The following is a 288,358-nucleotide window of genomic DNA, read 5'->3' as shown; positions in this document are numbered from 1 at the left end:
GAGAAGTGCTTGTAAGTGTAATTGTAGTGTTGGAGTAGCTTTGGATGTGTGTGTAGTCTGTGAACCAGGTGCCGACTGGGTGCAAGCATACTTTACAGTAAGCAACACTGGTTCATCCACAGCACTCCTTGTGTCCGCCAATGCAGTACGTGACAGGGTGAACACTCCCAAAGTTTATTACCCTGGCGGAGCGCGAACCCTAGCTCACCCGTGTATGAAACGCACACTCTACCACAGAGACTCATATATATATATATATATATATATATATATATATACCGGTATTTATATCTATATCTACAGTATATCATTCTATCTATCTATCTATATCATTCTATCTATCTATGTCTATTTATCTATCTATATAATATAAATATAATAGTTTCGTTTTACGCCAGGTATCCCCGAAGGGCTAAGGCGTTGCCCCTGGCTAGAGGACTTTGGACTGGAGCACGTAGCATTTTATGACCGGATGCCCTTCCTGATGTCTACCAATGACCCTTGGGTGGATTCGATCCTCCGACCCTTCGGTCAGAGTGGAGCGCTCTAACCCACTGAGCCACTGCTGCTATATATATATATATATATATATATATATATATATATATATATATATATATATATTACATAGCCTATGATTTCATCATCCTTTGTGTAATTTTAACGCACAGTTGCTGCATGTTTGATCACGAGCGTGTTCTGCCTCAGTCCCCCCCTTCTACCGTTATAGTAGAGTAAGTCGTCCTTTCTGTTATTCAGTGCGGGATTGTCGACCGTTTGTCCCCATCGCTTCATTTGCGCGTCCTGCTTACAAGTTGTATCAGGCTCTGCTGGCCCCTATATAATGAGCTCAGTCTCTGCATCATTGCCACTTAGATCTGCTCCTCATTTTGTTCACATCTCTGTCCTCCCCTGTACAGATATTATTATTGTGAGTGCTCAAGAAGTCTCCAACCATCTAGCAGCTGTGTGTAATTTGAGTATAACTGTTGTTGCATTTTTTCTTGTACTGTATAGCATAAGTTTAATTTGTAGGCCTGGTGAAGTTTTTGTGATTCGTGTGGGGTTCTTTATGTCAGTCATTTTTGATAATAGTTTGTATCTGTAATTATTTATCTGGCATTCACTGAGTATTATCTGGTATCTCATTTTATCAGGGCTGACTTAGATAAATTTACTCTTGCTAATTTCGTGTTAATAGAGGCTATTGCAGTTAACCATATATTTAACCTGTTTATTTGCCATTACATTATCTTTATGAGTCCTGAACGTTTTGTTGTTAATTTAAGCATTAAACTTTAACTTGTAATTTTACCTAACTCTTTTGTTTTGAACCTGGAACTTTACGGGACAGTAGTGACTCTTCGTATTCTCACTTAAAGTGTACATTATCTTTCTCTGTTCCGTAACATAAATTTGGCGACCTCATATCAGGATATTCAGGATATTATCATAAGGATATTGCTTGATATTTTGTGACTGTTACTTATCCATGATGGCTACTATTTCTACACTTGATGAAGCCAAAGATTTTTTGTCAAATGTGCAAACAGTGTGTGATATAGAAAACAGAACAAAGAATGAACTTAAGCTTGTTGCTCAACAATTGGGAATTGCAGTTCACTCTCATCATTCTAAAGATCAAATTGTTGGCATGATTAATAAAAGCTTGTTTAATGTAACTCCTCCAAATGAGCAAACGCAGATTGAATTAGCTAAGTTACAGCTAGCTCTGCAGGAGGCTCGTGCTAAAGAAGCTGAATTTCAGGCAAATGCTAAGGAGGCGGAATCTCAGGCTCGGATTCAGGAGGCACAGATACAGGCACAAGTTGAACTTGCTAGGATTCAGGCAGACCATGAGTATCGCATGAAACAAGGTGGAACTGGATCATCTTGCTCTGATGATTTTGATGTGGCTAAAAATGTTAAACTTGTCCCTCCTTTTTAATGAATCTGATTTAACAAAGTATTTTCAGTTGTTTGAGAGGGTAGCTACAGGTTTTAATTGGCCTAAGGAGTATTGGCCAGTACTCCTTCAAACTGTTCTCACCGGTAAAGCTCAAGTAACTTATGCATCTTTGCCTCAGGATCAATGTGATAATTATGATGTAGTTAAGAGCTTGATTCTTAAGGCCTATGAGCTTGTTCCTGAAGCCTATAGAGTAAAATTTAGGACAACTTTCAAGCAAGATAAGCAATCCCATGTTGAGTATGCAAAAATCAAAGAAGATTTGTTGGAGCAGTGGTTAAATTCTAAGAACGTGGATTCTGATTTTGACAAATTTAAGCAGATGATTTTGCTGGAGGACTTCAAAAGGTGTATTAGTAAAGATGTAAGCCTATATCTTGATGAGAAAAGAATAGATAATTTGTCTGATGCTGCAGTTTTAGCTGATGAATATGTTCTCACTCACAAGAGATATTCTAGAGAAAAAGGGAAAGCTGAGTGTAAGTACGTTGCCTCTACTCAGAGTACAGGTAACAGGAAAGAGAATAAGGATGATGTTTCTCAGGAAGTAAATACCAGCTTCACCTCTAGATTTCAGAAAAGTAAATGTACTTATTGTAGTAAGCTTGGTCATACTACGGAGAGATGTTTCAGGAGACAGCGTGATGTGAACAAAAAGGAGTCTTTAAATATTCAGTCAATTGGTCTAGTGTTCACTCTTGAGAGTTCCCAGAATTCTTTAACTGAGTTAACTGAACCTGCTTTGAGGGGTAACTTAAATTCTCATGATGGAGCTCCTCTTTTGAGCAGTAACGTGGGTGACACTCTCAAGAGTTCATGTGCTAATTTCCTGTCTGATGGTTTTGTCAGTCCTCTGGACGGTAATGACAGGAAATCAGTTCAAATATATCGTGATACAGGTGCTTGCCAATCCCTTATGCTGACCAGTGTTCTAGGCTCTAATGTTAATTCCTCTGATGAAACTGTAATCTTACAAGGTGTAGGGAATAATTACTTCTCTGTCCCTCTGTGCAGAGTGAATTTAGAGTCTGGTTTTGTTAATGGTTCCGTTATGGTTGGGTTGGTTGAGACACTCCCAATGTCAGGTGTAACTTTCTTACTTGGAAATGATATTGGTGGAAGTCAAGTGTGTCCAGCTCCTCAGTTGTCTAGCGAGCCAGCGGCTGTGTCCCAGGATTGTGATGTCCCTGATGTGTTCCCTGCATGTGCTGTCACTAGGGCTAAGTCTAAAGTTACTGGTGATTTAGAGGATAATGATGATGATGATGTTATCCTAGCTGACACTTTTCTTGCTAATTTGGACCACTCACCAGATGAGGCATTACCCCGTAGTGTTGATAATTTGTCTCGTCAAGAGTTGGTTGAGTTGCAGGTTGCTGACCCTGAGTTGAAAGGTCTAGCTAACTCTGCTTGCAGTGAGGAAGAGTCAGCTGGTGCTTCTACTTGTTATTATGTAAAGTCAGGAGTACTTATGAGGAAGTGGAGACCCCCAACAGCATCAGCCGACTGTGAATGGGAGGTTGTACATCAAGTTGTCATCCCTCGTGTTTGTAGGCAGGATATCATTAGAGTGGCTCATGATTCCAGTTTGGCAGGACACCTTGGAGTGAGGAAGACTGTGGCACGCATTTTGAAACACTTCTACTGGCCAGGTATCTTCAGGGATGTTTCCTGGTATTGTAAGTCTTGTCACACCTGTCAAGTTGTAGGGAAGTGTAATCAGACTGAAAAGGTTGCACCTCTAGTTCCCATTCCTCCTTTTGAGGCGCCTTTCACCCGTGTGTTGGTGGATATTGTGGGCCCTCTTCCTAAGACTTCTTCAGGATTTTCTTATGTGTTGACCATGATTGATATGGCTACTCGTTATCCTGAAGCCATTCCACTTAGAAATATCTCAGCAAAGAACGTGGTTAAGGAAATGCTAGGGTTCTTCACAAAGTTTGGTTTGCCCAAGGAGGTACAGTCAGACCGGGGAAGTAATTTCATGTCAAACGTTTTCAAGCAGTCTCTGAAAGAGTTGGGCATCACCCAGATCACGTCTTCAGCTTACCATCCCCAGACCCAAGGAGCGTTGGAGAGATATCATTAAACACTCAAATCGATGCTCAAGAAATACTGTTTGGAACATCAGAAAGACTGGGATAAAGGTCTTCCATTCGTTGTGTTTGCCGCAAGAGAATCTCCAAATGAATCATTGGGCTTCTCACCTTTTGAACTACTGTTTGGCCATGAAGTAAGAGGACCCCTTAAGCTACTCAAGGAATGCTGGCTGTCGGAGGAAGATGACGTCAACCTGCTGGAGTATGTGATGAATTTCAAAGAACGGCTGTCCACTGCTTAACAGCTGGCGAGAGAGAATTTAGGAGCTGCTCAGGAGAAGATGAAGACTTGGTATGACAAGAAGTCCAGGTTACGCCACTTTCAGCCAGGAGATCAGGTTTTGTTTCTGCTACCAGTTCATGGGCAACCTCTTCAAGCCAAGTTTAGTGGCCCTTATTTCGTGGAGAAGAAACTCAGTGATGTCAACTATGTCATCGCCACACCAGATCGTAGAAAGGGCAAGCAACTATGTCACATCAACATGCTAAAGTTATATCACAGGCGGGACGAAAATAATCCAGTCTGCACTGTAGCTGTTCCACCCGAGTCTACAAGTGAAGTTCTCCCATGCAGCATGAGCCTGAGTGATAGTTTGGGGAAGAATCCTGATATCATGAATGATCTCCAGACTAAGCTTTCTCATCTACCTCCCAAGGAAAGGCAGGAGTTTTCGGCATTACTGCAGGAGTACCCGCAAGTGTTCCGTGCCACTCCAGGAAGAACTACTGTGTTGATGCATGATGTCGATGTTGGAGACGCAAAGCCAATTAAATTGCCTCCTTACCGTGTGAACCCAGTGAAAGTTCCTCTCATCCAGAAGGAGCTTGGCTACCTGTTGGACCACAAGATGATTGAGCCCTGTCAGAGCGAGTGGAGTTCTCCTGTCACTCTAGTCCCTAAGCCAGGTGGGTCACATAGGCTTTGCATCGACTACAGACGTGTTAATCAGATAACTAAAACAGACACTTACCCTCTCCCTCGTGTAGAAGATTGCATAGACAAGATCGGAAAGGCTAGGTACATAAGTAAGTTTGATTTGTTAAAGGGATACTGGCAAGTACCTATGACTGAACGTGCTATGGAGATCTCATGTTTTGTAACACTAGGAAAGGCTTTTGCATGTTCTGTAATGCCGTATGGTATGAAGAATGCACCAGCCACATTTCAGAAGCTCATGAATGTTGTAACAGAGGGTTTGGCAGGGTGTGTTGTTTATATTGATGTATTAATCTTCAGTGACAACTGGAAAGATCATCTATGCCATGTCAGTAAATTTCTTGACCGTTTAGTTCATGCTAATCTTGTAGCTAATTTATCAAAGTGTGAGTTTGGTCAAGCTAAAGTTCAGTACCTTGGGTATGTAATTGGTGGTGGACATGTTGCACCACCAGGAGCTAAGGTTCAGGTTATAAGTGATCTTCCCAGACCTAAAAGTAGGAAAGAGCTACAAAGATTTTTGGGAATGGTAGGTTATTACAGGAGATTTGTTCTTAACTTTTCTATTCTTGTATCACCACTTACAGACCTACTGAAAAAGGGAGTTAAATTTGTCTGGACCGATAACTGTGAATCCTCTTTCAACAAACTTAAAGCTATTCTATTAAGTCAGCCAGTGCTCGCTACTCCAAATTTTGCTAAGCCTTTTAAGATGGCTGTTGATGCAAGTGATACAGGAGCTGGGGCTGTTTTGCTGCAAGAGGATGATCAGGGTATTGAACATCCTGTATCTTATTACAGTAAGAAGTTCACTCCACCTCAAAAGAACTACTTAACTATTGAGAAAGAGCTTTTTGCCTTGATTTTGGGTTTACAGCATTATTTCATTTTATTTGTGTTCTGGTTTTGACCCCTATACCGATCATAACCCACTGAAATTCCTTAGTAAGTTTAAAGATAAAAATCAGAGATTGACAAGATGGAGTCTACTTCTTCAGGAGTATTTATTAGACATACAACATGTCAAGGGGAAAGAAAATGTTATTGCAGATTGCTTATCTAGACTTTAGACAGATTGTTTTAGAGTAATAAGAAATTTCCTTTGTAAATTTCTTTTTTCTTTGTGGGGAGGTGTTACATAGCCTATGATTTCATCATCCTTTGTGTAATTTTAACGCACAGTTGCTGCATGTTTGATCACGAGCGTGTTCTGCCTCAGTCCCCCCCTTCTACCGTTATAGTAGAGTAAGTCGTCCTTTCTGTTATTCAGTGCGGGATTGTCGACCGTTTGTCCCCATCGCTTCATTTGCGCGTCCTGCTTACAAGTTGTATCAGGCTCTGCTGGCCCCTATATAATGAGCTCAGTCTCTGCATCATTGCCACTTAGATCTGCTCCTCATTTTGTTCACATCTCTGTCCTCCCCTGTACAGATATTATTATTGTGAGTGCTCAAGAAGTCTCCAACCATCTAGCAGCTGTGTGTAATTTGAGTATAACTGTTGTTGCATTTTTTCTTGTACTGTATAGCATAAGTTTAATTTGTAGGCCTGGTGAAGTTTTTGTGATTCGTGTGGGGTTCTTTATGTCAGTCATTTTTGATAATAGTTTGTATCTGTAATTATTTATCTGGCATTCACTGAGTATTATCTGGTATCTCATTTTATCAGGGCTGACTTAGATAAATTTACTCTTGCTAATTTCGTGTTAATAGAGGCTATTGCAGTTAACCATATATTTAACCTGTTTATTTGCCATTACATTATCTTTATGAGTCCTGAACGTTTTGTTGTTAATTTAAGCATTAAACTTTAACTTGTAATTTTACCTAACTCTTTTGTTTTGAACCTGGAACTTTACGGGACAGTAGTGACTCTTCGTATTCTCACTTAAAGTGTACATTATCTTTCTCTGTTCCGTAACAATATATATATATATATATATATATATATATATATATATATATATATATATATATATATATATATATATATATATATATATATATATATATATATATATATATATATATATATATATATATATATATATATCATTTAATCATTCATCATCGTATCCTACGATGCCCCACAAGGAGCGAAGAAACTCGGGGCTATGCAAGTTGATCCTGACATTTAGGATAAGAATGACCATCTCACTCATCAGTGAGTGGCATTACGTGAGCAATAAACCCCAACCATCTCTTAGATGTAAACCTTCACCGGTTCAATCCGACTGGAGCGCTGTAATTACCCACCAAACCAGAAGTAGCCAAAGTTTGGCTATATGGTTACCACCCAGCGTAGTCAATGGTTTCCTGGTGTACAGGAAACCATTTGGCTTGTCACTCAGTGCAAAGTCACAGGCAGAAGGGAGAGGAAAGACTGAAGGAAAGAAAGACAGAGGAAGTGTAAAGTCACTCGTAGGCAGAAGGACGAGGAAAAAATGAAGGAAAGAAAGAAGGGGATGGAAGGAAGGAAGGATAGAGGAAAGGAAAGGGCAGACATCCGAGAGCAGCGCTACCTCGAGTGAGTGAATGGTGAGCCCCCATCTATATATATATATATATATATATATATATATATATATATATATATATATATATATATATATATATATATATATATATATATATATATATATGGTTATGTATGCCAGCGTTACACTGGGCTCAGGGAAGTGTTCCCTCTCAAAAAGGGAGACACCATTAGAGCTTCCACTTGGCCAAAAATCTGGTCCAGGTGGAGGTGTATTACTGACCAATACCCAGTGTTCGTACGTAAAACGACACCATTCACCCAAACATCCTGCTCTTATTCATCACTGAAAATGGTACGGTAACTTAATGGGTGAACTGATAAGTGACTGAGTGAATGGCTTTAGATACAGTTAGAGGAAAGCTCTATACTTCGCCACCTCTATGGTTGTGGCCAAAATGGATAAGCTTTTAGAAGCCGGTGTGAAAATGTACAGGAATTCAAACACCATGAACTCCACTAATATGCTGCAGGTCGTTATTATATGTTGCTTCATTTATATACTGTATATTTTTTTCTCAAGTGTGTCCCCAGTAAACTACACAAAGAGTGTCAAATAAAATGGCATTCCCGAACACTAAGCTGATCTATTTTTCCCAAAATTTTAGCATCAATAGTACAAAATATGCTGCTATATTGTGGAAAATATGCCTTGCATACAGTGGGAAGGTAACCTACTCTATTTTAAAAAAAAACACACACAAGAAATATGAAAGGTTACAGGGAAGTGAGCATGGAAGTAAAAAAAAGGCACTGCATGACAGTATTGTGATATCAACTCTAACGTATGGAAGTGAAGCTCGGACCTTGTTGGAATAACATTAGTCAAGAATAAGGGCAGTGGAAATGAGTTATTTGAGAGGAGCATGTGGAGAGACAAACTGACAAATGAGGAAGTGAAGGAGACCTGTGGTGTGGGTGTGGAAGTGATAGAAAGCATTAGGAGAAATACACTGAGGCGGTTTGGCCATTTGGAGAGGATGGAGAGCGAGAGACTAACGAGGAGAGTGCGTGAGAGTTGAAGTGGAGTGGGAGGCCGTGGATGAGATGGAGGGATGGAGTGAAGAAGTATATGAGAGAGGGGGGTGTGAGCTGGGAGCAAGGTAGTGAAGTGGCATTGAGCAAGGTGACATGGTGGCGATTTGCTTGTGGCCAGCCCTTACGGGATTAAGGTGTCTGGCAATAGACAGACAGACAGATAGTTACAGCGCTGTAATTAAGGTATTCAGAGATTTATAACTGCATAATAATAGAAAGAGAGAGAGAGAGAGAGAGAGAGAGAGAATGAGACACACACACACACACACACACACACATACATATACATATATATAGATAGATAGATAGATAGATAGATAGATAGATATAGATATATAGCCAGACGCCTTAATCCCGCAAGAGGTGGGATCACATAAATTGCCTCCATGTCGCTCTGTCCCCTGCCATTTCGCTGCCCTTCCCCCAGCTAACATCACTCTGTCTCATGTACCTCGCTACTCCATCCCTCCATCTCGTCCTCGGTCCCCCTCTCCCTTTCCCCCCTCCACATCACTCACACACACTCTTCTCGTTAGTCTTTCACTCATCATACTCTCCTCATGGCCAAACCACCTCAATGTATTCTAATAACCGTTTTCATTACCGGTACTTCCGCTTCCACACCACAATGCTCGTTAACTTCCTCATTTGTCAGTCTGTCTCTCCATATAACTCCACATGCTCCTCTCAGATAACTCATTTCCACTGCTCTCACTTCTGCTTTGTGTCCTTCCAACAAGATCTAGGCTTCACTTCCATACATTAAGGTGGGGATTACAATTTTATTATGCATCGAATTTTTTACTTCCATGCTCTCGTCCCTATTTTTTATCACTGCATTCATGAACCAGCAACCTTTCCTCTCTGTTGAACCCGTTCAAGAATTTCATAATTTTAACTTCCATCCTTACTCATCACACTGCCCAAGTACTTAAATTCTCTCACATTATCCATTTCCACACCATCAAACTCACTGTGCACTCAATGACTTCATTTCTCTCGAAGACCACAACTTTACTCTTCCCTATATTCACTTTTAGATTCCGGCTCTTACATACTCTTCAAATCCCATTCACCAAACCTTGTAGTTCCTTTTTGTCATCACTTAACAATACAGTATCATCTGCAAACAGAACAGGAAGTTTCCAAACGCAGCCGCCTTTCATTAGGGCCGCTCCGACATCCACTACCCTACCTTGTATCTGTTTTATAACTCCATCCATATAGAAATTGAACAAGCATGGCATCATGACACATTTCTATTCTAATCCAATATTCAAACAGAAAAATTCACTCAGTTCAACATCCACACGCATTGCAGCCCTAGTGCCATCATACATACTCTTCACTGCAGTGAACAGCTTCCAATTTACTCTAATTTTTTTTTGGATATTCCACATTCCTTGCCTATCCACTCTATCATTTGCTTAGCAATGAAGGCAACGTAGAATTTCTTTCCTTTCTACAAAAACTTTGTCAAAAAACACCTTAGGATGAATATCTGACCTATACAACCTCTTCCCTTCCTGAAATCTCCGTGTTCTACTCCAACTAATTCCTCTTTCATATCCCTGACTAAGAAAATATGTATCCTACCATATACCCGTACAATTTCTATTAGCTACACTAAGAATACAAATGCCCTTATGATTACAACATACTTCTTTTTCCCCTTTCCTTTGTACGAGGAAAAAATTGTACTCGATGTCTAATCCTCCGGGACTTTACCTTCCTCCCAGGCTAATCAGCACACCTTCCATATCCATTCTACTACTACTCGTACCTCTCTCCTATGCTTCAGCATTTCACCACACACTACGTATATTCCTGGTACTTCACCTATTTAACTTTGTTTATTGCTTCCACTACATCCATCCTAATGATCGCTTCCTCATTTCTCATCTCCATTCTTCTCCCAGCAATTTCCCTGCCACTTAAACTAGCGTTCCTTTCATTCCCTATGATTAGCTGTTCCTTAAAGTGTTCTCTCCATCTGCACACTTTTCTCCTTTCTCCACCAGCAATCTGTTATTTTTTTCTTTTATCTCTCTCTACCCTTTATATTGCCCTCTCTTTTTTAACCTCCATCGAGGACATTGTCTTACATTTTCTCCACTTTACTCTCAAAATCCTTCCAAACTCATCACCCACTCTCTTTTTACATTCTCTTACTAATCTTTTCACCTCTCTTTTCTTCTGTACATACAACTCTCTATTCTGTTACTCACCTTCCTCCGTGTATATATATATATATATATATATTTATATATTTAAGAGGATGGGTCTGTTATGACGTGGCAGGGGTAAACCAGTTCTGCTGTCGGGCCCTGCTGCGGATGTCACTGATTGGATTGCGCAGTTGACCCTTGTGCGGTGTGGTGCGGTGAGGATCTATCCGTTCTCCCCTTTGGGGATAAGATACGAATGAATGTGTTTGAATGGATGAGTAAATGGGGAGTGTGTCGTCCTGTCTCGGCTACCTCCCTTTCCTTGTGGGAAGCAGCCTAGGTATATATATATATATATATATATATATATATATATATATATATGTATATAGTGTGTGTGTGTGTGTGTGTTTGTGTGTATTGAGACTTGCTAAACAGCCTTACAGGTAACAACGGAATATTAACAGCCGAATATTCTTTCGTTGCTGTGAAGTAGGTAGCATAAAGGCATGAAAAGTATATATTATATCAATATTACCATGGTAATGGAGGATGATCTTTAACTAGGTTTAGAAAGCTGACATACTTCTGTGAAAATTTCCATCATATACGCTGAACACAAAATAATATATAATCACAAATTCTGTGAGTCTATATGGTTTGACTTTTAACCTTGAAATACTTTTTCAAAATCTATCTATCTATTTATATACCTAGGCTGCTTCCCCCAAGGAAAGGGAGGTAGCCGAGACAGGACGACACACTCCCCATTTACTCATCCATTCAAACACATTCATCCGCATCTTGGTCCCAAAAGGGAAAAGGAACAGATCCTCACCGCACCACACCGCACGAGGGTCAACTGCGCAGTGCAATCAGTGACATCCGCAGCAGGGCCCGACAGCAGAGCTGGTTTACCCCTGCCACATCATAATAGACCCATCCCCTTACCCGCACCTGACCTGACTAGCTGATTAGACCAAATGAGGAAGAATATCCCCGCAGGGCTGCGTCATCATTTATTCATTCACAATTTCTCTCCATTTATTTCTGTCATGCACAGCCACTCTTCCTTGCTCAACAGACATCCCTCTCACATCCAGTGCTCTCTTCACACTGTCCATCCATCCTATTCGTGGTCTCCCTCTCAGCCTTACACCTCTCACATCAGATCTAGTTATCTTTTTCACCAATCACTCATTATCCATTCTCTCCATATGCCCAAACCATCGCAACACCCTCTGCTCAACTCTATCAGCCATCTCCCGAACAACTCCAGTTCTCCTTCGCACTTCATCATTTCTCACTCGATCCATACGCGTCCCCCCACACATACTCCTCAGACACCTCATCTCCATTACATTCAAACTTTTCCTCTCTGCTACACCCATATTTTTTTTTTAAATGAGAAAGGCTTCTATTTATATTTTCCTAAGGGACACTTTCGTTAAGTCTGAAGCAAAATGATGATAAATTAAAGGAATGGCAATAAGCGATAAAGACTGTAAGAACCATTGAAAATTCTCTCTACATTATGGTGTGGTGGTGAGTATAATGGGAACTTACTATGATTAACAAGTCTAAATAGAAGAGCACCCAGTGTCTCCAGAGACGATGAAACAGACAGCTAAAGGGGCAGTTAATCTCATTAACCCGTCACGTCCAGAGCTATTTCGCACCTCTGACTCCCTCCAATCCCGAGGTATTTTGGATTTTTTTTTTTTTTTGGGGCTAAAACCTACGCTTTTGGTAAGAAACATCGAAAATTCATAGAGAAATCGCTCACCTGAGGTTTAAAATACTCGATACAGTTAGCAGTACCTCCTTGCCTTACTGGGTTTTTATCAGGCTGGCTCCAAAGAAAACGAGTTCTGTCGGAGGGTAACTATTCCACACCACTCATAAACGGAATTTATTTATTTGTTTGGTACGAATTTATATGTAGTACGAGAGTATATTGGTTTTCAAACAGTAATATAGGCATTTTAAGCATTGTTTCACTCACTAACTCATCAACATACCTGACCTTTTTTGGTGACAATACCTGATCATCATTCCTGACTGTTTCTTCCTCTAATGCTATGTAAACTTTGTCCTCCACATTATCATCGATTGGGGAATAACTCTGGCCCTGAATGCCTTTATTGATGAGGTCACTGGTAACAGGTGAATTGCCGAGACAATGGCATGCAGAGGGGGGAAGGAGGTTATGCGGTGTAAGGCATTGTCCCTGCCTGGCATCTTGCCATCTTGCAGAGGAATAGAGGAAGGTGTCCTGTGTATACGTAGGAAAAATCACGCGCGAAAATTGAAAATTGTGCAAATTATGAACCTTGCAATTGCACAACGTACTAGTACGTTGACGGGACTAACTGTGACACAATGTTGCGACGTACCCATACGTTGATGGGATGTCTCGGGTTATTATGAGTACTATGGTAATAATATGTCACACCTATTCCATTCCCTTTAACTCTACTGTCAATATTTGCAGGAGATAAACGTATATTTTGCAACTGCTAAGTCATATATTACTAGTATTTTGTGGAAAGTGTTAGTAAAAAATTTTCTTTAAATCCAACAGTCTAAAAGCATTACGACATGCAACGAAAGAAGTCCTTTACCAATGTGAGCTACAGAAGTTGCATATATTTTCTCACAAGGAATGATCTGTAACTGATATCTTCTATAGGCGAACGTAGCATTGCTATAATAAAAGTACAAAGAAAATGAGTCCATAGAAAAAAAAAAGGCCCTTGTTATATGCTGCATGTGATCTGAAAATCATGCTTATCACCCCCCCCCCCAAACAAAAGAATCATGGAGTTTTGTACAGAGGAAAAATGTGGTGAACTATGTCAGCACATGTGACCTTTGAACTTCACCTTGCGACCTTAACCATTTAACTTGAACATATGAATATTCATATTATCAAAAGACTATCCAGCTTAGACATGGATGGCAAGGGTGTTCATGGAGGGAACGAAAAGAACTAATCTTGCAAAAAGATGGAGACATTTCTGAACATTCTGTGGACCAAAGCCAGACATACTGGCCAAGTTTGCTTTATATTCATACACACTTGGCGATAGGCAATATACACACTCGGCAGTATAAGTTGTGTGTGTGTGTGTGTACACACACACACACACACACACAGACACACAGACACACACACACACACACACACACACACACACACATATATATATATATATATATATATATATATATATTTATATATATATATATATATATATATATATATATATATATATATATATATATATATATATATATATATATACCATAAAATCTGAACCCCGTCCTTCGAAATTTGTACAGTGACTCAGGAAGTGTGCGAGTGATTATACGATAGACACACTCTTTACGGCCAACCTGATGGGTGAGGCAAGAAAACACCGTCTAGATCTCAGTAATAACACTGTTGAAGTAGAATCCTCTATCTGTACCAGAGGCTTGGATATGACACCTGTAAGCTAGAATCTGTGCCATTAGTTGGAAAAGATATGTACCGCTTGGATAATAACATCTAATTGAGTCTAGACACTGATGTGTGAACTAAAATAGTGAAAGAGTTTCCCAAAGACAAACTCGGAGGTCTTAGGTAGCTGAACCAGAATCAAACCACCCGTTCGTTCGTCCATCTTTTCGTTCAATTGCACTCTTCAGGCCAAATTACGGACCAAATATGACGACAAAGGTGTCGAAGGAATCATCTCCAGCTGACGAAGCGCCCTCACTACAGTGGTTGACACACTCATGTCAACCCAAAGGGCACGGTGAAGAATTAAAGAGCCAGAGTCATACAGCAGACTTCTTTATTACAGGAGGACTAACATACGATCAGTATAAACGGAAAAGGCACTCACTGTGCAGTAACTAGTGCCAACTCATATATTTTAGACTATTAAACTAAATTGCATAAAACGCTAAATATATATCTATGTCTCTGCCTTATTAGACGGTATGGAAATACATCAAGAGTAGGTATAGGTTAAACCTTTATTTGGTAAAGGATTATCACACATATTCATTACTCCCAGTGAAAGACTAATACAGCCTAACAGAATGGCTGCAAAATCTGAGATTATTGCATTACAAAGAATGTTCTGCTAAAATAAGGGATCATAGCAGACTTCATCTTCTGGACCCTAGTGCGGCAACACGCAGCTAGTATTATATGTACCAGGAAGATTGAATATATATGTTTTTTATTTCGTCAGATCAATTACGTTGGCGGAAAACGAATGGTCAGATTGATTTAGTCGGTTATAAAATATTTTGGGGAACTATTACCTTGCAAGAATAAACTCCTCACGTTCCACTGCACCAGACTTAAAGCTAATGGCGCAGTGGTTTTCTAAATATGAATGTTGCTGCCACCGCAAGCAAGGAGAAAGCAATTAATTATTGGAGAGAAGTGAAATGTCCTAATGAGTTCATAGAACCACTCAAACTTCCATTAGAGTCGGAGTGAATCAGCTGTGAATGCATGCAGCTTAAGTTTATAGCCTACTTGAATGCGTCACTACACACAGGCACACATACATAATTCTCCATCGTCTATCTCCCTCAGTCATAGACATTTAAGAGGGAGTATGTGATGGAAAGCACGAGTTGTACAGGAACAGTTTGCTATTATCATATAAATGACTGACAAGCAAAATCACCTTCTGCATGCCGCGAAACCATTTTTTAGGCTGGGTGGTAAAAAGTAACCATCCCTTTGCTTAGGGTAAAATAATGTTGCCTCAGTATTCCTTGCATACTTAAAACTGAGAGGAGAGAGGTGGTGTGCGTGGGGGACCCAGTACCCTATATATACCTGCTGTATACTACCAGAAAGCTTCAAATCTGACGTTAAGACCACAGAACTGCATTGCCGTGTGGACTTCAATGAACGATGGAAGAAAGTGGAGGGAGAGAACATACAGTATTTAAAGAAGCATGACTCAGTAGTACTGTGTAAAACTAATATGAAAGGAATTAACCTGGATGAATGAATGGGAAGTTGTAAAATGTGCAATGTCAGGCATGAGGATTCGTAGGCACAGTAAGTAGGGAGTTGCCTTGCTGCTGAACTATGAATGACAGAGAGGAATGAAGAATTAATGAACTGATTTGAGGTGCATGTATCTATATAATAATGATACGATTTCTGTATGATTGTTTGTCTGTTACCGTAACACAGCAAAAAAGGCGCAACGTTGCGAAATTTTCGTTACAGCAATGTACCGTTAAAATGCTCTACCTTGAAGAATAAAACAATTTCCAGTCCAATCGGGCCACCGGTTCCCATGTTGTGACTCATTTCTGGTCTTTTCTTTCAAATTTCGTATTTGTTTTTAGTGGAGGAGATGGATTCGTTCTTGGCCCGGCAAGGAAATATCCAGCATGACAAGAGAGAAGAGTGACGTGTTTGTTGTATTATCACTCTTTCGCCTCTCCTTCCTCCCTCCTTATACTCATAAAATTGTATACTATAATGCAATACCATAATGTAGTATAATAGCAAACACTACCATCTTGCCTCTCTGTCTCTGTCGCTGTGTCTGTCTGTCTGTCTGTCTCACACACACTCACACACTCTCTCTCTCTCTCTCTCTCTCTCTCTCTCCTCAACGGGTGCCCCAGCAAGATAAAAATAAGGGAAAATTCCTCTCTCCATTTCACTCACGGCATGAGTAATTCCAATTTCTTTTACTTTTCAACTGAAAATAAGAAACGACATCGAGCGGAGGCCACTGAAGGTTGCCTTTAAGTGAGTGTTAAGTTTAAGGTGATGATGGTGAACTGGATGTTGAATGTTGCATGTACCTGTACATCTTGTACTGATAAAAGTATGGAGCGATAAGACAGGTTATAAGACACTGGACGAGAGTGAGGAAACAAATATAGTGTGAATACACTGGGGCGCCAGAATGGCAGAGGTGACGGTGACACTGGGAATGATGTAATGGGTCGTTTTGGACTGCTATAGAACAAGGATTACGAACGGTGGCTAAAGGACTTGTGTCAAGAATGAAGATTGTACATTATTGGCTCATATATCAAAAACACAAGAACAGATACATACAGTACAGATATTGAGAATGTTGAATGTAGCTCAATCAATAATAATGTTTGTAGGGAGAAAGATGCTTGGGAGGGTCGGTGACATAAGGGCGGCGAGAAGACAATGCGGAGGATTATGTAATGAAGGTTTTTCTAACAAGATCATACTGATGTGAGTTTACTGGATGAGGCGCAAGAGAAGTACTCAGATACGTTGAAGATCTGCTTTTCCTGTCGGTAGTGTATATTTGTTGATCTCTGCAGTTACTAAATCGTTTTGTAATACAATTGTTCTTCCTGATTTTGGCTCCATTGCTGTTACTGCTGCACTTGTTTTATTTTCGGTGTTGTCATTTCTAAAATACTGTCTTCGTTTTTACGGCTGCTGCTTTCATAGCTGTACTTTGTTCTCATTATCCCCTCCCTCACGTTTTGTACAGCTATGTAGCAGGATACAGATAACTGAAACAAGAAAATACAAAACTTTACAGTATAGTGCTACTTTTGTTCCTTCATGCCCCTGTTCTTTATCTGGGTCATACCCTCCCTATACATTGTAACAATGAGAAATAATGCTGCTGCTGAAGATGATGATGATGATGACAATGATGATGATGATGGTGGTTAATCACAGTATGTAGTTAGTGAGAGGGGTGAAGGGGAGTAAGTGTGTTGGACTGAAGGCTCTGAATCACCAACATAGTATCGCCAACCCCTCTGCGTTCTTCATTCAGTAAAAGAAGAAGAGGATTGGACCCTATGTAATATGGAATATGTTTAAATCATTACAAGCTTCAGGAAATATCTAAGCCTGTAACTCCACCTCGTCGCAAGTACGCATGTGTTCGGTTTATCAGGAGGTAAAAAAATTTTTATGGCATTGCCTGACATCACTCCAGGTAACAAGAGACGACAAAACTTGACCAATTTCAAAAGTATAATATTTAGATCTTTGTAAAGTAGTTCATCCCATCGTAGAGGACACATATTCACAAAGGGAAGCATCAGGATTCCATTTCCATTATTTTGCTAAGGTATCTGGGATGCGCCACTGGAAAAACAACACAGCCTGTATTCAGTAAGTCACCCTTCCTCTTGGGTTCTGGTAACAACGCATAAGACGTTGCTAGCGTCATTTGAGTTCACTTGAGTTGTTTAGAGGAACACTGACTCCGACGACTGAAGGACTTTTCTCCTGAGCTAACTAAAATCGTCTGCCATTAGCCTGGCTAAAACATAAACAGGTTCCTCTGCTCAAGGAATTAAAATCTTGCTTTCTATTGTGTAACTGATGGAAGATTTGCCTAGAGTAAATGTTTATTTTTTCGTTCTTTCCGAGTCTACCAGGTGGGTAGATCATATAATACTACTAGAAGAGTAAAACAATCATATACATTTAACCTCTTCATTGCATCTCGTCCAAACAGAAGGATCATTCACAATGAGTAATACCCTCGCCTTGCAATCGGTCTAAGAGCTGTAAGCAAGGTGAAATATAACGCCTGCGTAGCATTTCCTCTGCACGTATTAATTTTCCTCTGTACATCATTACATTCCGTTTTATCTTACTGTATAGTTTTAAAGTCTCCATAGTTTTCATCAGTAACAATAAAAAAGATACCGAGGTGCAATGTGCCGAAAAAAATAATTAGGAATAACTGCAATGAAATACACTATGCCATAAAATAGGACTCTAAGATTGAACATTAGACTCTATCATGTGGCATTAATGTTTCACTGATAGTTCTTCAACAGAAGTTATTTCACCCATGCCTAACGCTCAAATTGTCTACCAAATGTGGTTCACATTGGATCAGAAGTGTTTACGGCGACATTGTCCCATGACCCTACCACCCTTACCTTTAACCTCTTGTTCTCAAAATACAATCACCCCATCCTTGGCTAAACATAAACTCATCGACCAAGTTTAGGCCAAATCAGTTTAAAACTATTTGAGATAAAGGCCTAAAAATTTAATGTATCCCTACGATCTCTAACTTTGACCAGTTATGTTCGATATCGAATCACTTCATCCTGCCTGTACCATCAGTCATTTAAACTTATCATATAAAAACTGGCTAAGTTAACACTGACCTTGACCAATGAGCTATGACTTTTTTCAGCCAAAATTTGATCATTCTTTTCTCCAGTAGTCTTCATGTATCGTTTCAAATTCGGTGCAGTTCCATTTATCATTAATCTTTAATCCTGCTAACGCATAGACAGGCAGACAGAAAGACGGATAAAAGGTCAGCCAGATATACAAACAACTAGACTAACTAAACACAACGTACCCTCGCGCTATTCGGGTCGGTGTAATAAAATCTACTGGTAGAAGGAGAAATAAACCTAAAGTCCATTAAATATTCTGGAGTAAGATAGTCTGGCCAAGGAGCCGTTCTCTACACAAGGAGTAATATGTGAGTAATTGTTACCATTTTTCCTTGCAAACAACACTTGAAAACTTTTAAAAACCTAATTATTCCTCTTGGACTGAATCATTCGCAACATATTCCATATTCTTCCTCAGTTATGATTATCTTAATCTGGATATTTCTTTTCGACACACCGGACACTCCTGACTTTTCTTTGTTTAATGTTCCTCCGGCGTCTCTGCATATCGGTGTTTTCTTCCAATGCTCCCCTTCATCAGAGTTCTTCTCGTCGCGACATTATTTCTATTTTTTTTTTTTTTTTCACCCATTACTATCCTCTGTTACAATTTTCTGTATTCCACATCTATCTGTCAATCTCTGTCTATCTGTCAGTCTGTCGATAGATAGATACACACACACACACACACACACACACACACACACACACACACACACACACACACACACACACACAAGGGATTATCGTATATTATCGATATAATCTATATATCTACATCTGCCTTTTTGTTTAAATTTATCAGTCTATCTATGTGTATCTATCTATATTTATATCATTATCTGTCTATCTGTTCATCTATCTATCTATTTTTCATTATCAGCAGCAGCAATTGCAAATCACTGCTGAACAAAGGCCTCCCCCAGCCTTCTCTACAAATTCCTTGACTGAACCAATCGCTGCCTCGTTCTACATGCAAACTGCTGTGTCACATCTCTCCAACTCCAGTTTGGGATTTTCCTGCAATGCCTACAATCTTTTGCAGGCCAGTCAGTCAGCCTATTGCTCCATCGGTTATTCCTTTTCTCGCTACATGACCTGCCCACCTTCTTTTCTGTTCTTTTTTAACAACTACAATATCTTTAACTTTAGTATGCTTTCTCACCCACGTTGATCTTTTCTTGCCTCTTAAAGATATTCCCAACATTGACCTTCCCATTGCTCTTTGAGAGCGGATTGGTTGCTTTTCCATGGATTTTATCAGTGTTCAGGCCTCACAACAGTTCGTCATAGCTGGGATTAAATATTCCTTATATAATTTTCGTAGTCACGCAAACTTACAAGCTCTTTTTCATGCTGTCGCTGTCTGTCTATTTACCGAAAGCTTTCCATCCATTTATAATTCGTCTTATTTCGCTATCATGGTCTTTCGTTAGTTTTAGTATTTGTCCCGAGTAATTGTACTCCTCGACTTCAAGTTTTTTTTTTTTTTTTTTTTTTGCTTATTCTGATGACGCTCTTTAGTGTGTTTGGATAAACATTAGTTATACTCTGGTTCATACTTAGCCCTGCTCTGAGACTTTCTCTATTTAGGTCATTTTACGTTTCTTCCAATGTCTCTTCTGTTTCTGCAATTAGGACAATGTCATCTGCAAATACTGAAAAAGAAAACATAATGGAGAGAACCTCGATCTATGTTTACTTCTTTGTTCTGGCAGTCTAGCTTTCTGAAAACACTTTCTTTGGCATGCTTCAAGTAATTCTGTTGAAAATATATCTCCCTGACGCACACCATTTTCAACATTATTTTTTTCAGAGTCTTTAACTGTAACATTTATCTCTGTAATTATATAAATCGTGTTTTCGAGCAGTTTTACAATGTTTTCATATTCTCCTTGTTCCCGCAATGAATTTATAAATTGTTATGTGCTCCACTAGGTCGAAAGTCTTTTCGTAATCAACAGAACCCAAACACAGTGGTTTATTATATTCTGTTGCTTTCTCAATTACCTGATTCAGTGTGTAGATGATCAAAAGTCGAATAACCGCTTCGGAATCCTGCCTGGTCACGAGATTGATTTTCTTCGAAATTTGTTATTATGTTCGTAAAGAATTTAGTGAAGAGTTTATCAATAACTGATAATAAGCTAATGGGTCGATAGTTACGAAGCAAAATATCTATTGTATTACACCATGTTTTGGGAATTTTCTTCTTTTTTATAAACTGAGTAAATTAGTGGGCGAGCCTGTTTTGTTCTTCTGCTCCTGCATCCAACAGCAAATTTGCTACTTGCCTACTCCACCTTTCCTGGGGCCTTCTCTCAATTCGTACTTTCAAGTGAAATGTTTACCTCCTCTGGTGTTACAGCAGGTGTTTTACTTGTGTCAGCAGAAAAGTTAGCTATTGGTACTACTGTCTTTAATGTATACAGTTCTTTTTAAAATCATCTGCTTTCTTCAACATTCTATCTCTACATTTAAAGACTTCATCGATTTTGTCTTTCAGTGATATAAGTTGTGGCCTTCATACTTTCATTTTATTTTGGACCTGTTTCCGACTACTTCCTTTCTTTACGGTTTCTTTGATCTCATCCAAGTTTCTCTCTCTGTTTTTCTTGTCTATCTCTCTTGTTGATAAGCATATTTAAGCCTGCCCCGCCTGTTTCACCCTTCATGGTTTTTACTTTCATCTTTCTTGTTTTCATGGGCTCGACGGTCATTTTGAACGCTTGTTGGCTTTGCTTATACTAGCTTTTCCTACTACCTCCGCTGATTATCATGGCATTTTTGTTAGTCTATCATTCAGTTCATCAGTGTCACGCTTAACATAAGTTTGAGCCTGAAAACTTTCCGTAAAGCTTGCCTTTTTTTTGCTTACTTTTATTCGGCATATCTTTTTATTTTTCACCAGCTACTTTCATTCACTTCCAAAACTGAATCTGTCTGCGCAACCCTCTATACTTTCCTCTCTTCCTATACTGTGTTTACATTATTGATAACTGCGACATTTACGGTCATGTTATTCTTATCTGCAACAATGAAGTTGATTTCTATATTTGTTTCTCCATGTGGAGTACACCAGGTCCATTTTCTCCCTGTTCTATTGTGAAAGAATGTGTTCATTATTCTGATATTAACCATTTCAGCAAAATTTATCACTATTTCACCTTTGTCAATCCCATGAGTTTATATATATATATATATATATATATATATATATATATATATATATATATATATACAGTATACTGCATATATATATATATATATATATATATATATATATATATATATATATATATATATATATATATATATATATATATACAGTATACTGTATATATATACCTATCTATCAGTCTGTCTATCTATTTATGATATATATATCATAGATGGACAGATAGATAGAATCTATATCTATATCTATAGATATATCTATCTACCTCTCAATCTATATCTATATCTGTATATCTATATCTATCTATATATCTTTCTGTCTGTCTATCTATCTATCTATCTATATATATGTATGTATATATATATATATATATATATATATATATATATATATATATATATATATATATATATATATATATATATATATATATATACACACACACACACACACACACACACACACACACACACACACACACCAGGTGACAGAGATAAATGTAGCCTAAACCTAATATAATAAGGTGATTAGCAAAGAAAGAGGAACAGGGGCTGGATCCCACTGTTATCTTGCGCGTCCCTGGGTGGCCGATAGGAGAAGGCCTTCCAGATAATACAAGGCACATTCTTGGAAGCCTCGGACCATGGAACCCATTATAGATATAGAAAGGTTTACCGAATATACTGAATATGGTGGCACAAAAAATTGCATCTCACCAGAATGTATGTAGCAGGGAGGTGGGATTATTTGCTACAATCCACCCAACCAAACATGAATTCTTCCGGTAATAATTTCTCTGGCGTTCCTGTTGGATCATCGTCTACTAAATGTCCAACCGCAAGCTTCCCGTGTTTCCAGGCAGTGTGCCACCGAAGGTGAATAGGCATTTTCTCGGCCAATGGGAGACCGGGACATTGAACAAACTGATATCCGTGAAGATCTACACTTAGAATGTGTAAAGCCTTGTAGAAGAGTACAAACTTGGTATCTTAATGGCTGAAATAGAAACCTTTAGGTGGAATATTGTAGGCCTGAGTGAGATCCTCAGAAAAGAACAAGAATTTATTCAATTCCAAGACAGCAACCACGTATTATACTAGAAAGGAAAATAAAATGAAAGAATTATTGATGTAGGATTTCTAAATAACAGAAATCTTGCAGAGAACTCAGTTAAATTACGCAGTGAATTTGTCAGAGTAGCATGGATGTAATTACACTAAAGATACACCCTGAAAGTAATACAAGTACGGTACATGCACTAACTTCACAAAGCTCAGATGAAGAAAGAGAAACATTCTGTGGCTACATGTCCCAGATTTTGGAATTAGAGAAGGCCACATATGCTATAATCATGTGAGAGTTCAATGTAAAAGTTGGTAAAGAAAAAATGGAGGGGCATTTATGAGAAAATTCGGAGTGGGAGATGGGAATGGCAGAGGTGAAATGGTGGTAAATTTGGCTGAAATGTATAACATGAGAATAGTGAACACATTTTTTTCTCAAAACGAAGAAGAAGAAAATGGGCACGGGTAAGTCCAAATGGAGAAACAAAGAATTAAACTGAATTCATTATAGCAGATAATAACACGATCATAAATGTCACATTTATCAACGAAATAAATATAAGAATTGACCACAAAATGATGGGTTGCACAGCCAGATTCAGTTTCAGAAATGAATGAAAGTAGCTGGTTAAAAAGAAAAAGATGTCCAATAAAAATAAGCAAAAACAAGACAGCCTTTCAGTTAGAAACAACAGATTTGAGGTTCTATGTTATGCTTGGCGTGACATTGATGAGTTGAATGACAGACTAAAGAAAACGCAAAGAGAATCAGCGGAGGTAGTAGGGAAAGCTAATACAACAAAAGTCACCAAGTATTTAAAAATGACCATCGAGCTCATGAAAAGAAGAAAGGAGATGTAAGTTAAGATAATGAAATGAAAAAGAGACACGGTGGAATTAAATAAGCTTATGAACAACTGACAGGGAGAGGATGAAAGAAAGAGGATCATGGATCAGCTTAAAGAAACCGACAATAAAGGAAAAAGTCTGGAACAAGTCCGAGGTAAAATGACACCAAGAGAGCAACAAATTGTATCACTGAAAGACAAAAAAAGGTGTGAAGTCAGTAAATGCAAAGATAGGATGGTAAGGCAGCAGAAGAATTTTACAAATAATTGAATATATCAAAGATATTCATAAGTGAAATATCTGAGTAACAACAGACAAAGTAAACATTTCTCTTAAAGTATGAAAAGAGAGAAGGCCACAGAAGTAGATGGAATAGTAGCAGATTACCGGCGGATGCAGGAGAAGAATTACAGAACAGGCTCACCCACTTATTTACTCAGTGTATAGAAAAAGACAATTACCAAAACATGATGTGCTATAGATATTTTGCTTTACAAAAAAGGCTACTCAAAAGATCTTAGTAACTATCGACCCATTAGCTTATTAACAGTTATTTACATATTCTTCACTAAAGTCTTTATGAACAGAATAACAAAAAATCTGGGAGAAAACAAGCCTCGTGAGGAGGCAGAATTCCAGAGCGAGTATTCGACTACTGATCATCTACTCACAATGAATCAGCTAATTGATAAAAGTACAGAATATACAATAATAAACCGCCCTGCTAAGGCTTTTTTGATTACGAAACGCTTTCAATCCAGAAAAACACACAGATATCAAATATTCATTGTTGGATCAGGGAGTAAATGAGGACATTGTAAAACTGCTGGAAAACATAATCAAGAGGGAACTGTTGCAGTTAAATTACACAAAGACTCGAAAAAAATAAGATTGAGAACGGCGTGCATCAGGAGGCTACAATTACATCAAAATTATATTCTGCAAAGCCTAGATGGTGTTTCAGAAATCTATACTGGGAGAACAATGTAGTAAACACAGATGGAGAAAACCTAAACCATTTAAGATTTACAGATGACAGTCCTAATCTCAGAAACAACAGAGACATTGCAAGAAACATTAAATAATCTAAACTGAGAAAGTCTCAGAGTAGAACTAAGATGAACCGGAGTAAAACTGATGGTTAATCCAAATGCACCAAAGAGCGTCATCAGAATACACGAAAGAAATTCTTGAAGAAGTCGAGGAGTACAATTACTCCTGGCAAATACTAAAACTAACGAAAGACCATGATAACGAAATAAAAAGACGAATAATAACTGGATGGAAAGCTTTCGGTATATATAGAGAAGTAATGAAAAGGAGCTTGCCAGTTTGTTTGAAACGAAAATTATATGGGGAATGTATAATCCAAGCTACGACGTACTGTTGTGGGGCCTGAAAATTAACAAAATCTATGGAAAATCAACTAATCTGTTCTCAAAGAGCAATGGAAATGTCCATGTCGGGAATATCTTCAAAAGACAGGAAAAGATCAACTCGGGTGAGAGAGCAGACTGAAGTCAAAGTCATTACATAAGTTATAAAAGAACAGAAATAGAGGTGGGCAGGTCATGTAGGAATAAGGGATACCCAGTGGCGCAAGAGGCTGACTGACTGGACTCCAAGATATTGTAGGCATTGCAGAAAAAGGCCAGATAGGAGGTGAAGAGGTGAGAGAAAGAAGTTTGCAGGTAAAACGTGGCAGAGATTCACTCAGTCAAGAAATTCGTGGAAGAGGATGTGGGAGGATTTTCTTCTGCAGTGGACTTGCAATGGCTGATGATCTATCTTTCTGTCTATTGCCAGACTCTTCAATTTTGTAAGGGGTGGTCACAAACAACTCGCCTCCATGTTGCTCTGTCTCACACCATTTCACTGCCCTTCTCCCAGCTTGCACATCCCTCTCCCATAGACCTCTCCACTCCTTTCCTCCATGTCATCCTCGGCCTCCCCCTCCCTGTCGTCCTTCCACCTCACTCACATACATTCCCCTCGTTAGTCTCTCGCTCTCCATCCTCTCTATATGGCCAAACCTTATCAATGTATTTCTCCTAACACTTTCTATCGCATCCACATCCACACCACAATGCTCCTTCACTTCCTGATTTGTCAGTCTGTCTCTCCGTGTAAGTCCACATGCTCCTGTCAAATAACTTATTTTCACTGTTCTCATTCGTTACTTGTGTCCTTCCAACAAAGTCCAAGCTTCACTTCCATACGTTAGAGTTGGTATCACAGTACTATTATGCACCGACTTTTTTTACTTCCAGGCTCACTTCCCTATTTCTTATCGCTGCTTTCAAAGAAAGAGCAGTCTTTCTTCCTTGCTGTACCCATTCATGCACTTCATCCTCCAAACTTCCATCCTTACTCATCACACTATCCAAATACTTAAATGCAGTCTCATTTTCTTCATCATCCAGTTCCACTGCACATTCAGTGACTTCATTTCTCTCGAAGACCGTAACTTTAATTTGCCCTACATTCACCATTATAATTCGTTTCTTACACAGTCTCCCAAACTCATTTGCCAACCCTTGCAATTCCCCTTCATCTTCACTTAAAAATACAGTATCATCTGCAAACAACAGTACACTAAGTTTCCAAACGCTGCCGTCTCTCATTAGGGCCTCCCCAACATTCACTGCCCTACCTTGTACCTCCTTTATAACTCCATCCATATACAGACTGAACAGCCATGGGGACATGAAACATCCCTGTTTCAATCCAACATTCACTATCACTCAGTTCACTATCCACACGCACTGCAGATTTAGAACCCTCACACATACTCCTCATGGCATTCAACAACCTCCCATTTTCTTTATATATTCTTAATATTTTCCACATTCGTTGTATGTCCAATCTGTCATAAGTTTTCTTCAAATCCATGAAGGCTGCATACAACTTCTTTCCCTTCTCTAGAATCTTTTCCACTAAAGACCAAACAATGAAAACCTGATAGACATATCTGCTCATTCTAAAACCTCCTTGGTCTTCCCCAACTAATTCCTCTGTTATTTCCCTAACTTTGTCAATAAGTATCCTACCATAAGCTTTTCCTATTACACTCAGAAGACAAATGCCCCTATGATTACCACATTTTTTCCCGTTTTCCTTTGTACAGGGGAAAACTGATACATGACTTTCAATCCTCCTGGACAGGCCAATCTGCACATCTTCCATTCTCATTCTACTAATCGTTCTCCCTCATGCTTCAGCATTTCACCACACACTTCATCAATTCCTGAGGCTTTCCTCATTTTGACTCCTTCATTGCTTCCACTACTTCCATTCTACTAATCTCTGCCTCCCTTCTAACCTCCCTCCTTCTTCCAGCCATTTCTCAGCCACTTATACTCGCATACTTTCATTCTCTATGTTTAACACTTCCTTAACCCGCCCCGTCCCGACCACTTTTTGACCACTGGTACCCCCCAATCCCGACCATTTTTCGACCCTTTTTTTTTTTTTTGCTTAAACTTTCGCTTTTGGTCAGAAACAATGGTCAGTGGCAAAGAAATTGGTCCCCGGGGTCCCTAATTACCCTAACCAGGTATGCCTTGGTCCCACCTGGCCCCGTGTTCTCCGTAGGCGGTCTGAGCCTCAAACGTTTTCTATGGTATTATAAGTCTGGGAAACCAATGAAAGTAAGTAGATATGTATTTATTACAAACATAAAAACATGTGATAAAAGAGTATATTGGATTTTATACAAAAATAGAGCAGAAATAAGCATTGTACCATCGTGCGAAACGAGCAAAATCGGGCAACTTGGTCACATGATACATATAATTTTTTTTACTTACATAATACTTCTACAATAACATTATACCATTTTACATTTTATTGAACTGTTTTTACGTATTCACAGGCCTTTTGATAACATTTAGCGTAATGTTAGCGCTTATTTACGTAGTGAGTGAACTCGCTGTGACTGTTGTTTCAACTCGTATTGTGTTTTTTATACTTCCATAATACTTTTCTAATATTATTATACACTTTTCAACTTTATAGAACTGTTTTGAGATTATTTCAGGCCTTACGTAAATATATAGCGTAATAATAGCGCATAATAACACACACGGTGAAGTCGCTATGACAACTATTTCAACTTACAACCTATTTTTGAACTTATATAATAATTCTCCACTAACACTGCACATGTTTACACTTGATATAATTGATATCACATAATTTCAGAACTTACGATGGAACTGAGCATCATATTTGCGCGTACTTACACAGGGAGTGTTATCGCGATATCATTTGTTTCATCTTACACTAGTATTCAACTTATAAAATAACTTACTACTAACATTACAACAAATTCCACTGTATATAATTCCTATCACCTACTTACTGACCAGAATGTGGGTGTACTCGTGACATCAATTATTACAACTTACACTATTGTTCAACTTATACGTTATATTCATGCTAACATTACACCCGTTTCCACTTTATTTCCATGCTATCACATATTTACTGACCAGATTTACACAGTGGGTGTAGTTTTGATATCAATTCTTTCAACTTACACTAATTCTCAACTTAAACATTACTTTTCTGAAAAAATAACACCCATTTCAACTTTATATTTGACTTAGCACCTACTGACTGGCCTTACCATTATAATGAGCGTCATTTCGCTTTCCCACACAGTTTCAGTAGTGTAGGAAATTATGATACTCCTTGAAACAAGGCTGAAGGCACAACGCAACATTGCAGTCGACACACTTGTATCTTGTGTCTTTTCTCTGAGTGGATGGTCTGACTGTTGAGTGCTTACATACATGGCAGCGACGCTGGGGTTTACGACGGTTTGGGTGGGAAGGGATTGCGCTGGGATAGTGGCGTCCTGCAAGATGTAGGGGAGTCTGAGCAGCCATGGGGGTGCGGGTGCGGTGTGTGGGTCTGTCCTGGGCATGCTTGGCAATTATTTCACGTGCCAGCTCCCTCACAAACCCCTCAAAGGTCTCGGATACTCCGGTGGTCATTGCGTGCAGGTAGTGGGCGTTCAGGACCGTGATGTCGAGCAAGTGGAAAAAGAGTTTCTTGTACCACTTCATCGTGGTCCTGGCACAGTCAACACTTGAAATCATCGAGTCTGACTGATCAACTTGCCTCATGTTCAGATTATAGGCAAGTACAGACTCGGGTTTCCATACGTTGCACCTCCTCTCGCTACGGTGATCCACGGAGTCTGTGCGGTGCATCAGGGGGCTGTGAACAGTTGATAGGAGGCAAACTTCCCTGTTGTGGTTCCACAGGGTTGCAAGGATGTTATTGGCCTGGAAGAAAACCACCTCGTTCTTGTCAAGTTTCCTCCCTATCTTGACCACACGGTGATGGTTTCTCTTGACTGTACCACAGACTCCGGTGTCGTGTTAGTGGAGGAACCTAGCGAGAAGAGGGCTAGTGTACCAGTTGTCCAGGTACAACACATGACCACGATGAAGGTACTCTTCTATCATTGTCTTCACCACAGCCCCAGAGAGTCCTATACTCCGATCTTCTGTTATATCTGTCTGTGCGCCTGTGTACAAGACTATGTCTTGCACATAACCAGTCTTACAGTCACACATAACAAAGATCTTGAACCCGAAACGGTGTCTCTTGCTGGGTATGTACTGCCTAAAGGAAATATTCCCTCTCCACAACACAAGACTCTCGTCTATGACGAGGTCTCTGTAGGGATAAAATGAGGAGCGGAACATTTGCCGTAAATGATCAAATACCAGCCTAATTCTCCTCATTTTATCAGTGTTATTTGCATTGGCTGGATCTTCTGCATAAAAAAAGTGGAGGCGGCCGGAATATACTGAAATCGGTTACGACTCATCACCTTTCCAAAGAAAGGTGTGAGGATGATTGGGTCAGTTGTCCAGTAGGCAGGAATTTGGTTTTTCCTTACCACACCCATCAAGATAACCAGGGCCAAAAATAGGAACATCTCTGAAATTGTCACGGGATAGTCATACTGTTGGGAATGCCTGCTCGTGGTTCCCAAACGTTCACTTTCACAACGCTGTGATTGTGAAAAAATATTAGTTTGTTCAACTATGCGCCCAACAAACGCCTCACCAAAGAACAAGTTGAAAAAATCCACCCGTGACGAACCTGCATTTACACCTGGAGCCGTGTAACCTGACCGCCACTCCTCAGTGAAAGGGTGAATGATGGGAGTAAAATTACTCCCATCTTCCCAGTTCCACGTGACACCACCGTCTCCAGCCACGTCCCCATCGTCCCCTTCGTCAGGGTGGGGAGGTGAGGGTGGTGGGGGAGGTTGGGGAGGTGGAGAGCGGCGCCTCTCATCACTCGCACTTCTCTTCCCTCTCCCTTTTCCTTTACCCTTTCCCTTCCCTTTCTTTCCTTTCCCCACATCCTGGGGCTGTGGGGAGGAAGTTTGGGAATATTCAGGGGCAAAAATAAGTGCTGGGGAGTGACTCCACCTCCTCTCCCCTAGGCCTACGTGCACCACGTGCTCGTGCTGCCTCCCTCACACCACTTGCCCCTTCACCCCGCACTACCCCCACACCACTCTCACTTTCACCCCGTGCTGCCGCCACAACACTTTCCCTTTCTCCCAGCAATCCCACCACACCACTTGCCACTTCCCCAGACAAAGTACTTTCACCATACCTTATATGTCGTCTCGCCCCACCTTCTGATCCTCGTGGTGATATTTTCTTTTTTCCCAACCACGCGGCAATATCACGTCCTAAGCCGCCGTCATCCTCATCGTCCTCATCCTCGTCCTCATCAGATTCGGGATGGAGAGATAGCTGTGCACGTGGTTGGCGAGCAGGCTAGCCTTCCCTTGCCTTACGGTATGTCACATACCGCGTTTTTCGGGGCGAAGGGACCTCCTCATCACTGCTACTTATTTCTTCCTCTGGCTGGACGTAATCGCGATCTACCACATCATCATCGAGTGGAGAATCACTATCTCCAGTGAAGGCTTCCAGGGCGGATGCTATTTCCTCGTCTGAGAGACTTTTCCGCGCCATGTCTGACCTGGGTCACTGCTAGCAGGTGAGTGACCGAGACAAGGGCGAGCGCGGGTCACGCGGGGTCTAGGACGCTGCCCGCCTGGCAGCAGGTAGGGGAGGCTTGGGTACGAGGGCGAATCGAAAATCTTGCGCGAATTTTGAAAATTGTGGAAATTATGAACCTTGCAATTGCAGGACGTTGAAGTACGTCGACGGGATTAGCTGTGACATAATGTGAGGACTTGGAAGTAAGTCGACGGGACGCCGCGGGTTAAAGTGTTCACTCCATCTGCTCACTTTTTCTCCCTTCTCTAGCAGTCTGCCATTTTTGTTTTTCACCCCATTACTTTCTTATCTCCCTTTCTAACTCTCTATACCCCTTTGTGGAGCATTTTTTACCTTCCCTCATCTTTACACTCAAATTCCTTCCAAATTCTTCATCCACTCTCTTCCTGCTCTCTCTTACTAGCCTTTTCACCTCTCTCTTCCTCTGTGTATATAACGCTCTTCCATCTCTCAACTTCCTCCATGCCTCTGCTTCCCATCCACTCACTGTATGCTTTCTTCTTTTGCGCAACAGCTTGTCGCAAAAAGAAAAAAGCACACACCACCTCACATGCTGCACATATTTTTTCTGTCAAAATCTTGCACACACTTTCCACCTCCCCCATCAGCTCCAAATCATATTTACCCAGTCGTTCCTCCACTTCTCTCTCACATTCTGCTAATTTTCCATCCTCTTGCAACATCTCTACCCTCCTTGTATGGACAACTTCCTCTTACCCTTCCCTCCCCGTATTCCTCAATGCACCTGAACCTTGACTTTCACCACCGCCAGCTGATGGTCAGGAAGTCCACTTCCCCAACCTCTGTATTCCCTTTCATCCATTACATACTTTCTTATCCTGTCATCCTCACATACATAGTAAATCACTGCCGTCCGTGTATTCAGTTCACCACCCACCTTTCTCATCACTCGCCACGAATAACGGTGGATCATTTTGTGCCTAAAGAGGGTATTGGATCTCACCAACCCTCTCCCTGGGCATATGTCCATTAGAACACTGCCATTCTCATCCATTCACCAATTACTTCATTCACCTTCACATTTCCAACTTTCCATTCATACCTCCAGTCAAAAACACTCTCTCTTTCCTTTCAATCTTTTCCAAGCAAACTTCTACATTTGCCCAGAACTCCTCTTTCACTCTGTTTGCAGAATTTGGCATTGGTGCATCCAATCACATAATCGCCCATGTTTGTAATCCTGCTTTCAAGCTTGCCCACACAATTCTAGAAACAAATGATCCATGCCCTCTTATAATCCCCTTTCATCTCTTGCACACAACAATATATACTCCCTCATTTGCAATCTTATTCTCACGTACTCCTGTGCATATATCCCATCCATACCCCCACTCCCTCACACTCTCACCTCACCATTTAGTCTCAGTAAACCCAAAATGTCCATTTTTGCACCCTCAAGCACCCGTCCAGTCTCTCTCTCTCTCTCTCTCTCTCTCTCTCTCTCTCTCTCTCTCTCTCTCTCTCTCACCTCATCATTCGCACTCCTTACATTCCATGCTGCAGTCAGTACCATGTCCTTTGTTTGGTCCTTCGTTTTCATGTGTTTGCCCGAGACTTCTTGTTTTTTAAGTTCTTTATTTTAAAGGGAGAGGAACCAACCACCCGCCAGTCCACTTGTTGACACGTAGGGAACACGTGTTAGTTATAAGGTTACCACCCAGCGTATTAAATAATTTCCTGATTTAAAGGAAATCATTTAGTTTGCCACCCGTTGTCGAGCTACCATGAAACTGAGTACTGATACACTAAGTGGCTGGATGACGGGCGCTCCCACCAACCACATGAAATTCTCTCTCTCTCTCTCTCTCTCTCTCTCTCTATGTAATGTGTGTGTGTGTGTGTGTGCGTGTGTGTGTGTGCGTGTGTGTGTGTGTGTGTGTGTGTGTGTGTGTGTGTGTGCTCTGGTCGAGTTGTTCATTGCTGTTCATTGGTATAACTCGATTGTCTCTGTTATCGATATTTTCGTTTTCATCAGTGTTGTCTCCGAGTCATTCGTCTTTCTTTCTTCTATTTCATATTCTAAAACAAAGGTCCCCCAATTCTAGCCATTTTCCACTTTTATCAGAAATTCTTTAATGATTCCTCCCCACATCGCCTCTTTACAGGACAAAAACAAAATATCTTTCTGAAGGATTTATTAACGTAAGGGAAGAAATACAGCATCCCTTTTAGACAATACAGATATATATGCGTATCTATACCCTGCCTGCCATCCTCATTCTGTCGCTATCTGTATTTCTTAACTCTCTTCCTATACTCTCTTTCATCAATCTTCATTTCCTGCCATTCATCTTTATTCCTTATCCGATTTCCCTTCCATTGAGTCTTCATTTTCACCAAAGTGTTCATAACTCGTTCTGTGCTGTTTTGTTCTCCATTTCTATTTTCTTGTGTCACACTGTTTCTTCCGTCTCTCTCTCTCTCCCTCTCTCTCTCTCACTCTCTCTCATCTTTATTTTTTCTGTTTAACAGATTACATTCTTTCGTCGCTGTATTTTCCGTACACCATATTATATATATATATATATATATATATATATATATATATATATATATATATATATATATATATATATATATATATATCATAATCACCATCATCAGCCATCGCAAGTTGACTGCTGGACAAAAGCCTCCCCACGAATTCCTTGACTGAGCCAATCTCTGACACGTTTTGCCGGCAAACTTCTGCATCTCATCTCTCAACCTCCTGCCTGGCCTTTTTGTGCCATGCTTACAATCTCTTGGAGTGTAGTGAGTCAGCCTCCTGCTCCATCGGTTACTCCTTATTCTTGCTACATGACATGCCCACCTCCATTTTTGTTCTTTTGTAACTTCTATAATGTATTTGACTTTAGCCTGCTCTCTCACCTGAGGTGATCTTTTCCTGTCTCTTAAGGATATTCTCAACATTGTCCTTTCCATTGCTCTCTGAGAAGGGATTAGTTGATTATCCATCGATTTAGTCGGTTTCCAGTTCTCATAACCGTTCATCATAGATAGAATTATACATTCATTATATATTATTCGTTTCATGTATATTAATAAGCTAATTTTCATGATGTCCCTATGTCTACCGAAAGCTTTCCATCCAACTGTAATTCGTCTTCTTATTTCGCTATTATGCTCTTTCTTTACTTTTAATTTTTGCCCCAACTAATTGTACTCCTCTACTTCTTCAAGAATTTCTTCTCTTATTCTAATGACGTTCTTGGTGAATTTGGATTCAACATAGTTTTACCCTAGTTCATCTCTAGCCCTATTTGAGACTTTCTTTATTTAGGTCATTTAACTTGTCTTGCAATGACTCCACTGATTCTGAGATTACGACTAAGTCATCTGCAAATCTTATAAGGCTTATGTTTTCTTCATCTATGTTTACTCCTTTGTTCTCACGATCTGGCTTTCTGAATATACTTTCTTGGTGCTTCAATAATTTTGGTCAGATCATATCTCCATGACACACACCTTTCTCAATCGTTATTTTTTACGTAATTTAACTGTAGAAGTTCCCTTTTTATATATATGTTAAGCCGATTTACAATATTCTCATATACTCCCGCAATGGATTTATAATTACTGTGCTCCACTGAGGCAAAAGCCTTTTCATAATCAACAAAATCTAAACACAGTCGTTTATTACATTCTCTAGTTTTCTAAATTAGCTGATTCAATGCGTGTAGATGATCAGTAGTCGATTACCCGCTTCGGAATCCTGCCTGCACACGAGTGTGGTTTTCTCCCATATTAATTTTTTATTCTGTTCTATAGAAATTTTGTGAAAGTTTTTCAAATAATTGGTAATAAGCTAATGGACCAGGAGTTATTAGGATCTTTTAAGTCGCCTTTTTTGTAATGCTAAATAAATGTTGCATTACACCATGTTTAGGAAATTCTCTACTTTACACAATGAGTAAATAAGTGAGCGAGCCTGTCTTGTACTTCTACTCCTGCATCCGACAGTATATCTGATACTCTTCTATCTTCTCCTGGGGCCTTCCCTTTCCTCATACTGTTAAGAGAAATGGTTACTTTCTCTGGTGTTACCCTTGGTATTTAACTTGTGTCAACTGAAAAGTTAGCAATTAGTACTATAGCCTAGTCGTTGATGCGTGCAGTTCTTTGTAAAAGTGTTCAACTCTCTTCACCATTCTATCTCTGCATTAAATAACCTCACCGTTTTTGTCTTTCAGTGACATAATTTGTTGCTTTCGTAGTGCCACTTTACTTCGGACGTGTTCCAGATTTTTCCTTTTTACCCGTCCCCGTCCCGCAGGGGCTCGGGGACTGGTATTCTTTTCACTCGGTTTGTCTGTCTGTCTGTCGTTCAGTCTGTCTGGAAACAACTTTACACGAAAACTACTTTTGTTATTTTTACTAGAATTACAGGAATGATGGGCTATGGCATTCTGATCACCTGATTTAATTTTGGGCCAAGCTGGGCCAAGGCCCAAGCTGTAAGCCCCCCCCCCCCAAAAAAAAAAAAAAAACTTTTCTTTCGCCATAACTTCTTTCAATTTCGTCATATCGACATGAAACCAAAATTTAAAGATGCGTCTTTGAAATCTGTACCCTATAACATGCCTTACATCAAGGGAGTCACCCCCCAGTTAGCAGCAGGGGGGTCAGTGTCAGCTGGGTCGGGCCTAAAATTTCAAATGGGCATACAATTATCAATTCTCACCTGATTTACTCCAAATTTGATATGTGACATATTTGACTAGATATCCTGTTGTGTTTATACGTCAGCAAAGACTGCCGAGGACGTGTTTGCTGTGCCTTGGCACCGCTTCTTGTTTTGATGGTTTATTTGATCTGACCCATGTTTCTAGTTCTTTTACCTTCTCTCTGACTCTTGTTGAAAAACTGATTTAATTCCACTCTTTCCATTTCATTGTTCATTGCTTTTATTTTCTTCTCCTTTCTTCTTTTCATGAGCTCGACAGTTACTTCTGAATACTTCTTGGCTTCGGTTGCATTAGCTTTCCCAGCTACCTGCTCTGATTGTCTTAGTACTAATGTTAGTCTGTCATTCAACTCATCAGTTTCATACTCAGCATAACTTTGAGCCTGGAATCTGTTCGTTATTTCTAACTGAAAGGCTGCTTCACTTTCGCTTACTTTTATTGGGCATATCTTTTTGTTTCTAATCACCTTCTTTCTTTCAGTTTTGAAATTCAATCTTTGATATATATATATATATATATATATATATATATATATATATATATAGATAGATAGATATATAGATAGATAGATATATGTGTGTGTGTGTGTGTGTGTGTGTGTGTGTGTGTGTGTGTGTGTGTGTGTGTGTGTGTGTGTGTGTGTGTGTGTGTGTGTGTGTGTGTGTGTGTGTGTGTGTGTGTGTGTGTGTGTGTGTGTGTGTGTGTGTGCGTGCGTGCGCGCGCGCGCGCGCGTATATTGCTTGTCTCGCGTTTCTCATCCCTTTCTTCACATATTTTTCTTCGTCTTTGACGCGCTTCATTCCATCTTTGTTTCTCTTCTTGTCTGTCTCCGTCTTTGTTACTGATCCACGCCTTCCTTGTTCCATCAATTTTTCTTTTACTCTTTTCCTGCAGTGTTCCCTCCTATCGACCTTTTTTTTCTTTCACTTTTATATCTCTCTCATTTTATCTCAGTCATTCCCCAAATACTCTCTCTCTCTCTCTCTCTCTCTCTCATTAACCCTCCTGCTTCTTCCATCTTGGCAGCATACTTTCTTCTGCTTTAATCTTTTTGTCGTTATTATCTGGTCCTCTTATATCTTGTTCATGTTATTTTCATCTATCGCATTATTCGTCCCATTATCCCTCCTTTGACAGGTCTTTAATTGTCTTTTTTATTTCTCTTCTTCTATCTTACTCCATTCCTCTTTCCCTGTCATCTTCTTTTGCCCCCCCCCCCTTCTTTTTCTCGTTCTTTCTGTCACTGTTATTTCCTTCTTATATTTCATTCTTTCATGTTTCTGTCTTACTTTGCGCGCTACTTGTTTTTCGTCTATTTCCTTTTGTTCTTATCAGTTTCGATCTCATTTTTACTCTGTTATTATTTACATCAATTTCCCTGCCCCTTTTGGTTTTCTGTTACCTTTCATCTTCTCTTTCTTTTGTCCCATTCTCCCCCTTTATTATTGGTTTATTAAAAACTCTCCTTTTCTACGTTCCATGTTCCTTTCTGACCGTTTCTTAGATCTCACAATATCTTCCTCCTCTCTTCCTTCTTTTTCCCTCCCCTTCCTCCTTTTCTTCTAGTCATATTTCTTTATCTTTCTTTCTTGCTCTCATTCATCATTTCTTCCATTTCCCTCTTTCGTTCTCAATGCTCGTCACCCCTGCGCTGTCTTGCCCCCTGTGCATTTCTCATTCTCCCCTGTTTCTCTTGATCTGTTTTGGCTTTTCTTTTCTTTCAATCATTTTCTACCTTCATTCATTTCATTTCCTTTCATCCCTGTTTCCTCTCAGTACTTATCATTCCTCTTCTATGGTGATAGTTTATAAAATGAAATGTAAGAAGGGAGGATGAAGTGGGTTTGAAGAATTAGGTTCTAAATCACTAACATATTTGCCATCATCCACATCCCTCATTACATTGCTTTCAGATAGGAGGCAGAATAGATCCTACGTCAATGTGGAATTTCACATTCTACAAAAATAATCGACTTCGCGCGGGCACACACACACACACACACACATACACACACACACACACACACACACACACACACACACATTTCATCCCCGTATATATCCATTTTGTTAGAGGACAGTAATCATTTATGGAACTGACGTGACCTCATTCCTGAATAGCAAATAGTTAACGTTTTCAGGTTTCCTTAACTCCATCATGTCTGAATATAATCGTCTGGGAATAGCTGAAGTAGAAGTGTACAAATTTCGCGACCACGAAAGGGCTTAGAGTTGACAGTAGTAGCACTCTCAGGTTATTACGCTTCAGTCGCAGCTCAATACAGTCGTCTGGAGTTTGCTGATCTTGTGTCTATCGTGCAGTAGGAGCAGCCTAGTCACAATAGGAATCTCCAGGATTTTTCTTCTATCATATTTGTCAGGGAGTTTTGAAATATCCCACTGGAAAACAAACAAGAGAGCAACCACAACACCTTCCCTCTCGGGTTCTGGTAACAGTGTTTTTACCATTATAGCATGCATTATGAATATGACCAGTTCCAGTTCAGTACAGCTGCTAAGTACTGAAACTACTGCAAAATATGGTTGCACTGTATCTTTATTTTGTGCTTCCTCCTACTGTGAGATTTAGTTATAGTCACGTAATACCACCATAGGAGTATGATCGTCACACAACCTAACATCTTCACTACGATACATCCATTCCATGATCCTGAAATATTCATCGGAAGGTATCAACACTTCACATGCTGAAGAAGTCTTTGGAGATATCTTCTTACTGCGTCGGTACGAGAGGTCTTTACTAACCTGAATGACATCTTATTGTGGTATGAACAGTATTAGCTGTAGCCCAAGGTTCATCCCAAACGCGAACTTAGAGGACTACAGGCTGAAATTGCTCTCTTCCCGCAGTCCACTATCTTCGGGGGGTGAGGGGGAGAGGGAGGAAGCAGTGAGATATTTGTCTAATCGAGTGTTAAAACTGCTTAGTCGTACGAGATGGAAGTAGACAGCACAAGATAACAATCTGACTGCGTAAAAACTGAGAAAAATCAATGTGAAAAGAGAAACGAACAAATAGTTAAGTAATGAAAAAAAAAATAATTCCAATCTCACAACACAGGCCAGAAAATAAATAAAATTAGCTGACGTTAGCAAGGGCAAAATAAACACAATGAAAAATATACCTAATATAATACAAGCTAATAATATTTACAATATTTACAATGAGATAATGAAGAACACAAAAGAATGAGGAAAAAAAAAATCAACCTGATAAAACCATGAATAATCACACTAAAGTCTATGAACAAACTTGCCTAACGAATGAAAGAAAATCATACAAAATGATAACTAAACTGCACTCAATTGCCACAAATAATAATAATAATAATAATAATAATAATAATAATAATACAGTAATACTTGTGACAGGATGCTAATACAAAGTGAAAGACGGATGATCAGAAATATATACAATACACAAAACAGTGCTTCTCCTCCCTTTCTTCTCAGGTCAAACACACCCTCTCTCGACGCCAACCCACAAAAAACTGTCACCATCCAAAATCCTCTGGCTTATATGTGTTCTGGTCGCATGCACGCAACAACACACACTGGGGTCAGAAAAACGTTAAGCAATTTAGTTTCTCCCCTGCACTACGAACGTAATCAATATTGCTGGTGAATACAAATCTTTATGTTGCCAGATTAAGCTCCACAGCAAGTCACAGACATTAAAAACTATTTCAGTCACCCCCACCTTGAGAGAGAAAACAGAATTAACTAAGACTTTATAAATGTGCAAGCAATGAACAGGCAAGAACACGAGGGAGTGCATGTGCGTGGATGCTGGTGTGCACGGCATTGATGCACATACACACGTGCACACTATACACGATATACACAAAAATATAATTATTTTTACACACGTAACACGCCCACACCTAAGAAAGAATTTTCCCTTAGGAAAATTCATTCTTAAGGACGTGACCAACAATCAGCAATGACATTGTCAGCACCCTAAATATGTCTAACATCCCAATGAAACTGCTGAAGGAACAAACTCCAATGTGTCAATCGCTGATTCTTCATCTTCAAATTATTCAGAAATTTGAGTGGGTGATGATCAGTATATACAATGACAGTAGGTCCAAATGCAGGGACATACACAGAAAAGTGCTGCAGGGCGAGGATCAGGGCTAATAGTTCCTTTTCGATAACAGAATAATTATGCTGAGAAACAGAAAACTTCTTACTGAAATAACAAACAGGATGCTCTATGCCATGATCATCGTCCTGCATTAACACAGCTCCTGCACCCACATTACTAGCATCTACAGCAAGTTTAAATGTCTTATTAAAGTTTGGTGCAGCCATAACTGGATAATTACATAAGACCTCCTTGGCTGCATCAAAACTATTCTGACACTCATCAGTCCAGATGTATTTTCTATCTTTCTTAAGCAATTCAGTAAGATGGGCCACTATTGTTGCAAAGTTCTTCAAATAACGACGGTATTGACCAATACTGCTGAGGAATCTCTGAAGCTCGTGCCTGTTTTGTGGTGCCTGAAAATTCTTTATTGCCTCCACCTTAGAGTCAGGGGGGCGTACACAACCACGACCAACCACATATCCAAGGTATTGAACTTGTGCACAAACAAACTTGCACTTCTTTAAATTTACTACAAGGTGAGCCTCAGAAAGCCTGGACAGCAAAACACCTAGTTCTCTTCAGTGGCTTTCCCAATCATCGGTATAGACTACATCATCCAAGCACACCACACAATGCTTCATATCACTGACAACCATGCTCTTTAATCACTGGAACATTGCTGGGGTGTTCTTCACACCATACGGCATCACATTACACTGATATGTTTGTCTGTCTGCCACAAAACATGAGACTTCCTTAGCCTGTTTGGTCAATGGCACTTTTCAGAAGCCTTTCTGGAGGTCTAACTTGGTAATATAACTAGATGAGCCGATGCAATCGATGCAGTCCTCAAGCTTGGGAAATGGGTACGATATCAGTCTTGGTTAGCACGTTCACCCGTCTGTAATCTATGCAAAATCTTGCGGTGCTGTCTGGTTTAGGTTGCAAAGTCACGTGGGAACTCCAGGGACTAACACAGGGGGATATAAGCCCATGGTCCAACATATAATTGAGCTCCTGACGCAGCACGCCAACACGCTGAGGACTGACTCAATAAGGGGGTAATTACACAGGAATGGCGTTGCCCACATCCACATCGTGCTGCATCCAATCAGTCTTCCCAGGGGTACTGCTGAATACTTCCTTTTAAGTTGACAAGAGGGCAACCAATTGAGATGTTTGGTCCCGAGGTAGATGTGTTAACTTGGAGCTGAGAGTGGACTCCGCCTCATCATTCTTCACCCACCTGCAATCTGGAAACTCGCTGTCCACCTCAAACAAGCCACTATCAACACCCTCCTCAGCAGCAGCAACAGTGGCAGAGACAAAGTGTACTGGAACTGGAGAATCTGGTGCACGATGGTATGGCTTCAACATGTTCACATGGCACAGTTGGTGCTTCTTCCTTCTGTCAGGGGTCTCCTCCAGGTAGTCAGTGTCTACAGGGTAAGGACCACTAAACTTAGAGGCCAATGGCTGACCTTGCAGTGGCAGCAACACCAAAACCTCATTGCCGACCTTAAATTCCCTCAGCCAAGCCTTTCGATCGTACCACACGTTCATGTTTTCCTGTGCCTGCTTGAGATTTTCCCTGGCCAGCTCCAGAGTCTCACTCATACGGATCTTGAAGTCCTACACATAATGAAGTAAGCTCTTGCTCTTGGCGAGGTAATTGCTCCAAGTCTCTTTAACGAGACAAACACGACCATGTTAGGAGAGAAGCCCAAACTCTCCTGGGCGACTTCCCTTGTAGCAAACAGGAGGAACAACACACCACGGTCCTAGTCCCTAGAGTGCTCCAGACAGTACTTGTGGAGCATATTCTTGAGAGTCTGATGGTAATGCTCCAAGGCACCTTGCATCTCCAGATGGTAGGCACTGCTCTTGATGTGTGTGATGCCAAGCTGAGCTAATGACTGCTGGAAGATGTTGGAAAGGAAATTGGACCATCTATCTGACTGAACCTCACGGGGCAAACCAAACTTTGTACAGAAATCTAGCAAAACTCTAACCACTGTCTTTGCCTTGATGGAGCACAGAGGTATTGCCTCAGGGTACCTCGTGGAGGGATCAATGACAGTGAGCAAATATGAGTTACCACTAGAAGCTGGGGGCAAGGATCCCACCAGATCAATAATTAACCTGGAAAAAGAGGGATCAATGGCAGGAATAGGAACAAGAGGGGCCTTAGGAACAGACTGCATCGGCCCACCCACTACTTGACAGGTATGACAATGTTTGACAAACTTAGCCACATCTGCTGCCATGCGGGGCCAGTAGAATTCCGCATGCAGCCTTTCCATGGTCTTCCTTACACCCTTGTGACCTGCAAATGGAGTAAAATGGGCCAATTGAATTAACTCCTGCCTGCACACATTAGGTACTAAGATCTGATGGTAGTCCCACATCCCATCATTTACATTCACATGTGGAGGTCTCCATTTTCTCCACAAAATCTCATCCTTCACATAAAAACATCCACCCTTCTCCTCAAAATCATCCACTGCACACTTCAACCTCTGAATCTCCTGGTCTCCAGACCGCAACTCCTTTAACTTCTCAAAGTTCACCTTCTCCAATGGAACAAGTGGAATATCTTCCAAAGAACCCATAAACGTATATGCCAAAGATATCTCATTGTCCGATTGTTTCGTGTCCTCGGACATAGGACTAACTGTTGCTTCTGGTACGGTGACACAGGGCACACTACAAGCAACCTTCTCCTGGCAACTCCTCTCTGCACGTGACATGGACCTAGTCACTGCACAAACTGGGAATACCTCTGCATCACTGGGATCAACCTGCAAGTGAACTACAGGGACTGGCACCTCTGATAAAACTGGACTGGCAATCTCCTCATCTCTCACTAGGTCATTGCCAAGTATCAAATCAACACCACTCTCTGGTAAATAATCTACAACACCCAATCGTGCCAATCCATCAAACAACTGACATTTAACCTCAGAGGAAACTAGCGGCACAGTCTTTGCACCTGTTACTCCCCTAATCAGAACAAAATCTCCTCCTGCAGTATCAAAAACATTATTTGGCCTCACCCACAAGGAAATTGAAGAACCAGTGTCATGAAGAATGCATACCGGATACTGCACGCCACTCACCTTCACCGAACCAGAATACAGGTAGGGGGCATACGAAGAAGCAGGGGCAACACTGCCCGTCACCGCCTGTACCACACCTCCTGAAACAGTGGGCTCTGACACAACTCTGGCCTCCTTCTTCCCACCTTTCGGAACAACATCAACCCTAGAATGGGGTAAAACAGCAGACTTTCCCTGACTAACAACAAATGAACCAACTGAAGGGGAAACCACGGGAGCTCCAAGAGAAACAAAGCTCACTGGCTTCACAACACCTGACTTTCACCAACATCTATCTACAGTGTGACCTGGCTTCTTGCAATATGAACAAGTAAATGGGGAGCGTGTAGGTTTTGGGGAAATGTGAGGAGTATCATGTTTGGGTGTGGAGTAATCCGTGGGGCTGGGCTTCTGAGATGTTTTTTTGGGGAGCTGAGAGGGGTAACACTTCTGAGGAACACTCCTAGAAACTTCCTTACCCTTATTCAAATTCTTACAATAAATAATCATCTACATAAACTGCAGCTTCAGCAGCATTGTTAATTTTCTTATCAGCAAGGTAAGTTCTTAAATCTGTATCAGTCTTATCAAGGAAATTCTCAAGGATAACAAGTTCCTTAAGCTTAGCAAAATTCTGAGACATCCTCACTTCGCATCCATTGATTAAATGCATCAGTCATCTGCCTAATGAAATCTACAAACGTGTCATGAGGGCACTTCCTACAATTCCTAAGTTTCTGTCTGTAAGCTTCAGGTCTCATCTCGTACACATGCAGTATGGCTTTCTTTAATACCTCATAATCCTGTGATTCTTGGTGGCTAAGACTGTCATAGGCCTTCAACACTTCCTTTGATTGCTGTCTGAACTAGAGATGACCAGCAGTCTCTGGGCCACTTGTTACCTGCAGCAATCTTCTCAAATCGGTCAAAGAATTCCAGAATTAAGCACTTACTGAATGGGGGAACCAATTTAGTGGGTTCAACTGCTCTAAATTCTGAAAAAGAATGGGGAAAATTGGCACTTGGGCAATTCATACACATTTCATAGTCAAGCTTCATCTGCTCCAGATTTATCTTCTCCTCCTGTAATTTACTATTCTCCTCCCCCTTCTTCTCACTCTGAAGCTGTAGTTTAAGCTGTAACGTCCTATTCTCCTCCTCCTTCTTCCTCTGAAGCTGTAGTTGAACCTGTAACATCCTATACTGATGATCGCACTTAGTCTGCTCTGCATCAACATATTCTTTCTGGTGGACGACAGTGTACTCAGCTAAACTATCATGAGATGAATGAATTGATCTAGAAGCTTATTCAAAGTCTGGCATGGATCCTGGGACTTCATATGAGTCTGTGACAAACAGGCAGTGTCAGATTAAGTTAGTTAACGGGAATGCATTGCCTAACTCACTCTGAATATCAAGAGCTTGGGCAACTAAGGCTAACTCCTGCCTCTGCAACCTTCTAACCTTATCCTTTGTTGGTCGTGAGTTAATAAAGTCATTTGCAACTTGCTGAGTCACAATATGTACAGGCGCCACAGTAACTTCTCTAGTTCTGACCTCCATAATGACACACTACAATGACACAATAATAATCAAAATATCAGGGTATTATCCTGGCAAGATAAAAGCCAATTTATATGCTACGAGATGGGAGTAGGCAGCACAAGATAACAATTTGACTACGTAAAGCTGAGGAAAGACAGTGTGAAAAGGGAAATGGACAAACGATTAAGTGATGGAAAAAAAAAAAAAAAAAGTAACTTCAATCTCGCAATGCAAGTCAGAAAGTAAATAAAATTAGCTGACGTTAGCAAGGGCAAAATAAACACAATGAAAAATATACCTAATATAATACAAGCTAATAATATTTACAATATTTACAATGAGATAATGAAAAATGCAAAAGAATGAGGAAAAAAAAAATTCAACCTGATAAAACCATGAATAATCACACTAAAGTCTATGAACAAACTTTCCTAATGAAAGAAAATCATACAAAAAGATAACTAAACTGCACTCAGTTGCCACAAATAATAATAATAATAATAATAATAATAATAATAATAGTAATAATAACAATAATAATAATAATAATAATAATAATAGTACAGTAATACTTGCAACTGGATGCTAATACGAAGTGAAAGAAGGATGTTCAGAAATATATACAATACACAAAACACTGCTTCTCCTCCTTCTCTTCTAAGGTCAAACAAACCCTCTCTCGATGCCAAACCACAAAATCTGTCACCATTTTTATTATTTTTTTTTTTTGCCTATCGACCATTGAGGCCGGAGCCCCTGGTAATTAAGGCAAAAATATATATTTGTTACATTGACACAGACACATACACACACACATATATATATATATATATATATATATATACATACATACATACACACATCCATGCATATGAACATACGCACTTTCATGCACAGGTACATTTTTATATATAATAATTTTTATTTTATTATTTTTTGTATTTTTATATTTTTTTAATATTTTTTTATTTTTAACCTTATATTACTTATAATCAAAAATACCTAATCTAAAAACCATAAAACTAACCACCTAACAGACAAATCGCTAACCTTTACTAAATCCTAAGAGACAAATAACTAGACCTACACTAGTGTTAAAAAAGCCTCGACCAAGAGAACACCATCGACTGCAGATATGTAATGCCTTTCTACATGACATACCTGCACTCATCACCTGGTGACTGTCAGTCGAGGCACAACCTAATATAGGGGACATCAGTATATGAAAGGGAACCAGACGAGTCAGGAACATTTCCATATACGTCAGCTGTCGTCCCTAATTAGAATAACTTAAGCAAGATGGTATAATGTATTTACATAATTCGTACAAAAAGTGAAGAACCTCGCCCAGCAGACCACCATCGACTGCAAGTGCTCAATACCTTCCTATATTGCACACTTGCACTCATCAGCTGGTGACTGTCAGGCGAGGAACTTGGCTTAATGTAGGGGACATCTATATTAGAAATAGATCAGTGGGAGGAGGAACTATTTCAAATATGTCAACTGTCAACCCTAATTAATATTACAATATATACATATTTTCCGTTGATAAAAACCATAACCACACAGTAAAAAAGTCACATCACTTTGATCAGTCCGGTCTCTCTCAAGAAAGCCATCAATTTATCAGTCATAACAATGTCCCCATCACCCAGGATGGTGGAAAGGGTGAAGGGGACGTCTACTGCGCCGCAGTAATTTATAAGTGAAGCACGTTCACGTATAAATCGCCTGCAGCGCAGGATGATATGACTGATAGATAACACCGCATTACAGATGTCACAGTGCGGTGGGATGCGTCTTTCCATATATGGTTTCATGTGAGTTAAAATGGTGGCATTGAGCCGTAACCGTGCCAATGCTTTTTCTTCAAGGTGACTGGGGCAGTTGGCAGTGTCCCAGTCGCCAAGGTGTGGCTTACAAGTTGGAATATTTACTGGTCCACTGACCTTGCCACAGAAGATTAATTGATTTCTTTCCGAGAGAAAGACTCGACCGTAGATCACGAGGAACGTCCCAAGTCTCCCCGAGCTCTACAGTCGACTTTGCAAGTAAGTCAGCCTGCTCATTGCCGTAGATACGACAATGACCAGGCACCCAGATCAGAGTGAATGACTTGTTGCATGAATGCAACTTATTAATGATGCGGCCCTGGATCTCGTGAGAGTCCGTAGTACAAGATGCAATTGCCTGAAGGGCTGATTTTGAATTTGAAAATATGACAAATGAGTCATACCTAGAAGTGAGGGCATAGTCTATGGCTTTGTCAATAGCAAAAAGTTCGGAGGTAAACACAGATGTATGAGTCGGCAACCGATACCTGAGGGCACATTCAGTCGACCACACACTTGCACCCACACATTCACTCGACTTGGAGCCGTCGGTGTACAATTGATGGGACCCCAAGTGACGAACTGTGTTACGAAACAAGTGGTGGACCTCCGCCTCCGGCGCCTTGGCCTTTGGTGCTGGGAGCCATGATTCATCCACTGTCCTCTGGCTTATATACGCTTTGGTCGCATGCACGCAACAACACAAACTGGGGCCAGACGAGAAACATACAAAAAAACGTTAAGCAATTTAGTTTCTCCCCTGCACTGCGAACGTAAAAACTATTGCTGGTGAATACAAATCTTTATGTTGCCAGATTAAGCTCCACAGGAAGTCACAGACATTAAAAACTATTTCAGTCACCCCCACATTGAGAGAGAAAACAGAATTAACTAAGACTTTATAAATGTGCAAGCAATGAACAGGCAAGAACACGAGGGAGTGCATGTGCGTGGATGCTGGTGTACACGGCATTGACGCACATACACACACGCACATGGTACACAATATACACAAAAAATATACACATTCTTACACACGTAACAATGGTCATATTTGTCTTACAAAATCAAGGCATCCCTATTCAGTATCATGGAGGTATGAAGAATGATATATTTACGTCCTCATATTGATGTGATTTGATGTCCTGATCAACGGTAGCCTAGCCTCGGAGCCCTAAACATCCAATGGGCAATGTGGGACTGAATGTCATCTTTTCTTCTTCCAGGCCCCGATTTACAATATTTTTGAACCAAAATTTCTTCTTGGATTCATCACTCATTTCGTATTCTTCCATTTTATGATAAGCTCAACTTACTGTAACTTTCCCTCCAGCATTCCATGCCTTTCCGCCTCCCATGACTTTCCCCCCTGCCTCCCATGACTTCCTCCCCTGCCTCCCATGATTTCCCCTTCTGCCTCTCATGAATTCCCTTCCTGCCGCTCATGACTTTCCCTCCTGCCTCCCATGGCTTTTCCTCCTCCCATGGCTTTTCCTCCTGCCTCCCGTGACTTTCCCTCCTGCCTCCCATGACTTTCCCTCCTGCGTTCCATGACTTTCCCTTCAGACACTCCTCACATTCCCTCCTGACACTTCCTACTTATCCACTTGACTCTGTCGACTTTTCCCTCTAAATCTCCATGTTTTGTCTGTCTCTCTTGCTTTTCGTTTTGACCCTCTTGGCTTTCCCTTTTGACTGTATCAAGTTTCCCTTCTGATTCCTGACCTCATTTCTGCTTTTTTTTTTTTTTTTAATTCCTGAGTCTCCTTCCTCGCACTCCTGATATATTCCCAACCTGCTCTTTCTCAGTTTTCTTCCAATATATTCGTTAATCAATCTTCTGTCTCAGTCATTCACCTTCTTTCTTCGTTATTTATTTCTCCCTTTGTCTCTGTATTTCTTAGTTATCTTCGTCATCTATTCATTTTTTTTTTTTTACTTTCGGTTTTCTTTACACTTTAGCCTTTTTTATTTTCTCTCAGCTCTTCATATTCGACCTTCTTCGCACATTTTTCTATATTCGTCTTTCAAATTTCCTTGCTTCACTCTCCCCTGTCAGCCTCTTTTTCTTTTTCATTTTCTTTTCTTCTTCTTCTTCTTCTTTTTCTTCTTCTCCTCCTCCTCCTCCTCTCCACCTCCTCCTCCTCCTTCTTCTTCTTCTTCTTCTTCTTCTTCTTCTCTTTCTTCTTCTTCTTCTTCTTCTTCTCCCAGTTCTCCTTCTCTTTCTCAGTATTCTCCTCATCCTTCTTCTCAATCTCCTTCTTTTCGTCCACTTCTCGTTCTTCTTCTCCTCGTTCTTCTCCTTCTCGGCCTTCTTCCTCTTCTCTTTCTTTTCCTTCTTATTCTTTTCCTTCTCCTTCTTCTTCTGTTCATCTTTTTCTTCTCTCTCTCTCTCTCTCTCTCTCTCTCTCTCTCTCTCTCTCTCTCTCTCTCTCATCCATCTTAATCTTTCTGTTATATTTCCTTGTTTTTTTTTTCTGTTATGTTTTATTCCAGCACTCCTCACCCGCCTTCTCTCTGTAATTCATCTTTTTCATAGTCGTATATTCTTTTGTCTCATTTATCCTTGTTCTAACTCCCTCCCTCGCCTGTGCAGTCTGTGTATTGCTCATTTTTCTTACAATATTTACTTTCATCCATCTTCTCCTCCCTAGGGCATTCGTTATGTTTTCCTTTGTATATGCTTCAACACAAGAAGATAATGGACTTTAGCTCTTGTTTACGTCCATAAAAGTAAGACTTAATCAGGCAAATATAATAGTCTGTATTCTGTATCATGCATTTCAAGACAGTAGTAAAGATTCAAGTGTAATATTAATAATCTTCCTGTCAGTATGTATATCAACAGCATTTCATTGCGTTAGATCATACCTTCAGGATATCCTTGTTTTACTACATCTCCTCCTCTGGTTTTACGAAGAATACTTTCCCATTTTTTACATATCACACTTACCGATTATTAGCTTTCTGTATTAATGTGCATAATATTGAAGAGGCTTATATTCAGTGTGTTTCATTTGATAAAATTAACTCAGAAAGAGGTTATTAACATGCTACTAAGAAATCACTCAGCAAATCCTCTGTAAACCTTAGAGGCGTGTGTGTCTATGGCGTAACTGCGTCATGTCAACATAACGTTCAGGTGGACTACAACCAAAACAACACATAAAAAAGACAATGAGTTAACCACTGAGACCACCTAAGTTTATTTATTATAGTTTTATTTGAGACAGTCTCTGGCACTTCAGTTTACCTCTACTCGGGGTATTTTAGGATCAGGCAGTTCATTTCAGGGTCAGTTAGGGCTATTCAGTCAATTTGTCTCAGAGCTTCCCTTGTTCATATAGGTCCGTTCATTACATTCAGGTGAGTTCCGGTCACTTATAGGTTCAGAGTTCAGTTTAGATACTTTTCAGACCATTCTGGTTGTATCTGGGTAGTTCAGGTCCAACTATGTCACTCACGTCCATATATACCCACTCATTTCATTTAGGAAGTTAATATCTTGACAGATTCTCAGGGCCTTTTCGGTTTTTTCGGGTTCGTTCAGGTACGCTCAGGTATCGAATCAGGTCAACCCAGCTCTACTTACATTCATTTAAGTCAGTTTAGAACCATTCCAGTCTGTTTAGTTAAATCAGCCTTTTGCAGACCCAAATGGAGCTGATGAGGAGCCTTCACATAGTGACGCTCTGCACCCTGGGGGAGCACCTGTGGCATCCACCCAGGAGCCAAATCTCATATTTCTCACCACCTTGCCCTGGGAAGAATCCAGGTCTGACCTTGACAACTAGCTGTCTATCATATGGGGACGCTGGATCCCAGCCAGGTATATCTACTGAAATACACCTTTGGGACTGCCCCACACACGTTGCTTACCTATGGCTGACTGGTCTGCTCTGCCAGGCAGACCAGGATTAAGCAACATCACAAACAACAGGCCAAGGTAGATAATCTGAGGATTACTTTACGCAATTTAAGTCTTTTCAGAAGACTTCAGGTTCACTGATTACTTCAGGTTCATTGAATCCGCTTCAGCCAGTAACGATCGATTCAGGTAATGCCAGTGCATGTGTATGAAAAAAATCAGTACATCAGGTGCAATTAATTTAAGAAAAGAGATTTCTAGTGTTTCAGTACTGGCTGGTGTGAGCGTAGACAAATGAGCGGGATGAACTAGCGTGGCAGTGAGTGATGGGGCATACTTAGTTGTGTGCCGTACTTACTGAGGAGTTAGGGACCCTAAGTAGGTTGGTGAGGTGCAGGTCCGTGGTGAGGGCAGAATATTGGATGAGGAGGACAGCAGGGGCTAAGAGGGGCGAAGATGATGGACAATGGGAGTGGAGGGACCGAGTAAAGCCAATGAAAATGGGCGTTCTTAGAGTAATGACGTTGAATGTATAAATAAACTTCTCTTGAAGGTTCCATGCAAGAGGGAAAAGAAAAGGGTGGGGTGGGTGGCGGTTAGTGAGTGGGACAGGCAGGGATGGTGGTGGGGATTCCCTGTAAGTGTGGACATTGTACTGTACACTGCTTGGTCTACAGCACTCGTAAAAATAAGGCAGTGAGTAAGATGCAGTCACATAGCATAGATCAGGAAGTACTTAGGTAGCTGAGGTCAGGGAGCAGTAATATAGTATAAGGTAGACGTATTTTATTGATTTTTACAGTGTGAAGTGGTCACATGTGAAAGTGTGTGGCGCGCTAGAGGATAGCTGAGCCTAAGGGAACAGGCTATTATGCATATGAGAGCGCCTAGAGTCATATATATATATATATATATATAAATATATATATATATATATATATATATATATATATTGGAGAAACACATTGCACGTGCGTACATATTTTGAAAGAATTTTGACGCTCTTGCCGGGAATTGAACCCGGAACCTCTAGACAAAAGACAGGCACCGTTATCACTACACCACGCCATGACAAAAACCAAGCCACCTGATTTCCATGAAGAACCGGGTAAATCCATCATGGAAAGATATGATTTAACCTGAACCCAAATGATGACATGTTTCAAAGTCATCTGGATTTTTGTTTAGCCCCACGCAACTCAGCATGTGACACAGCAGTTTTAATCTATCCCAGCCTATACATGTACCTTCCTTTCTGTTGAAGAAACACACAATATACGCGTGTGCATATGTCAAAAGTGTTTGGCGTTTTTGCCTGGAGTCGAATCTGGGACCTCTACACAGAAGCCAGGCACCGTTATCATGGGCCTGGCTTCTATTTAGAGATTCCGGGTTCGATTCCCGGCTACGGCGTTAAAAACTTTCTCTCTCTCTCTCTCTCTCTCTCTCTCTATATATATATATATATATATATATATATATATATATATATATAGAGAGAGAGAGAGAGAGAGAGAGAGAGATTAGGTAATTTGAAAAATTTGGTAAAAATTCCAACTTTTGTGTATTCATGGAAGTACATCTCGCCCTCCTTACACATCTGAAAATCATGCATGACTATTTTGGAGAAAATCGGAGAACGTTTAGGGGTCACACAAAATTAACGCTTTCTGATATTACTGGAGCTTAATTCTTTTTGTAACCAAACTAAAAACTGTCTTCAGAAAATACTTCATTAATTTTAACCATTTTCGCCTGCTTCTTCTTATTCTTCTTTGGAACTGCCTGTGGATGCTCACGAGCCGTCTTGATAAGAAACTTTTTCGTTCTCTTTCGTTGTGATCTACGAGTTAAAATGTTTGATTAGGGCAGTGCCTCGCTCAGCAGCGTCGTTAACCACCCTCGAGGACTTCACTCGTTTCATTGCCAACTGGTAGTGTCAATCAGCCTTCTAGTCTCATAGATCTTTATTCAAAAACATTGGCTTTAACCTGGAATCCAACAGCGACATCATCGGGTTGATCGTTTTTTCAGGAATGAAGTCTGCGAAGGGCTAGTTCAGCCTGACCCTCTTGCACTTGAACTTTTTCAAGCTCCTCCACCAATTCTTCCTTGTCAGGTTCTTCACCATGTCACGCTTCATTGAAACCTCCAGGCGCTCATCAGAAAAGGAAAAGCCCACAAGCTCATTTATTAGGTACCAAAGGTGGCGCATTATTGCTTTTTCGGTCGCCTTGGCAACTGCCCGATCTGGGTAGCTACCCAAAACTGAAAAAAAAAAAAAAAAGGAGGTCATTTCGAGGTGCCCAATGAGGCATCATCACCTCATTCCATGCTTCAATGTACACCAACGAGATGAAGGGAGCAATCTGACACATGCCCCGTGCCTCTCTACATCGTAGATGGGAACTGGCTACCGAACATCACAACCTTCAATGCATAAATCCCTTTTGCCATCCACTGAGCCCGATGCATGGTGCCCAGGAAGTGTAAAGTTGGCCGGTCAAGTTGTCCCCCCCAGAAAGATGTACGCCAGCTGAAATAGTTCCTTGTGGTCTTCGTGAGAATGACTTCCAGGAACATGGGTTGCCTTCAAATAGATTAGCATAGACTTCTGAAGGGCGATGTCGGTGGCAAAGTGGTCCACAAAACTTTCAGTGGTATTCACAGTCTTGTACGAGGACTGATTGATATGGGTCCCATGTGTCTGGAACCACATGAATAATCCTATATTTTGACCAGGGGAAGATCCGTGGCAAACCTCAAAGACGTCCTTCAGAATTACTTTATGAACAAGATGTCGACAAGCCAACCGAACAATTGATCTTCTGAGACTTGCTCAGAGTGCAAGCACCTTCATTCCAGTATTTGGTGCAGTAGAATCGAAGCTCAGTGCAACAATCTTGTCTTGAAGATTGGGCCTCCTGAACCTCTCTGAGCACTACCCGAGAAATTTCCATTTCAGTGCTACTGGGACACCTAGAAGATCAACAATTTCTTTCCTGGAAACCAGTACGGCAATCAGGTCTTGAAAACTTTTGCCTTGACAGATATCTCGGAACAACTTTGAATCCCAGTGAAGTGTCAGGGGGATATCCTTCGTTCTGATTGAGGAGAAGATTCCGGCTGCTATCTCTTCTCTCTTTTTGCATCGCGCCCAACAGACTTTAGGAGAGAGAAATCACAAGCTTCTCGACATTGTGACCAAGATTTTGAGTAGCAGCAGCATGAGAACTTGTTGCCTGGCGCACCAAATGATTGTCCCGGTCCCATGTTGCTGCCAAGTTGTTGTCTCAAACAGCTTATTGATTCAAGCATTTTTTGGCTGGTCGATGGAAGGGAGGTTTGGCTGGAATCCGAGCATGGAACTCATTATAATCCAAGGAAGAACCTGATGTAGAGCTTGATTCTTTCAAAACGACTGTCTTCTCCAGCTCATTTATTTCCTCTATGTCTTTCCATTTTTGTTCTAAGGCGTCTGAGCCACGTTTCGCTTTCTCTCCCTGACCTTGGCTGTTGGAATGTCGATTCCAGCCATTGATGACGAGGTTCTGTCCTTTCACTGACTTATCAGACAAATTTTTTTCTCATCTGGAACATTCATACCCAGTGTACGCAGGGCCTCCCCTTACATAAATGGCATAATTTCAAGGTATTCTTAAGTTTCAATTTTTAGCAACTCCTAAGTATACTTCGATTTCTATGAAGCTTTGCCAAAAATATTTTCTCTTGAAGTGGAACTAGGGAGAGGAGTAATTGTTCAGATTTTAGACAAATGATTTTTTGTAACACCCAAATAAATAGATAGATAGATAGGTAGATAGACTGATACATAGATAAATAGATAGATACACCATGGGTGCACACCAACCTGCTGGGTTATAAAGGCCAGGCAATCTCCCATCATGCAGCAGATAGTAAATGGTATCACGCATCCTCACGTCACCGCTTGGGCACTAACACCACACGGTCTATTGTGTTATAGTTTCGATGTTAATAAGACATTACTTAGTCCAGATTAACAGGCAATTACATACCTGGATTAAATATGTGTGGCTGAGTGGCGATGGTACTGGAGTAATGAATATGTAATCAGAAGTTCGTATTTGTGAGCATGAAGGAAAAGCAGTAACGGCATTTAAAAGTCAGAATCCTACGACTCGCTTGTGGTTTAATGAATTTGTGTTGTGTCACCTACAATAAAACATACTTAAGACAAACCTATGAGTGCTAATCTACAGTAGATCATTATTCGGTTCATTGCTCTCCCACAGAGCTTAGAGTTGCCAATAAGTTGTTCGCGGTGTGGTTTTCCACCGATAAATGCGAAAATCGAGCAGCAGATAAGAGAAAAAGATTGTGTGTAAACAATGTGGTGGGCAGCAACTTCGTCTGCTGGCTCAAAACGAATATTTAAGCTTGTGTGTGACACTTGGAGCCAGTTGACCCAAGTATGTACCGGTATCTATCATTCTTGCCAGTCACAAGCGATGTAGCAAGGGAAGACTTATCAAATAGTAGGGGTGGGGCACAGCTTTGATTAACCCATTCCCCACTGGGTATTGTTGTTAAGCTGAAGAAAATTGCCAGGCAGTAGCGAGATGGAGGTGAAAATCCATCATTGAATTAAAAGGGTAAACACTGTGATGTGGCGCCAGAATCCAGAAGTCAAGATGGATGCAGAAAATAAGAAATGTTCATTCCAGCGGCATAGGTGAAAGAGAAGAGATGGGTGAAGGAGGTGAGAGTGGAGCAGATGCGGATATTCATGTGTGGTGGTGCCTCTCCAGGGACGGTCAGCTCTCACGGAATATGAGGCAGAGTGTTCCTGACTTAGCCCATTTTGGCCAGGCAAATCCGAAGGCAGAAGAGATCCATGGAAGGAGAGAGAGAGAGAGAGAGAGAGAGAGAGAGAGAGAGAGAGAGAGAGAGAGAGACATGAAACATTAGAGTAAGGAAATAGGAGTCAATAAGAAAAAGAGGAATGTAGGTGAGAAAAGAAAGATTCAGAGAAGGGAGGTGTGAATGATGGAGGTGGAGGAAGAAGGAGAGATGAAAGGAAGCAAAGAGAGAGAGAGAGAGAAAGGCCAGGAAAGAATATGAGAAAACAAGAAAAAGATATGCAGGAGAAAGAGACGAGAGAAATAAGAGAAAAAAGGAAGGAAATGGGCAGGGAGGGAGAAAAGAAGGAGGGAAAGAAGGGAGGAAGAGACGAGACGCGATAGAGGGAGAAAATATAGTATGAATAACGAAGAATAAAAGGAAGACAAAGGGAAAGTAGAGAAGCCAAAAAGAAGAATGAAAGGAAAGGACACGCAATGAAGGAAGGGATAATGAAATAAAGAAAATATTAGGAAAACAATTGAAAGGGAAGATAGGCAATAAAGCAAAGACAAACTAGAATAATGAAGAAAACTGAAATGAATGGGAGAGTAAAGAGGAGAAAAAAGGAAGTATAGAATGTATGAATGAATGAATGGCGGAATGAAAAAAGAAAGTAAGGAAGGAAGGTAGAGAAGAGGGAAGGAAAGAAGAACAGTAGGAAAAGAGAAAGAAAGAACTGAAGAAATCAAAGCGGCAAGAAGAGAACGAGGCAATGATACAAGGAGAAAGACATGAGAGTTAGCAGTATTTAATGGAGATGGAGGAATTCCGATGGTAAAAAACGGAAGAGAGAGAGAGAGAGAGAGAGAGGCATCAGGCTGGTGGTGACAGATAGATGAATAGGGCAGGGAGAGAAAAGGAGACATAATGATGGAATAATGATGAATATTTGTTGTATAATTAAAGATAAATGAGGGAAAGGAAGTGGTAGTGAATGGGAGATGATACAAAAGAAACGAAAGAGAGAAAACGTGACTGATGGTGGAAGAGTGTGAGAAGAATGGAGGAATTTTATATGACGTTAATAAGGAAAGGAAACAAGAAAGGAAGGAGGGAGACATGATGAAAGAAACAGGGAGTGAAGAAGGGACAAAGAAAATGAAAAGAGGTCTGTAGAGGGGGGCAGATGGAGGAGCAAATGAAGGAAACAGAGAAAACGGAAAGTTATATAGATAAATGAAGACCTAAGTACGTGTTAACTGAAGAAATAAGGAAGAGGGAAATAATAGATTAAGAAATTGAAAGATGAATGAAAAGATGCCAGGATGAAAGAAAGAAGAAACATGGAAGGAAAAATATACATGAAAGAAGTGAGGGTAAACGATGGTAGAAGATAAAAGAAAAACAAGGCAAAAGAGATCACAGTGAAGAAAGAAGAATAATATGAAGGGAGATAAAGGCGGTGAGAGAAAGAATGAAGCAACGGAAAAGCAAGGAGGAACACAGGGTATGGAAGGCGAACGAAGAAATACAGAAACATGAAAGAGAGGACAAGTAGAAGAATGAGTGAGAAAAAGGAGACACAAAAGTGGGTTAGCAAAGACGGAAAGACGAAGAGGGGGCATGGGATGACGAAAACGTCTGAGAAATAAAGGAAGAGGAAAGTGTGAGATAAAGGGGAGAGAGAGAGAGAGAGAGAGAGAGAGAGAGAGAGAGAGAGAGAGAGATGAAGGATGAATGTGAGAGAAGGAAATAAAAATAAAAAATAAAACTGAGAAGGAAGTAGAGAATACTGGCGGTAGATTGAATATATATATATATATATATATATATATATATATATATATATATATATATATATATATATATATATATATATATATATATAATAACAAGAAGGGAAAGGGTGTATAAAAATGGCAGAGGCAAAAAGAGAAGAAGCAAAAACGGCAGGAGGAAGCAGGTCATGGGTGGGAAAAAATCTGACACTTTAAAGAGAACAAAACGATGGGACGGAGGAGCCAATTAATAATGTAATACTGAACGGAGATACAGAGACGAAAGAATCTATTACAGACAAATAAAAACAAAGATGAATGGCTTAGAGCGTGAATATGTGAAGATAAACAAAATAAAAGGATATTTAATGAATATAGAAATGAGGGAACAATATGAGGAGAAAAAAGGAATAAAGAAAACTGTTGAAGAGCGTATTACAAGAAATTTAAGAAAACTAGAGAAGGTTGTACTTCATAAAGGTTTTAAAAGACAAATACTTATATATATATATATATATATATATATATATATATATATATATATATATATATATATATATATATATATATATATATATATATATATATATATATATATATATATATATATATATATATATATATATATACGGATAATACTCGTGAACTAAACAAAAAAAAATTCTTTCTCAAAATCAGGTATACTAACATGTAATTAAGGATTAGTGTACGGTGCAGAAAACGATTGATCGTACTATACATTAATCTTGTGTTAAATTTTGCATAATCTAATAATGTTTAAGATGAAAAACAGTCTACCATATTTAATGCACAATATATTTTTATTTGCTCTGCATGGATTATATATATATATATTTTTTATGACTCCATTGGTTTACAATGAAGACAAGTAAGCACTCAGAGAGCGCATATCTCCGCCAATGTTATTGTCATTGAAAAGGAACCAGATCCGGATCCGGATCCATCCCAAAATTAAATAATTCTTTCTTGACCCATGGCCTACCCTTCCACTAAATTTCATTGAAATTCATTGAGAACTTTTAGAGATATCTTCTGGACAAATGGACAGACAGACAAACAGACAAACTTCGTTGGCGAAGGTACAGTACAAATGAAGTTACAGGCGTGCATAATTGAAAGTGTAGTACGTGTTCAAGAGGGGAAGAAGTGTCCAGTGCCAATATCATCATATTGATGCATATTATAAAATGAACCATCTTAATCCAGAATATGCTTCTCATCAGCGCAGGAACTTTGGACCCTCATGCCATACTATGGAGGGCCACGCACTTGACCTCCTGTTTGCGCTCAGTGGAGCATTCTTGGGCTCTTTTCGTCGCTGTGGTGTCCATTTTTAAACAATGGCTAAAGCAACACTGCTCGTCGATAAAGTTTTCAATTATGAGCCTAAATCCACTGTGTCTATTGTAATTTTCGAAATAACCTAGTTTTGGTGCTCATTTTGTCGTTTTTCTTGGCAGCAGATATTGGGAAAAGTCACTTAGGTCACATATTCTGATTTTTCGTTAGCTTTCCAGCATCTGTGTACGTCCACTATAGCTTGAATTATTTCCGAAACAACACAATTTTGGTGCTCAGGTTGGTTTTGTGTGTGTGTGTGTGTGTGTGTGTGTGTGTGTGTGTGTGTGTGTGTGTGTTTGTTTGTTAAATACGGTGGCGAAGTTTGAAAACAAGAAGTCCCATAGCAATAGCTAATTACTTCCCACTAGTTTCCAGCGATGTGCATAGCTTCGTCATTGTTTTAAGTTTCCGAAATAACACAGTTTTGGTGCTGTTTTGGCGGTTTGGGGCAATTTTGGTTATTTTAAACTATGTGGTGAGGATTTTAGAAAAGTAGCTTTAGTAATACATATTACCTTTTTGTACGTCATGCAACAATGTTCTTATGACTGCTGGTTTCATTGCCAAGAAGTAATACAGTTTTGGTGCCGTGCCTGGTACTGCCATTCACACCCATTCTTCTTAAAAGGAATGTTTGAGAACGAATACAGAGATTATTGCTGAAAGATAACTGAGACTTACATACACAAAGGAGTTAAATGCAAAGAAAAGGGAATATGAAAACAAAACTGATAATACGGACGACGAAGAAGAAAAACGTGGGTAAAAGATACATTACAGAATATACTCGAGTATACATACATACATATCTATCTATCTATCTATATACATATATATATATATATATATATATATATATATATATATATATATATATATATATATATATATACACACATGTACTGTATATATATCACTGAGTGTATTGGAGGAAAACTGAGAAACGGGGCTAATATGTAAGGATGTAAATCAGTAAAGTGCTCTTTGTGAGCGCGTGACGAGCAAGCGAGCGCCGTGTTATCTCAAGTTTCCTCTGATATAGAATTATTGGCCGAATCTCCGATATTTAAATGCTAGAGTTGTCAAAAAACAGTGTTACGTCGGAATGTGCTTTTTAACTTGATTTCGTAACTGAGATGTTCACCGACTCCAGTCGAACATTTCCTTGGAAAACTCGAGATTCCAAGGGGTTCCTACGCCACTGTGGGTGAGTTTTTGTAGGTAACAAAGTTTAATGAATGAATGTATCACATTAAGAAAGAATTTCAGCTCTACTTGACAGAGGACAGTGGCGTATTGAGGTCCATGGAAAGAGGGGGGGACACAGGGTTGAATCCAAGAGATCTTTAAGGGGGGGGGGCGAAGCGAGCCTCTACAGCTGGGGAGTCTGGGGGGGCGCTGTAAGCCCCCCCTCCAGGGAATTTTTTGAAAATCAAGCGTTTGAAGTGGCATTTTGAGGCCTCAGGAGGGATATTGCACAAATCTGATATTCAATGGCAAAACAATAGAAAGAAGCAATATGTATCTTGGCTAAAACAAAAATGAGCTGTTTGAAAAATATTTAATTAGAGAATTCTACAGTACCCAATATGTATTTTTAAAAATCCTAGATCATAATATACAATTGTTGATTCCTTCATTCCCGGAAATTGCAATGTTCATTTTTATATGAAACATTTAAAAAAATAAACTAAAACTCGCATTAATGCGAGAGAGAGAGAGGGGGGGGGGGAGTACTGTATATGAATCATTAAGCAAATTAAACTAAAACTCGCATTAATGAAGTTGAGAGAGAGAGAGAGAGAGAGAGAGAGAGAGAGAGAGAGAGAGAGAGAGAGAGAGAGAGAGAGAATGCGTGAGTCAGAGCTTACAAGCGTCGTGTGAGAGTGATCATTTGAAATCAAGCAGCCTATTTTTACGGCTGAATTCATTGATTACTTCATCATAGTTCAACTCAGTATCATTATGTACAAAAGTAAGGCTAATCCAAATGCAGATATGTAGGATTACTGGGACAAAAAGGGGGGGAGGGGGCGTGGCCGAGTGGCTCTCCCCCTCCTCCCCCCACATATACGCCACTGACATAGTAAAGTTATTAACTTCTGTTTAACGTGACGGTCGGCCGCGCTGGGTCGGGCTGGGCCAATCATATCCAAACTTCACTGAGAGCAAACATCGTTTGTTCGCTTCGCTTTCCCGCTCATAATAATGGATGACTGAGAGGAGACTGACAATCGAATGTACTCTGAATAAAGCTGAGAAATGAGAAAACGAAAGGAAAATGTTTACCAAGGAAAACAAATACTAACAGCGAAGGAGAGTAATTGACGGAGAAACAGAAAAATTCAGAGTCTAAAGAAAAAATACATTGTCAAAGAAAATACGGGTTATGCAGATGAAAAGCTAATACTGAAGGAAGATAAAGAATGAAATGACAGAGAGAAAAGACTGAAGGAGAATTGTGGAAGAAAGCTGGTTACTGAAGGACGGAATTTAGAACATTTACGTTACAGCATATGCAGATGACAATAGAATGTATGTAGAACAAAATAATAGCCATGTGAACAACTGTGAGGGAAGAAAAATTAAGAACTGCTGGCACAGAATATAAATCAAGAAAAATTATTAAAGAAATCTGAGAAGTAGAAAGACAGAATTGACATCGAAAAAACACAGAAAAGAATCAGATATGAGAGAGAGAGAGAGAGAGAGAGAGAGAGAGAGAGAGAGAGAGAGAGAGAGAGAGAGAGAGAGAGAGTTAGAGAGAGAGAATGAACGAAATTTCTGTAAGAAAAAAAAAAAGTATCAAACAAACAATCTTATGATCTGTGAGCCAGTGAGAGCGAAAGAAAGAGAAGAACGAAAAATAAGGAAATAGTAAAGATCTGATTATCGACTACAATAAGAAAAGACTGCTGAGGAAGAAGACTGAAGGTAAGGTAAAGTTGGAAATGTAAAAGGACTTGGAGAATGAAGAATCGGGAAATCAAAGAGTCTGAGGAGAACAGAATGATAGCTCGAAAGGAAATTCCAGAGAGTAAGAGGTCATAGTCAAGAGAGTGAGAAGATAGAACAAATTTAAGAAATAGGAAGATTATGATTCATATAAATGATAATTCAGTACCGAGAGTCCAATTAGTATGGAAGCAAATCGCTTCTACGTGGAAGAAGATAGAGATCCCAGGACCCTTCTCAGTTCGATTAAAGAAACAGCACTGATGAAAATATGGGTGTGAACAGAGTTTGGTCCAAATTACATTGCCTCATGGTTAGGTTAGATCCACTGGGTTGGGTCTGGGTGATATATCTCTTCTTATTTTGGATATTCGTTCACCTTAAGGTAAATCTATAAAGAAATAAGTAATTGAAACCTAATTCAATGGACCTAACCTAGCCGTAGAACATTGTATCTTTAATCTTACACAGTTCATTTTTTGACGGGGTACGACAAGGCGAATTTTTTTACGCCATAGAGACCTCGGGAAGTGAAAATGTTAAGGATATGTAACCATCCTTCATCCCTAGTGACATTAAGTGATCGTAAACCATCTAGCCGAGCCACAGAGTTGGAACACAAAACAAAAGAATACTTCAAAGTGTGAAAAGTGTTAAAGTGGTCAAGCTTATTTATGCCTGTTAATCTTGGCTTCCAACGGTGTGGGTAGGTATGCTGTAATTTCCGGTAGTTTTTGTGGTCTCCCAGTTTTGATGCTACATGTGGCTTTTCCCCCCGTCTTTTTCAGCAATGTGGTGGCAGACTTTTAGGAAGTTACTTTGGTAACGCCTATAATATTTCCAGAAGTTATCAGTGCTATGTGTATGTTGTTATGGGGGTGTATATTACGGTGCACTCTTAACCCTTAATTAAGCACCAAAAGGGATAAGATAAAGTTTAAGAAAACTAAACTTTACTGTACACTATAACATACACAACCAAAGAAGAAACCAGGGTTCCTTTTACAAAAGGGAGGATTCATATAGGCCTCAGGATACAAAATATAAAACAAGTTATTTCTTACCTAACCAGAATACACTCAGTGGAAGCTAAGTACTCACAAAGCTCGAGGAAACTTGGAGACTTCGAAGGTTAAATCCAGATATAAATCACACACTAGTGTAAATGGAGGAGTGAACCAAAAATGGGAAATGGTGCAAAAACAGTGTGTTTTGTAATCAAAGTCACGTATTGGGTAGTGTTGGGGAAAAATGCAACACAATGTTGCAAAAGTGTAACATGACAGTAAATGTGTACAAATGTGTACAAGTGGCAAAATGTATACAGGGGTGTGTGTACAAAATGAGATAAAAATCTGTCTCTTCACACATTCCTGGAGCTTATAAAGGAGACTTACTCCGCCTTTCTCAGCTAATTAACCACTAGCTGTCTTAAAAATAATCTCTGTCCATACAGAAACAATAGAGCCACCTGCTACCAATAAGGGCCTCATACACTTCAGACAGAACCAATTGCGTGCCATCAAGAACGTGACGAAAGCGCCATTTAGGCTTCTAATTGGCAAACATCCCTACTTTGCTCCTCCCACATTATATCACACCCACAGTTCAAGTAATTTGTGAGAAAAACAACTGGTGTCTTATCAGTTGAGAAGGCAAAAGTGACCGCTTGGTTTTACCCTTACAGGCAGCAAAACTGATAAGTAAAAAGATTTACTGTTCTTGAGGCTCGCTTCTCTCTCCATTCATTATCATCCTGTTTCTATTTCACCAATTCGCTACTGGGGTAACTACGCCAGTGACAATGTCCACTGTAGCTTTAATACCGAGATAACTGATGTATTACCCGAGAGAGTAGCTTTGGGGGGGCAACATTGATGGGAAATTTTGACTTAGTCACTTGAGTAACAATTATTAATTTTCAAGAATTTTCCAACGATGTGTGGATGCCCACTGTAACTATAATACTTCCAAAGATACTGAGTTTTGGTACCGTGCTCTACCACCCCGTTAAACGACTGTCAGTGTTATTATATTTTGCAGGAATATTTGTGTTCGGCAGGTTTAATAAATTATCGCTGTGGAACTAGATAACCAGCTACACATTATTGTAAAGTCTTATGTGTTGTTATCGCATCACCAGTGAGAAGGGTGTTGCAAAGGCTGTAGCTGTTTGTTTACTTGTTTGTTTTTGCAGTGGAATGATCGGAAAGAAGGAGGAAGAAAAGAAGGAAAGGACAATAAGAAAAGATGGAGAAAGTCTTGGGGGGAGTTGAGGCGAGGGGGAAAGGAAGGATATACGAGTGGGTAAAGGTTGGAAAGACGACAATAAAAAAATAGAAAGAGACTGAGGGAGCTGGGAATGAAAGGTACAAAGGAATAAAGAAATAACTATTATGGAAGAAACATCAGGAGAATAATGATGCCTCACACACCTTGACAAAATATATGAAAATATAATCCAGGTGTTCCCTTCATGATCATGTTCGACCTCTTGGGCATTAACCATTTTTTAAATATTAGGGATTACTATGATTTTGAGAACATGAACTCATTAATTTAGTTTCACCTAACACTGGATGACTATATCATTAATGACTGAGTGTTATGTTGTCACCATTAACCCTCTCATGGCTGGGAGCACCCTACAGCAGTTTTCTGTGGCAGGTGACGCTATTTACTGTATACTGATTATTTAGGAAAAGATCAGGTAAATCCCCACCCGCCGTCCCCCCCCCCAAAAAAAAAACTATAATCAACCTAGCACGCAATGCAAGAGTTGCTCTGTGTGTGTGTGTGTGTGTGTGTGTGTGTGTGTGTGTGTGTGTGTGTGTGTGTGTGTGTGTGTGTGTGTGTGTGTGTGTGTGATTATTCTTACAATGTGTAACAAATATTTTAAATGCATAGGCTTCTCTCCCCCCATTCTATATATAAAAAAAAAAAGTATATGGATAACGCTGTGATAGGCTATAGATCTTTAAAATTAACTTTTTAGGGATGTTCTTCTTTTGTCTGCATATTTCCCGACGCTCAGTGGCAGAATATCACAATACTTGTGTTCTACAGTATATCCTTCTCATGGGATAGTTTCGCTACCAGCACCACATGACAGTGTTAATATCTTGATACAGCTGAACATTCAAAATAGAGGGATGGTAATTTTAGGCTAAGATAAACTGAACAGCGTATTATGAATTTAGTCTTTTATCTGTATTATGACCAGCCCTCCGTCCTTCGTGCATACAGTGCCTTATCATTGTATGAAAAGGAATGATAGCGACTTGAAGGAAAGAAAGAAGGAAGGAAGGAAGGAAGAATAAAAGAGGGCAAAGGAGAGACTTGCAAAAGACAGAAAGAAAGGATGGGATGAAAAATACAAGCAGAAATTTACGAGAAATAATAAAACTGGTAGAGATGGAGAAATACGAAATAGGCAACACAAGGTTGGAAAATAAAGAATAGAAAGAAAAAAGTAGATGAAAGTCAATGGAAAACAGACAAAATATAACAATGAATAGATAGGGATTGAAAGATAATCTGGAGATACAAATGTTGTGAAGGAGAGACGAAAGTAGTGAAGGAGAGAAACAGAAGGAATGAGGGGGCAATGAACAAAGAGATAACGAAACGGAAGAGAGAGGAATTAAAGGGGAAAAGAAAGAAAGCAACTAAGGAGGGAGTCATGGGAAGACAGAGAAGAAATAAAGATGATTAAGGAGATAGAAATATGTGGGAACAGAGAGAGAGGTTGGCAAATCAGTAGTAAGGATGAGAAAAGAAAAACAAGGGCACAACGCTGTATGAACGAAGAAAAGAATCCAAAAAGGAAAAAGGAGAGAAATATTCATAATTTTTAAAAAGTACAGTAGAGAAAACGATAGAGACACGAGAAGAAGAAACTGAGGGGAGGAGAAGGAAGGGGCCCGGAATGAAGACGGAAATGAGCAGGGACGGAAGAAAATAGAAGAAAGAAATCACACGAAGAGAAGGAACGATATAATAACAGGGAGGGTGAAAGAAATGAAGATGACTCTGAGGACTGGAGATAGAGTAAGATGAAAGGAGAGCCTTTATTAATGTGAGAGAAAGAATGAAAGAAACAAGAAGGAAGGAGAAGAAGGTCAGTGAAGAAATAGGAGGAACAAGGAAGGCGATGATCTATAAAGGAGTGACAAAGAAAAAAGAAGACAAAACGAAAGAAGCAGACGCGGTAAGGGAACGCAAGTCAAAGGATAAAACACACACACACACACACACACACACACACACACACACACACACACACACACACACACACACACACACACACACACACACACACACACACATACATACACACACACACACATACATACACACACACACACATACATACACACACACATACACATATATATATATATATATATATATATATATATATATATATATATATATATATATATATATATAATCATAAGACAAAGAGACAGCCTGTGAGAGTCGAATATCAAAGACAATATTTCGTAGATGAATGGGTAGGGAAGAATAATATACAACAAAGAAAAAAAAAAGGAAGATTAACTCGGAATGAAACAAATAAAGGGAGTGTACTGCACAGTGTAAAGATGAACAACGGACGAATGAAGAATATGCTTCCGTAGTGTTGCTAGAACACGAATGACCAAAGAATCCTAAGGGTCATGAACTCCCAAAGTTGGATAGATGGATAGACAGATAGATAGTCAAACTGATTGATTGATTGATTGATAGCTACCGTATTCACCTTTTTAAATCGATGTTTTATATTTTTCTTCCCCACCAATTCATCTGCCAAATATATTCCATGAAGATCTACATGTACAATGTAAGAAACCATGCAGAAGATTACAGAACAGATACCATAATGATTTAATTATAAAACATTATGTGGGATACTGTAGGTCTGAGGGAGATCCACAGAAAAAAAGAAAAATTAAGTTCCAAGACGGCAATCACCTATTTTACTACAGAGGAAGACAAAATAAAAGAGGTAGTGGTGTATGATTTCTAATAAACAGATACTTTGCAGAGAACATTGTTATAGTCAGCAGAGTATCTGACAGAATAGCATGGCTTGTAATTAGACTAGGCAAAAGATGCACTTTGAAAGTAATACAAATATATGAATCGACTTCTCAAAGCTCAGATGAAGAAACAGAGACATTCATTGACTACATCTCCCACATTTTGGAAGAAGAAAAGACCACATATACTATACTTATGGCAAGGTTGGCAAATCGAGAAATGGAGAAGTATGAATAGGAAAATTCGGAATGGGAGAGAAAAATACGAGGTGAAATGGTGGATAATATTGCTGAATATATATAACTAGAGAAAAAATGATTTTTTTTTTTCACAAAAGAACAGGGATAAAATGGACCTGGAGAAGTCCAAATGGGGAAACAAAGAATTAAATTGACTTAATTTCGGCAGATAATAATAACACTATTACAAATGTCACAGTTATAAACAAAGTAAATATAAAAAGTGGCCATAGAATGGTGGATTGAGCCAGATTTAGTTTCAGAAATGAAAGAAAGAAGCTGATTAAAAATATAAAAATATGCTTAATGAAAGTAAGCAGCCTTTCAGTTAGAAATAACGAACAGTTTTCAGGCTCAAAGTTATGCTGAGTGTGACATTGATGAATCGAATGATAAACTAATAAAAATGCGAAGAGAATCAGCGGAGGTAGTAGGGAAAGCTAATACAACAAAAGGCAACAAATATTAAAAAATGACTCTATAGCTCATGATAAGATGGACATGAAAATAAAAACAGAGAAAGATGAAATAGATAAAGCTGAATTAAATAAGCTTATTAAGAAGAATCAGGGTCAAGAAAAATAAGAGAGAAACCTGAATCACATCAAAGAAACCATCAAAAATGTAAAAAGTCTGGAACAGGCTCGAAGTAAAATGGAACTACGTAAGTAACAAATTATGTCGCTGAAAGACAAAGACGGTGAAGTTATTGAATGCAGAAATAGTTTGGTGAAGAGAGTTGAAGAATTTTACAAAGAAGTGTATGCATCAAAGACAATAGTACTAATAGCAAACTTTTGAGCTGACACAAGTTAAATACCAGAGGTAACACTCCGAAGTAAACATTGCACTTAAAAGTATGAAAAGAGGAAAGGCCCCAGGAGATGTAGTAGTGGCAGCTTTACCTACCGATGCCAGAGTAGAAGTACAAAACAGGCTTGTCCACTTATTTACTCAATTTATAATGAAAAAGAAAATTCCCAAAACATGATGTAATGCAGTAGTTACGTTGCTTTACCAAGAAGGCGACTCAAAAGATCTTAGTAACTATCGACCCTCTAGCTTATTACCAGTTATTTACAAACTCTTTGCTAAAATCCTTACGAAGAGATTGACAAAAAAAAAAAATAAAAAAAAAAAAAAAAAAAGGAAGAAACCCAGCATCATGAACATGCAAGATTCAGAAGCCGGTACTCGACAACTGATCATCTACATACAATGAATCATCTAATTGAAAAAACTGCAGAATTATGCATAAAAAAAACCCTGTGCTTAGGGTTTGTTTATTACGAAGAGGCTTCTGAATCAGTGGAGCACATAGCAAAAATAAATTCATTGCGGGGAAAAAAGAGTTAATGAGAATAACGTAAAAATGCTTGCAAACACATATCAAGAGGAAATTGCTACAGTTAAATTACTTTATGGCTCGGAAAAAATAAAGACTGTGAAGGGCGTGCGTCAGGGAGATACAATTTCACCAAAGAATAATTACAGCATACCTAGAATGAATTTTCAGAAAGCTAGACTGGGAAAACAAAGGAGTAAACATAGATGGAGAAAACCTAAGCCATTAAAGATTCGCAGCAGACACTGTCCTTATCTCAGAAACAGCAGAGACATAGCAAGAAATGTTAAATAACTTAAATAGAGACAGTCCCAAAGTAGGGCTAAAGATGAGCCAGAGTAAAACTAAAGAAATTATTTAATGCAAATACCCTAATGAGCGTCATCGGAATAAGCAAAGAAATTCTTGAAGAAGTCGAGGAGTACAACTGCTTGGGACAAACACTGAAAGTAAAGAAAGACCATGACAGTGAAAAAAAAAGACACATTACAATTGGATGGAAAGCTTTCAGTAAACATACAGTCATCATGAAAAGAAGCTTGCCAATATCCATGAAATGGAAAGTATATAACGAATATATAACCCCCGCTATGGCGTACGGTTGTGAAACATAGAAACTGACAAAATGAATGGAAAATCAACAAATTCGTTGTCAAAAAAAACAATGGAATGGTCGATGTTGGGAATATCTTTAAAAGACAGGAAAAGATCAACTTGGGTGAGAGAGCAAACTAAAGAACAGAAATGGAGGTGGGCAGGCCATGTAGCAAGAATAAGGAATAACCGATGGAGCAAGAGGCTGACTGACTGGACACCAAGAGATTGTAAGCGTAGCAGAACAAGACCAGACAGGAGATGTAGAGATGAGATAGAGAAATTTGCAGGGAAAATGTGGCAAAGATTGGCTCAGTCAAGGAATTTGTGGAGAAGGTTAGGGGAGGCCTTTGTTCAGCAGTGGACTTACAATGGCTGATGATGATGATATTATATATATATATATATATATATATATATATATATATGTGTGTGTGTGTGTGTGTGTGTGTGTGTGTGTGTGTGTGTGATAGGAAGCGTTATGAGGAACACACTGAGGTGGTTTGGCCATGTGGAGAGGATGGAGGGTGAAAGACTGACGAAGAGAGTGTATGTGAGTGAGGTGGAGGCGGGAAGAGGGAGGGGGAGGCCGAGGATGAGATGGAGGGATGGGGTGGAGAGGTATATGAGAGAGGGGGGTGTGAGTTGGGAGTAGGGCAGTGAAATGGCGGGGGACAGGGCGACTTGGAGGCTATTTGTTTGTGGCCATGTTTGTGGCCAGGATTGAGGTGTCCGGCAATAGATAGATAGATAGACAGATATATATAAAGGCATCCCCTAACCTTCTCCACAAATTCCTTGACCGAGCCAATCTTTGCCACATTTTCCCTGCAATTTTCTCTATCTCATTTCTTCACCTTCTGTCTGGTCTTGTTCAGCCGTTTGAGTATCCACTGCAGGACCGGCCTATCCCGACCGAGGTCGGGACGATACAGCAAATGTATCTCTACCAAGTGGCTTAGGTTGTCCGGTAGAGATTGTATGTAGGGTGAGAAGTGCTTGTAAGTGTAATTGTAGTGTTGGAGTGGCTTTGGATGTGTGTGTAGTCTGTGAACCAAGTGTAATCGGGCCGTGCAAGCCGACTGGGTGCAAGCATACTTTATAGCAAGCGACACTGGTTCAGCCACAGCACCCCTTGTGTCCGCCAATGCAGTACGTGGCCGGGTGAACACTCCCACAGTTTATTACCCTGCCGGGGAGCGAACCCTGGTTCACCCGTGTACGAAACGCACACTACCACTGTACCACAGAGGCTCCATATATATATATATATATATATATAAATATATATATATATATATATATATATATATATATATATATATATATATATATATATATATATATGTATATATATATATATATATATATATATATATATATATATATATATATATATATATATATATATATATATATAAATGGAGCCTCTGTGGTAATTATGACGAAGAAAGAACGTGAATGTCTGAGACTGGATAAGATGGATGACGGACGGTACTGGGATGAATCAGATAACTCTGGAGTTAGGAATAAGGTAGGACTTGTAAGGAGAAAATCGGGAAATCGGAAAACTAAAAGAAAAAGCCGAGAAAATATGAAGGAAAAATCAGGAAAGCAAGGGGATAACTCAGTGGATTCAATATGAAAGTCAAGGGGTTGAAGGAAAAGTCAGGAGAATACAAGAAAACGCCAGATTTAAAAGGAAAAGTCAGTAGAGTCAGACGAAAAAGTTAAGCGAGTCAGAAGGGACAGACAAATTGCAAGATTCTTACGTATAACCCACTCGGTGCCATGGAATGGCTAATGCAGTTATTTCTAAGCTAAAGCAAAACTGTTTTGTGTGTGTGTGTGTGTGTGTGTGTGTGTGTGTGTGTGTGTGTGTGAGGAAAATTCGAGATTTTCAAGAGTTACCCGAGACAGTTTTGTACTAGACGACCATTAGACTTTCCCTCATCTAAAGAAAATCATCCTGTGATAGCCCGAAAAAATGCATGGACGACGAAGCATTTGAAAAGGAGTTCAGTAAAGTTTTCATTGTAAAGAACAGGGTTATATCACTTGACTTACAGAAAGGCATGGAGTTCACTGACACATGAAATAACGTTTACTCGCAGCGAACATTATTTTTGAATGATGGACTACTCGTACACCTGAACGCCATTGGTTATACCTGTCTCGGCTGTGTTCTCAGTGACGCAGTACGTTTTTTTTTTTTTTTTTTTTGGGGGGGGGGTAATAATCACCACGAGATGTCAACACACCAATTGACATGGCGACAACCGATGAACACAGAGATGAAGTAAGCTCCTCACATCAGAAAGGTAAACACATTAAAGCTATTCTCGTAAAGAAGTGCAGGCTGCAAAATAAAATTTCTGAGTTACGGGCTCCTATCGTTACTGATGACTATAGTGTAATCTGGTGCAACACAACCGTAGTTGAATACCCAACGAAACGTGGAGTTTAATCTACCAGGTTATCATGTTTTCAGCAGTGAATGAAAGGACTGAGCTGGGAAGTTGTATTCAGGTATACTCGAATATTAAAAAAAAGGCCTTCATCCAGTCGCAGTTACAGAGCCAGCAATTGAAATCACTGGTAGTATGTACCTGCAGCTCAGAAATTAATCCCGAAGTAAACAGGTGCTTAGATTACTTTATTGTCCACCTGGATAGCCATGTGACATCAACAATGAAATGTACAATCAAACTCCTGATAACTCTTGTATCCAAAATGCTGTAACCTTTATTTATCTTAATTTTCCAGTTCCTAAATGAGGAGAAGCACTATCCTCACACACAGGGCTAGACCTGTATACAAACTTGCGGGAAAGTTCATTGCATCAGTACATAAATTATCTAACACGTGGGGCGAATATCTTAACTGTTGTATTGGCAACATCAGATATTTTGGTGAGTACTATCATGATAGGAGACAAAAATTTTACCAACAATCACCATACAGTCACATTTAACGTTAAATTCAGTAAAGGTAATGTCAAGGCCAGTTAGGTGAAAGTGTTTGACTATAAGAAAGCTGATTTTCAAAAGCTGAAAACAAGTAGGCTACAGGCACCAGTAACTGGCACCCTACCGTTGAAATGTCAGATCAATGATGCATAGGAATTTTTCACAGTAACTCTTCACAGAGCACTGAAGTTGCGTATTCCACTGCACAGCATAAGGCCTGCTAAAAGTATTAAGCCAAAATGGTAAGCACTACTATTAAGTACTGGTTTGTATTTAAAATAATATACACACAATTGTACTGCTACAAATAATCAAAGCGATAAATAAAAATACTTACATGATGCTCATCGCAGAAAAGTAAAAAAAAAAAAAAAAAAAAGGGACAAAGGAAAGTATGAAAAATGACGTTCATATTACTATTACGAAAAAATCAAACCCAAAATAATTTTTAATCGGCATCAGAAGAAAGGTGGTAATATCACCAACAACAGGCCCCCTACTCACAGATAATGGAGAGCATACTTACGATGACACTGAAATAACGAGAATTCTAAACACTTGCTTTGCATTAGTATCTGCAGCACAAAATACAAGCCCAATTTCTAATGAAGAAAATAATCTAACTGATGATATTACTGTTAGACACAGAGATGTATAGCCAGCAATTTGCAGACTTAAGGTGGAAAAAAACATCGGGGCCAGACAAATTACTCCGGGCATGATAAAAGAAGTACAGAATGAAATATCAAAACCTTTACCTGAACATTTCGACACACCACTAACGGGTGGTAAGGTGTCATATGAGCGGAAGCCACCAAACGTAACCCCGATAAACAAGACAGACAACACAGCACAGCCGGAAAATTATCGTCCAATTAGCTTAACATCAGTGATATACCAACTGTTAGAAATTACTATAAAAAATAAGTTGGCAAACACAAACCAATAAATCTCATCAGAGCTTCACAACATTATTTGCGGAATAAATGGTTGTGCCTTATGAATCTCTTGGATCCCTTCATCAGTGTAATTAGGATGTATGACAAGACTATATCCTCTAACATGTTCTGCCTTAAATTAAAATTTTTCTGTTTGTCTTTTGCCAGTCGCCTTAATCCCGTGAGGGGTGGTTACAAACAATCGCCTCCATGCTGCCCAGTCCCCCGCCACTTCACTGCCTTCCCCCCACCTCACACCCGCTTCTCTCATATATCTCTCCTCTCCAATCCTCCATCTCATCCTCGGCCTCCCCCTCCCTCTCCCCTCCTCCACCTCACTCACATACACTCTCCTCGTTAGTCTCTCGCTCTCCATCCTTTCCCCATGGCCAAACCACCTCAGTGTATTTCTCCAAATTCTATCACATCCACATCCATACCACAGCGCTCCTTCACTTCTTCATTAGTCAGTCTGTTTCTCAAAGGCATTCCTACCTCTCTGTCATTCTTCTATGACCCTCAGGGTAGTTATGCTAGTGATAACGTATCATATACGGTAACAGTCTTTCCGTTCCTTTGTACTCATTTGAATGACGGTTCAATGTGAGAGGAGAATACTGATTCAGAAACATTCAGTACAGCCTGGAGGTAGAAAAGGTTAAAATTCAGTCCCATGTTACCCCTGTGACGTGTAGAGGTCAGAGGCTTGACTTCTGTAATAAACCCCTTCAGTGTCATGACGTCCTTTCTTTCGTATGCTTCCTACCGTCAGAGAGTGTCATTCTGGTTAGAGGGCCTGGACAACCCGTAATGAAGGGCTTATAAACTATGCACTGTATATTGATTCCTTCAGCCGAGGACGTCCTCCTTGTTTTTGACACAGACGATCTGTTCCATCAAAGACATCCCTCGGATGAGGTCAAAGTTACATAACCGTCGGACGCCCTTGGTTGCGTGACATAAAAAAGTAAAGTGGCCTCTCAGAGTCTCAAGCAAAGCATAAAAATGCTAATATGAATGAGGCAGCCTTTGCAGTACAAACTTTATTACATGAAACTAAGTATTCGCATCAGAACCACAAAATATAATGGCCCCCACTGAAATATCTTTCAGAAAAAGGAAGAAAAATAACAGAGAACAGTGAAATGAACTCATGGCGCCCCCTCTCGTGATCATGGCTGTCCATCTTGTTTATTCTGTTGCCGGGAAAGATCACAGGTAAATGTCAACGAAGATTACCACTCTGTTGAGCAGAATCCATATTATAGAGCTGGGGAGAGAGGAGGAGAACTGAAAATTATATTCAGGAACTTGGTGATACTTTGCATAAATGCCATTCACATCGGGTCAGCTCCCTTTCGGTCTAATGAAGGATGCTGATGAACCGGTGATGGCACTTCGGTGATGCCTGGCCTATACTTTTAAACGGTATTCTTGTCAGCTTAGGAATATATCTGGTACCGCATCCCTAATAATTTTTTATTACATATTTTTATCCCCTTGAATGTTATTTATGTACCAATGATATTAAAACAGACTGGTTAATTTGTATAAACGTTGGTAATAACATGCCATGCGCAGAAATAAATGAGTAATGAAGATGTGTTAGGGAACCTCCTTAACAAATAAGAGCACGGATCCAGGATACTCACAACCCCTCACACCTCTCCTTGCCTGCCTTATATCATGATCATGATCACCATCATCATCTCTATCTATCTATGTATTGCCAGACGCCTCAATCCCGTTTGGGGTGGCCACAAACAAATCGCCTCCAAGTCGCCCTGACCCCGCCATTTCATTGCCCTGCTCCCAACTCACCCCCCCCCCCTCTCTCATATACCTCTCCACCCCATCCCTCCATCTCATCCTCGGCCTCCCCCTCACTCTTCCCCCATCCACATCACTCACATACACTCTCTTCGTCAGTCTTTCACCCTCCATTCTCTCCACATGGCCAAACCACCTCAGTGTGTTCCTCATAACGCTTCCTATCACATCCACATCTACACCACAACGCTCCTTTATATCCTCTTTCGTCAGCCTGTGTCTCCATGTGACTCCACAGGCTCTCCTTAAATAACTCATTTCCACTGCTCTCACTCTTGACTTGTGTCCTTCCAACAACGTCCAAGCTTCACTTCCATAAGTTAGAGTTGGTATCACAATACTGTCATGTAGTAACTTTTTCACTTCCATGCTCACTTCCCTGTTTCTTATCACTGCTTTCAAAGTACCATCATCATCCTCTTTCCTATTTTTCACTAACACAAGGCGAGGGGAGGGTTAGGATTCAGTAACTGGGACTGAGAGGAATATAACTAGTACGATTCCATGTTTTCCACTTCGTATGATTTGAATCCTGTTACGCATTAGATTTCGCTTACCTTAACTTGGCACAGATTTTCGTTTTGCTGCAGCTAATTTCACACAGTTCCGTAGAAGAATGGACAAAACATTTTTTTTTTTTTCATCTTTAACATCACACTTGCGTGATTAGCACGAAGTTCTAGTTCATATCTCTTATTACTGTTCAACGTTCACGGAGGAAGGATGGCAAAATTTGGTCAAGTTAAAGGAGACGAGTACGTTACTAAGCACGACAACTGGGAACGAGACATGAAAGCAACAGTCATAAACACAAAGGCAATATATCAGACACAACAGTAATACCAAGAACAAAACAAATACAACTAGCAACAACAAGGAAAGCAGCAACAGGGGCAACAAAGGCAATGCACAGCAACGTACACAGAGACAACAAGAACAAAAGATGTACTGACTCTTTAACAGCGTTGACGTCAGTCTGGTTTATTCTTGCTGCCTCCAGCCAACTTTCTTTAATTTAGGGAACACCTCTCGTACTGAAGGGGGAAGAAAAGTTACTTGTAACCCCTTGGGTTAAAAAAAATGCTCATCCTGAGCAGAATATCATCGTTATATCATGGAGAAAAAAAAATCGGAATTAAGAGTTACCACTAAAATAAACAACACGGATTACCGAACTATTTCAGTGTGGGTAGAGGGAGTATCTTTTATACAGCAGGTTAAGAGAAAGCTCTAACCAATCCTTCCAAATCATACAGTTTCTGTTTGCTCAATTAATGCATCATACGAAAGAAAGAATATAATTCAGATAAAGTCTCCTGGCTAAAATGATCAGCTATATCACCACGATGACCTAATTTATGTTGAATTCTTGCAGTCTTCAGACGACTTTAGCAACTAAAGAAGGACCTGTACATAATAAAGGCTATTTGTAACCTCTCCGAGAAGAAAGTCTCAAGCTGAATAACAGTGGTCAAGGAGTAGCAATTATTTATTATAAATGTATGTTGCTTTGTTGAAGGGGCTAATAAGAACACAAGAAGGGGATGGCAACTGAGAAATGAAAATAATGGCAACAAATGAGACGATGAAAAAAATGATAATGAAATGAGATGAGGTAAGAAACGGTAGGAAGGAAAGAAGACATGCAAGATTAATTAGTATACAAAGGGAGAGCGGGAAAATCCAAAGAAAAAGTGATTTAAAGAGAGAGAGAGAGAGAGAGAGAGAGAGAGAGAGAGAGAGAGAGAGAGAGAGAGAGAGAGAGAGAGAGATAGCGTGGATCAAGGCAGCTCGTGAGAGGGGATAACACTGGAAAATAAAGAAGGCGAGAGAGGAGGAGGAAGACCGGTAAAGATGGGTGAGAGACTGCCGGGATATGAACGGATAAGGATGAGGAAATACGAGAAAAACAATGATGAATAAGACAGAAAACACGAGGGAATAGAAAAAACCTGAGCCAATGGGAGGCGAAGAATATCGTATACATTAATAGTGCTAAGTAAAATTGACAGAAAAAAAAGAAAAGAAAAAGAATATAAACCTGGAAAATATAAACCATACAGTATATTTTTAAAAAAGTAGAAAAAAAAATTAAATGTGAAGGAAATGGGAGAAAAGCATGAGAGAATAGCTCGAGCGATGAGAAAATAGGAGAAAAACAGAGAACCTGTTACATTCCACAGAGTAAAAATAAAAAAAAAAAACAGAAAAAAATAACGGGGGAAGAAGACATCAGATGAGGAGGATAAAATTTCAGGGGAATACCAATAAGGATAAAAAAAAAAAAAAGGTTAAGAGCAGGGAGGGGGAAGCTCGGTAAGATGGGTGAAAGACTGCCAGGATATGAACGGATATGCAACGGAGGATAAAATATAAAAGAAATTAGTAGAGCAGTATAATATCAAACAGCCAGATCGCAAGATTATACCGCTAAAGAATTGTTAGGAGAATGAGCAATCGCAAGAAAACCATTAAAAAAGAGGATAATCAACCGCCAAAATAAGAGTCAACCAAACTCTTTATATAGGCTACCTATTACCAGACGCCTCAAACCCGTAAGATGTGGCCACAAACAAATCGCCTCCATGTCGCCCTGTCCAATCCCACTTCACTGCCTTGCTCCTACCTCACACACCGCTCTCTCTTATACAGTACTTCTCCACTCTATCCCTTCATCTCATCACAGACAAACTACGCAATTAAATTAGCAAACTATGATGAAGTCTCAGGGAAATGGGATGAGTGGTAGAACAGTATTATAACGGCAAGGCAATGGGGATAAGTATGAAGGAAAGAAAAGAAGATATGTAACAAACTGCAGAGTACGAAAAAAAAAAACGCACAGCAACTAAAATGATAATGAACTAGAAAACCGCTGGACTGAACGAAGGAAAAAAAAAAAGGCAGAACAGAAGTAAAACTTGCTGACGAACAGGAGAGAAAGTGCAGGCGAACAGCTAAATGGAGGAGGCAATAAGAAAGAAGAGGAGAATTTTTTACCAATCGCAGGTGAATGGCCAAAATAATAATAATAATAATAACTAACAGAAGAAACACCGCGAAATACTGGAATAAAAACTGCAGGAGAGGTAAAAGGAAGAGGAATAACAGGAATCCGGAGAAGAAAAGAAAAACACACGTAAAGGAATGGCTAAAAGATGACGAAATAAGAGAAAATTGCGAGAAAAAAATCATGAACTCAAAATAAAAACGAAAGAGGAGCATGAAAAATAGGTATTAAATTAGGATAATACCGCAGGATATTATGAAAAAACACGAGATATCAGAACACCATGAAAATTATTACGATAATCCACAGAACAACATAAAACAAAAGCATAAAGATAATGGTAGCACACACACATACACACAGACAGACAGACAGACAGACAGACAGACAGACAGACACACACACACACACACACACACACACACACACACACACACACAGACCAGGAAGAGATCCCAAAATTAGATGAAAACTGCCTAGTGGGGAAGAGAAGACATGAGACTATAACAAACCTCAGGGTAAGGGGGTAAGGGGACGATCCTTAGGTGAATATAAAAAGGATGAAAAGATTGGTGATAACTGCAGAATATCTATAAGGATGGGAGAATGGGGAAAACGCAGACGCACAGGAGAAAAAACACAGTGGAAGAGAGCAGACCGCCGGAAGCAACGATAGAAATTACAGATACGAGAAAACCACACGAGGATGTTTAGAAGGACGAAGAGATTGGAGAAAATTGCATAAGAGTAAGTTCAAACCCTCAGAAGACTTGGTAAAAGAGAAGACATTCATTCATCATTCATCATCCAATCCTACGTTGCCCCATTAGGAGCGTAGAAGCCCGGGGCTAGGCAAGTTGGTCCTGACATTAAGATGAGAGTGACCAGCCTCACTCATCCCTGAGTGGCATTACGTGAGCAATAAACCCCAACCATCCCTTGGATATAAACCTTCACCGGCTCAATCCGATTGGAGCTCCGTAATTACCCACTAAACCACCAGGTGCCAAAATTTGGTTATATAGTTACCACCTAGGGTAGTAAATGGTTTCCTGTACTCCAGGAAACCATTTGGCTTGTCACTCAGTGTAGAATCACCCACAAGCAGAAGGAAGAGGAAAGATTGAAGGAACGAAAGACAGAAGAGGGAGTGTAAAGTCACCCGTAAGCAGAAGGATGAGGAAAGACTGAAGGAAAGAGTGAGTGGATGGTGTGCGCCCACACCTACCACAGAGAAGACACTTGAACAAAATAGCAGGAAATAACTACCTAGAGCAATGGTCAAATAGCAGAATACCTATAAGGGGTCGAGAACAGGAAAAAAAAAAAATCAGAAAAATAATCTAAAGGAAATAAGAGCTGCAACAAGACCAATTTGAGAAAGAGGGAAAGGAGTTCGGTAAATTACTGAGAGGATACGAGGATATAGGATACAAGATGAAACCCTAAAAAATACTAAACAAATTAATTAAAACAAGGAGACAGCGAGGTAGAGAAAAGAAAGGTAACGTAATTAGTCTGATTAAGAGGACAGGTACGGGTAAGCCACGTGAAATGAGATAATAGGATAAAACTCAGTTGATAATACCTAATAAAATCAAGAACTGCAACGAAATTACTGTGAGAGAGAAATAGAAATAAAAGATTAAGAAACTGGCGAAAGGCTGACAGTATTACCTATGGGTGGAAGAATGCTGTAATAAACCTCAGACATAAACACAAATATAATGAAGACCAACACAAGGTTGCTGACAGACTGTAGGAGGAATATGTACAGCAAAGCAACGCAGGATGAGAGAGAGAGAAAAAAAAAGAGGTTACCCAATAATAACTAAAAGAATGATGACTAAGAGGAGAAATAATAGAACAAATAAATAATGAGGCACGACATTTGGGAAAGATTGAGATCATATGAACGGATAAGCAACATATATAATATAAATATAAAACCACATATATAATATTTAAAAGAATAAGCGTTACTACAACACCGATGAAAATACAATAGGATACAGGGAGTAAAAAGACACTGCATGAAAATATGAAATGAATGAATCGAATGATACAAAGATAACATTTGTGAAAAACTGAGACTATGAACGGACTGTCTAAGCAACGTGAGGCGAGGACTTGGGAAATTCCACAGAATGATAAGAATAAAGAAAAATACGGACACAAACAGAAAAATAGAAAGGGTTTGAAAAAAAAGAAAAGAAAAAAGAAGGTAGTGACAGCTGACACTTCCCGAGGACTTGAGCGGATAGGAGGCAGGATGAAATCGATAAAGAAGTATTAAAGGATTTCTACATAACTGCGCACAAAATATTAAAAGACGAAGGACAGGAAAAGAATGTTGTAAAACTAAAATTATGGACAATTAATCTTTATAAAGTGAAGACACTGGATAAAGGAGAAGGAAAATGCCAAAAGAATAAAGAATAGCCTCGAAAAGAATGTGATAAAGAGGCTGACTTAAAGAAACAAGATCCTGGTGAAAGACTGAGAGGATATGAGCGGATAGGAAATAGGATAAGGTCGCAGGAGAAATAACCACGAGAGAGAGAGAGAGAGAGAGAGAGAGAGAGAGAGAGAGAGAGAGAGAGAGAGAGAGAGAGAGAGAGAGAGAGAGAGAGAGAGAGAGAGAGGAGGAGTTTGGCAAAAGGGGAAGATATGAACAAACAAGTAGCATTATGTAAATTACGGTTCAGGCATAATAAAATACCTAACAGAAAGATGCAGTGTCCCAGGAAGAGCGTCAAAACATGAGATACGAAATAAAATATGGATGAGCATAGGCTAAGAGGATACAAGTGGATGGGACGCTTTGGGTAGATAAATTGGCTGAAGAAATAATGTCTTTAAAGCAGTAGTTGCTGTGTGGTTAGCATCACTGACTGCTAAGCTGTTTTCTCGTTACCTCCAGGTTTCGAATCCTAGTGAGGGTGTCCATCTACCCCATAGTATTTGGCGGTAAAGTGAATACCTAGGATAACACCTGGGGGAGGTAACTGTGGTACCCTAGTTAATGATGTAGTGCCCTTGTTTCTTGTGATACTGAATGAGTAACCAGCCACAGACTCAAAAGCCAGTGTTACAAAGACCTGTGTTACACCATGGTTTAGTACCTCCTGGCCTCTGCCCTCACTTTTACCTTTAGAGAACCAAACTAATTAAAGATAGAGAGGACATGACTTTATAGGCAGTGTATGACAAGAAAACAAGACACAGCGGCAGGGAAGATGTCAGAACTTTAAAGAACAGAAACGAATACAGTGTAAGAATGATGAAATTAACAGAATGCAAATGGGAGTCTGAGAATACAGAAGCTGACAGTAAAATCGTGCGGAAGAATTGACAACAAAATGAGAAAAAGTAAAGACAAAGCACGCGAAACGGCATGAAACTATTAAACAAAACAGGCGAAAACTAAACGGAAGCAGACAATAGCAGTGAAACGATTACTGTTAAAGAAATATTTGATGCATTTAGAATTACACAGAATAATAAAAGACAACACAAGAGCCTCTCCAGTTATGCTCGTAGAGCATGGTATAACACTGGTGGACAGGAAAAGTAACAAGAAAGACCAAGAGGAGATGAAGCAGGATAAAAGATACTGCAATGAAGGAGGAAGGAAATGAAGTAGGAAGAAGACAAACAAGACCAAGGGAACGTAAGGGGTGATCCCCTTCAAATGAGGAACAGGAGCCTGGCTCCTGCTCTGTCCTTGTGTGTGTGTGTGTGTGTGTGTATGTGCGTGTGTGTGTGTGTGTGTGTGTGTGTGTGTGTGTGTGTAATTCACCGGGTCGGTCAGGATCACTTGATGGTCGTGATGGTCAGCTTTTACCCTCCCGGAAGGGAGCTGAGAGCTCATATAGTCCGATCTAAGGGCAAGGCTGTGACCTTCACACACGCACACACCCGTCCCCTTGCTCAAGGGGGACAGTAACCACCCACTTCGTCAGTGAAACTTTTCGCAACCTGAGCGAGGCGCGAACTCCCGTCCACCAGTTGGCAAGCGAGAGCGTTACCACTGCACCAGCGAGCGGTGTGTGTGTGTGTGTGTGTGTGTGTGTGTGTGTGTGTGTGTGTACTTACAAACCTGTTTCAGCAGTGCATGAGTCAGAGGGAGATATCAATTACTGTAAACTTATCTATGTCCGGGTAAAACTAGAACATATGTTTACACGATAGCTGCCAGGAAATGTAGAATGTGAGTGCCTTCATATATTTAGGTGGTGTGATGAGCAAGAGTAGGAGTTTGTAGGATGAAGAGCATGAATGAGTACTACAGGGGAGAAAGGCTGCTTGTTCACTGAGTGCAGCAATAAGGTGTAAAGAAAAATTATCAATCTATCTATCTATCCACCAATAGCCAGACTCCTTAATCCCATAAGGGGCGGCCACAAACAAATCGTTTTCTTGTCGCCCTGTCTCCTGTCATTTCGCTGCCCTCTTCCCCACTCACACCCCCTTTTCTCATGTACCACTCCACTCCATCATTCCATCTCATTCTCGGTCTCTCCCTCCCCCTTACACCCTCCACCTCACTCGCATACATTCTCCTACCTAGTCTCACACTCTTCATCCTTTCCACATGGCCAAACCACTTCAGTGTATTTCTCCTAATAAAGTACTTTTTATCACATCCTCATCCTCACCACAACGCTCCTCTAAGTAACGTGTAATGCATATTAGTGTATGACTGATTTGTACTGTAATGTATATGCTTATATGTATTGCTCTTGTATGATATAGTTGCACGAATGCACAGATACCTGCTGCAAGATTTCCTGTTGTGAACAGATTACAATATTTGGAAGCTCACCGAAAAGCGCATGTCACATGCTAACATGTAATCGCCCCTTAGTTCTCTTCCAGTGGCTTAGTAACAGTTCAGAAGTAAACTAGACACCGAGGGAGTAGGATGTACTGTACTTATGATCAGTATATTATCAAGACGTCGCTGGAGGAGTTTTGTAGCCCGAGTTCCTGTGATTGTCTGTCAACACTCAACTCCTACTGCACTTAACCTAGCTGAGCATCGACATTTAAATGGTGGCATTAGTCGAGAACTCGCCTTCCCTTCCTGCAGTCTGCCAAATTTCTTACTACTTTTTTCAAGTTTAATGCAATTATCCCTTCAGCCCGCCTCACCCACAGGGGCATGTGAAGTTTGACGTTTGAAGTGACGAGGCTGTGCCGTCGACCCTAATTGGAGTCCACTCCACCTGCCTGCCTGCTGCGACACTTGGTTTCGACTTTACCCTCAGCCACCTGCGCCCAGCCTTTCACCCTGACCACAGGGTGAAAGGGTGGACTCACCTACAAAGACAGTGAAACAGCTGCATAACTAGTTATATTAATGTAGTTTAATGTAGTTCAACTCTTTGTCACTATGAGCTATCAATATTTTTCCCAATTATAAACGCATCTTATAACATTCTATTTACATTCACTAATCTTTATCGTCACCCATTTTATAATTATTAACTTTTAAGCATAATATTATTGACTGATCTGATTATCATTCTCTTTCTGTGAGCACACTAATTACTGTTTTATCCTTTGATACTGAATTCCATATGTACTGCTCTAATTTAGCTTATATATCTCTTTAATTAGTAAACATTTATTTCAAGTATATAGTGGCCACCTACTACTCATACTACCATATCATTTGCTCACTAACCACATATATTATCAATAACATTTTAATACTTAAATTATCTTTTAGTAATCTTTACCTTGACAGTTGTTGAATGCTGTGAAGAGTATGTACGATGGTGCAAAGACTGCAGTGCGTGTGGATGGTGAACTAAGTGAATTTTTCTCTTTGAAGGTTGGGTTGAAACAGGGATGTGTCATGTCTCCATGGTTGTTCAATCTGTACATGGATGGGGTAATAAAAGTTAGGTACAAGGTAGGGTAGTGAATGTTGGAGTGGCCCTGGTGAGAGAGGATAGTGTCTGGAAACTCCCTGTACTGTTGTTTGCAGATGATACTGTGTTGTTGAGTGAAGACGAAGGGGAGATGCAAGGCTTGGTGGATGAGTTTGGGAGAGTGTGTAAGAAACGGAATCTAAAGGTGAATGTAGGGAAGAGTAAAGTGATGGTCTTTGAGAGAGGTGAAGTCAGTGAATGGACAGCGAGGTTGGATGGTCAGGAATTGGAAAATGTGAGTACGTTTAAGTACTTGGGTAGTGTGATGAGTAAGAATGGAGGTTTGAAGGGTGAAGTGCTTGAAAGGGTACAGCAGGGAAGAAAGGTTGCTGGTTCTTTGAAAGCAGTGATAAGAAACAGGGAAGTGAGCATGGAAGTGAAAAAGTTACTACATGACAGTATTGTGATACCAACTCAAACGTACGGAAGTGAAGCTTGGACGTTGTTGGAAGGACACAAGTCAAGAGTGAGAGCAGTGGAAATGAGTTATTTAAGAGGAGCCTGTGGAGTCACATGAAGAGACAGGCTGACGAATGAGGATATAAAGGAGCATTGTGGTGTGGATGTGGATGTGATAGGAAGCGTTATGAGGAACACACCGAGGTGGTTTGGCCATGTGGAGAGGATGGAGGGTGAAAGACTGACGAAGAGAGTGTATGTGAGTGAGGTGGAGGGGGGAAGAGGGAGGGGGAAGCCGAGGATGAGATGGAGGGATGGGGTAGAGAGGTATTTGAGAGAGGGGGGTATGAGTTGGGAGCAGGGCAGTGAAATGGCGGGGGACAGGGCTACTTGGAGGCCATTTGTTTGTGGCCACCCCAAACGGGATTGAGGCGTCTGGCAATAGATAGATAGATAGACCTCTACAGCATGTCAAGAAACATCTTGTCTACCCCCAGCGAGAACTGTAACTCGTATAAGTGTATGGCTTTGATTTGTATGATGTATATGCTTAGATGAATAGCTATAGCATGATTCAGTTGCAACAATGCACACCATACATGCTGAGAGAGTTTCTTTTGTGAACCATTCAGAGTAACTGCAAGTTCAACAAGAATTGCCTGTCACATGTAGAATTATGATCACCCATTAGTTTTCTCCCAGCTGCATACTAACAGTTCAGAAGGGAGTACCATGCACTTTACCTACGATCAATAATTTTTCAAAACGTTGCTGGATGAGTTTTACAACCCGAGTTCCTCTGTCTTTCCTTGCTCATCTCCTACTACATTTAACGTGGCTGAGCATCTACATCTGTCAGTCTGGGTCTCCATGTAACTCCACATACAGTACTCCTCTCAAATAACTCATTGCCACTGCTTGACCCTTTTGATTTGTATCCCTTCAGTATCGCTCAAGCATTGCTTCCAAAAGTTAGAATGGGGATCACAATACTGTCATGCAGCGACATTTTTACTTCCATGCTCACTTTCCTATCTCTTATCACTGATTTTAATGAACCATAAACGTTTCTTCCGTTCCGTACCCCTGCAAGGACTTCATCCTCCGAAATACCACCCTTACTCATGGCACAACGCAAGTACTTAAATGCACTCGCACTTTCCATTTCCTCATCATCCAGCTCCATTGAGTATTCAGTGACTACAGTTCTATCGAAGACCACAGCTTTTCTTTTCCCGACATCCACCTTTAAATTCTGTTTTTTACATACTCTCCCAAACTCATTCACCAAGCCTTGCAGTTCCCTTTTATCTTCATATAACAATACAATATCAATTATAAACAACAGAGCAGGAAGTTTCCAAATGCTGCCCACTCTCATTAGGGCCCCTCCAACATCCACTGCCTTGCCTTGCATTTCTTTTATATCTCCATCTATATACAGACTGAACAACAGTGGAGACATGATACATCCGTTTCAATCGGACATTCAAATAAAAAAAAATAACTCAGTTCACTATCAACACTGACTGCTGGCCAAACGCCCTCATATATACTTTTCACACCATTCAACAGCTTCCCATTTGCTCCATGCATTTTTAATATTTTCAACATTCCTTCTCAATTCACTTTGTCATATGTTTTCTCTATATCCATGGAGACAACATATAACTTCCTTCCCTTCTCTAGAAAGATTTCCATTAAACACCTTAAGACGAATATCTGATCAGCACAACCTTTTCCATTCGTGAATCCTCCCTGTTCTTCTTGAACTAATTCCTCTTCCTCCGTCAGTAAGTATCCTACCATATACTTTTCCTTTTACACTACTAAGACAAATACCCCTACTATTACTGCACATTATTTCCTTTATTCCTTTTGCACAGAGGAATAACTATACCTGACTTCCAATCCTATGGGACTCTACTTTCATCCCAGGCCAATCTGCACAACGTCCATATCCATTTTACTCCAATGCCTTCCTGTGCTTCAGTATTTCACCACACACTCTATCAATTCCTTTGGGCTTTCCGCATTTTGACTTTCTTCATTGCTTCCACAACATCCATCCTACTGATCTCGTCTTCCTTTCCCATCCCCCTTCTTCTTAATTTAATTCTCTAAGTGTAACAATTCCTTAAAGTGTTCTCTCTGTCTGCTCACTTTTTCTCACTTTTTCACTAGCGATCTGCCATTCCACTTATACTAGCATAACCGTCATTCTGTATATTTGTCAATTCCTTAAACTGCTGTCACCATCTTATCACTATTTCTTCCTTCTCCATCAACAATCTGTCATCTTTATCTTTCACTCCCCTTCTACCTTCTTTATCATCCTGTCTTACTCTCTTAACTTCCTTCCAGAAAATTTTCTTACACTTTACACTCAGATTCATCCCAAGCTTCTCATCCACTCACTTCTTACTCTCTCTTACTAATTTTTTCACATCTCTCCTCTACATATAGCTCTCTATTTCAACTCTCAGCTTCCTGCATGCCTGTTTCTCATCCACTCACTGTATGCTTTTTTCATTTTCGCTACAGCTTGTCTCGCTTCTTCATTCCACATTGCGGTTCCTTGGATCCTCTCTCGTCTCCTCTTCATCCAATACATCACCTCACATGCTGCATAGATTTCATCTTTGAAAACCTTGCACATACCTTCCATCTCCCCCATCTGTTCCAGATCATATTTACCCAATTGCCCCTCCATTTTCTCTTTTATATTGTGTCTTTTTTCATCCTCCTGAAACCTTTCTACCCTCTTTGTGTGGACTGCTTTCTTCTGGCCTTTTCTCCTTCTATTCATTCAGCGCATTTATACCTTGACTCTTACCATTTCTAGGTGGTGGTTAAAGAGTCCACATCCCTAAGCTTTGTATGTTCTTGCATCGAGCACAAGTTTTCTGATTCTCATATCCACACACACATATTCCATCATAACCTGCCGTTCATTCAGCTTACCACTCACCCACCTCATCACTGATCCTGTATACCTGTGGATCATTTTGTGCGTAAAGAGGGCCAATTCCCTCTTCGCACAAATGTTCACCAGAGCTTTACCATTCCCATCAACTTCTGTAGGCACACCCCACTCACCAACTAGTCCATCCACATCCCTACTTCTCCATTCTTATCTCCAATGAAAAACACTCTGATTTCTCTCACACTTTCCATGCATGCTTCCGTATTTGCCGAGTACTCTTCCTTCAGCCAGCTTGCACGGACTTCTGTCGGCGCATATAGACCTACAAATGCTCACACTTGTATTCCTACTTTCAGTCTTACCCACACAATCTGTGAACCAACTGATCCAGACTCTCTTTTACCCTCCTCTCTCTTGTTCACTACAATACAAACACCCTCCTTTGCTTCCTCATTCTCATCTATTCCTGCACATATATCCAATCCATACTCCCACTCTCTCTTTCTCTCACCTACCATTCGGTCTCAGTCACTCCACACATGTTCACTTGTACATCCTCAAGCACCTACTCTCACATTTCATGGTGCCGTTCTCATTGTGTCCCTTTCCCAGTCCTTGGTTGTCGCCTGTAGATCCTTCCTGGTCCGGAGCATTTTTTGTTTTTTTAGTTAGTTGTTTTTCGGGGAGGGTCACTAACCCTACGCGAACCCACTTGTTGACACGTAGGGAACACGTGTGGGTTTGTTATGTGGTAAACACCCATTGAATCAAATGATTTCCTGGCATACAGGAAATCATTTGGCTTGTTCATTAACGTGGTCACCCTGGAGTACCCTTGCATTGAGCGAGTGGATGGTGGGCGCCTCCATGAGAGCAAAAAAGTCGCTGCCGACGGTATTGTGATATACAGTCAAACGTATGAAAATGAAGCTTGGACACTGTTGAAGGTCACAAGTCAGAGTGAAAGCAGTGGAAATGAGTTACTTGAGAGGAGCATGTGAGTTACGTGTACAGACATGAAGAAACGATGTGGTGTTGCTGCTGATATGTTTAGAAAACATTAAACGTACACTGATATGATCTGTTCATGTGGAGACAATAGAGAACAACTGACTAGGGAGCTGTATATGAGTGAAGCGTCGGGAGTAAATGGGAGAAAACTGAGGATGAGATAAAAGGATCGGGTGGAGAGATACATGAGAAAGGAGGATATGAGTTGGAGACAAGGCAGCCTGATGCCAGATAATAGGGTGGTATGAAGGAGATTATTATATATATATATATATATATATATATATATATATATATATATATATATATATATATATATATATATATATATTTATTTATACGAGAAAGAAGGAACCAAAGGCCATGAGCCCGCAGTAACAGTTCCCTCCAAGAGAAAAACAAAATACAATAGAGAGCCAAATTCAAGATCCGATCATTTTGAGATGCCTGGACACACTGCGTTTGAAAGACTGGAGATCATAGGCAGCAGGAAATACAGACAGAGGGAGACAGTTCCAGAGCTGACCTGTTGCATAAATGAAAGACTGGGAGTAACGGTTAACTCTTGCATTAGAGAGCTGGACAGAAAAGGGATGAGAGTTTGCTGCCAGACGGGTGCTACGCGCCCGTCGTAGAGGTGGAGGAATGCAAGCAGACATTTCAGAGGAGCAGTGACCATTAAAGTAGCGATAGAAACGAGATAAAGATGCAACAGTGCGGCAAAGAGACAGAGGTTGAAGGGAGTCAGTAAGAGGAGGAGAGTTAATGAGACGAAAAGGCTTTGACTCCACCCTATTGAGAAGAACTGTATGTGGGGAGCCTCCCCACACATGAGAGTTGTACTCCACACAGGGACGGAGAAAACCCCTGTATAGAGTCAACAATTGTGCAGGGGTAAAGAAAGAGCGGAGTTGGCTTAGCACACTCAATCTCTTGGAAGCAGATTTTACAAGAGATGTAATATGATTTTTCCAAGATAAGTCCCGAGTAAATGAAACCCCAAGCATGTTCAAGGATGATGCAGGATTAAGCTGAATATTATTAAGTATTAGTGGGTATACCTGTGGAAGATTTTGTCGGGTTGATAGGTGTAAGAACTGAGTCTTAGATGCATTAAAAACAACCATATTATTTTTACCCCATTCAGAGATTCGAGCCAAGTCAGACATTAGGTGTGCCATAGCCTCATCCCTTGTTTGTTGAAGTAACTGTTGAGGTGGGCGTTGCGGGAACCGAATGGAAAGGTGAAGGGTGGAGTCATCAGCGTATGAGTGGATAGGGTTAGATGTACAGCTTAGAAGATCATTGATGAATAAAAGGAAGAAAGTTGGTGATAGGACAGAGCCCTGAGGAACACCATTGTTGATAGAGCTAGGAGAAGAACGATGGCCGTCTACAACAGCGGCTATAGAACGACCAGAAAGGAAGCTAGCGATGAAGGCACAGATAGAAGGATAGAAACCGTAAGAGGGCAGTTTGGAAATTAAAGATTTATGCCAGACTCGATCGAAAGCCTTTGAGATGTCAAGTGCAATGGCAAAGCTTTCGCCAAAGTCCCGAAAGGAGGATGACCAGGAATCTGAAAGGTAGGTGAGAAGATCGCCAGTGGAGCGTCCCTGACGGACCCAGTACTGACGATCGGAATGAAGGTTGTGATAGGAAAGATGCCTTAAAATTTTTCTATTGAGAATTGACTCGAAAACTTTTGAAATACAGGACGTTAAAGCAATTGGACGATAGTTGGAGGGTTGGGAGTGGTCACCCTTCTTTGGGATTGGCTGAATGAGAGCAAACTTCCAGCAAGAAGGAAAGGTACAAGTTGACAGACAAAGGCGAAAGAGTTTGCCTAGGCAGGGTGTAAGCACAGAAGCACAGTTCTTGAGAACAACAGGAGGAACCCCATCAGGCCCATATGCCTCGTTAGTACTGAGGCCAGTGATGGCTGAAAATACATCAACTGAAGAAATTTTAATGTCAGCCATGAGGAAGTCAGAGGGGGGAAGTGATGGAGGAACAGCACCGGAATCGTCTAAGGTGGAATTGGAGGAGAAAGTCTGTGCGAAGAGATCTGCTTTATCAGTAGAAGAAATAGCTACAGAACCATCAGAGTAGAAAAGAGGAGGGAAGGATGATGAGGTAAAGTTGTTAGAAAGGTTGTTGGCAAGGTGCCAGAAGGAGCGGGATGAATTCGAGTTGGAGAGTTGAGAGCATTTAGTATGGATGAAATTATTTTTAATAGAGTGAAGAACAGACTTAGCACGATTCCGGGCAGAAACGTAAAGATGATGTGATTCAGGGGTGGGTTGGCTCCGGTACCTTTTGTAGGCCCTCTCCTTGTTGCGGACAACATTAGAACAAGCGTGATTAAACCAAGGCTTTCTTGCGTTAGTCAAAGGGTATGAGAAAGGAATGTATGCTTCCATGCCCAAGAGAATAACCTCCGTAATGCGCAAGGCACACTCAGATGACTCCCGGCCATGGAAGCAATAATCATTCCAGGGAAAATCAAAGTAGTACTGTCTGAGGGCCTCCCAGTCCGCGCGTGTGTGTGTGTGTGTGTGTGTGTGTGTGTGTGTGCGTGTAGTTTTGTTATGTCTGTTTATTACTTCACAGTGGTACAGGGCAACACATATTACTCTCTTAGATGACTCTGTTCAAAGCACTCTCGTACTACTGCATGTAACATTACAGGTTTTCTAAAACCATGATATGAACGCTCACAGGTTAGCATGAATTATACTTAGCTGAATAAATTCGTCGTCTGGTGTCAGCTGCAATTTCTCTCGTCCATGACAATGAATTAAAGATCCACATAATAACAGTGAGACTACTTTGACTAGCTCGTAATTGAGTCAAATCGCTTGATGTTATATGGAAATTCTGGCATAGAATAACAGAACCATACCAAGTATGAGAGAATTAATGAAATTAAATGAGTGCATTTATGTGAGGCGGAATGGATGTTTGTGCTAGACATGTCATTAGCTCTCTTGTACCTGATCTTTTTTTTATAATCTTATTTCATTCGTAAATGAAGTAGGAAAGGTGCTGGGAGGAATGAAAAAAGTGTTTAAATGTCGTTCGCTTAGAATGGATGTAAAGAGAAGGCTGTATGAGGGTGTTGTGGTACCGACTGCATTATATGGGGCTGAAACATGGAATGTGGGTGTAGCAGGGGAAAAGTTTGAATGTAATGGAGATGAGGTGTCTGAGGAGTATGTGTGGAGTGATGCGTATGGATCGAGTGCGAAATGATGAAGTGCGAAGGAGAACTGGAGTTGTTCGGGAGATGGCTGGTAGAGTTGAGCAGAGGGTGTTGCAATGGTTTGGGCATATGGAGAGAATGGATAATGAACGATTGGTGAAAAAGATAACTAGATCTGATGTGAGAGGTGTAAGGCTGAGAGGGAGACCACGAATAGGATGGATGGACAGTGTGAAGAGAGCACTGGATGCGAGAGGGATGTCTGTTGAGCAAGGAAGAGTGGCTGTGCGTGACAGAAATAAATGGAGAGAAATTGTGAATGAATAAGTGATGACACAGCCCTGAGGGGATATTCTCCCGCATTTGGTCTGATCAGCTAGTCAGGTCAGGTGCGGGTAAGGGGATGGGTCTGTTATGATGTGGCAGGGGTAAACCAGTTCTGCTGTCGGGCCCTGCTGCGGATGTCACTGATTGCATTGCGCAGTTGACCCTTGTGCGGTGTGATGCGGTGAGGATCTGTCCGTTCTCCCCTTTGGGGCTAAGATGTGAATGAATGTGTTTGAATGGATGAGTAAATGGAGAGTGAGTCGTCCTGTCTCGGCTACCTCCCTTTCCTTGGGGGAAGCAGCCTAGGTATATAGATAGATAGATAGATAGATTTCATTCTCCATATTCTTGTTTCTTTTTCTTCTTAATTTGTTCCACTACTGAACGTCAGAGTATCTGGTGGTTCTGGTGTCCGCTGTAGGTATTCCACCACGTATAGTATGTGTGTGGTGTAGTGGGTCTTGTTTATCAAAACTTGCTTATGCGGTCAGGATTTTTGTACCCCAGGTGGTCATAAAACTGTTTCAATTGCCAGACCCTGTTAGCGGTAGGGACCGGCCTACTAACGCATTAGTCTCCGGGTCACTTGTCACCAGGAGAGAACTGAGCCTGACTAAGCCCCAAGGGCAGCTCGAGCAATCTATTTTGTGTCGAACTGGATTCTAGACGACGTTTCCCTGAGATTTGAATCATATTCACGCAGATTCTTAAATTCGGATTTTTAATATACCTCAAGATTCTCTTAAGATAATAAATCAGATACATAAAGCGTCCTCCTTTGGGTTGTCTTAGGCTTTTTCTTCATTTTTAGGTCCTGAGCCCCCAGCGACCGGCAATAAACAGCTTGACTTTTCTACCTAAGTGATATACATCAGTTATGTATAGGTGTCAGAGTATTAACCCTTAAACCGCGGGCATGTTTCCCAATGTTTTGCGTCTCCAGTGGGGTTATTCGGGCTCCTACAGACTCTAAAAATATATTTGCCAAAAATCAGTTATTAGTCCTAGATTATTAAAATTAAATAAGCGTATGGCACATACCTTCAGCTTTCTCCTGGAATGTTTGTTGAGCCTTTGTCGATTACCGTAGGACTTGTGGAGACCTCTGAAGTTGGGTAACGAAGTCTCCACTTTACACTTCCCGACAACCCGTAATATGATTACCACAGCCAGATATTAACACTATAAACACTACTCTATGATTATCAAGTAGTTTGGGATCCATACTCCAAATAAAAACCACTGTGAAAGCAATGAAAATTACGAGCGCGTATGACCTTCCCACTTGCGCTAGTTCGCTGTTGGTATTCTGTCATTTATTATTCATAAAACCCCTCACACTTTATATTTCTATTACTATATAACACTTATATATATCTACAGTCTTTATCCATAAGTTTCCTTCAGTAGTATTAGTTTATTGTCACTGTAGGGATTCAATTTCTTTCAGTAAAATACGTAGCATTCACTTTCTCGTCCTGTATACTAGTATTGAGAGTGAATGTCACTTTCACCTTCACTCTCATAACTCATAGTATTCAGACATGCTAGACGTGAAACTTTCACTTTCATTACTCCTAGGGTATATACTCGTATTCTTATAATACTACTCATTTACATTTCTATTTACGTTCTCTATTTTATTTACGTTATTTACATTTCTATTTTATTTACACTATGTTATGCACTGTCACTTGAAGTAACTTATAAAACTATTTTCCACTGTTCACGTATATTTACATTCATTACTTTCACTTGCTGTTTACACATTATTTACACATTATTTACAATTCCACTTGCACTGTTTTACTCAATAGAAAGATCGTAGTCACTCTTTTATCAATTGTCAGCCCTTTACCTCTTTCCACACGAGGTTTAGTAGGGAGTAAAGGTCACAGGGCCCTTTGCATGGGGATGAAAAGTCCCTGAAGTTAGCAAGAGCAAACAGACGTAACTCCACATTGGAAGATGAGAGTGAACTGATAAGGGTGGGCCGGGGTGGTGGCCTACCTAGGGAAATGCATTACTGCCAACGTTAGCCTCTTGACAGCAGCTAATATATAGCAGTGAAATGATTGGCAGGAAATCTAGACAATACATTATAAATTAGGTAGTTCCAGGTGAATGTAAATATCACTTAGGCTTCTCCCTTCCCTCCTTATATGTATATTTATTAAGAAAATAGTTTATACGACATATTTCAAGGGGAAATAAACAGCGAGAATTAGCGAACGAGTGCACGTGAGGTGTTGTCAGGTGATAATTAGCCAATTCCAGGTGTATGGCACTCTCACTTACCTTATTTCTTTCTTGTATATATTATTTGGTATAATTTCAGGGGATAGGGCTTATTTCAATGGATGAAATCAGTGAAAAATTCCAGGGAATATTTACTTAGCGTAGCACGGCCGGGCAGGTGAGAGGATAGGGTAATGGAGGGGGGTAGGGAGGGCAGTCAAGAATGGGGAGAAATGGCTAAATTGTCAACAATGGATGGGAGTACAGATGAGATTAGGAGTGCTGACTAGTGTTGGACATTGGCAGTACTGATAGATGATACAAGCCACCACTTGGAAGCCCGGGTGAATTCAAAATAACACAGAATCACAAAAGCGATGCCTTGCGGTATGATCCCTTGCTCCCAAGCGTCACGAAAGTGATGCCCCGCAGTTAAGGGGTTAATAGCTCAAGCTGCCGCAAAGCTTTTACATTTGAATGATTTTAATCAACTCTTGATGTATTTCATAATATTAGTACCGTATGTTCTTGTAATATTATTGCAGCTGATCAGTAAACACCAAGTCTGTATATACTACAGTTTATTCGTATTACATGGTATCGCAAAACTTGTACAGTTGACTGACAAAAACTTGCTTCACATATGTCAGTGAACTGACTCGCTTGGAAAATGTCACTTTAGGTTCCTGAATTTGGGGTGCAAAACACACACACACACACACACACACACACACACACACACACACACACACACAACTTACAGGTATGACGAACAGCAATTTTGAAGTGTGGTTGTTAATGGTAAAAGTTCTAGTATATAATCATGTTAAATTCATAGCACCCTGTTTACAAGTAATCACTGGGTACTCACATATTCCAAATATATCTATCTATCTATCTAGCTAGCTAGCTAGCTATCATATATAGACAGTTAAATAAACAGATAGGTAGATAAAGACAGATAGATAGATAGGTGGATAAAGATAGCTAAGTGGCTAGATAGATAGATATAGGTATAGATATACAAGTTACATATTCTTAATTTACTGAGTCTGTGAGAGAGGAGCACTATGCACAGAGAATATGAAGGCTCATAATATGCGCCATGTATCAAAACTTTGCCAATGCTAAAAGTAATTTGTCTCGTGAAGAGCAAGCTGGCTTATATCACTGACAGATCAACATCACCTCCACTCTCAGCAACATAGGAGTAGTTCTGTTCAAGGCATTTTCACCTTTGATATTGTATGAAGTATTTTATTTATCCAGATTAGTGCCGGTAACAGTACAGCCTAGCAGCACACACCAGTAGGCTACACCAGAGCTGTAATAACCAACTAATAACAGGCAGGGTATAATAAAATACTAATAAAAATGCAGCTGTTGCAGTATGATCAAATTTAACATGACAAAAATCCACCTATCTCGTTTACCTTTTACAATTGACAGCAGGTGTTAATGAACAAAAATTTATTCAGTTTCAGCAAAAAGCATTATCGTCCTGAAAAAATATGGCGCAATCAGAACCCATGTACAATTGCTAGCGTATAATATTTTGCAACACCATTTAAACTGCAGTCAGAAAATAGTTCTTATTTTATGTAACCGACTCTGGACATAGACTAGGTACTCCGATATCTGAAGCCCAACAGTGTTGGGATCGCCAGGTGGCATGACACTGACATGCACCACTACGACACTAATACAATACATTCATATTGAAAACATGCTCTGGATCCAAAATGCATGACTGATGTGATAATTTTGGTGAGGGCTTTATGAATAGCTTTTTGACGGATCTTGTGGAAAGGTAACTGCCTTTGAAAACTGAATCTTGCTACATACACTATTCTAACTAGCTTGTGAAGTTTACTTAGCTATGCTTGTTGAAACAAAACAAATATAGAAATATTGTTGGAATACCATAGGTCTTAGAGAGGTCAAGAGATCAGGTGAGGCACTCACAGAGCTGTCTGATGGTCACAAACTGTACAACAGAGGTAAACATGAAAAGATGGGACATGGTGTAGGACTTTTGGTCAATAAATACTTAAGTGGCAACACGGGGCAATTCTATAGAAGAAATGAATAAGTAGCAGTCCCAAAAATACAACTAAACGAGAGACACAAAAGTAGTTAAGAAAATGGTAGGCGAGATTGCAGCAGTGCATTTTTGATTAGGTATTCAGGATGAAAGAGGTGAAATGCTTGTGGAAATTTTATAAAAGGAAGTCTTAGGGTGATGAAAAAGCTTTTTTCAAAAGTAACAGAGTAGGACGCAGACTTGGATTGGACTTAATGGTGAAAAAATAGGAAATATTTCACCTTCGCTTACAAATCACATGTCAGTAAAGTGAAAACCTCAACTGCACTGAACAGAGCGAGTGTAGAATGTAATCAAGGAATGGTGAGAAATCAAGTAACATTTCATTTCAGAAGAGAAAGAGAAAGAATAATCCGAAGGAAACAGCCAAACCCTGTAGCAGTAAAAGAGAAGGCAGCAAAATTTACTGTAGCTTGCTAATTCAGAATAAATACTCACAGTTGATGGGTGATGTAAGTGCGGACAAAGCAAATGTATGAATACTTCACGGGAATAGTAAACAAAACATTTCCTGAAGTAGGAGGTAGAGAACCTCAAAATATATATTAAAAATCACAGAAGTGCAGTACAGATGAGTAAATTTGATGTTGATACACACAATTCTTTGTATGTCGTATTTTCACAAAGAGTAATAAGGTCATTCGTGTCGATTTAGCTGACAGACTACCCAAGTAGGACGAGGAAAACGGTAAAGTACTGCATATCTATCTATATACCTAGGCTGCTTCCCTCAAGGAAAGGGAGGTAGCCGAGACAGGACGACACACTCTCAATTTACTCATCCACTCAAATACATTCATACATTTCTTAGCCCCAAATTATTGTACAGTGATATCAAAACAGAAATAGAACACAAAGATGGCATTATTTGGGAGGACTTCAATAATCCAAAGATTGGCTGGAAATATTTGTTTGCAGACAAGAGGGAACCAGGATATTAGAAGTGGTACAAGATGAATTTTTACCTGCATTGAAACCAACAGGTCTATACGCGGTACACTTCGGGGATTTGTTTTCCTCTCTCTCTCTCTCTCTCTCTCTCTCTCTCTCTCTCTCTCTCTCTCTTTTCCAAGGAAAGTTTGCATATATGCTCTTGGAGAGCTGTGAGCGATTTTCTTATCAAAGTTCCTCAGCTTGAAAATTTGGATTGATTTAGCATGTCAGTAGTTGAGTCAGCCGATGTATAAGCTGACTCTTTGACAATGTTAAATTTCGGCTATAAAGAGGCATTTTAGTGACTTTCGTATGAAATACAAAGCTGTTCAGCTTGAAAATTTTAGCTGATCTGACATGCCAGCTGTAGCATCTGCTGATGTATAGTTTCGCCGCACGTCCATGAAGACAGTCTCTTTTGTTAGGTCAAGCAGTTAATACACCGACAAATGCTGACAAAATCGACCTTGCCTAGTAAGAGAGAATGACCTAATAAATTTGTGTAATGGTGAAAATTTTTATAACAGCGATCATAATATCATTACATCTGAGGCTCACATGAACTGTATGACCAGTATAATCAGCATTTTACTTCATAACGTTAAGAAGGCTAACTTCGACAATACTGTATGTGAAAGGAAATTTACAATTTTAACTACACGTTAATAATGTCAAAGGAATGTGGGAAACATTCACAGATCAATTGATGTCTATCGGAGGATGAAATATACTAAGACATACCCGAAGAAATGGCCACATTAGTAAACTGGCCTGGATGTCGAAGAATACTAAAGAAATCATCGGTCGCAAGAGAAGAGCATGTAAAAAAAATATAAACGTACAGAAAATCACAATCACAGTACAGATTATCTTTAATTACAGTGGCAATGTACGAAAATTATTCGGAAAACTAAAAGTGACTATGAGGCAAAACTCTCTCGTGGAGCAAAATCAAACTTTCAATTATTTTTCTCATTATGTGAGAAGTAAGACAAATGTAAACCATAGGCCCACTACCATACTCGGAAATTGATGTGATCTATTATTTTTTTAGTTTATTTTATTTTTTTAATGAATGGAGGAAGGAAAAAGAAAGGAAAAAAAATAAGTCCATGTGCCTAAAGTCATCCTCCATTCATAAAATACTTATAACAATTGGATTTAAAATTGAGAGGATTAAATGTATGTGGGAAGCAACTCCCAGGATGTGAATTCCAGAGAGTAGTAGTTCTGGGGATAAATGAATTTTGATAAGCAGAGGTTCTGCATTGTGGGGGAGAGAGTGTGAGTTCATGGGCGCTCCCAGCTGCCCGAGTATTTCGGGAGAAAATGTGAAGGGGAGACACAATTGAAGCCAGTTCGTTAGAGCACTTACGGTAAAAATATCGATAAAATAGTGCTAAAGAAGTGACATCTCTACGTACTGATAACGGAGGAAGGTCCTGCGTTATGGGAGGATTATTGATTAATCTAATGGCTTTATTTTGAATTTTGTCCAACTGCCTCAATGCAACCGCTCCACATCCACTCCACAGTGGTGAACAGTATTCGATCTGAGAACGCACATGACTTTTGTATAATGTGGCCATCTGCTCGTCAGTGAAGAATTCACGAACTCTGTACATAAGTCCCAGTTTTTTAGAAGCATTTTGAGCAAGGGATTTAACATAAGCTGTCCAGATTAGGTTGGGGTTTAGAGTAACACCTAGGATATCAATTGTAGTGGATATGGGAATACTGACACCATTTAATATTATGTGAGAGTCTGAGGGATTCTTTCGATTGGAGAAATTAATGTATTTAGTTTTCTGAGCATTAAATGAGACAAGATTTTTTTTGTCCCCATTGATTAATTTTAGAAAGTCCTGGTTCATAGAAATTGCTGTGTTTATTTGGGAATTTATAATATCAAACTGTGTAAAGGAGGTACTAAATGTGAAAGAACTATGAAGGGTCGAGTCATCAGCATGAGAGTGTATTGGGATGTGAGTGACAGATAGGAGGTCATTTATATGTATGAGAAAGAGGGTTGGCGCCAAAACTGATCCCTGACGTACGCCAGCATTTATGGAATGAAACTGAGAATAAATTCCACCTACCATGACCCGTATTTCTCTACTATGAAGGTAAAAAAAAACTAGAGGAACCAGTGATGCAAGGCCATAGTGTGACATCTTAGACAATAAGGCCTGGTGCCATACTCTGTCAAATGCTTTTGAAATATCAAGTGCTACTGTGTGTGTTTCACCATGTTAGTCTATTGTTTTGTTAATCTGATGGGTAAGAAGACAAAGAATGTTTACAGTTGAACGTTCCTGCCTAAATCCATACTGCTGATCATTGATCAATTTATTGATTTCTAGATGCTTGATTATGTGTTTGTTGATTGGTGTCTCAAAGACTTTACCGAGAACGGAAGTTATTGCAATTGGTCTATAGTTTGATGGATCAGAAGTTACCCCCCATTTTAGGAACAGGATGGATATTTGCGTCTTTCCAAGGGGCTGGAAAAATTGAGGTACGGATGCATAAACGGAAAAATTTTGCCAATACAAGAGCCAACACTGAGGAGCAATTTTTAAGTACTATTGAAGGAATTTCATCTGGACAAGTGGCTTTGTCTGCTGACAGATTCTGTAATACGGCTTGTACGTGTCTGGTGTGAATCATGAACCGAACGATAACAACATAACAGAACGACTCTTTCCACAGTGTTTTCAGAAAAAAAAAATAGCATAAACTTCCCATCCCACAATCGTTTTTCTCAGGAAGAGAAGATGATCAGTTATCAAAGTGACAGGATACGGAGTGGTAAGTTATCTTCAACAAATCGACTCCAATAAATCAACTGGCACAGAAAAGATACCTTGCATACGACGTGAATCTTACAGTTAGCCTTTCCCATAACTAAAATGTTCAATAAATTATTGACTGAATGCCGAGTACCTAATGAACAGAAGCTCGCTAATATATTACCTATCTCTTAAAAGGACGATGAAAAACGCGCCACAAATTACTGACCAATAATCCTAATTTCAGTACTGCGCCAAATTTTTAAAAAAGTTAGAGATACAACTACCGTGTTCTCTAATAAGCAGCATCTTATAACAGATAGTCAGCATGGGTTTCGTTACTCTAAGTCATACCTCACAAATCTGACTGATTTTTTACAAACTTATACAATAACTGGGAGACAAAAATTATCATCGAATGTAAACTACCTAGATTTCCAGAACGCATTTTTTAAGGTCCCCAGTGTACGACTACTAGAAAAACTAGAAGCTCATGACCTTTCTAACAAATTATGTTCATGGAGTGGTGGTTGGTTTACGAATCGCAAGCAGCATGTAGTGATAACTGGCGAACCATCAGAATGACTAAAAGTAACAAGTGGAGTTCCTAAAGTCTACATTCTAGGACCAATTCTTTTCTCTGTTTACAGCAATGATCTAGAAAATGAACTCGTTTCTAAGGTAGCAAAGTTTGCTAATGACACGAAAACTGGAGGCAAAGTAATTACAAAAATATACTCTGAGTTTATACAAAACGACCTGGAGAAGTTATTAAACTAGTTTGAAAATGGCAGACGAAACGTAATACTGATAAATGTTATGTATTGCACTTTGACTACCAATGCATTAAATATGAATATCGCATGTTAAATGCTGACGAAAGCAAAGGACGAGAAAGATATAGGAGTTATTATCAGTGACCTCAAAAGCTCCAATATATAGCAGCCAGCAGCAAGGCAAACAAGATGTTCGGCTTCATCGCAAGAAATTTTTTTATCATAAAGAGCCCAATGCAGATTCTAAGCTTTATTCGTCATTAGTTAGCCCAAACTTTGAATACTATGTGTGCAGCAAAGATAACCAAATCATATTATAAAAGAAGACGGACTCAAAAGGGTGCAACGCAGAGCCACGAAAAGGATCCCATCGCTGCGATATTTACCTTACGATGCGCGAGAACAAAAAAATCATATGTTAAAAAAAAAAAGCGACGACTTGTGGGACTTCAAATAAAATTATTAAAAATTCTTAACAAATGTGACGATGTTAGATATGATAATTTGTTTGAAATACAAAATGATACTGTGAATCAAAGTCAAAAGCAAGAGATGCAACACTACTCTACGGAAAACTACTTTAATTTTCGTGTGGTGAAGCAATGAAATAGGCTGCCGCCAGCATCAGCAGTTAGTCCAATCATTATTGGTAAGTTTAAATTTTTTCTAGACATGTATCTTGAGATTATAGGCTATAACAAATTGAGTCTTGTTTATTTCCAGGTTGAAGTATATGGTGGCGACCGTGAGACGTTTGCTAAATAATGAGGACATTCGACGATTGTGTAGGCTCTTTCTTTTATTGATCTACAGATTTGTAGAATAGATATTGCATAGTGTATATTCGTTCCTCTTCTGCCTCTCCCATGAAAATTCCATGTTGATTCATTCTAACATGTATTTTTTTTTTTTCTGTCATTTTTCTTCCGGCTTTATCGAATGGTGCGATGGGTTGGTCCGGGCCTTCCTTTCTTCGATCCTTTTCTCGTACACGTTGGGTAGACCATAGTAGTACCAGCATTTTTCCCATCAGTTAACCTCGTCATGGGCCAACAGGACTCCTGTTGTCTGTAGGCTACTTCCTATGTACTCCAAAGACAGCAACAGCAAACTCTCAGAGCATACACAGGGAGTTTCTAAAGAAAAGAACAATAAAGGAGGTAAACTAAAGAAAACTATTAACAGGAAGAAAAATAAAGACAGTGCAAAATTCTACTATGCATCAACCTATAGCTAGACGCGTTAATCCCGTAAGGGGAGGCTACGAACAAATTGCCTCCATGTATTCCTGTCTCCTGTCATTTCGCTGCCTTCCCCCAAGCTTCAACCCCCGTCTCTCACATGCCTCTCTACTCCATCCCTCCATCGCATCCTCGTTCTCCCCTTTCCTCTGTCGCCCTCCAGCTAACCCATGTACATTCTCCTAGTTACTCACTCACTCTTCATTCTCTCCATATGACCAAAACACCTCAATGTATTTCTCCTAACGTTCTCTATCACGTCCACATCCACACCAAATCGCTCTTTTACTTCCTTATGTGTCAGTCGGTCTCTCCGTTTAACTCCACATGCTCCTCTCAGATAACTCATATTTACTGCTCTCACTCTTGACGGTGTCCTTCCAACAAGGTCCAAGCTTTGCTTCTACATAATAGAATGGGGATCACAATGCTGTTGTGCAGGGACTTTTTTACTTTCATACTCGTTTCTCTATTTCTTATCTCTACTTTCAATAATCCAGTAACCATCCTTCCCAGCTTTACCCTTTCAAGCACTTCATCTTCCAATCTTTAACCCTTACTCATCATACGATCCAAGCGTTTAAATGCAATCACATCTTCCATTTCTTCATTGTCCAGTCCCACTATGCATTCATTGACTAGATTTCTCTCGAATACCGGAACTTCACACTTCCCTACATTCAACTTTAGATTCCGTTTTTTACATACTTGGCCAAACTTATCCACGAAGCCTTGAAGTTCCCATGTGTCTTCACGTAACACTACAGTATCATATGCAAACAACAGAAAAAGATTCCAAACACTGCCCTCTCTCATTAGGGCCACTCCAACACCCACTGCCCTGCTTTGTATCTCTATTATAACTCGATCCAAATACAAATCGAATAATCCTGGAGTCATGACACGTCCCTGTTTCAGTCCAACATTCAGATAGAAAAATTCACTCTGTTCACCCTCCACATTTTCTGCTGCCCTAGTGCCCTCATACAAATTCTTAACGGCATTGAACAGGTTCCATTTTACTCGACATATTTTAAATATTTTTCCACATTCCTTCTCCATCCAGTCTGTCATATGTTTTCTCTAAATCCATGAAGGCAGCATACAACTTCTTTACCTTCTCTAGAAACTTTTCCACTAAACACCTTAGGATGAATATCTGCTCTACATTTTCAACCTCTTCCCTTCCTGAAACCTCCCTATTCATCTCCAACTAATTCCTTTAGTATTTTCCTAACTCTGTCAATAAGTATTCTGATATCCTACCATATACTTTTCCTATTACACTAACGACACATGCCTCTATGATTACCACACACTTGTTTTTCTCCTATTCCTCTGGGACTCGAACTTCGTCACAAGCCAATATGCACACCTTTCATATCCATTCTACTACTATCTCTACCCCGTGCTTTAGCATATCACCACACACTCTATCAGTTCCTGGACGTTTCCACGTTTTGATTTGTTTCATTGTTTCCATTATTTCCATCCTACTGATGCCTTCATCTTTTCTCATCTCCCTCCTTCTCCCAGCCTTTCCCTAGCCACTTATGCTAGCGTCACTTTCATTAACAGTTCCTTTAAGTGTTATCTCCACGTGTTCACTTTTGTTTCTTCTCCACGAGCACTCCGTCATTTTTATCTTTTAGTCCCCTTTTACCTTCTCTATCACCCCGTCTTGCTCTCTTAACCTTCTTCCTGAACATTACTTACTTTCCCTCTCCTTTACACTCAAATTCCTTCGAAACACCTCAACCACTTTCGTCTTACTCTCTCTTACTAATCTTTTCACCCCTCTCCTCTTCTCTGCAAGTAACTCTCTATTTCAGATCTCAACTTCCTCCATTCCTCTACTTCACATCCACTCGCTGTATGGCTTCATATTTTGTGGCACAGCTTGACTCACCTCTTCATTTTGCCATGTTGTTTCTTGCACCCCCTTTCGTCTACTCTTCACTCCGCACACCACCTCATATGTTGCACAGATTTCATCTGTGAATACCTTGCATGCATCTGCTCCAAATCATAACTATCCTATCACTCATCTGCTTTTCCCTTAAATTCTGCCTTCTTGGCTAAAACTACAGCATATATTGAACATTTCAAGAGGCAAGAATTAACTTAGTTTAGTAGCAGCTTCATTAAAAACGACGAAAAGAAATATTTACGTGACAGTTTTTCAAAATTCAGGCTTTGTTTTTGGGGAAATAAAGCAACGAGAACTATCTATTATTCTATCTATCTATAGCCCGACGCCCTAATCCCGCAAAGGGTGGCCGCAGACAAAACGCCTCCAAGTCGCTCTGTCACCCACTATTTGACTACCCTCCCCCCAACCCCCCCCCTCCCTCATATACCTCTCAACTCCATCCCTCCACCTCATCCTCGGTCTACCTCTCCCTCTCCCTCCCTCCACCTCACCTACATACACCCTCTTAGTCAGTCTTTCATTCTCCATTCTCTTCACATGTCCAAACCACCTCAGTGTATTTCTCCTAATCTTCTCAACCAAATCCACATCCACCCCACATCGTTCCTTCACTTCTTCATTCGTCAACCTGTCCCTCCACGTCACTCCACATGCTCCTCTCAAGTAACTCATTTCCACTGCTCTCACTCTTGACTTGTTCCCCTCTTGCAAGGTCCATGCCTCGCTTCCATACGTCAGGGTAGGGATCACAATACTATCATGCAGTGACTTCTTAACTTCCATACTCACCTCCCTATTTCTCATCACTGCTTTCAGTGTACCAACGACCTTCCTTCCCTGCTGTACCCTTTCACGCACTTCATCCCCCAAAGTTCCATCCTTACTCATCACACTACCCAGGTACTTGAATGCACTCACATTCTCCATATCCTTACCATCTAACCTCACTGCACACTCTGTGACTTCATTCCTCTCAAACACCATAACTTTACTTTTGTTTACATTAACTTTCAGATTCCTCCTCCTACACACTGTCCCAAATTCATTCACCAAACCTTGCAACTCCCATTCATCTTCACTCAAAAGTACTGTATCATCAGCAAACAGCAACACCGGAAGCTTCCAAATCTCACCCTCATTCATTAGAGCCACCCCCACATCCACTGCCCTACCTTGCACCTCCTTTACAACCCCATCCATGTATATATTAAACAGCCATGGAGACATCACACAACCCTGTTTCAGTCCCACATTGAGATCAAAGAACTCACTCAGCTCACCATCCACTCGCACCGTAACCCTAGCTCCCTTATACATACTCCTCACAGCACTCAACAATTTCCCCTCCACTCCATATATTCTTAATACCTTCCACATACCTTGCCTATCTATTCAGTCATAAGCTTTCTCCATGTCCATGAAGGCAGCATACACTTTCCTTCCCTTCTCTAGATACTTCTCCACTAAACATCTTAGAACAAATATCTGATCTACACACCCTTTCCCCTTCCTAAATCCCCCTTGTTCTCCAACTAGCTCCTCTGTCATATGCCTAACCCTATCGATGGGTATTCTACCATATATTTTACCAGTCACACTAAGTAGGCAAATACCCCTATGGTTACCAAAAACTTCTCTCTCTCCTTTTCCTTTGTATAAAGGAACAATTATACCTGATTTCTAGTCCTCTGGAACCCTTCCCTCTTCCCAAGCCAATCTACACAACTTCCATATCCACTCCACAACAATCTCACCCCCATACCTAAGCATTTCACCACACACTCCTTCAATTCCTGGGGCCTTTCCCAACTTAATATTCTTCATCGCTTCCACTACTTCCGCCCTACTGATCTCTTCCTCCCTCCTCTCATCTCTTCTTCTCCCAGCCATTCCCCAACCACTTATACTCGCACTGCTCTCACTCTCCACATTCAACAAATCCTCAAAGTGCTCCTTCCATCGCTTCTCCACCAACAATCTATTATTCCTATCTTTCACTCCCCTACTATTTCCCCTTTCACACTGCCTTACTTTCTTTACCTCCTTCCAAAACAATTTCTTACTCTCCCTCCATTTCACACTCAGATTCCTCCCAAACTCCTCATCCACTTTCTTTTACTCTCCTTCACCAGTCTCTAAACCTCCCTTCTCCTGCTCACATATACCTCTCTCTTCTCTCTCTCATCGTCTCCCCTACCTCTACTCGCTAACCATTCACTATATGCCTTCTTCTTTTGTTCCACAGCTCGTTTCACCTCATCATTCCACCATGCTGTCTCTTGCACACCCTTGCATCTCCTCCTCACTCCACAAACCGCCTCACACGCTGGACCTATCTGTTCCGTGAATATCTTACATACGTGTTCCACCCCTTCCATCTGCTCTAGCTCATACTTTCCCAGTCTTTCTTCCACTATGCTCTTATACTCTGTCATTTTCTCACTATTTTGCAATTTCTCCACTCTTCTCACAGGAGTTGCTTTCTCATGTCTTCCCCTTCGTCTCCTCAACCACTTTCTTTGCAGCTCTACCTTGGCCATCACTAAGTGATGGTCTGAGACTCCATTCCCCCACCCTCTCCACACTCTTGCATCCAACACTTGTCTTCTCATTCGCTCATCCACACACACGTAGTCTATCACTGCCTTTCGTTCAACAAGTTCACCATCCATCCTCCTCATTACTCTCCATGTATACCTGTGGATCATCTTATGCCAAAAGTAGGTGTTGGCTATTGCCAACCCCTTACAAGCGCAGATGTCCACCAAAGCACTTCCATTCCCGTCTACGTCAGCTGGCACACCCCACTGACCAACCACTCCATGCACATGTACATTCCCAACTTTGCCATTCATGTCTCCAATCAATAGCACTCTCTCGCTCCTCTCAAACTTGTCCATACACGCTTCTACACTCGCCCAAAACTCATCTTTCACTCTTGCCACTCGATCCTCTGTCGGGGCATACACATATACAATCGCCCACGCTTGTATACCTACTTTCATCCTCACCCATACAATCCTTTCACCCACTGTTCCATGCTCTCTTATATTCTCCTTCCACTTCTTGCTTATCATCAGACATACTCCCTCTCTTGCCCTCTCATTTTCATTTACTCCCACACATATACCTAAACTATATTCCCATTCTCTCACTCTTTCCCCTCTCATTTAGTTTCAGTCAATCCACATATATCCACTTTTGCATCCTCAAGCACCTGAACAATCTCTCTCTTTCACTTCATCATTCACTCCTCTCACATTCCACATTCTCACCCTAAGAATCTCCTTTGTCCGTTCCTTAGTCGTCAACGTATGGTCCGTCCGGGTCCGAGGCGCTTTGTTCACTTTTTTAGTTAGTTCTTTTTACGGGGTGGGGCACTAACCCACCACCAACCCTTTTAGTTGCCTCGTACGACAAGCAGGGATACTGGGGGAGTATTCTTGAAACCCCCCTACCCCCAGGGGGGTTAAATACAATATATATATATATATATATATATATATATATATAATCATCATCAGCCGTTTTGAGTATCCAATGCAGAAACGGCCTCTCCCGACCGAAGTCGGGACAATACAGCCAATGTATCACTACCAAGTGGCTTAGGCTGTCTGGTAGAGATTGTATGTGGGGATAGAAATGCTTGTAAGTGTAATTGTAGTGGCTCTGGATGTGTGTGTAGTCTGTGAACCAAGTGTAATAGCCCCACGCAAGCCGACTGGGTGCAAGCATACTTTACAGTAAGCGACACTGGTTCAACCACAGCACCCCAAGTGTCCACCAATGCAGTACGTGGCCGGGTGAACACTCCCAAAGTTTATTACACTGGCGGGGCACGAACCCTGGTTCACCTGTGTACGAAACGCACACTCTACCACTGTACCACAAAGGCGCCCCTGTTATATTTTTGTTACAAAGCTTTTTCAATATTTCAGTAGTGTATGATGGTATTTTGCCACACAGCTTCTCACATTAACAGAGAAAAATCACGGTAATTTAACAAATGCTCGGGTTGGACAAGCTGTTAATGGTGGTGGCTAGCGGTAGGCAGCTTCACAAGTTCCCCATTACTCCACCCACTTTCACATTCTCTACTTTTCCATTAATATCTCCAATAAAAACACTCTACTCCTCTCAAACTTTTCAATGCATTCTTCCACATTTGCCCAGGACTCATCTTTCACTCTGCCTGCACAGTCTTCTTGTGGCGCATATACACACATAAGTGCCTAAGCTTGTATTTCTACTTTCAGTCTTACCCACACAATCCGTGAACCAACTGATCCATACCATTTTCTATTCTCCTTCCATCTCTTGCATATCACAATACATAAACTTTCCTGCGTCATCTCGTCCTGCACATATACCGAATCCATACTCCAACTCTATCACAGTGTCATCTTATCATTTGGTCTCAGTGCATCCACATATGTCCACTTTTGCATTTTCAAGAACCTGGACACTCTATCTCTTTTTCACCAAATCATTAACACCCCTCACGTTCCATGTCGCCATCCTCATCGTGTCCCTTGTCTGGTCCTTTCTTGTCACCTGTAGGTCCATCCAGGTCTGAGTAATTTTTTTTACCTTTTTAGTTAAGTGTTTTACGGAGAGGGGCATTTCCTCTCCGCCAATCCACTGGTTGACGAGTAGGGAACACATATGGGTTGGTTATGTAGTTACCACCCAACGTATTCAATGTTATCCTGGTTTACAGGAAATCATTCGGCTTTTCGCTCCATGTACTGTAGAGTTACCTTGTAGTAGCCTTTCAATGAGTTAGTGGATGATGGTCACTCCCAACCATTAATAGAACTGAACACACACACACACACACACACACACACACACACACACACACACACACACACACACACACACACACACACACACAATGACACACACACACACACACACACACACACACACACACACACACACACACACACACACACACACACACATATATATATATATATATATATATATATATATATATATATATATATATATATATATATATATATATATATACTTATTTATTTATTTATATATATAAGAAACATTAACAAATGGAGAAAGCATGAAGGCAACCAAGTGGAGTCTTCGTAAAGAAAGTAATCAATTGTTTGCTCTGAGAAACTGAAGAGGAGAAGAAACGAACACCAGAAAATTATAAGGTAGTCAAAATGTTGCAAAACGCAGAAAACAACAACTACAACAACAAAATAACTATACAAAGATTTACAATAGCACTACAGTGGTCAAAGAGTCAGTCCTGGATGAAAAACTAGTGGGCACTGGCATACTCAACGATACATTAGATGAAGTAAAGAACTCTTGAAAAGGAATGAAGAGGGGAAAGGTACAAGTATGAGGTTCTGACAGTATCACCACTGATTTTACAAAGGATACGGGTGACTTCGCACTCTCAAAGTTATTCATGAAATGTTTACAAGTCAAAGTTGTACCCAGATCTTGGAAAAATGCATCCATTACTCTGCTTCGCAAAAAAAGGTAACATCAAAAACTTAAAATAAACTCTCGACTAACAACTCTTCTTCGTGTTGTGTTCAGTCTTTTCACAAAAGTCCTAAGTAATCTAAATAGTCTTTCCTGAGACGCAACCACCCAGAGAAGTGGATACCCGACAACAGATCATATTCTGGTTAACTATCAGGCGACTGAGAAGACTTCAGAATAATACTGTTGTGCCGGTGGGATCAGGTTGGTCGTTTATATCTTGAGATGTGAGAAACATTCTATAGGATTCGACATGTCTTTGACTTTTTTTTTCTCTCTCTCTTGCCTTAGGAATTAGTTCTTGGCATTATTGTTATTGTGTATAGTTTAATTGCATTATTGTGCTAGAAAATGCGAGTTCTCTCCTGGGCTGTAGAATATTCTGTGGAGTTTTGGTGGTAGTGTCGGCGGGTATTTAAAGGTTCTGTCCAGCCTCTGAATCAGTCTGTTAGTGAGCAAGAGTCAATTAGTCAGCGAGTGATAGTGAGTGAGTGACGGACAGAAAGAGAGTTAGGCCGCAGGTAGCGTGAAAGGGAGAAGCTTGTTTGTTTGTTCAGAATAAAACCCTAAAGTGCTGAGCAGCCTTTGATTAACATTCTAGCTTGTCAACACATCGTGCTCGACGTATCCACGAACCCTTTGGTGTAACAATACGAAAGCTATGTGCATGGCATCTCTTATTATGAGAAAGATTTTGATTCAGTTGAAATAGCTGTACTCGTTATCTTTATCTTACATCTTTCCCCATATCCATATGAGGTCAGTGTGTTTGATCAATTGTCCCCTTTCAGATCTGTTTTGGTTTTGCTTTTTGCTATTTTTTTACAGTTAGTTGCCTTTCATAACGCCAAACCTCCCTATTTGTTCTGGCCTGGTACTGGCACTGAGTTGGTCTGTCTTGCTTCCCTAGTTGCTCGGGGAGTGCATTAATTCTCGCTGCTGCTAATGGACCTTTCTAGTATGATGCTACTTAGTTGATGCAACACTCAAGCCTGCTCACTGCTGTAAGGTAGCACTCCATGAACAGGCTCGTCATCGCCAGCGAATATTCACTATCACCGTTTCTGGTTAAGAGTGTCTCAGTAGAGGCAGAGGATGAGGTGTCCTGGTCGACCTCCTCTGTGCCCACTTCGTCCCCACTTTCGAAAGGCCATCACTACCTTTCCAAGCAAGAATTCTGGTTCAAGAAGGTCTTGGGAGAGGTGGAGTATAAGGTGGCCTTGTCCTCCTTTTCTGCATCCTCTGACTCCTCCTCCTTCCCACCCCCGATGAGCTACGACCCTTTCCGCCTAGTGCTCTGACTCAAGGAGGTCTCGAGAGACGTAGGAGTTGTGCTCTTAATCTGACTGATGCTAGGCGGCCATCCTAGCTTGGCTGAACAGATGTACAGTAGTCTGACCCTGTTTGGTCGATGCAGTACTCAAGCTTGCTCAGTACTACTGCAAGGTAGCACTCCACGAGCAAGTTGAAAGAGCTGTAGCAATGAGAGAAAACCGAGAATTAGGCGTAGAAGACGCTTATGGTAAAATCCTAGGAGGTATTATTAAAGATGGCACAGCCATTATAAAACCCCATAAAAATATATAGAAAATACCAATAAAGGCAGGTGTAAAACAAGGTGACAATTTCACACAAGTTATCCGCTACCTGCCTAAAGAACGTTTTCAGAAATTTAGACTGAGATGACAAAGGAATTAACTAAGTGGTAAGCAACTGAACCATATTAAATTTAAAGGGAGGGAACCACAGGAAATGACAAGTGTCCTAAACAAGGAGAGTCTGAAAGCAGTCTTGAAAATTATGAAAAAGAAAAAAAGGAAAATGTTTAACAAACATATTCGTTCCTCTCTAATAAGACAGGAGTTGAAGAACTAGAATGTATTGAAGATTACATATATTTAGGGCAGACAGCTCAGGCAGACCCAGTCAGTGGCAATGAATTCAAGAGAAAAATAACAATGGGAAACGTTGAATGTAACAATGTCCTTGGAACGTAAAGTTAGGAGTGCTCAGACAGGAATGGGAATGATTTTGCCCAGGGTCACCTGAGCTAGAAAAAAACAAAACAAAAAAAAAACAGCTTCCTGGATAACGGAAGGAACGAAAGAAATGTACAGAACAACTACAGCTATTTTATATATATATATATATATATATATATATATATATATATATATATATGTGTGTGTGTGTGTGTGTGTGTGTGTGTGTGTGTGTGTGAGTGTGCAAGACACATCACATGTAGAACAGAACACCTGAATCGCTCAGTCAATTTATAATTGGTACAAACAATTCAAAAGAAGTGATAAATTTCTCTAAATTAAACTTTCTGGACAATCAAGCATCCAAACTATTCCTAATGACAATAGAATAGTCTGGTCAGCTCTTAGCTCTTTCAATAATAAGTTCAGCAAGACATCACCCATTCCCCCACTACTCGTATAATCTTCAAATGGTAACACCATGAATGACCCGCGTGGTAAAGCGAACATCCTTGCCAGTAATTTTGCCAGAGACTTTACTTAAGAGGATGTCAGCCAGAACGTCTCTGTACTAGAACCTGACTCTCACAGAATTGTCCCACTTAAGACGCAGACCAGATACGTAAAATCTGACCTAATCAAATTACCAACCAACAAAGCTCCAGGGCCAGATGAAATTCTTTCAATTGTTTAGAAAAAATGTTCCCCAGAACTTGCTCCTCTTCTAGTTAAATTATTCAGTCCATGCATACATACTTATTCATTCCCAAATTATTGGAAAGAAATCATTATTCACCCAATTCCGATGAAAGGAAGTTCCTCTGACCCCTTTGATTATAGCTATCACATCTCCTGGCAGAGTAATCGAGACTAATTAATTAACACATTGTTAAACATCTTAAATCCAGCAACTTAATTAGTGACAGACAGCAATGTTTTCGCCACGAAAGATCCACTGTTGATATACTTAATCTCCCGACTCATACCATCCATCATTCAACTGACCAACATGGAGAAACTCATGCAGTAGCCCTTGATATATCTAAAGCTTTTGACAGAGTGTGGCACAGTTCCATACTATCCAAACTCCCTTGCTATGGGCTGTCATTATTGTTCCATTGATTTCTTCATATTTCAGTGACAGAAAGATAAAAGTAGATGATGAATAATCCAATTTCCACTCGATTAATGCCGGCGTGCCACAAGGATCAGTTCTGGTTCCAACCCTGTTCCTGTTTAATATTAATCATCTGTTATCTGTATCCCATAATCACATTCACTCATATGCAGATAACTCAACACTTCACAATTCATTCACACTTAAACAACCATTCACAGATTTTTATACACTATAACTCACAACTCAGTACAATCTACATAAATCAAGATGTATCTATGATCACTGAATGGGGAGAAAATTACCTTGTCTCATTTAAAGCTAGGAAAATGAAATATATACAATTTACCAATAGACAGATATTGCCTGATTCCTATATTGCCTTCAATGCTACCAATATTCCAACCTCTAAAAGTACTAAAATTCTCGGTGTTTCACATAACAGTGCCCTCAACTGGAAGTCTCTGTTCGATCACTTACCAAAACTGCTTCAAAGAAACTAGCATTATTGTACAGAATCCGTAACTTCTTCACTGACGAGCAGTTAGCTATTACTTACAAATGTGCGCTCTCAGCTGGAATATTGCTCACCCTTGTGGAGTGGATGTGGAGAGGTTGCATTAAAACAACTGGACAAAATTCAGAACAAAGCCGTTAGAATTATCAATAGCCCTGCTATTACAATTGAACTACCTCTCCTACCAGTAAGAAGGAATGTTGACTCCCTTGCATTAATTTACCCATACTTTCATGGCAAATGCTCCGACGAAGTTGCATCCATTGTGCCACCCTCCCACGCCTTCCCCTGCACTACACATGCATCTGGTAGGGCTCAAGACTGGATTATCACACTGCCATATTGCAGAACTTCTGCCTATCAGAAATCTTTTTTTCCGCGAACTGCATTTCACTGGAACCCGCTTCCCCAACTGGTTTCCCCCAAAATTTCAACCTACGGCAGCTGAAGTCCAATTGTTACAGATTTTTTTTTTTTTTCAATGACTGGAGGACATCTGTAGCCTAGTGTATGGATAATTTTTTTTTATTCACCTGTTTTTCCTTCCTCTGTATATCGTCTGTAAAAAAAGTTAGACTACAGATGAACAGCCAAGGTATATAAGTGGCTGCCCAGATTTGGAACAAGAGGACGAGGCTGACAAAACGAGATGGTGAGATAAGATTCAGAGATTCGCAGGGATTTGATGGAACAGGTTATCAGGCAACAGTTCAAAGTGAAAAAGATGAATGAAGCCTTTGTCCAGCAGTGGAGTGCCTCGGGCTGATGACGATGACGTTGACTGTGGTGGCGGGAGGTAATTTTATTTATTTATTTATTTTACAAAGTGATGATGATGATGATGATAGAGGTTGACAAAGATATTTATATTTATTAATTCATTTATATATTTTTACGAAATCTAAATCCTCAAACTGCTCCCTGACATAGGCCGGGATCGGTCTAGCGTCCATTCAATCAGCAATTCTGTGTTCTGACACCTGATCAATCTGTTAACCCTGCTCAGGTAGAGTCGGGTCTCTGAGACCCCCCCCCCCCGTTTGTTAGGTAAACTACCTTCTAAACACCCGGGAACCCTATACCCCCCAATAGCTGCCTGACTTTTTGTACCCATGTAAGGGGTGAAAGGGCAATTTCGAACTCTTCCTGTTTCCGGTGTAGGGAGGGTGGGTCTCAGAGACTCGGCTCTACCTGAGCAGGGTGCTTTATTTTGTTCCCTGATTGCAAATAAGGTCGCAGCTTTAGGCACCCCAACATCACACCATGAAGCTCCATGATGCTACTGCCAGTTGCACCACACAAAGTTACAATCAGATTTTGTTTTCATTTTTTCTCTGAATATTTAAAAAAGGAACTTTCTTTTTTTAAAGTTATTTTTTTTGTTGGTAAAAATATATAATGAACTAAAAAATTAAGTTTATTTACACGGCTGTATTGCATATACATTGAAGAATGTCATAGCATGTTTGGATCTGTCATAAGTAAAACAAGTGTGTTTTCTGACCTTGTTTCTGACATGGGTCTACCAGACCCAGGTCTACCTGAGGCGAAAGGGGTGACAAAAGTTTACCTGAGGAGGGTTTTGCTGTATATTTGCCAATAACACCCTCAGGCTCTAATACTCACTAACAGTCGGACAAAGTCCTCTGCCTTTAGGGTGATTTGCAAACTAGAGTTATGCCGGCCATGAAAAGGTTAATGGCAACAGTATTAACTAATACTCAAGCAGCTCTGAGTCGTTCACAGCTGAATTCTGGAAGTTAGCTGGACTAGTTTACAGGAGATGTCCTCAAGATAAGAAGGTTAAATGGTAGAACTAAAAAAAAGGTAAAAATGGATTAATACCAGGAAAACAAAGACAGTATAATGAGGTAAGGAACGCTGCTGAATGATCAATGCCACCATTACAAGCCAAGGTGGGACAGGCAGACATGTGTTACCCGTTTATAAGAGTATCAAGCCATAGCATCTTAACCCCTTTACCTCAGTAACATGATGCTTATACTATTCATACCCACAGCAGAAGATTATATTTAACAAGGGATAGACCTATAGGATTGTAGGGTGAGATATAGCACTCACTGAGCCATTCAGCGCTGAAGGGCTCTCCTACTCAAGTGAAATCATTTAGTATATATATATATATATATATATATATATATATATATATATATATATATATATATATATATATATATATATATATATATATATATATATATATATATATATATATATATATATATAAAGTGACCGACTCTGGGCATAGGCTTCACAGCCTGCTTTCAAGGCCCAGTAGTCCTCCTACGTATCGCACACCTCTACATGTCACCACTTCAGCGCTAACACCCACCGTCCATATTGAATACATGCTAGGGCTGTCTCATACAGGACTGGTGTACGAGTTCGTATTGGTATTAGCGGGGGTATTTTACGACATGTCGGCGGGTCTTCTGGTAGATCAGTAATGCCTGCTTTTATGAAATTCAAATCCTTAAACTGTTCCTTGCCCCAGCGGGATTTGAACCCGGGTCCGTTAGAACTGCAGGCCAACTCTCTACCGACTGAGCCACCGCCTGTATATTTTTTTACGGACGATAAGGAGGGGAAGTAAAAACAATAAAATTTTAAAAATTATCCGTACGCCAAATTACAGGTGTCCTCTGTTGATAATAAATCTAACAGTTGGACTTGCTCTGCTGTAGATTTGATTTTGTTCAAACCATTCTAATAACTTTACAAACAGTTTTTGGAAGGGTATCTAAGTTAATGATATTTAACATGTGACTGTAAATGGGTGGGAGGATTCGTACCAAAATTGAGAAAACCGTATGTAATTAAGCATTCCATTACTAAAACGGGTATGCTTATATTTCATCAGTCCCTAGCTGGAAAGGAACATTACCAGAAAAGACGAACAACTAAGCAGTGACAAACAAGCCCCCCCTCCCTCCCTCCCTGTCTTTAAATATGAGACATGTAGAGGCAAGATGGGATTGGAAAGGATGGAATGCAGGAGGTAGTGGTAGGGTTGCAGTCAATATTCTCTTTCTGTTTCCCTTTCACTGTCTTTGACTCTTGCAACAGATACCTGAGGACCGTATTCGGGGTGCCATAAGAGGTTTCGCAGCACATCTTCCTCAAAGTTTTATCGTGCATCTCCTACCTTCTTATTCTCTTGTGTGTTACCGTGGCAAAATCTGTTGACTCTTAAAATATATAAATAACATAAAATACACTGCCAACATGTAAACTTTATGGAGTAATAGGCGTCCACAACTGAAAGTTTGGAACGTGTACGAGGGAGCAAACTGATGATGTTAATTTAGGTAGAAGAAGAATTTTGACTGATATCAAAGCAAACCTGAAATCAATCTTATTTCATAATGTTCATCATATCAGTTAAAGGGCTCTGGACTTTCTGCAGTGACACTGTAGATCACACACTTGATTCAGTTTTTGCGCTCATTTTGCCACGTTCTGGCTCGTTTCAGCTGATTTTGAAAAATTTTGAGAAAGGAGACGCAAGTAAAATCTATAACTCTTCCATATGCTTTCACACGACGGGTGTAAGTCCACTGAATGTTTAATAAAATCAGAGATAACTCAGTTTTGATGCTGAAATAGGCACTGTTTGGCAACTTTAAGCAATATAACAGCGAGTTTTGAGAACAACCACTTAAGCAACGTGCATTACTTTTCCATTAACTTTCCATTGATATACGTGGATCTGCTGTACTTTGAATACTTTGAGAGATAACAGTTTTTCTTGTCTAAATGGCGTTTATATTTTTGTCTTTCTTCAACAATATTGTGGCAGTATTATAGAATAGTTCCTTATATATCAACTATTACTTTTCTGTAAGCTTTTGAAAGATCTGCTGTAAATTAAAGTCCCCAAATTAACTCAATTCTGGTGTTATTTGCCGCTGTGTGTTGTGCTTTTTCATCCTTTTCAGCAATATCATGACAGATTTTGAGAAAAACATTATACATCTATAAATTTTTATGCACTTTCAGACGATGTGCTCAGACACGAAGTAGTTTTTGTAGTCTCCGAAATAACACGCTTTTGGCACTTTTTCCCCATGATGTGTGGGCTAATTTTTGAGGAAACCCATTAAACCATCACCTATTAAAAGCTTCCTAATGTCATGCATTGATACTCTGTAGTTTTGTCTTCAAAATATCACATTGTTGTTGTGCACTGTATAAATGAGAGCCAATCAATTTCAACATTTCGGAATCACCACTCCCAGGAAAAGAGAGAGAGAGAGAGAGAGAGAGAGAGAGAACACACAAAGAAATATGTTGTTACGATATCCCCAATGCCAAGTATAATACAGACTTTAGGCCCAAATGCAAGAACAAGGTTTAAGCCAAACTTGGGATTTCAGACGCGTCCACCAAAAACCGACACGCAGAAACAAGACTTGAGCCTCTTACATGCCAAGCCAATGTTCTCAAGTCCAAGCTTCCTTTGAATGTGCTGAGTCAGACTTCAGCCTTGTTGACTTGCCATTTAACGATTTTGATGAGTAGGTTCGCTTTTTAAAATAATGAATGCTCAGTCAACAACCCTTAGTACAACAATAACTTTGGTTGGATGTGATTGTTAGCAAAAATATTCGAAATTCATATAAAATTTTTGGTTGCCAGAAAAATGTTATATGGGTTGCACTGTCTATATTTATATAAATTTTATTTTAAGAATAATTCCATTGTTTCATGATATTACAAATCTTCCTGGCAATGCCTTCCAATCTCCATATTTCCATATTGCTATCATACGCCTGGCACAACTGCCACTTTCAAACCCACAGAGGTAGTCGTAGCATCATCAAAGCTTTACTTCTTAACTTGCCCCGTACCAACTAATTTATTACAAAATCCACCCCCCAAACCCGACAGATTTTCAACTTTTTTTTTTTGGCTCAAACCTCCGCTTTTGGTGAGAAACAATGGAAAATCACCAAGGAAGTGCTCACTTCAAGTTAAAAATGGTCTAGACAGGTGACCCTCTGAACACCTGATAAGTGTGTTTTCTGTAGCCGTGCTGCTACTGTCGCGTTATCTATGTTAGGGTAACTATTGGAAACTACTCAAAATACATACATATTTATTAATTTGGTACAAATTTACATGTAGTACAAGAATATATTGATTTTCACACAAAAATATAGGTGATATAAGCATTGTTTTAATCACGCTTGTTCTAATGCTGTCCGGAACAAGGAGAGGGCCTACAAAAGGTACCGAAGCCAACCCACCCTTGAATCACATCATCTTTACGTTTCTGCCCGGAATCGTGCTAAGTCTGTTCTTCGCTCTACTAAAAATAATTTCATCCGTACTAAATGCTCTCAACTCTCCAACTCGAATTCTTCCCGCTCCTTCTGGCACCTTGCCAAAAATCTTTCTAACAACTTTACCTCATCATCCTTCCCTCCTCTTTTCTACTCTGATGGCTCTGTAGCTATTTCTTTTACTGATAAAGCAGATCTCTTCGGACAGACTTTCTCCTCCAATTCCACCTTAGACTATTCCGGTGCTGTTCCTCCATCACTTCCCCCCTCTGACTTCCTCATGGCTGACATTAAAATTTCTTCAGCTGATGTATTGTCTGCCATCACTGGCCTCAGTACTAACAAGGCATATGGGCCTGATGGGGTCCCTCCTGTTGTTCTCAAGAACTGTGCTTCTGTACTTACTCCCTGCCTAGGCAAACTCTTTCGCCTTTGTCTGTCAACGTGTACCTTTCCTTCTTGCTGGTAGTTTGCTCTCATTCAGCCAGTCCCAAAGAAGGGTGACCACTCCCAACCCTCCAACTATCGTCCAATTGCTTTAACGTCCTGTATTTCAAAAGTTTTCGAGTCAATTCTCAATAGAAAAATTTTAAGGCATCTTTCCTATTACAACCTTCTTTCCGATCGTCAGTACGGGTTCCGTCAGGGACGCTCCACTGGCGATCTTCTCACCTACCTTTCAGACTTCTGGTCAGCCTCCTTTCGGGACTTTGGCGAAAGCTTTGCCATTGCACTTGACATCTCAAAGGCTTTTGATCGAGTCTGGCATAAATCTTTAATTTCCAAACTGCCCTCCTAAGGTTTCTATCCTTCTATCTGTGCCTTCATCGCTAGCTTCCTTTCTGGTCGTTCTATAGCCGCTGTTGTAGACGGCCATCGTTCTTCTCCTAGATCTATCAACAGTGGTGTTCCTCAGGGCTCTGTCCTATCACCAACTCTCTTCCTTTTATTCATCAATGATCTTCTAAGCTGTACATGTAACCCTATCCACTCATATGCTGATGACTCCACCCTTCACCTTTCCATTCGGTTCTCGCAACGCCCATCTCGACAGTTACTTCAACAAACAAGGGATGAGGCTATGGCACACATAATGTCTGACTTAGCTCGTATCTCTGACTGGGGTAAAAATAATATAGTTGTTTTTAATGCATCTAAGACTCAGTTCTTACACCTATCAACCCGATAAAATCTTCCACAGGTATACCTACTAATGTTTAATAATATTCAGCTTAATCCTGCACCATCCTTGAACATGCTTGGGGTTTCATTTACTCGGAACTTATCTTGGAAAGATCATGTTACATCTCTTGTAAAATCTGCTTCCAAGAGATTGGGTGTGCTAAGCTGACTACGCTCTTTCTTTACCCCTGCACAATTGTTGACTCTACAGTATACAGGGGTTTTATCCGCCCTTGTGTGGAGTACAACTCTCATGTGTGGGGAGGCTCCCCACATACAGCTCTTCTCAATAGGGTGGAGTCAAAGGCTTTTCATCTCATTAACTCTCCTCCTCTTTCTGACTCCCTTCAACCTCTGTCTCTTCGCCGTCCTGTTGCATCTTAATCTCTTTTCTATCGCTACTTTAATGGTCACTGCTCCCCTGAACTGTCTGCTTGCATTCCTCCACCTCTACGATGGGCGCGTAGCACCCGCCTGGCAGCAAACTCTCATCCCTTTTCTGTCCAGCTCTCTAATGCAAGAGTTAACCGTTACTTCCAGTCTTTCCTTTATGCAACAGGTCAACTCTGGAACTGTCTCCCTCTGTCTGTATTTCCTGCTGCCTATGATCTCCAGTCTTTCAAACGCAGTGTGTCCAGGCATCTCAAAATGATCGGATCTTGAATTTGGCTCTCTATTGTATTTTGTTTTTCTCTTGGAGGGAACTGTTACTGCGGGCTCATGGCCTTTGGTTCCTTCTTCCTCACATAAAAAAAAAAAAATTGTTTCATTCACGAACACATGAAAATTGCCGAATTCTTGGACAATAGACTCACTATGACTGTTGTTTCAACTTACATTCTATTTTTCAACTTACATTACAGTTTTCCACTAACATTACACCAGTTTCCACTGGTAGTACTCCTGAGGGGAATTGGAATGCTGGTGATAGGGAGAGCTGGAGCTCCTGTTTCACTAGCTATCTAACCATCCCCCTTTGCTGACCTTTTCAGTGTGACAGTAACATAGAGAGTTGACCAGCATACTCTCCCAAACATTTCCTCTAACTATCTATGCACTACACCACATGCACTTTACATTTCACACAATGTATCCCACTTCATTACAGAGGTTGGCACCAGCAAGGGCATGCGGCCAGAAAACTTTGCCCCCACTACCTAGTGGCGGACTTCTGGGGAAAGGCGTGGAGGGGGTTCCGCGGCATAGATCGTGGGTCCAGGGCGAGATGGGTCTTGGCCCTGTGCTAAAGGGTACAGGGCATTGCGGTTCCCAGGCTGCCACTTCCGCCCAATAGAGGGGCCCAAACCTGGGAGTAGCGCCCCAGGAGGCTGCCCAATCAGTGGGTGTATAATGGCGGGATAGTTGCAGTGCCAAGGCGCGCTTGGAGGGGGTCCCTGCAACTGTCCTGGCAGGGTGCCCTGAGGCTACTACCACAGCCACTGGTAAGCCGGTGGACTAGGGGTCCCAGATCCCTTGCCTGGACCTGGGACTGTGCAGTGAGTGGGACCTGTGCTATGTCTGTCCCCTTTTATTAATACTGAAGATGACAAAACAAAATAAGTTTCAAAGCAAGCCTGAGGACAGTAAATCACCCATGGGGATGAGGGTGGGTTCATGGAATGTGGGAAGTTTGAGGGGAAGAGCAGGGGAAGTCGTTGAGGTATTCAGTAGGAGGTGGGTGGAAGTGGCGTGTTTGCAGGAAGTCTGGTACAGGGGTGGATCAGCCAGAAAGATTGTTGGGAAGGACTGTTGCTATAAGTTGTTTTTGCGGAAGGGGACAGACGGATACGGAGGTGTTAGTGTGATGGTTGCGGAGAAATGGGTGGAATATGTTATGAATGTTTTGAGAGTAAGTGATAGGATATTGGTAGTGAAAATTCTGTTGGGTAGAAAGATAGCTGTGATTATATCGGCATATGCTCCACAGGCAGGATTCGATGAAGCAGAGAAAGATAGATTTTGGGATGATTTAATACGTGTAGTGGGTGTTACGCGGGATGATGAGATGGTGATTTTGGGAGGGGACTTAAATGGTCATGTAGGTGAAGCAGCACAAAGTTATGAAGGAGTGCATGGGGGATGTGCGTATGGTCTAAGCAATGAAGAAGGGGAAAGGATACTTGAGTTTGGGGAGGCAACGGACATGATTGTGTGCAACACATATTTTAGGAAAAGAGACAGTAGGTTAATTACATATAAGTCTGGGGGAAATAGCAGCCAGATAGATTATTTTCTGGTTAGAAGGGCCAATAGGAGGTTAGTGAGGGATGTTAAAGTTATAGGAAGTGAGGATTGTGTGCAGCAGCACAAACTATTGATTTGTGATATGGTGCTTAAAGAACAAGTGATGAAAAAGAGGACTTATGTACCTAGGAGGAAAATATGGAAGCTGAAAAACCAAGTAGTAAGGGATGCCTTCTATAGTGAGTTGAGGAGAGTGGTGGCTGAACAGGGAGCTGTAAACAGAGGCGTTAATGAACAGTACAGAGCCCTCAAGAACAATTTCTTGAGAGTTACTGATGTAACATGCAGTTGGACACGAGGACCACCAAGACATAAAGTAACTTGGTGGTGGGATGACGGTGTAGAAGCTGCAGTTAAGGAGAAAAGAAGGCTTTTCCGGGAATGGAAGAAGGGTGGTAGCAAAGAGGAATATTTGGCTACCAAGTGTAGGACTAGAAGAGATGTATACAGGGCAAAATCTGAGTCACAGAGACTATTATTTGATAACCTAAATCATGGGGAAAGGAAAATTATGATATTTAGGGTGGCAGGTCAAGTGAAGAGGGATAATCGGGATATTATAGGTGAGCAGTGTGTGAAGAATGATGAAGGTAGGGCAGTGGTGAACAGTGAGGATATTAAAGATGCATGGAAAGAGCATTATAACCGGTTGTTGAATGAGGAGTTTGACTGGGACAGGGAAGGTTTGGAGCCAGCAGATTCAGTGTCTGGCTCTTGGTCTTTGATTGATACTGCTACTGTGAGTGAGGCAACAGGCAGGATGAGGGTGGGGAAGACAGAAGGTGTGTCTGGGTTGACTGCCGAAATGTTGAAGGCCTCAGGCGATATAGGAGTGAGTTTAGTCACTGACCTGATAAATAGGATTATTTATGAGTGTGTTGTCCCAGATGATTGGCTGAAGAGTGTAATTGTAAATGTGTATAAAGGGAAGGGTGATGCCCTGGAAAGAGGAAATTATAGAGGTATAAAGTTTTTAGATCAGATAATGAAGGTAATGGAGAGAGTTTTAGAAGGTATGATTAGAGAAAGAGTGAATATTGATGAGATGCAGTTTGGGTTTATGCCAGGTAGGGGGACCACTGATGCTATATTCATTGTTCGACAGCTTCAGGAAAAATATATTGGTAGGAGAAGGGATCTTTATTTTGTTTTTGTTGATTTGGAAAAGGCCTTTGACAGAGTCCCTAGAGAGGTGGTGAAGTGGGCAATGAGAAAGCTTGGCTTGGAGGAGTGGCTGGTTAGGGTGGTTATGGCTATGTATGTGGGTGCTCACACCCAGGTAAGAGTGAATGGAGATTCGAGTGATGAGTTTTCCGTGAATGTTGGTGTGCATCAGGGGTCAGTCTTGAGTTCCATGTTGTTTATCATGGTACTTGAAGCCCTTTCACGTGACTTTAGAAACGGACTCCCGTGGGAGTTGTTGTATGCTGATGATTTGGTGTTGATTGCAGAGAACGAAAAGGAGGCGGAGGAGAGGTTTAGGAAGTGGAGAGATGGTATGGGGCAAAAGGGTTTAAGGGTAAGTGCAAATAAAACAAAAGTGATGATATCTAGGGTTGGTGGCGGTACTGTCAAACACGAGGGAGAGTGGCCATGTGCAGTTTGCCACAAGGGCGTGGGAAGTAATTCCATCTTGTGCGGTGTGTGTGATAAATGGGTGCATAAGAGATGTAGTGGTATCAGAGGTAGACTGCGAGATAATGCTGATTTTATGTGTACGGCGTGTCGGTGTCAGACGTGAAAGGATTGAACCTGCTGGTGAATCTCTTGAGTTTGTGGAAGAGTTTTGTTATTGTGTGCTGGAGGTGGGGCTGGATTTGTGGCTAGGGTGAGAAGTGGTTGGAAGAAGTTCAGGGAGCTCTTGCCTCTCCTGACATTGAGAGGACCCACCCTACGTGCTAAGGGGTCTTTGTATGCAGCATGTGTTAGGAGTGTAATGCTGCATGGTAGTGAGACCTGGGCAGTGAAGGAGGAAGATATTCGCAGGCTCAGACATACAGAAATTACAATGATTAGGTGGATGTGCAGTGCGTCCCTGCGTCCAAGGCCTGGAGTGGCTGGGTTTATGATGGAAGTGTTGTGAGGTAGGATGGCACTGGAGTGTATTGGTGTTGTGATGAGGAGAGGTAGATTGAGATAGTTTGGACATGTGGAGAGGATGGGGGATGATAATTGGGTGAGGAAGGTGAGAAGTGTTAATATTAGGGGTGGGGTTATGAGGCGTAGACCAAGAAAGACATGGGACGAGGTCATTAAGTGTGACCTCAGGGTTAAGGGACTGAACAGGGAAGCTGCAATGGATCGTGCAGCGTGGAGAGCCGCCATTAGGTGACCAAGGCCGACACATGCAAGCATGTTGGAGCCTTTAAAAACGAAAACGAATTACTGGCATTACTATTATAGTGTGCCTATTATTATCTCAAGCACACACATTATCAGTAATGTACTAAAATGTACATTGGTGTGGTAGAGGAAGGTGTCCCGTGAATACGTACCAAAAATCACGGGCAAAATTAGAAAAATGTGCAAACGACAGACCTTGCAATAGCAAAACGTTCATAATACGTTGTGGGGACTGAGGGTGAAAAAAAGTTGCGACATGCATCGTACGTGACGGGGCGGGTTAATGGAAGACTACTGCCTCTGTCCTCAATTTTCCTTATTCTGCAAACACACAGAGTCTGTGATCCATTTATCCTTCAATAATAACAAGTCCTGGTGCTCAAGCAGGCCTACTAGGATGCGTGTTTTTTATTCGGGTACACTTAGTCATCCGGCCATATTAGCAACATCAAAGCTTCTTCAGCAAGAAATGATTCGGCAACATCTTGCCTATGTGCGGGAATAGATGAAGCAAGTCAACTAATCGAAAAAAAAAAAAAAATCATCAGAAAAGCCATGTTTTGATATTAAGCCAGCCTATGCCTAACCAACTTAAGCCTAACCTTATGTTAACCCACCATAATAAAACACCTTCTTTTGTTCTGGGGGATTACAAAGCTGCCACGTTGCTGAGTCTTTTCTCGGGGCACTCGATCCAACGTTGCCAATGTAACTGGATGACCAATAATTATACCTTTTGTTTTTTTTCTGCCGGCCCGGCGATACTGCTTACGGTACGCCATCCATCTCAGACGAGGTGGTGTCTGGTTGCTGGAGCAATTTTTGGTGTCAAAACTTAAACATGCATAATGGCCCGACTCGGCACTGTCATCTTTCCATGTTAGGGCTATTCACCGTTCTTCATATTATTTAACATGTTTTCTGTATTATTTTGATTCTGTGTGGTTTTCGAAAACTCCGCCATATTTATAAAAAGAAATTAGGAAATAACAGGACAAAATAACTACATTCACTACCTGGCCTACGAAGGGAGAGGACGGCCAGGAAAAATTTCCAGTGTTCTATATTATGCTATTCTCTACTAGCTTTATTTTTCGGGAAGATTAAAAAATAAGCTATTCACACAACGGTTGCCCATCATTAATCAAGGAAATGATGATAACGGAGTAGCCTGTTGGTCAGTTCTTGTACAATACTTAGCAAGTTATATAGCCTACTATCCTTCACTGTTCGAAAATCAAAAAATAAGCTTTCCTCTACCTTAGAGAAATATTTTCCAGTTACATTCACGTAAATACAGTATATTTATTTCCTAATAATTATTCTAACTTACTGAACAAAAATAAAGTAAGCAATATCACATAGGCTACAACAGCGATTCTCAACCCTTCCTCTGTCAATTGCCCCTTCGGCTTGATATATTTAACCATTTACCCCCGTGCCCGCATACAAAAAATGCACAGCCAGCATAAAGGCACAGAAAAAGAGAAGATGAGAAGCACCTTTAATATTAAGGTTTTGCAAAAATTAACTTTGATAAGGAAAGACAATGTACTGTACAGTCCATTCATATTAAAGATTAACAAACAAGAAAATCAGAAGCATTACCAGTAGGAACACTGCTGATTCAATGAGCCAGTCAATTAATTTAGTCGAGAAGCCGTTGATGACACCACTACACTCATGCGCTTACCGTCATTCAGGACGTTCTTGGCTGTGTCATCATCGCTACTAAAGTAGAGAACACTGTTCCACATCGATATGCAGCGACAAAAGTAACAAGCACTGTGAAGGCACACTGAGTAAAAAGTGGGAATGAATCTGTGAGTTTCATCCAATAATCTACTCCTTCAAATTCTTTAAGACTAGCAGAGATTTGAAGATCAAATGTAGATAACCAGGTATAGCATATTACAGAATTACTACTTAATTTTCAGGTGTGACGTACAGTAGTAATCCCTGTTTTACCTCGGGGGGGGGGGTATCTTTACCCCTGGCTGAGAATGCCGGGATTACAATAATGTTCGTATAATATTTGAAAATAACTGTGGCCTAACCAAGCCTTGGTAAGGAAAATTCACGGAGATGATGGCAACTAACTTTAGAAATAAGATATTTAACGTCTTTTTAAAGCACCTTTTGATTTATCTCGCTTTATTTGCTAAATTCACTATTCAAAAGTCGGCAATATGACTACCTTATCTGAAAATAGTTGAGGGTATGCCACAGGCCTCGACCTGAGCCCAGCTTTGTGAAGTCAGATCTGAGCTTCGATTCAGCAGTTATGGCCAAGTCAGGCTGGCCGAACACGACTTCAGACTAGGCTATGGGCCGTTTCAGGGCCGACTTCCAAGTCCGGCTCAAGCCTCGTTCTGGGATCTGGGCCTTACTTTTACTCTACTTTATAGCTAACAGTACCGACAGGACCAGTTAGTCTTTTGTTGTTTGCTTTCCATTGTACTCTTCTGTACGCCGTCCCGAAGCTATATCCAGGATTACAGAGATCTTCCATAAATCACCACTGATATAATAATAATAATAAAAAAAAATGCTTGAAATCTTGCCGCAGTATACTGTACAGTTCCTACTGTTCCTGAACCATTATCAATGCGTAAATGGGTTACTGACCGCAGCTCTATGTTCGTCGTGCAGCACCTTTGTACTCCATACCTCTCTCTCTCTGACACAAACAGTCAGGTGAAAAACATGACAATTTATCATCCTGTAAATACATGCGTCTCGAATGAGTTGCTTCCTTTAAATTTACTAAACCTTTGAATGAAATATGGAGAAGCATATGAAAATTTTGTGCACATTAAACTTAATGGAATGAATCTGAATTATTAAATAATAACTTGGCGGCGCGACAACTTGGTCATATGGTATGGATAAAAATGTTATAACGTGCGTAGTACAATATAATTAACATCTGCTTTCAAATATACATATATATATATATATATATATATATATATATATATATATATATATATATATATATATACATATAACACAGAGAATGGTAGGAAATCGAGAGAAAACAATCTATTATCTATAAAAGGTGGGGGAGGCACGCCTCTTTCAGAAAACGAAAAATATCAGCCGGAGAGCCTGTGATTCCTCCAAGCAATGAGGACAGTAGACACCATCTGCCTCCCTGTGCCTATGGATTTACCTCTGACGCAGGTCCCTCAGACTCTGACAATCAGCAAGTGACGGACAGTACAGTAAGATGAACTATGCAGTCATCACAATAAGTTTGAGCCCCACGACACATTAGGAACCCATTAGTTAGCCGTGAGTGCCCGATCCAAAGCTGGGCAATAGCTACCTCTAATAATTATCAAGGCATTTAAGGGAAGATCCCTCGGCATAATCACCCACTTGTTGCCGCAGCAGCTCAATCATATGGCCCCGAGTAAACGATAAAACCTTCATACTAGCACATTTGATGAAAACTGAGTGTATATTTGACGGTAATATGCTGTACAATTGATGGAACAACTAAGAAGAGTCTGTAGGATTCTTGCGCAACGTTGGTGGAAACCTGGTGCAACATGGATGGGATGCAGAGCAACAGTCGGTTAGAACTATCGCCTTAAAAAGTCTACATGTTAAGAAATAAAAAAAAAGGCACAGACATCACGCACATTAGCAGACAATGGTCCATACCCCGATCTGTAGGCTTGGTTGGTACTCACGCACCTCTTCCTTAATAGATAATTTATTTTTTCCTATAGCGTTAACTCTCCCATTTTTGCGTCTGTTCTGTTGGTTTATTTGGGTTTAGCACCAGCAGATTTTTGTCAGTTGAGATTATATACTCTTGTTAACATTTGGTAACCTTATTCAGTTGCTGGTGAGGCAGGCAACCCGAGCGTTCATATTCATTTGGATGTAACTTAATTTAAGCAAACTTGTCGATTTTCAAGAGCTATACAATAAAGAGAATAATCATGAGTGTGTAGTATACAAAATAAATCACCAAGGAAGAAGTGTAGAGAGGTTTCCTTTATCTATGAGGACACAACCCAGGCATGCACTGAAGTAAGCAAGCAGGTGGTGGTAGATTGATTGGAGAAAGTCGTCTGTTGTCAGAAATGTTGCGAGTTCGATTCCAGGCTGGGACTGAGAACAAGTTGATGAAAAATTCTGATCTTCCACAAGACCCACCGACATCTACTGTAAAAAGACACATGCTATTGTTAGGACTCCATATTATAAATACAATTAAAAATAGAAAACATGATAGATAGATAGATACATACATAGATAGACAGAGCACCAGGCAAGCCTGGGAACGGGAAATGATCTTGCAAGTGTAACTGAGGAAATGTTGACAATACACTGGAAGCAGCAAGTCATTGGATGATATAGGTAGTGTGTCAGCGAGATAGCATACGAACAATGCCTAGTGATCATACACACACATACACACATACTCACACACAGGTTTCTAGAACATTCCAACAACAGTGTAACACACGTGACACGACCCCTGCTACACCAGAATTTGGGAAGCAGAGCTCAGAAGGAGGCTAGCTATAGAACCGACAGGTAGTGGAGAGAGTGAACAAGAAGAGGTGTCCAACTAGATTTACTTAGTGTATTCAGTCTCTGTAATACATACCCTGCTCAACTTAAGATTTTCTCTGAAGATAATAAATCAAGATCAACTCCCTGTATTCATCTTTAACTCCTACTACAAGAATCGCGAGTCACGTTTAGTTGACAGCGAATGTACGGACCTCGTCTACGAATCTACAGTGAATTTCTACAAAAGCAGGCGAGACTCTACAAGATTAGCTTCAGTTCTACAGTGAATTCCTACAAAATACAACCTACGAGCCTACAAGCCTATGAGCCTACAAGTCTACAAAACAACTCTATAATCTTCACGTAACTTCAAGCAGCAGCAAGAAGAATAAAAAACAAAGCAAGTAAAGAAAAAGAAAGACCAAGGCAACAAGCACACAAAACCCTAACACTCTCTCCCGCCTACCTCCATCGCTGACGCAGAGGTCAAGACACACAGCACAACACCAGAGCCACATTTATAACGCATCTTACTCACCTTTCTTCACCCAGGTTACGCATTGCTACTCAGTTACTCACCGCAGCTACCAGTGTGGAAAAGCCGACTTCACCATGTGTATCTGCTGAGATGACATCACCACACGAGTTTGCTGACATAAGGCCACGCCAATCAATGTGTGACTGACATCTGGCACTTCTCACCCACTACTCATTACTCATTATTCACATAGCTCCTACTCATATTCATTTATTTCCACAGTATTGAGTTGGATATTCGACATTCTATGCTGATGTTTGCCTGTGACAGCTGTTAACCACCACAAGCACCAGGCCATGGAATTTCCTAAGTAATATCGTCCATCAACACAGCCGTAGAATTATCAAGAGATCTTCAGTCAACCCTGCATTTTTCTTCCGAGATCGACAGTTGCATCGACACGCCTCTCCGATCTGTATCAAGTGGGTGAAATTATACTTAGTCATTTATTCTCAGTGCTAAAATTAAGTATATTCAACTTCTTTACTTATTTCTATATATACACTTAAACACTCACTATCTATCATTTATTACAACTCATTTACTCATCTCTTAAGTTAGAACATAAAACAAAAGACGTATTTCATAACACCATACCTTAATGACAGGGATATTTTCGCCACCACCCGCGTTAATACCAGATGAAACACAATTAGGTCCAACAACAGATTCACAATTAGGAGAGCACCAAGGCAACACACCCATTGTACAAAACTCAATACAAACTAAAGATCAAGAAACAAATACGTCAGTTCTAGATTATGAGTGGGAAACCCCCTCTGACGTATCAAGTGAGGACTTTGTCGCTGACTTGCACACGTATGCCAATATACTTAACAGGGTTCACTGTTCCGGCCGAACCTATTCCACCATTCCCTCACACAACGATAAACAAGTCCAAGTTAAATTAACAGAGCAAACAGTGAAAATGAATAACGCAACAAATACCGCGGATCAAACATCCCCACCTCATGTTTATGTTTATCATGAAGATAAACCTGCCCCAAAATTCTCTGGCACAGAAAAAGATCGTATTGACGTCATTTCATTGGTCAGTCTGTGAGAACAAATCTTTATCAAGCGACACATCCTCGATGAACAAGAGAAAATTGCCATTTTTTCATCTTTCATAAGCCAGGAAAGATGTCCAGCACGCAATTTTCTGAGATCAGATAAGCCTCTCTAGGCTAGGACATATGTTGAATTTAAAACTGAATTTTTGAAGAAATTTTCTGGAGGTATGAACTTCTTGCCAGTTATAATTCCAGAATTACATAAGATTGTAGATCTTGTAAGGGAGCACACTACAAACCATGTGCTCAGTGATATAACTGCTGATGTCTCCACAATCAAAAGAACATTGTTAGTTACTTTGGAAAACTCAAATTGGATAACAGATGATGGAAAGATGTCCCCAGACCTCGTCGTGGACATCATTGGTTATGTAGCTGCCTTGTGTAAATTACCAGATAGGACCCTTAAGATCGCCAAGACGATCGTGTACACCCCAGGCATGTGCTTATTAGACTTAATGAACGAGGTAGAGATGCAGTGCAGTAAAGCAGGTATGGTCGACACACCCGCACATTCTAGTAGAATGAGAGTACCTGAGACAGTATCAGCGGTGAAAACATCAACACCGACCCCAAACAGAGAACAAAATCGATCGCGACCCGAAAGCAGGCAGAGCAAACATCTGAATGGGTCGAGGGTTCGTTCACAAACACCAGGCTACAGGCAGTTTCATAAGTTTTCGCGCAGCCCGAGCAGATCTCGCGTCACAAACAACACTACTTATGGGAAGTCACCTGATAGGTCACAGTCAAGAGATAGGTCCATTCTATGTCATTATTGTGCAAAACCAGGACACACAAGGAATGAATGCTTTATCAAAACAAAAGAGGATAGACAAAAGACACAAGGATTTGGTCCTTACTGTAGGCATCATACATGCCAAGGGCACTGGACCAGTAACTGTAAAACAGTAGAAAAAATTGTGTCTAATTTCAAAACGGGGGAACACCAAGTCATGACAAAAAACGGACAAACGTAAAGAAAAGCAAGTCTATAATTCACATTGGAGGCATGTTGGGAAATGAGTGTATCTTGATACCAGCTGTATGTGAGGATCAAAACGTTTCCTTATTTTTAGACACAGGCTCTCCAGTGAACTTAATAACACATGAAGAAATAAATAGAATTCTTAAAAATAAGAAGAAAGTAACTTTTCTGGAAGAAGCTGATTTAGATTTATATACGGTAGATGGAAAAAAAATTACAGTAAAAGGTATGATAAGGTTAAATATCAGTTTCACAGAGACTACAAGACCATTCTCTGCGTTTTTCTATATCGTTGAAAATTTAGCAATTAAAGCTCATATGTTACTGGGCTTAAGATGCATGAGAACAGAGAACATAACTTTACTCCCACAAATGAATGGAATAGACTTTGACAATGAATTCATAGAGGAAATACCATCAGAGCCCTCACCGATTAGTAAAAGAGAACCAAAAAGAATTGGTAATATTAAAAGCTTAAATAAACATACACAAACAGATGAGTGTATAGATCCACTCCCACCACCAGCCCCAGCCTCCAGAATTAGTGACCCAGATAATAGTACTGATTTATCAGTTTTTCCAGCCCATCTCACCAATGATTTAGTTATACCACCGAATTCCTATATGAAAGTTACCATAAAGAGCAAATTACGGAATAGTACTGTTCTTGTCTTAGAAGAATTATGTAAAGTAAAGGGATTGTCAGTAGAAAACGCATATGTCAGATGAACGACGAAGGGCAAACTCAGATATTCATAATTAATCACATGAATGGGGAAGTTCAGTTGAAAAAGGGGACTTGCATATTAATATTGAAAAATGTCCAGCCCCTGTGAAGGAAATAGTTATAGCTGGAGTGACAAGTCAGATAAAACCTACGGATAGAGAAAGCATAAAAGAGAATTTAATTCACTCAGGTGAATTTGATGAAGAAAATGATTTGTTAATCCTGCTGGAAACACACAGGGACACCGTAGCATTACCCGGAGAACAATATGGGTGTACTAACCTGATTAATCACAAGATTAATGTGCACCCAGAAACACCACCAATTTTCGTACCAGCCTAAAAAATCCAACACTCCCAACGTAAACTTGCAAATCAATATGTTGATGAAATGTTAAAACTTGGAATTATTGAACCTTCAGTCTCCCCGTGGAATGCCCCATTATTCTTCGTGCCCAAAAGAAATGGAGAAATGCGTGCGGTAGTAGATTACCGTAAACTAAACAATCACACAATCCCAGACCGATTTCCCATGCCATTGCTAAGCGACGTTCTACAGAATATTGGACCGGAAAATAATATATTTTCAACAATTGATCTACTAAATGGCTATTATCAAATACCGGTTGAAAAGGAGTCACGTAAATACACTGCCTTTTCCACAAATAGAGGACACTACCAATATACAAGGATGCCGATGGGACTGAGGACAGCCCCAGGCACATTCCAGCGTCTTATGAATTATGTATTGTCCGGAATTTTAGGACAAGGAATATTTGTTTATCTTGACGATATTATAATCGCAACGCAAAATATTACGGTTCATCTCAAGAAATTAGACTTACTCTTACAAAACCTTTGTGATGCTGGTTTAAGAATTAAGCTTTCTAATTGCAAATTTTGCTTTAAGGAAATAAATTTCTTAGGCCACAAATTAAGTTCTAATGGTACTGAGACCACTGATGACAAAATACAGGCAGAGAGATTTTCCTGAACCCACTACGACTGACGAAGTTAGACAATTTTTAGGTCTAGCTGGGTACTATAGGTCATTCGTACCACAATTCTTTCATATAGCCTTTCCTCTATCCCAACTACTCAAAAAAGATGCTATATTCCAATGGGAAGAAGAACAAAAAAAGGCGTTTAACAATCTACAAATTAAACTAACAAATGCAACTTGTTTAGCATATCCAGATTACACAAAATCATTTCTTATTTGTACAGACGCATCAGTTAAAGGATTAGGGGCTGTACTGATGCAGGAAGATGAAAGAGGAAAGAATCAACCAATTGCATTTGCCAGCAGACAAACAAAAGGTGCAGAGAATAAATATTGCACTACAGACTTAGAAGCACTTGCAGTGGTTTTTGCATTACAAAAGTTTCGAGATTTGATATATGGTTACGAAATCCACTTATTCACCGATCATAAACCACTAGTGGGTATGTTTAAAGAAAAACTCCTTTCTGGGAGGAGAGCAAGATGGAAATGTACAATTGAAAACTACAATGTACAAATTCATTATATACAAGGTAAAAGGAACATAGTAGCTGACGCATTATCTAGGAACCCGAACACAATTCAGGTCGCGGCATTAGATCTCAAAGGAAACATCCCAAACCACGATGATATCGCAAAAGCACAAAGACTTGACCCAATATAGTCTAAAGTTATATACAAGTTAGAAAATGGAGATGACATACAATTACCCAAACTGCATGTACCACTCGAACAATTCACAATGGTCAATAATACATCATACAAGATCAACCCGAAACAACCAAAATACCAAAGAAATACTAACCAGTTGGTAGTACCTAATGACATGATACCCCAAGTATTACGAAAGATACACGATAGCCCACATGCAAGACATCCTGGAAAGGATAAGACATTCAAACATACTGGCCTTCATTACGAAAAGATATAAACAATCATACAGACAGATGGGAATCATGTGCAAAACACAAAGGAGACCCAATCACACCTGCACCGATGGGTAATTACCCTGTACCACATCAACCATGGGACGTTGTCGCTGTTGATTTACTCAAGATGCCATTATCATACAGTAATAACCAATACCTATTCGTAGCAACGGATCATTTTTCCCGTTATGTCATTTCAGCTCCAATTAAAGGTAAAACAGCAGAGACAGTAGCAAAGGCAATAACAGATAATGTAATATGTCGCTTTACTACCCCAAAGGTACTAATAAGTGATAATGGAGGAGAATTTAATTCTGATATCTTACAAGAAATATGTAAACAATACAACATCAAAAAGGTTAACGTTTTAGCCTATCACCCAGCATCGAATGGGTTAGTAGAGAGACAAAACAAAAAAGTATTAGATGTGCTACGACACATTCTCAGTGAAAATTATGCAAGCTGGGATGATTGGATTCCTAGAGTAGAAGCCTCAATTAATGGATCCATAAATAAATCCATAGGTGACACACCACATTTCATTATATATGGGACAGATAAAAAACTACCATATGAGCTCCTAGAAGGTGACAGTCTGCCCATATATTACGATGATTACTCTAAACTCCGTTTACGTGAATTCCAGGACATACACAAAAGAGTCAAAAAACAATGTCCAAGGAAGAAATGACGGAGGCATTTAATAAGAAGGCAAGAGATTCACCTATCAGCTTAGGAGACATTGTTTATGATATCATTCATACGAGAGACAATAAACTATCCCCAAAATTTGAGGGCCCATACAGAGTAATTAACATAAAAGCAAACAAAGTTTTAATTAAGTCACTGTCAAGTTGCGAAGAGAAACAAGTTCATATTGACCATTTAAAACGAGTTTCAAGGGAACTATCCAATAATTATTCAGCATCGGATACAACCGAACGGGCGAATGTAACTCAAGAAACCAAGCAAGAAAACAACAATGATTACAAAAATAAATTAAGGTCATATACCAAACAATCAAACATAGGTACAACTGTTCCAATAAAATCTACAGTACATCATTTACGAGAATTAAATATCGATTTAAACTCCTTCTATAAATGAAATAACAATCAACCGTAACGCACATCATCACTATCATCGACCACAGCATGACCATATTAGGAAATTAATAGATTTTTTTTTTTTTCGGGTGGTAGCGATGAAGGGACTTATGCTATGGATTCTCCTCTACATAGCAGGAGGATATGCGCGCTTAGACCTCCAACACATAGTACGACAAGGATGCCTCATAGCTACAACGGCCACGACTTGAATCGTAAAAGACGTCATGAGTACTGAATTAAGTCTGGATTACTTGTATGAATTACCTTCTTATCTAGAAAATATCGCGAAACCAATGCGAACCCTGGACTTCATGAGAGGAGGCTATGTTTCAAAAGCACATAACACAAAGGAAGTGAATGAAATAGTGAAGTTAGCGAAATGGAAAATAGAACAGGCAAAGTCAACTATGCTCATCATGATCCAAGATCTCCCATCTTATGGAACGGAGGTATTGAGCGACAGGAACAACATCACACGTACTCGCCATAAGCGCGGTTTGTTCGACCTGGGTGGCGCAGTTCTTGGGAACATCTTTGGATTGGCTACAGAGGATGACCTTAAAGAAATAAACAACAAGTTTAATAAAATAGCTCAGGTACTAACATACCAAGATAAATTCATCAGAGGACAGAACTCAGCAATGAAGATCTATCTATCTATCTATCTATAGCCCGACGCCCTAATCCCGCAAAGGGTGGCCGCAGACAAAACGCCTCCAAGTCACTCTGTCACCCACCAATTGACTACCCTCCCCCCAACTCACCCCCCCCTCCCTCATATACCTCTCAACTCCATCCCTCCACCTCATCCTCGGTCTACCCCTCCCTCTCCCTCCCTCCACCTCACCTACCTACACCCTCTTAGTCAGTCTTTCATTCTCCATTCTCTCCACATGTCCAAACCACCTCAGTGTATTTCTCCTAATCTTTTCAACCACATCCACATCTACCCCACAACGTTCCTTCACTTCTTCATTCGTCAACCTGTCCCTCCACGTCACTCCACATGCTCCTCTCAAGTAACTCATTTCCACTGCTCTCACTCTTGACTTGTTCCCCTCTTCAAGGTCCACGCCTCGCTTCCATACGTCAGGGTAGGGATCACAATACCATCATGCAGTGACTTCTTAACTTCCATACTCACCTCCCTATTTCTCATCACTGCTTTCAGTGTACCAACAACCTTTCTTCCCTGCTGTACCCTTTCACGTACTTCATCCCCCAAAGTTCCATCCTTACTCATCACACTACCCAAGTACTTGAATGCACTCACATTCTCCATATCCTCACCATCCAACCTCACTGCACACTCTGTGACTTCATTCCTCTCAAACACCATAACTTTACTTTTGTTTACATTAACTTTCAGCTTCCTCCTCCTACACACTGTCCCAAATTCATTCACCAAACCTTGCAACTCCCATTCATCTTCACTCAACAATATTGTAGCATCAGCAAACAGCAACACCGGAAGCTTCCAAATCTCACCCTCATTCATTAGGGCCAGCCCCACATCCACTGCCCTACCTTGCATCTCCTTTACAACCCCATCCATATATATATATTAAACAGCCATGGAGACATCACACACCCCTGTTTCAGTCCCACATTGAGATCAAAGAACTCACTCAGCTCACCATCCACTCGCACCGTAACCCTAGCTCCCTCGTACATACTCTTCACAGCACTGAACAATTTCCCCTCCACTCCATATATTCTTAATACCTTCCACATACCTTGCCTATCTATTCTGTCATAAGCTTTCTCCAAGTCCATGAAGGCAGCATACACTTTCCTTCCCTTCTCTAGAGACTTCCCCACTAAACATCTTAGAACAAATATCTGATCTACACACCCTTTTCCCTTCCTAAATCCCCCTTGTTCTTCTCCAACTAGCTCCTCTGTCATATGCCTAACCCTATCAATGAGTATTCTACCATATATTTTACCAGTCACACTAAGAAGGCAAATACCCCTATGGTTGCCACATACTTCTCTCTCCCCTTTTCCTTTGTACAGAGGAACAATTATACCTGATTTCCAGTCCTCTGGAACCCTTCCCTCTTCCCAAGCCAATCTACACAACTGTGTAGACAATTGTGACAATTGTGAAAAATCTGAAAATAGCAGAAAACATAGCTCTCGAAAGTGTGGATAAAATAAATGAAATGGAAGGCAACATAACACTTTTCCAACACTTCTCCATCATCACAGAACATATTGACACAATTCTTCTACAATTAGACAACACTAGAGTTCATTACAGGGCACTTATGCAAGGAATTTCGAATGCTGCTGATGGCAAGATCACAATTGACCTACTCCCAGTTCATGAGCTACGTCAGATAATTAGTCATGGCATACATAAACATAAATTGAAGCCTTTGTTCCGAAGTAGGGAATTCATGCAATATTATCCATATTTAGAAAAACACTAACACCAACATCAGTAGTAGTTCATGTACCATTCATAACTGAAGACCTGTTCACAGAATACCAAATACACCCCTTCCCCTCTTAAAATAACAACACTTTGGTCATTATCAACATCAACACAGACACCGAACTTATCATGGTCTCCAAGAGACGGAACACTGTCACTTTCGCAAGTGAATCAACGATTGAACGAATGTGCCGCACATCCTTACATGCTGTTCATCCTTGTCCTGCGTACATTTTCACGTTTCAGCCTACTGATACAGTCCTTTGTGAAATTGCTATCATCAGAAATAACAATATTCATAATCACTGCAACTTCACTTTTGCTCCAGATAAGCTTGTACACCATCAACGCATCGGACACTCACATTTTTTTTATTTCACTCATAACACATCAGTTTACATAGTCTGTCCAGATATATCACCATCTCATACTTCAGCCTCAGGATTATACATAGCACCAGACTACTGTGCGGTATTTACACCATCCATGTCCACTTTATCCACCATCAATCACTACGCGATCCTCAATCATACACACAAACATTTCCACCCACTGCCTGATATGGACTTAAACATGAGCACAAGTATTAAGTTGACTTCACCTAAGTTTGAAACTATGCAGCTGATCAATGAAACAATGAAGCCCCGGGAAGATTTGAGTTTGAGTATGTTCAACCCATATTATGTGTATAGCCCAGCACCTACTGTCTTTATAATCTTCTGCATTGTATTTGCAGTACTGCTGTTCGCAATGCACAGAATGCATGAAAGAATTGCAAATTTGGAGTCAGTATTTAGTGGGGGGAGAGTTAACATCCAAGTTAACCCCCTTGAATGAGGTGTACATATTTTGTATATATATATATATATATATATATATATATATATATATATATATATATATATATATATATAAAATACAAAGAAGAATGACCCATGATATAGAAGTATGGCATACCAGTAGCATTATCTTTAAATGAAATATTAATAACTCTTACCATAATCTTAATTTTAAACAATTTTTTTTTTTCCTTGCATGTATGCATTTCACTACAATAACCCATGTACATACTGTATTACAGTTAAATAGTTTACCTTTAGTGCATTTATTCAAATATGTATACAACTTGTTTAAAATGTAATATTACTAGAACATTGCAATTCACTATGAATATTATATGTATACAATATTATAATCAATATTATGTACAAATAGATTAGCATATGTTAATGATAATTACTGTCGGAGGACCTCCAGCGGCGTGACCGAGCAATGTTAGGACTCCATATTATAAATACAATTAATTATAGAAAACATGATAGATACATAGATAGATAGATAGACAGAGCACCAGGCAAGCCTGGGAACGGGAAATGATCTTGCAAGTGTAACTGAGGAAATGTTGACAATACACTGGAAGCAGCAAGTCATTGGATGATATAGGTAGTGTGTCAGCGAGCTAGCATACGAACAATGCCTAGTGACCATACACACACATACACACATACTCACACACAGGCTTGTAGAACATTCCAACAACAGTGTAACACACGTGACACGACCCCTGCTACACCAGAATTTAGGCAGCAGAGCTCAGAAGGAGGCTAGCTATAGAACCGACAGGTAGTGGAGAGAGTGAACAAGAAGAGGTGTCCAACTAGATTTACTTAGTGTATTCAGTCTCTGTAATACATACCCTGCTCAACTTAAGATTTTCTCTGAAGATAATAAATCAAGATCAACTCCCTGTATTCATCTTTAACTTCTACTACAAGAATCGAGAGTCACACTATTACCAATCTACTATTCTTCAGCAAGCCAACTCTAGTATGTATTCGGTATGGAAGGTGGATATAAGCTTCAAAATGGTTATATGTAAAGGTATTTGGTATGTAAGAGGACTGCTGGACCTTAGAAAAGAGGCTGCCCCAAATCGCGCGCGCGCGCGCGCGCACACGCACACACACACACACACACACACACACACACACACACACACACACACACACACACGTACACACACACACACACACCGCTCGCTGGTGCAGTGGTAACGTTCCCGCTTGCCAACTGGTGGACGGGAGTTCGCGCCTCGCTCAGGTTGCGAAAAGTTTCACTGACGAAGTGGATGGTTACTCTCCCCCTTGAGCAAGGGGATGGGTGTGTGCGTGTGTGAAGGTCACAGCCTTGCCCTTAGATCGGACTATATGAGCTCTCAGCTCCCTTCCGGGAGGGTAAAAGCTGACCAGCATGACCATCAAGTGATCCTGACCGACCCGGTGAATTACACACATGATAGTAGCTTACTGTTGTTAACTCGGGAGCATTTCTTGTATAGGCTCCTTAGTAATTTTGTTCTCAAACTGGTAAAGAAAAGATGCGAGTAAATCCCTTAAGGCGGCGAGAATCCTGGCATGAGGTAAAGCCTATGCAACTCGGGGCCGTATTCTCGTGAACTGAGGAGGCTTCGTATCAAATGTTCCTTACTACTTTAGTTCTGAATCCAGAAAGTTAATATGCTCGCACAAGCGAATGAGAATGTTTTATTACAAGTAATTGGGTGTTTGGTGGTTAGTAACCAGGCATATCGGAAGTAACCAGTGCAGCAAAGCACCAACATTCAGTTATCTCAATGACAATGAAAACTACAGCTTTTCTACACATATTAGAAAGCTGATGAAGAAGTGATAAGTGTTACTAAAGTGACATTTCATAATAATAGCCACCATATAGTGGGGGGGGGGGAACAGCACCAAATTGAGTCAAAGTTCAATTATCTCGGCATCAATTAAAGCTACAGCGGATCTATGTTCATCATTGGAAAGCTAATGGGAGAGTAACAGAGGGGAATAAAGTATCTTCTCTCAATATTCGCTGCCATAAAACTGGAAAATGCCAAAACGCTCGAAACTGGGAATCAAAACTGAATTATCACGGAGATTATTAAAGATAAAGAGTACCATCTTACAATACACAACTGAAAAGCTATAACAACATCCTCAGGAAGCTTGCTCGCTCGCCCAAATTCCACATTTTCAAGTGCGGAGGCTTAAAGCAAATGTTTCCCTTCATGACATGTGGAGGTGAAGGAGGATTACTGGGCCTTGGAATAGGCTACTGCCCCTAAGATATAGGCCCTGAAGCCTTTGCCCAGAGTCGGATACATAAAAAAAAAAAATGTGGATTAAACTAATATACATAACACCCAAGAGAACATTTAGGTGCAGTATACAGAATAACGAGCTAACAAAGAGATGGAAAGGCTCCTAATCCCACGGGATTACGGCCACTGAGTCTCTGACGGAGGCGGGAAGGGGAGTGAGGAGCAAGGTATAAAAATAAAGGGACACCGGGCGAGTTTTTTTAAGCCACTCTTTGCAAAATATCATCACTGCAGTTATTCCACGGTAATATTGATTTATACGAAAACAAGACAAGCATAAGCGCAGGTAGTAGACGTCAGCTTACACAACAGCTCAGAAAATAATATAATTATATGTTCCTTAGAAGATGCTGTCACATCTTAGTCTGTCACACACACACACACACACACACACACACACACACACACACACACACACACACACCGGCGCGCGAGTATCTTACTTGCTGCCTCCTACTGCACAGAAATTTCTAATATTTTGTGCTGTTTGTAACAATGTGATCAAACCAGAGATGATCTGGTAGTAACAAGAATAAAATAATATTTTATTGTATTGAAAGAGTTATTAACGGCAAGTACAGCTTACATAGTCTTCGGTACTTATTATATAGCAGTTGCCTAGATATCAAATTAACATAATGTTACTCAGACTTCCTCGCTTTTAAGGAAAACCATAAACTCGTGTTGTTTACAAGGATACTGTGACCAGATTGATTACGACCAAACATACACTAAGATTACCATTAACTTATATATTAACCAGGTTTTCTACCAAATATTTCAGGGTACTTAAAAACGTTCAAGAAATAAATTAACACATGAAAGCAATAAATCAAATCGCTATAATATAAACAATGCCGCAGAACTGCATCAACTTTTTTAATGTCGCGACTGCTAGTCAGAATAATACTGACAGTAACTTTTATGTTGTCATTTATCTGCATATCACAATTATAATAAAATTATTAATTACATAACTAGCAAAATAAGCCGCCACCGCTCACACCTCGTATGCTCCATCCTCATGGGGGATCTAAATCACTCCGTCTCCGGAATGACCCCACAAGGGTCCAGGGCATCCCTGGATAACCAGTCTAAAAATGGTGCCCATCCCCGCGACGCTAAGTAATAGCTCTTCAGACATTACATTTCAAATCTAATGCTCACATGAAGCGGTGAAAGCTAATGTGTCATGCCTCTGAGTGTTAACCTACCCAGTGTACCATGTCAGCACAGCAGGGTAGTTCAAGGAGTATGGTTTATCAGTAGTCGAACGATATTAATGTGTGATTCATCAAGACGCGCGAATCCCAGAAAACAAAACAACCAATGATCAATCAAACGTGCCAAGTATCTACAGGCTACAATGAGGTTACTGGGGGGGTGAAGGATGGTAGTTCCAGGCATGAACTTCATTAGACCGATGGCATCTTTTGAAGCTATATTTTTGCTTTTTCCAAGTGATTTTAATGAATTTAAGAAATTTTGAAACTAGATAGATTAGATGAGGGCTTCTTTAGACTTTTCAATATGAGAGATCTTTCATAAGGTGAATAACCCCATCAGGAGACGTATGAATTAAAAAGAAATGCACTTCATCGTAGTGGTAGGACCATTATAATATCGTTCACACCGTGACATCTTTAGCGTTTTAATTTGGAAGGGACTTGTTGGGCATTACAACACTGGTTTTCAGTACTGACATACATGACAATCTTTTTCACTAGGTATATAAGGAAATATATATCCAGGTTACGTTACAGCAGCCTTGTATATTCAGGCACTTTCCCCTCGAGACATGAAATGGCCTGTCAGCATGAGCCCCCACCCCCGCATAAAAAATTTAATGATTATGCCCGATTTATTTTTACAACCTCTCTGGAGCAGCGAGCGCGAGTGTTGTTTTGATGCGTGTGTGTGTGTGTGTGTGTGTGTGTGTGTGTGTGTGTGTGTGTGTGTGTGTGTGTGTGTGTGTATGTGTGTGTGTGTGTGTGTGTGTGTGTGTGTGTGTGTGTGTGTGTGTGTGTGTGTGTGTGTGTGTAATTCACCGGGTCGGTCAGGATCACTTGATGGTCGTGATTGTCAGCTTTTACCCTCCCGGAAGGGAGCTGAGAGCTCATATAGCCCGATCTAAGGGCAAGGGTGTGACCTTCACATACGCACACACCCGTCCACTTGCTCTAGGGGGACAGTAACCACCCACTTCGTCAGTGAAACTTTTCGCAACCTGAGCGAGGTGCGAACTCCCGTCCACCAGTTGGCAAGCGGGAACGTTACCACTGCTAGTGTGTGTGTGTGTGTGTGTGTGTGTGTGTGTGTGTGTGTGTGTGTGTGTGTGTGTGTGTGTGTGTGTGTGTGTGTGTGTGTGTGAACAAATAGCTCAAATACTTATGCTCCTGTTTTAATGAAACTCATTTGAGCAGGTAAGGGTTAGCAAATGAGCAAACCTGTTGATTTTGAGTATAATAAGTGAAAGGCCAAGTCTGCAGGTCTAGGCCAAACGCTGACCAAGCATAATCAACTTAAACAGTTTTACCCACTTTAGTCCAAGCTTGACGGAAGTGATGAGGGCAAGACAAGAATAAAGTGATTCTGTTTTGAGATGAATCTGTCACATATAAAAGTCACAGAGCAAGGTCAGTTTTTGACTCGTGTGTGTGTGTATGTTAACAAAATAACTCAAACATGTTTCATCTTATTTTAACCAAACTTTGTAGTAGGGTTGATGGTCAGCCAAGGAGTATACCTGTGTTTCCGAGAACAGTAAGTCAAAGGTATAAGTTTAAAGAGCATGGGCAACTGAAATAGCTTTCATCTTATTTCGGCCCAGCTTTGTGGAAGGGTTGAGGATAAGGCAAGAAAAAGATTTTTTTTTTTTTTTTTTTTTTTCAAAACAATCAGCCGAAAGTCAAGGTTACAGGGAGAGGTCAAAGCCAAAAGTCAGAGGACAAGGTCAGCTCACCTTTGATCTGATGTGAACCAAAGTTGGTGGAAGGGTTAAGAGTCAGCCCAGATCGAAGCGATTCAGTTTTGAGGACAATCATTCAAAGGTCAAGATCATAAGCAAGGTCACTGTTCATCCCGTCTGCCATTGTGTAAAAAAATGAATAAACAGTTTTAATGTGATTTGGATTAAACTGAGTGGATAAGCTGAAGATCACCCGTAAGACTGCACGATACATTCTATTACAACAGGTGAAAGTTCAGGGTCACATGGCATGGGCAACTTAAACGGGTTTATCCGATGTAGATTAAACAGTGTTGAGGGATTAAGACTACAGTACCTACTGATAAATTCTATTATGATAATAATCTGTCAAATTTTAGCCCTCATGATACTGATTGTCAAGCATTTCTTCAGATTCGCCGTGTTCGGATCCATCATTTTTCTTTATATTTCCCCCCCACCCCCCAATTCAGTGAAAGTAACTATGTTGCCAACAGAACGAAAACTGATTGGATTTTCTTTGCTGCTGCAAATTGCCTTTCATCTCAGTCAAAATCTCCGAAAACGTCATCCAGCAATGCTGTGAAGAAGCTGATGGAATTGCATCCCCTTGGCCAACAATTCTCTTTTACTTGTAGATTCTGGTTCTGTCTTCTAGTACTTTAACATAAGTTTCGTTCACACCTTGTTGTACTGCTAATTCAACTGAATCAAGTCCTATCTCATAATCAGTAAATGATGTACAAAACGGTTCATTTTATGCTGAGTTTTAAGGCCATTTTATTAATAATGTGAATATGATTAATTTTGTCGTCGAATATCCCCTCCGAAATCCGGCCTGTTCTCTTGGCTAATTTGTACCTGGTTTTATGATAAACTGCTAATACACACACACACACACACACACACACACACACACATATATATATATATATATATATATATATATATATATATATATATATATATATATATATATATATATATATAGGGTGTTAACAAAATAATTTAAGAAGACTTGGAAAAGTTCTCCTCGCCCTAGTTCTACTTTATGGGAAAACACTTCTTAAGTTTCACTGAAATTGGGGTATATCTACCTGTAGAGGTGGCTCATAAGTGAAACTTCTTTTTTTAATAACTTAAAAAATTCACAATTTTTCTGATGTGATGTCTATGTGCACTCTAACAGAAATGTTTTGTGTTTTTTACTACAGTATAAGGTCTTCTGAAACTAACTTGTAGGAATTCATTTCCCTCCTTAAATGCATTCTTTTTTCGTACTTAGTTTTCACAGAGAGAGTATAGAAACCAGAAGTGTATCATGGATCTGCTTGATCGGAAAGCCACAGCCGGATATAATTGGGGCAGGTTGCCCTCTGTGAAACAAGTACTAAAAGTGTTTATGTTCCATCATGAGGAAGAGAAAATGACAATTTCCAAAGCTGCAACAGAAACCATCTTTAATTGTGAGGAAAATCTGGAAAATAGCCAACCATCCACAACTTGATGAAGCTTGGCAAATCAAGAAGCTCAAGAAACTGTATGTGGAGTTTGTGAAGCTGAAGAAGAATATGGGCACTGACAGTAGCGGGATGTATTCAAAACGGATCTGGAAGAGATATTCGATGTGGAACACTCGGAGGGACTGAGCATGGGCATTCCAGATGAAGATAAACGATTTCTGACTAGTCAGCACGAGGACAGAGCCTCGTCCTCAATGGTTGGTATCAACGTTATAATGGCCCAGGTCAAGGAGAGAAAGAGGAAACGCGATTCAAACGCCTTGCAGAGAAAACAGAAAGAGCTGGAGGCGACAGTCATTTTGGAGGAATCCAGCTCTGAGTCAGCGACTTCCACAGACGATGATGAATTTGTCGGTCCGGCTCCAGCCAAATCTCCCTGCTGTCGTCATGCAGCAACAAGCAAGAATCGGAAAGCTGTCTGGGATAAGAATTTGACTACTGCCTGGGGCCGGATCAATCTTTCAGTGCGCCAGGCAACAAATTCATGTGCTGCTGCTGCCCAAAGCCTTGGTCATAACTTCTGGGAGTTTGTAATTTGCCTGCTACAGTCTATAGAGCTCCGTGTAAGAACAGAGAAGAGATAGCAGCTGGAATCTCTGCATCAGTCAGGACAAAGGATATTCCACTGACACTTCACTGGGCTGAAAAGCTACTTCCAAATATTTGTCAAGGCATGCCTTTCCAAAACTGGATCGCTATACTGGTTGGCTATTTTCCAGATTTCCCTCACAATAAAAGATGGTTGCTGCTGCAGCTTTGGAAATTGTCATTTTCTCTTCCTCATGATGGAACATAAATACTTTTAGTACTTGTTTCACAGAGGGCAACCTGCCCCAATTATATCCGGCTGTGGCTTTCCGATCAAGCAGATCCATGATACACTTCTGGTTACAATGCTCTCTCCGTGAAAACAAAGTACGAAAAGATAATGTGATTAAGGAAGAAAAATGAATTGCTACAAGTTAGTTTCGGAAGATCGTATAGTAAAAAACACAAAACATTTCTGTTACAGTGCAAACAGACATCACATAAGAAAAATCGTGAATTTTTCAAGATATTTAAAAAGTTTCACTTTTGAGCCATCTCTACAGGTAGATGTACCCCAGTTTCAGTGAAACTTAGAAGTGTTTTGTCATAAAGTGGAACTAGGGCAAGGAGAACATGTTCACGTTTTCGAAAATTGATTTTTAAAAACTCCCTGTAATTACTGAGATCATAAAATACCAGCATAATTGTCTCAAAATACCAATAGAAACAAGACTTATACAACTAAATAAAATATAATCAAAGGTTTGACGTCCTCAGAAACTTAGATTGAAATGAAATGATGAACATTAACAGTGGGCAGTTAATCAAACTTCAGTTTCCGACGACATACACACACACACACACACACACACACACACACACATATATATATATATATATATATATATATATATATATATATATATATATAGTCAGGTCAGGTGCGGGTAAGGGGATGGGTCTGTTATGATGTGGCAGGGGTAAACCAGTTCTGCTGTCGGGCCCTGCTGTGGATGTCACTGCTTGCATTGCGCAGTTGACCCTTGTGCGGTGTGATGCGGTGAGGATCTGTCCGTTCTCCCCTTTGGGGCTAAGATGCGAATGAATGTGTTTGAATGGATGAGTAAATGGAGAGTGAGTCGTCCTGTCTCGGCTACCTCCCTTTCCTTGGGGGAAGCAGCCTAGGTATATATATATATATATATATATATATATATATATATATATATATTATGTGTCCGACTCCGGGCATAGGCTTCACAGCCTGCTATCAAGGCCCAGCAGTCCTCCTACATACCATACACCTCTACATGTCACCACTTCGGCGCTAACACCCACCGTCCATATTGAATACATGCTAGGGCTGTCTCATACAGGACTGGTGTATTTGTATTAGCGGGGGTATTTTTACGACATGTCGGCGGGTCTTTTGGTAGATCAGTAAAGCCTGATTTAATGAAATTCAAATCCTTAAACTGTTCCCTGCCCCAGCCGGGATTTGAACCTGGGCTCGTTAGGACCGCACGCCACCTCGTGTGTGTGTGTGTGTGTGTGTGTGTGTGTGTGTGTGTGTGTGTGTGTGTGTGTGTATATTTTAATGACTCAAGGTAAGCAGTATATATAAGAATGAAAGCCGTTTGAACACGGAGAGTCTAAGACCCTAAAGGAATGCTTGATAATATCAAGGGGGAAAATTGTTTAACAGACATGTTCAGGCCTGACCAGTTAAGGCTGTTGAAAAACTAGGGTATGTTTAGAAATAAATATAACTACGACAGGTAGTTCACGCAAACCAGCTCATGCCAATGAAATTCAACAAAGAAGAATAGGAAGAACTGTTTTTTTTTTTGGGGGGTGGGATGGGGGCAAAATTCGTAAAGTACATGATTGATGATAAGCAACTGCACTACTAAAAAATAAAACCTTTTTTTTTTTTTTTAATGCTAGGAAGAAGGAACCAAAGGCCACGAGCCTGCAAAAACTGTTCCTTCCAAGAGAAGAACAAAATACAAGAGAGAGCCATATTCAAGATCCGATTATTTCGAGATGCCTGGGCACACTGCGTTTGAAAGACTGGAAATCATAGGAAACAGGAAATACAGGCAGAGGGACAGTTCCAGAGCTGACCTGTTGCCTAAATGAAGGATTGGCAGTAACGGTTAACTCTTGAATTAGAGAGTTGGACAAAAAAGAGATGAGAGTTTGATGCCTGATGGGTGCTACGCGCCCGTTGTAGAGGTGGAGGAATGCGTGTAGACAGTTCAAAGGAGCAGCGACCATGGAAGATGCGACAGAAGAGAGATAAAGATGCAACAGCGCGGCGAAGAGACAGAGGTTGAAGGGAACCAGTAAGAGGAGGAGAGTAAATGAGACGAAATGCCTTTAATTCCACAGTATTGAGAAGAGCTGTATGTGGAGAACCTCCCCACACATGCAAGTTGTACTCCACAAAGGGGCGGATAAAACCCGTCTATAGAGTCAACAATTGTGCAGGGGTAAAAAAGGAACAGAGTCGGCTTAGCACATTTAAGAATGTGCTCTTCCTGTTAAAATATCTGAGTCTGAAAATTGGAATCTAAATAAATCCCAGGGACGTTAACTTGGGTTCCGATCTGAGAGGGATGGAAAGTATTATGTTAAAGGTGACACAGTGAAATAAAAGGTGAAGTTCTTTGATAAGAGAACAGTGAAAGAAAAATGCATGTGAACAAGTCACGTCCGTCAAAGAACGGATAACAGAAGAACAACCAGGATGGCTGTCTGGCAACCCAGAGGTCTTAGAAAGAGGTATACAGATTAAAAAGGCGAGATGACACAAGATCATTAGCTGGTACTGAATGGATCAGGCTCACTGCAAATAGGTCAGAGTGGCAAGAGATGGTAGAATTCTTATGACCTTCAGTGGACTGACCCAGGTTGATGAATATGATGATGATGGTAGTCATAATGCTGAAGCTGATGATGATAAGAGAAGTACGAATATTGCTCATTGGTAAAATACAACATTTTCTGACCTATCTAAACCCTCTTCAGGTATGAATAGCGACGTAATCATAGGCGTGTATATAAACGAGTATATATATACAGTATATATATATATATATATATATATATATATATATATATATATATATATATATATACAGTATATATACTTATATGTGGCGGGGGGGACACAATCTGGCCGCACTATGGGGTGGTACTACTACTCTGCGGCCAGGTTGTATTAGGAAGAATGCTGCCACCGTATTCCCTGCGTGTCGTAAAAGGCGACTAAAAGGGGCGAGGTGAGGGGACTAGGGACCCACTCCTCTGTTTTTTAGTTCCTAAAAAGAGGCAGGCCAGAGAAAGGGATGGGGGATTGAGTTATCCCCGTACCCTGAAGATTGGGTGTATGAATGTGCATGGATGTAGTACGATTGAGGCTAAAAGGAAGGAGACTGGGAGACTGTTTGTGAGAAGAAAGTTGGATGTGTTAGCTTTGAGTGAAACGAAGATGAAAGGGAAGGGTGAGTCTATGTTTGGAAGTGTGACTGGAAGATTGTCTGGTGATGATAGAGGAAGGGCAAGAGAAGGTGTGGCCTTGTTAGTGAGTCCGGAAGTACAGCAGTGTGTGATTGAATGGAAGGAGGTGTCATCGAGACTGATGTGGGTGAAAGCGAAATCTGAACGTGAGTTGTGGGAGTTTGTGAGTGCATATGGGCCTGGTAGTGAAAGGGATGAAGAAGAGAGGGAGTCTTTCTGGAATGATGTTGATGAGTGTCTGCAGAGTTTTGGAGCGAATGCGAATGTGGTAATGATGGGAGATCTGAATGCTAGAGTGGGAAATGTAGCAGTTGAAGGCGTAGTTGGTCTGCATGGTGTGCCTGGAAGAAATGAAAATGGGGAACGAATGATAGGGATGTGTGTTGAGCGAGATATGGTGATTGGAAATACGCTGTTTGAGAAGAAAGATATTTATAAGTATACATGGGTGAGACAGGAGGGTGGAAAGGTTGTTGATAGAGCTTTGATGGACTATGTGGTTGTGTCTAGGAATGTAATAGGAAGATTGTTGAATGTGAGAGTTCTGAGAAGGGAGGGTGGAGGTATGTCTGACCACTACCTGGTGGACGGAAAGTTAAGAGTAGATATGAGGTGGGTGAGAGCTAGGAGGGTTAGGTGTGGCAGGGAGGCTTTGAAAGTGAGTGAGTTGGATAAAAGAGAGAAAATGATAGAGTATCGGGAGAAATTGAAAGATGAGAGGAACGCAGTGAAAGATCAGGAAAATGACAGCGTGGAGGAGGAATGGCAGTTGTTTACGAGTGCTGTGGTGGGGAATGCAGAAGAGGTGTGTGGTGTGAGACGTGTGGGTGGTGGTGTAAGAAAAGGAAGTGAATGGTGGTGCGAGGAAGTAAGTATGGCTGTGGCAGAGAAGAGACGTGCATATGAATTGTGGCTGCAGAGGAAGGTTGAGGTGTCATATGAGAGGTATAAGGAAAGGAGGAATAGGGCGAGAAGAGCTGTGCGTGATGATAAAGTGGCAGGAGATGAGAGGTGGGGTAGGCGGCTGACAGAATTTTCAACAGAATAAGAAAATGTTTTGGAAGGAGGTGAAAAGGGTGCGAAAAGGAGAGTCGAGGAAGGAAGAGCAAATAAAAGCAGAGGATGGAAGGATGTTAACTGAGAATGATGCAGTAAGGAAGAGATGGGCAGAGTATTTTGAAAGATTGTTAAATGTAGAGGAGGAAAGGGTGGCTGAGATTGTGGCAGATGGAATGGTGCAAGGAATAAATGTGTTGGGAGAGTTGAATGATTCTTTGATCACTGAGGAAGTGGAGAAGGCAGTAAAGGAGATGAAAACAGGGAAAGCTTCAGGTATGGATGGGTGTGCTGTTGAATGCCTGAAGGGTGGTGGAGTGACTATTGTTGACTGGTTAGTAAGATTGTTGAATGTGTGCTTTGTGAAAGGTATGGTGCCAGTTGACTGGGCAAGTGCTTGTGTGGTCCCATTGTATAAAGGCAAGGGTGATAAGTATGAATGTACTAGCTTTAGGGGTATAAGTGTTGTAGGTATGGTGTATGGTAGAGTGTTAATTATGAGAGTTAGAGAGGGTACAGAGGGAGTAATTGGTGATGAGCAGTGTGGCTTTAGGAGAGGGAGGGGATACGTGGATCAGTTGATTGCTGTGAGACAAGTGTGTGAAAAGTATTTAGCGAAAGGCAAGGATATGTTTTGGGCATTCATGGATTTAGAGAAAGCATATGACAGAACTGATAGGGAGGCTTTGTTGACTGTTTTAAGATTGTATGGACTTGATGGTAGGTTACTAAAAGGGATGAAAAGTTTTTATCTAAATAGTAGAGTGTGTAAGAGTGGGAAATGCTATGAGTGATTGGTTTCCCGGAGAGTGGGGCTGCGACAGAGATGTGTGATGTCGCCTTGGTTGTTTAATATTTATATGGATGGTGTTGTAAGTGTGGTGAATGCAAGTGTTTTAGGTGGAGGTCTGAGTCTGGTGAATGTCGATGGTGGAGAGTGGAATCTGAAGCAGCTGCTGTTTGCAGATGATACTGCACTGGTGGCTGATTCAGAGGAGAGATTGAGACAGTTGGTAGAGGAGTTTGGAAGGGTGTGTGAAAGGAGGAAATTGAAAGTAAATGAGAATAAGAGGAAAGTGATGAAGTGTACGAGGTTGGCAGATCGTAGGGAGATGAATATAGTTTTGAATGGTGAGTTGTTTGAGGAGGTGGAGTGTTTTAAATATTCAGGGTCGCATGTTGCTATAGATGGAAGAATAGATGCAGAAGTGAAGTTTAGAATAAATGAAGTAGGAAAGGTGCTGGGAGGAATGAAAAAAGTGTTTAGATGTCGTTCGCTTAGAATGGATGTAAAGAGAAGGCTGTATGAGGGTGTTGTGGTACCGACTGCGTTATATGGGGCTGAAACATGGAATATGGGTGTAGCAGAGAGGAAAAATTTGAATGTAATGGAGATGAGGTGTCTGAGGAGTATGTGTGGAGTGACGCGTATGGATCAGGTGCGAAATGATGAAGTGCGAAGGAGAACTGGAGTTGTTCGGGAGATGGCTGGTAGAGTTGAGCAGAGGGTGTTGCGATGGTTTGGGCATATGGAGAGAATGGATAATGAGCGATTGGTGAAAAAGATAACGAGATCTGATGTGAGAGGTGTAAGGCTGAGAGGGAGACCACGAATAGGATGGATGGACAGTGCGAAGAGAGTGCTGGATGAGAGAGGGATGTTTGTTGAGCAAGGAAGAGTGGCTGTGCGTGACAGAAATAAATAGAGAGGAATTGTGAATGAATAAATGATGACGCAGCCCTGAGGGGATATTCTCCCGCATTTGGTCTAAATAGCTAGTCAGGTCATAGATAAAGTGAGGAGGGAAGAGAAGGAAGAAAAGTATACAGCTGAAGTTTGAACAAGAAAGTCAAGTAATCTGGGAAGTACCTAGCGGCGGGTAGGGAGTTTGGCTGTGGTCAAGTTTGTGGTTCTTGAGAAAAAGTAAACTGTTTCTGGAACACCTTGTGGCGGGTGGACATCTTGGTTGTAGTCTTCTTTGTTTAAAAGAAGTAAATTGCTCTTGGAATATATACCTTGTTTCCGATTGTTCAGCTGAAGTTTGATTCAAACCCGGGGACCATATACGGGACGCTGACTGACATCGCACCGGCACACAGAAATAAGCTGATGGACACGAGAATTAGGAGTCAGACGCGAAATAAATAAGAGAGAGAGAGAGAGAGAGAGAGAGAGAGAGAGAGAGAGAGAGAATAGTAATTAAAATAAAACTAGAAGCAAACCACCCAATAGAACATGTCGGATTTCAGAGAGGATATTCGACAGTAAATCATATTCAAGTTGTTAATAAAATAGCAGAGATAAAATCAGGGGTTGATTCAGCTGAATTAGCAGTACAGCAAGCTGTAAAAGAAACTTATGTTAAGGTACTAGAAGGCAAAACGAGGAACTACAAATAAGAGTTATTGGCGAAGGGGATACAAGTCCATCAGCTTATTCACAGCATTGCTGGATGAAGTGTTCGGAAGTTTTGCCTAAGATGAGTGGTAATTTGCATCAGCAAAAACATCTAACCAGTTTTAGATCTTCTGGCGACATAGTTATTTTCAGTGAATCAAGGGAGGAACGATTAACAAAAATTATAGACGGTCTGAACAGGGAGAGTGTGAAGGAATGCTTGACAATATAAAGGAAAAAAATTTTAACAGGCATGATTCAAGCCTGGCCAGTTAAAATTTATGGAAAATTAGGCTGTGTTGAGGAATAAATAAAACAACATGAGTTAGTTACAAGAAATAGAGTTCCTGCCGGAGAAATCAAGCAAAGATTAGGGGCAAAATAGAGGTCTTAGGACATAATAAATATCAACATGAAAGATAAATAATGGCCGCTATGTCAAGAGAATGGACATGTGAAGAGAATGGAGAATGAAAGACTGACTAAGAGGGTGTATGTAGGTGAGGTGGAGGGAGGGAGAGGGAGGGGTAGACCGAGGATGAGGTGGAGGGATGGAGTTGAGAGGTATATGAGGGAGGGGGGGGGTGAGTTGGGGGGAGGGTAGTCAAATGGTGGGTGACAGAGTGACTTGGAGGCGTTTTGTCTGCGGCCACCCTTTCACATCATTACTTTTTCAATATTTCTTTTCTGCGATCCCCATTTAATTTCTTTATATATCCCTCTCCTCCATTTTCTCTCCTCGATTGTTCTTCATCGTATTTTAACTCCCTTGCCACATCTAATCTTTTCCCTCTTCCAGTCTTCTCAATTTTCATTTTCACTTCGTCTTATGTGCATCGTTTGTTCTATAATCATCATTCTTTTTCTTTCACACCACCAGCTCATCCGTACTTATTTATATCACATCGTCTGCCACGTTCCAATTTTTTTCCCTTTTTCCACTCTCTTCTCTTGCTCTTCACCATAATTTAGTTCGCTCCATCATCCCATTGCAGTTTTTTTTCTTACTAAATCACGACTTCCTTTCCTGACATCGCTACCATTTCTTTCACCTGTTCTTCCATTTGCGCCTTTATCTGTGCGTCTTTCTCCTAGCATGCTCATCAACATCACTTTCTCACACCACCTACCCAGAAAAATTATTTATTTCACTTCCTCTTCCTGTCTCAGAATTTAGCGTTCCCGTGAATACCGTTTTCCTCCATTCCCAACCTACTTTTGATTTCTCTCTCCGTACTCTAAGCCTTCATCTCAAAAGTCCTCCATATCATCAGCTATTTCTTTCTCCTCATCACTTTTTCTCTCTAATTATCTCTTTTTCCATTCTTTCTCTCAGTCTGTCTGTCTGTCTGTCTGTCTGTCTGTCTCTCTCTCTCTCTCTCTCTCTCTCTCTCTCTCTCTCTCTCTCTAATTTGCTGTTCATCAGTTTTTACAGCATCATTCAATTCTCACTCTTGCATATATTCACCTCCTCCTGTCTCACGAGAGCCTTATCATTATTCCCTTCTCCTCCCCGTTCATATCCTCTTTCTTCTCACTTCGTATATTCTTCACAATCTGTTTCTCATACATGATCTCATCCATTACTCTTTATATCGCTTCCTCTTCCCGTCTTTTCTTGTTCGATCCCACAACCCTTCACTCCTTTCCCATCTTTATCCTCTTATTTCTCTCATCTAATTCCAAAAATTATCGTCTCATCCTTTTTTTTATATACCTTCATGTGTCTCTTTAAGTTAATTACTGTACGTTTTCACCTCCTTTGGTCCATCCTCCTTTTATTTAACATTTTGTTCTTATTCTTCATGTGGTCTTCATCCCCATCCATATTTTTTCCCTCCACCCCATCCAACCCCATTTTTACCTTTCCTATACCCTTTTTCTCCATTTCTACTCATACTTTTTATTGTCTTCTCTCCTTTGCTGTTCATCACCGTATTTTTCACACAACACTCCACACCAGTACAGAGCAAAGCAGCCAAAGCAGTTATTCAGTAAGAACATCAGATGTTAGTGAAAGCATGTGAAGCATAGAACTGCAGGTCTCAGGAAACGGGTATTAAGTCCTTGAAAACAGTCTGAGAAGTCTATGACCAACATTATAACTAAACTAATTGACTAACAGAAACTAATCAACCAGGTAAATATATGAAGAAGTAAATAAAGAAAAGTAAACCTTAATACTATTTCATCCTCCCACATCATTTGCTGTTCCTTTTTCTTACCGTGCCCTATTCCCGCATTCCAAGTTTTATCTTTTTTCCTCGTCTTCTTTCCTCGTTTGCTCTTCGTCTCAACTCTTTTTACACCGTCACCCCATCAACACTTCTTTATGTCACTTCTGCCAGTCTTGGTCCTACCTTTTCTCATTGATTTTTTTCCCGATTCACTTTTATCTCATTAACTTTCTCTCTCCTCATTTGTTCATCGCCATTTTTGCGCATAGTAATCTTAAACATTACCCTCAAATTACTCTCTCTCTCTCTCTCTCTCTCTCTCTCTCTTATATCGTTACACTTCCCTCGCACGTTTCTTCCTTACACATTTATACATTTTTCCCTTTCTTTGCTCTTCATCACAAATTCCTTACATCCTATGGCCACCCATTATCTCCATGTCACTTCCTCTTTTTCAGTCTCATCATTTCACCTTTCCCCTACCATGTCTTCAGCTTAAGTTCCATTTATATATCTTTAGTTTTTCTCTTAAAGCTCTACGACTACGACTTACTCTCAGCAAAATAAAAGGACCTGGCGACAACTGCATTATAATACTAGAGTTTTCCTCGTTATGACAAGCTTAAGAATGACTCCATGACTATTTCCACCAACTGCGAGGCTGAAGAAAAGCAAATCAAGTCAACTGTAATAGAGTAATCAAGTTGTCCCAAGTAAGAGCGTGTTAATTTTACGCTTTTCTCTCACACAACCATCTGACCCATATTTCTTAATGCCACTTCCTCTTCCAGTGTAATCACTGTTTTTCTTATGCTGTATTAATATCTTTTATCTTTTCCTGTTCTCGTTTCTTCTTCACCTCCTCTTCATTTCACTCCATCATCCCATCCACACCTCGTCTTCCTTCAGGCACATCACCATCATATCCCATCCTCTTCAGCTTGTCCAAAGCTCTAATTACAATTTCCAAACTCCTCTTCTCATACCTCCATGACTACCTCTTTCAACTCGCTAACTACTTCTCTCCCCTTCTCTTTTGCCTCCCCCTCCTACTCCTCCTCCTCCTCCTCTCTCTCTCTCTCTCTCTCTCTCTCTCGTATGGCTGCCTCCCCAGTCACCGAGCCACTCCTGCCTTTACCTTTTACCCAGCCGGCTCCCCCTCACCTTTACCGTGTCTTTTTGTCTGGCCCTTCACTACCCTGTTCCCTCTCTGCCATTACCGCTGCTCTCTCCCTGTCATCACCGCTGCCTCCCCTCCAGACCATCACTGAGTCCTTACACAAAAGCCTCTCCCCCTCACCCTCCTCACAGTTTCACAACGCCACCGCACCTGTTAAGTTTAAGCACCGCCTACTTATCACTAGGCCCCTTTGAAAGTGTGGAGGCTTTTGTATTTTGTTTTCGCTGCGCTCTGATCGGTTTATTCAGTTCATGGGAGACCTCTGTTCCTGAAATGGTCAGAAACAATGGAAGAAACTATATCCACATACTGAAGTTATTTTTCGCTGTGAAGACACAGCATTTTGGGGCCTATCGTACGGGAAGACGACTCAGGTCGGATCGAAACTGTTGTATCTTAACGGTGAACATAATTTAAGTATATGGATAGAATTTGCTCCTCATTTTAAAATACGTTAACAAAAATATTGATTAAACCCCTCAGCATTATAATGACTTCCTTATACGTTTTATTCTAATTATCATCAGATGCTTGTGTTCAGCTTAAAATAGCACGTTTCCAGTGAAGGGAGCAGGGAGAGCCATTCTTAATCCTCAAACACGATGATGAGGTTCGCAGTTGTTTCTTGCATAATCAAGGGGTCAGACTGCTCTTCACCTTCTACACACATTTGCTTTCCTCCCTTCAGTCATGCAATTCCACTCCCTCTCATACTCCCTTCATTTCCTTCACGCAGGGGGACAATTCAGTTTTATTCCTGCTGTTATCTGACTTGTTTATTCTGATTCATAAGAGCAGTCTAGCAGAGCATGGGTTAATTCATAATTCCCTTAGTTTGAAGAAAACTTGCAATGCATAGAGATGAATGAAATTAAAAGAAACGTCTTCACCGTATTTTGAGGGATTTGAGGGTGGCAATGCTATAATAAGCAGACTAGCATCGTAACCCAGACGTCCTGGGTTCGATTCCCGGGCCGACCACGGTACCACGGTACCTTTGGCTAGGATCTCACTTGATCTTGTCTGTTAGCCACCTAGTACTAAAAATTGGGACCTGGATATAAAACGACGCTTGCATGGCGCGGTCTTGGGGAATGTTTGGGTACTTTCCTTCTCAGTCACACAGTTACACTTTTGTGAGTGTCCCTTTCCAATAAAATAATGCCCACGTAGGTTGGTTTAAGCCCCAACACTACTTCCTTCAACAAAAATTTGCTTCCTCACAAACTACCTCTTCCTCTGTACTGACCCTCCTTCTGATTTGGTGATAAGCCCCGAAATATCTTTTATCTTTTCCTTCTGAGACACAGGAGGCGTTAACACACACACACACACACACACACACACACACACACACGTGGTGCGGCTGATAGAGCACTCAACCCCCAATCCAAGTGCCCCTTGTTCCAAGCCCCACTCAGGCAGCGCTCCTTGCGTGGGTGAGGTGAGCTCTCGCTTGCCAAGTGTAGATCGAGGCGCGCTGTGGTGAAAGACCCGCAAGTGTTCAAGACTCAGCGGGTTAAACATTAAGCGATCTGTCCCTTTGTTCCTACGACTCACTCAGGCCTCGGTGAGGCTTGGTAGTGCGTCGGGGCATCTCAGGAGCAGCCAGGGTCAGTCTGTCGACCCTCCCTACCTTAGTTTAAGGATTTGGAGGCATAGTCAGTCACTGGCTGTTGAGAAAAACAGAGCAAAGACAATAACAATCAATCAATCAATCATTTCCTGTAGCACCCCACGGGATGCATAGGGCCTCGATGAACTCTCTCAACAATTACTTGTCTCCTGCCATCTCCTTCAGGTCCCACCAACACTCCTTTCCTGCTTCTCCTTTCATTGTCCTCAACCAGGTCTCCCTCGGCCTACCTCTGCCTCTTCTTCCTCTAACAGTTCACTCTGGCACATCCTGTATTAAACTGTCTTCTTTTCTGTATATGTGCCCCAGCCATTTCCAGCGAGACAGTCTCACATATTCATCAACTGGTTCAACTCTCGTAATATCCCTTACTCTTTCATGTGTAACTCTGTCTTGCCACTTTACCCCAAGAATCCTTCTCAGTATTTTATTCTCAAATCCTAATACTTTCTGATCTGTTGCAATTGTACTGTACCATGACTCATGCCCATAAATTAAAATTGGTCTAACCATGGACTTGTAAATTTTTACTTTAGTATGTACCGAAAGCATATTATTATTCCAAACAGATTTCAACATTCCAACAGCTCGCTAAGCCTGTCTAATACTCTCCTCATTTTCATTGTTTAATGATCCATTAGATGATACAATCGTTCCCAGATTTTTAAAATATTCTATTTTCTTCACCACATTAATCCCAATTGCACAATCGATTTAATTCTCCACGTTCATATTAATAATTTCAGTCTTTCCACAATTTATTACCAATCCCACTTTTTCTCCTTCCTTCACCAGACAGTCAAGCACCCTCTGCATCTCGTAAATACTTCAGCAAATCAGTACAATATCGTCAGCATAGTCCAAATCCATCAGCCTCTTATTTTCTTTCCAGTTAATTCCTGCACCTGTCCTCCTTACAACCTTGCTCATAACGTAATCCATAACCAAAACAAAAGTAAAGGCGAAAGAAGTCCTCCTTGAATCACTTCTGACTTAATTTCAAATGGATCACTCAAAGAACCACTCACTAAAACCTTACAAAAAGTACCTTCATGCAGGCTTCTGATAATATTTACAAACTTTTCTAGTATATCATAGAATCTCTTAATTTTCAACTTAGCTTCAAGTGAAACACTATCAAACGCCTTTTCAAAATCCACAAAACACATACTAAGTGGCATTTTTATCTCATTAGCTTGTGGTAACAATAATGATGTTGATGATAATAATAATAATAATAATAATAATAACAACACTAATAACTATAATAATAACTAATATTATTAACATTTTTTTTCTGTGGTAGGTGGGGGTGCTCACCATCCACTCACTTGATGTAGTGCTGCTCTCTGGTGTCTGCCCTTTCCTCTCTTCCATCCTTCTTTCCTTCCATCCTCTTCTGTCTTTTTTTCCTTCATTCTTTCCTTGTCCTTCTGCCTACGGGTGACTTTACACTCCCTCTTTTGTCTTTCTTTCCTTCATTCTCTCCTTTTCCTTCTGCCTGTGGGTGACTTTACACTGAGTGACAAGCCAAATGGTTTCCTGTACACCAGGAAACCATTTACTATGCTGGGTGGTAACCATATAGCCAAATTTTGGCACCTGGTGGTTTAGTGGGTAATTATTGTGCTCCAGTCGGATTGAGCTGGTGAAGGTTTATATCCAAGGGATGGTTGGGGTTGATTGCTCTTGTAATACCACTCAGGGATGAGTGAGGCTGGTCACTCTCATCTTAAATGTCGAGACCAACTGCCTAGACCCGGGTTCCTACGCTCCTCATGGGGCAACACAGGATTGGATGATGGATGGATTAATTATTTTATTATTATCATTGTTGTTATTATTATTATTATTATTATTATTATTATTATTATTATTATTATTACTACTACTACAACTACTACTACTACTACTACTAGTACTACTACTACTACTTTTTTTTTTTAGTCACCTCCATCCATTGGTGACTTATACTGTGAAGATAAAAACCAACCTTCCTAATACAGTTCACCAATTTTGGAGTTGTAATGTGAAGGTTAACACTAACCCTCATATTACAATACGTTGGCCCCAAGCACGCTAACAGCTGTGGTTACCAACCATCTACTATTACTATTATTATTTTATTTTTTATTTATTGATATTACAGTGTAAATAAAGACATTAAACTATTGGAGTCGCTGGTCTATGCGACTCTCGACCACAGTAGCTTCGTAATCAATATCCCGCCAGAAAGACAGGCCTGAAGGCTGATGATCTTGTGCCCCTGAGACATAGCAGAGCAGACCTCACGAGGGAGAATGACAGTCGACATCTCATCCAGGCCATAACAGAACTCTGCGGTTGACGTTTCTTCTCAGAAAGATCCCCTGACAGTCTCAAATAGAATCTCACTGCCTCTGGAACCATCCCACCTGAAGACGTGAACACAAGGATAGTGAATCGACCATGGGCCACATGTTGGATCCTTTCTTGATAATTTCTATTTTTTTTCTTGTTCATTCCTCTTGTGTGCAGCTTCGAGAGACAGTTCACGATGACATGCTGCCATGGGATCGAATATCCTGATGTCGAAGAACGCCCTCTGCCCACGTGTCCAGAAACCTTGAGCACTGACATCCGCTCTTGCATCATTTGATGTGTTTGCTGTTCTGTGGGTGAAGTGCTCGCCATCCAGGGGTAGCAGAGCTGGCTCAATCGTGACAACATGGCATATTTCCTGCAGCATTTTGGCAGTGAGGTCGCGTACTTCATCGTGTCGGATGCAAACAAAGCCTCCCTTCTTGCTTACCATTGCATGGTTTGCATCAAAGGCAGTGCCACAGGCACAGTGTTGAGCTAGGTTCTCTATTGGCCACCCATATCTCAAGGCTATGGCGTCAATAAATTCTTGTTTGTTGAAGTGGAAGCCTTTTGCCTTGAGAGGTAGGGTTGTGAGTCAGTTTGATGCCCCAGCCTCCTGTGCAATTTCAACCCTCCTGCACAGGTCTGGTGTTAGATGTTCGATTATGTGCTGCAGCTGGTCTTTTTGTCTTGCTTCACGCTCCTTGCTTATCTGCGTCTTTATGTCTTTCTGCCTTTGGTGGTCGATCTCACTCGTCTCAACCTGGGCGCAAATCTTCTGTGACAAGGATTCGGTCAGCCTGAGTGAATTTCTGTGTTCATAGCTTGCCACAGCTACTGGATTTATAATGCCAAGGCCTCCCATCCTGGGTGGTAGTGCTAGAAGGTCCCTCTCTTCTGGTGTGGGGATGTGGCCATTGGTTAGAGATGGTAGGAATGAATCCCTGATTGCATCCTCCAGTGGTTGTAGCAGCAACTCAATGTCTGGTATGGTCCTCATCACGAAGGTCCACTTGTGCTTTACACCATAGGTAAATGCACTGTATGCTGCATGGGGTTCTGTTTTTACGTGGCTAGATAGTGTATGAATTTCTTCTACCCATGACTTAACCTTATCACTCACATATTTGTCTTTGAATTCCTTAGTTCCAATCACAGCCCCTAGATGCCTCTGACCTTCCTTGGTCACTATCACGTTTGTGCCTCTAAATGCTTATTGTGCATCTTGATAGTAAGCTGGTTTCACGATCAAGATGGACTTACTTGCATTGGGGTAGTAACCTATTTCAGGGCCATGAGATATTACAAGGTTCCACCATTTTCTCACATCCTCAACCTTGTCAGGACCGGTGAGATCATCTGCATAGGCTACCTGTTTTACATTGGTGGCTTCGTATTTGATCTGTTGTTGAAGCACTGTCATCGCCAGGGCGTACATAGCCATGGCAACGGGGTCCCCCTGGGTAGTTCCTTCTGTGGACTGGATTATACCGACATCGTGAGCCGCTGTCTTACCCACAATGTAGAGGTCTGCTGGTTCTTTGTAGGTGTTTTCCACATATTGGGCAAATGCTGGGTATTTAACCTTGATATTGTGCAGCATTGCCTCCCGGTGGATGGAATTAAATGCATTTGAGACATCAACTAATAATACTGCCTGACAGTCCTCTTCCCCAGATATTTTCCTCATGGAGTGAACTGCTGCCTCACCTCCTGCCTGCTGGCCTGCACACACCTGGAGGTTGCCAACTGCCTGCTTCACATCATCTTTCACCACCTCCATGATGCATTTTCCTGTAATCCGTCTTAAGACCTCACCCACCCTGATGGGCCTGCATCCAGGATTCTTATCAAGGGGGATTAATCTGCAAGCCGTCAGTGCTTCTATGTTACTGCACTGACTTGAAGCCAGCTTCCTCGCCAGTGAGGCAATGGTGTTACATAGGTCTGTTCCTGCCTCCCCAAACTTGATGTTACTAAGGATTACTCGCCAAGATTTTGCATCCAGGCCTGACGGTCCTGCCCCTCCCTGTGTGTGCATTGCCTTTCGCCACACCATATCTCCAGTTATCCTGTCATATATGATGGGATTGGGAGGAGTGTAGTTGCCGTCAAGCTTTGACTGGGCACTTGCTTGTCGTGCAGTCGGGTGTTTTTCTTTTAGTTGTTCCATTGTTTCATCTGTCAGGTCAAGTATTCCGTTTGGTGATTCAGCTGACAGGGATCTTGTTGTCATCGAGAACTTCCCCTGTCTCATCTTGCTGCCAAAAATCCTTGCAACATCGTTGATATTCTGATTTCTTCTGCCTCGGTTGTTTATTCTCATCTGCAAGGCCCTTGCTTCCTCAAGTAGGTTGTCGATTTCACCTCTTTTCCATGTTTCAACCCGCCTTTGGATGGCCTTAATGTTTTCTGCAATGCTAGCTCTTGGGCGGGTCTTGTTAAGGAAGAGATGTGGTATTAGTGCAAGGACCTTAAGAGAGAATGAGGCAATGGGTGTGTTATTGTTGTAGTTAACTATTAGGCGAATGATTTTCTTGATCATGTCAGTTGTAGCATTGCATTTGGGAGGTTCAAAAAGGTTACTTGAGGACCATCCAACTATTTCATTATATGTAGTGTTCACCAAGGTTACTGCATTTTCTCGGGATTTGCCCATCCAGTATGTGGGGCGACCTTCTCGCACAGACCTTTGAGACTGTTCTGCTTCCTCGTTGTTTGTGTCACTACCGTTCTGAGGACGTATAATACCTGGATGATTCCCTCTTTCAAGCACTCCTCTATGGTGGTCTTCATCCTGAGTTTCATTTCTATTATAAACTTCATGATGTTCCTCACCCCCAACTTCACTACTATTCACTTCCCCATGGTGATTTAACCCACCCAGCGCTTCCATATCTCTCGCATCTTGGCGTCCATCCCTATCCCTCGCTTCACCACGGGGTCTTTCACCACCACTCATGTCCGTGTGATCGTGCTTATTGTCAGTGACCGTCCCATCAATTTCCATGTCACCAATATGTCGCCCGCCATGTTGGAAGCGGTCAAGTGCCGCTTCTGGTGGGCTGTGATTCCCTAACACATTCATACAGAAAGGTCCCATCCTACAGTATGTACACGGCGACCTATTTGTTGCACATGAGCACCTGATACACTTATGCTGCCTACTGGAGCACTGACAACAATACTGTGGCGTGGCCATGGTGTTAATAAAGTTTTTATACTGTGGTACAGTATAAATAATAATAGTTATGGCTACTTTTTGTAGTACTATTAAATGAAAATTAAGTATAATGTTACTAGAAGTACTATTTAATTATACGAATTTTAAATAAAGATTTGATATAAGTGAAGAATGAGCTTGTTTTACTTCTATTTTTGTAGATAATATGATTAAGTTATGAAGCAGTTTGCTCGTTTTTCTCTAGTTTTGCATATCAGTTAATATCTAATTGTTCTGTCTTATACTATAGTAGGACTCGCCTACGTTTGCGGCTGTGGTGTGGCCCGCACCTGTGTACAGTGTTGCCACGTTTTCTATACCGTTCTCTCTCTCTCTCTCTCTCTCTCTCCTGGCGGGAAATGTGAGCCACCCTGAGTACTTTTGATTCTTTTATAAGTTATTTATAATTGTGCTTTAATCTGTTAATTTGGTTTTGTTATATTTAGTGATGCCGACAATGCATTCAGTGCATGCCTCTCTCCTGCCTCTCTCTCTCTCTCTCACCGACTGGGTGTGGAAGTGTTGCCGCTCGCGAGTGAATAATGTTTTTTTTTTTTTTTAATTCGGTATTGGCATATGCCTACTATTTTGTCCTACATATTAGCTTATGATTATAAATGTGATTATTCCTCGTCCTTAAAATTATGGTAAAAGCCGGTAAATGTGAGCATTTTTCCCAAGCAACACCTGTACAAGCTATGGTTGGGTCTACGGAGGTACGTACTTTACCTTAGGCCAGGTGTGTAAGTGTTGCCACTCACAAGAATTACATGAATTATTTCTTTTACTTTGGATATTGGCATATTTCTTCTTTTTTCAGGCTCATTATCTTATATCCATAACTGTGATATTATTACCCACCCTAAAACTACGCTAAAAACCATTAAAAGTGACTACAATTTCTTTTAGCAACACTGTACAATATGTATGCCATGTTTCTGTGTTACTGTATAAATATTTTATGCATAATAAGATTACTGTTGATTCATCCATCAAAATACACAAGTGTAAGTTTTATTCATCTGAATTTATCGAATTTGTGATGCCTTGTACATAAATAGCTTCCGTTTCACATCGCAAGCTGGGGAAACGTGGCACCATTGTACACAGGTGCGGGCCACACCACAGCCGCAGACGTGCGCGAGTCCTACTATAATAATCGACTGAACTGATAATGATATGTATCTAAAGTTTGATATGAAGTAAAACAACGCTTCTTTGTTCAAGGGTTAAGTAGGTGGCCAATGGGTTTGGTGCAATAATGTGAAGCCTTGTTTATTGGTAATGGGTCTTCAGGCGTTACGGTGTAGGGGTGAGGGTGGTGTGTGGCGTAGCGGCATTGAGTGTGTGTGTGTGTGTGTGTGTGTGTGTGTGTGTGTGTGTGTGTGTGTGTGTGTGTGTGTGTGTGTGTGTGTGTGTGTGTGTGTGTAGTTTAGTGATATTGGGTCTTCGTACGCTATGGTATAGGGGTGAATGTGGTGTGGTGTTTGGCGTTGGTACAGTGTGTGTGCGTGTGTGTGTGTTGGTGTTGTGACATGTGATGTGTGGTTGTGGTGTGTTGTGGGGGTAAGATAGAGGCACCTTGGTTTACTAAGGCACATTGGCATTAACAAGGTTTGTTTAGTATTTCTTTTGAATACAAAAGAGAATTTTGAGAGGGTTGAGTAAGTAGTTCTAGTTTGTAATTTTATGGAGTTTACATTAGTCCTATTATATAGATATTATATTAAAAATACTCTTATTACTATTGTATTTAATAATAACAGTGTACTTAAAACTAGGGTACTATGTTTAAATTAGTTATTTAGTTGAAGTTATATTTATTAATTTTTTATATTAAAATTAAAGTTTTAATTATTACTGTACGATTTATTATTATATTATAGACTTATCTACTGTGATTGGTTATATATTTATATGATGAGATTCTATGTAAAATATGTTTTATAGTTATTTAAGAAACAGTCATTGTGTGTGTGTCTGTATGTATGATGTGTTTACATTACGTGTCATCTAAGGTGTGTGTAAGATTCCCTACCTAAATGTTTTTGTATGCTACACTTCTATACCACCTGGCTATGCTGGTGGTGTGTATGTAGGTGACTGTTGTATAGTTAGTGGTAGTTGTTGTTATATTTAGTGTTTGATACAGTGTTTATAAATCGTATTATTAGGTGGTGTGTATGCTAGTGATCAGTGGGTGATATTCAGTTTGTGGTATCAGCTGATGTGTTAGGAAAAGGGAGTTAATGCTCCAAGGATAATGGAGTGAGCAAGAGGTGTGTGACAGGCATCCCACGTCTCATTGTTATTTGTGGACAAAGTTAATAACTGAAAAATAGGCTTCAGAGAGGTATTTATTTTGTAAGTGAGGGTGGCGATACTTATATTCTGGGTGTGTGGGGCAGCGCACATGTGGCGGCGGGGTCCAGGGTGGTGTTGACACCAGTCCAGATAACCCTCTCAGGTCAGCACCTCGCTCGCTAACGGTCCCTGCACACACACACACACCCTTCCTCCCTCTCACACCGTAGTTTCACAATTTTTCACATTTTCCAAGCTTTATATAGCTGATATTTAAGATTTTCTTTCATATATGCATCAGTGTCCACTTTATGCTGGAGTAGGTATCAATTTCTAAGAGCCCACAATCATTTTTACTATGATTTCGAGACGATAACACGGAGCGCCTGGTACACGTCCTCTCACTCCACCACCCAGAACACTACTACTACTACTACTACTACTGCTACTACTACTACTACAACTACTGCTACTACTACTACTACTACTAAACCCGCAACTTTCAAATCAAGGGCCCTCTTCCTTTCACACACATACACACACACACACACACACACACACACACACACACACACACACACACACACACAGTGTTCACCCCATTCTGCAAGTAGTAAAACAAACGTACTTTCATCACGCACGATACACCCACACGGCCAGTCATTATTGCCTGTATTCCTGGACAGCATATTTTAATGTATGTTCTCGTGCATGTATTAACGTGGACGGCGAGTACAACTTCCACTGTGGGAATGTGCTGAAAGTTATGCTTGTGTTTGTGGTTGGTGCGTGTGGTAGCTGGGGTTCAGGTTTTATGTGCGGTTATCGTGGCTGATGGTGGGTATTATGGTAGTTGTGGTTAGCTTGGTTCTTTGGGTAACACAGTCGAGGCCAAAAGTTGGACATCTGCTCCACTGCGAATGCATCACATGTTGTGCATATCTGTCGCACTCCTCCTTTACGCACTGTTATCAGAGAGAATCACCTGTGGACAGAGAAATATAATAAGAAGCTTCTGTTAGATTAGGAATCTTAGCCACCACTGAAGTGGAGAATTAAAAAACTGAACTTAATGAAATCTTGTCACTGATATTACCTAGTTCACACACACACACACACACACACACAAACACACACACACACACACATACACACACACACACACACACACACACACACACATACATAATTATGTATATACGTACTGTCAGGGAAAGTTCCGCATTACCCACTGTTTGGAGCATTGGTGGTCGCCGAACAGTCACGAAACAGCAGCCAGACCCCACATGTCTGGTAACTGTGAGTGGGAGGGAGGGTGGCCGCGGGTGGGAGGGTTTGGAAGGTTGCTCACGTCACAGTATCAATACATGTTTACTGTTAAAGGTATGCTTCTTTGGCTTCGTTTTGTAATATTCGATAGGAATGGTAGTTACAGAGACTGATCTTATAATTAGGACTTCCCATGTCACTCTTTCTATAAGAAAACGAAGAACCTGTTCATCGCTCATAGAAATGTTTTTTTATTATTATAACACACTACCCTTGACTTGAAGTTCGAGATGAATAGTTACCAGAATAACACTGAGAATGTTTGCAGGCGGATGTTTACAGTGGGACGACAGAGGATAAATAAATAAACAAATTTATACGAATTTACGTATATACATAGATACAAAGAGAGAGAGAGAGAGAGAGAGAGAGAGGACATAGTGATTTTTTCAGTACAAAAATATACATATGTTATATCATTATAAATATCTCGTGGGGAAACGTCTCATGTTAAACTCGAGAAGGAATGAAAGCAATCAAACTTCTGTCCGAACTCTCAAACTTCCATAACTTTCCTGACAACACTACAGACATTTACGTTTTTTTTTTTTTTTTTTTCATAAAATGCTAGCATCGTATTATCATTTATCCATGCTAAATTAACTCCAACCCACCGTTCAAGTCATACATTGCACACCTACACGTGATTCCCAGTCTGTCACTAAATCCTCCTCTGTCCCCAATCCCCTGCCTTCCCCTCCTTCACACTCACAGTTACCAGACATATGAGGTCTGGTTGCTGCTTCACAGTTACCTGTCTCACACCAGTGCTTCGGGAGGTGGGTAATGCGGAACTTTACGTGACTGTACATATTATATATATATATATATATATATATATGTGTGTGTGTGTGTGTGTGTGTGTGTGTGTGTGTGTGTGTGTGTGTGTGTGTGTGTTGTTATATAGCCTATGATTTCATCATCCTTTGTGTAATTCTAACGTACAGTGTGCTGCCTGTTTGATCACGAGCGTGTTCTACCTCACTCCCCCCTTCTACCGTTATAGTAGAGTAAGTCGTCCTTTCTGTTGTTCAGAGCAGGATTGTCAACTCTTTGTCCCCTATGGCTTCATTTGCGCGTCTTTCTTACAAGTTGTATCAAGCTCTGCCGGCCCCTATATAATGAGCTCAGTCTCTGCATCATTGCCACTTAGATCTACTCCTCATTTTGTTCACATCTCTGTCCTCCCCTGTACAGTTATTGTTGTGAGTGCTCAGGAAGTCTCCAACCATCTAGCAGCTGTGTAGTTTGAGTATAAGTGTTGTTGCATTTTGTTCTTGTACGGTATAGCATAAGTTGTTAATTCTTAGGCCTAGTAAAGTTTTTGTAATTCATATTGTCAGCAATTGTTAATAATAGTTTGTATCTGTAATAATTTATCTTGCATTAACTGAGCATTACCCAGTGTATTTTTCATTTTATCAGAGCTGACTTAGATAAATTTACTCATGCTAATTTTGTGTTAATAGAGGCTATTGCAGTTAACCATATAATTATTTAACCTGTTTTTTGCCATTACATTATCCTTATGAGTCCTGAATGTTTTGTTGTTAGTTTGAGCATTAAACTTTAACTTGTAATTTTACCTAACTCTTTTGTTTTGAACCTGGAACTTTACGGGACTGTAGTGATTCTTAGTATTCTCACTTAAAGTGTACATTATCTTTCCCTGTTCCGTAACATAAATTTGGCGACCTCTCATCAGGATATTCAGGATATTATCATAAGGATATTGCTTGATATTTTGTGACTGTTACTTATTCATGATGTCTACTATTACTACGCTTGATGAAGCCAAAGATTTTTTGTCAAATGTGCAAACAGTGTGTGATGTAGAAAACAGAACAGAGAATGAACTTAAGCTTGTTGCTCAACAATTGGGAATTGCAGTTCACTCTCATCATTCTAAAGATCAAATTGTTGGCATGATTAATAAAAGCTTGTTTAATGTAACTCCTACAAATGAGCAAACGCAGATTGAATTAGCTAAGTTACAGCTAGCCCTGCAGGAGGCTCGTGTGAAGGAAGCTGAATTTCAAGCACGTGCTAAGGAGGCTGAGTCTCAGGCTAAGGAGGCTTGTGTTAAGGAGGCTGAATTTCAAGCAAATGCTAAGGAGGCTGAATCTCAGGCTCGGATTCAGGAGGCACAGATACAGGCACAAGTTGAACTTGCCAGGATTCAGGCAGACCATGAGTATCGCATGAAACAATGTGGAACTGGATCATCTAGCTCTGATGATTTTGATGTGGCTAAAAATGTTAAACTTGTCCCTCCTTTTAATGAATCTGATTTAAACAAAGTATTTTCAGTTGTTTGAGAGGGTAGCTACAGGTTTTAATTGGCCCAAAAAGTATTGGCCAGTACTCCTTCAAACTGTTCTCACCGGTAAAGCTCAAGTAACTTATGCATCTTTGCCTCAGAATCAATCTGATAATTATGATGTAGTTAAGAGCTTGATTCTTAAGGCCTATGAGCTTGTTCCTGAAGCTTATAGAGTAAAATTTAGGACAACTTATAAGCAAGATAAGCAATCCCATGTTGAGTATGCAAAAATCAAAGAAGATTTGTTAGAGCAGTGGTTAAATTCTAAGAATGTGGATTCTGATTTTGGTAAATTTAAGCAGATGATTTTGCTGGAGGACTTCAAAAGGTGTATTAGTAAAGATGTAAGCCTATATCTTGATGAGAAAAGAATAGATAATTTGTCTGATGCTGCGGTTTTAGCTGATGAATATGTTCTCACTCACAAGAGATATTCTAGAGGAAAAGGGAAAGCTGAGTGTAAGTACATTGCCTCTACTTAGAGTAGGCCTACAGGTAACAGGAAAGAGAATAAAGATGATGTTTCTCAGGAAGTAAATACCAGCTTCACCTCTAGATTTCAGAAAAGTAAATGTACTTATTGTAGTAAGCTTGGTCATACTACGGAGAAATGTTTCAGGAGACAGCGTGATGTGAACAAAAAGGAGTCTTTAAATATTCAGTCAATTGGTCTAGTGTCCACCCTTGAGAGTTCCCAGAATTCTTTAACTGAGTTAACTGAACCTGCTTTGAGGGGTTACTTAAATTCTCATGATGGAGCTCCTCTTTTGAGCAGTAATGTGGGTGACACTCTCAAGAGTTCATGTGCTAATTTCCTGTCTGATGGTTTTGTCAGTCCTCTGGACAGTAATGACAGGAAATCAGTTCAAATATATCGTGATACAGGTGCTTGCCAGTCCCTTATGCTGACCAGTGTTCTAGGCTTTAATGTTAATTCCTCTGATGAAACTATAATCTTACAAGGTGTAGGGAATAATTACTTCTCTGTCCCTCTGTGCAGAGTGAATTTAGAGTCTGGTTTTGTTAATGGTTCCGTTATCGTTGGGTTGTTTGAGACACTCCCAATGTCAGGTGTAACTTTCTTACTTGGAAATGATATTGGTGGAAGTTAAGTGTGTCCAGCTCCTCAGTTGTCTAGTGAGCCAGTGGCTGCGACCCAGGATTGTGATGTCCCTGATGTGTTCCCTGTATGTGCTGTCACTAGGGCTAAGTCTAAAGTTACTGGTGATTTAGAGGATAATGATGATGATGATGTTATCCTAGCTGACACTTTTCTTGCTAATTTGGACCACTCACCAGATGAGGTAGTACCCCGTAGTGTTGATAATTTGTCTCGTCAAGAGTTGGTTGAGTTGCAGGTTGCTGACCCTGAGTTGAAAGGTCTAGCTAACTCTGCTTGCAGTGAGGAAGAGTCAGCTGGTGCTTCTACTTGTTATTATATAAAGTCAGGAGTACTTATGAGGAAGTGGAGACCCCCAACAGTATCAGCCGACTGTGAGTGGGAGGTTGTACATCAAGTTGTCATCCCTCGTGTTTGTAGGCAGGATATCATTAGAGTGGCTCATGATTCCAGTTTGGCAGGACACCTTGGAGTGAGGAAGACTGTGGCACGCATTTTGAAACACTTCTACTGGCCAGGTATCTTCAGGGATGTTTCCTGGTATTGTAAGTCTTGTCACACCTGTCAAGTTGTGGGGAAGTGTAATCAGACCGAAAAGGTTGCACCTCTAGTTCCCATTCCTCCTTTTGAGGCGCCTTTCACCCGTGTGTTGGTGGATATTGTGGGCCCTCTTCCTAAGACTTCTTCAGGATTTTCTTATGTGTTGACCCTGATTGATATGGCTACTCGTTATCCTGAAGCCATTCCACTTAGAAATATCTCAGCAAAGAACGTGGTTATGGAAATGCTAGGGTTCTTCACAAAGTTTGGTCTGCCCAAGGAGGTACAGTCAGACCGGGGAAGTAATTTCATATCAAACGTTTTCAAGCAGTCTCTGAAAGAGTTGGGCATCACCCAGATCACGTCTTCAGCTTACCATCCCCAGACCCAAGGAGCGTTGGAGAGATATCATCAAACACTCAAATCGATGCTCAAGAAATACTGTTTGGAACATCAGAAAGACTGGGATAAAGGTCTTCCATTCGTTGTGTTTGCCGCAAGAGAATCTCCAAATGAATCACTGGGCTTCTCACCTTTTGAACTACTGTTTGGCCATGAAGTAAGAGGACCCCTTACGTTACTCAAGGAATGCTGGCTGTCGGAGGAAGATGACGTCAACCTGCTGGAGTATGTGATGAAGTTCAAAGAACGGCTGTCCACTTCTTTACAGCTGGTGAGAGAGAATTTAGGAGCTGCTCAGGAGAAGATGAAGACTTGGTATGATAAGAAGTCCAGGTTACGCCACTTTCAGCCAGGAGATCAGGTTTTGATTCTGCTACCGGTTCATGGGCAACCTCTTCAAGCCAAGTTTAGTGGTCCTTATTTCGTGGAGAAGAAACTCAGTGATGTCAACTATGTCATCGCCACACCAGATCGTAGAAAGAACAAGCAACTTTGTCACATCAACATGCTAAAGTTATATCACAGGCGGGACGAAAATAATCCAGTCTGCACTGTAGCTGTTCCACCCGAGTCTGCAAGTGAAGCTCTCCCATGCAGTATGAGCCTGAGTGATAGTTTGGGGAAGAATCCTGATATCATGAATGATCTCCAGACTAAGCTTTCTCATCTGCCTCCCGAGGAAAGGCAGGAGTTTTCGGCATTACTGCAGGAGTACCCGCAAGTGTTCCGTGCTGCTCCAGGAAGAACCACTGTGTTGATGCATGATGTCGATGTTGGAGATGCAAAGCCAATTAAATTGCCTCCTTACCGTGTGAACCCAGTGAAAGTTCCTCTCATCCAGAAGGAGCTTGGCTACCTGTTGGACCACAAGATGATTGAGCCCTGTCAGAGCGAGTGGAGTTCTCCTGTCACTCTAGTTCCTAAGCCAGGTGGGTCACAGCGGCTTTGCATCGACTACAGACGTGTTAATCAGATAACCAAAACAGACACTTACCCTCTCCCTCGTATGGGAGATTGCATAGACAAGATCGGAAAGGCTAGGTACATAAGTAAGTTTGATTTGTTAAAGGGATACTGGCAAGTACCTATGACTGAACGTGCTAGGGAGATCTCATGTTTTGTACAGCATTTTTCATTTTATTTGTGTTCTGGTTTTGACCCCATAGTCATTTATACCGATCATAACCCACTGAAATTCCTTAGTAAGTTTAAAGATAAAAATCAGAGATTGACAAGATGGAGTCTACTTCTTCAGGAGTATTCATTAGACATACGACATGTCAAGGGGAAAGAAAATGTTATTGCAGATTGCTTATCTAGACTTTAGACAGATTGTTTTAGAGTAATAAGAAATTTCCTTTCTAAATTTCTTTTTCTTTGTGGGGAGGTGTTACATAGCTTATGATTTCATCATCCTTTGTGTAATTCTAACGTACAGTGTGCTGCCTGTTTGATCACGAGCGTGTTCTACCTCACTCCCCCCTTCTACCGTTATAGTAGAGTAAGTCGTCCTTTCTGTTGTTCAGAGCAGGTTTGTCAACTCTTTGTCCCCTATGGCTTCATTTGCGCGTCTTTCTTACAAGTTGTATCAAGCTCTGCCGGCCCCTATATAATGAGCTCAGTCTCTGCATCATTGCCACTTAGATCTACTCCTCATTTTTTCACATCTCTGTCCTCCCCTGTAGCCTACAGTTATTGTTGTGAGTGCTCAGGAAATCTCCAACCATCTAGCAGCTGTGTAATTTGAGTATAAGTGTTGTTGCATTTTGTTCTTGTACGGTATAGCATAAGTTGTTAATTCTTAGGCCTAGTAAAGCTTTTGTAATTCATGTTGTCAGCAATTGTTAATAATAGTTTGTATCTGTAATAATTTATCTTGCATTAACTGAGCATTACCCAGTGTATTTTTCATTTTATCAGGGCTGACTTAGATAAATTTACTCATGCTAATTTTGTGTTAATAGAGGCTATTGCAGTTAACCATATAATTATTTAACCTGTTTTTTGCCATTACATTATCCTTATGAGTCCTGAATGTTTTGTTGTTAGTTTGAGCATTAAACTTTAACTTGTAATTTTACCTAACTCTTTTGTTTTGAACCTGGAACTTTACGGGACAGTAGTGATTTTTAGTATTCTCACTTAAAGTGTACATTATCTTTCTCTGTTCCGTAACTGTGTGCATTTAAGTAAAATGAGAGAGAGAGAGAGAGAGAGAGAGAGAGAGAGAGAGAGAGAGGGTAAAATACTCAAGGCTGAGGTTATTTTTACTGTGTAGTTGTGGTTGAATTGGTCATTGGGGTGAGTGTGGGTATTGTGGTACTTGTAGCTATTGTGATTTTCTGGTTAATGTGCATATTGTGATACTTTTGTTTATTGTGGTTTTTGTGGTAGTTGCAGTTATTGTGGTAGTTGTGGTTGTTTTCATATTTATGGTTGAGATTAGTAGTGTGTGTGTGTGTGTGTGTGTGTGTGTGTGTGTGTGTGTGTATGTTTTGCCTATCTGGTTCAGGTAGTTGTTATACTCCATTTTTTTTTTATTGAGGCGAAGATGCACTGGACAGGTTGATGATGATTGGCTGAATGCAACATGTCCAAATAATATTTATTAACCCAAATTTTCCCGTAAGATATTTATTGTCAGTTAATAATGCTGGATTGTGAAGTGATGTTGCATTCAGCCAATAATCACCAATATGTCAAGTGCATCTTCGCCTCGAAAGAAAAAATAATGAGTATATATAGTTACGGTTATTATGGTATTTCTGGATTATGTGGTTATTAGGTAGTGGTGGTTTGTGTGGTATTATTGTGTGGTATTATTGTGGTATTACTGTGGCATTTCTGGGTAAGGTGGCTTTTGTGGTAGTTGTAGCCACGGCAGTTGTTTTGGCTGTGGTTGGTGCTGTTGTAGTTGTAGTAGAGGACAGGAAGCGTGGCTAAGGTTGGTCATGCAATAGTTTTTTATAATGTAAATATATATATATATATATATATATATATATATATATATATATATATATATATATATATATATATATATATATAATAACACTGGTTTACAAAAAATTTGAGGCAAGCATGAAATTAGGTGTACTAACCTAATTCTGGGGTGCTGATTTCAGATTCGAAATCCGTTTTCACTCATCACCTGTAGTTTTTGAGATATACATGTATACATGTATGTACTTGTATAGATATAGGCCTAGACCCGAAATATTCGTCAAAAATCCATTTACCGTCCTATTTTCTTGGAACTTGGTTTAAAACGCGCGCCACAACAAGCTCAAACATGTCAAGCACTACACGCAGAAGGACTGGGGGTCTAGGACTACTTTCGTGCCTGAGAAACACAGTGCCCAAGAAAATCCTCTGGTGGACATGAACAAGATGCTTCTTCCCCCTCTTCATATCAAGCTTGGCCTTATGAAGAATTTCAAGAAGGCCATGGACAAGGATGACGTTGCATTCCAAAATCTGTGCACTCTGTTCCCAGCTTTCATTTCTGCTAGACTCAAGGAGGGCATCTTCATCGGACCTCAGATCCGGAAGGTGCTGAAGGATGAGGTATTCGAGGGGAAGCTCACCTTGAAGGAATTGAGAGCATGGGAAGTATTTAAGGTAGTCTGCCATGGCTTCCTTGGTAACACACGGGCACTAGATTACCAAGAGCGTGTCGAGAAGTTGTTGCAGGCTTATCAGGATATGGGGTGCCGAATGTCTCTCAAGATTCACTTTCTCCACTCCCACCTCAACTTCTTCCCCCAGAACGTCGGAGCAGTAAGTGACGAACATGGGGAAAGGTTCCACCAAGATATTACTAAGAAGGAGGGCAACTACCAAGGCAAATGGAACCCCAGCATGATGGGGGACTTCTGCTGGATGCTCCTGCGCGACATCCCGGAGGCAAAGTACACCAGATCGTCCAAAAAAACTCACTTCTGACTGTCTGTAGTACTATGGTGTGTATATATGCTTATATCCAAGTAATGGTAATATTTAGTTCTGTCAGTGTTCTGTGTCTGTTTGGTTCGTTCTGTAATATGCCATTTTAATATATGAAATAAACTCATTACATTATAAATATATGCATTATAATAAAAACAGGTATATGTGAAAGCAAAAAAACTAGAGGTGATAGAGCAAAACTTTAGAAACTTGAATTAAGCATATCAAAATTAGTCAAAAAAAACCTATTCACATGCTTGCCTCAGATTTTTTTTTTTTTGTAAACCAGTGTAATTAGCCAGAGGCTGGAACCCTTAAAAGGAGACTCTTATCCCAGGAATAACTGAACAACCAAAGTATACCACGATCTGTTACTTCCCTCTGTTCGATGACTTAATTTATTAGTTCATGTTTGACGCAAACAAACGATATTGATAAGCTTACTAGAGCGTGTTTGGAGTGTTGAAGTTAATAATGAATATATCTAACCCCGTTATTTTAAAATGTCTCTTCTAAACTGAATACAATGGTCTAGATATTACAGTATCGAAATCAAGTACGTCACATGATTTCTTGGGCTAATTTCTAGATGTCTGGCCATCCTGCACTTAAGAAAATGAAGTATAATAAGCAAAGGAAAATGCAGATTAAGAAGACATGACCATATGCTTTCATGACGTATTAAGATTATCACTTAATTCTTTCGCTGGAAAGCTGGAAAGAAAATTGGTTAGCTTGTGTTACTTGGTGGGTGTTACTGCTGAAACAGCGATAGTTGAGGGAGAGATAGGGCACGTGCAATGAAGAAAGCGTGGATGTACGGAGTCAGTAAAAGGAGATCTGCTATCACCCCGTTCAGAAGAGCTGTATGTGATGAGTATTCTCTCACATGACAGTAGCCCTCTACATGTATTGGGACATAGGCAAAGAAAGTACAGAGTCTGTTGACCACAGCAAATTTCTGAGAAGCAGATTTTGCAGGGAAGTAAAGTGAACTTTCTATGATATCCCAGGCATAAGTTATACACCTAGGATAATGAGAAATCAAGGGCCAGTTTATTTACTACTAACCCCCAGAACCTCCCACAAGAATATCTCGTGGGAGGTTCTGGGGGTTAAAAGATGGAGAAATTGAGTTTTTTACTCATTAAAAGTAACTGAAATATCTTTTACCCTATTCTGAAACTAATTAACAATAAAAAAAAAATAGATATACCAAAGCCTCATCTGTGATAGTTGAAGCAATTACACTGATGAACACTGAGATGTGAGTGGATTACTGAAGGACGGAGCCATGAAGTAAATGAGTGGACCGAGCTAGGTGTGCAGAACACATCAGTAATTAATAACTGGAAGTGAGCTGATGATAGGACAATACCATGAGAAACATCATCATTATTATCTTTAAAAGAAAAACATCTTAAATGTCAGGACCAACTACCTGGCCCCGGCTCCTGCGCTCCTCATGGGGCACGTCGGATTGGATGATGGATGGATGGATGAAAAAGAAAAACAATGACCGTCCACAACAGCAGTTACAGAGAGGGAAGGAAGGAAGCTAGAGATGAAAACGCAGGAAGAAGGACAGAAACAATAACGAGGAGAGCTTAGAAATAATTAGTGCACCAGACCCGATCCAAAGCCTTTGGTATACAATTGCAATGCCAAAGACTTCACCAAAGTCCTGAAAAAAAGACGAATAAGAACCTAAAAATAATGTATGACCACCAGTGGAGCACCTCTGTGAATCGGAAACAATGTTACAAGTGGAAGGGTTCTCTATAAGAACTGACTCAACTACTTTGTGAATACGAGAGATTAAAGCAATAGGGCGATAGTTATAGGCTTGAGAAGGGCCACTCTTCCCTGGGAGGGAATGAACGAGAGCAAAGTTGGTGGAGAAGGGAAAAAGAGTTTGCCCATGCAGGGTGTCAACAAGTACAGTTATTTAGAACAATAGTAAGGATCCCATTTGGACTGTACATATGTCTTATTCGTGCTGAGGCCAGAAAGGGAGGAAAGTATTTTTTTTTTTTTTTCAGGAAATACTGATTATAGATATAAAGAACTCAGAGGTAAAGAATGATGATCAACCATGAACTCATTCAGAGTACAATACGAGGAAAATGTCTGACGAAAAGTTCTTATTTGTCAAAGGAGGAAACAGCAACAGATCCACTACAGTTGAAAACAGGAAGAAGTAACGTTACAGGAGAGGTATTTTAACAAGATGCCATTAAGACCGAAAGATTATATATATATATATATATATATATATATTTTAGCAACTCGCACAACAGTTTTCTCACGATTCCAGGGAGACTTAACATTAAGACGTATAATTCAGATGTCACATGGTGCCAATATCTTTTTAAAGTCACATCCTTGCTGTGGACAGGATTAGATCAATCATATTAAACCAAAGATGTCCAGTATTAGTCGTAGAGTATGAGGAATTCATGCTTTCCTGCCCAAAGCAATTACCAATGTAATGCGTGGGAGCTGGATGGTTCTCGGCCATGGATGCAATAATCACTCCAGGAATGTTAAACAAATTGTGCCTGAAGCGTGGTAAAGCTACAGACTCCACTTCTGAGGAGGGTTTACATGCCTCACTGGAGTGACAGGATACGTAACGAAAATAAGATTGTGGTTTGCGGAGCACATAGCAGTAAAAAGATTGACAAAGTAAGAGGAATTAATAGATGTAAAAATGAGAAGAAAAAAAACGTTAGGGCTCTCTCCACGACGGTTATGGATATCAGTATAGTGCAGTTAAGAGTCTCTAGATCCTAATGGATGCAAACGATGCAGACTTGTTCACAAAGTGTTTCTGTGAAAGGAGAGGAGAGCCAGAGGTGGTGGTGAATATTTAACTCGCCTAGAGTGACGTTTTCTGAAAAAGTAGAAATGGAGGGAATGTGTTGCACTTGAGAAGTTAAATAGTCAAGGAATTTTTAACAAACATAAGAGTCAGAGGATATGTATACAGCACTGACATATTTACTCAGAAACTGACAAAATAGCCGTAGCGGCAGCGTGGAAAATTTCGAAGATTCAAGTTGAAGAACACTAAAGCAAATGGTAGTTGTGGTAGTAGTGATTGATATGTTACTTGTGAATGACTTAGTTATTTTTAGTTACAGATATTGTGGTGGCTGTGGTTGATGAAGACATTGCAGTAGTTGTAGATGAGGTGGTTACTGTGTATTAGCTGTGGTTGAGGAGGGTGTTATGGTTATCCTGACAGATGTCGGTATTAAGACAGTTGTGGTTACTGTGGTTGTTGTGGTTGAGGCAGGCATTGTGCATGGGTTGGCTATGTTCCTAGATGTTGTAATTTTGGTAGTGTCATTACTTGGGTAGTTGTATCTGAGGTGTTTAATCTCTCCAACAAAGAAAGTATGTTTTCACACTCGTTTGTTTGTTAGTTTGTCTGTTAGCAGGATTACTCAAAAACTAAAATGAGAGATGAGAACCAAATCTGACAGGTAAATAACCCAAGTTCCAAGGAACAACTGGTTAACTTTTGCAAACAATGTTTGCTAGTTTGTTAGCCTTTTAGCAGGATTACTCAAAAATTAAACGAGAGATTTGGACCAAACTTGGTGGGTAGATACCCCATGTCCTATGAAACAATCTATTAACTTTTGGGACTGATCCGGATCGTAGTACAGATTCTGGTTCCGGAAAACACTTTTTGGGAAACCCTAATCAGTGATGAGAAAACCTAACCCATTATGAAAAATGGTTTGGAAATTACGTTGCTCTTGTCGGAGAGATGCGCCCCACTGAGTGACCCTCCAGTTGTGGATGTGATTTTTACCACTGCCAAGGAGGTTATGTTTTAGCCAGCATTTGTTTGTTTGTTTGTCTGTTAGCGGGATTACTCATAAAGTTATGAACGGATTTTGATGATATTTTATGGAGGGGTGGGCCATGGGCCATGGAAGAAATTCTTAAATTTGAGGCCGGATCTAGATCCGGAGTATCCCGCGCAATATCTCCAAAAGTTCTCAATGATTTTCAATGAAATTTTGTGGAAAAGTGGGCCACAGACCAAGAAAGAATTGTTACGTCTGCGTCAACACACTGCCACAGTCTCCAACAGCATTAGTTCAGCAGAGGAAGGACGTTGCCCAGTGAGATGTTCTTCCTATGGTCAGCCTGTAGGTGTACAGTAAACATAATCAGCTCAGGCGTCGTAAATAAACACTGGCTTCTTAAGTTCAATGTCCTTATTTTCCAGATAAATTACACTTAATCCTTTCCAATTTCACTTCAATATTCTCACAAGCACTGGAGCTTTACAAACTTTACTAAACTATTGCACTTAATGCTTGACAACACTTCACTGTTTTGCCAACAGCACTTCATTGTCTTCTGAAGTACCGAAAATATACAAACTTCACTGACACTGCACTCAAACTGAACTGAAAACCGACAAAAAATTTGTTCTTGTCTCCTCCTCATCCTTATATAAGCTTGCATTGTTCTCGAATTATCTATTTCTCCATAGTTCTGGTGTATTCCAGAGAGAGAGAGAGAGAGAGAGAGAGAGAGAGAGAGAGAGAGAGAGAGAGAGAGAGAGAGAGCAGTTACCAACTCGGAGACAACCAAAACATGCCAGTTTTCTTACAGTACATAACACTATAAATTATTTACCATACAAACTTAATTTCAGTTACATAAATTAACAATCACATAACACATTATTGAAAAAAAAGCATAAATATCAGTGCATAACTTACGAAACAACTATAATCACAAACAGCAGGCAAACTGGCAGCCCTGACTCGCACTGAAACCTACGGTACGAGAATCGTCGAGAAACATCTCGGCCACCTAACTGGGAAATCTCACTTCTTAACAGAATTGATAAAATTCTGGGGTGGATCCGGATCCGGATCCTTTTTAATGGCAATGGCATTGGCGGAGGTAGGCTCTCAGAGTGCTTTCTAGTTGTTTGTGATTAGGGGAGGGCGGTGATGGTTTGGACAGTGGGATGGTTCGGACAGTGCATTCCCTGAGAAACGTTAGGGCCGGGTCATATTGCGTGAAAGTAACAAAGTTTGTTTGCTTCGACCACACGGAACCTCCAAGCTACAAACTCCTCACTTTATGATGCAGGTCAGATTATTTTGTTTGTTTGTTTGTTTGTTTGTTTTGCATCTACTATGTAATAAATTGAGTGTATATCGTAAGATCTACCTTTATGAATATGCCAGGCATTGAACTGTGCATCATCTGGGTGAATCTGTGTTGCATGTAGAACATATTGCTATGAAAAACGAATGTTAAATTCTCTCGGGTGAAACTTGAGAGTACCCGTCAAATTAGTACATAGATTCGGGATGATTCGGACAGTTCAGGATGAGGATGGTTCGGACAGTCCAAACAATCCCTCCACTACTACCAAGTCGTGACCTGATCAAATGATAATGCAACTTCCGATCATTTATATTTGAACACATAGTGAAACACCATTCTTCATAGTTATCAGGGAATATGTATTTATAGTTTTGTTTGTTTAACCTATTCCTCAAAGTGTAAAAAGATGGAAGGGGTATTACAACTTCTATTTCAGTTTTGCAGCTTGCAATATGCGTTAAAAGTCTTAAGTTAGTCCGTTTGAAATAATGCCTAGAAAATGAAGTGTGAAGTCAATATGAGAGAGAGAGAGAGAGAGAGAGAGAGAGAGAGAGAGAGAGAGAGAGATGGCTACTTATACATAATTTTGAAGTAGAAAGTAAGAGGTTAAGTCAGTTACTAATGAATCTGGTTAAGGTTATTTTGGTTATAAAATATTTTTTATTTTTTTCAACAAATATCAAGTGGTTCATATAGCTTCTGAAGTTTAATTTTGTACTTTAGAAAATGAAATGTCTTTGAATTAATAAATGTTTGTTTTTATCCAATCCAACTCACATAACTTTAAGAATATGCCGAGTAATACATATGGCCGAACCATCCCACCCTACTGTCCGAACCATCACCACTAGTAGGGATGGTTCGGACGATTTAGTCTCTTGTGTTTCGTTAACTATAGTTTCAACATGACAGGAAACATCCATCATCCTATTGTAATAACCTTGACATGGTAAAGTTGAACTTACAAAAAACATCCATACACATGAACTCAAGTGTAGCTAACCATCCATCGTCCTGATATTTAATGCACTGATAAACATAAGCATTAGAAAAAAGAAAATGCATCCTCCTCTTACTGTATCATAAACATGAACATGATACATCAGTGCTTTATACAAAAATTCATTATACTAGTCTTGATTTAATACATTTAGACATTTCGCATAAAACGTCGATCATTCTCTTATAATACTTATGAGCCTTAGGAAAAACATCCAACATTCTCCCATAATAACTCTGGTTTAATACATCAAAGCCTTATTGATAGCATTCATCATACATTCTCTCACAATAGCCATGATATAATACCCTTGAACTAAATCTGTAAAGGCATCAACTCGGAGCGGTAGTGAGAGAGTCTGTGGTGATCGCTAGGGACTTGGGTGTAAATCTGACAATTCCACGCGCCAAAAGCTTCGACAGTATTATACTGATGGTATTAGTACGCTTGCCTCATAAGCGGATAATGAGATGCGTTCCTTCTGTGTACATCACGTACGTACATCACGCAATTACCGGTAGCTGGTTTCACCAGCACACATTCTGGCGAACACAATGAGAGACTGGAATAAATTCATATACTGCTAGTCATTGAGATGTGTGTTAGATTTTAAGGTATGGACTGCTGTAGACCGTGCTTACTCTGGCAGACGTGTTGTGCATAATTATTAACATGCAGCATATTACACCCGTGACAGCGATGCTAGAAAGAGAACTATGTTATACTTGACTCTGTGTGTGTGTGTGTGTGAATAACTCTAACAGTTAAATGCAGTTTTAACCAAACAAGACTGAAGGGTTGGCGGTTAATCAAAGGGTTCATCACTGTTTTAAATAAAATATGTCAGTGGTCAGTGTTACAGAACTAGACAAATTTGACCTAGCAGGGTCAGTTTAAATAGTTTTTATCTAACTTAGGCCAAACTCGGCGAAAGGCCGAGAATACGGCAAGAACGTGATGCCTTCCGTTTGAGAAGTCAAAGGTCAAAGACACAGGGCAAGGTCCCTTGTGTCTGTGTGTGAACAAAACTACTAAAACAGTTTTAGTCTGATATGAACCGAACTTGGTGTAAAGGTTGGGGATCACCCAAAGGGATGACCTATTGGTTTTGAGAACAGTAGGTCAAAAGTAAAGGTCACAGGGTAAGATCAACTTCAACTGCTTTTATTCTCTTCAGACCGCTCTTTGGAGAAGGTTTCAATGTACGTAAGGGTAACAAGTACCACAAGGATAACGAAATTCGATTTTGAGAACAATCAGCTGTAGATCAAGTTCGCAGGGACACGTCAAATGACAGTGTTACAGGGTCATGTACTCTTTGTTTTGATCTTAACTGGATCAATTACTTGGTGGGTGGCTTAAGGGTGAGGGAAGGACGAAAGTAATTCGATTGTTCAGTGAACTGGAATGGAGTTCATGGTCACAGGGCAATGTTAAATGGTTGTTCAGTATCACTTAGGTGTCGTTGGTGTTGCACCCTTTTTTAAAGCAAGGAATAGGAACCAAAGTTTAGAAGACCGCAAGATTTTTCCCTCCAAGGAAAAAAAAAAAAAATCGATTCGTTCTTTTCGAGATGCTTGGACTCACTTCTTTTAAAGTGCTGGAGGCCATAGGCAGTAGGAAATACAGACAGAAGAAGGCAGTTCTCGAACTGACATGTTGCATACATCAAGGACTGAGAGAAACAGTTAACTCTTGAGTTAGAGAGTTGGACAGAAAATGGATGAGAAAATCCTGCCAGATGGGCGACATGCGTCCGCCGGAGTGGTGGAGGGATGCAAGCAGACAGTTCTGAGGGGCAGTGACCATTGAACTAGCGTTAGAAAAGAGATAAAGGTGCAACAGTGCGGTTAAGAGACAGAGGTTGAAGGGAGTCAGTAAGAGGAGAGCTAGTGAGACGAAAAGACTTTGACCTCGCCTTGTTGGGAAGAGCTGTATGTGGGGAGCCTCCCCACACATGAGAGTTGTACTCTACACAGAGGCAAGTAAAACTCGTTTATATAATCAACAACTGTGCAGGGATAAAGAGGGCACGAAGTCGACTTAGCACATCTAATCTCTTAGAAGCAGATTTTACAAGTGAGGTAATAAGATCTTTCCAAGATAAATCTCGAGAGAACGAAACGCCAAGTATGTTTAACAATGATAGAGGACTGAGTTGGATTTTGTTAAAAATTAAAGGACACTCCTGCAGAAGACTCTGACGGATCTAATGATGATAAAACTGAGTTTTTGATCCATTAAAGATTATATTAGCTACACTTGCCACAATCAGAGATATGAGGCAAGTCAGGCATTACGTGTGCCATACCCTCATCCCTTGTGATTTTCAGTAAGTAAAAATTCCTGCTGAAAAAGCCCACAGAATAATATACACTGATGTAACGTAATTACGAATTATGGGGGTAGGGGGGTTTCAAGAATACTCCCCCAGTATCCCTGCTTGTCGTACGAGGCGACTAAAAGGGTTGGTGGTGGGTTAGTGTCCCACCCCGTAAAAAGAACTAACTAAAAAAGCGAATAAAGCGCCTAGGACCCGGACCATACGTTGACGACTAAGGAACGGACAAAGGGCATTCTTAGGGTGGGAACATGAAATGTGAGAGGAGTGAATGATGAAGTGAAAGAGAGAGAGATTGTTCAGGTGCTTGAGGATGCAAAAGTGGATATATGTGGATTGACTGAAACTAAATGAAAAGGTGAAATGGTGAGAGAATGGGAATATGGTTTAGGTATATGTGTGGGTGTCAATGAGAATGAGAGGACAAGAGAGGGAGTATGTCTGATGATAAGCAAGAAGTGGAAGGGGAATATAAGAGAGTATGGAACAGTGGGTGCAAGGATTGTATGGGTGAGGATGAAAGTAGGTATACAAGCGTGGGCGATTGTATGTGTGTATGCCCCGACAGAGGATCGAGTGGCAAGAGTGAAAGATGAGTTTTGGGTGAGAGTAGAAGCATGTATGGACAAGTTTGAGAGGAATGAGAGAGTGCTGTTGATTGAAGACATGAATGGCAAAGTTGGGAATGTACGAATGGATGGAGTGGTTGGTCAGTGGGGTGTGCCAGCTGAAGTAGATGGGTGGACATCTGTGCTTGTAAGGGGTTGGCAATAGCCAACACCTGCTTTCGTCATAAGATGATCCACCGGTATACATGGAGAGTAATGAGGAGGATGGGTGGTGAACTTGTTGAACGAAGGGCAATGATAGACTATGTGGGTGTGGATGAACGAATGAGAAGACAAGTGTTGGATGCAAGAGTGTGGAGAGGGTGGGGGAACGGAGTCTCGGACCATCACTTAGTGATGGCCAAGGTAGAGCAGCAAAGAAAGTGGTTGAGGAGACAAAGGGGAAGACAGAAGGAAGCAGCTCCTGTGAGAAGAGTGGAGAAATTGCAAGATAGTGAGAAAATGACAGAGTATAAGAGCATAGTGGAAGAAAGATTGGGAAGGTATGAGCTAGAGCAGATGGAAGGGGTGGAAGACGTATGTAAGATATTCACGGAAGAGATAGGCGCAGCGTGTGAGGCGGTTTGTGGAGTGAGGAAGAGATGCAAGGGTGTGCAAGGGACAGCATGGTGAAATGATGAGGTGAAACGAGCTGTGGAACAAAAGAAGAAGGCATATACTGAATGGTTAGCGAGTAGAGGTAGGGGAGATGAGAAAGAGAAGAGAGAGGTATATGTGAGCAGGAGAAGGGAGGTTAAGAGACTGGTGAAGGAGAGTAAGAAGAAAGTAGATCAAGAGTTTGGGAGGAATCTGAGTGTGAAATGGAGTGAGAGTAAGAAATTGTTTTGGAGGGAGGTAAAGAAAGTAAGGCAGTGTGAAAGGGGAAATAGTAGGGAAGTGAAAGATAGGAATAATAGATTGTTGGTGGAGAAGAGAGAGAAATTGAGGAAATGGAAGGAGAACTTTGAGGATTTGTTGAATGTAGAGAGTGAGAGCAGTGCGAGTATAAGTGGTTGGGGAATGGCTGAGAGAAGAAGAGATGAGAGGAGGGAGGAAGAGATCAGTAGGGCGGAAGTAGTGGAAGCGATGAAGAAGATTAAGTTGGGAAAGGCCCCAGGAATTGATACAGTGTGTGGTGAAATGCTTAGGTATGGGGGTGAGATTGTTGTGGAGTGGATATGGAAGTTGTGTAGATTGGCTTGGGAAGAGGGAAGGGTTCCAGAGGACTGGAAATCAGGTATAATTGTTCCTTTATACAAAGGAAAAGGGGAGAGAGAAGTATGTGGTAACCATAGGGGTATTTGCCTTCTTAGTGTGACTGGTAAAATATATGGTAGAATACTCATTGATAGGGTTAGGCATATAACAGAGGAGCTAGTTGAAGAAGAACAAGGGGGATATAGGAAGGGAAAAGGGTGTGTAGATCAGATATTTGTTCTAAGATGTTTAGTGGAGAAGTATCTAGAGAAGGGAAGGAAAGTGTATGCTGCCTTCATGGACTTGGAGAAAGCTTATGACAGAATAGATAGGCAAGGTATGTGGAAGGTATTAAGAACATATGGAGTGGAGGGGAAATTGTTGAGTGCTGTGAAGAGTATGTACGAAGAAGCTAGGGCTACGGTGCGAGTGGATGGTGAGCTGAGTGAGTTCTTTGATCTCAATGTGGGACTGAAACAGGGTTGTGTGATGTCTCCATGGCTGTTTAATATGTACATGGATGGGGTTATAAAGGAGGTGCAAGGTAGGGCAGTGGATGTGGGGGTGGCTGTAATGAATGAGGGTGAGATTTGGAAGATTCCGGTGTTGCTGTTTGCTGATGATACAGTATTTTTGAGTGAAGATGAATGGGAGTTGCAAGGTTTGGTGAATGAATTTGGGACAGTGTGTAGGAGGAGAAATCTGAAAGTTAATGTAAACAAAAGTAAAGTTATGGTGTTTGAGAGGAATGAAGTCACAGAGTGTGCAGTGAGGTTGGATGGTGAGGATATGGAGAATGTGAGTGCATTCCAGTACTTGGGTAGTGTGATGAGTAAGGATGGAACTTTGGGGGATGAAGTGCGTGAAAGGGTACAGCAGGGAAGGAAGGTTGTTGGTACACTGAAAGCAGTGATGAGAAATAGGGAGGTGAGTATGGAAGTTAAGAAGTCACTGCATGATAGTATTGTGATCCCTACACTGACGTATGGAAGCGAGGCGTGGACCACCTTGCAAGAGGGGAACAAGTCAAGAGTGAGAGCAGTGGAAATGAGTTACTTGAGAGGAGCATGTGGAGTGACGTGGAGGGACAGGCTGACGAATGAAGAAGTGAAGGAACGTTGTGGGGTAGATGTGGATGTGGTTGAGAAGATTAGGAGAAATACACTGAGGTGGTTTGGACATGTGAAGAGAATGGAGAATGAAAGATTGACTAAGAGGGTGTATGTAGGTGAGGTGGAGGGAGGGAGAGGGAGGGGTAGACCGAGGATGAGGTGGAGGGATGTAGTTGAAAGGTATATGAGGGAGGAGGGGTGAGTTGGGGGGAGGGTAGTCAAATGGTGGGTGACAGAGCGACTTGGAGGCGTTTTGTCTGCGGCCACCCTTTGCGGAATTAGGGCGTCGGGCTATAGATAGACAGATAGAATAAGTTAATCTAAAACGGCAAGAAATTTAAAAGATATTATTCTCTTGAAGCCATTCATGAATTTCACCCACTCATGTAACTGATCGGATTATTGGAGTATAGACATGCACCTGATTTCTCTACGGCAACGTTAAACCGTAAGGAAGCAGTAAAACGCTGGGAAGCTACCATCTGTCTACACTTAAAATCTTTTGCAATAATTATTTTCAAGAAAAAAAAGCATTCTAAAATACAAAAGTTCTTTAGCCTGTGTAATAGCTTCTTATCAGTTTTGCTCCTCTTGTAGTTACAACACCTTCATCAAGAGTTTTAAATATTTCATTTTCATTTCTGCCATATTCATCGTAGTGAATACGTCAGCAAAATATTTATATGAGGTTTTAAGTTTGAAGAGATTAATTAAATATATGATATCATCCAGCGACCGTAAGAAAAACGTAAATTCGTCCTTGTACTTAACATCCCGAATAATCTGGCTAATTGCATAACATAGTTCTTCATAACTGGCAATGGTGGGGTGCGTTGATTGACATGGGACATGTTTGGTCATAATACCAAGTTAAAGTCCATAACAATATCGAAACAGTTTGACAGTTCAAGTTATGGTACGACATTGTCATTATTATTCCATGGATACCCACAGATGTGTCATTACAACCTCTCTCACATACTCCACATCTCCCTCCCCCAATTTCAGATTAGCCTTTTCCATCAGAGGACGTGCAGTAATTTTTTCCCTCGCTCCGTAAGATTTTAATGAGCTTAAGAAAAGCTTCTTGACATGGACGAGTATATGAAGTTTGTATATTAGTCTCCCTGCTGGAAAAGTCTCTCCTAAACTGAACGTAGCTGTCTGAAAGCAGCGGAGATAAACCTGAAATACTGTTCGTCATAGCAGTGTCGGAGTGTGTTGTTGAAAAAGAAAGAAAAAAAAAAAACAGTCCCTTCTTCGATCCCACCTCTGTCTCACCACTTATGCATCCTGCTCGTCCAACGAGGGTTGAGATATGCATAGTAAGGAATCATTCTTTGACGTAACTTAGGCTTGCTTTTGGAAGTGGACATGGTAGAAAAGTGGACAGTATTTCCATGGGTCTTGTTCTTCATGTAAAAACAGATCCCATGCACGAGAGGCAGTTACTTTAAAATTTTTGATACCTAGCTCGGTGTAGTAAAATTCGACAGGACACGTAAGCAAAGTCTCCCTCCCTACAAAATAAACATCCAATTAAACCTTTTGGTTCTAGGGCTTCCTTCTGGTTACCCTTAGATTATCCGTAATATATATATATATATATATATATATCAATGTTTTCTTAGATATAGAAAAAGATTCATGTAGAACTCTCTAAACAGCTCTAACAGATCTAACTTTTTTCGGCGAACTTAGATGTGTATATTGGTTGTTAAAATTTGCGAAAAGTTGCTAAAACTGAAAAAAAAAAAAAAAAAAAAAATGAATTTTTTTGTATGTGTCCTTGTATTGGTCTAAATCGGAACTACACAATTTTCGATGCGTCCAAGGAGTTGAAAAGACCGGGCAAGTGGCCAAGGCAGGGCGAGCAGACACTCACGCTTAAATCTGAGGGTCGAGCTCAGAAAAAATAATTCAGATACGCTGATCAATCATATTAATGGAAATAATTAAGGTTATTCGGACTGATCAATGATTCACATTACAAAATTGGAACTAAATGCAGTGTACCTTACAGTTGCTAAAATTTTGTGAAATGTTGCAAAAATTGCCTGGATTTTCTTAAGTATCCCTCTGTTGGTCCAAACTGGAACCACACATTTTTCGATGCCTCTAACAACGAGTTTTGGAGCGTCGGAGCAGAGCATGCCAGGTGAGCAGCGCATTCAGGGCGAGCAGACACTCACGAGTAAATAATTATGAAGGTTATCATATTAACTGATGAATCATATAATTAGAACTAATGAAGGCTATTCAGATTGACTGTTCCGCATATACCTATTTAACTGAGAAAGTTTATCTGTCAGTCTCTCAGTCTGTCCTCGACGGAAATCGAGGGTTATGCACAGAGGCCTTTCTAAACTCCTCTAACAGGTGTTAATTTTTTGGCGAATTTAGATGTGTACAGTACATTATAGTTAGTAAAGTGGCGCCTCTGTTGGCGAAGATTAAAACTTATTAGAAATAATCAGGTCAACATGCTGGAAGCATGGTAGCCAATCACCGTATTTTTTTTAATAGTCATATTATAATTAGCCACAACGAGTCGGATAGGTGGACAGGTTGGTGGGATGGGCAAGGTGGTTACTGCGGGTATGCAGGGCTGCCTGGTTGGTGGGTAGTGCGAAAATAGGACCATGGTAGGAAAAGGTCCAAAGAATATAATTATATACCCCGGGAGAAATGGGTCCATGCAACAACATAGGCTCATTGGCTAAAACAGGACCCCGGTGGTCTTCTCCCACCAAGGTGATTGCCATCCAGGGTTCCCGGCATTGCTGGCATACACGATCATAGGATCATACCCAGGCAACGCCGGGTACCCCAGCTTGTTATCTGTAGGTAAAAAGAGTCAGTTTTTATTAAAGATAGTAAATAATTTAGTCATGAACCTCTTCATTTTGAAGTCTTCTCTCTGGCTGCTGTTAGACAAATAACTTAGGAAAGGCTTCACGGTAAGGAAAGGATAATTTAACCCTTCGACGGCGTCTGAACTCTGTTGAATAAATTCGTCCTGATTCAGCTAGAATAACATATCAACTGAACAGACATTAAAAAATGGTTAAGTAAGACAGTTTCCCATCTTTTCGCCCAAAGATTTCTTTTTTCTTTAACTGCTGAGTACAGTATCATAATACAGTATCATACCCATGCAGCACTATTTCAGGGAAAGTGTTACATGAAGTATAAATAAAACGGGTTTATAATGGTAACATTATGGAAACACTATTGGACGGAATTGCACCAGATCTGAAATAATGGCTGAGGACCATCGGAGGGGAAAGTGATTATTTTTTTAGCATAAAGCTCAAACGCCAAGTTCAATAAATAAGTAAATAATAATAAAAAAAGACTGTTGGAATAAGCCAAGTTTGAAATATCGCTTGGCAACTACCAGAGGAATAACTTTATTATTTTTTTTTTTTACTGCAAATGGCCAGAGATCAAGGCCAAGGTATTAACAACATGAAAACACACAATTATACATCACGAATGAAACAGAGGGACATGGGTTTAAATCAATAATTGTTCTTGTAGAAAGCCCTTTCATTTCCTGCTATAGTTTTGATGTATAACCTTAATAATTTCCAAGGGGTTACGGTCAGAGCTGGTTCAGATTGATCTTGAACTTGAAAACATTGGTAGAGGAGTGGGGTCTCTGAGTGCTATTGCCTAACATTCATATCATAATTTCAAGGTTACGTAATCATTTGTCTCCATTTGAGGTAAGTTATGACACTGAAACCAAATATGATTTTAGTCACAGATACCTTTCCTAAGTACCGCTATAAATACTGTACCCGATTTAGTCAGCGAAAACCTTGTATATATATGACAGTTGTATAAGGTGAACTGGAGTACACTTGGTTTCGGCAAAACAGACTTCTCTGTATGGAATGGTTATAACAGAAAATATGAGGGCAATTACTGGAGACAATTGCCGACCCACTGCCAACAGCCAGCGATCTCATTTGGGGCAGCAATCTCGAGGTTAAGAATCACTAAACTAAAGGTTCAAGGGGCGGAGGGAGGTGAGGGTACGAGTTTTCTGAACTGTTTGTTAATCTACGGTCCCTGGAGACGTCCATCATTCACTTGGTCGATGTAATGGTGGCCTATCTCCTGTTGACTCGGCCAATGGTCTTTTATAATTAGCTCTAGAAAATTATGTAAAATGTTGGCTGCTAACCCTATAACCAACATATACACCCTTGGTGTTTTAGTAGCTTAATACCTTTAACCTGATGTGGTCTATCAGGGTTCATTCTCAGGGCAGGGATGGGGTTCACTGCTCATACAATTCTCCTGAGGGTCGAGTATCTGGTTACCCTCACCTTTAATGTCAGGACTAAAGAGCCTAGCTTCTGATCCGTATGCTCCTTATGGGGCAATTATAGGAAACGTTGTGAGATATATGAGTGAAAATACAAGCAGATTATCCTCACTACAATAACGTTTCCCCCCCCCCCCTACAGAGTCTTCGGCAACGGTAGACGTAATGGAATATTATGCAATTCAGATAGTGGGTGGTAACGTCCTGAATATGTGTGTGTGTGTGTGTGTGTGTGTGTGTGTGTGTGTGCTGCAGGCTCCGGAGTTAGTAATTTTAGCCTTTAATCATGGGTGTGGTATAAATACAGGCTCATTCTGCTACTGTCATCAAGGAACACCACTCCACAATTGCGACAATAAAACCTCCTCATAAATAGTAGATTACTGGTGGAGAAGGGAGAACAAGTGAGCAGATGGAAAGAACACTTTAAGGAATTGTTGAACATAGAGGAAGGAAGTAATGCGAGTATAAGTGGCTGGGGAATGGCTGGGAGGAGGAGGGAGGTGAGAAGACAGGAAGAAATCAGTAGGATAGAAGTTGTGGAAGCAATGAAGAAAGTTAAATTGGGGAAAGCCCCTGGAATTGATGGAGTGTGTGGTGAAATGCTGAAGTATGGGGGAGAGATAGTAGTAGAATGGATGTGGAAAATGTGCAGATTGGCTTGGGAGGAAGGTAGAGTCCCGGAGGATTGGAAGTCAGGTATAATTATTCCCTTGTACAAAGGAAAAGAGGAAAAAGAAGTATGTGGTAATCATAGGGGCATTTGTCTTCTTAGTATAATAGGAAAAGTGTATGGTAGGATACTTATTGACAGAGTTAGGGAAACAACAGAGGAATTAGTTGGAGAAGAACAGGGAGGCTTTAGGAAGGGAAGAGGTTGTGTAGATCAGATATTCATTCTTAGATCTTTAGTGGAAAAGTTTCTAGAGAAGGGAGAGAAGTTGTATGCGGCTTTCATGGATTTAGAGAAAGCATATGACAGGGTGGATAGACAAGGATTGTGGAAAGTATTAAGAATATACGGAGTAGATGGGAAGTTGTTGAATGCTGTGAAGAGTATGTATGATGGTGCTAAGGCTGCAGTGCGTGTGGATGGTGAGCTGAGTGAATTTTTCTCTTTGAAGGTTGGGTTGAAATAGGGATGTGTCATGTCTCCATGGTTGTTCAATCTGTACGTGGATGGGGTAATACAAGAGGTACAAGGTAGGGTAGTGGATGTTGGAGTGGCCCTGGTGAGAGAGGGTAGTGTTTGGAAACTCCCTGTACTGTTGTTTGCAGATGATACTGTGTTGTTGAGTGAAGACGAAGGGGAGCTGCAAGGCTTGGTGGATGAGTTTGGGAGAGTGTGTAAGAAACGGAATCTAAAGGCGAATATAGGGAAGAGTAAAGTGATGGTCTTTGAGAGAGGTGAAGTCAGTGAATGTACAGCGAGGTTGGATGGTGAGGAATTGGAAAATGTGAGTACGTTTAAGTACTTGGGTAGTGTGATGAGTAAGGATGGAGGTTTGGAGGGTGAAATGCTTGAAAGGGTACAGCAGGGAAGAAAGGTTGCTGGTTCCTTGAAAGCAGTGATAAGAAGAAGGGAAGTGAGCATGGAAGTGAAAAAGTTACTACATGACAGTATTATGATACCAACTCTAACGTATGGAAGTGAAGCTTGGAAGTTGTTGCAAGGACACAAGTCAAGAGTGAGAGCAGTGGAAATGAGTTATTTAAGAGGAGCCTTTGGAGTCACATGGAGAGACAGGCTGTCAAATGAGAATATAAAGGAGCGTTGTGGTGTGGATGTGGATGTGATAGGAAGCGTTAGGAGGAATACACTGAGGTGGTTTGGCCATGTGGAGAGGATGGAGGGAGAAAGACTGACGAAGAGAGTGTATGTGAGTGAGGTGGAGGGGGGAAGGGGGAAGGGGAGGCCGAGGATGAGATGGAGGGATGGGGTGGAGAGGAATATGAGAGAGGGGGGTGTGAGTTGGGAGCGGGGTAGTGAAATGGCGGGGGACAGGGCGACTTGAAGGCGATTTGTTTGTGGCCACCCCAAACGGAATTGAGGCGTCTGGCAATAGATAGATAGATAGATAGATAGATAAATCCTTTGACCTTATCATCAGTTGGAGAGTTATGGCGGGGATCCTCGTGCTAAATGTAAGCGGGCTACTCCAATAACATTCACTTTACTTTTTTCCTCCCAGTACACACATGATTTATACAGCTTTTCTTCCCTGTACACACACAAATCATGCAGCGTTTGATCACGCAAAAACCTGTTGGAACAATAATTTTTTTCCAGGCATTAACAGTTGACTCGTTGTTAATTTCACGTGTTGCCTCTGACTGCTGGAATAAATGCGGGATGAGGAGGTGAAAATATTGTCTCAGTGTGCCCGAGAGACACCCAACACATTTGACAAAATCAAAGCTGAAGGGATAGGGTAATAATAGGTGGACTGTAGGATGAATACGTTACCCACAGGAACATAATGAAAAAGGAAGAGAGAGAGAGAGAACAAGTGAACCAAGTATTGCCAAGCAATATAAAGTCCCCTACCTAATGATAATCATACATATGTAACTGACCTCGGGAGTAGATGGCTGGTTGACGCCCGCAACGCACCTTCATGGTGTGGGGAACAATTGTGTGAAACTTATCAAAATCTGTCCACAAATATGGAAGTTACAGAACGGACTTGAATGTAGGTATGGCTGTTAAACATGACAGTGCCCGACCTTGTCGGGGCCCCAAATGTGCCCGTGACCTTTGGAGTACATGGCTGGTTGCTGCGCACAACACATCGTCATGGCACTGAGAACAATTGTGTGAAGTTATATCAAAATCTGTCCATGTATGTGGAAGTTACAGTGCAGACACGAAATTGCAGACGGAAGTACTGATGTACTGACATACTGACGGAACAGCGCAAATCTATAGCCCCCAACCTGTATGATGGGTAGGGGACTGTTAAGAACATAAGTGAAGAGGCTCATTGCATCAGAAAAGTCCTGTACTATGCTCCATTTCATACTAGAATTACACTCGGCCACGACTCACACCCTTTCACATCTGCCATACTTCTGCACTAGAGGGTGCAACACCACAACCAAAAAATTGGTTCAGAGGCATGTCCTTACAAATAGTGGGTAACTGTGGTTTTGGACTAAATAAAAAAATCATCGTGTAGTTGTGACGAACTGAGAACTTTCCCTACTTCTGTTCTACTGTTCACCATGCATAGACATTAGCACGGAAACAAGTGGGTACTGGCTGTGTAGGGGCCTCAAGGCCATATCATCGCCCTTTCTCTGAGCCACTGATTTTAGACCGACCATTCTCCACATCAGTCTGCTTAATCCTCGCCTGACCCTTAACCCATCGACCAAGTTTGGTTTCAGTCTGGTCAAGAAGTGGTTAAGTCGACCTTACCCTATAACCTTGACCATTTACCTTTTGTTCTGAAGATAGAATAATTTCATCCACGGCTTACCTCAGACGCCTCCTCCAAGTGTCATCCAAATAGAATCAAACCTATTTGAGTAAAAGACAGAACACTGACCTTGTCCTGTGACCTTTACCACCAACTGATTGTTATCAAAATTTAATACTTTACCCATTCCTGTCCCTCGACCATCTGAACAAGTTTTGACAAAATCAGAAAAAAACTGACTTGATTCTGTTTTGTCCAGTAGGTCAAAAGTCAAGATCGGATGTCAAGGTCATCTTAAAGTCAACATCCAATTTAGATCAAACCTTAAGGTAAGGGAGAATAAAAGAATTCTATTTTGGGAACAGTCAGTTAAATGCCAAGGTCACAAGGAGAGGTAAAAGACAAGATCATCATGAACAGTTTTGATCCGATTTGAATCAAACTTCATAAGAGGCGTGAGGGTAAAACAAGGATGAAGGGATTCAATTCACATCAACAACTGAATGAACGAAAACAAGAACAGGCCCGAGATGTATTAAATATAATTGTGTTTCCACTAGTTCCGCCGTGTCTCGACATTTGTGTGTGTGTGTGTGTGTGTGTGTGTGTGTGTGTGTGTGTGTGTGTTTGCTTTTTGCATCTCGCTCCTCACAAACACAAGACCATCACTCAGGGGCGCCATCAAAACCAGCAGCATAATTCCAGGATCTGATGGAGAGGCTATAGGTCTCTCTCCTTCCTCCACAAGTAGGTCCGGAGCCACACACTGAAGCTTTACTGTGGCTTCCTCTTGTCACCCTGTTTTATGCTAACCCCTAAAACCAAAGGACGTATATCTTCATTACGTTCATGCTATCTGTCACGAGAGACTTTTGGAACTGGAGTAGTTAGATACAGCCTCTATTTGCCTTTTCAGTACAAATGACGTTTTCCAAGTTAAGTAAATTCAAATGGGAGTAGAATAATAAATTAAAAACAAAACAAAACAAAACAAAACAAAATGAAGGGAGTACGGGTGTATCAATGATGCATATGATAACTGTTCAGCGAACCGATGAACAGGTCAGTTTCTCTACATGGAAAAACTGAAGCAACTCTAAGAGTCTTAGAGAATGTTTCACAACTAGACATTTATATCATATTATAAGTATCACTGTCAGCACTCAAATTCCTAAGACTCACGCTTAGCTGAGTATAATCGTCTGGTGTTAGCTGGAATAGGATATTGGAATTTCCTGATCATGAGGGAGCTAAACCTGAATAAAAAATATTAAATATTTTATTATTTAGGCATGTCTAGTCACTACTGGAGATTGTTTCCGCATGTTACTCTTCACTTACAAGTATAACTTGCCAAACTGTGTATGGATACAAAGGAAATGGAGCAATATGCAGGGTGGGAGACGTCTGAGTGTCGGGGACTTCCCTGAGGTGCTTTGGTGCGGGTCATTGACTATTTGGCGCCCCAGCAGGCACGGTCCGTACTGTACCACTCCACACAGTACACGACACAAGAAATATCAAGCGGGAGGCGACACTGCCACCATCTGGTATAACGTCTGACAACTTCCATCCTCACAAGCTATCCTTTATGGCCACGTCGTCTCGAAAATGATATTGCAGTCAACGCAATGCGATTCTATTCAACTAAGAGTAAGTCGAAGAATATTTATACCTTCAACATTACCCCACGTATGATTAAAAAAAAAAAAATAAAGTTCTTGTATGTTATTCCATCTAACGTTAGCTGAGGTTATTCAGATGTGAGTAAGTCTTAGGCACCTTGAATTATTGGAACACCATATTTACAAAGAATGGCTTATTGGAAGGTTTGTTTAATATTTAGATTATTGTATAACTTCCCAGAATGACATGACATAATCATTTATTGGTGCATCCTCGAGTGTCCCGACGACGTAAGGATCAAAGGCAAGGGAGTTGTGGAGAGTTCAGCGTGTGAAAAGGCAGGAGTTGACAAGAGTGCCGAGTTATGTGTGTGTGAAGCAAGGGGGTCACAAGAGTCCTACGTTCAACTTGCACAAGGATGTGGGGTCCGTCTTCCGCTCCAGCTGATACCACCAGCCTGGGAGGAAAGTAACTTCCTGCTGGATGGAGGCGAGGCCCTGGGAGATTTCTTTCGGATACACGCTCCCTCTCAGACACGGTATTGTTATTGTTGCTTTCATTTCTTCCTTGCCGGAGTGCAGTTTTTGTTTACAGCAAACAATCCAAGTTAAACTAAGTTCGTTGCGTGTGTCACTCAGGCCAGGTTACAATGCACTCCACTGGCTCCACTTCTCATCCACGTAACAAGTGCTTCATTTAATTAAAGAAAACTTTTATTAAACGGAGATTACTTAACTGTTATAAAAACAAGAGCGTTTGTTGACAGACTACCTGCGTCGTGACGCTATAACAGTTAGCCATGAAAGTTTTAGTAACCGTAACCTACATAAGAACGACGTTCGAAATTACCAATGATTTTTCAGTGTGAGGTAGAACAGATTAGTCTGGTGGCAAAAGCGGGTTACTTAAAACACTGTCCTCTTAGGTTATATCAGTCATGCTCAAATCTTGTCAGAACAATGAAGAATTTTTATTGTAATATCAGGTCAATGTAGGTTCATTCGGGAACAGTTGGATCAATTTTGGTGCACGAATACCATTTCAGGTCCAGTCAGGCTCATCACATCAATTTCGGCCAAGTGGGGTCACATCTGGTCAGTTAATGGCAATTCAGATCATTCAGGGCCAAATAGATCCGTACAGCGCCATTCAGATTAGAGGAGGTCCATAAAGTTCAGAGCTAATCCATAATGGTCTTCCCATACACTCCGGTTCAGTCATATCAATTTATATTCAGTCTGGGCCATTCAGAACCATATAGGTCTACTCTGAATCCGTTGGTTTCGTCAAAAAATTATTCTGTGCTACTTTATAATTATGCAATCAGGCCCATCGGTTTAGTCACATAAGGCCAGAGTAATTTAAGCTCAGTTTTGCTCATTCTGGTCTAAACATTGTAATATGTGAAACTGAAGAGGATGAATACCTTACATTTTAATGAGAAGAAATGTCCCTGGCACAGTGTAAAAAAAGATCTAAGGGAAATACCTTACTGAATACATTTCAAAGAGGTTCAGGAACCATGGAGTGTATGCGCAGAGAATCCCGCTTTTTTCGATAACCAGGTTTCTAAAAATGTTAAAGAATTATCAAATAAGTATTGTTTGGCTGTACTTCTTCAGTTTAATATACACTGAAGTTTGACTATGAAGGTAGTTGCATAAGTGAAGATACAAGGTTAAACAAGAAATCTTATATAAGCAAGAAATATTACAGATGCAGCCTAAACTAGGCTATATATTCGGGTTTTGGTAGAGCTGATATACAGATTGATTGTTTTATGATTACATAAAACTTTTAAGACAATGCAGCCTTGACAAAAGAGGAAGCAAAATTAAGCCTAGTGACAGGATCTCCACTGACTGCAGTGTTCAGTGAAAACGGTGTGACCAACAAGGTGGTTAATATGACATGATATGATGCCGATGTGTTACTGGTACTGAAGTATGGTACTGAAACATGGACATTACTGAAGGGGCACGAGTCGGTCTCGAATGAGTGTGGATACAATCCTTCTCTGACAAAGAATAAATGATTGATTGAAAGCTCGCAGAGAATTTGTCCATTTCAAAGTAAAATGAAGCAATGCAAAGACAAAATCAAGACCTGTTCATTACGAGATCCTAGACATAATGTGCTTGCGAAAGTGGAGATCGCCTACAGACAGACAGAGGAAGACTCTTCCCGAGCTGGCCCGTTGTATTGTGAAATGTCGGAGAATACCAGATAATTACTGCATTACACAGATGGGCAAAAAGTGGAATAAGAATGCAGACAGAAGGGACTGCATGTCCGTCTTCAGTTAGGTCTGTTGACAGACTGATCAGAAATATAATGCGTACTATAATAACAACAGTAAGGAGAGTCTGGAATATCATCTAACACTAAGTACTTATGAGAAGTATTCAGGAATGTCCGTAAAAAGAGGGGTGTTTAAGAGATGGAAAAACTTTAAATCCATCTTATAAGAGCTCTTTTTAGCCAGCCACCGCAAAAGTGGGAGGTGTACTGCACGTTGCGCCAGTTTTAGAGAAGGAACGATATTGCTTTAACACATACATCCTCCGAAAACTGAGCAGGTAAATTCATGTGGTCAGACCCAAATCGAGTAACACAGACTTGGATCGATAACAAATGTGTAGGTATAATGTGAGAACGTAGCCACATGGAAAACTCATGAATGACAAAATGGATGTAAACTACAAAGTACTGGGGAAGGAAAAGAGGAATGTCATATACAGTTAAGAGGGCTATATCTGCAGAAGCTATTAAGATAAATGGAGCTGAAAAGAATATATCATTACAGTGAACTGGGATGAGGATATGGAGATTAATTTTTGCCCAAGCCACCCTGAATCAGCTACTGGGGTATGGTGTGTTCTGGCAAATGATACTAAGACACAAAAATCGTGATATATATTCGGCGTATGCTGTATGAACCAAGAAATTCAAAGGCTTGAGGCAATTAAGAGAGGTTTGGCGCATTTTCATTGGCCACTGAAATGCTAGATCCCCAACTTTCCTGTTAACCTTTTGCGGGTTTCTATACTTTCGCTTCTCAATTATTAGTTATTAGCCTGGGAATTTGAATACGATGATGATGATGATGATGATGATGATTCAGAAATTTGCTTATTATTAAACTCCTGATTTTCGATAAGAGGAGCTAGTGATATGTTATATTGCCAAGGCAATGTTGTTTGGACTGAACAGTACAGATTGCTGGAGTATATTGCACCATTTCGCCTATTGGCTGATTCCAACGGTACAAGAGGCTCCATCCCCAAACAGAATTTTCTCCTGCCTCGCAACTTCGTATATTATGATACCCAATTTCCATTTCTTCTGGTGGAGACATTTGTGGGGTCTCGCGGGGCAGCTCCACTAGACGAGACATAAAGTTAGGGGGGATGGTGCAGTGGGGCAGGGGGGACTCTATTTCTGCTCTATGAGCTTGCCTCTTTCCTTTGTCTTTCTGTAGGTGCATCTCTCTCTCTCTCTCTCTACTTACCTACCTACCTACCTACCTATCTAGATATCTATCTATCTATATCTATCTATCTATCTATCTATCTATCTATCTATATATATATATATATATATATATATATATATATATATATGTATATATATATATATTTTGTGAGTTTTACGCCAGCTCCCCCTTTTTTGGATAAGGGCTAAGGCGTTGCCCCTGGGTAGAGGACTTTGGTTTGGAGCGTGTAGCATTTTATGACCGGATGCCCTTCCTAATGTCTACCAATGACTCTTGGGTGGATTCGATCCTCCGACCCTTCGGTCAGAGCGGAGCGCTTTAACCAACTGAGCCACTGCTGTGTATATATATATATATATATATATATATATATATAGAGATATAGATATAGATATGAAGACAGGTATGTACGGACATCTATCTACTTATCTATCTATGTATATCAGTCTGTATTTTTATATCTGTGTGTGTGTGTGTGTGTGTGTGTGTGTGTGTGTGTGTGTGTGTGTGTGTGGTGTGTGTGTGTGTGTGTGTGTGTAAACTGAGAGTCCAACAAGCATTCATATATTGCAATGCGTGCAAGTCCCTTACGCTGCAAGTGAAATAGAACTTATATGTAATAAAAAAGAAAAAGAAAAATATTCCGCTTTTTGCAGACTGCGGCACCGATGCCTCACCAGGGGCCTGAGTGCTGCCAGGCACTATATTTTAGTGTTGCGCAGAAATAACACAAACTGTGTAACTTTTGCAGAGGGATACACGTTCGCTATATATACTCGGACAGAATATATAAAACACGTCATAAGCTGAATAGCAATTTTATTATAGCTAAGCACTAAAAATGGTCATTCCTTTTTTGCAAGAGTGTGCACCTCTTCTACATATATACAGTACATGGAAGATGATAATGATAATAATAATATTAATAATAATCTCTGTCTATCTATCTATTGCCAGACGCCTCAATCCCGTTTGGGGTGGCCACAAAAAATCGCCTCCACGTCGCCCTGTCCTCCGCCATTTCACTGTCCTGCTCCCAACTCACACCCCCCTCTCTCATATACCTCTCCACCCCATCCCTTCATCTCATCCTCTGCCTCCCCATCCCTCCTCCCCCCTGCACCTCACTCACATACACTCTCTTCGTCAGTCTCGCACCCTCCATCCTCTCCACATGGCCAAACCACCTCAGTGTGTTCCTCATAACGCTTCCTATCACATCAACATCCACACCACAACGCTTCTTTATATCCTCATTCGTCAGCCTGTCTCTTCATGTGACTCACAGGCTCCTCTTAAATAACTCATTTCCACTGCTCTCACTCTTGACTTGTGTCCTTGCAACAACGTCCAAGCTTCACTTCCATACGTTAGAGTTGGTATCACAATACTGTCATGTAGTAACTTTTTCACTTCCATGCGTACTTCCCTGTTTCTTATCACTGCTTTCAAAGAACCAGCAACTTTTCTTTCCTGCTGTACCCTTTCAAGTACTTCACCCTCCAAACCTCCATCCTTACTCATCACACTACCCAAGTACTTACTCGTACTCACATTTTCCAATTCCTCACCATACAACCTCGCTGTACATTCACTGACTTCACCTCTCTCAAAGATCATCACTTTACTCTTCCCTACATTCACCTTTAGATTCCGTTTCTTACACACTCTCCCAAACTCATCCACCAAGCCTTGCAGCTCCCCTTCGTCTTCATTCAACAACACAGTATCATATGCAAACAACAGTACAGGGAGTTTCCGAACACTATCCTCTCTCACCAGGGCCACTCCAACATCCACTACTCTACCTTGTACCTCTTTTATTACCCCATCCATGTACAGATTGAACAACCATGGAGACACATCCCTGTTTCAACCCAACCTTCAAAGAGAAAAACTCACTTACATCCACATGCACTGCAGCCTTAGCACCATCATACATACTCTTCACAGCATTCAACAACTTCCCATCTACTCCATATATTCTTAACACTTTACACAGTCCTTGTCTATCCACCCTGTCATATGCTTTCTCCAAATCCATGAAAGCCGCATACAACTTCTTTCCCTTCTCTAGAAACTTTTCCACTAAAGATCTAAGAATGAATATCTGATCTACACAACCTCTTCCCTTCCTAAAGCCTCCCTGTTCTTCTCCAACTAATTCCTCTGTTGTTTCCCTAACTCTGTCAATAAGTATCCTACCATACACTTTTCCTATTATACTAAGAAGACAAATGCCCCTATGATTACCTCGCACTTCTTTTTCCCCTTTTCCTTTGTACAAGGGAATAATTTTACCTGACTTCCAATCCTCCGGGACCCTACCTTCCTCCCAGGCCAATCTGCACATCTTCCACATCCATTCTACTACTATCTCTCCCCCATGCTTCAGCATTTCACCACGCACTCCCTCAATTCCAGGGGCTTTCCCCAATTTAACTTTCTTCACTGCTTCCACAACTTCTATCCTACTGATTTCTTCCTGTCTTCTCACCTCCCTCCTTCTCCCAGCCATTCCCCAGCCACTTATACTCGCATTACATCCATTCTATTTGTTCAACAGTTCCTTAAATTGTTCTCTACATCTGCTCACTTTTTCTCCCTTCTCCACTAGTAATCTACCATTTTTATCTTTCACTTCCCTGCTAACCTCACCTCCATCCTGTCTTACTCTCTTCACCTCTTTCCAGAACATTTTCTTACAGTCCCTCTACTTTACACTCAAATTCCTTCCAAGTTCCTCATCCACTCTCTTCTTACTCTCTCTTACTAATCTTTTCACCTCTCTCTTTCTTTCTGCATATAACTGTCTCTTCCGCCTCTCAGCTTCTTCCACGACCCTATTTCTCATCCATTCATTGTATGCTTTCTTCTTTTGTGCCAAAGCCTGTCTCACCTCTTCAGTCCACCACGCTGTTCTTTGCACCCCCCTCCGTCTTCTCTTCCTCCCACACACCACATCACATGCTGCACATACTTCTTCTGTATATATCCTGCACCCACCTTCCACTTCCCCCATCTGCTCCAATTCATATTTGCCCAATCGTTCCTCCACTTCTCTCTTATACTCTGTCTTTTTCTCATCCTCTTGTAACCTTTCCACTCTCCTTGCAACTACTCCTTCCTCTCGTCTTTCCCTTCTTCTATTCCTCCATCTTAATTGGATCCTAATAATAATAATAATAATAAAAGTCATTCACAGATGCATCAGAGCAAAACACCTCAGCAAAATTATGCATTTAGAAACTGCTAAATTCAGAATGACTTTGGTAAGAGATGTGGCAAACGAAGAAGGTGGCTGGACATGGAATGTGTAAGATGGCAGAATTTGAGAATTGCCGATGAAAAAAGAAATGAATGAGGGTATGTGTAGATGGGTGGTTAAACATGGAGGCTTCCTGTGCAGTATAAGGGTTATATTCCCTTTATAGCAATGCCGCCAGTGGAGAAGTTTCTATCTTCCAGTTATTAAATACCATCTCCGATGATAAACAGAGAATATCGAAGCCTTGGATTGTGATTAACTGAATATTTGGACATGTTCGCTGAGATTTTTTTTTTTTTTTTATTGTTCCCAGTTTTCATGTTTTATTTTTCTTTGCTATGGATCGTACCCATCCCATGTTGGATTATTATATATCCCTGGTGCCCTGCGTGATATGTGAGGATTATTTTTTGGCCACTTTTGAGCAAAAATGTTATAATTCTCTGCCATTAATTAGCTACACTTACATATGTTTTAATGACTGAACTATGACGGAGACAATTTTTGCCTGTAAGGTCCACCGCAACAGCCGCTAAGTAATGGCTGAGAATTGATCCAACGCTGATCTAATATAATTCTAATTCAAAATCAGCTAAAGAATGACATAGGTTCGGTGGTCAGCGTACGTTTCTCTCGTTCTAAAAGCCGGAACCCCAGCTGTGTGGACAGTTAAAATCTGCGCTAGTAGTATGTCCTTATTATGCCTGCAGATATTCCCACAACATCCATTCTACCCATGACATAATATACTAATTAAGACAAATATAAACATAGCCATGAGAACACCAGGACTTTCACATGTCAGTCTTCCTACAGCCACCCTTTCCCAACGTGAACTTCGCCAATATGCAGGCTTAAACTGAGGCAAGCACTCGTCCTCTGCGATAGGGTCCGTAGTCCTGTAGTATACCTATTCAATATCGGATAATATATAGATACTTACCTACCTACACACAGACACACACACACACACACACACACACACCTCTCTCTCTTTCTCTCTCTCTCTCTCTCTCTCTCTACTGCATATATATATATATATATATATATATATAGATAGATAGATAGATAGATAGATAGATAGATAGATAGATAGATAAATATAGATAGATAGATATAGATAGATAGATAAATATAGATAGATAGATAGATAGATTAGCCAACTCCATGCTACCCATATTGTTAGTCGCGTGTTCTTTCTTGTAGTTTTATAGGCTTGTATTCTTGTTTAGTTGTGCAAGCCACTTCTGCCCTTCAGAATTAACGATTCTGATCAAACCTGGACACAATGACCAACCTACGACATAATTGTGTCCTTATTGTTTTGGTTGCAAGGCAACAAATCATTCCCTAGCAACGGCCAAAAAAACCGCTTTATCACACTTTTCACGTTTTGAACTGTAGAAGCATTTCTAATGGGTGAAGAAAGCTCTGACGTCTTTAGGCGTAACCTTGAGGTAATTCCCAGTCGGACGTGTTCCACCCATTTTTTTTTCCCCCTTTCTCCTCTAGTTTTCGAGTGGCAACCATTCGAAGATTGGCCTCAGCATCCAAATCAGTCTTGTTTAATTATGGCAAGCACTTCTACCATTCAGAATTAACCGATTGCAATCATTCCAGGACACAATGACCAGCCTGTGACCTAGTTGTGTCTGCAAGCTACTGGTTGCCTCTTCATGGGGGTGGCGACCCTAGGTGACCCACCCAAAAGCATTAGGCATGGGTATTACTTTTTTTTTTCCAACTCAAGGACCAAAACTTTTTCCAAAGTGGTAGAGTCCATTCATGCCAGGTTATACTGATGCTGGGACGCCCAAGGGTCGGCCCCTACAGGGGGCTCTTTCCCCGCTCGTCTCACGCCAAAAGACAAAAGTTTTGAACCAAAGAACATGAAACACAGCATACTGACAGTTGTTCAACCTGGCCAGGTTTTGGGAAGGGTGGAACCATCGAGGGTCGCTCCTTATGGGGGTAGCGGGCGGTCCACGTGGGTCCATGCAAACCCATTATACACGGGCATACTTTTTGACATAGGAACACGAAATTTTGCATACTAGTAGGCGTTTACCCCAGGCACTTTTTAAACAGAGTGGAAACCACGTTAATCAACACTCACTAGCGAGGTGGGGGCATCGTCCAAAGGGAACAATGCCATACAGTATATATATATTTTTTTTAATGCGAGGAAGAAGGAACTAAATGCCATGAGCCCGCAGTAACAGTTCCCTCCAAGAGAAAAACAAAATACAATAGAGAGCCAAATTCAAGATCCGATTATTTTGAGATGCCTGGACACACTGCGTTTGAAAAACTGGAGATCATAGGCAGCAGGAAATACAGACAGAGGGAGACAGTTCCAGAGCTGACCTGTTGCATAAATGAAAGACTGGGAGTAACGGTTAACTCTTGCATTAGAGAGTTGGACAGAAAAGGGATGAGAGTTTGCTGCCAGACGGGTGCTACGCGCCCGTCGTAGAGGTGGAGGAATGCAAGCAGACAGTTCAGAGGAGCAGTGACCATTAAAGTAGCGATAGAAAAGAGATAAAGATGCAACAGTGCGGCGAAGAGACAGAGGTTGAAGGGAGTCAGTAAGAGGAGGAGAGTTAATGAGACGAAAAGCCTTTGACTCCACCCTATTGAGAAGAGCTGTATGTGGGGAGCCTCCCCACACATGAGAGTTCTACTCCACACAGGGGGGGATAAAACCCCTGTATAGAGTCAACAATTGTGCAGGGGTAAAGAAAGAGCGGAGTCGGCTTAGCACACCCAATCTCTTGGAAGCAGATTTAACAAGAGATGTAATATGATTTTTCCAAGATAAGTCCCGAGTAAATGAAACCCGAAGCATGTTCAAGGATGATGCAGGATTAAGCTGAATATTATTAAACATTAGTGGGTATACCTGTGGAAGATTTTGTCGGGTTGATAGGTGTAAGAACTGAGTCTCAGATGCATTAAAGACAACCATATTATTTTTACCCTAGTCAGAGATACGAGCCAAGTTAGACATTAGGTGTGCCATAGCCTCATCCCTTGTTTGTTGAAGTAACTGTTGAGATGGGCGTTGCGGGAACCGAATGGAAAGGTGAAGGGTGGAGTCATCAGCGTATGAGTGGATAGGGTTAGATGTACAGAGGACAGAGCCCTGAGGAACACCACTGTTGATAGATCTAGGAGAAGAACGATGGCCGTCTACAACAGCGGCTATAGAACGACCAGAAAGGAAACTAGCGATGAAGGCACAGATAGAAGGATAGAAACCGTAGGAGGACAGTTTGGAAATTAAAGATTTATGCCAGACTCGATCGAAAGCCTTTGAGATGTCAAGTGCAATGACAAAGCTTTCGCCAAAGTCCCGAAAGGAGGATGACCAGGAGTCTGAAAGGTAGGTGAGAAGATCGCCGGTGGAGCGTCCCTGACGGAACCGATACTGACGATCGGAAAGAAGGTTGTGATAGGAAAGATGCCTTAAAATGTTTCTATTAAGAATTGACTCGAAAACTTTTGAAATACAGGACGTTAAAGCAATTGGACGATAATTGGAGGGTTGGGAGTGGTCACCCTTCTTTGGGACTGGCTGAATGAGAGCAAACTTCCAGCAAGAAGGAAAGGTACAAGTTGACAGACAAAGGCGAAAGAGTTTGCCTAGGCAGGGTGTAAGCACAGAAGCACAGTTCTTGAGAACAACAGGAGGGACCCCATCAGGCCCATATGCCTTGTTAGTACTGAGGCCAGTGATGGCAGAAAATACATCAACTGAAGAAATTTTAATGTCAGCCATGAGGAAGTCAGAGGGGGGAAGTGATGGAGGAACAGCAACGGAATCGTTTAAGGTGGAATTGGAGGAGAAAGTCTGTGCGAAGAGATCTGCTTTATCAGTTGAAGAAATAGCTACAGAACCATCAGAGTAGAAAAGAGAAGGGAAGGATGATGAGGTAAAGTTGTTAGAAAGATTTTTGGCAAGGTGCCAGAATGAGCGGGAAGAATTCGAGTTGGAGAGTTGAGAGCATTTAGTATGGATGAAATTATTTTTAGTAGAGCGAAGAACAGACTTAGCACGATTCCGGGCAGAAACGTAAAGACGGTGTGATTCAGGGGTGGGTTGGCTCCGGTACCTTTTGTAGGCCTTCTCCTTGTTGCTGACAGCATTAGAACAAGCGTGATTAAACCAAGGCTTTCTTGCGTTAGTCAAAGGATATGAGAAAGGAATGTATGCTTCCATGCCCGAGAGAATAATTTCTGAAATGCGCAAGGCACACTCAGATGGCTCACGGCCATGGAAGCAATAATCATTCCAGGGAAAATCAAAGAAGTACTGCCTGAGGGCCTCCCAGTCCGCGGCTCCAAAATGCCATAGACGACGTTTCCCTGGAGGGTCCACAGGCCGTAACAGAGTGATAGGACAGGTTAAGGTAATAAGGTTGTGATCGGAGGAGCCCAACAGAGAGAAAAGATTAACAGAGTAAGCAGAAGGATTAGTTGTGAGGAAGAGGTCAAGTATGTTGGAGCTCTCTCCAAGGCGGTCAGGGATACGGGTTGGGTGCTGTACAAGCTGCTCTAGGTCATTAAGGATAGAAAAGATGTAGGCTTGTTCACCAGGTGGATCCGTGAAAGGAGAGGAGAGCCAAAGGTGGTGGTGAACATTGAAATCTCGAAGAATGGAGATTTCAGAGAAAGGAGAAATGGACAGAATGTGTTCCATCGTAGAAGTAAGATAGTCGAAGAATTTTTGATAGTAGAATTAGGGGATAAGTAAACAGCACAGATATATTTAGTCAGAGAATGACAGGAAAGCCGAAGCCAGAGTGTGGAGAATTCAGAAGAATCAAGTTCAGGAACACGAGAGCAAGATAAGTCGTTGCGTATGTATACACAACAGCCACCTTTAGCTTTGAAATGAGTATAGAGAATGTAGGAGGATACAGAAAAGGGTTTGCTGTCAGTTGCCTCAGACAGCTGAGTCTCTGTTAGAAAAAGAAGGTGTGATTTAGAGCAGAAGAGGTGGTGCTCAACAGAGCGAAAGTTAGATGAAAGGCCGCGAATGTTGCAGAAATGAAGAAGAAGAGAGTCAGACAGTGGTTCCAGGCACCTCGAGTCATCACCGGGAGAGGGGCAGATGGCGGGGGCATTTATGTTCCCCCCCCCTGGGGACTCCGAGGCTTGGTGAATCGACGCCATTGTGGTGAATTTTGAATAGGAAGTGTAGTGTGTACTGTGCATGTAGTTTGGTGAAGATAGTTAGAGAAATATATATATATATATATATATATATATATATATATATATCATCATCATCATCATCACCATAATCCGGACCTCCTTTCCCACCCTAGGGCAGGGTGAGGAGTAGCAATATTCAGACAAAGTTTGCCCAGTTCAATGGGCCATGCTTCCATTCAATCATCATTCAAGCCCACGAAATCCTGTCTACATCAGATAGGTCTCCCAAAAATTTCACCACGTCCTGTAGCTTTCACATATACCTGTCTGATAGAGTCAACCCGAACTCAGTCACGTTATAAAGGGGTGCCAAATCCCTTGTTATTCGCTTCGCAAAAAATTCATCCAGCCAGCTCGGTCTCTTGTCAGTCCCTTAGCCTCACCAACTTCCAAACATCTCTTCCTCACACACTCATACACCATACCCCTCCACCTCCTTGGCCTACCTCGCCTCCTCCCTCCTTCAAATTCGCTCAGATATACCTTTTATCACTACTCTGTGGTCATCCTTTCTCTCCATATGACCAAACGATCTCGGTACACTTTTCGGTTTTGGTGTCCTCAGACATGCTCTCTCCGCATCTTTATCGAATCACCTTATTCAGTATCCTATCCACTCTCTGTATTCCACATACATTCTTCAACAGTCCCACCTCCACTGCTCTTACTCTTGACAGTTCATTATAGTCCCATATCCGTATGTTAACGTTGGCACTAACACTCCTTCATGTAAGCCTCGTGCAGCTGCAACACTCAAGCCTCTGTTTTTTTATCAAGGCCTTCATAGCACCAGCTATTTTTCTTCCTTGTGTCAATCTTCATTTCTTTAGCACATTTTTCTCTCTTTTCTATCACTGTACCCCGGTATTTGAACTCTCTCACAAATTCCAGTCTCACTCCATTCACTGTACTGTAACATCACACTGGGAGTCACCTCTCTCAATAAGCATCACTTTACTCTTTTCTACATTTACTCTCAAGGCACGGCGTTCACAGACATCTACAAAACTCTGCACTCTTCTACCAAGCTCTACCCCAGTATTTGCAAGTAGTACCGGTACTGCATCATCAGCATACAATAAATTGGAGATATTCCATCCATCACTATTCATTACCAACGCCATCCCTCTCTCCATTAAACATGTTTTTATTTCTCTCATCACCTCATCCACTTATATATCGAACAACGATTGGGACATTACACAGCCTCGTCGCACACCCACACTGATTCTGAACCAATCACTTAGATGCCCATTTAGCCTTACACATGCCTCATTACCATTATAAAACTCATGACAGCACCGAACAGCATACCATCTACACCGTACATGCGCAAAACCATCCACAGTCCTTCTTTGTCTGCTCTGTCGTATGCTTTTTCCAGATCCACAAATGCCATAAACTCCTTATAGGCCTTCTCACACGCCTTTTCCATTATCTCTCTTACTGCAATTATTTGATTCATACATCCTTTGCCACTCTTAAGCCACCCTGTTAGTCACTCACTAGGACTTCTGATATCTCTCTTACTTTCGCTATAATAATGCTTCCATATATCTTTCCTACCACACTCAATAGACTTGCGCCACGATAACTCTTGCACTCACTTCGCTCACCTTTATTTTTGTACAGGGGTACAATCACTGTCTTTTTCCACTCTACTGGCACAATTTCACTCATTCATGCCTTTTTACATATCTCCAACAAGCACTTCATTCCGCTCTCTCCACAACACTTAATCATATCTGCATACACCTCATCAACCCTAGCTGCTCTCATATTTTTCATCCGCTTCACAAAGTTCCGCACATCCGCCAGTGTCACGTTTCGTGGGACTGCACTCCTCTGTAAACCCCCAAAACCAATCATGTAAACAACCGCTTTGCTCTCTCCATTCCCATCAGACTTTCAAAATATTCTTTCCATCTGATCCTTACTTCATCCCAGTGGGTTTGTAATTTACCATTTACATCCTTTACACTTTCACATTCCTATCTACTGTCATTTCTACATTTCCTCACCATTTTTCAGAATACCATCGTATTTTCAGAGTAATTTGCATTCATTTTTCTTACTATATCATGATTTACGTCTTTCTTTTTCCTCTTCACTAGTCTCTTTACGTGCTTCTTGATTTCAATATATTAATTACTTATTTAAACTGAACCCCTGTTCTGTATCCAGTCTAGCCACATCTTCCTCTTTTCCTCCACTGCTTTTTTAACCTCTTCATCTCACCATGCCGTATCTTTTTCTTTGTTGTTACTCTTGCCACACCATACATTGCTTCAGCATTCCTAACTAAGCAATCCCTGTGTACAGTCCACAAGCCGTCCAGCTCCATTTCAGTCCATTTCACTGATTCTAACTCTTCCCCTACTTTGGCCCAGTATTCATCTGCTATTTCTTTTATCCTCAGCTTCTCGACTTTCAGTCTCTCTTCCTGACAGCTCCTCTCTCTTGGTCCACCTCACACCTCTCAGCTTAATCTTCCATACCACAGTCATATGATCTGACAAACCTCCACATCTTCCTCTCGCTGCCCTCGTATCAGCAACACTTCCCAGCATCGATTTCTCTACGAGCATGTAATCACTCAGACTCCTTTCAGCATGATAGCCATTCCCTCTATACTACGTATATTTATGTGCATCTTTGTTTTCAAAATAAGACCTACAAATGCACAACCTCCTTTCCTGACACATGTCCTTCAGTTGCTTTCAATTACCATTATCTCCTGGTACTCCATAATTACCCGTTATATGATTCACAGGACCAGTGCATACTCTACCATTCATATCGCCCATTACAATCGCTTTATAGCTCCTGGGCATTTCTTTTTCTACTTCATCCAGTTCAACCCACCTTCTGTCTTTCTCTGTCTCACTCCTGTCATCACACGCTGCAAACGAAAACTGCCACTTTCACCTTCTCAAACTTGAACTTGACATACATACATCTCGAGCTGACACATTTGTAATCTATCGTTCCATTCTGCCACACCTCATTCATCAACAAAGCAGCTCCTTCCTTGTATCTTCCCCGCCCATTCATGCCCGATCTTAAGTTCTTTACACCTCCCCACTCCTCCACTTCACACCCTTTCATCTTACTTTCCTACACTGCCATATTTTAGTTTTGTTACAGTCGATTTTATTTATCATAGAAGAGACTTTTCTAACATGGTGGGAGAGGTATGTTTTTTATTAAGTTTTTCAGTACTGCAGCCTGGCACGACAAATTATACACACACACACACACACACACACACACACACACATATATATATATATATATATATATATATATATATATATATTTGTGTGTGTGTGTGTGTGTGTGTGTGTGTGTGTGTGTGTGTATACAACAGTATATGCCAGGAGAGAGAGAGAGAGAGAGAGAGAGAGAGAGAGAGAGAGAGAGAGCAAAATTGGTCAATAAAGAAGAATTTTATCCCATAATACCAGTGATTTTTCGGAATTTTTGCTAAATATATCAACCTACAGTGCCAATTTGAGGCCTGATTTTTTTACTTTTGACATTTTCCTGTATGTGCCGAGCTCAGAGGAACCTGAGTATCATTGGTTAATAAATAAGAATTTTATCCCAGGTTTACCGGTGAGTTTTGTAAAATTTACACCTCATACTGAATTTTTACACACTCATATAGTACGATGAAATATGTACTTGATCATATAGTGCTAAATATGAATGAACCAATGGACCAGTAGAAAACTGACCAAAAAAGTACGTGGCCACTTCCGCTCGCTTCGGTCGCTCAAGTGACCAGCAGACGATGTGCTTGACATAGCAGGGTGTCACGGAACTGAAAGAATTAATAACAGATATACCCATCCCGTCATGTTAGAAAAGTCTCCCCTATGATTCATAATATCGCCTGTAATAAAACTAAACTGTCCTTCGACGAGTGTGTTAAGCAAATAAAAACTTGATAACGAATGTTGGTAGCTGATAGTGCTACGACAATGTATATAAATTACCTTAACGTGAATGTGGGTACGACTGCTGATGCTAACAGTGTTGGCATTTCTCAGATGATTAACGATAGGATTGGTCAAATTCTTGAGTGTCTGTTGTCGGACTGAACTGAAACAGTATTTTAATCAATGCAAAACAGCTCCGATCACACTAAGAAATTTGTATTATTGAGGTAGGTGATTGATACGTAGTTATATGATATTTTACTACTAATTCATAACAGAAAACTGGGTTTCTTGTGAAATATTAACTTTCTGACTTGTCCCCAACTGCCTACCTACTTCAGTTGGACGTTCAAAATCTTTACTCCTGCTACCAACAGATGCTGTTATGCAGCTTGGGGTGAACCTGTGCACAGTGAAAAAGTTAAAAGCAAAATCTCCGTTAACACCGTCTAGACAGTGATGCCTCACATCCTCTTCTTTCAACCGATAGCCAATTCTAAGTAGCTTCGGAGAGACATTCATAGAGTTAGGCTAAGTTCAGTATTAATGTATAGCATCGGGAGTATAAAATACTATTATATTGTGAGTAAGTGTCATATATGCTACTAAATATGCTGTCAGTTCATGACGGTAAACTAGCATGAGGCTCTAGCCTGGCACGACAAATCATATGAGAGATACACAAGGTACATTGATTTCAATGTATTCTCTCCAATTAACCAGGTCTTTTTGGTTGATAGTCTAAATGTAGTGAAGAGTCAGAACTAAATGTGATAAAGAACACACACACACACACACACACACACACACACACACACACACACACAATTTCAGCACACAAACAAGCACGCTTACCAACACAGAAGGAAACCACTGCAATAAGCCTTGATTTAGCACGTGATAAAATCCTGCAATATTCGAGCATTTGCAAGGAATTGCTATTCTTCCCTTGATGCAAGAATGGCAACAAGTAGCAGATGATAATGGGAGAGAATTTTGGTACAATAGTTAATGTGGCTGGACATGAATGCGCACCACAGCATATATAATGTTAAGCATTAATTATAAACGTTACCTGATTTATCAAGCGTTCAGACTGATGAGGATACACACACAAAAATTTAATACTGTTTATCATCATTATGGCTCCACCGCTTAGGTATAATAAACACCTCTGCTAATGCCATAACGCCAGACGTGAATGCAACATACGTAGCACACCCCACCTGAGATATTAGGTAGTAGTGTCTGTATATCAGATAACTTGTGAGGCTTGCATGGGATCAGTGCTATGTTGGTCAGTAGTACGTGGGTAACTGGACCTTGGGAACAAATTATCTAGCTTGTGTCCAGAGTCCGATGTATGGAAAAGAAAAAGCAGCGCGGCTGTGTTTTCTACAGTCCAAAATTTTGATAAAAATCTCTAGGGTTCATGTCGACTTAACAACGTTCGTTAGAAAATGTGGATGGTACGACACTGCCAATACTGTAACTGCCATAACTTAATCCGTGTTTTCTTAGTGCTGTACCTTTCCTTTCCCAGTCTGATTAATAACTATTAGACCATACACGAGTTGTATGTACTGTAAATCCAGTCGTAACAACTCACATGATGATGACTTTACCCTTCAGTTCTCGACACGCATCTCACAGCTGTCGCAACAACAATCGTTAAAATAATCACGGAATGAGGCCTTGGCACACCAATCTTTTGATCTGATTTTCCATTAAGGTGGGCATTCTCTTCTCATCACAGAGGACACGCACCACCCGTCTAGCTACACACCCTCATCTCTTCTGTCCAACTCATGAATGAAGGATTCAACCAAAAGTCCTGGATGAAACTGATCAACTCTGGATCTGACTTCCTGAGTGTGTCTATTCCACTGGCTAGATTATCAAGTCCTTCCAAAGGCAATATGCCATGGCATCTTTTAACAGACTAGTCATTGCTCTGGTTTTATTTTTCTGCAATTATATTTGAAAGAGACGGGTTTCACTGGCTCTAAGCACCGAGTTCCTTCTCTGCTCCATAGCTTACACACAACCGTTCAAATCCTTTAGAGATAACTGATTTATTCTTATTCTTATTCTTATTCTTATTATTATTATTATTGCGGTTGTTGTTGCTGTTGCCGGTGCTGCTGCTGTTGTTGTTGTTATTGCTGCTGCTGCTGCTACTGCTGTTGCAATATGTGGCCAAAGGCAAATGCCAGCATACCATCCTTAAATGTCCTAGGCATAAGAAGCCTGCCCTCAAGCACACCGATATTACAAAAGCACGAACTACGTCGACAGCTGTTCCGAGTCTGCAATTTCGTGTGAAAATGCATACACAGATTCTGTATAAAATATTTAAATATATAACAAGAGAGAGAGAGAGAGAGAGAGAGAGAGAGAGAAAGAGTGGAAATAAAGTATATGTTCAGTTTCTTCCTGTACATTCAGAAGAAAAACGGAAACTGCATATCTCAGTCCTGGTATGTTTATGCCGATTTCGTTGAAATTCATTTTTTTTTTTTTTTTAATGCGAGGAGGAAGGAACCAGAGGCTGAGCCCACAATAACAGTTCCTTCCAAGAAAACAAAAATACAAAAAAGAGCCAAATTCAAGATCCGTTCATTTCGAGATGCCTAGGCACACTGCGTTTGAAAGACTGGAGATCTTAGGAAGTAAGAAATACAGAAAGAGGGAAACAGTTCCAGAGTTGACCTGTTGCATAAATGAAGGACTGGGTGTAACGGTTAACTCTTGCATTAGAGAGTTTGCCAGAAAAGGGATGAGAGTTTGTTGCTAGACAGGTACTACGCACTCGTCGTAGAGGTTGAGGGATGCAAGCAGACAATTCAGAGGAACAGTGAAATTGAAGTGTTGATAGAAAAGTGATACACAGGCAACAGTGCGGCTAAGAGACAGAGGTTGAAGGGAGCCAGTAAGAGCTGATGGCATGAAAAGCCTTTGACTCCACCCTATTGAGAAGAGCTGTATGAGGGGAGCCTCCCCATACATGAGAGTTGTACTCTAAACAGGAGCGAATAAAACCAATGTATAAAGTCAACAACTGTACAGGGGTCAAGAAGGCACAGAGTCGGCTTAGCATACCTAAGCTCTTGGAAGCAAATTTTACAAGAGATGCAATATGATCTTTCCAAGATAAGTCCCGATTGAATAAAACCCCAAGCATGTTCAAGGATGACGCAAGATTGAGCTGGATATTATTAAACATTAGTGGGTACTCCTGTGAAAGTTGTCGGGTTGATAGGTGTAAAAACTGAGTCTTTGACGCATTAAAAACAACCAGATTATTTTTGCCCCATTCAGAGATATGGGCCAAGTCAGACATTAGGTGTGCCATAGCCTCATCCCTTGTTTGTAACTGCCGAGATGGATGTTGCAGAAACCGAATGGCAAGGTGAAGGGTGGAATCATCAGCGTATGAGTGGATAGGGTTAGATGTACAGCTTAGATCATTGATGAATAACAGAAAGAGAGCTAGTGACAGGACAGAGCCCTGAGGAACTGCACTGTTAATAGATCTAGGAGAAGAACGATGACCGACTGCAACAGCAACTATAGAACGACCAGAAAGGATGCTATGGATGAAGGCACAGATAGAAGGATGAAACCGTTAGAGGGCAGTTTGGAAATTAAAGATTTTTGCCAGACTCGAGCGAAAGCCTTTGAAATGTCAAGTGCAATGGCAAAGTTTTCGCCAAAGTCCCGAAAGAAGGATGATCAGGAGTCTGAAAGGTAGGTGAGAAGATCGCCAGTGGAGCGTCCCTGATGGAACCCATACTGACGATCAGAAAGAAGGTTGTGATGGGAAAGATGCTTTAAAATTTTTCAGTTAAGAACAGACTCGAAAATTTTTGAGACACAGGATGTTAAAGCAATTGGACGATAGTTAGAGGGTTGGGAATGGTCACCCTTCTTTGGGACTGGCTGAATGAGAGCAAAGCTCTAGTAAGAAGGAAACGTACAAGTTCACAGACAAACGCGAAAGAGTTTACCTAGGCAGGGTGTAAGCACAGAAGCACAATTCTTGAGGACAACAGGAGGGACTCCATCAGGCCCATATGCCTTGTTAGTACTGAGGCCAGTGATGGCAGAAAATACATCAGCTGAAGAAATTTTTATGTCAGCAATAAGGAATTCAGAGGAGGGAAGTGATGGAGGAACAGCACAGGAATCGTCTAAGATGGAATTGGAGGAGAAAGTCTGAGTGAAGAGATCTGCACTATCAGTAGATGAAATAGCTACAGAGCCATCAGAGTAGAAAAGAGGAGGGAAGAATGATGAGGTAAAGTTGTTAGAAAGGTTGTTGGCAAGGTGCCAGAAGGATCGGGAAATTCTCGTATTTCTGATCGTTTTTATTTTGGGAAGAGGGGCTGATCCACCATGAATCATTGGGAGGATCATGCTCTCCAAATATCACATAACAGATGAGAGTCCATTGTACAACATCTATCTATCTATCTATTGCCAGACGCCTCAATCCCGTTTGGGGTGGCCACAAACAAATCGCCTCCAAGTCGCCCTGTCCCCCGCCATTTCACTCCCCTGCTCCCAGCTCACACCCCCCTCTCTCATATACCTCTCCACCCCATCTCTCCATCTCATCCTCGGCCTTCCCCTCCCTCTTTCCCCCTCCACCTCACTCACATACACTCTCTTCGTCAGTCTTTGACCCTCCATCCTCTCCACATGGCCAAACCACCTCAGTGTGTTCCTCATAACGCTTCCTATCACATCCACATCAACACCACAACGCTCCTTTATATTCTCATTCGTCAGCCTGTCTCTCCATGTGACTCCACAGGCTCCTCTTAAATAACTCATTTCCACGGCTCTCACTCTTGACTTGTGTCCTTCCAACAACGTCCAAGCTTCACTTCCGTACGTTAGAGTTGGTATCACAATACTGTCATGTAGTAACTTTTTCACTTCCATGCTCACTTCCCTGTTTCTTATCACTGCTTTCAAATCAAAGCCATGTCTGCAATCCTCTTGCAAATTCTTAAAGTTTAAAGTTTCCTGAGGAAGGTGAGAGCCCACAAAAATCATGGTTGGAAAACTGTACGTAGTGGAAGACTTTCCCAGTAACCAAACGAACCTACCTGGGATATGGCATTCATATCTCTCCCCGACTTCTAATCACCTTTATTTGTTTTATATCGCACTGTGGAGCAGAGTCCATTTTACAACATGTACTAAGGTATCAAAGCTACATCTGTCCTCTTTCCTCCATTTTTGAGAATTTTTTGTTTGCTGAGTGGGCTAACCCCCTTAAAATATAATGGTTTGATAACTGTATTTAGGGGAAGACCTTCCCAGTAACCTAAAGAACACACATGGGGTGTTTTCTCCATATATTTCTTCTATTCCTGTTTTTTTTTTTTTTTTTAAGGGGTGACCGATGTCCCAAGAATCACGGTGAGAGAGTCATGCTTCCCAGATATCGATGTGCAGTTCCTTCTTGAGCATTCAGAAGAAACATGCAAACTGCATACCAAATCCTGCATTATGTCTGCTGATTTCGTTGAACCCCATATGTTCACTTTCTCCTACTTCTGATCGTCTTTATGTTCGGGAGGGGGCTGAACCCTTCAAGAATCACTGGGGGTTCACACTCTAAATATCGCATTACGGATCAGAGAATATTGTGCAACATGTACTAAGATATCAAAACCACATCTGCAATCTTTTCACTATTTCTGAGAATTTTATATTAGGTAAGGAGTGGGGCTAACCCTCTTGAAAGCCAGGGATGGAAAACTATATATATATATATATATATATATATATATATATATATATATATATATAGATAGATAGATAGATAGATAGACAGATAGATAGATAGATATATATATATATATATATATAGATAGATAGATATATATAGATATAGATATATATAGATAGATAGATAGATGGATAGATAGATATATAGATAGATATAGATATAGATATATATGATATAGATAGACAGATAGATAGATATAGATAGATAGATATAGATATAGATATATATATACATATATATATATATATATATATATATATATATATATATATATATATATATATATATATATATATATATATATCATAAATAACAGAAGGGAGGAAGAAAAAACAAATGAGTAAAAACAAAATAATCCATACATCAGATTACTGGTGTCCTCTGTTCATAAAATATCTGTAACAGTTAGACTTGAACAGTTGTGGGTTGAAATTTGGAGGAAAACAACTCTGGGGAAGCGAGTTCCAGAGAGATGCAGTTCGGGGAATGAAAGAATTCTGATAGGCAGAAGTTCTGCAATATGGTTGAGTGACATTCCAGTCATGAGCGCTACCAGATGCCCGTGTAGCACGAGGGAAGGCATGGAGAGGTGGCACCAAGGACGCAACTTCGTCTGAGCATTTGCCAAAAAAATATCTGTAAAATAATGCAAGGGAGGCAACATTCCTTCTTACTTGCAGGGGAGGTGGTTTATGTGTAATGGCAGGGTTGTTAATGATTCTAACAGCTTTATTCTGAATTTTGTCTAGTTGTCTTAATGCAACCTCTCCACAACCATTCCACAAGGGTGAGCAATATTCAAGCTGAGAGCGCACATGACTCTTATAAATTTTAGCTAACTGCTCATCGGCGAAGAAGTTACGGACTCTGTACAATGATCTAAGTTTCTTTGAGGCGGTTTTAGCAAGTGATCTGACATGAGAGGTCCAGCTGAGGGCACTGTTAAGTGAGATGCCAAGAATTTCAATACTTTTGGAGATGGGAATATTAGTAGCACTGAAGGTAATGTACTAATCTGGCAATATCTGTCTATTAGTAAATGGTATATATTTAGTTTTACTAGCATTAAAAGAGATAAGGTTGTTTTGTCCCCATTCACTGATTGTAGATAGATCTTGATTTATGGAGATGGCTGTACTGAGTTGAGAGGTAGAGATATTAGACTTTGTGGAAGACCTTCCCAGTAACCAAACGAACTCACCTGGGAAGTTTCACTCATATAATTTTATTTCCATCATTTCTGATCGTTTTAATTTTGGGGAGGGGGCTGACTCCCCAAGAACTGCTGAGGGAGTCACGCTCCTGAAATGTCGTCTTAAGGATGAGAGTCTACTTTACTACGTACTAAGATATCAAAGTCACATCTGTCTCCCTACCTTTATTTTGTATCCTTTATATGTTTTGGAGGGGGGGCTGACCCCCTACAATATTACAGTGACAAATTTTATATATTGGAGGACATCATCAAGTAGCCAACCAAACTGACCACGTTTTGTTGACATCCATCTGCTTACTCTCACTTATCTCTTATTTTAATTTTGAGGAGAGAGGCTGACCTCATAAGAATCATTTGGGGTGTCTCACTCCCTAAATATCGCATTACGAATAAGAGTCCATTGCACAGTATGTTCTACGGTATCAAAGCCATATCCGCCTTCCTTTCATTGTTTCTAAGAATTTTTAATTTGGCTAGAGGGACTGACACCCCCTCCCTTAAAAATCATGGTTGGAAAATTCAATATAGTAGAAACCCATTCCAGAAACCCGACGAACTCACCTGAGAAGATTCGTTCAAATCCGCCTGCACAATTTCCAGTATTTCTGATTATATTTTTTTATTCTATTTTTGATAGTGGGGCTGACCCCCCAAGAATCGTAGTGGGACTGATCCCACAAGAATCGTTGGAGATTCACGCTCCCCAAATAGCTCATTACAGACATAACTTGATTGTGCAACATATACTACGATATCAATGCAGTATCTGCCTTCCTTTCATCATTTCTTAAATTTTAATATTTGGCCAAGGGAGCTGACCCCAAAAACAATCATGGTTGAAAAATTGTACATAATGGACGACCCTTCCAGTAATCCGACGAACTCACCTGGGAAGTTTCATTCAAAAACCATAAAACATCCTAAGAAGAGTTAAAGAGCGCGCGCGCGCGCGCACACACACACACACACACACACACACACACACACACACACACACACACACACACACACACACACACACACACACACACACACACACAGCCTGAGTATAGCGCTACGGTATAGGTCAAGTTGCCGAAGACGATACCATTCTGTTCCGCAGGATTGTTAATCAAATCATTCTCTGAGGTTTTATTTCACAATCAGTCGTACAGGAAAAAAATGGCAACAGGTTCTTGGTGCTTTTCAGGCAATTTGTTATGGAGGATGCTAAAACTATGATTTCTAACAGTCAGAGTAAGGATACTAACTTAACAGGTCTCCTTTCATCCATCTATTCCTCCAGCTAAGGCCGGAATGAAAAAAATGAGAAAGACCTCCATGAAGTACAGAAAGAAATCAATCAGGGAAATATCGTAGGTGAAGATGTATATTACCCTAATGTTACTTTTGTCTACGGATTAAGATAGCACAAAATACAGTGACAGTGCAGACGAGCGTTGCAACGCTGCTCTATGCTCCTGTGTGTGGGGGTGTGAATGAGAAAGCAACACCTTTTTTTAATTACTAAGCACTGAATACTGTTACCATGAGATTACAAGCCAGATATTTATTCAAGCGACTGTAAGTACTAGTACTAGAAATAAAAGAATACATCTGATGAAATAAATGAAAATGTTAGGATGGCAGTGCACCAAAAAGCATCGGACCAAAGTCGAGACAAAAGAGGAGCAACTAAATCCATCCCTACACATTTTAACGGCATACTTTTGTGCATTACATGACTGATTGACCGTTATACCATTACCATGACAGTTTTCGGGTACACCTATGTTACATAATAAAGACACGTACTAGTTTAATTAAGTGTGGCTCTGAAGCTCCCTCATCTAGAACTTGTGTATATATTCAGAACAATCTTTGCGCGAGTTCCTTATCTCACTTTATACATATATATATATATATATATATATATATATATGTGTGTGTGTGTGTGTGTGTGTGTGTGTGTGTGTGTATTCCTTCCTTTTCCTTCACTACATACTCAAGTTTTTCCCACATTCATTCCTACAGTTTTTCATTTCTTTCCTCAAATGTTTCAAGTTATCAGAAAAACGTGCAATAAGTTTTATTTCAGACTCTTCATTCATTCCTTTCTTCTTCCTTTTAATTATTCTCTTTGAAAAACACGCTTGTGGCTACCATCCTGTTTTCTCATTCTTTTCTTTTCCCTGCTGTTCCAACTATTCTTTCTGTTTCCGCATCCTACCATATCGTTCTCCTCTTAGTACCTGTCGTTATTGCAACAATACACACAACTGTCCCACTTCCAACCAAGAACTGTATATTTTCATCAAATTTTCCTCATCTATCCATTCCACTTCATTCACCTTAACTCCTCTATTTTTCATTTTGTTTGTTTATTACCTTCTTCTTCATACTGTTTTGATTTCTTAGGTTTTCACTGCCATACTCTCCTTCAAATACAAACTATTTTTTTTTTTCTCATTTTAAATATGATGCTTTGAAGGAGTAATTTGGGGGAATAAGTTGACTCTACCCTTACCTCACGTGTATAAAGCTGAACTAGTGACTCCATTGCATGAGAAACAACATAGGAGTTGCAAAATTTGAAGAGACGCGTTAAAACAATTCATTTTGTAGTGCTCTAAAATATATTTTATCAACGAACAACAAACACTGTAATTAAATGTGTTTGTCAGACCCACAGGAGCGGCAAAATATAGAATTGGTCCTAACTGCGTCCTTCCCTTCCTCCCACCCTCACCCACTCTTCATTCATTCCTTTCTTCTTCCTTTTAATTATTCTCTTTGAAAAACACGCTTGTGGCTACCATCCTGTTTTCTCACTTGGACCATGTTTCAGGCAAGGTCAGACGCCAGAGGGCCGCCACCCAGCAAGGGGGGGACGCCCCCACGGCGTCAAACCCCAAATAAACCGCTTGTCAGGACCAGATTTTTTACCTTGAACACGAATTTTTGCGTAGCGGTAGAGCTTCAGTCGTACCATGCTATAGCCATGGTGAGGCCCATGAGGTCCGTCCCCACAGAACTCAGTCAAAGTCGTTATGCAGGGGCAAAAATTTAACCGAAGTACTTGAATTTCGAATATTAACAAATGTTCACCCTGGCCACGTTTTGGTATGGGTGAAACAAATGATGGGGGCCACTCATGGGGGATGAGGCGGCCCCCGTGGGTCCCAGCAAAGCCTTTATGCATGACTATAGATTTTAAGCTTGGAACCAGAAATTTAGCATAATGGTAGGTGCTTACCCAGGCCACATTTTGGCTGGGCAAGACTCCCGGTAACAACGTTCCACAGACGGGGGAAGCGTTCCCCAAGAAGAACCATGTTTTTTTCTTTCCTTTTTTTTTTCCTTAAGAACATAAACTTTTGTACGATGGTACATGTTTACTGGGCCCACGTTTTAGACAGGGTGAGACCCTCAAAAACTCCCCCTCTCCCTCCTAAGGTAGGGGTGACCCCGGGATGTCTTGACCACAGCCTTGATGCATGGCCATGGTTTTTAGCAGAAGAATACGAAGTTTAGCATACTATACTCGATTTTTTTCCAGCTGATGATCCACTTTCGTGAATGTGGCACCTGTGCACTCCTGCCGCGTGATTGGTTAATTTCAGTTTCATACCTGAAGTATCATATTTACAAAAAAACAATTGTACCTAATATTCCAATTCTCATAAATGCTGGTTTGCATTGTCATTGTACTATACTAACAGATATGAAACGAGTATGTATTTGTGCTTCACCCAAACGGACAACGAATTTGAACTGAAATATTTATTGTTGTAAAAGTTACAGAGTTGTTGCATCTCCCTACATTTTTTTTTTTTTTTTCAAATAAACGCATTTGGCTGGGTATATGCAAATAAAAGCTATCTTAATACTTGGGCACTGGTTACATTAGATAATAGCATCATTCTAAGTAAATTAGCGGTTTTGTCAGTGGTAAAGTGGTGGAAGTGGGGAGGCGAATGGAACAGTCGCTACAGAGGAGAGGAGGGGACACGAGAGACGGCCAGGCGGGAAAAACAAGTTGTCTCGTCTCGCAAGATGTCAGACTTTATTATGGATCATACCTATACTATTGCTTCAATACCTTCGCCCATATTATCAGTCAGTATATACATCTCTAATATATATATAGATAGATAGATAGATAGATAGATAGATAGATAGATAGATAGATAGACAGATATATATATATATATATATATAGATAGATAGATAGATAGACAGATAGATATAGATATATAGATAGATAGATACATATATATAAATATATAATATATATATATATATATATATATATATATATATTCATTTATTTATTTATTAGGGATGCAACAACTCTGTACCTATTACAACAATAATTATTTCATTTCAAATTCAAGTTCCTCAAATTCATTGTCCGTTTGGGTGAAACACAAATACATACTCGTTTAATGTCTGTATAGTACAATAACAATGCAAAACAGCATTTAGGAGAATTGGAATATTAGGTACAACTGTTTTTTGTAAATATGATACTTCAGGTATGAAATTGAATCCAACCAATCACACAGCAGGCGTGCGCAGGTGCCACATTCACGAAAGTGGATCATCATCTGGAAAAAAAATCGAGTATAGTAGACGTTCACCCCGGCCACATTTTAGGCAGGATGGAATCCTGGACTGCCGCCAGTCATGGGAGGCCTTCCCCATGGCTAATAACGCCATGGTTTTTAGTAGGCACACTAAAATTTGTACATTAGAAAATTTTCACCCGGGCTAGAGTATATAAAGGAAGGGATCCCCGGGATTTGCTCCACCACCTCATCCGTAAGTAATTATTTCTTTCCTCTTACACTATTGCAGGGGTGCATATGACGAAGGTGTCCCTTGTCTTCTTGTTACTAACACTCTTAGACTTTTATAACTTACCCTCAGCTGAACAAAAACTGTCTGGCTTTAGCAGGAATTTAATACTAGAGTTGTCACCACCATGGAATAGCAAATGTTGACAGTACTACAAACCTACACAGAAGAAGTTATTTGGTTAAGTTTTCCTCATTGCACTTCCATCCTGCTTTTTTCCCTCACATTATGCAGCAGTGTGCATTTTCATGCCGATAACATGAAGAATTATGAAGGAATAATACTCACATAACGAAATTTTGTTTAGTTTGAAGGTACCACACTTTGGGCTGAATCCTATTCAGTTGTCAATAGAGTCTGAAGATATCCCTGTATACAGGTGTTGTTCACAGCAAGGTGAAGGTGAGAGTTTGTGAGGAAACATAGGGAGGTGTGAAGGGGAATTGTATGGAGAGAATTAGGGTTTACTGTGCATAGAGAGAGAGAGAGAGAGAGAGAGAGAGAGAGAGAGAGAGAGAGAATACAAAACTAAAGAAAAACAAATACGAACACAGAGATATTTACATTCCGCAGGAGCAGCTACTTAATGATAAATGCAGTGTGAATGCAAGGGAATCGGAAGACATACACTGAGGATTGAGAGAAGTGAAGGTTAATATTCATGAAGTGGTGGGCGTGGTGGAGGCACTGAAGTCTTTGCTGCTGCTGGGTAGTGTCAGAAACAACTTTATTTCAAATTTTACTTCACCTAAACGTGCCATCCTCTATTTAGGAAGCTGAGTTTTAGCAAGAGATTTCAAATGGAATATGATGCTAGTTACAAAGAGGTACCATGGAAACAATGCTTAACCATGGTATTGCTTTATTCTGCCGGTGGTCGACGTGATGTAAGAAGAAAAACAACGAAGATCTGTGCCAAGTGAAGGAGGACGACATACAGTATAAGATGAATGATAATACTAAGAGGACAGAGAGACAATCGAGAATCTTTAACTAATATTAGATTAAAAAAAAAAATAAAATCGTGTAAATATTCCCCCTTATTTTTGGATAAGGAATAAGAAATAAGTTTAAAGAGTATTGAAAAAGCTGTTGATCAAGCATACATCTTTTCTATCCATAATGACTTAGGTCAGCTTGCACAGCACCCTACCCGTTTCCCTGACCACTTTGGAGAGAGCTCCAACATACTTAACCTCTTCCTTACAACTCATCCTTCTGTTTACGTTGTTAATATTTCCTCTTGATTGGACTCCTCCGATCACAACCTTATCATCTTAACCTGTCCTGTCGCTCCACTAAGGCCTACTGATCCTCCCGAGAAGCGTCGGTTGTGGCACTTTGGAGCTGCTGATTGAGAGGCCCTCAGGCAATACTTCTTTTATTTTACCTGGAATAACTGTTGCTTCCATGGCCGAGAGTCATCTGAGTGTGCGTTGTGCACTACGGAGATTATTTTCACAGACATGGAAATATACGTTACGGTACTTTCTCAAATCCGTTGAATAAATCATAACAACCTTGGTTTAACTACGTTTTTTCTCAGGCTCTCCACAACAAGGGGAGTTAAAAGGTACAGGAGCCAACCCTCTCCTGAATCTCATCTCTTTTATATTTCTGTTCGGAATCCTGCTGTCTGTCCTTCGTTCTACTAAAAATAATTTCATTCGTACTAAATGCTCCTAACTCCCCAACTTGAATTCTTCCTGCTCCTTTTGGCACCTTGCCAAAAACCTTTCTAACAACTTTACCTCATCATCCTTCCCTCCTCTTTTCTACTCTGATGGCTATGTAGCTATTCTACTGACAAAGCAGAATTCTTCTCTCAGACTTTCTCCTCCAGTATCACCTTAGACGATTCTGGTGCTGTTCCTCCATCACTTACCCTCTCTGACTTCCTCATGGCTGACATTAAAATTTCTTCAATTGATGGATTTTGTGCCATCACTGGCCTCAGTACTAATATGGCATATGGGCCTGATGGGGTCCCTCCTGATTTCCTCAAGTACTGTACGTCTGTGCTTACACCTTGTCGAAGTAAACTTTTTCACCTTTGTCTATTAACTTGCTCCTTTCCTTCTTGCTGGAAGTTTGCTCGCATTCAGCCTGTCCCAAAGAAGGGTGACTATTCCCATCCCTCTGACCATCGTCCAACTAATTTAACGTCTTGTATTTCAAAAGTTGCCGAGACTATTCCTAAAAAAAAAAATAATAATAATAATAATAAAGTCTTTCCTAGCACAAAGGTGGCTGTTGTGTATACATACGCAACGACTTATCTTGCTCTCGTGTTCCTGAACTTGATTCTTCTGAATTCTCCACACTCTGGCTTCGGCTTTCCTGTCATTCTCTGACTAAATATATCTGTGCTGTTTACTTATCCCCTAATTCTACTGACTATCAAAAATTCTTTGACTATCTTACTTCTACGATGGAACACATTCTGTCCATTTCTCCTTTCTCTGAAATCACCATTCTTGGAGATTTCGATGTTCACCACCACCTTTGGCTCTCCTCTCCTTTCACGGATCCACCTGGTGAACAAGCCTACATCTTTTCTATCCTTAATGACCTAGAGCAGCTTGTACAGCACCCAACCCGTATCCCTGACCGCCTTGGAGAGAGCTCCAACATACTTGACCTCTTCCTCACAACTAATCCTTCTGCTTACTCTGTTAATCTTTTCTCTCTGTTGGGCTCCTCCGATCACAACCTTATTACCTTAACCTGTCCTATCACTCCGGTACGGCCTGTGGACCCTCCAGGGAAACGTCGTCTGTGGCATTTTGGAGCTGCGGACTGGGAGGCCCTCAGGCAGTACTTCTTTGATTTTCCCTGGAATGATTATTGCTTCCATGGCCGTGAGCCATCTGAGTGTGCCTAGCGCATTACGGAGGTTATTCTCTCGGGCATGGAAGCATACATTCCTTTCTCATATCCTTTGACTAACGCAAGAAAGCCTTGGTTTAATCACACTTGTTCTAATGCTGTCTGCAACAAGGAGAGGGCCTACAAAAGGTACCGGAGCCAACCCACCCCTGAATCACATCATCTTTACGTTTCTGCCCGGAATCGTGCTAAGTCTGTTCTTCGCTCTACTAAAAATAATTTCATCCATACTAAATGCTCTCAACTCTCCTACTCGAATTCTTCACGCTCCTTCTGGCACCTTGCCAAAAATCTTTCTAACAACTTTACTTCATCATCCTTCCCTCCTCTTTTCTACTCTGATGGTTCTGTAGCTATTTCTTCTACTGATAAAGCAGATCTCTTCGCACAGACTTTCTCCTCCAATTCCACCTTAGACGATTCCGGTGCTGTTCCTCCATCACTTCCCCCCTCTGACTTCCTCATGGCTGACATTAAAATTTCTTTAGTTGATGTATTTTCTGCCATCACTGGCCGCAGTACTAACAAGGCATATGGGCCTGATGGGGTCCCTCCTGTTGTTCTCAAGAACTGTGCTTCTGTGCTTACACCCTGCCTAGGCAAACTCTTTTGCCTTTGTCTGTCAACTTGTACCTTTCCTTCTTGCTGGAAGTTTGCTCTCATTCAGCCAGTCCCAAAGAAGGGTGACCACTCCCAACCCTCCAACTATCGTCCAATTGCTTTAACGTCCTGTATTTCAAAAGTTTTCGAGTCAATTCTTAATAGAAAAATTTTAAGACATCTTTCCTATCACAACCTTCTTTCCGATCGTCAGTACGGGTTCCGTCAGGGATGCTCCACTGGCGATCTTCTCATCTACCTTTCATACTTCTGGTCATCCTCCTTTCGGGACTTTGGCGAATGCTTTGCCATTGCACATGACATCTCAAAGGCTTTCGATCGAGTCTGGCATAAATGTTTAATTTCCAAACTGCCCTCTTACGGTTTCTATCCTTCTATCTGTGCTTTCGTCGCTAGCTTCCTTTCTGGTCGTTCTATAGCCGCTGTTGTATACGGCCATCATTCTTCTCCTAGATCTATCAACAGTGGTGTTCCTCAGGGCTCTGTCCTGTCACCAACTCACTTCCTTTTATTCATCAATGATCTTCTAAGCTGTACATCTAACCCTATCCACTCATACGGTGATGACTCCACCCTTCACCTTTCTATTTGATTCCCACAATGCCCATCTCAGCAGTTACTTCAACAAACAAGGGATGAGGCTATGGCACACCTAATGTCTGACTTGGTTCGTATCTCTGACTGGCGTAAAAATAATCTTGTTGTTTTCAATGCATCTAAGACTCAGTTCTTGCATCTATCAAAGCGACAAAATCTTCCACAGGTATACCCACTAATGTTTAATAATATTCAACTTAATCCTGCATCATCCTTGAACATGCTTGGGGTTTCATTTACTTGGGACTTATCTTGGAAAGATCATATTACATCTCTTGTAAAATCTGCTTCCAAGAGATTGGGTGTGCTAAGCCGACTCCGCTCTTTCTTTACCCTGCACGATTGTTGACTCTATACAGGGGTTTTATCCGCCCCTGTGTGGAGTACAATTCTAATGTGTGGGAAGGCTCCCCACATACAGGTCTTTAAAATAGGGTGGAGTCAAAGGCTTTTCGTCTCATTACCTCTCCTCCTCTTACTGACTCCCTTCAACCTCTGTCTCTTCGCCGCACTGTTGCATCTTTATCTCTTTTCTATCGCTACTTTAATGGTCACTTCTCCTCTGAACCCTCTGCATGCATTCCTCCACCTTTACGACGTGCGAGTAGCACCCGTCTGGCAGCAAACTCTCATCCCTTTTGTGTCCAACTCTCTAATGCAAGAGTTAACCGTTACTCCCAGTCCTTCATTTATGCAACAGGTCAACTCTGGAACTGTCTCCCTTTCTCTGTATTTCCTGCTCCCTATGATCTCCAGTCTTTCAAACGCTGTGTCCAGGCATCTCGAAATGAATGGATCTTCAATTTGGTTCTCTATTGTATTTTGTTTTTATCTTGGAGGGAACTGTTATTGCGGACTCATGGCCTTTGAATGACTCCACCTTTCACCTTTCCATTCGATTCCCGCAACGTCCATCTCAGCAGTTACTTGAACAAACAAGGGATGAGGCTGTGGCACACCTAATATCTGACTTGGCTCGTATCTCTGACTGGGGTAAAAATAACCTGGTTGTTTTTAATGAATCAGAGACTCAATTTTTACACTTATCAACCCGACAAAATCTTCCACAGGTATGCCCACTAATGTTTACTAATATTCAGCTTAATCCTGCATCATCCTTGAACATGCTTTGGTTTTCATTTACTCGGGACATATCTTGGAAAGATCATATTACATCTCTTGTAAAATCTACATCCAAAAGATTAGGTGTGCTAATGCGACTCCATTCCTTCTTTACCCCTGCATAACTGTTGACTCTATACAGGGGTTTTATCCGCCCCTGCGTGGAGCACAACTCTCATATATGGGGAGGCTCCCCACATACAGCTCTTCTCAATCGGGTGCAGTCAAAGGCTTTCATCTCATTAACTCTCCTCCTTTTACTGACTCCCTTCAACCTCTGTCTCTTCACCGCACTGATGCATCTTTATCTATTTTCTATTGCAACTTCAATGGTCACTGCTCCTCTGAACTGTCTGCATGCATTCCTCCACCTCTACGACGGGCGAGTAGCACCTGTCTAGCAGCAAACTCTCATCCCTTTTGTATCCAACTCTCTAATGCAAGAGTTAACCGTTACTCCCAGTCCTACATTTATGCAACAGGTCAACTCTGGAACTGTCTTCCTCTGTCTGTATTTCCTGCTGCCTATGATCTCCAGTCTTTCAAACGCTATGTGTCCAGGCATCTCGAAATGAATGGATCTTCAATTTGGTTCTCTATTGTATTTTGTTTTTATCTTGGAGGGAACTGTTATTGCGGGCTCATGGCCTTTGAATGACTCCACGCTTCACCTTTCCATTCAATTCCCGCAACGTCCATCTCAGCAGTTACTTGAACAAAAAAGGGATGAGGCTATGGCACACCTAATATCTGACTTGGCTCGTATCTCTGACTGGGGTAAAAATAACCTGGTTGTTTTTAATGAATCAGAGACTCAATTTTTGCACGTATCAACCCGACAAAATTTTCCACAGGTATACGCACTAATGTTTAATAATATTCAGCTTAATCCTGCATCATCCTTGAACATGCTTGGGTTTTCATTTACCCCGGACTTATCTTGGAAAGATCATATTACATCTCTTGTAAAATCTACATCCAAAAGATTAGGTGTGCTAAGCCGACTCCATTCCTTATTTACCCCTGCATAACTGTTGACTCTATACAGGGGTTTTATCCGCCCCTGCGTGGAGTACAACTCTCATGTATGGGGAGGCTCCCCACATACAGCTCTTCTCAATCTGGTGCAGTCAAAGGCTTTTCGTCTCATTAACTCTCCTCCTCTTACTGACTCCCTTCAACCTCTGTCTCTTCACCGCACTGTTGCATCTTTATCTCTTTTCTATCGCTACTTCAATGGTCACTGCTCCTCTGAACTGTCTGCATGCATTCCTCCACCTCTACGACGGGCGCGTAGCACCCGTCTGGCAGCAAACGCTCATCCCTTTTGTGTCCAACTCTGTAATGCAAGAGTTAACCGTTACTCCCAGTCCTTCATTTATGCAACAGGTCAACTCTGGAACTGTCTCCCTCTGTCTGTATTTCCTGCTTCCTATGATCTCCAGTCTTTCAAACCCAGTGTGTCCAAGCGTCTCGAAATGATCGGATCTTGAAATTGGCTCTCTCTTGTATTTTGTGTGTCTCTTGGAAGGAACAGTTTTGCGGGCTTGTTGCCTTTGGTTCCATCTTCCTCACATAAAAAAAAAAATGTAAGTGTAACTGCCAACCACTTTTTCCTTGTCCCACCGTCGACATCTCGTCCCTTCCCCCCCTCCCCGCCTTACTGCTGCCCCAGTTGCAATCCCCTCTCTCCCAGCCACCATCGACCCTACTCCTCCCCCATTCCGGCACCATACAACCCCTCACCTCATCCCTCGGCCACCAGGCCTGTTGTTCACCCTTTATCGGTGAATACACGTGGTATGAATTAATAATAACAATTATAATAACAACAACAACAACAACATAGATGTGTAGCGTACCTAACATTACATATAAAAACCGCAGACCCAAACGTGCCTATATTACGGAGAACTGATATAGTAACCACAGAACTGAGCACAGACCATTGTTATCATTACCACTTCACCTTCCCTACAGCACTTCACCATGGTAATACAACCCATTGTAGTCCTTTGTGGGATCTCTTCAGCTGTTTGGGAAAATTAACATAGTGCACAACATGCCTACAACCCACTGAAATACACATGTGACGTTTTACTGACATCCATCAAATAGCCTAGAAGTTAGTGGGCAAACAAAAAAACGACTGGGCATAGACAGAGACTGAATGTCTCGCAAACACAGCCGCATACATCCTCCAACCTTACCTCAACATGAATGGTTCACCACAAACAGGCTCAAAATAGCCCCAGCCAAATCTACAGTGACCCTTCTCACAAACTGGACAACAGAACACAGTCACATTCCACACCTCGCCGTAAACAACACTCCCCTACCACACACACACACACACACACACACACACACACACACACACACACACACACACACACACACACACACACACAATCTTTGGTGTAACATCAGTATCATTTAAACAACACATCACAAACATAAAATATAAATTAACACGAAGACTCAACGCCTTAAGGTCACTTGCCATTACAAAATTTGGACACAACAATGAAACCACCACCACAGTATACAAACAATATATACGTTCAGTGATGGATTATGCAAGCCCTGCTTGGACTTCTACCCTCACTAAAACACTACAACACTCTAGAGACCACACAGAACAAGGCCCTAAAGTTAATCATAGGCTGCACAGCTACTAAACTCACAGACCACCTACACCAAGAAACCAAAGTTCTCAAAGTCAAGGATCATCCAGACATGAGAGGCACTCAAATTCTCGCCACAGCCCCTACAAATCCACACCATCCACAACACTACATGGCAGCACATCCACCCACACCAAGGAACATCAAAACAACACCCAGCACACAATATCATACGCAAATACTCTCATCTCTGCCCCCTTGCCCGCCTCAGACCAGCTTCCAGAAGCATATCCATACTCAAATCACTCGCCACTCCGTTCATTCACTTAAAAAAAACCCACAGCTGCATGCACTGTCTCCTGATATCCGCCTTTCCAAATCCTATCTCGCTCGTGAGGACAGGGTCTACTTGGCCAGGCTGTGATGTGGGCATCATCCAGCCCCCTTGAGTTATCAGAAGAAGCTGGATGACTCTGTCGCTGATGCCTGTCCAGGATGCAACATGGCAACCCATGCTATTAAGCACATTATGGAAGACTGCATTGCACACAATCAGCTGCGCCAACAACACAACATACACTCCTTGAAAGATCTGTGGAAAAGCCTGGTCTCGGCCGTGGCCTTCTTTTGGGACTCGGGGCTGTTCGGCCAGACTGCCTAGGGAACAAATACTACTTCTACTACTACTTTGACCTAGCTTTGTGGCCTTCACCTTTGACCTGTTGTAAAAAACTACCGTATAGGTCAACTTCTCGTCTATCTCATAACCTTCTTATAAAGTTTGGTTAAAACTGGGTGGAACTATTTCAGTTACTCTCTCTCTCTCTCTCTCTCTCTCTCTCTCTCTCTCTCTCTCTCTCTCTCAAACACACACACACACACACACACACACACACACACACACACACACACACACACACACACACACACACACACACACACACACACACGTCGAGAAAAACATACCAGCCTCTTTCGTTTCGCAAGCCCAGGTGTAACCGTGACCGATGTATAGGGAACACACTGTCTTGTAGAACATCAGGCTGTCATCTACATCATCGCCATCATCATCATCATCTTCATCACCCTGACCTTCTTTCTCAAACTGGATGGGATGTGGTAGTATACAGAACCAATACAAGGGAAACTACAATAGTGGGAGAACCATACACTTACCAATTACAACTTAAAAGAAAAAAAAGAAAAAAAAAAAAGCTAAAGTTAATATTTTCATGGACGTCTATAACCTACCAATGATATAGTTCATGAGAAAGGATGAGGATGCTTGCTGATGATATCGGATACTTCCATTTCGATAAATAGTTACTATCACACACACACACACACACACACACACACACACACACACACACACACACACACAAAGAACTATATTACTAATATAACTTAAATACTGAACTCCAGGGAAAAAAAAAAAAAAATCGCTCACCTGGTTGATTAGAGAAATTAATCTTGCATTTCGCTGGACAGTATAGTAGGAATAAAAGAATGGTTAGTCTGCTGAGATAGACGAGTTGGTGCCATTTGAAGATGAAGTAAAGAGTTGTAGTTGCGTGGATGTTGTGGCGAGAAACTTATTTTATATCGCTAAACGTAATGTGTGGTGGAGAGAGAGAGAGAGAGAGAGAGAGAGAGAGAGAGAGAGAGAGAGAATGCTGGAAGAGTAAGTGTTTGGCCACGGAGGATGAAGAATAAGCAGGCAAGAAAATGTGAGGAGGAAGAAGAGGAGGAGGAGAGGGAGACGGAGGAGAGTGAAGGTGAAGCAGATAGTTGAGATCCCTGCCAGAGGGTGGCATCAGGTAGTAAACTTTAATATCCTCGCCTTCACAACTTCACACTACCAGAATTTTTCCATCCCTGACTTATTAACTTTTTTATTACTTTTTCAACGCGGCGTAAAGATGACTTGGTGCGCAGTATTGTATTTCACTCATATCTCCTCGTTCTTCAAAATCATACTATGCATCTAAAAGCTATGTTAAGAACCCACCTATTTAATTCCATGTAAATAGTAGCCTTCCTTCAAGTTATTTCTTTTTATGGACATTTTTGAACATGGTCTGTGTTATTTAATGTTAAAATACTCTAACGATGCTCTAATAGTTCATACTTTGCACTAGGGCGAATGAAATGCTTTGATATCAGGTCTGGGAACGACGATACCACTGGGAGGAAAAACGAGAGTGCGTGAAATCGGCACTGGGGAAGTTCGCATATAATCAAGGATGGAAAATCACCAAAAGAAAATGGAATGAGCGAAGAAACGTTTTTGTGGGAAGGGTATATAATCAACGCACCTTTACTTTGCCCCAGTACACCAAATTTACATTTTTAATGTTGAATTGTACCAACAGATTTAAACTGGTATATGGTACTATAGTCCTTTTACTCGTACCATAATCTGGCCTAGATTTTTTCCTGTTGCAGCTTATATGACAGAAAAACACAATACCATGGCTCAAAAGCCACAGCACTTCTTTGTGACTAGCTTCAAGTTCTAGTGATAATCTCCTGTTACATCTGACCATTCAGGATAAAGAGAGGGCAGTTGTAGGCTCAGTTAGAATAAGACGGGTATGGTTATAAAGCAGTGCTATGGAAGGGATAATGAGCCGTTGTATTGTCTTTTCTGTCACTGAACTGTGAGAAAAACTACGAAAAAGGATGAAGATTTCTGTCAAGTTATGGCGGAAGAACTATAATAATGAACTTGACCTGGGAGCTGTTTATATTACATTTTATGCAGAGCAAAAGTGTCGGAAGAGTGGAGCCATTGTGCATAGTAAATGACTGAGCTAAAAACAAAAAACACTGAAGTTGGACGTAGGTCTCAAAAAATAAATAAATTATAAATAAAAAGGGATTTTTTTTTTTCAATAGATATGCATCCTAGGAGAACACATTCAACCAAATGTAGGTAACAAAGATATTTTTAAACACAGCTTGTGGATATAAAGATACTGTTCGAAAATTGAAGCCTGATCGAAGGCGCAGAACTGGAGGAAGGGCTGTAAATTAGCAAAGTGGGAAACTCACTGAGATGAAAAGAAAAAAAAAAATAGAATGGCACTCAGTAGAGCGCATACCTCCGTCATGGCCCAACATGCAGCTCCTTTTAATTCAATCAAGTCTTATCCAATATGGAAAAAGACTACCCCCCAATAAAAGCATATTTAAATCCGCTAGAGCCGGAATTTTATATGGATCCACGCCAAACTGTACACATTCGTAGACACCAACATCCTAATTGTGCCTGATTTTTTTTCATCAAGATCCATGCAATATTCATTGAAAAAATTTACGAAAATGTCGAAAAACGCCCTGTCTCGCAATGTTAAAGAAAGTGAATATATATATATATATATATATATCCTGGATCCGCATCTTTATACGGACCAGCACCAAAACTTTATGGAGTCTATTCTGGGTCAAGGCCCATTCTTCAGGCAAGTTTAGTGGAAACCGACCGGTAGTTTTTGTGTAATCTGGCTCACAAACCAACCAGCAAACAAACAAACGGGCAGGGGTGAAAACATAACCTCTTTGGCTGAGGTAATAAGATTGTTGAAGCAACGATTCCCAGTAGGTCGTAGGAGATGGCATGGAGTTATACATACTGTAGAACATATTCGTGAAGAAGACCACCACTGGGCTATGAAGAGACATGAAAGAACCTGAATTATCTTTATAGTACATTTTGAATCACGGGAAATAATACCGTATGGCTAAATGGACTCCGACATAACTGCATAGCTGAATTATTATTAACCCAGAAAGAAAAAGAAATACTTCAAGGTGGTTCGGAAAATATGGAGAGAGAGAGAGAGAGAGCATGTGTGTGTAATGTGTGTTGCAAACCCAGGAAAAAGTGGAGAGATAAGGAAGAGGGGGTGGTGTGTCGTGGGAAGAGGCCACATGCTGCCGTGTATACTGACAGAAACACCTTTTTTTTTCGGAAACACTGTTCACGGGATATAGTGTCGAGCAATAAGTAAACAGATATACTGAAAATAGGCAACTCATAATATGACATCTATATTGTTCAAAATGGTCATATAATGTTTCAAGCGTTTTTTTCCCCTTGGCTAAACAGATTCTCATAGTGTAGTTGAGTAATCGCAATGGGATCAGTGTAGGAATTGTTACATAATATTGTGGTAATGCATAATTTTAACATTGTTTGAATTGTTACATAATATTTTGGTAATGTATAACTGTAACATTGTAGGAATTGTTACATAATATTGTGGTAATGCATAACTGTAACATTGTAGGAATTGTTACATAATATGGTAATGCATAACTGTAACATTGTAGGAATTGTTACATAATATTGTTGTAGTGCATAACTGTAACATTTGTATGAATTGTTACATAATATTGTGGTAATGCACAACTGTAACATTGTATGAATTGTTACATAATATTGTGGTAATGCACAACTGTAACATTGTATGAATTGTTACATAATAATGTTTGTAGCTACATAATTGTAGCAAGTGTAACATAATGCAATCGTTTGTCGTTACATAATTGTTACAGTTATGCATTACCACAATATTATGTAACAATTCATACAACGTTCCTTCACTTAAAGTGTTGCAAGCTAATATCCCGTTCCCACACCTTGTCTGGTGCTCTGTCTATCTATCTACCTATCTATCAATCTTGCTTTCTGTTATGATTTGTATTTATACTTCGTAATATAGAGTCCTGACATCGCTCGGTCATGCAGCTGGCGGCCCTCCGACAACAATCATCATTGACATATGCTAATCTATTAATACATAATATTCTTCTTCACTCTTAATACATAATATTGATTATAATATTGATTATAATATTCATGGTAATATTGTACTGACCCAGTAATATTACATTTTAAACAAGTTGTACACATAATTGAACAAATGCATTATAGTTAAATTGGTTGTTGTATGACAATTTGTAAGATGTGTATGTAAAAGAGACATACGCATATAATTGTGCAATGGTAATATTGCTAGGTCATTAGATTACATATGGAGTTATCCCTTTAGTAATGTCTCATATTTCACCTAACTTGTGTGATGATTCTGGTAATACAGAACTGTAGTAACATTGTATGAATTGTTACATTAGCACGTTTAACTAGGCGACAGTAGTTACAGCTCATTATACTAGTCCCATGGAAGAAAGCAGTCTGAATGGCTTGCTGTAGCAGCATTACAAAAGTTTCGAAATTTCTATTAACTCCTGATGGTCAAAAAGTAGAGACTGCCTCTGCCAGGGTGGTTCTTTGACTACTTCTGTCATCGAGATTTCTCCTAAGCTGTATCAGATAGTTTAGTGGTCATCAAAATACAATTTTAAAATACATCAACTCAAACAACGGATTAACAACAACACTGCACTGATTGCTAATGGCAGTTTTATCTGTGTTAACAACAAATGCTTGTATTCAGATCCGAAAGGTCGTATGCAGCTGCAAGGTTAAGCTTTAAATGGGATATTAAGCTCTTTAATCGGTACTAAAACCTGCAATACCAAAAGCTACCAGAAGTCAGCTTATTGATTTAGGACGTGGTTAACAGGAATCCGTTTAATCCTTGAATCTGATGATGCACCTCATTTTATTTTTATTACCACCAGACAGTTATATGCAGCTTATGGAAGACTCTTTGAGCTAAAGGGTATTCATATAACCCTCACAAACCCTGCCAGTGTTAGAGGTTATCCTGAATAAAATCGTCTTTTAACAGAGTGTTTACACAAAATAAAAACTGCTTTACCACAGAGAAGGGGTACTTTCCAATGCTATCAGACTTTTGCTTCCTTAATCACAAACTGTGCAAAGCACTGGAGAAGTATATAAGGAAATGGGGAGCAAACCTTACCCGATGATCATACATCCTACCAGTATCAGATATCACCGTCAATCTCTTCGATTCAGCTACAGACACTATATTTTCTGCTGCCTTTAGGCGATTTTGATTAATTTATAAAACTTTACTCGTACAGAAGGGGTAAAAGAAAGCTGCCAGCTGTCTCCTGGTGCGATAAGTCTGTACATAACTGAATAAAACAGTCTGGAGATTGCAAAATAATATAAACTATAATTGATTCACTAAATATTCTAGGCAAAGCAATCTCTGGTCCACCTCACAATACCATTTGCTCATATTGCTGCTAATATTTTCTTTACAGAATTTCGGCAAAACAGACCATTACAATCGTCAGAGAGAACCATTGAAATGTATTAAAAACACTTCATAAATACCATCACACCAGTCACGATCGAGACAGCCCTAATTTGCATTAAACTTAGATAATCAGAGTTGGTGCCGAAAACGTGTTGTATGAAGGAGTTTGATATGTATGATGAATGTTGGACCTTGTGGAACAGACTATGAAGTCTACAGTATGTCTTGATGTCGGAAACATAAAAAGATGCATTTCAAACACACACACACACACACACACAAGCCACAGTTAGTGCCGATGACAGTGCTAAATGGTGTTGACTGAGGTGTTATCTGTGGATCAAGGAGTTAATAAGTACATCCCGGTAAACACACAAGCCACAGTTAGTGCCGATGACAGTGTGCTAAATGCTGTTGATTGAGGTGTTATCTGTCGATCAAGGAGTTAATAAGTACATCCCGGTAAACACACAAGCCACAGTTAGTGCCGATGACAGTGTGCTAAATGCTGTTGATTAGGTGTTATCTGTGGATCAAGGAGTTAATAAGTACATCCCGGTAAACACACAAGCCACAGTTAGTGCCGATGATAGTGTGCTAAATGGTGTTGATTGAGGTGTTATCTGTGGATCAAGGAGTTAATAAGTACATCCCGGTAAAACGTTCGGGCAACGTGTCCGCGCTGTCCCGCCACTTCAGCTGTGAGCGACACAACTGACCAGCCCATTAACTGATTAACTCCAACACGGAGTCGCTAAATCACCTAAACTGAAGAACTGGCTCACTCTGCTCTCTGGGTCTATATGACAATAATTGCCCTAAATACCCTAATGCCTCTTAAAAAGTTTCTCTCTCTCTCTCTCTCTCTCTCTATTTTGAAGTTGAGTTATAGAATGAAGTCACAATTTTGTCGTTTATATGTTTCATTTTAAAATATTGTTCTCCAATTCTGATACTGGAACATTCGATATACAATACACACACACACACACACACACACACACACACACACACACACACACATATATATATATATATATATATATATATATATATATATATATATGTGTGTGTGTGTGTGTGTGTGTGTGTGTGTGTGTGTGTGTGTGTGTGTGTGTAACCCTAACACAAAAGTCATAGTTATCAACAAAGTTAATATAGGAAGTGACCATAGAACTGTGGGTTCCAGAGCCAGATTCAGTTTCAGAAGTGAAGGAAAGAAGATGATTAAAAAAAGATATGCCCATAAAAGGTGAATGAAAACAAAGCAGCCTTCCAGTTGCAAATGGCAAACAGATTTCAGGCTCTAAGTAATACTGAATGTGACACTGATGAGTTGGATGACAGACTAACAAAAGAGCTAAGAGAATTAGCGGAGGTAATAGGGAAACCTAATACAACCAAAGCCAAGAAGTATTCAGAAAAGACCCTTGAGCCCATGAAAAAGAGAAAGGAAAGGAAAGTAAAAACAAAGAAATATGAAATAGAAAGAGCGGAATGAAATAAGCCGATCAACAAGACACAAAAAGAAAAAGAGAAAATGGATCAGATCAAAGAAACCACCAGAAAAGGAAAAACTCTGAAAGAGGTCTGAAGTAAAATGGCACTGGGAAAGCAACAAATTATATCACTGAAATACAAAAACGGTGAAGTCATTTAATATATAGAAAGGAGAGCGAAGAGAGTTGAGGAAATTCACAAAGAACTGTACAGGTATGCATCAAAGACAGTAGTACCAATAGCTAACTTTTCAGTTGACACAAGTGAAATGCCTGAGGTAACACCAGACAAAATAAACATTTCGCTTAAAAATATGAATATAAGGAAGGCTCCGGGAGAATATGGAATAGTAGCAGATTTACTGCTGGATGCAGGAGAGGAAGTACAAAACAGGCTCACCCAATTATTTGCTCAGTGCATAAAGAAAAAGAAAATTCCCAAAACATGGTGTAATACAATAGTTATTTTACTTTGCCAAAAAAGAACTTAAAACCTATCGACCGATTAGCTTATTATCCTTCATTTAAAAACTCTTCACCAACGTCCTTACGAACAAAATAACAACAAATTTGGAAGAAAACGAACCTCGTAAACAGGCAGGATTCCGAAGCGGGTACTGGACTACTGATCATCTACACACAATGTATCAACAAACTGAGAATACTTTAGAATATAATACACCACTGTGCTTAGGTTTTCTTGATTAAGAAATGGCTTTTCACTCTGTGCAGCACATCGCAATTATAAATTCATTACGAGAACAAGGAGTAAATGAGAACATTGTGAAACTGCTCGAGAACATATATAAATAGGGAGCTACAGTTAAATTACATAGAGATTGGGAAAAAATTAAGATTGAGAAGGGCCTGGATCAGAGAGATATAATATCACCAATATTATTTACAGCATGCTTAGAAAGTATATTCAGAAAGCTGAACTCGGAGAACAAAGGAGTAATCATGGATGGAGTAAAGCTAAACGATTTATAATTTGCAGATGGCATTGTCCTAATCTCAGGAACAGTAGAGACATTGCATGAAATTTTAAATTAAGTGAGCAAAGAAAGTCTCACAGTAGGGCTAAAGATGAACCGGAGTAAAACTAATCTTTTATCCATATACACTCAAAGAGCGTCAACAAAATAAGCGAAGAAATTCTTGAAGTAGTCGTGGCGTACAATTACTTGGGTAAAATATTAAAACTAACGGAAGACCATACTAGCGAAATAAAAGACGCATTACAATTAGATGGAAACGTTTCGGTAAACGAAGAATCATTATGAACCGTAGCTTGCCAATAATTATGAAACGAAAAGTATATAACGGATGTACAATCCCTGCTTTGAGGTTCGGTTGTGGGATGTGGAAACTGACTAAATTAATAGAAAATAAGCTAATCCGTTCTCAGAGAGCAGGTCAGTGTTGGGATTATCGTTAAGAGATGGGAAAAGATTAACTTGGGTCTGAGAGCAGACTAAAGTCAAAGACATTTTATAAGTTATAAACTCGCAGGAATGGAGGTTTATAGGTCATATAACAGGAATAAGGGATAACAGATGGAGCACGAGGGTGACTAATTGGAATCCAAGAGATAGTATGTGTAGTTAAAAAAAAGAAAAAAAATAAGAGGTGCCAAGCACAAGAAATCTCGCCCGAGAGCAGTAAGTTTCTTTGCTCTTGAATACTGACTAGTTTCTGCCATATATTATCAGTGCATATTATAACCCATTTGCGGCCAGCGTCCTCAGTATAGGACGGAACTGGGCATTATCAAAAGTTAATAAAGGAGGGACGCCCGGGGTAGGGACCCATGAGCTCAGCGACAATATGCCGATAGGCGGGAGGCAGTACACTTAGTACCCTTCCAACAAAGTCCCTCAAACACGAACCCTGGGTGTAAGTGGGATAAAGTCTAAGGTAATAACGCAAATGTTTGGAAGTTACGCCATCTGAAAATCTCTGATCTTGCATTTGACCTTTCAAGGTAATTCAAGGTCAAAGGTCATGCTGGCAAATGAAAGCCCATACGATACTTCCTACAGTATATTTAGGTAATAGTAAATATCTCTGTCTTCAACGAGTTTCGAGTTATAGCCCCCTGAATATCCGTGACTTTGAGTTTGACCTTTCAAGGTCACTTACGGTCAAAGGTCAAGGTACCAGTAAAAACCCATATGAGATTTCCTATATGTTGATAATTGTAATTGTTTCTCCATCTTCAGTGAGTTTCGAGTTATAGCCCTTTGATTGTCCATGCCCTTGAGTCTGACCTTTCAGAGCCATTCATATTCTAAGGTCTTGGTGTCAAATAAACGCCCAAAATACGAGTTCCTGTATATTCCTGATAGTATCTCTATCTTCACCCGTTTTCAAGTTATAGCTCTCTGAAAATCAGTGACGTTCATTTTGGTCCTTCAGGGTCATCCGATTGCCTCCAAATTTTAATCACTTTCTTTGGGTACTAGTGCCGACATATCCTGAAAGTTTCATGCAAATTCATTTGGCCGTTTTCCCGTAATGTTGTTAAGAAAGAAAGAAAGAATGAGAAAGAAACTCGACCAATAACAATACCTTGTCAGACTCCGTCCGGGCGAGGTAAAAATAAAAAGGGGGGGAGGGGAGAGAGACATGAAATGGAGAGATGAGAGAGAGAGAAATTTGCTCGCAAATCATGACAGAGATTGGATCAAGGAATTCGTGGAAAATGTGGGTGGGAGAGACCTTTGTTCATGAACGGACTTGCAATGGCTGATGATGATATATATATATATACTCTAGTTGGCTGGGGTGTATCCAAACGTCGGTGAATTTTGGCCATTTGGTGTTTCGAATTACGTATTTAAGAATTGAAGTGTGTGGAACTTCAGTCATTTTACACAGCTACATTTTTGTTTATGGTGACAGCAGCAGCAGCATTTTATATTTTATGAGGGAAATAAGATAGTGCCCCTCATCCTTCCCTTCACCTCCACAATTTGTGTAAAAAGTCATGTAATCTTAATTCTATGATGATACCTTAATTCTACGATGATACCAAAGTTGATTTTCTATCATAGAATAGTACAGTAAAATTAATTTGGAATATGCTTCTACTGTTTACAATTGCACATGGAAAATAAAGTATTAAAATATCTCTTTTGTCAAAATTTTTCCAAGATCTAAATCTTACAATAGCCAAACTCTATCAGTGTTTAGATCAAAGGAATTAAGTATGAACGACTGAATTCATGATTCCTCTCTTTTATTAACCAAATATATTTTGACAAGGTAAAAATAATCAGTGTAGTTGGTGGGGACTCCAAACATCCACTCACTTCATGTAGTTCACTCTTTATGCGACACTACACTGAGTGACAAGCCAAAGGGTTTCCTGCCATCCAAAAGACCAATTACTACGTTGGTTTGTAAGAATACAACTAACCAGCCGCCTGGTGATTAAGTGGGCTAAGGGCCTCCAACCGGCTGAGGTCAGTAAAAATTTTCATCCAAGAAGTGGTTGGAGTTTGCAGCCAACGTAACTGTACTCAGGGAAAAGCAAGGTTGGTCACCCTTGCTGTAAACGTCGGGACTGAGTAGCCTAGTCTAGGCCCTCTATACTCTTCACGAGATAAAGAAAGTACGGGATGATGGAAATAAAAATCATTATAAACTGAAGACTGTTCTTTGTTGTTATTATTTTGGACAGTATACTTGAATGCCTCCCTGTCCAGGCCTGTATGTGATGTCGACCACGGAGAATGAGGAAACATGGGTATGAAGGCGGTGGTGCATTAAAGAGTATGACAAATGTAGGAGGGTGAGAGGAATGCGACTGGGATATGAGAGACTGAATATGAAGTGCTGACACTGAAAAACTGAGGGAACTTAAAACCATCACAGCGTAAGGCTGTTTGCCTGAGGGAAAGGGCATGGGAGAGTGATATTAGCAGGGAGAGAAAGACACTGATTACGAGAAAACGTATGAAAATTAAAGTATGAGTGTGGGTAATTGATAGCGTTATGTAACCCTTATGGGAAAGATATAATACATAAATACATTAGTCTTGACCCCGCCAGTAGATTGTATTCAGCTTAGCAATGACTTCTCTTCGTCAAATAATTAAGGCAAGAGTGTCTGCGTCAGTACATAGTAATACTTGCCCCATTTTCAGTATCTCCCTCATAAGTCCATCTTCCTTCTAAAATTCCAAGCCTTCGTTATATCTCAGGTTCCTATGCATAATTCTTTGCTCAGCCAGTACGTTGGTTTCAGTGGGCGTTCTGCCTGTGTCCTTGGAGACATTGCTATAGCGTCATGAAACTTGCATTCAAGACCACCCTTACTCCTATTTAAAAATCATTCCTTTACCTCGTAGGAGAGCGACTAGTTCGGGTCATCTTTCACGACAGTGCTGACCAGTACATCCTGCACTGTGTGAAACTGTACAGGGCATGTAATTTTTTTGCTGATGGCCTTTTGTGTTAAAATTTTAATATGTAGCCTAATAGGGGTCCTCACTGAAAGTGTGGAACGTGTTCGAGCGAGCAAGCGAACAAGTCAGGCAATGCAATCATCGGAAAATACTGCTGCGCTACTCACCCAACCTTAGACCGTTACTTCTTGCGCAGCCGGCTGTTACGCTAATCTGCCTTATAAAAAATCGTTTCCTCGATTTACGGAAAAACTATTGGGAATTACGGGTTGTCTATGAAATGAAAATAATTGAGGATTTTTATGCGATTTCCAAATTGGTGTCTATCTTTCTTGTAACTTCAAAATTGGCTCAGATATCTAAAAAAATTTCGCTGCTATACTACAGAGTTTTCCTCCCTACCTCTGCCCCCATTTCTTGCTGATACGATAAATCTTTCGCTCGGGTACATATGTCGGTTGACCAAACTGTGACTAAATTTGGTGTTCGAGCGAGCGAAGAGAGCGAGAACAACTATGCTTTCACGCTTTAAATGTATGATTTTTGTACCAAAAACCAAACAAATGTACATCAAAACACACAAATCTGGCGAATGACCGGAGACACATTGTTCCAGAAGTATTCTCTGTTGACTGATTTATCTTCGAAGATATAAAATTTACACCAGCATTACACTAAGTCATGCTGTTAATGTGTTCACATCCACATACACGCATTAGTTGACAATCAATAAACTTTTACAGACACTAATTTTTTTGTATCAGTGTTCTACAATAAACTCAAACTCATGCTTCTTCCATTAAGTCTCATCAACAGGTCCGTGACTGACTCCAAAATTCTGTAAAATCGGTTAGACTATCTGATGATATTCACAAACTATATTTCATCTACTTCCTTTTTACATCCTGTACACCCTTCATAACTTCCTGTAGCTTTCATTTCTAGACTCATTATATTGGGAGAAAGGCTGTATATAATGTTTTCCTCTTCTTTCTCCCTCACCTCAGTTTTCTCATTCCACCACACACGTTTCTTTCTCTCTTGCCAATACTCCACTTTCACAATGTTATAAACCTTCTCATGCTCATGGTTCAGTTTCCGTTTTATTGTATCATTTATTCCCAATTTTTACTTGATACTCTGTACTCATGTCTATTTTACAAGACCGTTCATTTTGCTGTTAGAACGCTGCTGTTAACTGCAATATGTTACGCTCGCTTTAATGTAGAGGTAATCAGATATCACATCTCTGATTCCTTTTAAGCACATTTTCGGTTAATTGTTTCTCCTGCACCACGTACAATACAAAATCCGTAACCAGTTCACTACGATATCTCTCTATTATTATAATTATTTATATTATTTTTTACATTTTTGCCAAACTCTGACGATAATATTTAGTGTAGGAGAAAATTTCTGAGTCCGAGATCTTAAACACAGCTTACTTTTGTCCTTTTGCCATCACAGGGTCTCCTGTGCTAAATAAATTCATCTGGTATGTAGCAGTAGTAGTAGTAGTAGTAGTAGCAGTAGTAGTATTAGTATTAGTATAGGTAGTAGTAGTAGTAGTAGCAGTAGTATAGGTGGTAGTAGTAGTAGTAGTAGTAGTATTAGTAGTAGTAATAGGAGGAGGAGGAGGAGGAGGAGGAGGAGCAGCAGCAGCAGCAGCAGCAGCAGTAATACTAGTAGTAGAAAAACCTTAGTTTGTCTGGCCAAGTAGACCCATTAACCGCAGGGCCATTCCATGCAGTGAACAGATGATTGCATACAGTGGACTGCGCGTTGCCACAGCAAGGAATGGTTAAGAGTGTGGAGATTTCGTTCTGGTGGGACGCCGCTTTTGCGTCTCTCCACCAGTTAACAGAGGCACCATAGTAGGCTCCACATAATTCCGTTGTTTGTTTCTGTGGTTACCACTTAGGTTATAAATAATTTCCTGGTTTACAGGAAACCATTAGTTTTGTCCCCCATTATGAGTTACCTAAGGAATGAGTGAATGATAGTCACCACCACTTACCCCTACCATCTGGCCTGTTGCACGCATAAACTTGTTATATGTCATTGCGCTGAAGTTTTTAATTCCCTATGGATGTGATCACCACTGACCTACGTGCGTTTTCAACGTTTGCTTTATTGGCACATCCTTTTGAATGCGATGAACCGACTAAAAGTGTCTGTCATGTGTGGGAATGGAGTATGAAATCCTTACTCTGATATTCTATAATTCTAGCCGTGTGTGTCTTTCAGTCTGTCTGTCTGTTTGTCTGTCTCTCCGTGTAGCGCAGCAAATCATGGAAAAAGGATGTGATGGAACTTGACAGGATAGCTGGAACTGGTTCACAGATGGGTCCATTTTAATTTGATATCCACTTAAATTTTCTAAGGGGTATTTCGGCCCTTATTAACTGTCTCCATTATGGTTTCGAGCATGAGAATTTCGAGCAGCAGGAGCCGCAGTAGGAAAATGGCCTTCGTGTGGACAGCCAGTATCGCACAAAATCATGTTTCCTCAACAAAATTAACTATTGTCAACAACATACAATTTTATCGTAATGGTGCAAAAACTGTTGCAAGCATATGCGTAGTTTTTGAGCCAGCCTTGTGTAATTGAAACAATCCTGGCAGGTGGCGAAAAAAATAAACCACTGAAAATTGGTCCTCTTCACCACACAGTGACTACACTTATAATTAAAGTATAAAAATACAATTGGCACCGTTGATACCAGTTGTGCTGTATGTTGTGCAATTGGCTGCGCAGCGTATTCCCTATTCATTCAGTCATTCTACTGCAACCGCGAGGTGAATGAAACCGAACCCGTGTATCAGAAAAGTCTGTATCTCATATCTGTTTAACTTATATCATGCTGTAACTGACTGAGACTCGAGGGCGAAGCCCGAGATTCATCTGCCCGAGCAAGTGTGCAGCGGTCTGAGTGAGACGGGAAGCAACTGTAATAGCTAAAAGGTTAGTGGTGATAGTCCCAGTGTTTTTTGTTGTGTAGGGTTCTCTTCGGTCTTGCAAAATCGTCTGTCTTCAGACCAGATATAGTTCTAAGTAGGTATTATACAGTCATCACTACCCTTTGATTCACGCAGATACGACAAACGATCCTCTATTCTCGATTACTGTCTTAGGCCGTGATACGTCGTGATTCCTTTTTTTTTCTCTCCACTGTCCACTTCTCGAACTTGTAGTGGCATGGATATATTTAGCCTCCTCACGAAGCAGGGTTAACGACAGCAAGGTAGTGAAGGGACTAATGAAGACTGCATCTAATCCCGTCCCTACTAGGGATTTACCCGATGATGGATATAACTGCATGGTAGCAGCATGAAATAGCACAAGACTGTGTGCCCCTATCAACGGCAGGATGTGGCCTAGAGGCTCACTGAAAATGCAGATACTATACCTAGCCCTAAACGTGCACTGGAAAAGTGCTGTAGATAGTCTTATTTGTGTGTGTGTGTGTGTGTGTGTGTGTGTGTGTGTGTGTGTGTGTGTGTGTGTGTGTGTGTGTGTGTGTGTTTAATGGGTGCTAGGCAACGGTCTCAGTCAGAACAAATTCCTTTACATCCTTCTCCTCCCGTTACCATTCCCAATTAGCTATGAACTGGAAAAACAACACGTCATCGTACTAAAAAGAGTTAATTCCTTTCAGTTCCACGTCATTTTCCACACTATTACCCTAAATACCCCCTTATAATCCGTTTCTCGTAGTTTTTTCCCTCGTAAACTTCGATGGCTCATTCCCAGCTTAATATAATCGTCTGACATATAATACTATACTGGCATTGGTTCGTTCATCAGATGGTTAATGGTAACAGTATTGGCTCTCCTAGTCTCCCATGACTCAATATCAGCTGAATAAAATAACTTGGCGTGAGGATAACTATGTTGGATCAACCAGGATTAAATTTACGGCAATTGATATTACCCTACTGTAGCACTTATCATTTTTGTTTATTCCACTCACAAAATCCCGAAAAACCATGATTCATCAGATGTTGCTCAGTGGTAACACTATGTACCCTGGGTGGAGCAGCTGCGACGTACACCCAGGACACAAACCTACCCATACTCCGATACACCTCGTGGAGGAAAGGACCCTGGTCCTACCTTGGTGAGGCGAGGTCTAACACAAGCGTGAACCAGACTCCTTCACTGTGTACCAGTGTATACTGTATCCTACCGTAAGACGGCCCCACAGAAGCTTCTGCTTACCTGTGGTCGACGGGTCTGCTGGGCCTGACAAATCGGGTTAAACAACAACAACAACAACATTATCGACAATAACCACAACAACAACTCTTGTTTTCTTCCTGTCTTGCCAGTTGTTGTTTGCGCCCTCTTTCTCCACGCACTTTCGCTATCTCACTTAATCTCACATGTCCTCAGTTAGTCATTCACTGTTGGAGCCAACGAAGACACCATCAGACATGTAACAGGGCAGGGTAGCACAGCATAAAAGCCTAGCTGTTACAGGTACAATGGACCTACACCAATTACTGGAAAGGTTATGGAAAGCAGTAGGTGTTACTTAATTTTTATAGCAAGAATATTGCAAGTAAATTGCCAAAAAACGCTAAACAAAATAATCTGTTTCAACTGAAAGTGTTAAAATTACAAAGGACTTGCACACATCCTTGGAAAGTTAATAGAAATGCAATACATATTACTTTAATGACCGTTTTCAAAACGCATCATTATATTGCCGAAAAAGCCAGAAAGTGTCAAGCAGGGCTACACAGCTGGAATATCTCTGAAATTTCTGAAGCTACAGAGCACCTAGGCGAATGGCTGGAAAGCTAATGGAAATGTAATAGATGTTGCTTAAACGGGTTTTCTCAATTTCACTTCTATATTGACGAAACATGACCCACCTCCTCCCAAAAAATCAAATTCAGCACCAAAACTGTGCTTTCTTGTAAATAAGTAAAGTTACAATGGACCTACGCACATCGCGGGAAAGCTAAAATAACATCAGCCATTTGCTCACAGGAACACGTTCTACACATTCAAATGTGAACGCTTGTAACTTTATTCAGTCACTCATACTGACACTTACCCAATACCCCCTCACGCTATTATTGTGTCTCACTCATTCATACACATGTTTACCTTCACAACCACATATTCTTACATTTTCACTCACTTTTTCCAACTCTTCCTAGCACCCACCCGCACCTTTCTCAAAACCACGCTTGTCTTATATTCCAGCTCGCCCACTTTCCTCCGTCCTAACATGGTTCATCTCAGCTCCCACGGTTTTTGTCTCTGTCACTTACTACATCAGTTCTCTCTCACTCAACCATCCTTCATTCTTTTTCGGACACAATGGGTCTCTCACTCTCACATTTACTCACTCACCCACTTACACACAAAATCTCCTCCACTTACTAAATCACTCGCCCACATACTGTCACTCGCTTTTACCTTCATACTCTAAATGTCACTCATTCACATCCTGTCATTCATCCTTATTCTCACTCTAGTCTCCCTCATTGTTATTCAGTAACTCTCTTTTGCTTTCACCGTTTCTTTCAAACTCCCGTAACTTACTTTAATCAATGACTCTCCCATGTCCGAGTCTCTCACTCTCTCGTGCTTTTATTCTCTCATATTATTTAACATCTTCATTCCCTCTGTCTCCCTTATTCTCCCCCTGACATTCTCCTCACACTCAACCCCTATTGTTACCTGGCCTAGCTTTATGCATTCACTTTCCTACACTGTAGCTCGTTCTCAGTCAGCCACATTGCTATTTCCTCACACTCCCTCAATCTCACACACTCAGTACCCACTCACACTAACGGTCACTCACTCACACGCTCACTCAGTTTCACACACGCTGGCATTCACTTCGTCTCACTCAATTTTCTCCGGCCAGGGTATGCAGCTTTGATTTAATTTTAGATAAATATATATATTTATTTCATTCCTGCCACATCTAATAGAGTTCATTAAGCAAAGTAGCGACGGTTTGATTTTAGTTCTTTGAAGTTGCAGCTTTTTTTAAGATTAGTAGTAAGGCGGTGGCTCAATCGGTAGAGAGATGGCGTGCGGTCCTAACGGACCCAGGTTCAAATCCCGGCTGGGGAAGGGAACAGTTTAAGGATTTGAATTTCATTAAATCAGGCTTTACTGATCTACCAGAAGACCCGCCGACATGTCGTAAAAATACCCCAGCTAATACCAATACACCAGTCCTGTATGAGACAGCCCTAGCATGTATTCAATATGGACGGTGGGTGTTAGCGCCGAAGTGGTGACATGTAGAGGTGTATGGTATGTAGGAGGACTGCTGGGCCTTGATAGCAGGCTGTGGAGCCTATGCCCAGATTTGGACACATTAAAAAAAAAAAAAAAAAAAAGCTAGTACCAAAAGAGTTAGAATCCGATTCTTCGTCTTTTTGCTGATCTCACTTATGAAAAGTTCTTAACTCCTTCATTACTCTAAGGTTTCTATGACTCGCTCTCAGTTAATTTAAATCGTCTGGCGTCAGCGTGAATAAAAAGCAGAAACAAATCGGAGGGAGTAAATGCGGCGACATCACTACTGTTATTTTGGTGTCATCTCCAGACGATTTCATGGAGTTTAGGAGAAAGTTTTGATTCGGGGAAGACAGCAATAACCTCCAGCAATAGCTTCAGCAACGCCTGTACTCATCAGGTGACGGCAGGAATTAAACTACAAAGCGATGCTGCCACACTGAAAGGATCGATATAATTACAGTAATTTGGCTTCTAATTATTAACGCGTTGGCTCTGATGACGTCTTTAAGTTTTGATCAGGCTACCACCAGACGAACATATTCAAATTAATGTGGATTCTAGTACGAAAAAAAAAAAAAAAAAAAAAAAAAGAAGTCGCCACTCCAAGGAAGAAAGGTGTAATTTAAGCTGAAGTAAAACGTTCGACATGAAGAAGGCATTCTCGGAAAAAAGAGTAAATTAGCTTCTTACAACACGCAAGCCAGACTTGAATGCAATGGAGCTGAATTCCCCTGACCAAACAGTTAACATCGAAGTGTGTGTGTGTGTGTGTGTGTGTGTGTGTGTGTGTGTGTGTGTGTGTGTGTGTGTGTGTGTGTGTGTGTGTGTGTGTGTGTGTGTGTGTGTGTGTGTGTGTGTGTGTGTGTGTGTGTGTGTGTGTGTACTAGTACCTCCACCACCACCACCACCATCACAGCTGCTACCACTACTACTACTACTTCTACTACTACTACTGCTGCTACTACTAAATCTCGTCTTGTTTCGTTCGTATCGTTTATAAAGGCTCGAACATGCATGCGTCGACCTTGGTCACCTAATGGCGGCTTTCCACGCTGCTCGACCTCTGGCAGCCACCCCGTGAAATCTCTAATCCCCGAGATCACACTGTGACCTCGTCTCATGTCTTTTATTGGAATGTCTCTTGCAACCCTACCCTCGCCGTTCAGACCTCTACCCTTTCTTACCCAATTGTAATCTTCCATCCTCTTAACATGCCCAAACCATCTCAATCTACTCCTCATCACAACACCAATACATTCAAGTCCCAGCCTTTCTCTCAACTCTTCAACTGCAGTCCTAGCCTCCCCAGGCTTCGCACTCAGAGAATTTCGTGACACATCAATATATTCATTGTTATCTCTGTACATCTGAGACTACGGATATCCTCTCAATCGTACAGAAATGCCATTGATTAGATAGATGTGTAGTGCGTCCTTGAATAACGACAAAAACAACATCAAGAACAGCAGTAACAACAACAACACTAACAATGATGATTATGAAAACAATCTATCTATCTATCTATCTATAGACCGACGCCCTAATCCCGCAAAGGGTGGCCGCAGACAAAACGCCTCCAAGTCGCTCTGTCACCCACCATTTGACTACCCTCCCCCCAACTCACCCCCCCTCCCTCATATACCTCTCAAATACATCCCTCCACCTCATCCTCGGTCTACCCCTCCCTCTCCCTCCCTCCACTTCACCTACATACACCCTCCTAGTCAGTCTTTCATTCTCCATTCTCTTCACATGTCCAAACCACCCCAGTGTATTTCTCCTAATCTTCTTAACCACATCCACATCCACCCGACAACGTTCCTTCACTTCTTCATTCGTGAACCTGTCCCTCCACGTCACTCCACATGCTCCTCTCAATTAACTCATTTCCACTGCTCTCACTCTTGACTTGTTCCCCTCTTGCAAGGTCCACGCCTCGCTTCCATACGTCAGGGTAGGGATCACAATACTATCATGCAGTGACTTCTTAACTTCCATACTCACCTCCCTATTTCTCATCACTGTTTTCAGTGTACCAACAACCTTCTTTCCCTGCTGTACCCTTTCACGCACTTCATCCCCCAAAGTTCCATCCTTACTCATCACACTACCCAAGTACTTAAATACACTCACATTCTCCATATCCTCACCATCCAACCTCACTGCACACTCTGTGACTTCATTCCTCTCAAACAATATAACTTTATTTTTGTTTACATTAACTTTTAGCTTCCTCCTACACACTGTCCCAAATTCATTCACCAAACCTTGCACCTCCCATTCATCTTCACTCAAAAATACTGTATCATCAGCAAACAGCAACACCAGAATCTTCCAAATCTCACCCTCATTCATTAGAGCCAACCCCACATCCACTGCCCTACCTTGCACACCTTTACAACCCCATCCATGCATATATTAAACAGCAATGGAGACATCACACAACCCTGTTTCAGTCCCACATTGAGATCAAAGAACTCACTCAGCTCACCATCCACTCGCACCGTAGCCCTAGCTAATTCGTACATACTCTTCACAGCACTCAACAATTTCCCCTCCACTCCATATATTCTTAATACTCTCCACATACCTTGCCTATCTATTCTGTCATAAGCTTTCTCCAAGTCCAAGAAGGCAGCATACACTTTCCTTCCCTTCTCTAGATACTTCTCCACTAAACATGTTAGAACAAATATCTGATCTACACACCCTTTTCCCTTCCTAAATCCCCCTTTTTCTTCTCCAACTAGCTCCTCTGTCAGATGCCTAACCCTATCAATGAGTATTCTACCATATATTTTATCAGTCACACTAAGAAGGCAAATACCCCTATGGTTACCCCATACTTCTCTCTCCCCTTTCCCTTTGTATAAAGGAACAATTATACCTAATTTCCAGTCCTCTGGAACCCTTCCCTCTTCCCAAGCCAATCTACACAATTTCCATATCCACTCCACAACAATCTCACCCCCATACCTAAGCATTTCACCACACACTCCATCAATTCCTGGGGCCTTTCCCAACTTAATCTTCTTCATCGCTTCCACTACTTCCGCCCTACTGATCTCTTCTTCCCTCCTCTCATCTCTTCTTCTCCCAGCATTCTCCAACCACTTATACTCGCACTGCTCTCACTTTCTACATTCAACAAATCATCAAAGTGTTCCTTCCATCTCCTCAATTTCTCTCTCTTCTCCACCAACAATCTATTATTCCTATCTTTCACTCCCCTACTATTTCCCCTTTCACACTGCCTTACTTTCTTTACCTCCTTCCAAAACAGTTTCTTACTCTCCCTCCATTCACACTCAGATTCCTCCCAAACTCTTCATCCACTTTTTTCTTACTCTCCTTCACCAGTCTCTTAACCCCCCTTCTCCTGCTCACATATACCTCTCTCTTCTCTCTTTCATCTTCTCCCCTACCTCTACTCGCTAACCAGTCACTATATGCCTTCTTCTTTTGTTCCACAGCTCGTTTCACCTCATCATTCCACCATGCTGTCCCTTGCACACCCTTGCATCTCCTCCTCACTCCACAAACAGCCTCACACGCTGCGCCTATCTCTTCCTTGAATATCTTACATACGTCTTCCACCCCTTCCATCTGCTCTAGCTCATACCTTCCCAACCTTTCTTCCACTATGCTCTTATACTCTGTCATTTTCTCACTATCTTGCAATTTCTCCACTCCTCTCACAGGAGCTGCTTCCTCCTGTCTTCCCCTTCGTCTCCTCAACCACTTTCTTTGCAGCTCTACCTTGGCCATCACTAAATGATAATCCGAGACTCCATTCCCCCACCATCTCCACACTCTTACATCCAACACTTGTCTTCTCATTCGCTCATCCACACACACGTAGTCTATCATTGCCTTTCGTTCAACAAGTTCACCATCCATCCTCCTCATTACTCTCCATGTATACCGGTGGATCATCTTATGACGAAAGTAGGTGTTGGCTATTGCCAACCCCTTACCAGTACAGATGTCCACCAAAGCACTACCATTCCCATCTACTTCAGCTAGCACACCCCACTGACCAATCACTCCATCCACTCGTACACTCCCAACTTTGCCATTCATGTCTCCAATCAACGGCACTCTCTCGCTTCTCTCAAACTTGTCCATACATGCTTCTACTCTCGCCCAAAACTCATCTTTCACTCTTGCCACTTGATCCTCTGTCGGGGCATACACACATACAATCGCCCACGCTTGTATACCTACTTTCATCCTCACCCACACAATCCTTGCATCCACTGTTCCATACTCTCTTATATTTTCCTTCCACTTCTTCCTTATCATCAGACATACTTCCTCTCTTGCCCTCTCATTCTCACTGACTCCCGCATATATACCTAAACCATATTCCCATTCTCTCACCCTTTCACCTTCCCATTTCGTTTCAGTCAATCCACATATATCCACTTTTGCATCAACAAGCACCTGAACAATCTCTCTCTCTTTCACTTCATCATTCACTCCTCTCACATTCCATGTTCCCACCCTAAGAATGTCCTTTGTCCGTTCCTTAGTCGTCAACGTATGGTCCGTCCTGGTCTGATGCGCTTTATTCGCTTTTTAGTTAGCTCTTTTACGGGGTGGGGCACTAACCTACCACCAACCCTTTTAGTCGCCTCGTACGACAAGCAGGGATACTGGGGGAGTATTCTTGAAACCCCCCTACCCCCAGGGGGTAATAATAATAATAATAATAATAACAATCATCATCATCATCATCATCATCATCACCTAATCCTGTGTCGCCCAATGAGGAACGTAGGAGCCGTGGACTGAGCAAGTTGGTCCTGACATTTAAGAATGACCGGTCTCACTCTCCCTTGAAAGGCATTACGTGAACAATAAACCCAACCACCCCTTGGATATAAAACTGCACAGGCTCAATCCGATTGGAGCGCCGTAATTACCCACTAAACCACAGGCTCCAATAATAATAATAATGATAATAATACATCCTTCTTTCCTTCCATTCTCTTGTCTATCTTCCCTTCATATTTTCCTTGTCCTTCTGCCTACGGGTGACTTTACACTCCCTCTTCTGTCTTTCCTTCCTTCAATCTTTCCACTTCCTTCAGCCTGTGGGTGACTCAACACTGAGTGACAAGCTAAATTGTTTCCTGTGCACCAGAAAACCATTTACTAAGCTGGGTTGTAACCATATAACCAAATTTTGGCGCCTGGTGGTTTAGTGGGTAATTATTGCACTCGAATCGGATTGAGCAGGTGAAGGTTTATATCCAAGCGGTGGTTGGGGTTGATTGCTCATGTAATGCCACTCAGGGATGAGTGAAGCTGGTCACTCTCATCTTAAATGTCGGGAGCAACTATCTAGCCCCGGGCTCCTACGCTCCTCATGGGGCAATGTAGGATTGGATGATGGATGGATGGATGGGTAATAATAATAATAATAATAATAATAATAATAATAATAATAATAGCAATAATAATTCATTCATTCATTCATCATCTAATCCAGTGTTGCCCCATGAGGAGTGTAGAAGCCCGGGGCTAGGCAAGTTAGTCCTGATATTTAAGATGAAAGTGATCAGTCTCACTCATCCCTGAGTGACATTACGTGCGCAATAAACCCTAATAATAACTAATAATAATAATAATAATAATAATAATAATATTAATGCTAGTAGTAGTAGTAGTAGTAGTAGTGGTAGTTGCATTATTATTATTATTATTATTATTATCATTATTACTATTACTGTTATTTTTTATTATAATTATTATTACTCTTATTTTCTTCCCATATAGTGTATGGTGAAGCTTTGTTCTGGTGTTAATGTCATTTTTCTTTGCAATTTTTTTTTTTTTTTAGATGCTGATAGCATTATACAGGAAAGTACCCTGGGGTAACCCAAGTGCTTGTACCAACTATAAATGAGCTTGACCTTTTTTTTGTAGGTCATATACTAATTTTTGGTGCGAGAATTGCTTATTTGAAATTGGAATATCCAAAAACTAATTGAGATACAGGTAATTGGTCAAAAATCCTATGATATAAAAAGTTTGCTGATAATTTTGGCTGAATATTTTGCCACTTAGTCTCATGCAAACTACCGAATTTAATTCTGCTCAGTGATTTCATTGTAACACGTTTTGTAGATAACCACAAAAGCTGTAAAGCTGTAACTTTATAGAGATAGGGTTGTAGTCCTTATCATTATATGAAAGGAATATGGTCAGTGTTAAGCATACAGTTAGCCAGTTATTGAGACAAATGTTAAAGCGTACCCATGCTTACAAAGACAACCAGTACCATAAATAGCCCTGGCGAGGCTTCCTAATTGTGGCTACACAGTAAGTATATAGGTAACTAGTTATTATTATTATTATTAATATTATTATTATTATTATTGTGGTAATGAAAATAATTTTAATAATATGAAGAGGAAAAGGAATCGGATGTTATTTATTTTTTTTTTTTTTCTGTGCAAGGAAGAAGGAACTGAAGGCCAGAATACCGCAAGATTATTCCTTCCAAGGAAAAAAAAAAAAAAGTAACAGAGAGCCAAATTCAAAATCCATTTATTTCGAGACACTTGGACGCACTGCGTTCAAAATACTGGAAGTCATTGGCAAGAGAATTATACAGGGAGAGGAGGACATCTCCAGAGCTGGCCTGTTGCATACATAAAAGACTTTGAGTAACGGCTAACTCTGCATCAGTGAGCTGAACAGAAACGGGACGAGAGTTTGTTGTTAGACGGTTGCTACGCGCCTGCTGTAGTGGTGGAAGGATGCAAGCAGACGGTTCAGAGAAGCAGTGGCCATTAAACCAGAGACAGAAAAGATATAAAGCTCTCAAAGTGCCGTAAAGAGACAGAGATTGAAGGGAGTTAGTAAGGGTAGGAGAGATGATGAGACGAAAAGCCTTTGACTCAATGTGTTGAAAAGAGCTGTATATGGGGAGCCTCCCCATACGTGACAGCTGTACTCTACTAATGGGAGAATAAAACCCCTGTATACAGTCAACAACTGCAGGGTAAAGAAGGTATGGAGTCAGCTTAGTACACCTAATCTCTTGCATGCAGATTTTACACAAGAGGTAATCTGATCCTGCCAAGATGAATCCCGAGAAAAAGATCCAAGTATGTTCAGAGATGATGCAGGATTGACCGTGATATTGTTAAAAATCTGAGAATATTGATGCACTAAAAATAAGTTTACTTCTACCCCAATCAGATATTTGAGCCAAAACAGACATTAGGTGTGCCGTAGCCTCATCCCTTCTCCATTTAAGTAACTACTGAAAAGGATGCAGCGAAAAGTGAATGGAAAGGTGAAGAGTGTTATCATCATCGTATGAAAGCATAGCGTTTAGAAGGTCGTTGATAAATAGACGAAAGAGTTGGTGGTAGGACAGAACCCTGAGGAACACCATTTTTGAAAGCTTTAGGAGAAGAAAGGTAGCCGTTTGCAACAGCAGCTATACAATGACCAGAAGAAGGTTAATGATGCAGTTTGGAAATTAAAGATTTATGCCAGACTCGATCGAAAACCTTTGAGAAGTCAAGTGCAATGGCAAAATTTTCTCCAAAGTCCCGAAAGGAGGATGGCCATGAGTCTGAATGGAAGATGAGAAGATCGGAAGTGGAGAGTCCCTGGCGGAGCCCATATTGGCGATATAAAAGAAGGTTCTGATAGAAAATGTGCTTTAATTGTTTTTTAGATTAGATTTAAAAAGTACAAATACAGGATGTTAAAGCAACTGGGTGATAGTTACAGTGATAGAAATGGTCACCATTCTTTGGGGCAGGGTGAATGAGAGCAAACTTCCAGTAAAAAGAAAAGGTACAGTTCAAGTGGACATACAATGGCGAAATCACTTTACAGAGGCAGGGTGTAAGCACAGAAAAACGGTTCTTGAGGACAACAGGAGGGACTCTATCAGGCCCATATGCCTTGTTACTAATGAAGCCAGTGATGGCAGAAAATACATTAATTAAGGAAATTTTCTTGACAGTCATGATGGATTCAGAGAAGGGAAATGTTGGAGGAAGAGCACCAGAATTATCTACAGTGGAATTGGAGGTGAAAGTCTGAGCAAGGAGTGTCACGAGTCCTATACTTGAATAAACTCGTAACATTAAACTTTGGTGGGAAACCGCGAATTCTAGTGGAATCCCAGTATTTATCACTCAGTCAACCACCACATATTCACCCGATCGGGAGTGTTTTTCAGGACATATTTCAATATTTCATAAGTGATCGTCTTTGTGTGTGACATTAGCACCTCCCCCTGAGTGATATGTTATGGGCGTGTTTCGCTCATTCTAGCCATTAGCAAGTGCGGCTCGACACTCGCCTGTCTCACGATTTGAACTCAAGTCAGGATTTGAGCGCCATGAAAGCAGGTTGAGCCCAGTGTGTAGCACTGCCGCCGTTGTCCAGTTCCTGAATATCCACCTAGCATGATTTCGCGAGAGGCTCAGCATGTGCAGCGTCCTTCCTCAGCAACGACGCCCAGTCATCCGCTTAGTCCACTTTTCTGACCAGTATTTCTTTTCGTTTTTTCCTAGGTTTAAGAGTTAGCTTTTGAGTGAGTGAGTGAGTGCGATCTCCTCATTTGAATTCATCTTGTGACTCATGTAACGTTAATTTATTTCATTGTAATCAATAAATCAACAGTTCTTTTCCTTGAGCTTAATGTAATGTAAACTCGTGTTTCATTTTCCATATTAAGCTTATTCTAGTTGCAGCTCCTAGTTTGCATAAACGCTTTGCATTATTCACAACTGGTACTTAGGCCAGTCCTTTTTATTAACTTAAAATCCGTTGTGCAACCAGGAGTTAATTGCACCATTAAGAACCTATTATCATTAATAGCATTAGATATTGATTGTCAGGGGTGGAGTCACTTTCTCCAGAGGCTAACAGTACTATCAAACAGCAGTTGTGAGCAATTAGTCTCTGCTGTGTACTGTTGAGAAATTTTATAAATTCTCGTCCTTAGAGAATCGGCGAAGTAATACGGCATAAAGTAATCTTCTCAAGTATTATTGAAAAATATTCTTTAATATTGCATATTTTTAAAAACCCTGTGACATCTGGCGACCTCAATCCAGGATAATAACTCCTACCTCTAAAGCTATCCACGAGATAATACTCACTCATACTTAGGTATTTATCATTAAAGTCTATAGGCACTATCTTACTGGTGATTATTGATTCAGTTCTATTAATTTACGTAATAGTTTTCACAGTCAGTTGTTTGTTTAATTTTCTTTCTTTACCAGCTTAATTAGATAAAACTGGTCACCACTAACCTGTGCCTATATTCTTTATTCTTGATTATTGGCATCTTTCTTTGCAAAATTGCAGTCAGTACTGAGTCACTAGTTTACTTAGATTGAGTTAGCATAATGTCCACCAGCGTCTATGTACAGGAAGCTAAAGAAATGGGGCTTACAGACCCAACAGAAGTAAAGGATTATGTCCTCTCTTGGCTTGGTCACGAGCAGCAATGCGAGAGTGATGCTTGTGAAAAGCGTAGAATCCAACGAGAACACGAGCGAGAATAGTGCGAACACGAGCAAAAACAAAGCAAACTCGAGTTAGAACATGAGCGAGAACAGCGTGAGGAACGAGAGAGAGAACGAGAACACGAATGTGCCGAGCAAGAAGCACGCGAAAAACATGAACTTGAAATGTTGAAGCTCAAGCGAGATTCCTTGGCTTCAGACACATCTGGTGCTGCTGGCCCAAGCTCCACGAGTGCTATCCCTGCACATATTATGGCAACCCCACACATCAAGCTTCCCCCATACAAGGAAGGCGAGCGAATCGAGCCATACATAGCTTGTTTTGAAGACATGGCTCAACTTTACCAACTGGATGATGCAGCTAAGCGGCTTCAGTTTCTTAGCCTGCTTGAGGGCACTGCCCTCGATATTCTCCACAGAATTCGTGGAGACAATCTCACGTATGAGATGATGAAGGACGCACTCGTCAAAGCCTATGGTCTCACAGTTGACAACGCCAAGAGTCAGTTCATGAGGGTGCGTTTACAGGAAAAAGAGACTGCTGTTCAGTTTCTTGACTGGCTTACTGCTTACTTAGATGAGTGGATGGAGAAAGATGAAACTCCTTCCACGTGTGAGAGGATAATTGACCTTATGCTGCACATGCAGCTAGAAAAGTCGTGGCCAACTGAACTTATGGCTCAGCTTAAGATCTGCCAGGTAAGAGATGCCAGCCAAATGGTGAAGAAGGATGATGCATTTTTCACTGCACACGGGTATCAAACTCGTAAGCAGCATACCTGGAACAGGAAAGCTGATAAATCTGGGAAACCATCTCAGACTGAATCCCAGCAACAAGGCCGTTCTCAGAATAATAGCCAAGGTCCAAAACCGCAGAGGAAGGACCAGGGGCAAAACACTCAGAAACCTGAGTGGAGGAGGTACAACAAGTACCCTAACCAGCAGCAGTATCAGCCACGCAACCGACCGTCGGGACTGTCCTTTTCAGCACCAGCTCAAGTGAATAGGAGGCAGGAGGCGAATGCAGCCTTCATTCCTCAGCAGCAGCACAGTGGTCACGTCCCTACCAGTACAGGTACTCCCCCACAGTTCTCTAGTCCCACAGCGACAGTGAACACTCTGCCACAGGAGGTCAATGCTCCATCTTCCCTGGCAGTGAGTACAACCCCTCAAGCATCTAGTTCTCAAGGCACCATGTTTGCCGCATCATTTATGCAGCAGCCTAACCAGTGGCTGGCTGCTTCCTCCACAGGCCCTCCCACAGGTGACAGTACCTTCCTTGTTCAGCCAGGGTTTGTGGGGACATTCCTGTGAAGGTCCTGTGAGACAACGGGTCCTCAGGTTGCTCTGTCAGGCAGAGTCTAGTTCGGCCTGAGCAGTACACAGGTCAAAAGATCCAAGCTAACCTTATTGATGGATCAGTGAGATTGTTCCCTGAGGCATGTATCCAGGTGGCATCTCCATTTTACACTGGTACGACACTCGCAGTTGTCATGCCAGAACCTTTATTTGACCTTATCATAGGCAATATTCCCGGTGCCAAGTATAGTTGCACTGAAGATGACGCTACTCAGACTTCGGCTACAGTAACATAAGCCATGGCTGAGGCTCCAAACTGTATCACCCCGGTGACCATTGAATCACCGCAAGATCTGATGTGTAGCCAAGTTGTTGTTCAAGAACAACACTCTGACCCAACACTTGCTGCCATGCCGAAGAAACAAAAGGGTCGAGTGCTAAAGTATTCACGGGAAGGTCAAGCCAAGTTCCTTCGCAAACAAGGACAGCCGCACCGTGAGTCACGAACACCCCAGGGCGAAGCTCAACTGCAGTTTGTCGTTCCCGCCAAGTACCGCCATGCAGTGTTAGAATGGGGTCATTGTTCAGCCTCAGGAGGTCACATGGGCAAAAGGAAAACCCAGGGCCGTATCCGTGCTGACTTTTTCTGGCCTGGGATGGGACGAGAAATAGATAGCTTCATGCGTTCCTGTAATGTGTGTCCACGTACCACAAATCAGGGACATGTCCTTCCTGTGCCGTTTGAATCCACACCCATAATCTCAGAGTCAGTTGAGACAGGGCAGTGGTAATGTGGGTGCAGACCTGACGACTCGCCCGTTGGCCCCACAGGACACAGTATGTCCAGGGCCTGTACATACATATGTACAGTCGTCAGCATAAATTCGCTGCAAGTCTACTCGTGTGATGTGAGTCCTTTTGTCTGGCAACAGTGTAAGGGGACTAGTTGCCACGTAGCCTTTTATACAGTTTAAAGACGTGTTTTTAAAAATGGTACTAGAGACTGGCTAGAGTACAATGTTAGTATATCGTATTTAATCAGTATAAAAAAAAGTGCAAAAGCTGACAGAATGTTATGAAACGACGTACGAGCGTAATACTCTGACATTCCTCATAACCGTGTCTAAACTCCCTACCCCTCTCTCCCCCTTTCTCCTCATGATGTCCCCCCACCCCTCCTTCCCCCTCCTACTCCCCACTCACGTTCATGCCTCTCCACTTTCTCCTCTCCTCACTCTCTCTACCTTCATTCATTTATCCACGGCACTAACCCGACTGGTGCATCACAGTTCTATCTTGACTGTTTACTAAACCATTATTGTCCTGTTCTCAGTTGCTCGAAAAACTTTAATAAAATGTATTCAAGGCTAATTACCAATATTCCTTCCTGTTCTAATCCCATTCTCACCCTCCCCGTCTGATTCCCACTCTTTTTATTCAGGTTGTCATTCTTTTCTCCACCCCTTGTCACTACCAACAGCCGCTAGATACAGAAACGTTTGAGGTCTCGTTCTTGTGATGTATTATTCCTTACTGTGTGTGTGTGTGTGTGTGTGTGTTTAGTGAGCCTGGCAGTTGGTGGCTATTATTTCAGTAGGCGAAATTAAACAAACATTTGTGCCCATTCCTCCTACTTCCTCTCTCTCTCTCTGTCTGTCTCAGTCTCTGTCTGTCTGTCTGTCTGTCTGTCTGTCTCTCTCTCTCTCTCTCTCTCTCTCTCTCTCTCTCTCTCTCTCTCTCGTTTCAAGGAAAATGTTCCCATCCTCCTCATACTGTTCACTGATTCATGAAGCAGGATTAGAACCCATCATGTTTCGAACTACTGTATCACGTTTGGAGTAAAGAGTGGGTGAAAAAGACTGAGGCATGGGAAGATACTCTCGAATATAAGGAGCTAAAAGGTTACAGGAATAGACAAGAAATGGAGAAGAGTGCAGTTCATTATGTAGATCTGCGCCGGGTTACGGTAGACAGGGTGCAGAGAGAGGGGAGTGGAAATGAATGAGCATGGGGGGGGGGGAGTTGAGAGGTAAGGTGGGGAGGGACATGGGGTGGGTACGAGGGAGAGAGCAGAAGTTTCATCACTCTACAACATATTTCTGTCGTATTTTGCTCACTTTTATGCTAATCAAATATAAAGACGATTGCATTCTGGGCGATTGATAGCACTAATTCTTATAAACACGTCTTTAAAGCGTATAAAAGCCTGTGTGGCAACTAGTTCCTATACACTGTTGTTGTTGTTGTGATATTTGCCTCACAACATGGTGAGGACACGGGCAAACATAAGAAGCATAAAGTTGCTCTCAAAAAGAGAGCATAGCGGTGACGAGACTAAGACGAAGCAGCAAGGGCATGACAAGATCAGGGGTGGATCGGCAGTTACGAGAGCAGTCTGGTGGCGATATAGTTGACGAGGGCTGCACGTGGTGGATCGAACCCGATGCCCTCACGGATGGCGGCTTCCTCAGATGGAGAGAGGGAGTTGGAGATGTATGCCTCACGGATCTTCTGATACAACGTCTGGTAGACGAGAGGCAATGTATCATCGTCGTTGATCGGATCCGTGAGGCAGAAGAGCAGCTCTTCTAGGTCCGCATCCGTGCGGGCATCGAGGTCACGAGTGCCTTAGAGTGGTGGAAGGAGGGCCTCGATCCGGCGAGCAACGGTGGAAGAGTCGCTCCTGGCTTTTCCCCCTTTCTTCTTTGGTTTCTTCCTTTTCTCCTTAGGTGGAGGAGGAGAAGAGCGAGCGATGGCGGCAGGCGGTGGTGAAGGTGGAAGAGGCTCCTCCACTTCGTCAGGAGCAGGTGGAGAAGGCAAGGAGGGCGGCTCTACTACGTCCAGATGTACTGAAGGGACGGGAGACGAGACACGCTCCTCCTCAGCTCCTGGTGAAGGGAGGTGAACCTCCACAACAGTCTCCCCATGCTCGATATCCATGGCCTGTGACGGTTCCGGGTCGGTGATCGGAGGTTCGATGGTGGTGGCGCCAGTCGTCTGGATGAGAGGGGCATCCAAACACAGCCGTTTTCGCGGTGTCGTGCGAGGTGGTGGTGGCTGCTGTCGCCAGGCCTGACACTCCTGACGAGGGGGGAGATGAGGATCGCGGGTGAAGCTTCGGGGAATAGCAAGGCATGGAAGGCCGTTCTCCTCAAAGATCTGAGGAAGGAGAACAGCCAGAACCGCCTTGCTACCCCCACTAAAAGCCTCAGCCGTCGCGATACACATCGCAATGAGTGTGTTTGTGTTGCCAGCACTTCCAGGACCCCTTGGCTGGCGTCTCTGGGCAGGGTGACGCTGCCGTGCATAGGCAGAGCCCTGCACAGCAACACCATCCGGCCCAGTGATGTCCTTAGCCTCGGGACCCTTGGAAGCCTGTACAACACGAAACTCCACCGTCTCTCCCTCGCCAAGTGAGCGCTGGAAATGCCGTGGATTTGGTGCAACGATCCCAGAAGCGTGTACGAAAACATCAGCGCCAGTGTCCCGGCGTTTGATGAAACTGTAACACGATCTCACGTTGAACCAATTCACGGTTCCCTTGATGGTAGTGGCTCCTGGCGGCACGGATCTGCTGTTGGGTGCCCCCCTCAAAGGTCCGCAGGCACGAGCAGAGTCGCTGGAAGTGTCGGGCATAGTGACGACTGGCCAGGCCAAGCTATGCGAGAGGAGTGCCTATACACTGTTGCCAGACAAAACAACCACATCACACGAGCAGGTTTGCACCGAATTTGTGCTGATGATTGTACCGTAAGTTAAGGGGGAAGTTCGAGAACCCTGCAGAGACAGTCCGAGGCTGTGTATGAATTACCTTGCAGAACGTCTTGAGCTGTGGGCCTCTCTGAGGATTCCCGGAGGATGCACAATATCCACATGAGTGTTCACACCCACGGTGGGTGTTAAAATGTGACCTGCCCAAGATTGCGTAGGGATTCTCAGCTTCCTGTTATTAGTTGTAAGTGTAGAGTTAGGTTAACCAGTAAACTGCCCGTTCTAAGAGATTTGAGCAATTCAAGAACTGACACGTTTCCTGGTTAATAATGTTAGGTTAACCAGTAAACTCCCCGTTCTAAGAGATTTGAGCAATTCAAGAACTGACACGTTTCCTGGTTAATAAGTTAGCTAAACCAGTAAACTACAAGGGTCCTGAGAGATTTGTAAATTCTAGGACTACGTTTCCTGATTAATTATAAGTACTGATTGCTAGGCAGAGAGAGAGATATGACACTTTTGATGCTCCACCCTGATTCCTTTCGCAGATGCAGGTGGCGGGTGCAGCATTGTTGAGCAGATCAGCCAGTCGTCCCTGTCACATGTTGCCGCCCCTTCTTTTCTGCCTTGTCGTCATTATTTACTATTGATTTGCATTACATAATTTTACATGTAGGTACAGTTACACCACAGCTGTTACACCTATACCATGTATTACATACATCACGCTACATAACAATTAGTTGTTAATATAAATGTAGCAAACTTTTTGCTCAGTTTGACCTGAGTACATGATTTTTCACCGTCGTCACGGAGTTTTATCCTCAAGCTTGCTTCTATTAATGTAAATACGAGGTTTTTTCGCTCACTGGCGACTGTGACTTTCTCCTGTAGCAGGATAGCATACACACACCACAGTGTGAATCTTGTGTGACTGAGCTAGGATTTATATGTATGTATACTGAAATTTTTTCCTGAGAAAGAAATTTCATTTTTGATGGGGCGTAATGTCTCGAGTCAGCACGTCCTATATTTGAATAAACTCGTAACATTAAACTTTGGTGGCAAACCACGAATTCTAGTGGAATCCCAGTATTTATCACACAGTCAACCGCCACATATTCACCCAATCGGGAATGTTTTTCAGGACATTTTTCACTATTTCATAAGTGATCGTCTTTGTGCACAAATATTAGCACCTCCGCCTGAGTGATTTGTTATGGGTGTGTTTCGCTCATTCTGGCCATTAGCAAGTGCGACTCGACACTCGCCTCTTTCACAATTTGAACTCAGTCAGGATTTGAGCGCCGTGAAAGCAGGTTGGGCCCAGTGTGTAGCAGTGCCGCTGTTGTCCAGTTCCTGAATTTCCACCTAGCATGATTTGGCGAGAGGCTCAGCATGTGCAGCGCCCTTCCTCAGCAACGACACCCAGTCATTCGCTTAGTTCACTTTTCTGACCAGTATTTTTTTTCGTTTTTTTCTAGGTTTACGAGTTAGCTTTTGAGTGAGCGAATGAGTGCAATCTCCTTATTTTAATTCATCTTGAGACTCATGTAACGTTAATGTATTTCATTGTAATCAATAAGTTAACAGTTCTTTTCCTTGAGGTTAATGTAATGTAAACTCGTGTTTTTTTTTTTCCATTTTAAGCTTATTCTAGTTACAGCTCCTAGTTTGCATAAACGCTTTGCATTATTCACAACTGGTACTTAGGCCAGTCCTTTTTATCAACTTAAAATCTGTTGTGCAACCAGGAGTTAATTGCACCAGCAAGAACCTATTATCATTAATAACATTAGATATTGATTGTCAGGGGTGGAGTCACTTTCTCCAGAGGCTAACAGTACTAACAAACAGCAATGGTGAGGAATTAGTCTCTGCTGCGTACTGTTGAGAAAGTTTATAAATTCTCGTCCTTATAGAATCGGCGAAGTAAGCCGGTATAAAGTAATCTTCTCAAGTATTATTGAATATTCTTTAATATTGCATATTTCTAAAAACCCCATGACAAGGAGTTCCTTTTCTTCAGGGAAGAAATGGCTACAGAGCCATTAAAGTGGATAAAGGAGGGGAGGGAAAATGAAGAAAATTTTTGATTTTTTTTTGGCAAGGTGCCAGAAGGAGCGGGAAGAAATTGAGGTGGAGAGTTCAGAGCATTATGTACAAAGGAAATTATTCTTACCAGAGTGAAGAACATATTAAGCACCGCTCCAGGCAGAGGCATGAAAGATGAGAGTCAGAGGTAGGTTGGCTCCGGTACCTTTTGTACGACTTCTCCATGTTGCGGACAACATTAGAACGAGCGTGATTAAGCCATTTTATTTTATTTAGCCACAGGATAAAAGAAAAAAAGAAGAATGCTTCCATGCCTGAAATAATAACAGCAATATGCAAGGCACATTCAGATGGCTCTCGGTCATGGATGCAATAATCATTCCAAGGAAAATCAGATTAGTGCCTTAGGACCTCCCAGTCAGCAGCTCCTAAGGCCGCTTTCACACGAGGCCACCAGTGGCCGCCACCAGTTGCCACAATTACTTGCCTCCCATAGTTTTCAATGGAGCCTTTCATACGAGGCCTCTGCGGTTGTCTGGCTGGCAAGCAGCTCCTGGTGGTGGCTCGCTCACGCAATTAATATCTGCCACTGGTGGTTGCTGCCACTTGCTGTAAAGCATTGTTTCAAACTGGAGCTTTCATACGGTGCCACCAGTTGCCACCAGCAAGACAAGGAGAAGGAACTCTTCCCGTGACGCCATTCTTTCAACTGAGAACCGTGCCAAGGAGTGGCGTGAGTTCAGTGGAGGACACTAGTTGCTGGGCCCTTCACACTGGGTCACCAGTGGCGGCCACTGGTGGAGGCCGCCGGTGGCCTCGTGTGAAAGCGGCCTAAGTGCCACAGTAGCCACTTTCTGGGAGGGTCCACAAGCCTTACTGGAGCGACAGAATGGGCTAAGGTGAAAAGGTTGTGGTCACAAGATCCCAGTGATGAGAAAAGATTAGCAAAGTAAAAAGAAGGGTTTATTGTAAGGAAGATGTCATGTTGTGGGAAATCTCTCCAAGGATGTCATTGCAGCATGTTGCTGAAAATACACAGACCCTTCATATAAAGTCCTAAGTAACGGAGTTAACAGACTGATCATGGCTGCTCCTGCATAGTGCCAACATACCATTAAGTCTCACTGCAGCAGGAATGAGGTGCAGGCACAAGAGGACAGACTTATTTTTCCCGGTCATGCTTAGAATTCTTGCCTGTTTTACATCACAGTCCATCTTAGGCTACATCTGACAGGAAAGCCAACCTGTCCCGCACCACCAACGCGATCCAGCATCAGCTCGTGGTCAGGTCATTTTGATCGAGCCTCCAGTTCACTGTCAACGGCGCCACTATGTGTCTGTGGCGGGGAGGTGGGGGGGAGGTGAGTAGAGAGGCATGGGAGAGGGCGAGACCTGCATCAGGTGTTTGCCCTGAATTAAAAATACCGGTCTGCCAGATATACTGGCACACTTGCCGAAGTTAATTCCCAAATGCTTACAGCAACATTCCATATCCCAACCACAGAATATTTAGAGATTGGTGTTTTGAGCTGCAGTCCTTTTTTTTTTTTTTTTTTTCGTTCAAGTTTTACTCCGTGTCTCCTTTTATTGATAAGGGCTAAGGCGTTGCCCCAGGGTAGATGACTTAGGTTTGGAGCACGTAGCACTTTATGGCTGAGTTCCCTTCCTGATGTCTACCAATGACCCTTGGGTGAACTCGAACCTCTGACTCTTCGGCCAGTGCGGAGTGTTCTAACCCACTGAACCACGGCTACTACTGTAAAACAGTCGTGTAAAAGCGATTTTCTGTTTGGTGAAACTATTCAGATACCCTCGTGTGTGTGTGTGTGTGTGTGTGTGTGTGTGTGTGTGTGTGTACCTGGTATATATTAATGAACAGCATACTCATACATAGCAATATCGTGATGTCTCCCCTTAATTCCCTTAATGCAAGTGTCACATATGACATTTCTTGTTATTACAATCGAAATATTGGGACGATTGCTCTTGCTATGGGGTTAATGAAAAAGATGCCAGCACTATGAAGGTGACAGATGTACTCAACTTTTGTAGCCTAGTTTCGTGTCCTTGAACCTTGACGGGACTAATACATACAATAATTGAACCCCACCCGTTTTACCCTCCACTTAACAAAGTCAGAGAAGGGTGTTGTTATCACTGGGATCAACAGGTGTCCGCCAGTAGAATTGGGCGGCAGGGCAGCAGAGCAGCCGGCTGGGCCTAGAAATTTCCATTCCTAACCAGAACTCAGAAACTATAGTCGCGGCGCACGACTCTGAGGCTGTCATTATCGTACCCTGGCAACCTACCATTGAAAAGTGCATCCGATTTTGTATCATATTATACACAATAATATTATTATGCACGAATATATCATACACAGATATTATTATACACGAACATATTAACCACAGATCACATGTGTCTCATATTATACACGAAATCAGACGCACTTTTGAATGGTAGGTTGCCAGGGCACGATAATAACAATCTCAGAGTCACGCACCGCGACTATAGTTAATATAGAGTCATGACATTTCACAAAGCTATGTGTTTTATCATGAACCGATTCATTTATATAGGCAGAATGCTGCATCTTGATTTTTTTTATATTTTTTTAATTCAGAGATTTCAATGAGACCTGCACAAGGAATCTGAAGGGCCAAGGTTATGTGTCCTCAAGGCGTTCTCTTTACGCCCACCTTTAAAATAAAAGACTGGGGGGGGGTAGGTCCGTTATGCGCTTGATTATGTGTGCGGGGGGTTGGGGGAGGGTATGCGCTTGGTCAGGTGGAGGGTGCAACAGCTTAGTGTTGCCAATGTATTTTCTTAAAGAGAAAATGGCTGTAGGTGGTATGGCCCTTGAAAGGTACAGGGTGGATCATACATTGCACTCTTCTATCATGTGTGTTGCAAGGACGGTTCAGTCTGCTGGCGAGACGTGCACATATTTTGGTTGTTTCATGAAAGTTTTACTCAACAATCGTGGCAGGTGGTGGCAACCGTCATCCACTCACTCTGTTTAGTGCCGCCTACTTCTTCCTTCATCTTTATAATTATGTTCTGTGATTTATTTCCTCTCTTCCTATTTGTTCCATCATTTCAGTCACTTAATACTACTCGTCATTCCACTTCAGGTGACCCTACGCTTTGTGACATGCCAAATGGTTTCCTGTAACCCAGTATACCATTTACTAGGTTGGGTGATAACCATATTACCAAATAACGGGATGATATGGAGTCTAAAATGGTGACACTTTTAACTGGGTGGGGACGCAAGTGCAGTGTTCATCCGGGAACCAACTCTCCAATAGTCTTGTGTGGTGAGGCACTGCTTGCCACCAGAGAACACTTGTACGTGTACGGGACTGCCCTGGAGGGGCAATTAATTACCAGCCTGCGATTGATGGAACTCTTCCCCCAGATAGACCGGGGTTACTCACCAAACAAATCACTCAGTTATTTGATGGACATAAAGAAGCGGACACAGAAGGATGAGTAGATAGGAGTAGAAACCGATGCTGCTTAACCCGCCCCGTCCCGACCACTTTTTGACCACTGGTACCCCCCAATCCTGACCATTTTTCGACCCTTTTTTTTTTTTTTTTTGCTAAAACTTTCGCTTTTGTTGAGAAACATCGAAAATTCATAGAGAAATCGCTCACCTGAGGTTTAAAATACTCATTACAGGTAGGAGAGCCTCCTTACCTTACTGGGTTTTCTATCAGGCTGGCACCAAAGAAAACAAGTTCTATGGGAGGATAACTATTTCACACCACTCATAAATGATATTTATTTATTTACTGTTACGAATTTATGTGTAGTACAAGAGTATATTGGTTTTCAAGCAGTAATATAGGCATTATAAGCATTGTTTCACTCACTAATACCTGACCTTTTTTTGCCACATTACCTGATCATCATTTCTAACTGTTTCTTCCTCTAATGCTATGTAAAGTTTGTCCTCCACATTGTCATTGATTGGGGAATCACTCTGGCCCTGAATTTCGTACCGTGGCATGACATGGCTATACTGGCCAGGTCACTGATAACAGGTGAATTGCTGAGAAAAGGGCATGCAGGGGGGGGGAGGAGGTCATGCTGGGTAAGGCATTGTCTCTGCCTGGCATCTTGTTGAGGAAGGTGTCCCGTGTATACGTACGAAAAATGACTCGCGAAAATTGAAAATTGTGGAAATTATGAACCTTGCAATTGCAGGACGTTGAAGTACGTCCTCGGGATTAGCTGTGACAAAACGTGAGGACGTGGAAGTACGTCCTCGGGACGGTGCGAATCATTCTGTTTTCATAATGCATGATAACCCAGTTTGAGGCAAACACGTGGCCATATTAGTTAACTACAATCACACGTGATGTCCTTTTTCTAATATTTCACACTCTTATTTGACTATGAAGCAAGTAGTGATTGAATGAAGCGATATGAATGTACATGCATTATTTACCCATTCTTGGCTTATAGGAATTCATAAAAACGGACCATGGAGAACCCAAACACTGTTAGAAACGGAGGATTTAGAATATATATATAAATATATATATATAAATATATATATATATATATATATATATATATATATATATATATATATATATATATATACAGTATATAGATAGATAGATATACACTGACAGAATGACCTTCCTGATGTCTACCAATGACCCTTGGGGTGACTCGAACCTCTGGCCCTTCGGTCAGCGCGCTCTAAGGCACTGAGCCACGGCTGCTACAAGTTAAGTGACAGGGGAGTGCTACCTCTCCTGGCATGGCAGCGTACCTGGGCGCGGCTCGAACTCACGACTCTTTGGTCCCGATTCAGCCGTTCTACCACTGAGCTACCACTGATATATTTATATAGATGGATAGATAGATAAATAGATGAAAAATATTATATAGAGAGGCATATACATTGATACACACATAGATTAATAAATAAATATATATATATATATATATATATATATATATTTGTGGAAGGTGGGGCGCTCACCATCCACTCACTCGATGTAGTGCTGCTCTCAGGTGTCTGCCCTTTCCTCTCCTCCATCCGTATTTCCTTCCATCGTCTTTCTTTCCTTCATTCTTTCCTCTTCCTTCTGCCTGTGGGTAACTCTACACCGAGTGAGAAGCCAATGGTTTCCTGTGTACCAGGGAACCATTTACTACTCGGGGTGGTAACCATACAACCAAATTTTGGCGCCTGATGGTTTAGTGGGTAATTACTGCGCTCCAATCGGATTTAGCCGGTAAAGGTTTATATCTAAAGGGTATTTGGGATTTATTGCTCATGTAATGCCACTCAGGGATGAGTGAGGTTAGTCACTCATCTTAAATGTCAGGACCAACTTGCCTAGCCCCGGGCTCCTACGCTCCTCATTGTGCAGTGTATGAATGGATGATTGATGAATGATGAAATATATATATATATATATATATATATGCTGTATAGATAGATAGATAGATTGATTGATTATATACACACCCGGGTTATTTTGAACTATTTCAGTAATCATATTTCATGTCCACCAAGCCGTGTCTTATTTGCGTTCTTAATATCTTTCAGATCATCTGATCAATAATATACAAACAATAATGCCACCAAGTTCACTGCTGATAACATTATTACAACAACAATAATCACTGTGATACCACTATCATCGCTACCGCTATCATTCCTTTTACTACCATGAGCACACCAATTATCATCTCTCCAACTATCATTACCACAACCATCACCACAACCATTATCAATAACGCTATCATGACCCAAACACCTAAAGCACTCATCCACCTACATCACCCACCCACTTACAACGCCCACCCAACTACACCGTCCAGCCTCCTGTGCCACCCACTCACCTACATCACCCGTCCACTTATACCACCAGCCCTCTTACGCCACTCTCCCACCTACACCGCCCACCCACCTACATCACCTTCTCACCAACACCACCCCCCCACCTAAACCACCCTCCCACTGACACCAACCACCAACTTACATCACCCTGCCATCTACACCGAACACTCACCTGCACCACTCACATAATTGCACCACTCTTCCACATACCGGTAAAGTACCCACTCCAAATTGCCATTATTATGGTTAAAGCAAACTACGAAACCAAAATCAATATTTACACCTGTAAATCAATATTTACACCTTGTCTACGTGGAGGTCTACCTTAAGGGTGTGCTCTTCTCCTCACTTGTGCCAAGCCCCTTCATATTTCACCCTCTTACCTTCACCACCCACCCACGTACCAGTGCCAACCATACCACCACATCATTCTCCCACCTACACTACCAACTCACGTACACGCCCGTCTCATTTACACCGACGACTCCAGTAACACGTCGTGGTTATAATAACACAGAATACAAGGGGATCAATTACAACCTTCCTCCCCATTTTTCGGATCTAGATAGGAATCTTTATTTGTCCCACTCTACCTATCTGACTCGGAGAGGAGATCTACCCTCGAGCAAAATGTGGTTTCCCTGGGTAAATTAAGCCCAGGGAAGACACAGAGGACAAATAAGCTCTCTCTCTCTCTCTCTCTCTCATGCAATATCTATCTATCTATCTATCTATCTATATAGATAGATAGATAGATATAGATATATATGAATATATACATGTTTCTCTGTCAAAACCAAACTACATGCACAGTATGCACTACACTACCTTTTCAAAATTTAAAAAAGAAAAATGACAAATAAATCATCCCTCGGAGTCCCCGGGGGGGGGAAACATAAATTCCCCCACCATCCGCCCCTCTCCCGGTGACAACTTAGAGAGATGCCTGGAATAACTGTCTGACTCACTTCTTCTTCATTTCTGCAACATTCGCGGCCTTTCCTCTAACTTTCTTTCTGTCAAACACCACTTCTCCTCCTCTAAATCTTAACTATCTCTTCTTGACAGAGACTCAGCTGTCTGAGGCAGCTGACAGCAAACCCTTTTCTGTTTCCTCCTACTTTCTCTATACTCATTTCAAAGCCAAAGGTGGATGTTGTGTATATGTACACAATGATTTATCTTGCTCTCGTGTTCCTGAACTTGATTCTTCTGAATTCTCTACTCTCTCGCTTCGGCTTTCCTGTCATTCTCTGACTAAATATATCTGCACTGTTCATCTGTCTCCTAATTCTACTGACCATGAAAAATTCATGATAGAACACATTCTATCCATTTCTCCTTTATCTGAAATCTCCATTCTAGGAGATTTCAGTGTTTACTGCCACCTTTGGCTCTCCTCTCTTTTCACTGATCCGCCTGGTGAACAAGCCTACATCTTTCTATCCTTAATGACCTAGAGCAGCTTGTATAGCACCCTACCCGTATCCCTGATTGCCTTGGGGAGAGCTCCAACATACTTGATCTCCTCCTTACAACTAATCCTTCTGTTTACACTGTTAATCATTCCTCTCTGTTGGGCTTCTGTGATCACAACCTTATTACCTTAACCTGTCCTATAATTCCGGTATGGCCTATGGACCCTCCAAAAAAACGTAATCTGTGGCACTTTGAAGCTGCGGATTGGGAGACCCTCAGGCAGTACTTCTTTGATTTTCCATGGAATGATTATTGCTTCCATGGCCAGGAGCCATCTGAGTGTGCCTTACGCATTATAGAGGTTATTCTCTCAGGCATGGAAGGTTACATTCCCATCTCACATCCTTTGACTAATGCAAGAAACTCTTGGCTTAATCACGCTGTCCGCAACAACGAGAGGGACTATAAAAGGTACCGGAGCCAACCCATCCCTGAATCACATCTTGTTTATGTTTCTGCCCAAAATCGAGCTAAGTCTGTTCTTCACTCTGCTAAAAATAATTTCATTCGTACTAAATGCTCTCAGCTCTCCAACTCGAATTCTTCCCACTCCTTCTCACACCTTGCCAAAAACCTTTCTAACAACTTTACCTCATCCTTCCCTCCTCTTTTCTATTCTGATGGCTCTGTAGCTATTTCTTCTAATGATAAAGCAGATCTCTTTGCTCAGACTTTCTCCTCCAATTCCACATTAGATGATTCCAGTGCCGTTCCTCCATCACTTCCCCCCTCAGACTTTCTCATGGTTGACATTAAAATTTCTTCAGCTGATGTATTTTCTGCAATCACTGGCCTCATTACTAACAAGGCATATGGGCCTCATGGAGTCCCTCCTCTTGTCCTCAAGAACTGTGCTTCAGTGCTTACACCCTGCATAGGTAAACTCTTTTGCCTTTGTCTGTCAACTTGTACCGTTCCTTCTTGCTGGAAGTTTGCTCTCATTCAGCCAGTCCAAAAGAAGGGTGACCATTCCCAACCCTCTAACGATCGTCCAATTGCTTTAACATCCTGTGTCTCAAAAGTTTTCGAGTCAATTCTTAACAGGAAATTTTAAGGGCATCTTTTCTAACACAATTATCTTTCTGATTGTCAGTATGGGTTCGGTCAGGGGCGCTCCACTGGCGATCTTCTCACCTATCTTTCAGATTCCTGGTCATCCTCATTTTGGAACTTTGGAGAAAGCTTTGCCATTGCACTTGACATCCCAAAGGCTTTCGATCAAGTTTGGCATAAATCTTTAATTTCCAAACTATCCTCTTACGGTTTCTATCCTACTATCTGTGCCTTCATCTATAGCTTCCTTTCTGGTCGTTCTGTAGCCACTGTTGCAGACGGCCATCATTCTTCTCCTAGATCTGTCAACAGTGGTGTTCCTCAGGACTTTGTCCTATCACCAACTCTCTTCTTTTTATTCATCAATGTTTTCTAAGCTATAAAACCCTATTCACTTGTATGCTGATGATTCCACTCTTCACCTTTCCATTCGGTTCCTGCAACATCCATCACAGCAGTTACTTCAACAAACAAGGGACGAGGCAATGGCACACCTAATGTCTGACTTGGCTAATATCTCTGACTGGGGTAAAAATAATACTGTTGTTTTTAATGCATCAAAAACTCAGTTTTTACACCTATCAACCCGACACAATCTTCCAGGGTACAGGAGTACCCACTAATGTTTCATAATATCTAGCACAATCCTGCATCATCCTTGAACATGCTTGGGATTTCAATCACTGGGGACTTATATTGGATAGATCATATCGCATCTCTTGTAAAATCTGCTTCCAAGAGATTGGGTGTGCTAAACCAACTCCGTACCTTCTTTACCCCTGCACAGTTGTCGACTTTATGCACGGGTTTTATTCACTCCTGTGTAGAGTACAACTCTCACGAGTGGGGAGGCTCCCCACATACAGCTCTTCTCAATAGGGTGGAGCCAAAGTCTTTTCGTCTTATCAACTCTCCTCCTTTTACTGGCTCCCTTAAACCTCTGTCTCTTTGTGGAACTGTTGCCTCTTTATTTTTTTTTTTTATCGTTACTTCCATGGCCACTGCTCCTCTGAACTGTCTGCTTGTATCCCTCCACCTCTATGACGGGTGCGCAGCACCCGCCTACCAACAAACACTCATCCCTTTTCTGTCTAACTCTCTAATGCAAGAGTTAACCATTATGCCCAGTCCTTCATTTATCCAACAGGTCAGCTCTGGACCTGTCACCCTTTGTCTGTATTTCCTACTTCCTATGATCTCCAGTTTTCAAACGCAGTGTGTCCAGGCATCTCATTACCTCTCCTCCTCTTACTGGCTCCCTTCAACCTCTGTCTTTTCGCGGAACTGTTGCCTCTTTATCTCTTTTTCTATCATTACTTCCATGGCCACTGCTCCTCTGAACTGTCTGCTTGTGTCTCTCCACCTCTATGACGGGTGCGCAGCACCCGTCTAGCAACAAACTCTTATCCCTATTCTGTCCATCTCTTTCATGCAAGCGTTAACCGTTACTCCCAGTCCTTCATTTATGCAACGGGTCAACTCTGGAACTGTCTCCCTCTGTCTCTATTTCCTGTGTCTTATGATCTCCAGTCTTTCAAACGCAGTGTGTCCATGAATCTCGAAATGAACGGATCTTGATTTTGGATCTCTCTTGTATTTTGTTTTCTCTTGGAGGAAGCAGTTATTGCGGGCTCGTGGCCTTTAGTCCCTTCTTCCTCACATAAAAAAAAAAAATCTCGAAATGATTGGATCTTGAATTTGGCTCTCTTTTGTGTTATTTTTGTTTTTTCCTGGAAGGAACGGTTTGCGGGCTCCTGGCCTTTCGTTCCTTCTTTCTTGCATAATATATATATATATATATATATATATATATATATATATATATATATATATATATATATATATATATATATATATATATATAGGTAGATAGATAGATAATAGATACATATTTTTTTTTAAATAACAGAACGGAGGAAGGAAAAACAAATGAATAAAAAAAATAATCCATACACCAGATTTCTGGTGTCCTCTGTTCGTAAAATATCTGTAACAGTTAGACTTGAACAGTTGTGGGTTGAAATTTGGAGGGATACAACTCTGGGGAAGCGAGTTCCAGGGATGCAGTTCGAGGAATGAAAGAATTCTTATAGGCAGAAGTTCTGCAATATGGCTGAGTGACATTCCAGTCATGAGCGCTACCAAATGCCCGTGTAGCACGAGGGAAGGCATGGAGAGGCAGCACCATGGACGCAACTTCGTCTGAGTATTTGCCAAAAAAAAATTTGTAAAATAATGCAAGGGAGGCAACATTCCTTTTTACTTGCAGAGGAGGTAGTTTATTTGTATTGGCAGGGTTGTTAATACTTCTAACTGCTTTGTTCTGAATTTTTTCTAGTTGTTTTAATGCATCCTCTCCACATCCATACCACAAGGGTGAGTAATATTCAAGCTGAGAGTGCACATTACTCTAATAAATTATAGCTAACTGCTCATCAGCGAAGAAGTTACGGACTCTGTACAATAATCCAAGTTTCTCTGAGGCGGTTTTAGCGAGTGATCTAACATGTGAAGTTGAGCTGAGGGCATTGTTAAGTGAGACACCAAGAATTTCAATACTTTTGGAGATGGGAATATTTGGAGCACTGTAGGTAATGTATAGAATCTGGCATATATATATATATATATATTTATATATATATATATATATATATATATATATATATATATTGTTACATAGCCTATGATTTCATCATCTTTTGTGTAATTCTAACGTACAGTATGCTGCATGTTTGATCACGAGCGTGTTCTACCTCACTCCCCCTTTCTACCCTTATAGTAGAGTAAGTCGTTCTTTCTGTTGTTCAGAGCAGGATTGTCAACTCTTTGTCCCCTATGGCTTCATTTGCGCGTCCTTCTTGCAAGTTGTATCAGGCTCTGCCAGCTCCTATATAATGAGCTTAGTCTCTACACTAATTGCCACTTAGATCTACTCCTCATTTTATGAGTCCATATTATAATTACAAATCATAATAGATAGATGGATAAATAGATAGATAGACAGCTCTATGCTTGCCTGGGAATGGGAAATTATCTTGCAAGTTACACTGAGGAAAAGCTGACGACAGATTACGAAGAAGCCAGTCAGTTAGTTGTCAGCAATTCACGAGGTGAACAAAACCTTGTTGACCATACACACACATACACACATACTCACACACAGGCTTCTAGAACTTTCCAATCACAGGGAACACACGTGATACGTCTCCTGTTTCACCAGAATTTAGGAAAGAGAGCTCAGAAGGAAGCTAGTCATAGAACAGACAGGTCGCAGGGAGAAGGGCTTAGCAACTTGAGAGAGAGAGAGAGAGCGAGACAGGGAGACAGGGACCCTTTTTTAAAGAGTCAAAAAACAATTAACGATGTCCAAGGAAGAAATGACGGAGGCATTTAACAAGAAGGCAAAAGATTCACCTATCAGCTTAGGAGACATTGTTTACGGTGTCATTCATACGAGAGACAATAAATTATCCCCAAAATTTTAGGGCCCATACAGAGTAATGAACATAAAGGCAAACAAAGTTTTAATTAAGTCACTTTCCAGTGGCGAGGAGAAACAAGTTCTTATTGACCATTTAAAATGAGTTTCAAGGGAATTATCCCATAATTATTCAGCCTCAGATACAAACGAACAAGCGAACGTACCTCAAGAAACCAAGCAAGAAAACAACAATGATTACAAATAGAAATTAAGGTCATATACCAAACAATCTAACATAGGTGCAACTGTTCCAATGAAATCTACAGTACATCATTTACGAGAATTAAATATCGATTTAAACTCCTTCTATAAATGAAATAACAATCAACCGTAACGCACATCATCACTATCATCGACCACAGCATGACCATATTAGGAAATTAATAGATTTTTTTTTTCGGTAGGTTATGATGAAGGGACTTATGCTATGGATTCTCCTCTACATAGCAAGATGATATGCGCACTTAGACCCCGAACACATAGTACGACAAGGATGCCTCATAGCTCCAAAGGCCACGACTACAATCGTTAAGGACGTCATGAGTACTGAAATAAGTCTAGATTACTTGTATGAATTACCTACTTATCTAGACAGGCTTGCGACGCCGATGGGAACTCTGGACTTCATGATAGGAAATTATGTTTCACAAGCACATAACACCAAGGAAGTGAATGAAATGGTAAAGTTAGCGAAATGGAAACTAGAACAGGCAAAGTCAACTATGCTCATCATGATCCAAGATCTCCCATCTTATGGAACGGAGGTACTAAGCGACAGGAACAACATCACACGAACTCGCCAAAAGCGCGGTTTGTTCGACCTGGGTGGCGCAGTTCTTGGAAACATCTTTGGATTGGCTACAGAGGATGACCTTAAAGAAATAAACAACAAATTTAATAAGATTGCTCAGGTACTAACATACCAAGATAAATTCATCACAGGACAGAACTCAGCAATGAAGACAATTGTGAAAAATCTGAAAAAAGCAGAGAACATAGCTCTCGAGAGTGTAGATAAAATAAATGAAATGGAGGGAAACGTTACACTTTTCCAACACTTCATCATCACAGAACATATTGACACGATTCTACTACAATTAGACAACACTAGAAATCGTTTCAGGGCGCTTATGCAAGGAATTTCGAATGCTGGTGATGGCAAGATCACAATTGACTTACTCCCAGTTCATGAGCTACATCAGATAGTTAGTCAAGGCATACATAAACATAAATTGAAGCCGTTGTTCCGCAGTAGGGAATTCATGCAATATTACCAATATTTAGAAGCAACACTAACACCAACATCAGTAGTAGTTCATGTACCATTCATAACTGAAGACCTGTTCACAGTATACCAAATACACCCCTTCCCCTATAAAAATAACAACTCTTTGGTCATCATCAACATCAACACAGACACCGAACTCATCATGGTCTCCAAGAGACGGGACACTGTCACTTTCGCAAGTGAATCAAGGATTGAACGAAAGTGCCGCACATCCTTACATGCTGTTCATCTTTGTCCTGCGTACATTTTCACGTTTCAGCCTACTGATACAGTCCCTTGTGAAATGGCTATCCTAAGAAATGACAATATTCATCATTGCAACTTCACTTTTGCTCCAGATAAACTTGTACACCATCAACGCATTGGACACTCACAGTTTTTTTCTTTCCCTCATAACACATCAGTTTACATAGTCTGTCCAGATATACCACCATCTCATACATCAGCATCAGGATTATACATAGCACCAGACTACTGTGCGGTATTTACACCAGCCATGTCTACTTTATCCACCATCAGTCACTACGCCATTCTAAATCATACACACAAACATTTCCACCCACTGCCTGATATGAACTTAAACATGAGCACAAGTATTAAGTTGACTTCACCTAAGTTTGAAACTATGCAACTGATCAATGAAACAATGAAGCCCTGGGAAGATTTGAGTTTGAGTATGTTCAACCCATATTATGTGTATAGCCCAGCACCTACTGTCTTTATAATCGTCTGCATTGTAGTTGCAGTACTGCTGTTTGCAATGCACAGAATGCATGCAAGAATTGCTAATTTGGAGTCATTATTTAGTGGGGGGAGAGTTAACATCCAAGTTAACCCCCCTGAATGAAGTGTACATATTTTGTATATAGTATTAATTATATATATATATATATATATATATATATATATATATATATATATATATATATATATATATATATATATATATATATATATAATACAAAGAAGAATGACCCATGAATGGCATACCAGTACCATTATCTTTAAATGAAATATTAATAACTCTTACCAAAATCTTAATATTAAACTTTTTTTTTTCTTGCATGTATGCATTTCACTACAATAACCCAAGTACATACTGTATTACAGTTAAATAATTTACTTTTAATGCATTTATTCAAATATGTATACAACTTGTTTAAAATGTAATTTTGCTGAATAATCACTATTTACTATAAATATTATATGTATACAATATTATAATCAATATTATGTACTAATAGATTAGCATGTGTCAATGATAATTGCTGTGGGAGGTCCTTCAGCTGCGTGGACCGAGCATATGTTATGAGTCCATATTATAATTACAAATCATAATAGATAGATAGATAAATAGATAGATAGACAGCTCTATGCGAGCCTGGGAATGGGAAATGATCTTGCAAGTTACACTGAGGAAAAGTTGACGACAGATTACGAAGTAGCCAGTCAGTTAGTTGTCAGCAATTCACGAGGTGAACAAAGCCTTGTTGACCATACACACACATACACACATACTCACACACAGGCTTCTAGAACTTTCCAATCACAGGGAACACACGTGATACGTCTCCTGTTTCACCAGAATTTAGGAAAGAGAGCTCAGAAGGAAGCTAGCCATAGAACAGACAGGTCTCAGGGAGAAGGGCTTAGCAACTTGAGAGAGAGAGAGAGAGAGAGAGAGAGAGAGAGAGCGAGAAAGGGAGACAGGGACTCTGCTCATACTCACTCGTGAGTGAGAGACTTGTTAATATTTCCAAGACAAATAAAAATAGTCCCATACTATTCTTTACCTCTCCTGTCACTACATGACAAATGGGAAAGAAGATTATCTACTTACAAAGCTACTCAAGTATAACAACCGCTCGTCCACAAGTCTAATATATAAAACTTCTCTACAAGTAACATACAAAGTCTTTTATGACATAGAAGAGTAAGTCGTTCTTTCTGTTGTTCAGGGCAGGATTGTCAACACTTTGTCCCCTATGGCTTCATTTGCACGTCCTTCTTGCAAGTTGTATCAGGCTCTACCGGCCCCTATATAATGAGCTTAGTCTCAACATTAATTGCCACTTAGATCTACTCCTCATTTTGCTCACATCTCTGTCCTCCCCTGTACAGTTGTTATTATTGTGAGTGCTCAGGAAGTCTCCAACCATCTAGCAGCTGTGTAATTTGAGTATAAGTGTTATTGCATTTTTTCTTGTACTGTATAGCATGGGGTGTTAATTCGTAGGCCTAGTGAGGTTTTTGTGATTCATGTGTTTTTGGTGTCAGCCAGTAGTAATAATATTTTGTATCTGTAATAATATATCTTGCATTCACTGAGCATTATCCAGTTTTCTCATTTTATCAAGGCTGACTTAAATAAATTTACACTTGCTAATTTCGTGTTAATAGAGGCTATTACAGTTAACCATATATTTAACGTGTTTTTTGTCATTACATTATCCTTATGAGTCCTGAATGTTTAGTTGTTAGTTTGAGCATTAAACTTTAACTTGTAATTTTACCTAACTCTTTTGTTTTGAACCTGGAACTTTGCGGGACAGTTTTCTCTGTTCGTTAACATAAATTTGGCGACCTCTTATCACGATATTCAGGATATTATCATAAGGATATTGTTTGATATTTTGTGACTGTGATTTATTCATGATGTCTACTATTACTACGCTTGATGAAGCCAAAGATTTTTTGTCAAATATGTAAACAGTGTGTGATGTAGAAAACAGAACAAAGAATGAACTTAAGCTTGTTGCTCAACAATTGGGAATTGCAGTTCACTCTCATCATTCTAAAGATCAAATTGTTGGCATAATTAATAAAAGCTTGTTTAATGTAACTCCTCCAAATGAGCAAACGCAGATTGAAATAGCTAAGTTACAGCTAGCTCTGCAGGAGGCTCGTGTTAAGGAGGCTGAGTTTCAGGCACGTGCTAAGAAGGCTGAGTCTGAGGCTAAGGAGGCTGAGTCTCAGGCTCGTATTCAGGAGGCACAGATACAGGCTCAGGCACAAACTGAACTTGCTAGGATTCAGGCAGACCATGAGTATCGCATGAAACAAGGTGGAACTGGATCATCTAGCTCTGATGATGTTGATGTGGCTAAAAATGTTAAACTTGTCCCTCCTTTTAATGAATCTGATTTAACAAAGTATTTTCAGTTGTTTGAGAGGGTAGCTACAGGTTTTAATTGGCCCAAAAAGTATTGGCCAGTACTCCTTCAAACTGTTCTCACCGGTAAAGCTCAAGTAACTTATGCATCTTTGCCTCAAGATCAATTTGATAATTATGATGTAGTTAAGAGCTTGATTCTGAAGCCTATAGAGTAAAATTTAGGAGAACTTATAAGCAAGATAAGCAATCCCATGTTGAGTATGCAAAAATCAAAGAAGATCTGTTAGAGCAGTGGTTAAATTCTAAGAATGTGGATTCTGATTTTGGTAAATTTAAGCAGATGATTTTGCTGGAGGACTTCAAAAGGTGTATTAATAAAGATGTAAGCCTATATCTTGATGAGAGAAGAATAGATAATTTGTCTGATGCTGCAGTTTTAGCTGATGAATATGTTCTCACTCACAAGAGATATTCTAAAGAAAAAGGAATGCTGAGAGTAAGTACGTTGCCTCTACTCAGAGTACAAGTAACAGGAAAGAGAATAAAGATGATGTTTCTCAGGAAGTAAATACCAGCTTCACCTCTAGATTTAAGAAAAGTAAATGTACTTATTGTAGTAAGCTTGGTCATACTACGGAGAAATGTTTCAGGAGACAGCGTGATGTGAACAAAAAGGAGTCTTTAAATATTTAGTCAATTGGTCTAGTGTCCACCCTTGAGAGTTCCCAGAATTCTTTAACCGAGTTAACTGAACCTGCTTTGAGAGGTACATTAAATTCTCATGATGAAGCTCCTCTTTTGAGCAGTAACGTGGGTGACACTCTCAAGAGTTCATGTGCTAATTTCCTGTCTGATGGTTTTGTCAGTCGTCTGGACAGTAATAACAGGAAATCAGTTAAAATATATCGTGATACAGGTGCTTGCCAATCCCTTATGCTGACCAGTGTTCTAGGCTCTAATGTTAATTCCTCTGATGAAACTGTAATCTTACAAGGTGTAGGGAATAATTACTTCTCTGTACCTCTGTGCAAAATGAATTTAGAGTCTGGTTTTGTTAATGGTTCCGTTATGGTTGGGTTGGTTGAGACACTCCCAATGTCAGGTGTAACTTTCTTACTTGGAAATGCTATTGGTGGAAGTCAAGTGTGTCCAGCTCCTCAGTTGTCTAGTCAGCCAGTGGCTGCGGCCCAGGATTGTGATGTCCCTGATGTGTTCTCTGCATGTGCTGTCACTAGGGCTAAGTCTAAAGTTACTGGTGACTTAGAGGCTAATGATGATGATGATGTTATCCTAGCTGAAACTTTTCTTGCTATTTTGGACCACTCACCAGATGAGGCAGTACCCCGTAGTGTTTTGTCTCGTCAAGAGTTGGTTGAGTTGCAGGTTGCTGACCCTGAGTTGAAAGGTCTAGCTAACTATGCTTGCAGTGAGGGAAGAGTCAGCCGGTGCTTCTACTTGTTATTATATAAAGTCAGGAGTTCTTATGAGAAAGTGGAGACCCCCAACAGCATCAGCCGACTGTGAATGGGAGGTTGTACATCAAGTTGTCATCCCTCGTGTTTGTAGGCAGGATATCATTAGAGTGGCTCATGATTCCAGTTTGGCAGGACACCTTGGAGTGAGGAAGACTGTGGCACACATTTTGAAACACTTCTACTGGCCAGGTATCTTCAGGGATGTTTCCTGGTATTGTAAGTCTTGTCACACCTGTCAAGTTGTGGAGAAGTGTAATCAGACCGAAAAGGTTGCACCTCTAGTTCCCATTCGTCCTTTTGAGGCGCCATTCACCCGTGTGTTGGTGGATATTGTGGGCCCTCTTCCTAAGACTTCTTCAGGATTTTCTTATGTCTTGACCCTGATTGATATGGCTACTCGTTATCCTGAAGCCATTCCACTCAGAAATATCTCAGCAAAGAACGTGGTTAAGGAAATGCTGGGGTTCTTCACCAAGTTTGATCTGCCCACGGAGATACAGTCAGACCGGGAAGTAATTTCATGTCAAATGTTTTCAAGCAGTCTCTGAAAGAGTTGGGCACTACCCAGATCACGTCTTCATCTTACCATCCCCAGACCCAAGGAGCGTTGGAGAGATATCATCAAACACTCAAATCGATGCTCAAGAAATACTGTTTGGAACATCAGAAAGACTGGGATAAAGGTCTTCAATTCGTTGTATTTGCCGCAAGAGAATCTCCAAATGAATCACTGGGCTTTTCACCTTTTGAACTACTGTTTAGCCATGAAGTAAGGGGACCCCTTAAGTTACTAAAGGAATGCTGGCTGTCGGAGGAAGATGACGTCAACCTGCTGGAGTATGTGATGAAGTTCAAAGAACGGCTGTCCACTGCTTTACAGCTGGTGAGAGAGAATTTAGGAGCTGCTCAGGAGAAGATGAAGACTTGGTATGATAAGAAGTCCAGGTTACGCCACTTTCAGCCAGGAGATCAGGTTTTGATTCTGCTACCGCTGCATGGGCAACCTCTTCAAGCCAAGTTTAGTGGTCCTTATTTCGTGGAGAAGAAACTCAGTGATGTCAACTACGTCATCGCCACACCAGATCGCAGAAAGAACAAGCAACTTTGTCACATCAACATGCTAAAGTTATATCACAGGCGGGACGAAAAAAAAACAGTCTGCACTGTAGCTGTTCCACCCGAGTCTGCAAGTGAAGTTCTCCCATGCAGCATGAGCCTGAGTGATAGTTTGGGGAAAAATCCTGATATCATGAATGATCTCCAGACTAAGTTTTCTCATCTAGCTAGCGAGGAAAGGCAGGAGTTTTCGGCATTACTGCAGGAGTACCCGCAAGTGTTCCGTGCCACTCCAGGAAGAACCACTGTGTTGATGCATGATGTCGATGTTGGAGACGCAAAGCCAATTAAACTACCTCATTACCGTGTGAACCCAGTGAAGGTTCCTCTCATTGAGAAGGAGCTTGGCTACCTGTTGGACCACAAGATGATTGAGCCCTGTCAGAGTGAGTGGAGTTCTCATGTCACTCTAGTCCCTGAGCCAGGTGGGTCACAGCGGCTTTGCATCGACTACAGACGTGTTAATCAGATAACCAAAACAGACACTTACCCTCTCCCTCATGTGGAAGATTGCATAGACAAGATCGGAAAGGCTAGGTTCATAAGTAAGTTTGATTTGTTAAAGCGATACTGGCAAGTACCTATGACTGAACGTGCTAGGGAGATCTCATGTTTTGTAACACTAGGAAAGACTTTTGCATATTCTGTAATGCCCTATGGTATGAAGAATGCACCAGCCACTTTTCAGAAGCTCATGAATGTTGTAACAGACGGTTTGGCAGGGTGTGTTGTTTATACTGATGATGTATTAATCTTCAGTGACAACTGGAAAGATCACCTATGCCATGTCAGTATATTTCTTGAGCGTTTGGTTCAGGCTAATCTTGTAGCTAATTTTTCAAAGTGTGAGTTTGGTCAAGCTAAAGTTCAGTACCTTGGGTACGTAATTGGTGATGGACATGTTGGACCACCAGGAGCTAAGGTTCAGGTAATAAGTGATCTTCCCAGACCTAAAAGTAGGAAAGAGCTACAAAGATTTTTGGGAATTGTAGGTTATTACAGGAGATTTGTTCTTAACTTTTCAATTCTTGTATCACCACTTACAGACCTACTGAAAAAGGGAATTAAATTTGTCTGGACCGATAACTGTGAATCCTCTCTCAGCAAACTTAAAGCTCTCCTATTAAGTCAGCCAGTGCTCGCTACTCCAAATTTTGCTAAGCCTTTTGAGATGGCTGTTGACGCAAGTGATACAGGAGCTGGGGCTGTTTTGCTGCAAGAGGATGATCAGGGTATTGAACACCCTGTATCTTATTACAGTAAGAAGTTCACTCCACCTCAAAAGAACTGCTGAACTATTGAGAAAGAGCTTTTGGCCTTCATTTTGGGTTTACAGCATTATTCATTTTATTTGTGTTCTGGTTTTGACCCCATAGTCATTTATACCAATCATAACCCACTGAAATTCCTTAGTAAGTTTAAAGATAAAAATCAGAGATTGACAAGATGGAGTCTACTTCTTCAGGAGTATTCATTAGACATACAACATGTCAAGGGGAAAGAAAATGTTATTGCAGATTGCTTATCTAGACTTTAGACAGATTGTTTTAGAGTAATAAGAAATTTCCTTTGTAAATTTCTTTTTCTTTGTGGGGAGGTGTTACATAGCCTATGATTTCATCATCCTGTGTGTAATTCTAACGTACAGTATGCTGCATGTTTGATCACGAGCGTGTTCTACCTCACTCCCCCCTTCTACCCTTATAGTAGAGTAAGTCGTTCTTTCTGTTGTTCAGAGCAGAATTGTCAACTCTTTGTCCCCTATAGCTTCATTTGCGCGTCCTTCTTGCAAGTTGTATCAGGCTCTGCCGGCCCCTATATAATGAGCTTAGTCTCTACATTAATTGCCACTTAGATCTACTCCTCATTTTGCTCACATCTCTGTCCTCCCCTGTACAGTTGTTATTATTGTGAGTGCTCAGGAAGTCTCCAACCATCTAGCAGCTGTGTAATTTGAGTATAAGTGTTATTGCATTTTTTCTTGTACTGTATAGCATGGGGTGTTAATTCGTAGCCCTAGTGAGGTTTTTGTGATTCATGTGTTTTTGGTGTCAGCCAGTAGTAATAATATTTTGTATCTGTAATAATATATCTTGCATTCACTGAGCATTATCCGGTTTTCTCATTTTATCAAGGCTGACTTAGATAAATTTACACTTGCTAATTTCATGTTAATAGAGGCTATTGCAGTTAACCATATATTTAACGTCTTTTTTGCCATTACATTATCCTTATGAGTCCTGAATGTTTAGTTGTTAGTTTGAGCATTAAACTTTAACTTGTAATTTTACCTAACTCTTTTGTTTTGAACCTGGAACTTTGCGGGACAGTTTTCTCTGTTCGTTAACATAAATTTGGCGACCTCTTATCACGATATTCAGGATATTATCATAAGGATATTGTTTGATATTTTGTGACTGTGATTTATTCATGATGTCTACTATTACTACGCTTGATGAAGCCAAAGATTTTTTGTCAAATATGTAAACAGTGTGTGATGTAGAAAACAGAACAAAGAATGAACTTAAGCTTGTTGCTCAACAATTGGGAATTGCAGTTCACTCTCATCATTCTAAAGATCAAATTGTTGGCATAATTAATAAAAGCTTGTTTAATGTAACTCCTCCAAATGAGCAAACGCAGATTGAAATAGCTAAGTTACAGCTAGCTCTGCAGGAGGCTCGTGTTAAGGAGGCTGAGTTTCAGGCACGTGCTAAGAAGGCTGAGTCTGAGGCTAAGGAGGCTGAGTCTCAGGCTCGTATTCAGGAGGCACAGATACAGGCTCAGGCACAAACTGAACTTGCTAGGATTCAGGCAGACCATGAGTATCGCATGAAACAAGGTGGAACTGGATCATCTAGCTCTGATGATGTTGATGTGGCTAAAAATGTTAAATTTGTCCCTCCTTTTAATGAATCTGATTTAACAAAGTATTTTCAGTTGTTTGAGAGGGTAGCTACAGGTTTTAATTGGCCCAAAAAGTATTGGCCAGTACTCCTTCAAACTGTTCTCACCGGTAAAGCTCAAGTAACTTATGCATCTTTGCCTCAAGATCAATTTGATAATTATGATGTAGTTAAGAGCTTGATTCTGAAGCCTATAGAGTAAAATTTAGGAGAACTTATAAGCAAGATAAGCAATCCCATGTTGAGTATGCAAAAATCAAAGAAGATCTGTTAGAGCAGTGGTTAAATTCTAAGAATGTGGATTCTGATTTTGGTAAATTTAAGCAGATGATTTTGCTGGAGGACTTCAAAAGGTGTATTAATAAAGATGTAAGCCTATATCTTGATGAGAGAAGAATAGATAATTTGTCTGATGCTGCAGTTTTAGCTGATGAATATGTTCTCACTCACAAGAGATATTCTAAAGAAAAAAGGAATGCTGAGAGTAAGTACGTTGCCTCTACTCAGAGTACAAGTAACAGGAAAGAGAATAAAGATGATGTTTCTCAGGAAGTAAATACCAGCTTCACCTCTAGATTTAAGAAAAGTAAATGTACTTATTGTAGTAAGCTTGGTCATACTACGGAGAAATGTTTCAGGAGACAGCGTGATGTGAACAAAAAGGAGTCTTTAAATATTTAGTCAATTGGTCTAGTGTCCACCCTTGAGAGTTCCCAGAATTCTTTAACCGAGTTAACTGAACCTGCTTTGAGAGGTACATTAAATTCTCATGATGAAGCTCCTCTTTTGAGCAGTAACGTGGGTGACACTCTCAAGAGTTCATGTGCTAATTTCCTGTCTGATGGTTTTGTCAGTCGTCTGGACAGTAATAACAGGAAATCAGTTAAAATATATCGTGATACAGGTGCTTGCCAATCCCTTATGCTGACCAGTGTTCTAGGCTCTAATGTTAAT

This window comes from Coenobita brevimanus, chromosome 70 (assembly GCF_032717465.1).
Source record: "Coenobita brevimanus isolate Jiangsu-jjx chromosome 70, ASM3271746v2, whole genome shotgun sequence".
NCBI classification, from domain to species: Eukaryota; Metazoa; Arthropoda; class Malacostraca; order Decapoda; family Coenobitidae; genus Coenobita; species Coenobita brevimanus.
This window is presented reverse-complemented; position numbering follows the sequence as displayed.